The 217,772-nt window shown below is 37.3% G+C and overlaps 7 protein-coding genes across 15 annotated transcripts; 2 read left to right on the forward strand and 5 right to left on the reverse strand.

The window, feature by feature from the left end:
• Positions 1-26,339: 26,339 nt before the first annotated feature.
• Positions 26,340-42,505, reverse strand: LOC306871374 (sodium- and chloride-dependent GABA transporter ine-like). Of its 2 annotated transcripts, XM_079419234.1 has the most exons (14): positions 42,353-42,505; positions 41,904-42,200; positions 40,053-40,187; positions 34,071-34,281; positions 33,579-33,711; positions 33,149-33,283; positions 32,561-32,664; positions 32,227-32,351; positions 30,713-30,825; positions 29,832-29,972; positions 28,674-28,773; positions 28,436-28,536; positions 27,940-28,110; positions 26,340-27,846 (listed from the first exon to the last, which is right to left on the reverse strand). In XM_079419234.1, exons 2-14 carry the CDS (start codon positions 42,145-42,147, stop codon positions 27,754-27,756), a joined length of 1,806 nt encoding a protein of 601 aa, XP_079275360.1. In that variant the 5' UTR covers positions 42,148-42,200; positions 42,353-42,505; the 3' UTR covers positions 26,340-27,753. The 2 variants fall into 2 exon arrangements, with proteins under 2 accessions (XP_079275360.1, XP_079275361.1); XM_079419235.1 differs by lacking the exons at positions 41,904-42,200; positions 42,353-42,505 and adding an exon at positions 40,432-40,536.
• Positions 42,506-57,275: 14,770 nt separating this feature from the next.
• LOC306871507 (LIM domain kinase 2-like) lies at positions 57,276-79,046 on the forward strand. The gene is made up of 16 exons (XM_079419508.1): positions 57,276-57,600; positions 58,682-58,778; positions 65,546-65,681; positions 69,265-69,374; positions 70,295-70,486; positions 70,831-70,936; positions 71,932-72,146; positions 72,314-72,500; positions 72,875-72,961; positions 73,283-73,414; positions 73,961-74,017; positions 74,859-74,924; positions 75,516-75,693; positions 76,351-76,406; positions 76,635-76,792; positions 77,467-79,046. Exons 1-16 carry the CDS (start codon positions 57,585-57,587, stop codon positions 77,627-77,629), a joined length of 1,956 nt encoding a protein of 651 aa, XP_079275634.1. The 5' UTR covers positions 57,276-57,584; the 3' UTR covers positions 77,630-79,046.
• Positions 79,047-80,518: 1,472 nt separating this feature from the next.
• Positions 80,519-87,468, reverse strand: LOC306871214 (phosphoinositide-3-kinase-interacting protein 1-like). The gene is made up of 6 exons (XM_079418993.1): positions 87,221-87,468; positions 86,819-86,917; positions 86,281-86,397; positions 84,422-84,616; positions 84,256-84,334; positions 80,519-81,891 (listed from the first exon to the last, which is right to left on the reverse strand). Exons 1-6 carry the CDS (start codon positions 87,294-87,296, stop codon positions 81,675-81,677), a joined length of 783 nt encoding a protein of 260 aa, XP_079275119.1. The 5' UTR covers positions 87,297-87,468; the 3' UTR covers positions 80,519-81,674.
• A 4,941-nt stretch (positions 87,469-92,409) lies between these two features.
• Positions 92,410-108,415, reverse strand: LOC306871504 (tRNA (32-2'-O)-methyltransferase regulator THADA). Of its 2 annotated transcripts, XM_079419502.1 has the most exons (32): positions 108,220-108,400; positions 107,524-107,704; positions 107,351-107,437; positions 107,186-107,213; positions 106,948-107,096; positions 106,719-106,841; positions 106,505-106,625; positions 106,075-106,111; positions 105,502-105,644; positions 105,331-105,415; positions 105,110-105,237; positions 104,641-104,838; positions 103,553-104,270; positions 102,427-102,579; positions 102,098-102,207; positions 101,441-101,601; positions 100,907-101,040; positions 100,621-100,779; positions 100,386-100,543; positions 100,146-100,280; positions 99,921-100,025; positions 98,874-99,074; positions 98,611-98,761; positions 98,293-98,530; positions 97,141-97,380; positions 96,818-97,019; positions 96,544-96,732; positions 95,325-95,572; positions 94,654-94,824; positions 94,135-94,404; positions 93,267-93,469; positions 92,410-93,069 (listed from the first exon to the last, which is right to left on the reverse strand). In XM_079419502.1, the coding sequence occupies exons 8-32, from the start codon at positions 106,109-106,111 to the stop codon at positions 92,831-92,833; spliced, it is 4,776 nt and encodes a 1,591-aa protein (XP_079275628.1). In that variant the 5' UTR covers positions 106,505-106,625; positions 106,719-106,841; positions 106,948-107,096; positions 107,186-107,213; positions 107,351-107,437; positions 107,524-107,704; positions 108,220-108,400; the 3' UTR covers positions 92,410-92,830. The 2 variants fall into 2 exon arrangements, with proteins under 2 accessions (XP_079275628.1, XP_079275627.1); XM_079419501.1 differs by lacking the exon at positions 106,075-106,111 and having other exon boundaries at positions 108,220-108,415.
• Positions 108,416-108,695: 280 nt separating this feature from the next.
• Positions 108,696-113,021, forward strand: LOC306870610 (retinol dehydrogenase 11-like). Its single transcript, XM_079417987.1, has 4 exons — positions 108,696-109,125; positions 110,055-110,297; positions 111,367-111,669; positions 111,848-113,021. Exons 1-4 carry the CDS (start codon positions 109,083-109,085, stop codon positions 112,105-112,107), a joined length of 849 nt encoding a protein of 282 aa, XP_079274113.1. The 5' UTR covers positions 108,696-109,082; the 3' UTR covers positions 112,108-113,021.
• Positions 113,022-114,122: 1,101 nt separating this feature from the next.
• Positions 114,123-191,500, reverse strand: LOC306870608 (calcium/calmodulin-dependent protein kinase type II subunit gamma-like). Of its 7 annotated transcripts, XM_079417986.1 has the most exons (22): positions 191,213-191,479; positions 188,371-188,465; positions 174,941-175,000; positions 174,688-174,742; positions 173,348-173,413; positions 163,034-163,106; positions 158,734-158,836; positions 158,521-158,604; positions 157,785-157,879; positions 157,139-157,261; positions 156,947-157,030; positions 156,819-156,861; positions 155,035-155,130; positions 149,843-149,880; positions 146,720-146,752; positions 138,957-139,025; positions 135,057-135,125; positions 127,180-127,228; positions 119,103-119,178; positions 118,920-119,014; positions 118,597-118,831; positions 114,123-116,261 (listed from the first exon to the last, which is right to left on the reverse strand). In XM_079417986.1, exons 1-21 carry the CDS (start codon positions 191,272-191,274, stop codon positions 118,599-118,601), a joined length of 1,701 nt encoding a protein of 566 aa, XP_079274112.1. In that variant the 5' UTR covers positions 191,275-191,479; the 3' UTR covers positions 114,123-116,261; positions 118,597-118,598. The 7 variants fall into 7 exon arrangements, 6 of the variants coding, with proteins under 6 accessions (XP_079274112.1, XP_079274107.1, XP_079274109.1 ...); XM_079417981.1 differs by lacking the exons at positions 155,035-155,130; positions 163,034-163,106 and adding an exon at positions 168,450-168,522 and having other exon boundaries at positions 191,213-191,500; XR_013784282.1 differs by lacking the exons at positions 127,180-127,228; positions 155,035-155,130; positions 163,034-163,106 and adding an exon at positions 168,450-168,522 and having other exon boundaries at positions 191,213-191,500.
• Positions 191,501-192,349: 849 nt separating this feature from the next.
• LOC306870942 (protein transport protein Sec24C) lies at positions 192,350-208,691 on the reverse strand. The gene is made up of 22 exons (XM_079418546.1): positions 208,546-208,691; positions 208,422-208,462; positions 207,474-207,729; positions 207,307-207,380; positions 206,447-206,515; positions 206,227-206,338; positions 204,913-205,040; positions 204,252-204,387; positions 204,051-204,154; positions 201,342-201,454; positions 201,057-201,248; positions 200,845-200,935; positions 200,635-200,739; positions 200,378-200,545; positions 198,424-198,520; positions 197,960-198,108; positions 197,660-197,798; positions 196,828-196,949; positions 196,113-196,292; positions 194,974-195,171; positions 193,355-193,444; positions 192,350-193,135 (listed from the first exon to the last, which is right to left on the reverse strand). The coding sequence occupies exons 3-22, from the start codon at positions 207,706-207,708 to the stop codon at positions 192,995-192,997; spliced, it is 2,643 nt and encodes an 880-aa protein (XP_079274672.1). The 5' UTR covers positions 207,709-207,729; positions 208,422-208,462; positions 208,546-208,691; the 3' UTR covers positions 192,350-192,994.
• Between the last annotated feature and the right edge of the window lie 9,081 nt (positions 208,692-217,772).

Here is a 217,772-nt window from a genome sequence, read left to right on the forward strand (position 1 = left end):
TCATTACTGTTAATAGTGTTCACCATCTGTTTGATTACATGTCATTAACTAACTGCATGATTTTTACATGTCTGCCATATGGCCATCAACTTGAGATAGTCACCACTGATAAGCTACTAATAAATATAAATGTAGAAGCTTTCATTTTCTGTAAAGCTGCTTTGCAACAATTTGTACTGTGAAAACAGTAAAACAGTAGCAATACAAATAAACATGAATTGAAACATGACTTTTATCTAGGTGCTATATTGCAAATTTTATAAAGTCATACAATATTCTAGGTCATTAATTTAATTGCACAGTTGCTACTTTGGTGCGTTACAATTGTGCGTATTGTGTATGGTTAATGTAGTCTATACACAGTGTTGGACATAACTGATTACATGCAATATGGATTACATAATCAGATTCCAAAAATTTATCAGAATCAGAATAAGTTTTATTGGCCAAGTATGTTTACACACATGAGGAATTTGTTTTAGTGACAGAAGCTCCACAGTGCAACAGAAAGACAGCAACAGGACAGGACACAGATAATAAAAGAATAATATCCAAATATCCAAATAGGCAATGTACAAAACAGCAAAAACACAATATATAATATAGACAATTATTAGATTAGATTAGATTAGATTAGATTAGATTAGATTAGATTCAACTTTATTGTCATTGCACATGTAAGGTACAAGGCAACGAAATGCAGTTAGCATCTAACCAAAAGTGCAATAAGCAGAGGTACAGGATATACAGTGCCTACAATATGTTACATATGTACAGAAATATACAGATAAGGCAGTACTATGGACATAATTTACACATTTTAAATACTATCAGTATGATATACAGATGGGTGATATGAACATACTATACAGATGGATTATGCAGTAAATGTATGTACACTATGAGCAAAAACTATGAACATAATTACAAATAGATATGAATAAGCTATACATTAAGATATATAAACACTAGTGCAATGAACACTGAAAGTGCATAGAAAATAAAAATTTCCAGTACATAGTACTCAGTGTGTAGATGGATATTTTTTATTTATTTTTTTTACCGATTTAGTGATGAGGAGGGGTGGAGAGTTTGTACTGGTGTGTGTATTATGTGTGTACAGGTCTAATATGTGCAAATTTGAAATTAAAAAAATTAAAAATAAGAAAGTGTGGTGAATGAATAATGTATAATAGAGTTGTGTGTTCCGCGTTTATTGTCAAGTGTTCATGAGATGGATTGCCTGAGGGAAGAAACTGTTCCTGTGTCTGGTCGTTCTGGTGCTCAGAGCTCTGTAGCGTCAACCAGACGGTAACAGTTCAAAGAGGGAGTGTGCTGGATGTGAGGGGTCCAGAGTGATTTTACCAGCCCTTTTGCTCACTCTGGATGAGTACAGTTCTTGGAGAGTGGGGAGGGTTGTACCAATGTTTCGCTCAGCAGTCTGGACTACCCTCCGTAGTCTTCTGGAGGTCAGATTTGGTAGCTGAGCTGAACCAGCCAGTTATTGACGTGCAGAGGATGTATTCAATGATGGCAGAGTAGAATTGTTTCAGCAGCTCCTGTGGCAGATTGAACTTCCTCAGCTGGCGAATAAAGTACAACCTCTGATGGGCCTTTTTGACAATAAAGTCAATGTGAATGTCCCACTTCAGGTCCCGAGAAATTGTAGTACCCAGGAATCTGAATGACTCCACTGCAGTCACAGTGCTGTTTATGATGGTGAGTGGGGGGAGAGCAGGGGGGTTTCTCCTGAAGTCCACGATCATCTCCACAATTTTGAGCGTGTTAAGCTCCAGGTTGTTAAGACTGCACCATACAGCCAGCTCCTTGACCTCCTGTCTGTAAGCAGACTCGTCACCATCCTGAATGAGGCCGATCAGTGTGGTGTCGTCTGCAAACTTCAGGAGCTTGACAGAGGGGTCTTTAGATGTGCAGTCGTTGGTGTAGAGGGAGAAGAGCAGTGGGGAGAGAATGCAGCCCTGAGGAGCTCCAGTGCTGATGGTACGAGTGCTGGATGTGAATTTACCAAGCTTTACTAACTGCTGTCTGTCTGTCAGGAAGCTGTTGATCCACTGTTGTGTTGTGTTAGTTTATTCTGAAGGGTGTCCGTGATGATGGTATTAAAAGCAGAGCTGAAATCCACAAACAGGATCCTCACATAAGTCCCTGGTCTGTCTAGATGCTGCAGGATGAAGTGCAGTCCCATGTTGACTGCATCATCCACAGACCTGTTTGCTCTGTAGGCAAACTGCAGGGGCTCCAGTGAAGGTTCAGTGATGTCCTTCAGATAAGCCAAAACCAGTCTTTCAAATGATTTCATGGCCACAGACGTTAGAGCCACAGGCCTGTAGTCATTAAGTCCAGTAATTTTGGGTTTCTTTGGGACGGGGATGATGGTGAAGCGTTTGAAGCATGAGAGGACTTCACACAGCTCCAGTGATCTGTTGAAGATCTATGTGAAGATGGGGGCCAGCTGGTCAGCACAGATTTTGAGGCAGGCTGGTGACACACTGTCTGGGCCTGGTGCGTTCCTTCTTTTGTTCTTTCTGAAGACCTGGCGCATCTTCTTCGCTGATCTGAATAGTAGGTGTGGGGGAGAGGGGGGTTGCTGGAGGTGTTAATGGTTGTGTGAAGAGGTGTTCAGGGCGGGTGTGGGGTGATTTTTCAAACCGGGAATAAAACTCGTTCAAGTCGTCTGCTAGTTGTTGATTTTCCAAAGTGCTGGGGGATGGTGACTTGTAACTGGTGATATCTTTCATACCTTTCCACACTGAAGCAGAATCACTGGAAGAGAATTTTTTCCTGAGCTTGTCAGAATAATTCTCCTTTTCCAGTGTGTATTTGGCCTGTTTATACAAGACTTTATCCCCCTTTCTGTAAGCATCTTCTTTGGCCTGACGGAGCTGTCTGAGTTTTGCAGTGAACCATGGTTTGTCATTGTTGTAGGTTAAATGTGGCAGCTCGCATCCAGTTCAAGTCACTGATGCTTGCGTACAGATCTACCACAGGCTCTGCACCCTCCTACTTCCACTCACTATTACGAAGTTTGAGATCTGCTAGTGAGCGACGCCTTGTGGTACCATCACAGAGAGGCTCAAAATCACTCTCCAGAACATTCTCGTTCACCATTCCTGGCTGGTGGAATAATCTTCCCACCCCTATCCGGAACGCTGGATCTCTGGCAACCTTCAAGCAACAACTGAAAACTCATCTCTTTCGGCAGTACTTGACTTCATCCTAAACTCAAAAAAAAAAAAAAACTCAAAAAAAAAAAAAAAAAAAAAAAAAAAACTTTCCCTCTATCTTTCTCTCCACCTACTAGCTTGTACTTATTTGAACAATGACTGAGACTTGGTGTTACGAGCACTTCCTCTGTCTGACTGCCTCTTCAAGATGAATCGCTTTTTGTATTCCCCAATTGTAAGTCGCTTTGGATAAAAGCGTCTGCCAAATGACTAAATGTAAATGTAAATGTAAATGAGTCCTGGAAGGAATGCACATATCCTCACAGAAACTGATATATGATGTTACAGTCTCTGTGAGCTCGTCCAGATCGGTGGCAGCAGCTTCAAAAACAGTCCAATCAGTGAGAGAGAAACAGGCTTGTAAATCCCGCTCTGTTTCATTAGTCCATCTTTTAACAGTTCTTAATATAGGTTTTGCAGATTACGTGCTTGTAATTAAGTAATTAAGTATTTGTAATTAGATTAAATTACATTTTAAAATACTTAATCAGACTAGTTACTTTTTTAACTGATTACATGATTACATATTATTAACACAATAGCAATAAAATATTAATAATTTACTGATTCTCCCTGATTCCTCTTTTTGATCTTTTACATTTTCCTTTCTAAAATAGCCTACCATTATACACTCAGAAAGTCTTCCAGTTTTGTGGAGATTCACACAAAGACCAGTCACTAGTCAGGTGGCTACACAGCATTTGTCCACTGAATTTACAAAAATCATATCAGGTTTTTCAACTTTGCATCAACTTCTGATGAGCACATTAATGTTTGTTTGAATTATCACTCAGTTACAATGTTACAAAGTCTTTGGAAGGCTTTTTTCTTTCAAACAAATTAAAATGCACAAATTCACATTATTTCTTATTTACATGTAATGCAGGTATACCTCTAAATTTTTGTCATCTGAACGTCTTTCACCTAATACAGTATATTTACCTGAAGTAGCCTACCCTTGAGATTTTAAAATAAATATTTAATAATTAAGTATCACATTCCCATGTTCACAGTTTTCTGACATTGGTTAATGGCCACATGATATACAGGTAAACAAATAAAATACTTTTTAGGAAGCGTTTTATTTTGATTTAAAATTTAAATGTTAAATTTTTATGATTTCATTAATGATTAACATTTCATTAAACTCACAAACCCCCTGCAGTACCTTTACAAACCCCAGTTTGGGAAACTTTGATGTAATGTAATATTTAATGCACTTTAAGTTGTAGATTACAACGAATGGAATATATTTTCTTAATCTTTGTATATTTATATCAGTGTGGTAGGCCTACAAGATTATCCAATTTAAATCAATGTGATAAACAAATTAGGTCAAAAGTAGCTAATCTAACAATAATAATTAATAAAGTAGTCCAATTATATTACCTGAAATGTGTAGTGTAGTGGATTGTGTTTCTAACTACAATTTTTGTCATGTAATTTGGAATCAGTAACGGATTACAATTTAGGCCTAAGTAATCTACCCAGCTCTGTCTATACATGCAGCACTTGACTTCAGACGTTGTGAATATTGAAAGACATGTATGCCGAGATTTAGTCTAGAACTTGGAAAATACTTTAAAGATGAACTTGCCTTGGCCAAGCACGATTAAAAAAACTGAACGACCTGAGCACCTTTGTCTTTACAGTTGTCGGTAAGTCAAGTTGATCCGCTTTTACATAAAAGTTAAATTCTCACACTAAATCGCATCTCATTTGCATTTGTTCATTTAGAAGATTAATAATCTACTGTGTAATCTATAAAATGAGACAACTCGCGTGATCCAGGTTAACAACTCACCGAATCATCAAATTTATTAGACTCTTGGTCTCATCTTTTAAAATGCTTTTCCCAGCCTTTAATGCAGCCAATTGTAATTGTTGCTTGTTTTGGGGAGTTTCTGCCTTTACTCTACTCTCCTCTCCAGCTGGTGAAATTCATGTTCAATCAGATTTAAATCTGGAGATTGACTTGGGCAATCTAAGACTTTCCATTTCTTTGCCCTTATAAATTCCTTGACTGAACTGGCAGGGTGTTTTGGGTCATTGTCCTGATGCAATATGAAGCACTTCCCAATGAATCTGGTGGCATTGTCTTGAATATTGGTAGGCAAGATGGTTTTGTACCCTTCCAAATTCATTCTGCTACTGTCATCATACATTAAGTCATCAGTAAAGTTGAGAGGACCTGTTCCAGAGACAGCCATGCATGCCCATGCCATGACACCACCTCCACCATGCTTTACAGATGAGGCTGTATGCTTGGGATCATTTGCAGTTCCCTTTTTTCTCCACATTTTTTCTTTCCCATCACTTAGATAAAGGTTCATCTTTGTCTCATCGGTTCATAAACACAGTTCCAAAACTCTTCTGGCTCACCTTTGTGCTTTTTTGCAAACTCTAATCTTGCCTTTCTATTTCTGGTGCTGGTCACATGTCAGAGGTCATCTTGCTGTGCAGCATCTGTAATTCTGTGTCAAAGTCTCCTGAGGACAGTAGATTGTCAGAGCATCACCCCAGCTTTCTGGAAGTTGTTGGTGATTTTACAGACACGTCTTTTAGGGTTCATTTTCACAGATTTTATGATTTGTCTGTCATCAACTACTGTTGTTTTCTCAGCCGATCAGGTCGTTGTTGGTTGCTGGTGGTTTCCAAACTCTTGATTTCTCCATGCCCTTTGTTTTTGCTATAGCTCTAATTGACTTCCTCTTTTCTTTTAGCATCCAAGTCACTTGCTTTTCTCTCAGAGTCGGCTCCCTCATCTTCATCCTGGTTTGTGTGTGTCATCATCGAATGCAAGATTCAGAATACAGAAGTAATGAATATAACTGATACGACACATTCCCTGCTTTTAATATCTGAAGAATTAATGCAACAGGACACAGCTGATCACTTAGAAAGACCTGTGAGGCAACTGTTCCAATACTTATGCTCACATCAGATAGAGGGATGAAACTCTAAAAGTGCTGAACTTCTTAGCTGGTAAAACATCTGTATGTTGAATCACCCAATAATAAAATGTGACATTCTGTAGTTTTGTCTCATATTCATATTTTAATCATATTTGTAAATGTCTTGACTCCACAGCCAACAGAGCAATTTTGTCTTCACTGTTCCAATACTTTTGGAGGGCACTGTATTTATTAGTGTGTGATTATGTGGAATTGTGTAATTATTACTTTTTACGGGTTTGATCCTCCAGAACCAAGAACAATCAATTTCAAAGCATGTTGACTTAATAGCAGAAATGTTATACAAAACACACACACACACACACACACACACATACATTGGTAGTATGTTTATTTGATTCTCATATTCTGTCAAGATGTATATATTAAGGAGTTTAGTTTGGCAAGAAACCAAAAGTTTATTAGATAATAAAAAATGTTTATTTTGTCTGTTCACCCACCATGTACCTTCTGCTTGCTTAATCCATCCATTCAGTCTAATATATATTATTATATTATTATTATTATGTGATTGAAGATGCTTTAGCTCTATGAAAACTGTTCTCCCTGCCAGCTCATTGGAATGAATGAAACTTTATCCCTTCTGATCCGAGGCTGATCTCATCCTTCTGAAGACATTTCTCGCCCACAGACCCCCGACTCAAGAGGGAATACAGAGAGTTCATGCAGCACTTCATCTAAGCTCTATTCATGCCCTGCGCTGAATAAAGCTTCTGTCTGGTTGATCCATTTGCGTGTTGAACTGTATGTCTTGTTCTGTCTACTGAAAACCAGTTCTGACAGTATTGCATTTCATATGACAACAACCACGACTGTCAGTTTTTACTTGAAATTAAATGTAAAACATCTTGAAAAGCAAAGAACTGAACTATAACATTTCTCTTCTGTACCAGTTCTATTTTATAATGTATCACCCAATGACTGCTGAGCAGCTATTTCTTGTTCTAATGTGATGATTCATGCTGATCAGGCATTTTTGCTAAAAGCATCGTACTGCCAGCTGACCCTCTGTACAGCTTCAGGCCAGTAAAGTGCAGTATAGGATACAGGGCTATTGTGGAGCATAAATTATTCCACTGATAAAGCAAAGCACATTCTATGTGACGTCACATTTTGGGTGGGAGGGAGGAAGGGTTAAAGGTTGGTTTCTTGTGGCTGTTGGGCCCCAAGTTACTGTCAAATCTGATCAGTCTCCTCCACTTTAACTGGTTTAAAAAAAAAAAAGTGAACCCAACCTGGAGGCTAGAGATGGGCCTCTCTACTCTTCTTTATTTCAAACATTCATGCTGGACAGACAGAGACATTTCGCTCCCTCAAACCATGCTGAATGCAGTGTTACTCTGGAGTCACTGGCTTGCCGAACAAACGTTCTGAATTACTTGGGAAACAATATGAGTATATGAGTCTTAATACGAGTATATAATTTTAAACAGGCATTTTAGTGAAAGTCATTTGATGAGGATAAATTGTGCACAACAAACTCACAAATATGAAAAATTAAACAGTTTATTTTTTTGCATTGTTTCATTGGATAATTTAAGGTAAATTAAAAATAAAAAAAAAATAAAAAACTCCCCCTTTAGTATTCTAAAAAACATTCATAACCAAAGGTACTGGCTCTAGTTAATTAAAGTATGGAAGTCATGCAGATATCACATGAACAGACAGAATAAAAGCCCTATTATGCTGATTAAAAATTATGATTCAGTATCATAGAGTTTTAGCAGGTCCACAGATACTTATCAAATTAAAGGGAAAACAAAGGAAACATTTTGGACACTATGGTGATAGCAACCAACATTGATTACAGTCAGAAAAGTCTGTTGGGATAAATTATTCATCTTGGCACTCGCAGAAAACGGTGGAAAAAAATAGACAGTGAATTATTGAAGGCACATGCATTAATTAGCAGTCAGATGAATAAATAACGAGATTATTTTAAACTTTCGCCTTTAATCCACAAAGCCCTCGACAGAAACAGAAATATCCAGTAGGTGATTTCTATCAGGCAGGAACACTGAGGAGTTACAGTTCTGGAATCTAGGTCTCATTATTGTTTGGTTCATATATGGGATCAGCTTTTATTAGGCAAATTATTCAGTGATAGCCATGGATTTATTCCATGAAGGATTGAAACCCAGAGTGTCAAGATTCCAGTCAGCACTTTCCTCTTTCCTCTCTTAAGACGTCACTAAACTCCCTTAGGATTAAAGACCTCAGTGAATACAGCAGTGACCTAAATGGTTTACAAAAGTGAGGGTGTTACAATCACACCTTAAATGTGTTCACATGCAAGACAGCATTTGTGACCCTGGACAGCAAAACTTAATTCGCTAGGGTATATTTGTTTTATACATTGTATAGGTCAAAATGATCGATTTTTCTTTTATTCCAAAAATCATTAGCATATTAAGTAAAGATCATGTTCCATGAAGATATTTTGTAAATTTCCTACCGTGAATATATTAAAACTTAATTTCTGATTAGTAATATGCATAGCTAAGAACTTCATCTGGACAACTTTAAAGGCGATTTTCTCAATATTTTGATTTTTGTGCACGCTCAGATTCCAGATTTTCAAATAATTGCATCTCGGCCAAATATTGTCCTATCATAACAAACCATACATCAATGGAAAGCTTATTTATTCAGGACCCTTATGACTGGTTTTGTGGTCCAGGGACACATTTCTATTTCTTCTAGGTTCAGAAACACACTGAGTCTTGTTCACGTACATAAGCAGAATGAGTGTAAATGACATGTAAAACCATTCTAACAATGCGCTACATTCAGTTTAGTGCAACAATTTCCATAATATTTGATTTGCAACAGTCTTGCTCAGAAATGTGTTCTGCATGAATAAGGTTCATTGACAGTCTGCCACACTTTTCTATGCCTCTTTATTTCAGCACATATGAGTGTCTTTACTTGTCATGCTTCAAGTTCAAGCTCCCACTGTGCACATCATTTATAAAAATTGTCTCTGCAATTATTATTGACTGACTACGAGGTATTAGGGATGACTTAATAACTGCAGTAATTTCAGGCCTTGACCCTCAAGGGCACCAGTCATTTAAAATGAGGGCTATTATAGAAGAACAAATGCCATTAGATTGGCTCAAGAACCCAAAGAGGATTATATTAATAAAAGACATCCTACACCACTAAACCGATTTTAGTCCCTTTATTTATGAATTAACAATAGTATTCACAGTGTGTGTGTGTGTGTGTGTGTGTGTGTGTGTGTGAGTGAGTGAGTGTGTGTGTGAAAGAGAGAGATCATATGTGTAAATGTCTTTCTGAAGGATCATGTGACACTGAAGTTTGAAGTAATAATGCTGAGAATTCAGCTTTGCATCACAGGAATAAATTACATTACTAATATATATAATAGAAATTGTATTAATATTTCACAATATTGCAAAATAAAATATAAATTCTCCTTTCATCGCATGATTCAAGATTCAAGATTCAAGAGTTTTATTTCTGTATGTGACAAATAAAACTCTTGAATCTTGAATCATTTTCTTAATGGAAAAAAACAACAACATAAGTTTAAGTACAAGTGAATGTGATTGACGGTGAACTGTTCCTTCTAGATTTTATCTTGTCTAACAATGAGATGTTTCAGGCTCAATTACAGTGAGAGAGCTGAAGAATTTCTGAATTTACTGCAGGGAATCATGGGAATGTGACAGCTCATATATTCACAGCACACACCCTCCATATCACAGCTCATTCTCAGGAATATAAAAACATGATGAATTGACCCAACAGTACAACATCTCACATTTAAATCAAGGCTGACAAATGCTAATCGATGCACTGATTTGTAGACATGCAGTCGTGTGTGAAATGGCTCTGACATTTTCATGTTAGCTCAGCCTTTGACTCATCATCGTCTCATTTATTGTTTAACTCTGTTCTGAGTAAAGCCCTCATGAGCATAGCACTAGAAATTCCTTGTGAAGACTCAAGACTTTCTCTGTCTTTTCAAAACTTCACCTGACCTTCAGCTGATGAGAATACCATGAACCAAATAGCTTAGAATTTGAAACCACAAATTAAAGTCTGCAGCAGTTTCCTATAACAATTTACATGTGATATATAATGTATATAAATAGTTGATCCAAAAGTCTGAGAGCACAATTAGTTTTTTGCATTTAATCCTGGACAGTTTGGTGGGAAGAAATGAAGGTTTTACATACAATTAAATATCTGCATGATTTCTAGGTCAATAATACAATGTAACATTTAACATTTACTTTGTTTAACTTCTTTGTATGAACAGTCAGATGTTCCTGCTTCCATTAAAAAACAAGATCATTATCAAATCATGCTGGAGAATGTGATCATCAGGTTTCACAAACACTTGTGGAGTTCATGTCCTCTTACTTTTAAAATCCTCCACCTCAGAAGACGGTCAAATGCGTGTCTTGTTTAAAGGGGGTGGAAACTTAATACATGTCATTTGAGTGATCGCATTGCCTGCCAGCACATCTTGATATATGGCTTCTTAAATTACATGCATTACAAGTACATCACATTTCACTTGGTCCCTGTGACAGATCAGATAAAGACATTTAATCTCAGGCCAGTTCTGCAGCACTGGAACCAGCACTGGAATTGCCTTGGTGCACAAGGGGTATAAGAGGAACTCCTGGAGCTTTATATTACACATGGGAGTATGAGAGATATCGCACAAATATTTACATTTAGTCATTTAGCAGACGCTTTTATCCAAAACGACTAACAAATGAGGACAATTAAAGCAATCAAAATCAACAAAAGAGCAATGATATGATATGCAAGTGTTATGACAAGTCTCAGTTATCTTACACCTAGTAGACATAGCAAGGTTTTTTTTATAAATTATATAATAAACAAAAAGAAAACATAGAATAGAAAAAGAGTAGAGTAAGCTAGAGGCCTTTTTTTGCTTTTATTAATTGTATAATAAATAAAAAGAAAACAAATAGATAGAATACAAAACAGATTAGAAAAGCTGTGTTGTTTTTTTAATAGAAAACATGCAGTTAGTAAATGAATAGAGTGCAAGTCTAAGAGGGATTTTTTTCTATTTTAAGAATAGAATTAGAATAGAGAGTGCTAGAGTTCAAATAAAGATGGAAGAGATGTGTTTTTAGTCGATTCTTGAAGATGGCTAAGGACTCAGCTGTTCGGATTGAGTCGGGCAGGTTATTCCACCAGGAGGGAACATTTAATGTAAAAGTCTGTGAAAGTGAGTTTGTGCCTCTTCAGGATGGCACAATAAAGCGACATTCACTTGCAGAATGCAAGCTTCTAGAGGGCACATAAGTCTGAAGTAATACATTTAGGTAAAGGGGTGCAGAGCCAGTAGTGGTTTTGTAGGCAAACATTAATGCCTTGAATTTTATGCGAGCAGCTATTGGTAACCAGAGCAAATTGATAAACAGAGGTGTGACGTGCATTCTTTTTGGCTCATTAAAAATGAATCTTGCTGCCACGTTCTGGATTAATTGTGGCTGGAAGACCTGCCAAGAGAGCATAGCAATAGTCCAGCCTGGACAGAACAAGATCTTGAACAAGGAGTTATGAAGCATGTTCTGAAAGAAAGGGCTGGATCTTCCTGATGTTGAATAAAGCAAATCTGCAAGACCGGGCAGTCCTATAGTTGATAAGTTTTACTTGAAAGAGAAAATGAAGTACCATTATCCAACATAATGTAATAGCTTTAAATAGTCCAAATATTAAAGCTGAAAATGGTTACTTCTGCTAAAATTTAAAACATACTCCAGTATAGTGATAGAAATAATTTACTATTGCAGACAGTACAGCAATGTAAAATATAGTTGCATCATGCATGACTAACCAATTTATTCACTTAATGTATTCACTCTCATATTTTAACGGACTAAACTATGTTGACATAAGCCTTTCTAGAGACCTTTTTGGCAGACATCAAGACACATTTGTGTGTGTCTGTGTGTTTTGGAAAAGGTAGAAATGAACCACTCTTTATGACTTACCTATACATTCATTTCTTTACAAGATGCTTCTTTGCAAAGCAGCTTCCAAATCATACATTTAGTATGGTCATGGTTGTGATATACACCTCTGCAATCAACAAGGAACCCAATTTGAAAACCCAGACAAAGAAATGTTTGTTTAAATATATTATTCACAGTTAATTTCGTTAAAAAGCATCATAGCAACCAAATAGTAACTCTAAAATTAATCCGTCCATGCAATCGCCCACCAACAGCCTTGCAAAATGGGTTTCAGAGAGGCAAGTAAACTCACGTTTTCTTTTGAGAAATTCAAATCTACTTTCAAATGTTAAAATTCAAATTGAAGATCTAATTCTGTAATCTTTTGAAATCAAAGTTCATAGGTGCATGTTTATTTAATGCCTCCAAACAGAAAACATAGCTCATACATGAGCCCCTGCCAAACCTTTTCTCACTTTTGAAGATTTAATAATATAAACTTGTGAATTTTAGAGTTTTATTCCATTAGGGTGGGTGACGATTATTTTCGAAATGTGTAGCACTTAGAAGCAGCAGCTCACAGTGCCTATGCTGGGATGTGTGATTGGCTCATGGCTCATAGGGGATGATGAGGTCAGTCCACTATCTGCACTGCAGACAGGAAATAAGGACTTAAATCTCATTCAGCAAGCTATATGGGGTGCCCATAGAGAGAAGCAGCAGCCAAGATGAAAAAGGCCCTCATAAGAAATGAAAATAATCTGTATGGGCTATTGAATACATGCAAAACACCAAGCACTTCCGTAGTTTTTTCTTCCTTCAGCAGGCTCCTGTGTTTTTATTCTAACAAGTCATCTGACATAGATGAGAAAAAGAATTATGTTTACACTAGATGTACATTTTTAGCACATACTTTCAGGATCGCTGCATTGTGCATAAGATAATCAATGAAATGGTAGGCCCTTAAGAACACCAAAAATGTTTGCATCAAAAGCACTAACAGAACGATGTTTTATGATTATATAAAAAGGCAAAATGCACAGGAGACCTCAGAAGTGTCATATCCATTCAAATGAATTGACATAAGAAAAGAGAGCAATGCTTGGAGAGCTTCACAGAGCCACGGTGTTTACAATTATCACTGAAATACAAATAGCTTACTTTCACACAATCTTAACGCTGAAACTTTTAGCTGCAATAGGCTGTGTTAAAACAGACAAATTAACTTTTAAAGATTTTCTACATTGATTTATATTTTGAACAAAGCACTAAATGTGCATTAATGGAATACACATTTCAAATTAATGTAGATTTAGGAATCAGCAAATGGTACAGTATAGTACAGTATCTTTCAAAACAATGGCAACACAAATACCCATAGTAAATGGATTTGATTTATTTTGATTCAAATTTTAATTCAGACAAGTCATACATAATACAATGACAAGTTAACAATTTAGTAACACTAACAGCTTTATCACAATTTTGGAAAACATAATCGTAGCTTCAGGAAGTGATAAAAAGGATGTGGCATTAGTAAAAGCATTAAATAGCCAATATTAAATGTAATTTACAGCAGCCCTAGTTAATGTATAATACTTCATTATGCTGATTTAAATGCAACATTGACTAATTGTCACGGGTCTGCTGTGTCGGAGAGAGGAGAACGAAGATGCAGGAGATTCCACTTCACAATCTTTATTAATCCAAATAGCACGGAACAGAGAGCAGGCAGGAACACACACATAGACCAAAGGATAGATGTATAACACCGGACAAGGGAACAAGGGGCAGACAACACTTCACAAACATGGTTTAACCAGGGGTAATTGGCGAGACACAGGTGAAACATGAACAATCACACATGAGGAAACTGGGTCACGGGGAGAAAAACACACAAAAAAACATCCAGATCCGTGACACTAATAAGTGTGTATGTTTAGATGTTAAAATCAAACATACAGCAAATTTTCTATGCAAACACAGCTCATTGCATAGAACAGAAGTGTAATTTAAAAGAGTATTTTCAACAGTATTATCTCTTCGAAAGCTGATAAGCAAGATGCTAATATTAAAATACAGAATAAATAGAAAGTCCTTTGCTCTACTCTTGCAGACTTAAGGATTCATTGCATTCATTTGCTGATTTCCTTTAACCAGTGTCAGACCTGAGGTCAGCAGGATCTATTGTTGTTGCTTCCTACACAGAGACAAAAAACACACAACTCGCTCTCTCATAAGACTGTGGCAAACAATAAACTCACTAACATTGTTATACAGAGTGGGAGGAAAAACCTATCCAAAAAATTACTCAGATACAATTAGCTGACTATAGAGGCTAAAAATCAAAGATCTGCACTCAGCGAAAATCCCATGAACAGTAGAGTCACACAAATATGCACACTTTAGGCAAGCTCTATTTTAGGAGACCAGAGCCTGGTTTATAGTCTGTACACACACACACACACACAAAACCCAACACAAATGTTCTTAGCAGATTCATCACCACAGTAAGCAGAGACATCACTCTTTCATCAAGGTCACATCTGCGTGCTTACTGCTCACCAACTCACTAACATCTCAACTGCCAACGAATTTAAATCTTTTTCCCCCCAAATGCACTTGTGCACTGGGTTGTGGATTGCAGCAGATGTGGGGGAAAAACAAGGTAACATTAAGCTAAATAAATACACTAAATTCACTTATAGTAGGGAGGAGGTTTCTGAGATCCTATTTAGTCCATCCAGCGATGGTTGTGGTACCAAATTAAGCCTTTGACCTGTAATCCACCTCCAGTCACAAATAGTATCAGGGACTGTTTTTTTTTTTTTATTATTCAAGCGTTTTTATTTTTGATATATAAGGGTCACATTATCTTCTACCATCATTACACAATTATGCATCATTATACCATCATTATATATATATATATATATATATATATATATATATATATATATATATATATATATATATATATATATATATATAAGAATTACATAATTTTTTTAATTTAATATAATTTTTACTAATTCTGCCAATTTTTTATTATTTAAAAATGAATTTTTAATTTTCAGTTTTAGATTTAGTTATCTTAGTACATCAAGTTAAACTAAATGAAATTCAGAAATGTTGATTGTGGGAAAATCATCATCTGTGTAAAAATGACATTAATCATTATTTTTAGTTACCTAAAAATAAAATCATAAAACATGTTTGTTATTTTAAATAATATAACTATAAACTGAAATAATAATAATAATAATAATAATAATATATATATATTATTTCAGTTAACATTTATTTTAAGTAACAAAAATGATTTTTTTGGTTTTAGTTTTAGTATAGTACATATTATATTAACTAAAAAAATAAATAAAATGTTAACTGACTTTTTTTCATCATAAATGTTAACAAAAAAAATTAAGTTTTTAAAAATATTTTATCTGAACTCAATTAACATTTATTTTAAGGAACTTTTTTTATTTTTTTTTATGGAGATAAAATATAAGACGTGTGAAGAAAAAGAGGGTATTTCAACCGTGACCATAACATCAACCTTCTGTCAAATGATACTAATATTATTAAAGTACTGGTTGTGTGTATATAACCGCTATACAATTAGACAAAAAAGTCAACCATTGTACTCCAAAGATGTTAAAATATCATTTTTGCAGCAAAATGACACCAAACACAATTCATACACAATACAGTTTTAGATGTGTTTCAAAAGACACTGCAGTCAATGATGTTGCATTTATATAGATTGTCGCATATTGTTAATAGACACATTAAGGAAGCTTGTTGTGAGACCACTGGCGTCAACAGTCTGTCAGAGAGATTGAAGAAAGAGAAGAAAAGATCTCCTCCAGCGATGGATCTGAGAAGGACACAGACACAGGCACACAAACGCTCTGGCACCAGACGGTAAGATAAGACTAAAGGTGACTGAGCGAGTGTGTATTTTCAGCCATGCTTTATATCTCTGTCTGTGTCCTTTGAGCTGCTCTGATTCGTCCTTCTCATCATTTTCAGACACAGCTTCGCTACACAAACATACAGAACTCCCCCTTCAGCGAACTCTAAGACAGGCACAAACACACAGACTGGCAGACCGCGTACACAGCTGCCCCTTCACTGCCTGATGGGAATACACAGTAGTGAAAGTCTTGTTTGTTTAAACACTCATTCACTCATTCTATCATTTACTTGTAGTTTTATGTAACTGGTCTTAGTTGTTGCTTAGCATCACAGAGGAAGTAGAGGCTTCTGTTTCATTACTCAAGAGGCCTAATGTTTCATTTGAATATCAGCTTTCTCATTTTAAAAAATCCAAAAATTTAAATACACACTAAATGAGAGAATTGCTGAGCTACAGGAAAACCCTGTAAAATGTAGATTAAAACCTGTTAATTGGTTAACTGGAAGTTATTTTACCATGTACGATGAATAATTGTAAGTGGTTGAACATTGTAATACATGTAATATTACTGTAAAATACCTTCAGATTTATGTTTTTTGCAAATAAAACTATAACCATACAATTTACAAGGACCTTCCCAAAAGTTCTTGCATGACACATCACATACTGTTTTCTTTCATGTGTTTTGTTTCTGCTATTTTATGTTATCAATAATGAACAATAGAATGTTTTGTGTTACATTTCATGCTATTTAATTAATGTTCACTGCATTATTTTGGTGTCATCTTGTTTGTTACCTTGATGGTGTTTTGTCTTTGTATGACCTTGTGCACCATCTATTTTGATCAATAGACAGGCCACTCAAAATTAACTTGAAATAAATTCATCATGTGGTTTTCCATTTTACCATCTTTATTATGGTGGTTATCAGCACATTTTAAGGTTTAGGTTTAAAAATGAGATGATACAAGTAGATATCATTGGTATATATCTTATCACTTAATGAAATATTAGTTTATAAGCAGTGGTGGAAAGAGTACTGAAAATATATACTCAAGTACCATTACCTTCCAAAAAATGTAGTTTGAGTAGAGTAAAAGTACTTGTCCAAAAAAACTACTTGAGTAAGTGTAAAAGAGTAGCCTATTTAAAAGTACTCATGAGTATTGAGTAGTGAGTACTGAGCTGTGGATTCTACCCCGTCATAATAAACGCTGTACACTGCAATTTATACATGTGTGACCCTGGAGCACAAAACGTCTCAGGTTACTTATGTAACCGTGGTTCCCTGAGAGGGAACGAGACACTGCGTCCTCTAGAGGTCGCTATGGGGGAACTCCATCTACGTGACCCGTGTCTGAAGCATATATACAAAAACACCAAATATTGGCCGGCAACAGCCTATGACGTCACTCCCGGTGCAACCACAGTATAAAAGGGCGCCGGGAGAAAGCATCATCCACTTCTTCGTCTGAAGCTGCATCCGAAGCATGGCCTAAAGTCTAGAGGACGCAGTGTCTCGTTCCCTCTCAGGGAACCACGGTTACATAAGTAACCTGAGACGTTCCCTATCAAGGGAACTTCGAACTGCGTCCTCTAGAGGTCGCTATGGGGAACGATATACCCATGCCGCCATGCTGAGGGAAGTGCATGCCATTCCAAAGGCGAGCACGAAGCATCAACTCTTATCAACGATAAAGGAGTTGTCCCTGGGATGAATCGACGGCTGTCAGTGACATTATCCCCTTCGGCCAAAGGCCTGAGTTTCATACCCCGGAACTTACCTGATAGAGGCCGGACCTCCTGGACCTAGGGTAAAACTCAAGGCTTGGAATCAGAAAGAAGGATTCCTTTAAGGGGATACGACCAAGCGCTTAGGATAGTAACTAAGCCTGGCCTGTCACCCAGGGGCTACTGCTTGCTCCTACAAGAGCTCGCTGAAGGAACTGTATCAACAGATCCTTAGTAGTAGCCCCCGTACAAATAGTATCACTGGGGATACATAGGTAGAGTGGGGCCCAAGGAGACCGGGGCCTAACCGACTCGAAAAGAATGGGACGAAGCCTCAGCGCGTAACCCATACCATACAGGATTTTTAGAAAGGACCACAAAACACTCGGTGTGCGATCTTACCACAGCGTGGCTTTCAGAAAGTGCACAAAGACTAGCGTGCGCACTTACCATAACATGGATTTATAAACATCGTTCTTTTCATATGCTCTGGAGGGAGCAGCAAGCTCATAGATAACCCTCTATAGCGAGGGGAGCAATGCCAGCTCTACCAAGACAGAGCTCCAGAGAGCGGAGAACTTAACTCTCAGTTCATGAGAGGATACTAGCACATACATGAGTAGAGTGGGGCCCAAGGAGACCGGGGCCTAACCAACTCAAAGAATGGGACGAAGCCTCAGCGTGTAACCCATACCATACAGGATTTTTAGAAAAGACCACAAGACACTCGGTGTGCGATCTTACCACAGCGTGGATTTCAGAAAGTGCACAAAGACTAGCGTGTGCACTTACCATAATCATGGATTTGAAAATTCTATTCTCCAAATGCTCTAGAGGGAGCAGCATGCTCATAAGTGACCCCCAAAATGAGGGGAGCGATGCTAGCTCTACCAAGGCATAGCTCTGAAGAGCGAAGAACTCAACCCTCAACGTAAAAGGGGACTCAGGCGCTCGTAAGGGAGCGGCATGCTCATAAGTGATCCTCTATAGAGAGGAGAGAAATGCCAGCTCGACCCACAAGAGCAGCATGCTCATAGGTGACCCTCTATAATGAGGGGAAGCAATGCTAGTTCAACCAAGGCAGAGCTCTAGATAGCGGAGAACTCAACTCTCAGCACGAGAGGATACTCAGCACATACATAAGTAGAGTGGGGCGTAAGGTAAAAACCGAGGCCTAACCAACTCAAAGAATGGGACGAAGTCTCAGCGCGTAACCCATACCATACAGGATTTTAGAAAAGACCGCAAAACACTTGGTGTGCGATCTTACCACAGCGTGGTTTTTAAGAAAAGTGCACAGAGACTAGCGTGCGCACTTACCAAATATGGATTTTAGAAACCGTATTGTCAGATGACAAGGAGGCCTAAAGAAAGGCCTGACGTGCTGAAATTTCTGAATAACGGAGCTCTGAGAGTGGAGACTCGACTCTCATAAGAGGGGAAACTCAGACGCTCAGCAGGGAGCAGCATGCTCATATGTAACCCTCTATAAAGAGGAGAGCAATGCTAGCTCTACCAAAAACAGAGCTCTAGCGAGCGGAGAACTTAACTCCCAGTTCATGAGAGGATACTAGCACATACGTGAGTAGAGTGGGGCCCAAGGTGAAAACCGGGGCCTAACCGACTCAAAGAATGGGACGAAGCCTCAGCGCGTAACACATACCATACAGGATTTTTAGAAAAAGACCGCAAAACACTCGGTGTGCGATCTTACCACAGCGTGGCTTTCAGAAAGTGCCCAGAGACTAGCGTGCGCACTTACCATAATCATGGATTTGAAATTTCTATTCTCCAAATGGTCTAGCTTTAAATAACGTTACTCTCTATCAGATGCTCTCTGGAGGGAGCAGCATGCTCATAGTCAAAAGTGACCCTCTAAGAGAGGGGAGCAATGCTATCTCGACCAGCAAAGAGAGCTCCTGAGGGAGCAGCATGCTCATAGGCGACCCTCTAAAATGAGGGGAGCAATGCTAGCTCTACCAAGACAGAGAGGATACTCAGCACATATAAGTAGAGTGGGGCCCAAGGAGAAAACGGGCCTAACCAACTCAAAGAATGGGCACGAAGCCGCAGCGCGTAACCCATACCATACAGGATTTTAGAAAAGACCGCAAAACACTTGGTGTGCGATCTTACCACAGCGTGGTTTTTAAGAAAAGTGCACAGAGACTAGCGTGCGCACTTACCAAATATGGATTTTAGAAACCGTATTGTCAGATGCTCTCTGGAGGGAGCAGCATGTTCATAGATGACCCTCTAAATGAGGGGAACAATGCTAACTCTACCAAGAAAGAGCTCTGGAGAGCGGAGAACTCAACTCGCAACATGAGAGGGAACTCAGACACTCAGAAGGGAGCGACACGCTCATAAGTGACCCTCTAAATAAGGGGAGCGATGCCAGCTCACCCAACAAAGAGAGCTCAGAAAGGGAGCAACATGCTCATAAATAACCCTCTAAAGTGAGGAGAGCAATGCTAGCTCGACCAACTATGAGAGCAACCTGACAAGGAGGCCTAGAGAAAGGCCTGACGTGCTGAAGTTTCTGAATAACGGAGCTCTGAGAGCGGAGACTCGACTCTCATATGAGAGGAAACTCGGACGCTCAGCAGGGAGCGGCATGCTCATAGGCAACCCTCTAAGTGAGGGGAGCAGTGCCAGCTCGACCAACAGGGTAGAGCTCGGAGGGGTACAGCAGCAACGAGGATCAGGTTGTTAAGTAACAAAGCTCTGGGAGCGGAAACTCTACTTACAGCAAAAGAGTTTCAGACACTCAGGAGGGAGCGGCATGCTCATAATAACCCTCCACATTCTAGGTGAGGGGAGCAAAGCTAGCTCGACCTACAAACAGAGGGATACCTAACCACCCGAACAAGCTGCTGGAAATAGTATCAGGGTAATAGGTAGCTGAACAGAAGGCAACAAGGGGTCAGGGAAACTGCTACTTAAAACCCTAATAAGGGTGAGCAGTTCTAACCTAAACCTCTATGCACCTATCATGGCCTCGTTTGAAGAACAAAGGGCCAGACTAGAAAATGCTGCTCCTCAGAGTCAAAGCATTGTAATAAAGTTGCTCAGCACTACACCTGATACCAGCCTGCAGTACTGGAAGAAAGGTAGTTCGAATGGTATAAAACACACATACCAGCAAATCTGATAAAATTGGATCATACTCACCCATTCATGGATCCCGCGCAGAAGAACGGTCCAGTGTAGGGGCTGAATAAGAGCGCAGGAGGTGCTCACCTAACCTCGGTCAGGTGGTAGAAAAAACTGAGGTTGCAGGGGAATTAGAGAGGGGAAGATGAGGGCTTTAGATGTACAGGCCCCCTGAGGGAAGGAGAGATGTTCAACTCTACCCTGGGCGAGAGCATCGGAGGGTCCTGAACCGCGTGAAGCAGACGGCTGCCCCTCTTTCCTCGAAAAGAGAGACAGACGAGAGCGGAGCTTTTAGAAAAACGCTCGCAGTACATGCAGCACGCAAACCAAAGACGCAAAGATCATGTGAGTCATCAAGCATCAGATAACGTGGACACGGATGCATACATCTCTCAAACGCCTTGCTAGTGCTCGCCCTTACAAAAGTAAAGCATACTTACCTCGTAAGATGCACGCTTCAAACAAAACAGTCATTGAAGACGAAGAAGAGGATGATGCTTTCTCCCGGCGCCCTTTTATACTGTGGTTGCCGGGAGTGACGTCATAGGCTGTTGCCGGCCAATATTTGGTGTTTTTGTATATATGCTTCAGACACGGGTCACGTAGATGGAGTTCCCCCATAGCGACCTCTAGAGGACGCAGGTCGAAGTTCCCTTGATAGGGAACCAGTCTTAAGTCGCTGAGGTAAATTTTTTGATTCTTCTTTTATGCCAAAAATCATTAGGATAGTAAGTAAAGATCATGTTCCATGAAGATGTGTTGTAAATTTCCTACCGTAAATATATCAAAACTTATTTTTGATTAGTAATATGCATTGCTAAGAACTTCATTTGGACAGCTTTAAAGCAGATTTTCTCCATATTTAGATGTTTTTGCACCCTCAGATTCCAGATTTTCAAATAGTTGTATCTCAGACAAATATTGTCCTATCCTAACAAACCACACATCAATGGAAAGATTATTTACTCAGCTTTGTATACATGATGTATAGATCTCAGTTTTGAAAAATTGACACTTATGGTTTTATGGTCCAGGGTCACCTTTAAAAAACGTTGTACATTCAGTAATTCACATTATCTTGTTTGTCATAAAGAATGAAGAATATCTATAATCCAGCAGTTTTGATTGATTTTGACTGCAAACTCTTTAAAACACATCAAAACAGCACGGAAACAGTATTCAGTTGAAGAAAAGAAAGTTATTCTCAGTACAATTATCCCCATTTAAATCATAAAGTTTGAAAAAATAGATTTAAAATCTTGTGTAAGGCCACTGACAGCATGCTGTTGTTGCACATAAAATATTAATGTTTAGAATAGTGCAAATACAAACACCATTAAAAACTCATAGCTCAGCATCACACACCATGATATGGGTTAAAACGAGAGCCCATTTCTCTCCAAAACGGTGCCAGTTTTAGCGTTTTGCAATAAAGAAACAAGAAAAACTAAACTTGATCATTTATGTTACAATTTTAACAAATGCACATTGTTCTAGAAGGATGGCATCATGTATATTACATGTACATATACATTACTCGAATTGTTATGTCGATAAAACAATTTGTAAGGAAAAATGCATTAAATTAAGTATTTCTGGGGAAACTTTTTCAAAAGAAAAGAAACGCACGTCAGCAGCATCCACAACTGAATGCAACAAAAAGTGTTGAACTTGAAATTTGTTTATGCGCGAGTGCACATGCTAAATGAAGGCGGATTGAATAAAATGGATAAAAAAAAGAGATTAAAAAAAGTTTATTAAATGAGCTGCAGTTTTATTACATCACGCGCTGACACAGATGCAGTATTAACGCCACAGGTCATCAATAAGGTGCAGATTGGTCCTCAATTTGAGTACAATATTGCAAATCGTTTTACAGTGTTTCCAACACACTTTTTCACAGCGCGCATCACACGCTCAAACTCATCAAAAGTCAACAAGTTCAACAAGCAAAAACGTATCCAAGTGACTGCAGCTGAACGCGCGTGAGAGAGACGAAGCAGCGCAAATCGCGCGGCTCTTAAGTGAGTGGGAATTTACTGAACGTGGCACTTGCGGGAGTTAACACTGTACGCAATACCCGCAACCTCACACCAAATTTCAGGTCGTGTAGATAGGCAAGCATATATACAAATCATTTAGTAAGCAGAAATCCAAAATTTACCTTAACATATTAGAGGAAGATGTGACTGCATTGATGCTTGAGGAATGCACTTCCAGCAGCCATGATAGACAGCAGTTGGCGGTTAAAGTTTTCTATGCACAATTTGATTTGACGACAGTCACGAGACACTATCTCCCTATCCAATCATATTAATGGATAAAAATAAATTAAAATAAGCATGTAACGACCACAAACGGAGGAAAATAGCGGAGTAAAAGTACCCATACATCAAAATGTACTCAAGTAAAAGTAAAAGTCCACAATTTTTAAACTACTCAAAAAAGTGCAATTACTGATAAAACCTACTTAATTACTGTAACGTGAGTATTTGTAATTCGTTACTTCACACCACTGTTTATAAGTTGAAATATACTGGCACCAATATGCCATAAGGCCTACATAATACCTTTCTTTCCTTCCTTCCGCACTTTCACACTTTCACACAACCGGTTGATCCAAAGTGCTGTACAATACAGCTAAAATAAGACAAATAAGAGACCATAAAACATAATATAACAATACAATTGACATGGATAGATAAAAGCTATAGACAGAAGATGTTTTTTAAGCCGGCATTTAAATACAGACAAAGAGGGCGCAGCTCTAATAGATGCTGGTAATACCTGATACAAATACATTGTCACTGTATTTTTACTATGGTTTTCTGGCATCCACAACCTGTTATTTATGTACTTTTTTTAATATATCTCTATATCTTGTTACATATAGAAGAGACTTGCATGAATCCTGTAGGTTTTCTTTCTGTTGTTAAAACACCTTCTGAATCTGTGAATTTGTGAAGTTTGTCCAACTAAAAACGTTTTTGTTTACATTATGTATGTGCACTGTGTATATTTATTATGTATATAGAAATACACACACATACAGTATATATTTTGAAAATATTTACGTTTATACATTTATATATTCTTATATTTCATATTATATATAAATATATTTAATATATAAACATAACATTTTTCTTAAATATATACATACATAATAAATATACACAGTATACACATATTATGTATCTACAACACCATTGTTTTTACATGGCAGACAACTGCTGTCTAAATGTGTGTTCACATTTACTGTTGTTCATTGAATTTTTGTGGGCCTCGCGAAACTCAGTCCACCTGATTTGTTGCCGTAAGTGTGGCCGTGGCCATTTCTGTAAATTTAATGTGTCTAGCCCATAGATACAGTATCTATGGTCTAGCAAGCCAGTGTCATCTGCTTCCAGCTATTTTTAGCTGTAACAAAACAGCTTGTTTTGCTGCTTGATATTACAAAATGTTGTGTCTTGCCATATAATTTTAATGTACTGTCTTAATTATGAACACACTGGTTTGTAGTGCAAACAGTTTCACCGTTTACTGCAGTTATTCTTCATGTTATTTGCCTACAGCGGCTAATGAACCGGAAGTCTCGCACATTCACAGACAACAGCTTACTTCGAGTAAAGATGCTGATTTCACACCAGGTTCAGTCGTTGACATGAATTCGTTGCTTTGACCAATTTAAATTCTTCTAACGTGACCGCAAAAGAGAAAAAGTTGAGATATTACAAAAGTCTCATAGAAGATCAGCACTTGAGCTAAAACTGAACAACTGTGAAAGTAGTTACAGTTGCTATTTCACTGGAAGCCAATATTTACAATATTTATATGTGCAAAGTCAATGCAAAGGCTCAAATGCCTGTTTTCCATCTGAACTGCATGTGTGTGTGTGTGTGTGTGTGTGTGTGTGTGTGTGTGTGTGTGTGTGGAGGGAAAAAGAGGGACATGTGTCTTCATTTCCCTTTACGCCCGATTTCCTCTTTGACTGGATGTGAACCCTCCCCAGCAGCGACAGTGAGCGTGATCTAGCGAACCTGCGCTCTCCCACGCCAGGCAAGAAAGAAAGAGAAGGCCGATTTGGCTGGGCTTCATTTGCAAAGGTATCCCACAGGTCAGCTAGGAGTCAGCCAGAGGTGACCGAAAGGTCGGCCAAGCCCTTGGGTATCTCTCCAAAGACCTGCACTTCTCCCACAGCTCCTCTCTCATTGCATTCGGCCCTGTCAGGTCACAAAGATATCAACTCCTAACGCCACACAGATCCAAAGCCCCACATACTCCTTTCCAGTCCCTAAAACACTAACATAGACATCCTCTCTGTTGTAGACTCACTCACACACACACACACACACGTTGGTTTTTGTGGTTTATGGGGACTCTCCATAGGCGTAATGGTTTTTATACTGAACAAACTGTGTGTGCTATTGCCCTACACCAACCCTACACCTAAACTTAGCCCTCACAGGAGACTTTGTGCATTTTTAGATTTTCAAAAAAACACCAGTTAGTATGTTTTTTAAGCTTTTTGAATTACGGGGGACATAGGCGGTGTCCTCATAAACCACCTTCATATTGTAATACCTCTGTCATACCCATGTCTTTATACAAATTTGTGTCCTCATAAACCACATAAACATGCACACACACACACACACCACACCACACACACACACCCCTGTCCTCTGCTTGCACACTGTGCTATTTCAGTGGCGCTAACAGCAGTGTAGCACATCTCTCCCACTGAGGCACTGCTCTGTCACAGGCTGCCATGTATTGATCTGCTGCTGGCTATAAATGAGCCGCTGTGGTGGCATCCAGCCTGCTTTCACACTGAGGGAAGGTATTGATCTGCCATCTAAACTGCAGTCTCAACTGACTTCTATTAGTGCTTCTTCTTTCCAATCAGACAGTGCACAGAGACAGGAAATCCAATTGATCTAGAGGAAGAAATCACTAGAAGTCATGTTTAACTTACACAACCCCTATCAAACTTTGCAATGTGATGATATATCTTTATTTCTAAGGCTGCTGTTGAAAATGGTTCTGATGCATTATAATTTGATGTTTCTATTTTAATTTAATAAGAAAAAATAGAAATTAAAATATTTTACTTTATATTATATATACATTTTTTTTCAATAATGATAATATCTAATTATTTTAAATAACTAATTACAATATTACATAACTAAAATTTATACAAAGTTACTGCATGTTTGTGACAAATGAATGGCTTTGACATCAGTAGTTAATTGTGCTGCTATGACATCTAGTGGTGAAGTAGCAGAACTACACGTCTTAATATGAAATAGCACAATACACAGGAAAAACTAATGTGAAATTGACAAACTCAAAACATTTTATTTTGGTAAGACACTTGCACTTAAAATGGCCAGTCATGACAAAAAAAACGACATGTTAAATATATATAAAAAAGTTTAATCCCCATAGACAGTTTATAATGAAAAACCTTTTGGATGATTATCCTTCTGTAGTATCATTAAGAACAAAATAAATATTTATTCTGAGATAACACACAAAGATGACATACGGTATGACAACGATATGCATATGTTAAAAAATAACAGTAAAAATACAAATATTTATACAATATAATCAGTCCTTCAGTGGATACTACTATTTATGATTTATCTGTTATTTGTCACAATAGTGTGCATAGTAAACTATTTTATTTCTTAATAAATATGCATTTTGATATGAAGGCCAGTTTTTTAAAAACATAAAATCGTTTTTCTTCTTTTTACTCTAAATTGAAAGTAAAATAGTAAATACTAAAAGAATAACATAAAAAGAAAAATAGTAAACATGAATTTTCGTACAATCTCTGTCAATGAATAGACCTTACATGTGACGTCAGAAAGTGCTTACTAATAAGGACACACATTTTTACTTACAACCTTTCCTCATTTCCTCATCCCGTACACACTTTAGTGTTTTAAAATAAGTGCCACAGTTCAAGTTTACAAAGTAGAGGGAATAACATGCACGAGTCATAAGCAGCTGTATCTGTAACCTTGCTCGTCTCTGAACACAAAGGCATATGAAAGCAGCACTTTTTCTATGATCTATAGAATCTGACTGCGCTAAAGCCTGTGAGAGTGAATGTTGTTGTACCCATAGCAAATTGATGCTGACATTTGAAACTTTGTGGGAGAGTTTCATGGAAATGCTGACATGTTGTTCAGGCATTTGTCAGTGCAGCGGCATCAGTTTTTAAATTCTGAAATTATGTTTTGTAAAATCAAGTATGCGGTTTCTAAAATTCGAAACATTTAAATGTTTCATCAGTATTTCAGGTCAGTGTATCAAAAGATATAGTCCATCAAAGTTCAAGCTCATTGCTTAATTCTTTTAAAGTTTAAATAACGGAAAAACTGAAAGTCTTGTCATCTCTCTCTCATTATCATATATCATACATTATCATATATTTTACATTTCTTTCCTTAAAGAAAAATATGAATAAAATCTCTAATTTCTGACATAAAGTTACATTTAAAAAAACTGTCACATAATCAAAAACAATACATGTAAAGTAATTCAATAAGAAAAAAACAAAACAAAACAGATTTTCATCAATATTAATGCCATATTGTAATTCTGGGCCCTTTTTGATGTTTGTACTTTTCGGTATTAATCTCAAATAAAACCATAAAATGCTACTTTTTACAGTTTAAGCAAAGCTATGTATTTCTAATGAGTAAACATACCGAGAACCCTCACGCAGGTGTCTAAGCAGCAGCAAACAGCGCAATGGACTCGCCAGATGGTTTCTGCGAAACAGACTCCAGATTTATAGTTGGGGTTATGGACTTTTTCAACCTCTGCAACAGAGATAAAGAGAGGCACTGGGTTCGTTTTGACAGGGAGAAACAAAACAAATACTGATATAAAGAGTGTTTGTGCACCGTACATACCTGCAGCAGAGAACCTTCTGCGGTCCAAAGCTCATGTAGAGCCCCCAGTGGAATCCAGATGATGGAGACGAGAGAGACGAACCAGCCCACCACCTCGGCCCACAGCGGGTACGTGTAGGACTTACCGTATCGAGCTGGAGTATACTGAACAATACTGGAGATCAGAATACCCTGCAGAGAGACAGGAACCAGGACATTATTCTTCATTCAGAGCAAAGCATTATATCCTTTCAGATCTGCACTTGCACAGATTGAGAAAAAGTGATTTTAAAGAGATAGTTCACCCAAAAATGAAAATTCTGTCATTAAAGGGTTAGTTCACCCCAAAATGAATATTCTGTAAATAATTACTACTTAATTGAAAAAGGGGTAAATGTGTCATGTTGGGAAAAAGTGATTATTTAAGAACATCTGAGCTTTGAAGCTATTCTTTCCAGAACACAGATCTGTCAATGTTATGAGAGGATCCCAAAATATCTGGTTTTCTTTTCCTCACCAGCACAAGCATGGGTGACAGGTACTGCCAGCAGACACGGAAGAAGAGGTTTGGTTTCTTTCCCAGCATATTCTCCACCATTAAACTGAGCCGTCTCACTCCTGCGAGAGAGCAAGATGTGGAAGAGAGCAAGAAAGAGGTGAAATAAAACCTTCATATCTCAATAGGAGCGGTGCTACAATGGCTGCATCTGATTTTCTTTGATCTTGAAGTGCAGACTGAAGGAAGTGAAATTCACCAAATATGAGCGTGATAGCGAGCACCTCGAAGAAGGCCAGGAACATAAGAGATACCACAGCGGTGTAGTGATCCATCAGCTGAAACACATATATCCCACCCTGCACACACACACACACACACACAAAATATTATTTCACTACCATGAAAATAAGGATTAGGTTTTGTGTCATAATCAAAACAATGACAACACAGCAGATAAATATGTAATGTAAAAAATGTAATTTTTAGATCATTTTTTATCTATGAATGAAATGTTTTTAATGGTGTCTAAACTTCAGTAGCAAAAACATCAGTTGGTAAGTTTGATTGATTTCAGTAAATCGGTTTAAACTGTCCATTTCAATGAATCCATTTCATTATATATTATATGCTCATTGAAGGTCATTTTTCACACATTAAACTTAGTTAGATATTTTGCCACAACTGAATCAATTCACTAGTGAAAAATAATATACTAAAATATATTTGAAATACATTTATTTCATGCTAAGTACACTACAAATGCATTTACATATTTGTGTACTTAATTAAAACACCTTGCAAAACTGGTGTACTTAAGGTCTGCTAACACAGGAACAACTAATTTTGTACTAAATGCATTTTAATTGTGTGGAAGTAGAGCTGAAGTTCAACTAAATATATACTGAAGTATATTTGATTCTGCTAAAGTGGAAATATTTCAAGTATACTTCAGGTATACTTTAACTATCTTGCATTTAAAGACTGATATTATTCAAAGATCATACAATCCTCATCAATAGTGACATTAAAACACATTTTAGGTTTAAAATTAAGAAATGTGCATTATGCACAAGTAATACTCCAACTACAGTTTAATTATCATTTTTTATATCAGTAAGTCTCAAGCGATATGTCAGTAAATAATTTAATAGATGTGAATATATAATATGTATTTTAAATATATTACTGTTTTACTAGGGTTTTTACTCATTGAATCAATTTATTTATAAGCTCTAAAATTGTTTAATTTAAAAAATATACTGAATATAGTTTTTTTTTAAACCCTGGGATATAATATCCTTCATTTGTCAAGTGTTAACAGTTCCAGGAACAGTCATATACAATCCAAGTATAACAAAATCTCAACTAGAAGAACACAATACTTGTATATGAAGTGAAACTAGATCATATTTACCCTGGTAATGTGAGGGATCCCCAGCAGAAATCCAACACTGCACACCGCCAGAACAATCAGCTCCTTTCGCTTAAAAACTTGCAGAACTTTCTTGCCAAAACCATCCATGATGAAAGTTACAGCCACTTCCACCATGGCAAACTGCACAGTGCACAAGCAAACATATTAGAGGTCAAACTGCACAATCACATGTTTGTAACTCTGTTGAAAAACCTGGTGAGTTGGGCATTTCCCTTTTTCTGATCAACTTTCCACACACAAGAATGAGACATTTTCACATATTATACTGCTCCATCTAAACACATGTGGCATGGATTTTCCAGCTGCACTCTTATCTCTCATCTCGCTAGCAAGATTGTGAACCGTGACCAGTGAACTTTGAATTATGACTTTAAACAACAAAGAAACATAGAAATAAAAGTTGTTATGCAATCATAAATCAAATCATTTTTTAGCTCAAGAGATTCATTGAATTTCTTGCTAGATTTCCTGAAATTCTGCTTGTCAACAAACCTAGAGAACACACAAGGACACGGGACGACTGGGCCTACAGCTGTAGAAATGAACGATACAGATGAAAGGAAATAAAATGGACAAATCTGTGGCCTATTAAACTTTACCAAGGCGGCATTATGTTTATACTTTGCACAGAAGACAATTACAGAATGCACTGTGACAAAACTGATCCAATAAGGTGGACAGAATGCAAAGAATTGTTGATTATAAAGGTTAAAGACATCAATTTAGCACTTTTTGAGAGAGAAAACAAGAGTGTGTCCTGTGTGAATGGCTTCTTAGATGGTAGCTACCTGGTTTATGTAGGTATTAGACAGAAAGGAAGCTTACTAGGGATTGAAATTGTTTTTTGAAGCCTATTCTACCTGACTGTCCAATCCAAGGCAGAGTAACATGATGAAAAACAAAGGAGCCCAGAGCTGAGAGATTGGCATAGTGGAGAACACTTCAGGATACACCACAAACACCAGACCAGGCCCTGCAAGAAAACACACCCACAACATCACTCTCACTGGCACCAGTAGTTATGCCAACATGAACAACCAATTACTAAGATCTTGGCCAACGAGGAGAACCAGATCTTTCACTGTTTTGGAGAATAGAATTCGTTTTCAGATTCCAGTAAAAGATTAGTACTCTCAGCACCGCTTGACAAATTGTCATGTTTAATTCAATTTAAATTCTGCACTTTTTCCCCAAAACCAGTGCAGAAATGAAAAACAAAAAGAAACCAAAAATAACACAGGAGAAGGAGACTAAAAAGGATGGGAAAAGAAGCTGGAGAAAATCATTTTTAATTTTTAATGGCCTCTCTTAAGGAGAGAGAAAAGAGACAAACGTGACAAAGACATTAAACTATTTGTTATGATGAGAAAAGCCACTGAACAACACAACTGTAAATGTATTTCTCAGACGAAAACATCCGTCTGCTGTTCTGAGAGATGAACGAGGACTGGGTGCAATCTTGCTGATAAGGTGAAAATAGTTGAGGCAGGATAAATAAATAAATCATACAAAATCTGATATTGAACAGTGTGCGAATTCATCATTTTTTTTTTACATTTTCCAACAGCAGTCCAGGTTTCAGAGGGACGGCAGCATCTCGGTGATCTCCTTGAGGACTTAATGGGCTAAACTGGTGGAAACTGATGGACTCAAATGATAGCATGTTTTACTCAACAGTGCTGTAACATAAGCACAAAAAATATTATGATATTGCAAACTGCTGTGAAGTTCTCTTGAGGGCAGCACAACTCAAGGACATGCTGTTATCATTGTTTTTTGTTTTCACATTGTTCTACTCAGCCCACCTTGGTACATTTATTCCATGAATAGTCCCTTTATTCTTTTTCTCTGGCCTAATCCTATCCAACCTTCACCTCCTCTCACACTTATCCTCTCTCTGGCAGTATGGAACAAAAACTTTTCTGAAAAAAGCTGGAATTATCCCACAGCATTCGCTTGCATGGCGTTGACATTGACTTCTTTAGACCTGTTTTGTGCATGAAAGTACTGATTATTCATATCAGTGCCCATATTCATAGGTCACAGCAGTTTTTGCATTACCAGTGTCTTGTTCTGTGTAGATTAAATAGGATTTGGAAGTAAATGTGATTGCCCTACTCGGAGCATTAGATTTCCCACAGCAAAGAGCACATAAAAATGATAACAGAGATTCTTTGCGATCCTCTGGTCCTTAAAACTAAATTGTGATTCTTGGCCGTACAGAGACAGCAATAAAACCAGACAGTAAAAGTGGTTCAACCAGACCAAGCAATTCAGCTGCTTGTGAACAAACCTTGAAATGCACAAGGACCGAGGAGGACTAGATTCACAGCTGCAGAGACCGATATTACAGAGAAAAGGAAAACAAACTTACCATCAGTGGCAATGTCATCTACAGGTAGGTTGTGAATGTGGGCCATGTACCCAATGGCAGAGAAAATAACAAACCCGGCCATGATACTAGTGGCTGAATTAGCCAGAGAGACGATATAGGTGTCCCTGTAAAATAAAAGACGAAGAGCAACGAAGAGAATGAATCATGTTTTCCTGGAAGATAACAGACCCTTTTAGCTCTGATCAGTGTAATAAATTTACAGGCAAATTAAAAAGGAAGGTTACAATTTGAAAGTTACATAAGTATATTTACTTAGATACATCTAATTAAATAAGCTTTTAAAATGTCAAATGTTAACTTTTTATTACTAAACCTGAGGATGTTGTTGTTGAACTTGTTGTAACTGGCCATAGATATCATAGAACCGAAGGAGATGCCGATGGAGTTAAAGATCTGAGCAGCAGCATTGACCCACACCTACAACATAAGTGGTATAACATACAGGGTTTTATTTTGGTCCTTTGTCCATGTATTGTCAACATATATCTAAAATTTGATGTTTTAATAAAACATTAACAGGAATCATATTTCACGTTCGCTTTACTCTATGGAATTACTAGGACTCTCAATTTAATTAAATATTTATTAGCAATTAAATCACAACTTTTGTACAGTTAACCTTTTTATGAAAAGAAAACAAAAGTAACGTGCGATTACTGGGTTTGGCTAACTGTATAAGCATTAATACAAGCCACGCAAATAGAATCAATGCCTCAGGTTTTACATAGACACTGGAAAATTTTTGAGTGCTAATTATGTGTCAAATGGTAAACCACCACAATTCCCACAGCAATGCTGTTGCTTATCAGTGGTACTACAGTAATGATGTGGTAGCATGTAAACAGCTTCTAGTTTGTTTTTAACACTTTGTGACTTGAACGGTTTTCACATGTGATCTCACCTGGACTTCCAAGAGTTTACTCCAGTTTGGCATGAGAAAGAAGAGAATACCATCTTTTGCTCCAGGCAACTGGACATTATTGATCAGCAATGCAAACAGTATGAAATAAGGGAACGTGGCAGTAAAGTACACAACCTATAGACAGAGGGATTTATATTTGTGATAAAAAGGCAAATACATCCACCCACCCACATATGTATATATATAATTATTTTACATGATTATATTATTTTTTTAATAAATTATTTTATTTCCATCATTTTCTTGTATTCACCTAAACAAATATGAGCCTTATTGTATACACACCTACATATTGTTTATATTTTTTTATAAAGACAAAACCTTTAACTATCCATTTGTAGTTTAAACATGCTATTGTATCCCATATTAAAGGCTTAATTTATAAATGATGTGAGTTTTGAACTCGGACCTTTCCGGTGGATTTGACTCCTTTAAAGATACAGAAATAAACAATGGCCCAGGCCAGGACTAGAAGGCCAAAGAGTTCCCAACGAATCCCCCCAGCATGCTCAATCCCAGTAGTAATTTCTAAAACTTTGTGACTGGGGAAAAAAAAAAAAAAAAACATTTACAAAGCACAATCACACAACAGAGCAAATCTATATCAGTCTCAGGAGTCTTGACATTACATTGACTTGATTAAATTAATAAACCTTAAAATATATTGTTAAAGGTTCATTAAAGCTTAATTAATGGCCATAGTTTCATAGGACAATTGTTATTGCTACACAAAATGAGACAGCACTCTTTAACTTTTCCAAATGTTCCATTTACACCGATTACAGGAAATTCAATAATACAGTGATAACTATAATCCATGACAAAAAGTCAAGCATGACATAAACAAGCAAATATGGCATAAAAAAATAAAGACAGTAAACAAATTAAATGTGTTACTCACTCAAAGAACTGTTGACTGGCTGATTTCAGATGTGTGGCATTGCCAGGAAAGCCAGTGGAACAGTTGCCATCTGCATTCCATGTGTTGTTGCAGGACTGCCATGGCAATGAGGGGCTGAATGAGTGAAGCAGGTAGTAGAGAGCCCAGGTCATGAGCACATTGTAGTAGGTGCAGAGCACGTAAGAAATCACCACTGTGGCAAGCCCCACACCTGAAGACAGACAAAGAAAGCGTGAGACACCAGGAGATGCCACCGTTTCCTGCCACCTCGTCCAAGCCTTTCACTGCAGAACAGACTCTCATTGGAACAGCGCCTAGGGCTCTTCAGAGGCTCTGAAATGTTTAGTTTTTGTTTTAGAAGAAAAAGAATAAAACCGCTGACCTCCAGAAGTACATTTTTAGGTTAATATACAAGTTCCAAAAGAACAAAGCAAATCTTCAAGACAGATGTTTTAGGTCAAGTTATATTAAGAGGGCTCTATCTGAAAAAAATTCTAAACATATGCTAAGAAAGAAAAACTTTTCAGATTCTCATGATTCTTGTTATTCTTTTTTATTAAATATTTTTTGGTGGCTGGCCAAAACAACCGAAGCTAATGCAAGATGTTGTAACAGATTTGATTCAGAAAGCCTTTTTTTATTGAGGATTGCATGAATGAATCCTTTAAGGCGGTTCAATGTTATGCTAAACTTTAGATTTCAAATTATATATACACAGTACACACATACATACATACAGTGGTGTTGGCCCCCTTCCTGATTTTTTTTTTCTTTGCATGTTTTTCACACTTTAATGTTTCAGATCATCAAACAAAATTTAAATATTCATCAAAGATAGCAGTAAACACAACATGCAGTTTTTAAATGAAGGTTTTTTTTTATGAAGGGAAAACAAAATCCAAACCCACATGGCCCTGTGTGAAAAACATCTTGATGATCCACAAGACTTTTGGGAAAATACTCTGTGGACTGACGAGACAAAAGTTGAACTTTTTGGAAGGTGTGTGTCCCATTACATGTGGCGTAAAAGTAACACAGCATTTCAGAAAAAGAACATCATACCAACAGTAAAATATGGTGGTGGTAGTGTGACGGTCTGGGGCTGTTTTACTGCTTCAGGACCTGGAAGACTTGCTGTGATAAATGGAACCATGAATTCAGCTGTCTACCAAAAAATCCTGAAGGACAATGTCCGGCCATCTGTTCGTGACCTCAAACTGAAGCGAACATGGGTTCTGCAGCAGGACAATGATCCAAAACACACCAGCAAATCCACCTCTGAATGGCTGAAGAAAAACAAAATGAAGACTTTGGAGTGGCCTAGTCAAAGTCCTGACCTGAATCCTATTGAGATGCTGTGGCATGACCTTAAAAAGGCGGTTCATGCTCGAAACCCCTACAATGTGGCTGAATTACAACAATTCTGCCAAGATGAGTGGATCAAAATTCCTGTAACAGACTCATTGCAAGTTATCACAAACGCTTGATTGCAGTTGTTGCTGCTAAGGGTGGCCCAACCAGTTATTAGGTTTAGGGGGCAAGCACTTTTTCACACAGGGCTATGTGGGTTTGGATTTTGTTTTCCCTTCATAATAAAAAACTTCACTCAAAAACTGCATGTTGTGTTTACTTGTGTTATCTTTGATTAATATTTAAATTTGTTTGATGATCTGAAACATTAAAGTGTGACAAACATGCAAAAAAATAAAAAAATCAAGAAGGGGGCCAACACTTTTTCACACCACTGTATATATGCACTATATGGACAAAAGGATTGGGACACCCTCTTCTAATGAACAGGTTTGCCTAATTTAGTAATTTCCATGAGTACAAATCTTAATGTTTAAGCATATAATGATATTCTACGGAATTTTGTGCTTCTAATTTTATAGCAACAGTTTGGACAGAACACTGCTCTATTCTAAAATGACTATGCCACTTTGTGCAAGGCAAGGTTAAAAAGAAATGATTGATTCAGTCAGTGTGGAAGAACTTGACTGGTCTGCAGAAAGGCAAATCCTAATCAGCTGAACACCTCTTGTATGACTTTAAATGCAGACTTTGAGCCAAAAACTCCACCAAACACCAATGACTAGTACATGCGTGATAATAATTTTTATATACATGAATTATGTTTCCATCTTTGTTGCCACAGTTTTGGAAGTGCTTTTTTCTGTCCTAAAGAAGGGGGTGTCCCAATACTTTTGTCCATGTATGTACAAGTCATTGGTTTTTGGTGATGAGTTTTTGGCTCTACATTAACATTAGGTCAAAGACAAACAACCAAGTCCCTTTCAAGGAAAGTCTGTTCACTCGGCGGCCATATTTGCAACGCCTCCGGGCAGCTCATCCAAGACCATTTTCTATCTAAATGAATGGAGGAATCCTGAAATCTTAAAAATTGTTCACTGAACTTGCAATTAAATTACATATTTTAAATCGGCAACAAAATCTGAAATGAACTGCCCATTGAATGTTGTTTCTTATGCTCAAATAGCATTTAAAAAGCTTATTTTTATGACTGCGCATACGCATTGACTGATCTATCCTCAGGTTTCTATGGGAACCGAAGCTTCCGCTGCAGTGACGCAATAACTTTACCAATCGGCGATTGGCTCTTTCATTTAGAAGGTGGGACTATTCCGCCATATTGCGAGTTGCAGTTTCTCCCATTAATAAGTATAGGAGTGAACCGTCTTTGTATTTCTGTAGTCTTTAGAAACAACCAACAGCGCTGCTGTCTAGCTTTATGGTTTCTACATGTCAAATTAATTAATGGTTTCATTCTGTTGGCAGACAGAATTATTGCACAAATCTGTTGCCAAGTTGTATGAGAGGATGTCACGCAACATGTTGATATCTGTCGTTGGCTAGCTTTCACTAAGTGACTGATACAACAAAATATCACTGAGTTTTTTGGATGCGCTTTAACATCAACAACTAAAGTTGAGAACCACTTGCTTACACAATAGTAATTCTATTTCTCTGTGATTTCAAGTATTAATTACATCCTGAAAAACAGGAACTCTGAAAGAAACAGGACTCTTAGCAACAGAATATGCCTTCTTCACAAAGGGATTCAATGGTCAGGGTTAAAATTAATACATTTCTTCTGTGCTGGCACATCATGACATCCTGATATAATCACAACAGCATTGCTTCCAGTGATTTTGATTCTGCCATATAGTAATCAGGGTTGAAATCTCTCAGAAGCCTGGAGTGAAACAGAATTCAATTTAGAAACTAAATACGAACATCCATTAATGTTTAAAAATGAGCAGTCGCATAGTAAGAAACAAAAAAACAATTCTCAAAGACCTATCCAGTTATCGGGAGAAAGAAAATGCGTTATATTAGCTATTCTTAGCGATTTATTTATGATTTACTTGCCAAATCAAACAGTTCTGAATCCACTATAGATATTCAGGGTGACCAAGTTACCTTGTAACCTAGATCAACATTGTAGGAGGATGACAATGCAAAGATAACTGATTTGATTTTCTTCCATGCTTTGATGCTCGCTTTAAATCCATGGATTATCAGTCATCACTCTCTGTGGATCTTGGCATTATTTTGTATTCCTTTCCCACCGTCTAAATGGAATGTTCACTAGTTGTTTCAGGCCTGAATAGTAGAAAGCTCTAAAAACAGGAATATTGTTGTTGGCACGTTCCGCGCTGCCCTCTAAGGTCACCCAGATTCCCTCAGTGCCTTTTGGTCTCCTGAACTTCAGCCTAAATGAGTCCACTGCTTCAGCAAAACTATAGGCATTATGGGATCATTGGATGCTCTACTGGAAATCCAGAATCAACAGTCAATCTAAACTTTTTTGTTTATGCATGACCATGGTTACCATCCACTGCACGTAACATTATTGTAAACTTTGTGTTGCTCTGAATTTGATTGCATAAACAGATCTGTTAAAGTTACTAAAATGTTTGTATGCATTTCTAATTACGAACAAGTTTGAACCTAAAATTGCATCACATACTCTATCATTAAAAGAGGAAAGAATATTTGGCTTGTAAATATTTATTACATTTCAAAGAGTAAATTAACCCCAAAATCTGTATTATAATTATTTTCTTATGGAGAACAGCTGGGCCCCAAACATTTAACTGGGTTTATAGATGTTGGCTTCATATCAGCCACAGTAATATCAGCCATCAGCAAATGTATGTATGCGTGAACAGATCTGCATTGAGAGATATTTAGTTGCATTAATTAAAAATATATGCAGAAATATAAGAATTTTGTTTCTGTGACAAATCCTATAAAAAGAAAGCCATTTTGGCCAGCTGCCACACAAGTTTATCAGTACAATTAAAAAAAAAATTTTTCAACGAATTAAATATTTTTTTTCAGAATCCATAGAATTCATCTTCTCTAATGTACCACACGTTCCACATTCTGAGAATCACATTAGTGTTGTATGACCAAGCATAAATGCATGCACACTCTCTCTCTTTCCTGTTAAGTGCACAAATAAGTCATTCTAATGTCTTATTCTGTCTTATACTGAGCTGAACGGTGTAATTTCAAACCATGGCACCTTGTTAAGTCACGCAACCCTGTCGTCAACACCTGGTGAAAAACTAACCCATGAGGAAATGATTACCCCAGAGACAGAAAGGTTACTTAGGTGTGAGGTTACTTTACTGAGCATATACCAAGAGAGATAATGCAGAAGCAAAAGGAGGAGCTTTATTACAAAAGAGAGCCACTGAATAGCCCATTACTCACTTTTTTTCGGTGGATTGTCAGAACATCACAAAGAATGTAACATAGGGGTACATTTTAGTCAAAAGAATATACAGAAAGAACTACCTGCTTCAGTCCCTCTGCTAGCAAGGAGCCGTAATCGGCTGAAATGAGGGCTATATCAAAGGACGGACCCAAAAGATTTGACCGGGTAGACTATCTCTGTCTTTGAGGAAAGAAGTCCTTCGTTAGCAGGTGAAAGAATGTCAAATTAAAAATAAGGAAAGAAACCCAAATGACAAACAGTGATGGCTGAAAATCTTAATGTTGACACTCCCTTTGGTCACAAATATGTTGCCCTCAATTTACATAAAATGGCAAATATATCAAAACAATCATTTTTATTTAATTGTTTTTTGTTTTTGCAACATATAATTATGTAGATAATAGTATTTTGTTTTGAAAATTTTATAGAATCACAATCAAACATAACCTGTGAATAAATAAATAAACTAAAATATATTTATTTCCAAATATTCCAAATGAAATTGTCTCTAGGCTCAGGTTTGATAAGTAATAAAGATTTTTCACTTAAACGTGATGAGGATTCCAGAAGAAATATTGCTGTTTGCACATTAACAATGCATGATTTAATAAACATAGGAATTCAAATATGAAGAGGTTGATTTAGATACAGAAAACGGAGTAGAAATAAGGTAAACACAGTAGAGATCAGCCATCACTAGATCATCAGAGATCAAGCGTAATATAATTGCAGGTCCACACATTTTAAAGGGAAAAAGATAAAAGCTTTGCAGTCAGTATCCATGCTTGAACTGCCACGTCAAAGCAAAGAGACGAGATCATTCACTAAACATAGTCCAGCAAAATGATAAGTATGTTACTGTAACACTGTTCACTAACTCTGTATGGCTTCAGGGATATTTGAGCATTCAACTTTGTTGACACAGTAACCAACAGAAAAAAGCAGGACATAAATAATCACTGGGAAACAAAAAACAAGGTGCACCATCCAGAGGTTTTACAAGAATTTATATAAAAATATATCTTTATATTATTTATTCCTTGAACTCATTTGATGTCACTGAACAGATCTGAACAGTGGTAAGAGTTGAGCAGGAGGCTATTCGTGTGACTGAAATACTGGAATGTCCCATACAACATATAAAATAAAAAGACCCGGCCATTTTCTTGGACTATGTTTGGATGGCAGAATTTAACACAGGAGATGTGAGGGATTAGGGCACAAGGACCACTCACCTTTGAAGAGGGGACATATTTTAGCCAGAGAGTGGACCGGCCCCAGGCGGGTGTACTGCCCAACAGTGAACTCCATGAACAGCAGTGGGATACCACAGAGAAACAACATGATCAAGTAGGGAATCAAGAAAGCACCTGGAACATGTGAAAGATTGGAAAATGAACACTAGACAAGATAACAATAATTGATTAAATATTCTTTAAATAAAACTGACTTTGTTTTTAATAAAAATATTGTTTTGCTCTAGCAGTCACAAATGTATTTTTGTATATTTACAGAATATTAACGATAGTTAAAAGTCTTGTAATTCCATTTTCTGAGAGGTCATTTTGTGAGGTTAAAACTATTTTCTTGCAACTCATATTAATGCAAATTTACCATGAAAAGAGGAAGTGTCTTTCAGGAGAGCAAGATGATTTATTCACACGCTCTATATAAGTAAAAAGGTCTTGCCCAAAATCTCTTCCCTCTGACTTCTAAACTTTTTTTTTAAGAATAAAAACAAGAAAAGAATTTTGGGTCATGAATGGTTTTTGCAGAAAGAAAACATTCATCTGGACAATATGTACACTGCCCTCCAAAAGTTTGGAAACACCCCTGGCAGAGTGTGGTTTTGGCTTCACCCTCCAACAAGACAATGACCCCAAGCACACTTCCAAGCTGTGCAAATCCTATTTGGAGAGGAAACAGTCAGCTGGCATCATGTCTGTCATGGAATGCCCTCTCCAATCACCCGACCTCAACCCAATTGAGCTACTATGAGAGGAACTGGACCGTGAGAAGTGTCCAACCAGTGTGAATCATCTTTGGGCAATCCTTCAGGAGGCTTGGAGTAATATATAAAGTCAATGTTTGAATAAATGGACAGCTCGGATGCCCAGATTATGCAGAGCTGTAATAGCTGCTAACGGTGGATATTTTGATGAATCGAAAATTTTAGTTTTTTCTATGTATAAACTGTTTATGTAATAAAATATGTTTTCGTAGTTTGTGTTGTCCCTTATCAGTGCAAATTATTACAAATTAAAAAGGATTCATGCCAATATTGTCCAAAGCCCCACTCTTATAAGGCGTTTCCAAACTTTTGGAGGGCAGTGTATATGCACTGAAAAAACTAAAACTATATGGAGCGATACAAACACGAAGCAATGGGAGGCAGGATTATCTGCTGTGAACTTTGTGACAACTGTCCTATAAACCATGTTTACTCTAAATATCACAGATCACTGCTTACAGTTTTATTTATTATTACTCTCGGAACAGTATATAATCGCATCTTCTCAAACATTTTAAACGATTTAAATCATTTTGGCATAAACTCCTGGAGTTACATAACTGCTGCAATCTTAGCTTCAAATAAATTATATAAATAGATATAAAATAAACAAAAAATAAAGGTAGCTCATGAAAATAACTTATACTTTCTAAAAAGGAGGTAAATAAAAATTATTTAACACAGAATATTCAGAAAAACTTCGCTCGTGCCAAAGAGATTTTTCAGAAAAGGGCCAGTGGTATGTGACATACTTCTTCTCTTTTTTTAAATTAATAACTTTAACAATGAAGTGGCCCTCTCTGATATGGTTTGTATGTCACAGGACAATAAAATGGCTTCCTGCACGTTGATGTTAGTTGGCCACACTGACTTATTTACCAGATAAAATTTTAGTTTAATTTTTTTTATTTTATTTAAATAGATATCCTATAAAAGAAAATGCCATTTATTTTTCTTTTAGATATTTTAATCTCATGCTTAACATGTCACTTTTTTTGTAAGGGCTAGTAATAAGATACATAATAATATGAGCATGGCGGCTGTGCGGTGGAGCAGCAGGAGCCTGGTCACTCACCTCCTCCGCTCCTGTAGCACAGGTACGGGAAGCGCCACACGTTTCCCAAACCCACAGCATAACCCACGGAGGCGAGCACGAACTCCAGACGCCGACCCCACGTGTCTCTGGGCTCCGCCGACAGGAGATCATCCTTTACCAGCCTCATGGCTCCATCGTTGCCGAGTTCTACCTCCTCTTTTTCCTGCAATGTTAACTTCCTAGATGTGCTCTCGGTTTTATTATCAGCTCCGACTCCCATCATTACATACGTTTACAGCTGAATAAAGCGAAGGATGTCTCAACAATAAAAGAGCGCTATAATCGAATAATAAAACACATGCATTAATTGTTTTAAATATTAAAAATGTAAGGGCTTTTAATTTAAACTAATCAGCCCGAGACTGTTGTAATATTGCATTATCAAATGCCACTATAACCTCTGTATTAAAAGGTGCCGGATACATTACCAAACAAAACAACGGAGACACCGCATTGTCTTTAACTCTTCCAGATACATAACAGGCACATGCTGTAGCAGCTTATATAGCGCAGTTACACAATTTTTAAGACCAGCCCCCTAAACTATACTGTAGTTTCCTATGTTACATAGTTGTCACGACACTGGCCCCGCCCTTTTAGTGACGTAAGTCAGCTGTGACGCGCGCATGAAGGCTATGCTATGCAATTATATTTGGAACAACAAAGATATCTTATACAAAAATAAATCTTTATATTTTGATTACTGGTTTGAAAACAATATTATAGTAGTTAGCCAGCTCTTAAACAATGATGGAGTTTTATTAACGTATAAGGAATTTATTAATACATTTAAAATACCAGTTAGACCTAAAGAATTTTCAGTTGTAATGGATGTAATCCCTCAAAAAGTTTTGACCCTTCTCAGAAGTGCATCACAGGAGAAAGATTTGAATTTTGAAGAGATCAAGAGTAAAATATTTATTGGTATAACAAATATTATACAAAACAGACTCTCAAATAACTATATTAGGAATATACTTAATAACACTGTTTATCCTCCAGCTCGCTTTTTCTGGTCTTCTGTATTTGGAGAAGTGAATTGGCGTAAAGCTTGGCGAACAGTAGACAAATTCTATATTAATAATAAAGTAAAGGAGGTTTCTTTTAAAATAATGCATAGAATATATCCAGTTAAACATGTGCTGGAACGTTTTAAATTAGAAATTGATTACTCTTGTGATTTCTGTAAAGGTGAAAAGGAAACTATTTTTCGTTTATTTTTTCACTGTATACATGCAAAAATATTTTGGATTGATGTGGAGTTATTTATTAAGAAAATGTTGGACATTTCTCTGCAACTGAGTGGATTTGATGTAATAATATACTTCGGTGATCATGGATTTGATAAAGATAAAGCATACTTCATACAATTGTTAATTTTAATGGGGAAGTTTCATATTCATAAAATGAAGTGGTCAGGCTCCAGACCAAACTTTTCTCATTTTATAAATTATTTCAAGCTGTATTGTAAAGTCCTGTGTAATTGCACAAATAAAAAGGCTATTAGGAAATTTTTTGTTACTGTCCTCTGGCACTGTTTCATTATATTAATGTTGTTCATCTTTTTCTATGTTTCTTTTACACTTGAATGTTTCTCGTTGTATTGTTCTGATGTAAGGCATAATAAAAAAATAAAAATAAATAAAGAATAAATAAAAAAAGGCTGGAAAACCAAAAAATTAAAAAAAATAAAAAGGCTATGCTATGCTCAAACTGCTCACGAGCGAATTTAAAATCGAGTCAAATAACGTGCGTGGTGCACGCTTCATGCAGAATTAATGTCGCCTGTATTACCGACTTGAACCATTATATACTGATGATGATATTAAACGGGATGTTTGACTACTGGGCTCCCAATTTGAGGATTTTAGATTATATATATATAGTTGACCATATAGTAGACTAGGCTATGTAATTTAATACAAATTCAGAGGTTTAAGTTTACACGTAACATCCTCTTCTTTCATGTATTGTGTAAATGCACTTATAGGATTGTATTGCCGATTCATCGTGACTTTGCAGAAATGAGAGGAAGGCCATTAGGCAAATGATAGGGAGAAAGGCAGGATTTTAAAAAGGTAAACCCACTCACAACTGCATCTGTTCGTTCATTCTTTCTCTAAAGAGGCCCTGCGTTTAACTTAATATAGGTAGCATGGGGGAAAACGCCCCCCTTCTTTTTCTTCTGTGGCAAAATTGCATGTGTCCACTATAGTTATCATAGTGACAGTGACATAAATAATAAACCGAGTATGAAAAATGTCTAGAATTTTCATGTTAGGCTATTGGTTTTTTAACAAAAATTACATTTGTACCAAGGGTGCTTAAAAAAGCTATTTGCTTGATAAAATACAGCAAAATCAGAGTACAAACAGTTTTATCTTCAAATTAAACAGAATATAACGGTAGTAATAATAATAATAATAATAATATATTTATTTTGTATAGCGCCTTTAAAAGTAGCTTTCTCAAAGCGCTTTACAGACAAGCATAACAACAAAGGAATAACACAATGTAAATACAAAAAAAAAAGAATAAACACATGAAATTAAGATCATGTAAAACAAAGCAATCCTAAAATAAAATGTTTTAAGAAGAGATTTAAAAGACACAAATGTATTTGCTTCCCTGATGTCGACCGGGAGAGAATTCCAGAGCTTAGGAGCATAGACAGAAAATGCTCGGTCACCCCACGTATGAAGCCGTGTCTTCGGAACGACCAAAAGACCACTCTGAGAGGAGCGCAGATTACGACGTGGTGTGTAAGGGATTAATAAATCAGTCAAATACTGAGGTGCCAGATTGTGCAGAGATTTATAGGCCAGCATAAGGATTTTAAAATCAATACGGTACCTAACAGGTAGCCAGTGCAGGGACTCCAAGACCGGGGTTATATGGTCCCTGGCCCTGACCCCAGAAAGTAGCTACTCTAGCAGCTGAATTTTGAAGATACTGCATAGTAGGGCGTTTTACCCCAAGGACTCAGTATTTCCTCGTCTTGTCTGTTCAAACACAACCCCAACCCCAAAATATGCCTCTGCTGGCTGTGACAGATACCAGTGCAATTTAGGGAATTAGTAGTACAACGTTACATGGCAGTTTCCACACATTGTTTTTTTGCTTGAAGGGATGCAGACTCAAAACAATGTGACAAAGATATGACCCCTGGTCCCATTTTCGAAATTAGCTATAGAAAAAAGCTTATTGCTCACTTTTTTTAAACCAAACTTTGTTTGTTCACTTAGGCATTGCTGTCTTGATTTTAATGCATTGTTTTTCATTTTCCCTTTGTCTTTTTCTGTTCTGCATCCCAGAACTTCTACCTAGCTATTCATTTTGAATGATTATCGATGTCGATTGTCGAAGGTATACTCACTTTAAAATGAAATATATTTTTTAACTAATTTAAAATGCGAAATAAAAGTTACATAACATGTTTAATTATTTTTAACAAATAAGCTTGATTATTTGCAATGTTTTATTAAAGAACATTTTCACAGAATGATTTAAGCGAAATGGCGGCCCCTGTCCACTGCATACACTGCACCCCCTTAAACATTGTGTCAACCAAAAATGTACACAAATTTTTCTGTGGGTGAACATCAACATGTTTATAATTCTTCATAAATAAGTACTAGTAAATAGAATAAGCTAGTAAAAAGTAGTAGTATATAATCAAGTCGAGGCTTTGAAGCAATCTTAGCACTGCTTCCAAAATAAAGCCTACCTAATGTTTCAGCTGTTAAAATTAATTTTTAATTCTGGTTTTGAATATAGGCCTTCTAATTTCAAAGCAGTGTTTAAGCAAAACAAAAGCATAAATGCAAGCAGGCTCACCATGGGACTGAATTTCTGTTCTTTGACTGAGCTGTAGCTTTTTATACTGCAAGTAATTTAGGCTATTGCTTTGAGTGTTTCCTTTCATAACAGCCATTATAACCATTTTGAGTTGGTTAAGCGTTCAGATCATGCAAAGAATAGGGTCTGTTCTGAAACACTATTGGACCTATGTTTCTGGTGTGCTTCTGCCATGCAGTCCCGCTCTGTCTACGCATGCAGGCATAGAGACTATACAGGCGGCAAAATGAATATAGCTTACACACATGTGAAAACACATGTGTGCATCAGGCATGTACAACAGCATGTCTGAAGGACTTGGGGGTTCTATGTGTATACACGTTTGTCTTGTGACATGAACAATACATTTGTCAGTTCCTTTGTGATGGTCTTAAACAAAAACAATCTGTCCTATCCTGATCCTCTGAGAAAGCATCCTTTGATCTGTTTCCACACTCTTTCATCTATGGACAATGTACATCATCATCATCATCATCATCATAATTTCAGCAATCTCATTCTGACATTCAATTTGTGAGCAAAGGGTGGCAAACCAGGAAAGCCTTTTGTGACCTTTCAGACACATTGTTTTGATTTGCTGTTTTCACATTTAGTCAAATACACTGGGAGGGGTTCGGTGTGCTCCATGAGATGAGTGAAATAAGCTGCACAGATTCTTACTTTAACAATGTAGACAGGTACGTTAGAGGACATTGTCAGGAGTGCGACCCACCCAATGACTTGAGAAAACTGAAATAATTATTCAAAAATAATAATTCAACCACTATCCATTTAGATTTATTCATTTGGCAGACGTTTTTCTCCAAAGCAACTTACAATTGAGGGATACAACAAGAGATATACCATAAGATGGCAAGTGCTTGTTATACAAGGTTTCAAATAGTTAAAGCTACTTTAAGGCAAGGCAAGTTTATTTATATAGCACATGTCATACACAATGGTAATTCAAAGTGCTTTACATGAAAGAAAGTAAAAATAGTCATAAAAAATAATAATAATATTGATCACAGCAATAAAAATAAGGAGTTTAATTTTTTTTTTTAATAATAATAATAAAAACAAGAAACTTCAAAACAAATATTCTCAAGCTTTGTTCAATCTCTTCTGCACTAAGTGAGCGGGGGAAAAACCTTCCAAAACACCTAACTATTTCACTACGTCACACCCTACTTACTTTGATCATCATATCTGACCTATTCACTCAAACTCAGGGCGTGCCCCTGTCTGTAATGGTAGGAATTTAGAGTTGGTAGAGCAATTCACGACTAGAACCTCCCTTCTAGTGTCTCACATTCTCTCTGTATTTATACCTTCAAATGCACTAAGTGCCTCTAGGGCTGTTTAACCCCTATAGTTGTTTGACCCCTAGAGTCAAGGTATGCATTCACCTTGAGAATTTCATCTTTGTTTCCAAATGCAATGACTTCAGTTTTCTCCTTGTTTAACTGAAGAAAGTTTTGGCACATCCAACTGTTAATTTCATCAATGCATTTGCAGAGGGAGTCAATGGGGCTGTAGTCATTTGGAGATAAGGCTAGGTATATCTGGGTATCATCAGCATAGCTGTGATAGGCAACTTGGTTCTTCCTCATTATCTGACTTAGTGGGAGCATATACAAGCTAAACAAGAGTGGTGCAAGAATTGAGCCTTGTGGGACTCTGCATGTCATGGATGTCCACTTAGACTTATGCTCTCCTATACTCACATAATAACCTCTCCCTTCTAAGTATGACCTGAACCATTTGAGTACCATCCCAGAAAGCCCAACCCAGTTTTCCAGTCTCCCTAGAAGTATATTATGATCGACAGTGTCAAATGTAGCACTAAGATCTAGTAGTACCAGCACTGATATTTTGCCAGAATCAGAATGAAGGAGAATATCATTTATTATCTTAATGAGTGCTGTCTCTGTGATATCTATGTCCAGATATCCATTTGAGTTTCAGTAGTTGTTCAGCTGATTAAAAATGACCTTTTCAATAATCTTACTTATGAAAGGAAGATTTGATATTGGTCTATAGTTGCTCAATATGGTGCTATCAAGATTGCGCTTTTTCAGAAGGGGCTTAACAAATGCAGTTTTCATGGAGTTTGGAAAAGTCCCAGAAAGAAGTGAGGCGTTCGCACTTTTAAGAGATCTGCTTCCAAACAGTTAAACACACTTTTGAAAAAAGATGTGGGAAGTGTGTCAAGATAGCAGGTTGACGATTTAAGGTGCTGTACTATTTCTTCCAATATTTTGCTATCAATTGCTTCAAAAACAGACATATTTACTTCTTTTTGAAATTGCGGTCGAATCTGTGTGACCTCTGCATAACTAGAAGATGTGCCAATCACCTTTCTGATATTATTGATCTTCTCAGAAAAGAAGGAAGCAAACTCATTGCATTTGCTGTCAGCAAACATTTCACTGGGAATCTGATTTGGGGGGTTTGTTAATCTCTCAACAGAGTGTGAGTGTTGTTTAAGTTACTGTTTATAAGGTTTGAGAAGAAGGTCTGTCTAGCTGTGGCTAGTTCCGCATTGAAAGCATGAAGGCTATTTTTATAGATGTTATAGTGAATTTCGAGTTTCGTCTTCCGCCACATCCGCTCAGCTTTTCTGCATTGACTTTTCATACTCTGAACTGCTGTTGATTTTCTCCATGTTGATTTTTGTCTGCCATTCTTCTTGTAGATTTTCACGGGGGCAATATCATCAATAACATTCTTAACTTTTGAGTTAAAGGAATCAAGGAGAAGATAAACAGAGTCTGCAGAAATGCTTGGTGTTGAAGATATAGCCTCCATAAATAGCTGACTCAGGTCAAAAGTGTTTAAAGCAGTTATAATTTCTTTAGTAGTTTTGATTTCTGCATTATCTATGTGAATATTGAAATCCCCTGCCATAGCAAAACAGTCAAACTCAGAGGAAATCATTGATAACAGTTCTGTGAAATCATCAACAAAGGCTGGAGAGTATTTTGGAGGCCTGTAAATAATGATAAACAGAATATGCGGAGCAGCTTTCAGCACAATACCTAGATATTCAAAAGACAAGTACTGACCAAATGACACTTGCTTGCATTGATAGACATCTTTAAAATGAGCAGCTACACCTTCACCTCTCCTAACAGTCCTGCAGACACTTATAAAATTAAAGTTAGGAGGGGTTGTTTCATTTAGGACTGTTGCACTGCAGCTGTCTTCTAGCCATGTTTCGGTTAGAAACATAAAATCCAGGTTGTTTGTGGTTATTAAGTCATTGATCAGAAATGATTTATTTTTTAGTGAGCGAATGTTTAAAAATGTTAACTTGATGGCATTATTTTGTGTCTCAGCAATTTTAGTTTGAAGCATTATAGGCCACAGATTAGATGGGTCAGCTGTACAGCTTGAGAAGGCCTTAGACTTTCTATCACGTGGTAAAACAGAGACAGGGAAAGCTACAGGCATACTGGGTTCCCGCTTGTTCTGTAAACAATTGTGAAAGTTGCTGCTATCATAGCGGGGACCCAACACACATCACTGAGAGTAGCTATCATTTGTTTTTGGTTCACCTACAGCAGATGGAGGAGGGTTTGGGCCCTGGTGTTGTGGCAGCAGTCGAAGTGCTCTCACAGGAGGAGAGCTGGGTCCATAGGCTTTGGTGGTTGTGGGGCCCGCCGTTTTTTAGTTGATATCTGGGGGCTTGCAGCGAAAGAGTGGGAGAGTTTGGTCCCAGCATATACCAGTTCCTCCATTTTCTGTGAAAAGCTTAGAAGTGGAGATGCTGGAGAGAGGGAAAGTGTGTCTGGTGAGCGGGCCTCTGGCTCTGGTGTTTCCGGTGGCTGTGATATGTCATCCTGGCTTCCCTGACTGTTTTCCAGAAAGTCGTCCTTGGGTGCTTAGTCTTGAAGCTGTTGTAGTATGTTGCAGTCTGCATGTGATGAGCTCTGTGGGCAGGGCTCAGCCGGGATAGTTTCTACCCAAGCCTAGTTCTACTACCTTTCTGACAAACTTACCTGATAACCCTTTTACCTCTTGTGTGTATGCTCCTAGGATCCCTCGTCTGTCTGCTCCAGGAAAACCCTCCAGTCTGCTCCTCGACAGTGGTGTGTGTCTCCTCCATTCTGTCCTCCAGCCCCGTGTCACCTGCAAGACAAGATCCCAAGTCAATATCCAGCATCTCCACCAAAGATTCCAAGTCCGATACTCACCACTACTTCTTCTCTGCTGGTTCAATAAACTTACCCATTACCATCTGTCTGTCTCCGGGCCTCTTCTGTGACAGAATGCCGGACCAACACTGATGATCAGCAGTACAGAAGACCAGACCCACTCCGTAACATGGACTGCATTTTCCTGCTCCCTGAAGATGAACTCCTCCAGACGTCTCAACATGGCCGCCCCATAGAGGAGTATGTGGAGGATTTCCTCGAGCTCGCCCACTGCGTGCCGTGGACGGATGGGACATTGAAGGTCGCCTTTTGGGGTGGTCTGGATAACCACCTGTTTCTCCGAGCGCTACCTGCCAATACCCCGGGCTCCATGCAACAATACCTGGATTATGTACTACACCTCGCCGGGTCATCTTTTACTGTGGAGAAGGTTCTGCCGCCCGCGACATGCGAAACCGTGCTTCCTGAACCCCGAGAATCCAGTTCGCAAGCCTCGGCCAGGACTGCCAATCCCGATCCCCGAGAATCCAGTTCTCAGACCACGGCCAGGAGGGCCGATCCCGAGAATCCAGTTCTCAGTCCACGACCAGGAGTGCCGATCCCGAATCCAGTCCCCAGACCACGACCAGGAGTGCCGATCCCGAACCCCGAGAATTCAGTTCTCAAGCCACGGCCAGGAGTGCCGGTCCCGAACCCCGAGAATCCAGTTCTCAAGCCATGGCCAGAAGTGCCGATCCCGAATCCCGAGACTCCAGTTCTCAAGCCACGGCCAGGAGTGCCGATCCCGAACCCCGAGAATCCAGTTCTCAAGCCACGGCCAGGAGTGCCGATCCCGAACCCCGAGAATCCAGTTCTCAAGCCACGGCCAGGAGTGCCGATCCCGAATCCCGAGAATCCAGTTCTCAAGCCACGGCCAGGAGTGCCGATCCCGAATCCAGTTCCCAGACCACGGCCAGGAATGCCGGTCCCGAATCCCGAGAATCCAGTTCTCAAGCCACGGCCAGGAGTGCCGGTCCCGAATCCCGAGAATCCAGTTCTCAAGCCACGGCCAGGAGTGCCGGTTCCGAATTCCGAGAATCCAGTTCCCAGACAACGGCCAGGAGTGCCGATCCTGAATTCCGAGAATCCAGCTCTCCAGAGCCCCTGCTGGTCCCGTCCTACTCTTCTGCGTCTCCGCTGGCTCCGCCCAGCTCTCCTTCATCTCCGCTGGTTCAGTCCAGCTCCACGTCTCCCATGCACCCCCTTGAATCCGCGCTGCGAGAGCGCCCCCTTGAATCCGCGCTGCAAGAGCGCCCCCTTGAATCCGCGCTGCAAGAGCGCCCCTTTGAATCAGTGCTGCACGAGCGCCCCCTTGAATCCGCGCTGCACGAGCGCCCCCCTTGAATCCGCACTGCCAGAGCGCCCCCTTGAATCTGCACTGCCAGAGCGCCCCCGAGTGTCTGCACTGCAAGTGCACCCCTTAGAATCCGCGCTGCAAGAGCGCCCCCGAGTGTCCGTGCTGCAAGAGCACCCCCGAGTGTCCACGCTGCAAGAGCACTCCCTTGAACCCGCACTGCAAGAGTGCCCCCGAGCGACCGCGCCGCAGGAGCGCCCTTTTGAATTCGCGCTTCCAGAGCGCCCCCTTGAATCCGCACTGCCAGAGCGCCCCCGAGTGTCTGCACTGCAAGTGCACCCCTTAGAATCCGCGCTGCAAGAGCGCCCCCGAGTGTCCGTGCTGCAAGAGCACCCCCGAGTGTCCACGCTGCAAGAGCACTCCCTTGAACCCGCACTGCAAGAGTGCCCCCGAGCGACCGCGCCGCAGGAGCGCCCTTTTGAATTCGCGCTTCCAGAGCGTCGCCGAGAATCCATGCTGCCAGAGCGCCCCGAGTGTCTGCACTGCATGTGCACCCCTTAGAATCCGCGCTGTAAGAGCGACCCCGAATGTCCACGCTGCAAGAGCATCCCCGAGTGTCCACGCTGCAAGAGCACTCCCTTGAACCCGCACTGCAAGAGTGCCCCCGAGCAACCGCGCCGCAGGAGCGCCCCTTTGAATTTGCGCTTCCAGGGCGCAGCCGAGAATCCGCGCTGCCAGAGCGCCCCCGAGAATCCACGCTGCCTGAGCGCTGCGAAGAATCTGCGCTCCCAGTGCAACCCCGAGAATCCGAGTACCCCCGAGAATCCAAGCTTCCCGAGCCCTCCCGAGAATCCGCGCTGTCAGAGTGCCGCCGAGAATCCGCGCTGTCAGAGTGCCGCCGAGAATCCGCGCTGTCAGAGCGCCGCCGAGAATCCGCGCTGTCCGAGCACCCCCTAGAGTCCGTGCTGTCCGAGCATCCCCAAGAGTCCGCGCTTCAGGAGCGCTCTCCCTTGTCTCCGCTGGTCCCGTCCAGCTTCGCGCCTCCCGAGCGCCCTCTAGTGCCCGCTCCACCAGAGCGCCCCACAGAGCCCACTCTTCCAGAGCACCCCACGGAGCCCGCGCCTCGAGAGCGCCCCACGGAGTCCGCGCCTCGAGAACGCCCCACGAAGCCCACGCCACTAGAGCGTCGTCAAGTCTCTGCGCCACTAGAGCGCTCTCAAGTATCCGTGCCTCGAGTGCGCCCGCTAGAGTTCGCTCCTTTAGGGTGCGCCCTCTAGTATTAGTGCCTCCGGATTGGCCCTAAATGCCCTCACCATCGGAGCACCCCCTAGTCCCCGATCCGCCATGGCCGTTCAAGCTCCCCGATCCGCTAAGTCCGTCCAAGCTCCCCGATCCGCCAAGGCCATCCGAGCTCCCCGAATCGCCATGGCTCCCCGAATCTCCCGATCTGCCTTGGCTCCCTGAGTCTCCTGGTCCACCATGGCCTGTCGAGTCTCCTGTCCCGCCATGGCTCCCGGAGTCTCCTGATCCGCCATGGCCATCTAAGCTCTCTGATCCGCCATGGCCATCCAAGCTCTCTGATCCGCCATGGCCATCCAAGCTTCCTAATCCGTCATGGCCATCCAAGCTCTCTGATCCGCCATGGCTCCCCGAGTCTCCTGTCCCGCCATGGCTCCCCGAGTCCCCGGCGCCCACCCCCCCCTCCCCGATGTAATTATTACGGTGCGGGACGCACCTTCCGGGAGGGGGAGGTAATGTCACGGATCTGCCTGCTTTTCACCAGTCACGTCACTCACACACCTGTTTCTACCTGCCACTGATCACGCTCACCTGCTCCTCATCATGTCCCTCGTTACCTCCTCCTATAAAGACACACACCGCCAAACACTTGATGTCCGGCATCGTTAATCCGAAGAGGACTGCTAGCGCTACCCCAAGCCTAGTTCTACTACCTTTCTGACAAACTTACCTGATAACCCTTTTACCTCTTGTGTGTATGCTCCTAGGATCCCTCGTCTGTTTGCTCCAGGAAAACCCTCCAGTCTGCTCCTCGACAGCAGTGTGTATCTCCTCCATTCTGTCCTCCAGCCCCGTGTCACCTGCAAGACAAGATCCCAAGTCAATATCCAGCATCTCCACCAAAGATTCCAAGTCTGATACTCACCACTACTGCTTCTCTGCTGGTTCAATAAACTTACCCATTACCATCTGTCTGTCTCCGGGCCTCTTCTGTGACAGTGGCCAAGTATGGTGACCCATACTTGGAATTTGTGCTCTGCAATTAACCCATCCAAGTGTACACACAGTAGTGAACACACGCCCGGAGCAGTGGGCAGCCATTGCTGCGGCGCCCGGGGAGCAGCTGGGGGTCCGTTGCCTTGCTCAAGGGTCTCACCTCAGTTGTGGTATTGAGGGTGGAGAGAGTGTTGGTTATTCACTCCCCCCACCTACAATGTTTCAGGTTACAAGTCCAACTTTGTATCCATCAGGCCACGACTGCCCATATTGTACATAACATTAGCAGATCTTACATTGTAATTTTTTAGATGCTGTCACTAAAATGTAAATTACTACAGAGTGACTGAGTAGTTGGAATGCAAGAACTTGTAGTTTCATCAGAAAAGAAATTAAAACATGTTTGAAGATTTTAAGAAATGGATGTTTAAGATGGAAGTAGAGCACAGTCAAAAGGATAAACAAATGTAAATATGAATTTGCATAACTTTGAACATTTATAACCAGTGGTTTGAGAATTTGAATAGTCTACACTTTAACAATGAAAAGATACTCAAGGCATCATTGAACGATTGTCAGAATGCCACCTGACCGAACCCTTATTGAGTACTAAAGGGACCACAGTGTATTTTTAAGTGCCCCAAATCCAACCTCAAAACAAGTTGCCTTTTTGACTGAGAAAAGATACTCCAAAGGTTTCCCTGATTGTTGCAATCTGAGAAATCACAAATAGTGCTATAGGAGTTTTAATACACAATATGGCACACGTATGTTGACACCCCTTTCTAACTAGCAGGTTTGGGTATTACAGTAATTCCTGTGAAAATAAACCTTAATACTACACCATACAATAACATGGAGTGGAAAAAATTGCACAGGGCCTGCACAAGTCCACACGGTAACACTTTACAATAACGTTCAGTTATAAGTCATTTATAAGTGATTAGTTAATGTATTACAAAACATTCATAAGCGATTAATAAGTGCTATACTAATAATTTGTGTATGTTTTGTTAATTCATTTACAAGTCATTTGTAAGTAATTAGTTTATGATGAACTAATCATTTACAAAACATATGCATTCATAGATGATTAATAAGTGGTTTGTTAATATTTGTATCTATGTTTTGTAGATTAAATTATAAATCATTTACAAGTGATTAGATGATGATGAACTAATCATTTACAAAATATGACTATACATTCACAAATGATTAAGTAATATGCTAACGATTTACAAACCTGTCATAAGTTATCTTAAAAAAATAGCATCATGAAATAATCAAACAGATCCTTAATGGTTAATAGTTAATCAGTTATAAATCATTGAAATGTCAAAATCTCAATAAACATTATAAATCATTTCCAAAGCTTTCTGCATCCCCTAATCTAAAGTATAAACTACTCATCAGTTGTAAATGTGTTACAAACCTTCTGGTTACAGGTTGTTTGTATGTGGATATATATATTTACGCACACACAACTGGAAACCATAAATTACCATAAAATAAACCATTCACATAATTTGTGAATGTATAGTCATGTTTTGTAAATGATTAGTTCATCATCATCTAATCACTTGTAAATGATTCTAAGCGCCAAAGTCGCAAAATTGCGACAAGACGTCATACTTCATGAAATGGGCTGTAGTTCCTAATCTGGTGTAATGGCTCATTTGTATTCCCTTCCACTAGATGGCAGACATGTAGTACTTCGATTCTAGACCAAAATTGTTCGAGGAAATAGCAGAGTAAGTGAGCTATCGTGTCATTGATGCGGAAGGAATTCAGTTCATAGCGTCTGAGTAAATTGTGAGATTTGTGAGAGAAAATCGCCAAACGGCTAATAAAAAGTTGTACTGTGAGGATGTGTTGCAAATGTTATTGGCCGATTCTGACTCTGAAGGGGAATATTTGCCTTTTGGAAATGACGATCGGCCGTCTAATGATCGCGCTTCTCCCGGTACACCTTTTCCGCGCAATTGTGCCGCTGCGCAAGGCGCGATCGTTCACAAAGCACAAACAAGTGATCATTTCAACACTTTGCCCAACGGGGATGGGGGTGGCAGGGGTGGACGTGGTCTTAGTGTCCATAGGAGAGCTGTTTCTCTCTGATGATCGGCCAGATTGCGCTGTTTGTTCTGATCGCGCGCGCTCTAAGTGCCGCCGGCAGACAGTACAGGTGCGGTGTGTGGGGTCGGTCTGTGCGCTGTGCCATACAATGAGAGCTACCATACTCTCAAGAACTATAAACTGTCACATAGATACCTGATTGGACAGATAGCTGGTCAACTGATCAAAAAATAGGCACATGCATTTTACTATGGCACAGTAATATAGTAATAATTTACTACTTTCTCCTGTTTTACTGTTGATTTCCTCTTTACCTGATCATTTGGAATGAGGATAAAAAGACAAAAAAACAACAACAACATGCAAATAAGTTCAACCATCCATTCAATATCTATTATTTCCTGAATATTACTGATGAACTTATCAAAAAGTAGGCTACTGTTCACATGCGTTTTACTACTATATAGTATAGTAATATAGTAATAATTTAGTACTTTCTCCTGTTTTATTGTTGGTTTCCTCTTTTCTGATCATTTGGAATGAGGAGAAAAAGGCAAAAAAACAAACAAAAAAATCAAACATCAATTCAATATCTACTATTTCCTAAATATTATGAAATTCAAGAGGGCCGCCCCTGATGACGTCATAATATGCAAATTAGATGAGTATATTTACACCCCACATAAACTTTCGGTCATGCCCAACATTTTTCTAATTTACAGTAGATCTCTATCTTTAAGCCATTTCAAGCCACAAGCTTTTGAAATCTTGATGTCAAAATCCAGCATTTTTTCCAAAAAACCCTGGCGCCTAAAGGGTTAACAAAACATACTCAAATTATTAGTATATCACTTATTAATCGCTTATGAATGTTTTGTAAATGATTAGTTCATCAACTAATGACTTACAACTGAATGTTATTACAAAGTGTTACCGATGAACACATATATCACATAATATATCATTTTTTTAATACTAAAATAATATTTTGAAGAATGTTGACAAGCAAACACTTTTGACCCCTGACTTCCTCTGACCGTCAAATTCCTTTGAATTTTTTGTCCATACAGTGAAAATCAATGGGAACAGAAGTGGTATTGTTACCGACTCAAAACATCTTATCTTGTGTTCCACAGAAAAAAGTCACAGGTTTGTAAAGACACAAGGGTGAGTGAAGGATGACAGAATTTTTATTTTTCAGTGGACTATAGTCCTTTAGGGACTTTCACTTATGCACAGTGACATTTTTAATTGAGTAAACAATTGGGGAGTATATAAAAACTTGTATTTAAAAACAATCATACATCTAATATTTTCAACAGATGTCATAACAGCTTTATTGTTCTGTATCGAAATTAAAGAATAAGGTCATAAAATAGTCAGTGGAAACCAGCCTGACATGCATTAAGCTGTGTAGAAAATGATTTTTCATTATATAATCCATTTCCAATAAACTAGCATCACATAAACAAGACATCAGTTATCAAACAAAAATGTGCACAGTGACAATGGCATGCTGGAATAGAGAAGGACTCCCATGTTGCCACAAAGTTAAAAACTGAAATTTTCTAGAGTGTCATTGTAACATCATAGATATCAGCGGAATAGATAACCCTGTTAATTAATCAGATACATAGACTCTATATTTTAGATCTTTTAAAGAGTGTTTATAGGTTTCGGCATTATACACTGAATAAAGGCTACTAAAAAATCACTGCATATGCTTCGTTTCATCGGCGACAGATGTCGCTGCGGCATCTCTGGACGCGCTCTGGATTTGTCTGCTGCAAACGCTCCTGTTTCAGGTGATGCTGTTTTTTTTATCCCTTCCGGTCTCCGTTAAATTTCTGTGTTGTGACGAGAGGCACTTTGAACTTGCTGTGAAGCTGGATGAAACGGTGTTCTGGATTTACTCGGTGGGTCTTACACATGGATCAGAAAAGGAGCACCGTGAGATCTTCAGACTTCTCTGGACCAGCATGTGAGCTTGAACAAATATAATTCAGTCAGCTCGAGGAGGACATGGACGAACGAGAAGGTGAGGATTGCACTTGAGCTCCTTTAAAACTTACCAGTTCTTTATGTTAAGTCTGTCACAGTTCATAGACACACAAATTAGTTACTCAAATGTAAACAACGATGTTATATATCTGAATATGTTTCGTATATTTCTAATTAATCTAAAGTTAAACGTTTAGATGTTTTGTTAGGGATTTTAATCTCACAACAAGTAAATAAACAGCTATATGAAAAAGTAACAGTAACTGTCATATGAATAAGAAAATATGAGACAAGACACTATATTTTTGGATAAACTATTTTATTCACTACATAATTTCTCTTAAAATACCTTATAGAGTTATGATAATCAAAACAGTCCTGAGCTAGATCAAGCTTTGATCTTTGCAAACCAAACTATCGCTTTAATAAAATCATATTTTCCCACTAATAAAGATATTTTATCATTAGCTAGCTCCACACTGGAGACAGAAAATCAAGTAGTAATTCTTACTGAAAGCGCCATGTTTAATACTGTAAAGCTGCTTGATTTAAAGCTATCTACTGCATAAAGTACTGTATAAATAAACGTGAGGTGACTGGACTTTACTGGAGGACCGAACAAACATCACATCACTGTAATCAGATGCTATCCTAACTGCTGCTTTCTCATCACTGTCAGTTTGTGTTGTGTTTATTTCGTTATTGAGAGGAAAGCATGCAGTGTATATTTACATATTCTTCAGGTTTGGCCATGTTTGCTCTGAAGTGCTGTGTCTTTTTCTTTTGAATTACATCTAGGAGGGCTGAATTACACTGGTCAAACTGCATTATTGCAGGCTCTTACATTGGGTCATATGAGATTCAACGACTACTCTACAACAAAAATATAAAATCCATTGCATTTAGATAAGGTTTTTTTAGGGTTTAAATGCTCAAACTGACAACATAAAATCACAGCAGCGCGAGATTACATAATGTGAAACTTCAGCTCGTGCTCGCAAGTTTAAAAACAAAATATGTCGAATTGAAAGTTAAATATCTGGGGCTTCCCATGTAAACAAACATGACCTGTGTGTGAGTTGCCAGTTTTGAATGTTCCTCTGATTTTTGATTGACAGATGTGACGGAGTGCGCGTGCACGGGCTGTGGAGGGAGGATTCAGGACGCCTTTCATGTGAAGGTTCTTCAAGACGCCTGGCACAACGCTTGCTTTCAGTGGGTCCTACCTTGATTTCTCTTTAAACTGAGCTAGACTGGCCAGGAATGGGTTGAAATAAACAAAAACATGTTTGATTGCTTTTCTTGGATTTGTATGCTTCTTTTTAAACCTTCACCCTGCTGAAAAATGCACCTTAAACCTGTCTAACGTGGTTCGCTGATTGTAATTGGTTCCTTCAGCCTTGTCCGTTGGATGGTTTGAGGGATTTTAAGGATGGATGTCCAGCTGAGCACCAGGCTGTAGACCAGCATGGACCAGCTAAGCTTTAAACTTAAGATTTTTAGCCAGAGAATTGTTTTTATTTACCAAATTCTGTACACAACTAATTACTGAGAAATAAGGGTGGTGAAGTTAACCAGAAACCCAAACAAAGAAGAATGCTTTTTCTTTCCTTTTGAGAGGAAAAATGCATTCAAATGAAAGCATTGTTTTCTCTCACACCTACATGTAGGAACTGCAGGCTGCTTAGTTCATTGTTTGTCAGCGACTAGGAACTTCTAGATCCTTCATCTAGGGGCTTGAGTGTTTTGTTCATGTAAATGCACGAGAGAAATGTTTGTTTGTGTAAGAAAAACATACTGTGAATGATGAAAAATGCTAATGGCCCTTTTTCAGCTACCTTAAGGCTGCTTATCAGTGGTTACACTGCAAAAAATGCTTTTCTTACTTAGATTTTTAGATAAATTTTTACTTGTCTAGAAAATCTTTCTTGATTTTAAATCTAAGTAAGAAAAGCATTTTTTGCAGTGCAACTACGAAAAATGGCATGTGCCAGTGTAAAGGTCCTTTTTAAAGAAAAAACTAATGATTTAAAAACTCTTAGAAGGTCTACGTTGGCAGTTCTTGGCTAGATTCATGCGTCATCTAAATAGTTGCATCCCTAGTTAAAAAACTGCCTGCCAGAGTCATTACTCTCAATATTTCTAAATGCAGCAACAAATTGCTCTTTTTTTTTTTTTTTAAACCGGTGACCATTTTTGAATAAAGGACATCAGTTAGCATAACTGACCCCAGAAAGCCTTTTGTACAAGGACTATTCTTAGCTTTTTAAACATTGTTTCTTATTAAGCGTTTCAGTGAATTGAAGTAGAAGCTTTTGGAGGATTGACTTTACTTTACTCAGTCAGACCTTTGGACTTATAAAAACTGAGTTGCAAGACTGTTTTCAAATGACATTCATGGATGAAAACCCAATTCCAAAAGTCCATAGCCCAAATAGCCTAAGTTTATGGAACAGTTTGGTCATCGTGATCAAATCAGTCATGCTCTGGAAACTTGGGGTTCTCAGATGCTGTGTTCCTTAATGAGAGCAGAAATTACTCCAGAGCCCACAACGTTTTATGCAATCTGGATCATGGGTACAGCTTTTTTTCACCTCTGTTGATTTATATATTTTTTTGGTTGGATATGATCTGTAAGTTTGAGCTTCCCAATTAAATCATATATAAGCTGGCTTTGTCTCTGGCTTGAAACCATCACAAGGTTAATTGCCATAGCCTTGTGCTTGATTACTCATAAGCAATACATTTAATAATTAACATTTTTCTGCTGTTTATTATTAGTTTAATTGATTGACTCTTTGTTTCTCTGTGGAATCCCTCTTTTGTTATGGCAGGCATTCCCTGTTTTCCTGTTAGTGTTTGGTTGCAGTGAAGGTAGGATCTCCTCTCTGGTTAGCCGTCACATTCCCAGACATCGGCTCATAGCTCCTCCAGACAAATACTAAACTATATATGTTATCCCCCTTTCTGTAGAGCTGTTTTTGTCAAATGTCAAACTAATGCCTTTTTTGTGATTGGAAGGACAGACTGAACTCTTATGCTTTAATGACTGTTCTAACTGTAACTATAGAGGTGATGAAATGTCTTCTTAATGCGTCCTGGATCTGAAATTTCATATTAACTTACATTTATTAAAGATTAAAATGCGAAATTTGACATTTTATAGCGTTACATAGCCAAAGTTTAAAATACCATCTTTAGAATACCACTTTTGTTGTTGTTGTTATATGTCAACTTCCTTAATTTAATTGTGTTTATATGAAAATACCTTCAGATAGTTATATTTTTTTAATTATGGTATTGATTGAGCTTGTTAACCTTACGAGTCCAAGCATAGCTGTTTTGACCATATTCACAACGGCCATCTTTAAACACAAGGATTTTTTCTTTATTATTTTATAAGCATGGGGTATTTTTTGTAGGATTTGAGGAAATTAAGTTGATTATTTGGATATGACTTTATATGTCTGCTCGCTTTATTTCTTTTGATCCTTATCCTTTAGTTCTGTGAGTTAACAGACAATGATGGGGCACCTACAGGGTTTAGGAGGTCTCAATACCAGTTGTGAGCACCGGAATGTTTCCTTGTTAATGAGAATGCTAATGGAATGAAGGAAAGGAGTGTTTGTTCTCTATCTGTAATGTTTGTCTTGGAGTGCATGTCAAGGTTTGAATAATTGTTTTATTTCACCTGAAGCCTGCTGTTTTTCCTCTGGGTGTAAGCTGGAACAGGAAAGAGTACAGGTGTTGACTCCTCTGAGCAGAACTGAGAGTTCTTGAGATACCAGGTCATAGGCATTACAGAGGTTCAGTGCGAGAGTTGTTTACAATGGCAGTACTCTAAGTCACTGTGATAATTATTTAAATCTCCCAATACACATCAGTTGTTATCATCTGTCATAAGTCTTTCAGAGGCTTCATTCTCTACAGAAATAATTGAAATGGTGTAGTGGCTGAAAATAAAATATATAATTATATAATTATAATATATAATTTTTTGTTTGTTTGTTTTTAAATTTGTATTTATGTAGGCCTGTTTCTGCCACTGAATCAAAAATAAAAAAAGGTAATTGTGAATTTTTTCTCTCAATTCTGACTTTTCTCACAATTGCGAGTTTACATCTCGCAATTCTGACTTTTTTTCTCAGAATCGCAGAATACAAACTCACAATTCTGACTTTTTTTCTCGCACTTGAGAGATTACATCTCGCAATTCTGACTTTTTTCACAGAATTGCATAATATAAAGTAGCAATTGCCAGTTATAAAGTCCTGTTCTGATGGGGAAAAAAGAATATGTTCTCAGAGTTTATTTCTCACAATTCTGACTTCTGAATTCTCAGAATTGCGATCTTTCTTTCTTTCTCAGAATTGCCAGTTTAAATCTTGCAATTCTGAGTTTTTTTCTCACAGTTGTGAGTTTATATCACACAATACTGAGAAAGATGTAAACTTGCAATTCCAAGAAAAAAAAATTGCAATTACCTTTTTTTTTTTTTTATTCAGTGGCAGAAGCGGGCTTCCATAGGTATCGGTTGTTTAATTAGTATTGTTGAATATATACTTACATTTGAAAGTTTGGGGCCCGGATTCACAGACAGGGCTTAGGTTTAGGCTATGAAGTGAAGTGAAGTGACATACTGCCAAGTATGACCCATACTCGGAATTCGTGCTCTGCATTTAACCCATCCAACGTGCACACACACAGCAGTGAACACACACACACCGTGAACACACACCCGGAGCAGTGGGCAGCCATTTATGCTGCGGCGCCCGGGGAGCAGTTGGGGGCTCGGTGCCTTGCTCAAGGGTCTCACCTCAGTCGTGGTATTGAGGGTGGAGAGAGTGCTGGACATTCACTCCCCACACCTACAATCCCTGCCGGCCCGAGACTCGAACTCACAACCTTTGGATTAGGTTCGACTCTCTAACCATTGGGCCACGACTTCCCCACAAAATATAGTTCAATTAAGGCATGTAAGTAGCTTTTACAAATATGGCTCAAATGAAAACAGGACTGGTGTGCATCTTGAGACAAAACAATGAATCGGACATATTTTAAGATCAGTCAGTGCAAGTTTCTTTCAGTTAAAACAGCCCAGGCATGCATTTTAGTCTGGGACTAGGCTTAAGCCTTGTCTATGAAACCAGGGGTAGAGTTGGTAAAAGGTTTTTGAAGTCTCTTATGCTCACCAAAGCTGCAAAAAACAGCAATATTGTGAAATATTATTACAATTGAAAATAATTTGATTCTATTTTAATATATTTTGAATTGTCACATCATCCATTGGAAAGCATTCAAATATGCTGATATGATGCAATTTTTTTTTAACATCAGATTGTGTTTGCTGTCACCTAGTTTACATATTACAATGTTGCGATCCCTAAATTCCCTTACAGCATTTAGATTACAACATAAAAATGTTTAACTTATCCAAGTGCCATGCATGGGTATTCTCCATTTTAGAACACGTCAGACCTGTTTTGAAATTAGTGACCAAAATGTACCAGTCGCATCTGGTGCACAGGTGAAAGTTTATGTCATGTGCACACCTGCTCAGCCTTTGCAAAGCCCTCACAGATGTTAGCCAGAGAATGATTCATAAACCTTTTCATCTGCTATGATGTCACTGTCGGAACACAGGTTGCCCAACTCGTGAGCAGGTTTTACCCCACAGGCATACAAATGGTGTCCCTAGATTGGATGACGAGGTTCTGCCCACTCTGCGTGGGTGACTGGGTTATTGTGTCTCCTTCTAGAAACAGAGGTTGTCAACATTCCTCCAAACAAAGGCAACAACTGGGCACATGACCAAAATCTAGCCGTTCTGTCTACAGGCTTGAGGGTTTGGTGGCCTTCTCACACTAATGTGATCATTATCAAAACGTCTATGTTCCACATCCTCCCCATGTTCATTCCATTGAGTAGATTTTTTTTTCAGTTTTCCCCATTTCTTTCCCTCTATTTCCCTTTTTCTGGTACATGGTGTGCTAGAGAGCACGGCCTTTAGCAGAACATTGCATGCCAGATGCTTCCCTTTGGCACTTTGTCTTGTTGGGTTTGTCAGTGAGTTGGTTTCAAGTGATGGTTAGCCTTCAGTTTGCAGGCCTTGATTTAGATGCTAAAAACTCTGCACTAAATGTGAACGGCAGAGTTCTAAAGTTGTGGAAATAAAAACTACTACAACTTGATTTTATTTAAGTTCTTAAACCCTTAGAAATTTCCGTTCATACCGCACACTGAGCCATTCATGCTGTCTGCCAAAATCTATTTTAATAGATTATTTAAAAAGATTAATTGTTAATCCCTGCAGCACTGGAGAGTATTCGTGTTTTCCTCATTGTGGAAATAAAGATCATTATATGTCTGGAATATGGCCTGAAGACGATTTCCTGCTTGGATGCTTTGGTTCAGAGTTGGTGGCTGTCTACCTCCTTTCCTGACTAGAGTCTCAAAAAAAAAAAAAAAAAAAAAAAAAAGGGTAACTGTTTTCCAAACAACATGACTGATTTTACCATTGTCTGAGAGTTTAATCGTGCTAGTTTGCCCCAGTAGCAAAAGGCAAAAATGTTTTCCTTTCTTACCTCTAGGTGTTACTCTTTAATTTCTACTTTTGGCGCACTTAGGATCTAAAATTCTGTGCAGAATTGTTGCTTCACTAACAGTGGAAATTTTGATCAGATATTTGGGATCATTAATGCAGTAGCACACATACTGTGGCTATATGAGCATGTCGGATGTATATTTAGAGGAAATATTTTGGGCATTCATCATGGTACTGCCATTTGCCTCTAAGGCTGTACTTTTTCTGCTAAAGTTGTGTACCCATTAGGTGTTTCACATTTGATGTAGGTCCCAGTTGCCCCCCTCTCTACCTCTAACTAGTCTGGCAAAACAAGCTGTGGCATGTAAAGAGGAACTTTTTGCTTTTCATGCATCCTTCCCTGTCTCCCCTGGACAAACGATCCTTTATTGTTTCAAAAAAGCCTCAAGGTGTAAGTGCTTTGCAGTTTGAAATCTTTAATTAAGCTCATTTTTTCCTTATGGGAAATAGATAATAGTTTAAAGTGGCATAGCTTGTATCCCAGCATCAGGTTCCAATTGTAGGTAGGGTGGCTGACTGGAGAGCGTATGTATGAGAAAGTTTCATGACTACTTTTGGCTCGTGTCCCAAATTCCTTAACTATAGTGTTTGTGTGTTGCCCAGTTGGACTTTGTCTCGGTCATGAGTGAATGGATATTTTTGCACGCGCTGTATGTGTCGTCTTTGACAACATTGACCAGTGCTGTATAACATTACCTCAGATTCCAAGAAGATGTGTCTTAAAGTAGGAAGTTCTTTGTGTATTTTGGGTTATTTTCAGATGTATGACTGAAACACTTCAGCCACTGTTTCAAACATTTAATAACTTCTTTTTTTACTTTGTTTTGGTAGACCATCTGTGTTTTGTACCCAAATGTTTTGTTAATGTTAAAGGAAAAGTTCAACTAAAAATTTAAACTAAATGATTTACTCATTCTCATCTCATTCTAAACCTGTATGACATTGTTTTGGCTGTGAAACACAACAGGAGAGATATTGAAGAATGTACAGTCCGTATGATCTCTGCACTATATTCCAAACCTTGAGAAGTCATTTGATAGTTGCCGTTGTTGTGTTGAGGAACAGAATAGTGGCTGTTAAGATATTCTTCAATATTTCATCCTTTTTTGTGTTTCACAGATGACGACGGAGAGTAAATGATTGTTAGGTGAAATATTTCTGTAAAACTTCAAACATGAAAGTCCAGGGATGTGGTGAACATGTCAAATACCTAAAGCAGTCACATGCTTTTGGACTGTTTATGGCCCAACAAAGCCATAATCCTCACTTTGCTAAGCATCTCGGTCATTCAGGTTCCTCCTCTTTCATGGAGAGACGATTTCAGATAAGTTGCTGAACGGAATGTCTACAAACAGAATGTTTCACTTTGTTCTTCCAGGTGTTCTGTGTGCTTTGATCTCCTGACAAACTGGTACTTTGAGAAAGAGGGGAAGCTGTACTGCCACAAACACTACTGCGAGAAGTTTGGGGAGTTGTGCCATGGCTGTTCGCTGCTTATGACTGGACCTGCTATGGTAAGAAAAAAAATCCACTGAGTGACAAAACTGACTTTCAGTAGAAAGGTCTTAAGTAAAGATTTCACAAGACAAATGCTAACGTGCCCAAGAGCTGCTCAGATAACATACCATTGTCTCATTCAGTAAATATTTACAAGGCTAAAACAAGAGGTCTAATGAAGGCAGACAAAAGTCAATAAGTGCAGATGTTTTTCTTGGTACAGAAGAGGTCACTGATAAGGTAAAGGGTGGTTGAAACTTGCTTTTCCACTCCTAATGTGAGCAAATGAATCACATTTGAGTGATGCTTGTGGGAGGAAAGCATATGAAAGACACAAAGCTTAAATTTCTCGTTATGAAGGCCTTACATAAGCATTACGAACTTATGAGTCAAAAATTGCCCTACAGCTGTCTCACAAATGACCAAAGCCCTGTTATATTTGTTCCAACATCACTACCACAGTATAGTATCAAAGGTGCAAGTTATGATTATCCAAACTGTCATCAGATTCAGCTGAGTGTGGTTAATTGTTTTGCAGACTTGATGGGATGATTCACCCCAACATGAAAGTCCTATCAGCATTTACCCACCCTCATGTTGTTTTGCAAAACACGAAAAATGTTTCTGTTGATTTTATCCATATGAAAATAAACTGAACCTAATACAAGTTTCAAAAAGGACGTAAATGTAGTTTAAAAGTCCATACAAACAAATATCCAGACTACAACAAATATAGCAAGAAAAACCTTAAACATCATTGGTTCTCACATGTTAGAGTGTCACCATGTTTGATTTAGTTATTAGTTTGTTGATTAGCGTTTTGATTCGAGAGTGAATAAAGGTTTAAAAGGAACACTCCACTTTTTTGGAAATAGGCTCATTTTACAACTCCCCTAGAGTTAAACAGTTGAGTTTTACAGTTTTTGAATCCATTCAGCTGATCTCCGGGACCATTAGCATCTCGCTCAAAAATGACCAAAGAGTTTTGATAGTTTTCCTATTTAAAGTTTGTCTCTTCTGTAGTTACATTGTGTACTAAGACCGATGGAAAATGAAAAGTTGCGATTTTCTAGGCCGATATGGCTAGGAACTATACTCTCATTCCGGCGTAATAATCAAGGAACTTTGCTGCCGTATCATGGGTGCAGCAGGCACCTGAAAGTAGTCCCCAGCTAGGTAACTAGTTATGATATAGCTGGGGACTACTTTCAGGCGCTGCGTAATATTTTACTTTTCCTTCTAGGATATATAACTCATTAGTTTTCTTATGCCGAGTAAAACTTGATTCATAGCTGTCTTTGAATCATATCTCACTTGAATTCAGACTAGCTGTTACTGCTGACTATTATAAATGATCTCATTCCTGTGACCAGGGTGACTGTGATCTGAAGGCTGGAATGGGCTCAGTGTTATGTGCCGTTTCATCATGCGTCTGGAATGCCTTTGCATGGGCTTCAATGAGAAGCTTTGTAATTATGATGCTAATGGAAGCCGTATCGATTTGTGAGAGAGACTTGCAAATCTATCTCTAATTTAAACACATGACTGCTCAAAAAACAGGTCGTTTTTGAATAGGTTAAGAGAGAAAAGTGGGAGAAAGAAGAGAATTTGCCAGTGAGCAAAACTCATAATGGGCCTTTTCTGTTTGGGCTCGGATTGACGGATGCCAAGTATTTCTGGTCAGGGTGCGTTGCCAGTTGTGGGCTCAGAAGCACAAGCAGCAGGGTGTCAAAACCTCTGAAAGATAGGCAGGGAGAAATCACATCCTCACAGCTGAAAGGCTTGTTTGAATGTGTTTGTGTATTTGTTCGTAGACCATCCATGGTAATAAACTCTTTTCTTTGGCTGGATTAAAGTTACTCACTGTTCACTGCAGTTGAGTTTCTACCCTATTTTCCCCTTTTTTCTTCATCTTGGAGTTACATTTCTCTGTCTAAAGCTGCTGTAATGGTTCTGCTGCCACTTTTTAGTATGTCACATTCTTGGGTGAGAAACGTTCACATAGAGAGTTGTTATTTTTTTAGGTGTTTTTTAGCCGTGATGATATGACTCCTTGAGTCCTAAGGGAGGGGTGGCTCTTTTATAAGTACTGCTGGGCAACAGCCTTGCTCACATACACATTCACACTCTGCTGTAACACACAGACAGTTATGACGTGTATAAGTTGTGTATGCTCAAAAAATATTTGAAACATCATGCTTACTCACAGGTTGAACCAAGTGTCAAGCTGTTCAGCTAACTTCCCTTGAGCAAAGCACTGTAAATGTAGACATTAAATATTACATCATTCCTATACCCTGCCAGCTTTGCTGATTACCAGATGGTCAGTTGCTATTTTACATGCATTTTGGTCACCAAAGAAATACAAATATTTATTATTATACACCTTTTTTTCATTACTTTTGAGTGTTGTGATATTAATTTGCATTATTTAATGCTAGAATGACCAAGACCAAAACCAAGTAGGCATGAAATCCTCTAATTGCCTGTCTACATGTTCTGAACTCTGATTGTTGAACGTTTTAGCCTGCATGAGGAGGTGTGGCTTCCCCAGCTGAGAAATTACCAAAGAATTTGGTTAGTCAAACCCTGGGACTATTGATTCACAGCTCAGTAAACATAACTGCTAATCTGTATTTTGTGGTTCACTTTAAATGAAACCTCAGCGTGACCTCATACTTTCTCCATTCAGCCAGAATGAAAGGAAGAGCCAGAGGGTTTTTGGTTAAATAATTTTCCATTCATATTTAATTGATATGAGTAAGTGAGAGTGGGGAAACTGTGTGTGTAATATATTTCTAAGGAGTGAGGATGAAAGCAAATTGATATTGAGTGAGTGCTCCTATAAAACATCAGGCCTGTAAAGAAAAGGATTTAATTGTTTACCAGTTTAAAAGATGTGTGGGTGTTTGATTTATGAAATTGATTTTCTGTGGAATTGTATTTGCTAATGACTAGTGAATGGATATTTATGGTTTATGTATTTCCATTGTGGTTGCATATTTTGACTGTCCTTCCGGGTTTATCCTTTTTTTTTTTTTTTTTAGGGTGAAACATCAGAAAATAAAAACAAGTAAAAAGGGCCAAACATTAAAATGTTATACCCCAAACTTTTCTTGTAATATTTATGGGAGGGAGCTCCGCTCAAAGCAAGAGCCTGCATTAAATAGAGGTAGGAGGTGTTAAACAGAGATTGACACAAATGATGTGTCATTTAAGGGCATGGGATCATGGCTGTGGGGAAGGGACTGGCAACCTTATGTCACTTCTGATAACAGACAGGCCCAGACACTAGCAGGTGTTAAAGAAAAAGGCCGCGTCACTGTTAAAGAATGCAGACTGAGTGAAGACAGTACACCGACACAAAGCAGATGAAGCACAATGAAGGCATGATCCACCACACCTGGGCTTGGCAGAGAGCAATCTGCATCCACTCAGCACACAGGAGTATCCCAGAAAAAGTGTTTCTGGACCACTGTCAGGGCTGGTGTTGCTGACACTGAGCATTATCTTTTGGGATGTCCATTATGGACATTTGGATTGAAATCTCAAAGCATTATGGCGATGTTCTGATGTGCACTGGGCATTGGTGTGTTTCAGGTGGCAGGAGACTATAAATACCACCCCGAATGCTTTGTGTGTTTAAGCTGCAGGGTGGTGATTGAGGATCAGGATACCTATGCCTTAGTAGAACGAACCAAACTCTACTGGTGAGTAACTTCACACACTTCACCTCCAAACTGTACATGTATTTATTGTAGACTGTACTGGGGCGGAAACTTTACACGCATTAGCTACAAACTGTAGTGACGATTCCTCTGTGTTGACTTTAGATATCTTAGCTAGGGTGACCAGATGTCCCAGTTTTATGAGGTGTGTCCTGACAATTCACTAAAAAATGTAAATATGTTTCAGTTTTAGACTTTTTATTTTAAGTAACCATCTTCAATATCCTTGTAGCTATGATCTCTAGTATCATTTGTGTTGTTCAATAGGATGCCACTGCAGAATTGCAAAGCTGTTTTTGAAAGCTAAACTGAACAAAATCTATTCATTTTTTGTGCAACACATTAAATCGTTTTTTTTATTTTTGTTTTTTTGCAAGGAGGAATTGCAGATTTTATGCACATCTGGCTTTTTTAAATTCACTTAATTCATGCTTTAATAAATGAACTAATTTATTTTAAAGTACCAGTTTACAAAAAACAGTTAGGTACACACATTTGTTCTATTCATGTTTCATGAAGAAGGCCCATTAGTTCCAGATTTTATTGAGGAAACACTTGTATTGCAAACTACCCATGAGTAGCCTTTACATGTTAAGTTCAAACGTTGGGAACTTAAATTTGTATTAGATTGAGTACAGGTAAGCAGCTAAATTTATTGCGATATAACCTTTTTTATTGTTTTTATTCTTTCTCAACTTTCTTTTATATGATTCAATTTGCTATTTTGTCTGTTGTTTATCTTCATTTGTTGTTTTCAGTAAAGCACAGGCAGGTTGACACAGATCCAAGGGTTTTATAACATGTTTAGAGGTGACTTGCTCTTGTCAGGTCTTGTCCTGAAAGTTCAGGTCCTAAAGTGTTCAAACTCAAATGAGCCTCTTCAACTTCTGTCTCTTATGCAGTGGTAAATGCTACAAGCAGGTGGTCCTGACACCGGTGTTGGAGAAGCGCAATTTGGCCGACTCTCCATCGGACCTGCTCCCTCACACAGTGATTCTGGTGTCCATGCCTTCTGCCACCAATGGTAAAAGAGGTTTCTCTGTCAGCGTGACTAGAGACTGCACAAGTGCCACGGCCAGTGTCCAGGTCAAAGAGTAAGTAGAAATGTGGAATTAACATGTAATACATTTGATGCATTCCCCAATTATTTTACTTGAGATCTTAGTTTGAGTCCTGGTTAAGCAAGCAGTCAGAGAAACATTTGGAATAACTGAAACTTGCTTAAGTTATTTATCACCTCGAAGATTCACCACAATGCCACCACACCCAATGCCAGAGACACGTGGAATGTGTTGCATAACTGTGGTGATATGACTGCTTATGTTGGACTGAGGGCACAAACTGCCACTTTATTTTTGTGTTCTTTGAATGAGATTTCTCTTATCATTCTTAACCTGTCTTTTCATGATGGAAATCTCCCAAAATCTTATCGTAACAGGGTCAGAGGGATGCATATTAGTCCAGAGGTTCGGAACGCCATCCATGTTGGGGACCGAATCCTGGAGATCAATGGACTCCCGGTGTCAGCTCTGATGGAGGAGGAGGTACTTTCCATTTTTTAGCACTACCATGCTTCCTATTAGCTTTGAGGTGAGATGAAATAGTGCCAACGTGAACTTGTTGAAGCAATGTGTCAATACAGAGGAACGGCATGGTAAGCATTTGGAACACAAACTCATACTATAGCTTGTCCCAGCACATACAATGACACGCCTTTCATACCATGATAATTACTTTAACCTGGTCATGCATTGAATTTACACTATTTTTTTTATGACACTTGGAGCTTAATTCTAAACTGACATGCATCTGTTTTGTCCAAGCACTGGATATGTTTTTTGATGTTGCAGAAGCAGTATTTAGTTTTCTTAAGAATAAAATGACAGTAGTCATGCATGAGTTTAACTTTGTAATGCATACCTATGTTGGGAGGTCTGTGTATGTAGACTCTTGTACTAAAGTGACTTGTTAACTCCTATGTAAATGCTTTGCATTCTTATCGTGCATTTGTAAATGTGATTTCATTTTCCCACCATTTATCCTTAATGTCTGATTTCCACTGCTTCACTTCTGTTGTCACGGATTTGTGCCCTAATTTAATCACGTACAAGGAGGTTTTTGGACTGACTTTGTTTGGAAGCCATCTGCCCGACGTAATGAGCAGCTCCTTAAAAATTGAAAATTCCTGGAAAAGTCGCGAAATGAACATAATCACAATTACAGAAAGCAGTCTTCATTGCTGCACGTCCAGATTTGTCGAGCTGAAAATATTGAATATTCAACATATTCCACTGTTCCTGTGTATTACATAATCTTAAATTCAGTGTTGATTTTGAGGGCTTATCTTTTGAACCTTTAGAAAGACCTTTTGTGTGGCACCAGCACTGGGAGGAAAATCAATGTTATCTATGTGAACAGCACTAATGCACAATACTGAACTTTTATGACTTAATGCTGTCCTCTAGCTTTTAATTGTTGTTGTGACCCTTATCAAAACAACCAGAGTGTATCTGACCTGAATTTGGATTGGTTATTCCAGGTGGAGGACCTGATCCATCGGACCAGTCAGACACTGCAACTGTTGATGGAATATGATCCAGTCAGACAGCGTCTGGACCGACTCCGCCTGGGCTCTTCCCGCAATCAACTGGGTGTCCCCGTAGCCTCCCGCATGCGTATGTCCTCCTCAGCGGATACTGAGATCGAACGAAGCGACTCGGTGGAAAACGGGACGTTAAAAAGGAGGTCCCTCAGGTAACATATGTCATCTAATTGGAGCACAATTCATTTACATTTTTGATTCCAAGTGGATGTGGACATACAGAGATGGTGCAAAATAAACACATTACACACTTGTTTATCCTTTTCAAATTGCTATTTGGGTTTGTACAGAATTAATACTTTTGTCTTGTGTGTTGTAGACGTAGCAACAGCATTTGCAAGTCTCCAGTTTCTTCATCTCCTAAGGACCCTCCGATTCTAACTCGAGATATCGGGCGCTCTGAATCCCTCCGTTCTCCTTCCAGCTGCTCCCACCGTATTTTCCGCCCCTGTGACCTCATCCATGGAGAAATCCTCGGAAAAGGCTTCTTTGGACAGGCCATAAAGGTGTGCATATGTTTAACAACCTTTCCTCATTTTGTGCATATTGCAGTGTCTAGAAGAGCTGTTTCACTGCACTGAAGCTTAGTTCATAGTTGGAAGACAGGTCTGTATTTCCTTTGGTAATGGAATCATAAGGAATTCTGATTCCACAGTAATGAATTGTGGTTCCTTAATGATTCTATTATCGAGCAACTTGGCTAAAGCATTTTTTTTTTTACTTGGAATAAGTTCAGTAGTGTCCATTCAGTAGTTCCATTCACAGTTGGCAGAACAATGCGGCTGAAGTTTATTAAAACTATTTGGGTTCAATATTTTTGAAGAACTGGAAATAATTTATGTTCCAACCCTAATATTGTCATTTTTTTTTTTTTTGGTAGGTGACACATAAAGCCACAGGTGAGGTGATGGTCATGAAGGAGCTGATCCGCTGTGATGAAGAGACACAGAAAACGTTCCTAAAGGAGGTATGACGATCCCTTTCTTTCCCCACAAGTACCTCTCATTCGTCCATCCGATTACCACAATTTTCTTTTCCTTCGTCTCTCTATATCCACTTTTATTCCTTCCGTCCCTTTGTTGTCTGCTCAGGGTCAGTATCAGGGTTTGATTTAAACCGCAGATAAAACAGATCCATGTGGCGCCGAGACAGTGTTACTATTGCATTTGTGATTTTCTTCAGAGGAAAAGAGTCTGTATTTAGTATGAATCATTTGAAGAATCTTAGCAATTCGTATTTTTCCCCCTCTCTCTCTCTCTCTCTCTCTCTCTCTCTTTCTCTTTTCCAGGTAAAAGTGATGAGAAGTCTTGATCACCCACACGTTTTGAAGTTCATTGGGGTTTTGTACAAGGACAAGCGTCTTAATCTGATAACAGAGTTCATTGAGGGAGGCACTCTAAAGGATTTTATCCGAGACACGGTGCGTCCTGATTTTCAAATCCCTTTTTTCCTTTCCTCTTGCTTCTAGGAAGGGCTGTATATCATCTGTTAGTGTTTTAGTCTTTGTCACTGTCTCCGTTCACCTGAGATGAACTTTGTAAGGAGGAAGGGAGAGGGACAGAGAATAGGGACTGGAAAATATAAACAATCGATGAAACGAGAGGAAGAAAACGCAGTTGTGTGGTTGCAGTGGAAGAGAGATAAAGGAGGTATGAAGTGTTTCCAGGTGAGGGATTCTAGTGAGAATTTTTTCCAGATCACCCACCTGGATTGCTTCAAACCAAACATAAGGATAACAGATGATATACCTCTCTTGTTCAGTCTGTCATTGTGCCTCTCTAATGCACTATAATGTTTTCTATAAAAGTTGTCTGTGTGTGTAATTTGACTAAGCGGCTACCGTTATGTAACGATTTCCTCTCTAATTCACGGACAGCATAGCGTGCTGTCACACTGGGCTGTATTATAGTGTGGTTATAAACTAGGTCAGCAATTCATCTCTCGCTCTCTCTCTCTGTTCCTACAGGACTCATTCCCATGGGAACAGAGAGTTAGCTTTGCAAAAAGCATTGCATCTGGAATGGTGAGTGGGCTTCTGGGTCTGCACACTTACAGCTTTGCAAAACAACATAAGCTATTGTTGTACAACATTTGAGGCACTTGAACATCAGAACTGACAGTTATATATATATATATATATACACATACTTTGAAGGAAATGGTGAGATAAAACAGGATAATTTTTTAGATGTTAAAAACATTTTCCCATTCCAGCTTAATATTTAGAGATTAAAAGTAAGACTTCAGTAGGTTGATTTGCCTGTGAAGTGTAAACATTGGCTTTGGTGCTATTAACATGTTGTTGTTTAAGTGCCCCAACCAGTCTGATGCAGAAACATTGGCTGGCATAAACCACTAGCATAAATTTGGGGTGGGACTATCTCTTTGTCAACCCATAGCAAACAGGGACTATTTAAAAACAGTCATAATTTTGCATTACATCTGGGGTCATTAGAAGACCAAAAATACTAGTATCAACACTTTGTGCCCGAATTCATTAATCCAGTTAAAAGAAGAATCTGTGGTGACTTCATGGAGTAACATTTCAGAAATTGGAAGGAGGTCTTTTGTAAAAAAAAAAAAAAAAGTTGAGCCAACTTAAAATTTTAAGGCAACCAGCTTCAGCAGATTTTTAAGTTTTCTCAACTTGTTGTTTTAAGTTTATACAACAAAAAGTTGAGAATCTCCTACAAAAATAAGTTGAGAGAACTCAAAAATCTGCTGAAGCTGGTAACAAAGCTTCTTTTTGTGGTGGTGATCAAGAGGTTGTAGATTCCTCATGCAGTTCTGTCTTTCTTTATTTTGCTCAGACACAAGCTCTTTTTCCGGCTCATCTGATTGATTTTATTTTCTTATTCTTTCAGGCATATCTCCATTCAATGAGCATCATACATCGAGATCTGAACTCTCACAACTGCCTGGTCAAACTGGTACGGGACGAGTTTCACCCATTCCACATATTAACTCAGATCAAAGTCTACACTTATTTGGCCTTGCTTGGAGAGCCCAGGGCCTAGAAACAGGTTTTCATAATCGAGAATAGCTGACAGACTTGTGTCAGTACAAACAAAACTGCTAAAGTAGACAAGCACCAAAAAACAAGTTATGTAAGAACACTCGAGCAGGAGAGATAAACCTCAGTGAAGGGTGAAGATCTGTTCACACTCGAGGATTGTTTAGTTAATGATTGCTTACTTGTTTAGTTAGTAGAAAGAAGATAAGACAGGAAATGCAGTCTGACCCAGTGTTTCACATATCCTGAGTGAATCACTTATGACAAGTTATTTAAAGAACCGTTTTAGGAGAATACTCGGCATGCCTTTAGGGCTTAGTTAAACATTTAGACAAGCGCAAATAGTTTAAAGCTAGGATTGACTTCTGATGTTAAGATCTTTCTTGAATTTTATACTTTTTATTTTGTGTATCTTTTTTATGTTTAGGGTTCCTTTGTACTAGTATAAACTATGCTAAACATTTCTGCACATCTGTCCTTTTTTGCTCTACTTGTCTGACACCTGCAGGACAACACCGTCGTGGTGGCAGATTTTGGTCTATCTCGTCTAATCATGGAGGATAAGGTCAAGCAGCCACCCCCTGACAAACCAACCAATAAGAAAAGACTGTTTAGACGGATTGACCGCAAGAAACGCTACACGGTGGTGGGGAACCCATACTGGATGGCCCCAGAAATGCTTAATGGTGAGAAGAGAGTGTTACACTGAAGATTTACTAAGACTTAGGTTCAGATTTTGCCACCATGCTCACATAACGAATTGTGTGAATGTTGCCAGTGGTAGTCTGTTAAAGATTATTTAGGTAAAAAAAAAAAGCTTTTCATATTACATTTGAGTCCAACATCTTTTTTTTTTTTTTTTTGTTAAATCCAGATTCCAAGCTCAGGTTTAACCCTAGGTTACACAAATGATAACAATTGGGTTAGTAGTGCCACTTTTAACCCTGAATTGTGGTGCCAAAGATAAAGTAATGAAATGTCATACATCAAGTATGCAAATAACTTAAACAATGCTTGCTTCTTTAAATATTAATGGCAATCTGCTAACCACTGATGCATTCACATGCTGCGTTTGAATGATTTAAAGATGTCTGAACGGTGAAGGCAAATGCCTTGACTAGAGTGGTGTACAGCGGTGTACTTCCTCTCTGTTCATTTGATCTAACAGTTTAATTGCATATAAATAAATCTCCATTACTGCTTTCTGAAAATATTGTGCTCAAGTTGTTTTTTGTGTGTGTATGTTCTTCCAGGTAATTGGCACAGTCTGCTATAAACAGGTGTTTTTCAGTTGTTCTGTAGGCTTGTTTTTCTTGATGGATCTCTTTTATGTGTGTAAACAGGTAAACGCTACGATGAGAAGGTGGATATTTTCTCTTTTGGCATTGTGCTTTGTGAGGTAAGAGTCTTTTGTTGTGGTAAACATCTCTGACTTTATGGCACATCTTTATGAGGACAGCATGTGCTCCTAGAGCTGTCATTTATGTAAGCGCTTGAATACAAATGTTGAGCTTGACTGGTTTGAGTCAAAACTGCTACATTTCATTTTTAGTTATTTAAGAGAACACTTCATGTTTATTTCGCTTTCATTTGTCCTCATTCATTTTGAACTCTTCTTCTGGTTTAGATTATCGGTCAGGTTTATGCAGATCCCGAGTGTCTCCCGAGAATGCTTGATTTTGGGCTCAATGTGAGAAAATTCATCGAGAAGTTTCTTCCTGAACACTGTCCTCCAGCTTTCTTCGCATTGGCTGTGGCTTGTTGTGATCTCACCCCTGACAACCGGTAAGTGGCACTCTTTTGTCATGAATGTCCTTCCTTTTTTCAGCAGTAATATTGAAGATGAGTTTAAACTGGAAACAATAGGTTCTTCCCTAGCAAAACAGATGTGAAATGATCATTTCCTTTGGGCGATGTGGCGTTATGATTAATGACCTGCGCTTGTGAAAGTTTCAGTTTTTCATGAAGAATAATTTTATTCAGCAAGGATGCATTAAATTGATAAAAAGTGACAGATTGTTTTGTTCAAATAAATGCTGTTCTTTTTAACTTTCTATTAAGCAAGGAATCCTGAAAATGAAGCAGCGCATCTATTTTCAACTAATAATAAGAAATGTTTCTTGAGCACCAAATCACCATATTTAAATGATTTCTGAAGGATCGTGTGACACTGAAAACTGCATTAAGGGCTGCTGAATATTCAGCTTTCCCATCACAGGAATAAATAACATTTTAAAATGAACAGTTATTTTGAATTCTAAGGGTATTTCATAATATTAGAGCTTTTCATTTTTGATCCATTAAATGCAGCCTTTGTGAGCATAAAAGACTTATACTGATCCCAAACTTTTGAACAGTAGAGTATCTAGATATTACATGTATAATGGTGATTAACATTACCCTATAATAGACGGAAATGCTTCGTGTTCTTACCTCTTTCCTCTTCCTGTCTTCTTCAGGCCTGCTTTTCAGAAGTTGGAGGACTGTTTTGAGGCATTAGCTCTGAATCAGGAGTTGCATATCCCTCTGCCTGCTGAACTGGACGATCTTCAGCAGAAGTTTTTAAGGACTTATGGACCCAGTGAAATTGCCTCTGAAAACCAGGAAAACAACATAGACTAATCCAACAGCAGTGCAGGCTGAGGAATGGGCTGGAATTTTTTTTTTTTAAATGAGTTTACAGAACTGAATCGGAGCATTTACCTTGGGTTTGCATAACTGGGAACATGCTGATGCTGGTGTTCTTCGGAGAGGTCTGTCATGACGCTCAGAACTTTGAGGGCATTCTAGAACTGCAAAGGGTTCTTGGCAGAGTTCTGTTAAAGGAACAGGTACATTTCAGTCACCTTTCTGACATTTTTTCCCCCTTCCGTCTAATGTGGATGGTTTAGTTATGATTTAACCATGTAGCACAAACCTTTAAAAGAGTGCTTACCACTAGTTGAGTTATAGATCTCTCTAATGAAGTTTCAAATGTCAGATTTTTTTTTTATTGTGTAGCATCCATTAAATTGATCAATTTTCAATCACAACAATTATAAAAGTGTGTTTGTCATTAAACCTTTCAAGAATATGTCTGGGTCATAATTATAATATTGGGAATTGCAAAAACATATAATATAATAATAAAATAATTAATTTAGGAGGAAATGTGCTTTATTGTCCTGGAAATGTAAAAGTGAGGTGTATTTTTAAAAAATGGGGTTTAATGTGACCAGGACATGTTTTCAGGTGATTAACCTCTATATTTCAAATTGTAAAAAGTATTGGAAGGTTCCACTGACTGATGAAATTGAAACGACCTGAAATCAAAGATTGTTGAACCACACTGCCTCCTGCAGTGTGCTTAAGTGCACTCAATCCCTTGACTGTTTCTGTGGCACTAGCACTTGAGTCCTGACCCCTGCAACTCTATCATCTGAAGACGGAGAGAGAGAAAACACTTATGAAAGGAAAATAATACGTTTCTGAGTTCAGATTTGGTTTCCTATGTGTGGTTTCTTGGAAATGCGTCTTACATTGTAGTTCATTCCTGATACATCAGCTATTTGAAAACTGGAGTAGTTTATTCCGCTGTCATGGACTCACCTTGTAAATATACCATGACAGGGCAAGGATCATTTTTCTCTGTATCTAAACAGCTCTGGAGTTGTATTCTCCAAGTGAAATGATGTGAGATCGTAATGCTGGATCTTGACCGGCCGTTTCTAGCTCAGTACTGAAACAGGCTGTAATCAAAATTGACGTTTCATCACAAAAGTGACGTTTTGTGATGAAAATTAATGTCATCCTTACTTTGATCACTAATGTTTAAATTAACTGGATATATTGTTCATGTTTGTATAGATTTGATGTCATATGTTGGGATAATGTGGATTTGTAGTTTTCATGTTTGTAGAATGTGAAACGCTGTAAAAGAGCATTTTTTCCCTAGTCTTAAGGTACTGACATGTACAAAATTATAACCACTACTTGTACGCCACAGGATTTCTTACACTAATGTTTCATGAATAAAGATGAGTACGTATTGGCTATCTTCATTTCCTCTCTTTTTCACTCACAATTTGATCTTTTTTGTAAGTGTTTAATAAACCTCAGGGAGGCGTTGTTGTGTAAAGAATAAGATGCTGACAGTTGTTCTGCTCTGAACAGCATTCAACTGTTGCTATTTCTGCACAATACAGTATACTATTAACAGTATGCTGACTTATAGAAGACCAACAGCTGAAATATTCCAAAACTATATCCCACAATGCAGTGTGCTTGATTTGACCTTTCATTTCCAGTTTTACAATGGCCATTTTTATGTGTGACATTTCACTGAATAAGTTAAATATAACAGAGGCCACTTGTTAAGTCGAAACATACACATAAATTGTAATATTTTCCAAACCTGCTCCTGGAGTAAACCCAGTATACCATTATGCTTAAAAAACCTTATGCAACATTAATAGGAACACTGAGAAGATCATAATTTCAACCATCAACGCATTTCAAAATAATTTTTTTTAAATAAAATATAACATCAAATTTTTATTTTAGTGCTACCAGCATTACAAAGTCAATATTGTAATTTTTTTTTTGTTTAATTGGATTTAATTGCAACATTTTAGTGTAATTTTCACTAAGAACTGCAATTGTATTTATATTGTATACCTAAGTTCACTGTTATCCCACCGGTCACTATTGTGACCATCAACATGTTTACTCATTCTGTGACTACACTCAACAAAACTGAATATTTGTGAATGCATATAATACTAGACACCTTAAAGATAGTGTACCAAAAATCTTTGTCATATCTTTATGTTGACATACTTTACCAGCCTTTTGTTTTGGAGCTTTGATGCAGTTATCATCTTCTCAAGGTACAAACAGGAAATAAACTGCTCTGGTCATGTGACAGTTTGCACTAATCATGTGAAACTGCACATATTTAAGACCCTTTTTTTTTCTTCCATATTTGCATGAAGTGCACTAAAACATCAGTCAGTAAGGTTTTTAGAGCTTTATAAATGAAAACCTTTTGTACCGGTGGGATTAAATGGGTTAAGTACCTTAACCCTTCGAAACGTGACAAAAAGGTTTATAAAGTATCAGATCAGCATATTATAATTATTACTTAAGAATCAAGACTGTAATGGCTGCTGAAGAGTCAGCTTTGTCATACAGGTAAAATAAAATTTGAAAATCTATGCTAAAATAGAAGCAGTTATTTAAAATTGTAATATTTCACAATTTAAATGGTTTTTAACTAATTTGTGACCACTTGGTGAGCATATTTTCTTTCAAAACAAAACCAAAATCATAGTAACAATGTTTTTTGGACGAGTATTATGTACTTATATACTACTAAAAACAAATAGGCAGTGGTCAGCGTTTACTACACTGTATGCAAATCTTCTATCTGAAGTTTTTTGCCCCTTTAATCCCATAATGTTCAGGAAAGTAAACATAGCTACTATGGAGAAAAATACTGCAAGAACATGTCAAAAAAGGACAACGATAAGATTTTCTTCAAACTGATTTTATTTCATAGCAGTAAAAAACTCAAGATCTTCCAGAACCTTAAGCAGTTGTACAATCAACCATAAGAAAACAAATGCATTTATAAAAAAAAAAATCCCATCTCTGTAAAATGAAACCATAGTACATTATTTTAATACGTCATGTTAAAAACTTTTCTCAGTTTCAGGTTCATGCTTCAAACTACACCGTCCTATTTCAGACCATCTGTATGGTCAGGAACAAATGAACACTGATATAGAAAATGTAACCAGAGACCGCTAATCAGACCCACTCTGACTGGTTTGCTGAAGTCATGACAAGCGCTCACTTGCTCTTTTATCAGATTGTGGCCACAGGAGCAACAATACATTCAAATGTAATTTACTAAGGAAAGATCTCTGGAAAGCTTTCCTCTTCATTTAGTCAAAGCCTTCACCTAGCTTAGTTCTAGCATACCAGGTCACATGATCTGCCTAATGAACATGGATTTCTGGGAAAGAGCTATCAAACTCAATTAGCTCTAGTTGCTAACCAAAGCTCCCTACAGAATAAACAGCCCAGCTGTAGAGCAACAGATTCAGATACACATGTACAATTTCAGTCTCAACTCTCCACCACAACTGCATTAGGAACAAAAACAGCAGAAAAGGCAGGAAAGAAAATAAGAACGGATTGTCTTCTCTTTCAAAATCCTAGAACTTCAGATGATCTGATCCATCGACACTTCATAAGAGGGCACGGAGCAGTTAACTGGACTGTCGCCATCTCATTGGAGTTTAACAAGCAGGGAAAGGTCATGCCCTGTAATGATGTTCACAAAATGTACTTGTAATTTTTCTCCACGTGAATCCCTGACATGCATATTTATACAAAACCACCATTTCACCTTTTCCAGTGTATCCCCACATGTCCTACTCTCCCCAACAACTTTGTTGAGGAAATAAGGACACTTTCTGGGACAAAAAAAAAGCTTTCCACCACTCTCTCGAGGCATATGCCCTACCTTTACTGTGAAACTGTGCTGTAAAGGCAAGGTAAAGAGAAAAGAGACGACAGGCAGAGGGAAGGTGGACATGGGGTTTGGTCCTCTGAGATTCTGCAATACTGCATAGACATGTCTTAACAAGACGCCTTTCCAGGTGCTAATCCTGTTCCTCCATCAGGCTCCGGGGGTCCCTGCTGTCCCCATGAGGGGGTCGGTCCCCTCGACGGGCTCTTGAATGGGGGTCTGGTCGTTCGGTTCAGCCGTGATGACGATGGTGTTCTCGTCCACCAGCTCACAGGTGGGGTTGGCAAAGGCTGAGAGAGGAAGAGTGATGCGATGCATCTCGCGCTCGTAAACCCGCTGCTCGTGCTGTTTCTTGAGGTCACGACCCCTACGGGACAAAAAACAAAACCATTTCACTTCAACCATCGCCATAACACCGAGATTTAGTCATGTTTGTGTCACTCATCAACTGAATGGGGTATAAAAGTCAGACGCTGCAAAACATTTTTATTTTGCATTTTTTCAACGTTCTAAATTGTAAATCTTTTTTTTTTTCAAATATATTTTTAAATGTCAAATATTTTTCATTACCAATTCTTCAGCATTACAAATTTGAGTTATGAAAAGTTTCATAAAACGTAGTACTGTTCAAATGTTTCTTCTTAGAGCCATAAGTAAAATTTATCATGTTTGTCTGAATATATGCCTATTTTCTAAATTTATACTGTATCACATGACTTTAACTGTTAATATTTTGAACTGAATGAAGAAAAAAGTGGCTTGGTACTAGACAGTCTTTTGACCATGGAAATAATTAAAATCATATTTAATTAAAACTGTATAGTTCTTAAGTGTATAGTTCTTAAGTGTAAAAGTGTATAGTTCTTAAGTTTGATTTTAATTTTGTGACCTGAAAAACAAAAAGTGAACTGTTACACTGCAATTTTGGAAATGGTGGAGAATGGAAATGATATGTCATTATATGTTATGTAGTCATGATCTTTGATTAAAGATGATAGTACTTTAACCGTTAAGACCCTGTTTGTTAAACTCAACAAATGTCCTAGGTTTCCAATTAACTGTTACAAAGAGAGTTTTCCAAATTCATACTTTCTGTCTCGGAAACACAGACTCGAAGAACTATTCTGAATTACATAATCAAAAAGAATGAGTGTATTCACTTCATTCGCTCTGAATATTCTGAATATTATTTCCATATCTAATATATCCATTCAAGCTAAACTGTAATATTTAACAGTGACGCACTACAGACAGAAGGAGTGATTTGTCTCCAGTATTGCCTATTTTTAGCGTTGAGATATAAATGCTCTGGTGGAGAGGACAAGCTCTATTTCGTCACTCGCTGCCAAGGAAGGAACTGATCTCGATCACTATCCTTTACCGTTTCATGAGAGCTGAATGCTGGAGAAATGTCATATTACTAAACAGACCCCTGTCTTATCCTTCCTTTCACTCCATCTCTAGCCATTCAGACTGTGCATGGCAGACTTGCAGCATGTTATGCAATCCTCCTACACTTACCCAGCACTTTGCTGCCTGTGTGTGTGTCTGCAGTGAGCTCTGCTTTATCACAACTGAACCGAGCACTACCGCGCTCGCAAGGAGTAAAGTATTTGGTTGAAGAGTTTGAGATCCATGTGCTGTTAACATCATAACATGTTTCCTGTGGGTGACATTGTCCTAGCATTATAGGTTAACCCTCCTCTCAGCCCAACATCCTGCCCCTGCTTATTAATACTGAGCCAATTAATCACTAGATAAACGATGACATACACACATTATCAGCTGATGCACGAGTACATGCTGCCCAAGGCTACTGAGTGCCCTGCCAAACTCTTTACAAGGTAGAGATGAGATATTACCCAAAATTCAGATTTTTACTGTCATCTATTATCACATAAAAGATAGTGTCATATCTCACCAGAAATATATATATATATATATATATAAAAAAAAGGAAATTATCAAATTAAACTATATTGTGAAATTTGAATGACAGTTAAACAGTTTTTACTACTTTTCATTGTAGCATTTGTTACAGTGCCTTTAATATTAAAAAAACAACAACGCTGTACTACCGTATTCTGAAAAAGTATTATAGAGAATAATGGAAATTGCAAAAAATAAATATAACATGGATTTTTTTTTCTTCTTTCTTTTGATTTTAGGGTGAAATGTAAGATTGAAACTTTAAACACCAGCATTTGCTGCACATTTAGTTCGGGTTTGGATACACTGTGATTAGAAATGTACAAAACAATTGATATATCTATTGATATCAGCTTTCAGAGTCCTTCTGTTCCTCCCCAAACTCAACACCCACTTTAAATGTCAAAACAACCTCCTAAATATAGACAGTCAAGATGCCTCCAATATATAAACCCACTCACCATCTCTGTGTCTAATGGCATTAAAATGACAGTGTTACATGAACCTGTTGTGTTGCCAGCTAATGCCCGGCCTTGTGATCTATCACACTTTGTTCCATTGAAAGCATGTAGAAAACCCAATGACATCCTTAATCTATGTTCCACAGTCAGCACCTCTGAGCTACTCTTGAGTAGATCAAAACCAGCATCTCACTATGAACTGTACATGAAGCCACACATCTTATTCCAAATTTCCTCATTCTGAAGAACTGAAGTGCCTTTTTTTGCCTGGATTTTGTCTGTCTATTCTCCATACTTAAGTGAAGACTGTAATGGGACATTATGTTGCAGGTTGTACTTACCGTTTGTAGAAGTATCCCATTGTGATGCCACCTCCAAGTAGGATGATAATGGCCATCATAAAGACAGCCAGAACATAACCTGCCAAGGTAGCAAAGACAACCAGTATACCCATGAACTTCTCGGCTCTTGAATGTAGTTTGAGGTTTTAGTCAACTCAACACTTACCGAGAGTCCCAAGGTCTTTCTTCTTCTTGGGTCCACTCCTGACCTGCTGTCGGACTCCCTTCACAGGCTGCACCGCCGCACCCTCCACCTGCGAGGGGAAGGAGTCTGTGTTTTCGAAGGTCTCCACCATTCTTGGGACAAGTTCCTGAGTGGGGACCAACTCTTCTGGAGCCGTGGCTTCTGTGGAGTTTTGGTCTGTGGGGTGACAGGATGAACAGAATATGAGTGTTTTTATGTTTTTTTTCCCTTAATCTGTGCCGCTAATGTAAATCAGCTTTGCACTCCCATCAATTAACAAAACATTTATACTAAGCAGTTTTGCTGTGGTCTGGGAGTGAGTGCTCTCAACGGATAATTGTTTTCTTGCGGTTGTTGATTGGATGGAGGCAGATCAGAATGTGAACTTGCAGTTGATTGTAAGAAAGGGGATGAAATGTAAGTGGATTAAATGAATGGAAAAGTAAGGCTTACATCACCAGAGAGAAGTCTAGAAGTTTGAATTTTGATAAAAAAAAAAAAAGAAACATTTGCATGGATGAATCATTCAAGTAACTAACATTTAGAAAATTGACAGGGTGAATTTTCAACTCATGCTGATTTCAAACAGCTAAAAAAAAGAGAGAGATTTTGGTCCGAAAAACATGCTCCACCCAAGTATGTGAACACAAACAGACATTAAAATTGCTCATTACATTCTGAAATGAGTCAGAACGCAATTTGCACAACCCAGAAATAATAGTGTGCTGTTCTGCTTTTCCAAACAAAGCTTTAGCCTTTATTAGACACACTAGGCGAATACTAGGACACTTATTTTTTTTCTTTTTGAAACATGCATAATGAGATCAAGTTTGGCTATTTTTATTTAAATAGGACATTAGGTGGACCTGATATATTTCAGAGGCCCCATAGGAAGAATTCACAGCTGAGAACATTAACATTTACTTCTCTTGCTGTGGTCCAGCCCTCTAGATTTTTTTCAGTACCCTCTACTCTGAAAAAGCTGTTTTTGAGTTAAAGAACATTAGTTTGCAGCTCAGCGAGCCAATCAGAAGCTGTCTCCGTGGTGTGCATCTTCCTCACAGCCAATCGTAATCCCAAGAGGGCGGGGCCTACACCTTCTCTTGAACAGCTGCAGATCAAGTTTCCTTGTTTGTTCTTTTGTCTGTCCCAAGTGAGGAAATCTCAAGGCTGATGAGTATAGACTTGTGTTGTTGTTCAGCTTTATCTGTCCTTGCAGCATGCTGAACCCAAAAGACAATTATGAGGAAACCACATCAGTGTGGACTAAAACTAACAAACCGGCCTAGTAGTTTTTTTTTTTTTTTTAAAAGAAGGAAACATTTGGCTGTTTTTTTGTTAATAAACCAAATAAAAGACTGCTGGAAAAATGATTAATAGCAAAAGTAAAGTTTGGTTCAGTTCCAGTTTTTAGAGTAAGCTCTGGGGAAAGTGAAATATTTGGTGCCGACCTTGTTCACTCCCTAGAGGATATTTTCTTAAAGCCATTTGCTTTTTCCCACAAAAAGTAAGATTGCACATTTCTGCTTTACGTAAATATTTTTAATTTAGCTTCCTCCAAGTTCTTGGAAGAAACAGTGCGCAGCTAAAAGTATGAGATGGTGGAATCAGAGTAACAGGTTAGTAAGACCCAGTTGTGAAATGCCTGAGTAAGACATGAGTTAAATAAATCACTTTCATAAATCAAAATCTCTTTTCTTCCCGCAAAAGTGCTCTGTGATATTAATTTTATGAAAAAGGTTTAATGTCAAGAATGTTTAGAAAATGAACATTTATATGCATAAGAGCTGCTGTGATTAAAAAAAATAAATAAAAATTGAAGTAAGAGTGAACATAGCTACCTTGGCATGTCCTAATATCACATGCTTCTTTTCTGGTTGCTCCATCGGACCCGGAGACATAGCACCAGGGCTTCTCTGAACCATCTGGGTTGCGGCAGAAATTGTGATCTCCAACATCTGGCAAGAAGAAAACAAAATGATGAACCTATGAAATTTAACTTCATATTTTCAAACTAAACATTTTGTTTGTTTGTTTGTGAGAGCATGTGTTTTTGAGCTGTAGTGAGTGTGTCCCACATGCACATCCCCAGAAATGTCCTGGATTGTGGAAGAGTGATTGCTCAGCTTTTTGAGTTGGGCTCATAATATCATTTTGGCAGCATGCCCATGTCATACATAACCATAATTTACAAAATCTATAATCAGCAACATTGACAGTTTGCAAACTGCACTCTCTACTTAATGGATACAGTCTGTAAATATGCTTGATTGTACGTATCCTAGCTTAATTTCCTCAAATATGATTACATTGTTTTGGGGGTGTTGTTTTTTCAATTTTTAAATAAATATGCACAAAAACATCATGAAAAATAGTTACTTGTCTGTGAGTTTAGACTCTTCCAGTTGAGGCAGATCTTCCCTGTGGATGTGTTCTGTTGAATTCCCCTATAGTCCTCTCCATTAGCTGTCATACACTCTGGGGGAACAAATCAACTCTATGTGATTTGGAAAATTGGTTTCCATTCCATTAATTTAGAATAAGGTGGTTACATTTTCATGACTAAATCACAACATTTACTACACTAAAACAACAGTCAAAACATTTCCAGTAAAAACGTGCTTTGTTGTGAGCAGAAATGAAATTATCATATACAAACACTGATGAAAAATGCAAAACTGTGAGAAAATAATGCATAAACTCAATCACTTGAACTAAACCATACATTTGCATTTTTTTTTTTTTTAGAAAGTTACTGCAACACACAGAAAGGGGTCTTACCTTCAACAACAGACCAACAGTCCACCAGACCAGAGCTCAGCAGAAACACAAAGTACAGCAGTTGAAGCATTTTCATTCGTCAATGTTGACAACAACGAGAAGAATGATTATTTAAGGCGAATCGAAACGAAAACGATCTGTTGAAATGGCAGAGCCTGTGGTAGATAGAGCCACACCGCAGACGTGCTCTTGTTTTGAGCTGTGAGCTGGTAAACATCCCTCTGATCTCAGAAACTCCCTGCAGAGACGCAGAGTCCTCCAGGTCCTAAACACAACACTTTCTCTCCTAATCATGTGTAGAACATAATGGACGAAATGCCCGGAATATTCCAGCAGACGACCGATTGTTTTTATTTGAATAATGCCATTAATATGAATAATAAGGTACTATTATTAATATAAAATATTTTGACACACACACACAAATGTTTTACATTTGACATAAAGGTAATTGGTATTCAGTGTTGGGGAGTAACTAGTTACATGTAACGGAATTACTAAATACATGTAATCTGTTGAGTAAATAAATAATTAAGTTACAGTTACTTATGATACTTTCATGCACACAGATTTGATTGATTTCTTTCCCAAATTACATTGACATTCCTGTCATAGCTATACAAAGATTTAATTTCAAAAACAGTATCATAGCTAAACAATTTATTGTATATGATTTTAAATCTGTATTTACCTCAGAATGATCTCAAAGTAAAAAGAGGTGCTAAAGTCTGACATTATGGTGGCTGTGCTTTAAAATGTAATTATTATAATCTTAATTTCAAGTTAAGAAAGATTTTGAAAGTCTGACAGTAATCAGTATTGAGGCTACTACTTTAATGTTAACCCTGTCTGCTTTAAATGTTTCAAAATGATTAACTGTTGAAAACATTTGTTAGAAATTTAGAAAAGTAATCAAAAAGTAATCAGCTTATTTTTTAAATAGTTACACTACGTATTACATTTTATAGGGTAACTTGTAATCTGTAACCTATTACATTTCCAAAGTAACCTTCCCAACAATTTTAGTACCAAGAATATCATTACAGAGTTTGTCTATCTATCTATCTATCTATCTATCTATCTATCTATCTATCTATCTATCTATCTATCTATCTATCTATCTATCTATCTATCTATCTATCTATTCATTTATTTTTTAAATGCTAGTATAAGTTAATAACAATAAACTGAATGTTATTACATAATTATGTAGGCTATTATATGTTTAAACACTATTGTACATTTTATATACCAGAATTCATACAATAGAATGTATTGAACTATATGATTATTATTATATAATTAGATTATTAGTTATATTATTTCTAATTATATATATTTTCATTATGCCATCTATGAATATTATCGGTTTTAATTTTATTTTCAGATGACACAAACTGGCCTCTTTATGAGACACATTTCCTTGGCTTGGTGAATAAAAATTTAAAGCAAATTCATATTATTAGCATCCTTTCTGATGAAAGCTACAGTCATGGCCAAAAATATCGGCTAACAGCTCTAAATGTTCTCCTGTAATGCCTGATGAGGTTAGAGAACACCTGACAAGAGATCAGAGACCATTCCTTCATCCAGAATCTCTCCAGATCCTTCAGATTCACAGCTCCATGGTGGTGCTTCTTCTCTTCAGTTCACCTCACTCATTTTCTATAGTGTTCAGGTCAAAGGACTGGAATGGCCAGCAGAAGCTTGGTTTTGTGCTCAGTGACCCATTATTGTGTTGTTTTTGAGGTTTGTGTTTGGATTATTGTACGGTTGGAAGATCCAAACATGGCCCATTATAAGATTTCTAACAGAGTCAGTCACTTATTGATTTTTTATCTGTTGGTATTTGATAGAATCAGTGATGCCATGTGTCTGAACAAGGTGTCCAGGACCTCCAGCAGAAATATAGGCCCACAACATCAAAAATACAGCAGTATATTTCATTGTACACATGGGGTACTTTTTATCCCTGTGTTCACCAAACCCATCTTGAGTGTTTGCTGCTAAAAAGCTCATTTTTTAGTTTCATCTGACCATAGAAGCCAGTCCCATTTGAAGTTCCAGTCGTGTCTGATAACTGAATATGCTGGAGTTTGTTTTTGGATGAGCTAGGAGAATTTTTCTTGAAACCCTCCCAAACAACATGTGGTGATGTAGGGGATGTTTGACAATTTATTTTAAGGTTTTCTGACCGCGAGACTCAACTATTTTCTGCAATTCTCAAGCTGTGGTCTTTGGAGAGTCTTTAGCCACTCAAACTCTCCTTCTCACCGTGCATTAGGACGATATAGACACACATCCTCTTCCAGACAGTTTCATAACATTTTATGTTGCTTGGAAATTCTTAATTATTGCCCTGATGGTGGAAATGGGAATTTTCACTGCTCTAGCTCTTTTCTTAAAGCCACTTCACTAATTTGTGAAGCTCAGTTATTTTTTACTGCACATCAGACATCTATCTTTGGTTTTTCTAATCTTGATGGATGATTAAGGGAATTTGGGCTTTGTTTTCCCTCCTATTTATATTTCTGTGCAACAGGAAGCCATGGCTGGTTAATTTCATGTTCATAATCACCCTGGAGTGCTCAAAATTGTGAATATGAATGGGAATATACTTCAGAGATATTTTACTCATAAGAACTTCTAGGGGTGCCAATAACTGTGTCCAACATGTATTTGAGAAAAACATTTCACAATAATATTTCCCCCCATTTTAAATTCTTATTATCCAATGAAAGGTCAGATTTTTACAATTTTTTTAAAATAAAAGATCAAAAGGATTAATGCAGATTAATTTTCACAGCCTTCTCTGATCATATTTACCAAGGGTGCCGATATTTTTGCCCATGACTGTATGTGACTGAATGAGCTTCCATGCAACATGGGTTTGAAAGGAATGAAACAGGCCAAACCCTGCACACAAATTCATCATCACAGCACTATCAATTCACTTCCGTCATCCATTCTTGTTAAGCAAATCTGACAGAGCAGAACTTCATTACAAGACGAAGGAACAATTAGCGCCTCTATTATTTACAAGGAAACAGAGGGTCCCCCGAGGAGACAAAGGAGGAAAACGCAGGGTTGATTAGTGATGTGACACAATTGGTGTAAGCTGTTCAGCTCTGAAACAGCTGTCCTCTCTGGTTTGTTTATAGTCATGCTCTTTTTGTCTGTTTCTCAGTGGTGCATTCTGGACAACTCTGTACTGACATTCCCCTTTGTTTTAAGTGCTTTGCCTTTGTTTAGTACAGTACATAACTTTTGTAACTATTTGTTTTGTACAGCTCAGCACAGGAAGAGCAGCGTCACATTTTCTGCTTTAAAACTTAAAATGACAGTTCACCATTAACCTCTAGGTGCCATCTTTTGATGTATCTGATATGACATTTTGGAAATGATGGTTTTCATGGCATGTTGAAGCATGGAAGCAAGCAATTAGCTTTAATGAGATCAGATTGCCTGCTTCCTTCCCATAATACTCCTGCCAAGTCAACTGACCTACTTTAATTTTCCAAGAAATGACACAAAGTTTCCAACCCGTCGAGTTGGCAGCGTTTTTTGTGAGTTGTGCACCCAGGCAGATGAGTGGGAGAGAGAGCTCAGGCATTCAAAGACCTCACAGCGTTTCTTTGTTTTAAAGTTCGTTGATTATGTCGTTCCTGTTTTGACACCCAGCTATTACTCCTGTTTGTTCCACAAATTCTACCGGTTATGAAATGCTGTTTGACTGGTTTGTTTAAAAAGTGTTATTTGGGGGAAAAAAGTGAACATACTGAAAGCTTTTAGAATACAACACACATGCATAGTCATAAAAAATATAGTGAATACACATGATAAAAACATCCTATTTAATTCAAAACGGAACCAGGGATTAACAGTACTATACCATTAGTCATTAAAATCAAACATAGCTTCCGTGATTATAAATAACCAATCCAGTGGCAGATTAACTTATTTCTTCAGTTAACACTGGTTCTCCATGCGAGGTAAACAGAAAGTGAAATGTGGGTTAGTATGGAGAAGACAAAAGATAATGAGTGGAAAAAGCCAAGCCAAACAGACCACTCTGCTGAGTCCTGTAAAAGGACTTCCATATATTTAATTTGCACAAGCAACATTAATCAACGCTCTTTTAAAATAGTTTGAAACAGAAATAGCCCATTTGGAAGTTATGAGCTCTTGTTTTTTAAAATGGGAAAATCAAGCAAAAAGAAAATGTTTTTCTCATAATAAATACTAAAACATTAATACAAAATGTTATATTTCATGACTCCTGAATGCCATGTTTTATCAAAGTTGCCCCCCCCCCCCACAGATTTGATATATTTTGAAATAACACCCACCCAAGAAATCCATCTAAATGTCCTCTAAAACGCTAAAATAATCAATATGTCATTTATAGCACAATTGCAGCATCCATAGTGGAGTGCAAATCATTTCAGCGTCTGCTGTAAACTCAGACCATCTGCTCCACTGATGGCTACTGGGATACCCAGCTGCGTCCTAACACTGTGTCCTGTGACGCGCTGGAGTGTTGCACAGCAACTGAGTACATATTCCAACCATGAATCATGAACTAGCCCTGTGCTGAGGGCAGAAAATGGACAATTAACCTGGGAGAACAGCCTCTAATGTGGCAAAAAAGCAGACGCTATTCCCCTGTTGTTATCATAGGGCAACTCTACTGTTGCCGCAAAAGCCATTACATCACTGTTTGATGCATTTACCCCTGCAGTGGAAACCTGAGTAGAAGTGGCTTACGCAAAGACACAACGAGGTTGAGAAAGGGGTACAGAGTGAGGAAAAAAAAAACATAAAAAATATAAAAACGGTGGGATAAAATGATAAAGAAAAAATGTACTGCATAATATAAGATATAAGAAAGGATCAAGACAGAATGAATCACAGGAAAAGAGTGAGTTAACTGTGGCTGCTGTGTGTGTATCAGAAGACGCTGTGAGGTTGGTGTGAGGCAGATCAAACCGGTTTGGGCTTTTGTGAAGTGTTTTCGCAGTGAACCATGAGCCACTACTCCACATAAAACCAATGAGCTTCTGAGGTCGCAGAGATTGGCTATCAAAACATCAATCAGCTAAAAAAAAGCAGCACTTCATTTTCTAAAGGGAACAGAATACTGAATTGTTTGTTACTGGTATTACAGATCCGGTTTACCCCAAAAAATTCTACAAATTATTCAATCTTTATTTTCATAAATATATAAAATGCATCAATATACAAGCATGAATCTCATTCGGTTCCAAAGAGAGATTTGTCTAAAAATACATGTACCATCCTCAGATGCTTGCTGAGTCTTTGTGACGCCTCAGTCTGTTTGTCCCCGCCTGCAGTGCGCTCTATTTCAGAAATCGCCACCCATCCAGAAACAATGGCATCTTTCAGCCGTTTCAGATTTAGATGTGCTACATTTACAGAGCTTGAATTGGTGTTTGATTTTGGCTAGTGACGTAGATAAGTTTTCTATTTCTCTCTCTTGTATTGCATAACAAAGGACTGTTGTTCTTCCTTTCTAACAGTTTCCAGTCAATATGGCGATGAAGAGCCTGTAACTGGAATAATGCAGCCCTAATCTGTGACAGCCCTGGATTAATCTGTCCTTAGTGCATCAATGAAGACCTGAGGAAGGAAGAGTCCATTTAGGACAAACTGTCTATGAATGTCCTGAAGGTCTGCAGATAAACTCAAAGGGTCAAGAAGGGGTTGGATGGAATCACACTCCTTGAGCAGCTGGAGAAGTACAATCGCCCTAGTGAACAGGCCTGAAAGAGCGCCATGGAAATGGGGTTCTATTAGCAAACTCAGCCAATCAGGATTCAGGACATCACCTAGACAACAAATGAGAGATATAATGACGTAATTGGCATGTAAACATACAGCAACTACATGCACACTATAAATAAATATTGCAGTTCATATTAATTATAATGATTTTTGATTCAATTATAAAGGAGCATCAGGAAGTTAATTAGTTATAATTGATGCGATAATAAAGAAAAACAGTCATTATGGAGATATTATATACCTAATTGTAGCTGCATACAAATTGTGAGATTCTCTTTGACAATAGCTGCATTGTTTCGGCCCCAGCGCTGCAGGTTCTTGGCGAGAGTGGAGGATTTTGGGTAATGTTTAACCAGATTCAATAGGTGTGGCAACAGGCATTCTGAGATCACAGATGGCTCTGCAAACACATTTGCTTCATCTCGCTCATATAGACTGCGACATCTGACCGACATAAGAAAACAACAACCAAGAATGTAAGAGACAGAAGAAAACAGAATGGTTGCATGTGTTTTTGTTGCGATGGGCAGCTAAAATATAATAAAAGATATAAAGATTAAAGCCTATAAGATTTTTTAAATCTACACTACCATTCAAAAGTTTGGGGTCGGTGAGATTTAAAAAAAAGTTGTTAAAAAAAGTCTCTTATGTTCACCAAGTCTGCATTTATTTGATTATAATACAGTAAAAACAACAATATTGAGAAATATTATTGAAATGCAAAATAACAGCTCTCTATTTTAAAATGTAATTTTTTTCAGTAATGGCAACACTGAATTTTCAGTAGACATTACTCCAGTCTCCAGTGTCACATGAGCTTTAAGAAATCATTCTGATAATACAACACACATGTAAAATAATAATACAATTAAAAAAGAGAAATATTTTAAGGTCGCTTTACTGGCACTTTTGATTGCATTAAATGCATCCTTGCGGAATAAACAGTATAAATTTCTTTCTTTTTATGCCGACCCCAAAGTTTTGAAACTCTACAACTGAATGTTGTTTTAAAACAAAGTAAAACTATGATAATAGTCTTTTTTTAAAACATGAACAGCAAGTAATGATTGGCTTGAATTATTGTCATGTCTGTATGTCGATTGACGTACTCTGTCTCTTTGGCCTCCTTCAGTACAGCATTCAGATCACAGTCAGGTAAGTGGCACACTAAGGCCTCCAAAGCACAACTTGCGTCCCAGAATTCCTCTAAGAGCAGGTCGAGCAGTGAGTGCAAAGCTCGGTTCACCTGCATGTAGAAGCATTTCTGTGGATCTTCCGGCCGTCGGACAGAACAGTAGAGCAGAGAGGCAAAGACAGCCGCCTTCGCTCTCACCTGTGGACTCTCATCCTGAAGCAGGCAGATACCTGTGCAGATCAAGCTTTAAAAAAAAAAAAAAAAAAAAAAAAGCAATGGAAATTTAGTTATACATCAAATACTTCATGCATAATAATAATCAAATAATAAACAGCAATCCAAAGCCTGAACCAGATGAAGAAACAATTAATCTGCAAATCTAACCAGACAGAAATATAAAACATCCTGACAGTGCACTACATATTTTGTTTCTTCCCTGTCTAGCTGACTGCCCAAACTAATTGAGTTATCAAAGCACACCTCTTTATTATACCTGGTACTGAGCTCTTTGAGCGTGAGGCCTCCTGTCAGGCTCCTGGTCACTACGTGGACGCCGCACAGACACAGAGCCTGTGCACAGGCTGCTCTGAGGGCCTCAGGAGCTTCAGGACATCTGTGCTTCTCTAATAACTTACACCAGCGCTGGAGCAAAGACAAGTCCACACTGAGAGAATGACAGCGAGAATAGACAGGCAAAACAGAGTAAAAAGTCTGAGCAATGGTAAATCCATGAGCCATCTCTCAAGACTTTCCGATTTCTCAGAAACATCAGTAAGTTGATATAAAACAGCGCACACAACTCATTTTAGTCTCATAATGTGATGTCTTTCTGAGTGGAACAAAAATATTATACATGAAAAAAAAAAAAATCTAGAATTGATTGGTGACTGTGTGTTAATTCTGGAGGTCTACTCTCTTTCGAAAACACTGCCAGACTCAGCATTTGTTTTTGTTTTTTCTTAAGAAATTAATAGTTTTATTAAACAAGGATGCATTAAATCCTTCTATTCGTAAAAACATATCGGAAAATATAGAAGTACAGTAAAAATACAATCACATTTTTCACAAAAATGTTAAATACAAACAAATATAAAAAACATGAAGAATATCTAATAACATCAAGCTAAACACATTAAGATTTGGCTGCATGAAAGGTGAGTTTACCTGTGACAAAGGAGCTGGCTGACTGCACACTGAGCCGTGGAGATCTGCACAGGTCCTCCTCTATCTGACTCCAGATCAGTTAACAGAACCTCCACACACTCCAGCAGCCATGCCTCCTCAAACCTTAAGGGACAGGGATGGGGCAGAGCAAGACTGTCTTCCTCAGGGGTCATAACCTCAACTAATGCGGTCAAGAATGCTCCTCTGTACTCCACGTTCTGGTCCAACAGCGCCTTCTTCAGGTTGGCCTGCAGGGGGTAGACATTGTTATTCGAATAGACCCTTTCCAGACATTACCAAAAAAAACAAAAAAAAAACACTTTCTCAATTTCTCAAGACATGTAGAGCGGTTTGGTGTTTCACTGGCTGGGCGGAAATCCTGGCTGAGTACAAACCCAGTGTGTTTTTAAAGATTACTGAATACAATGACTAACACACCCCCCTCACACGACAAGACGAAGAGTTTTATACACTTTTATATACACTGCCCTGATTTCAGGATCTTGATTGTTTTAATTTCCTTCAGTTGTATTTGGTTAACATTTGCAAACGGCTCAAATTACCAGCCTATGATATTTGTGAAAAGTGAGGGTTTAGCAGTAGGTCTAGAAACAAACACTTGTAATTTTAATGTTAAATCAAGACTATTAATTGTAAAGAAAAAAAACAACTTTAAAATAAATGCATGTTTTCATGCCTGAGCAGCACAGAATGAGTAAAGTGGCATTAACAGAAGCATTTGTAAACAACCAGATGGAGCACAGATTAACAAAATGTCTTTAGATGCATTTTTTTAAATTTGAAGGTTTTTAATTTGATACATTTTAAACAGCGCACAGCTTATTGGCAGCAAGGCATGATGCATAGGCCAAAGATGTTCATCTACTTCACTTTATGTGCAAATAAGCTAGATGGATGTTTTTGGCCACTGGACTGTCTTGCTGAAACAGAACACAGGAACATGCCCTGAGTGAAAAAGCCCAGAGTCGACCTCACTGGCTCAAACACAAATGGTTTGCTGTTTAAAAAAAACCAGATCTTATAGGCCTCAAACCTTTAAATGGTACAGTGAATGCAACTTATTTAAACATCAAAAGCTGTCTAGTTTATCTCAGTATAATTATTGCATCTTTGCATTAAAGTGTCACAATACAATAACGACAACAAAATCAACCGACCATTTACAGAGGCAAAAGTGAAGTGCTATAGTGATACTCACCTGTAGCGCTCTCTCCATAACCCACTGTAGGACAGTTCCTCTCCAGCCACGCCCCTCTGTTGCAGACTTGACCAATGAGAGACGTACCACTGCGTTGCCATTGGCCAGATGCTGCCATACCTGACACGCCCACTCAGGATCCCCACACAGGAAGTTCACTGCACTTTGGTGGAATGAAGCAGAGCCAACCTAAAGCACACAAAACATTCACAATCAACATTTCTCTTACTGTGTATGTTCATGACAGCACACGCCAAAGGACAGGAATAAGCACCTCTAGTATGTTTGGAGTCCTGTGAATCTCCTGCAGCAGTTGAGAAGAGAGCTGAGCGAGGAAAGCAACAGAGCAATGGCCTCTTATCAGCCTCACTATATCCACATACGCCAGCCGCACCAGCGGGCACCGCTGCCTCACAGATGCCATCCAGAGTCTGGACCCAAACTCACTCACAACCTCACTGAGAGATGACCGACTGCTAAACGAGAAGAGTCAGATTGCAATTTGATCACTGAGTATGACTGGTGCAGCAAAAAACAATGACAAACTAATGACAAAAAGTGTCATTTCCTTCATGAGATACACTGCTCTACTCTTACATGTTAGTTTTCAGTGCCCGGGCCAGTATGGCTCCTATCTGTAGGAGTTGGCCATGCAGTACGTTGTGACAGCACACAACGTCTGGTGATTCCGGCAGCTTTTCCACCAAATGCAGGACAGTTGCCAGATATTCACTTGGTGGTATCATAGCAACTAGGGCTCTTGATGACATCACTCGTATGCCATAGACTGGGCTGGCAGCTAGCAGGAAGAGCGGAGGCAGGAATTCCGACAGAGCCCTGAAGAAAACACAAAGACATCAAACAAATAAGAAACAAGTGACTATTAATCATTACTAAGGGGAAAAGGCATTTGACAGATTTGAATATCCAAAATAATAAAAATCTACTTATATAATATCGAAATCATATAATAAATCGTATTCAAATTTGGCAAAAAATTAAAATTAAATCAAATATAATTAGTGCTGTCAAACAATTAATAGCAATTAATCGCATCCAAAATAAAAGTTTGTTTACATAATATATGTGTGTGTACTGTGTATATTTATTATGTATATATAAATACACACACACACAGTATATATTTCAAAAATATTTACATGTATATATTTATATTCATATAATTTATATCATATATAAATATATTTAAAATATAAACAACTTATGTTTTTTTAAATATACATGCATGTGTGTGTTTTTATATATACATAATAAATATACACAGTACACACACGTATTATATAAACAAAAACTTTTATTTTGGATGCGATTAATCGCGATTAATCGATTGACAGCACTAAATATAATATAATATAATAGCCAGATTTTAATAAATCCACAGTTTTATACATCATATAGCAAGCATACTATTATATGATTTAAAAATAAAAACCTAAATATACATTATATTACATATTATATGGTATTAAAATTCTAATTATATTCAAATTTGGAAAATAATATAATACAACACAATAATATAATACACATTAAGATTTTTAGTTTAAAATTGTATAATTTTATATTATATAAAAATCTAAACACGGAATATAATGTAATAATATAATATAATATTAAACAAAATTGTGGATATTTAAATCAGGCAAATAATATAATAAAATACTATTTAATGTAATATTCAATATATTACATTTATGTTCATGTATTTGGATGTATGCACCGTCATACCGAGTCTGTTCCTCAGCACCAGGCTGTAGTTTGGCGAGCAGGGTGAGGACAGGGTAGAGGGAAGGGTGTAGTAAAAGTGTGGAATCATGAAGGTCTGCAGCTGCACTTTCCAGCGCCCCCTGGAGGAAGGGCTGTAGGGCTGGGTAGAGGTTAAAGAAGGAAGGAGAGGACATGCCGGAATGAGCGGAGCCCTCTTCACCAGTAGGCTGCTGACCCAACATTCTGATACACAGAGAACCTACGAGAAGTGAAAGGTCCACATGTGACTAATTCAAAAGGGTTGAAATTAGAATAATTGTGAGCGTGACCGGTTCGTACTGTAGAGCTGCAGGGCTGCGTTCCTCATAGCCCAGCATGGTGAGCTGAGGAGTGTCAGTGACAGAACGGCCACCACAGGGGTGTACTGTAGAACAGCTACACCCAGACTGGAGCCCTTCACCAGAGCTTGAAGGGTGTGAACGGCACACACCTGTGAAAGATCAGGGGAAAGACATCTTTTATGAACATAGCTACTTTTTTCTTTAACATGTTTGATCCAGCAAAACTGTATATTTATTTAATAGGTAGATCATTGACTCTGCCTGTGGTAAGTCAAGAGTTTGGTCCCAGTCCTGGGGAAGAGGTGCTTTGGCTGTGTTCAGTAGGGTGTTAATGGTTTCTGCCAAAAGGGGGCGAGTCTTGCTAGAGTCCTCAGCAGCTAAGACACCCAAAATCAGCATGGGCAGACCGGCAGCACGCCTCGTCACTGAGGTACTACGGGGCGACTGGAGAACAGAAAGGCCCTAGAGGGAGAGAGAGAGAGCATTATGATTTTTTTATAAAATAAAATAATGAAATAAAATAAAATAAAATGAAAATGATTTAATGGCTAAAGGGATAGTTCATTCGAAAATTAAAATTCTATCATAATTACTCACCCTCATGTTGTTCCAAAACCGGTAGACCTTCGTTCATCTTCGGAACACAATTTAAGATATTTTTGATGAAATCTGAGAGCTTTCTGAACCCACATAGACAGCAATGGAACTACCACGTTCAAGGCTCAGAAACATAGCAAAGACATCGTTAAAATAGTCCATGTGACATCAGTGGTTCAACCGTAATTTTACGAAGCTATGAGAAGAACACAAAAATAGAAAGAATCAAAGAAAAAAAAAAAAAAAAAAAACTCTTCAACAATTTCTTCTCTTCCATGTCAGATTTCAATGCGCGAAATACCACGACGCATGCATGCCATGTGCATTCTTATTCTTGTAAACAAGTTGTTATTTTTGTTTTCTTTGCACACAAAAAGTATACTCGTGGCTTTATAAAATTATGGCTGAATTACTGATGTCACATGGACTATTTTAACAATGTCTTAACTACCTTTCTGGGTCTTGAACGTGTCAAATGCATCGCTGTCTATGCTCGGTCAGAAAGCTCTCGGATTTCATAAAAAATATCCTAATTTGTGTTCCGAAGATGAACAAAGGTCTCACGGGTTTGGAACGACATGACAGAATTTTCATTTTTGTGTGAACTTTTCCTTTAAATAAACACAGGTAATTTAACTTGGAATTGACATTTCTATTTGAATCCCATGAATCTCTAGTTGAGAATGAATGCTTTACTCTATTCTATTCTACCTGTTTTAATATGAGAGGCGGGATCTCTCTGATCTCCGGATCAGAGCTGCTCAGTAGAGCCCTACAGAACTTAGTAAAGCCAATGCAGCAGCCCTCTACTGCCCCCTAATGGAAGATGAGAGAAAAAGAGAGAACAGGACCACAAATATAAGATGTTACTGTGAAAAAAAAAAAGTGTACGGAAAAAGTTTTTGGATCAATGTGAAAAGAGCAAATCTGTCATACCCAGTGTCTACATTTCAGAATGATGTCTTTAAATACTTTGGAAGCCCTCCTGAGTTCTTCCACACTCAAAGTCAGTTCTTTACAGTGCAATGACAGGATTCTCTCCACCAGGGAGCCCAGAAAAATACCAATATCCTACCAGGAAAGCAGATCATCCATATCTTAAATTTACATAATACTTTTTGTAAACCACAGCTTAAAATGTAGGCTGATGTTCTGTCATCCTACTAGCAGCTTTACCTTCAAGGAAACCCAGCAGCAGGTCAGCACTAGACTATGTTCCTCAGAGAGCAGCACATTCTCCTCTCCATCCTCATCAAGCCCCGCCCCCTCAACCCCACCCTGACCAATCAGAGAACTGATTGCATTCCCCATGTCACAGAATGATGGAGGCACATCTGTGACAAAAAGAAAAGTATATTCTTATAAGAGAATCTCTTCAGACATATTTTTTACATCTGGAGTTTCAGTGCACCTTTCTCCTGTGTGTCTTGGTCCCCATACAGCACTCCTAACAGCAGTAGAGTGAGCTTTTCTACTAAAGACACAATGTCTCCTGCAACACTGTGGGTTACTGACTCCACTAGGACCCCTGGCACCTCCAGCAAGCCCCTCTGCAGAGCGCTTACAACACCTGAAGTAATAAAATGCACTACATTTGTGGATTATTTCAGCATATTTTCAAATATATTAACAGTGAAACCTCCGCTTAGTGGTAAACAGCTGTAGCAAGATCTATAAACTTGGCTCAGGTTTTATACCATGAATAGGCGTGGTACGAGCTGCAAGCAGCATGTCATTCCTGGCAGTGAGGTAATGGTGCTCCAGTTTGGTGAGAAGAAACGTCATCAATTTATCTGACTGTTTCTCCCCATGTTCAAATGTCCCATCCACCCTATGACACAGAAATACACACACACACACACACACACACAAAAAATATTCAAAATAAAGAAAATATTGTTCTCGTAAAACCTTTAATACAACAAGGATTAGATTGATCAAATGTGACAGTAAAGACTAAATGCCGTGTTTTTGAACTTTCTATTGATCAAAGAATCCTGGAAAAAAAACAAACAAAAAAAACAAACAAACATGGAAATTCAGCTGTCATCACAGGAATATATTACATTTAAAAAAATATAGCAAAATAGAAAACATTTATTTAAAATTGTAATTATATTTCACAATACTACTGTTTTTACTGTAATGTCAAACATAAAACTTTTGAACAGCAGTGCATGTGTATCGTTTCATACTTCAAGACAAAAAGAGCAAAAGCGATGTTTGCTCACTTGTGCAGTAGAAGTTTGATCATCAGTGCCCCCATCTGGGCCTCCTGGACCCGTGGGCTGTGAAGCAGCCGTTCTGCCCGGCTCAACAGCACAGCTGTGACATCATCCGGGAGAGACGAGGGGAAAAATCTGAGAAGTAGCTCTGCAGACAGTTCACGGATCTACAACACAGGGACAACATATGCCAGGCAAATACATCACATTACAGACAATTGGGGCAAGGGTTTCAACTGTGCATACACTTCATTTCAAAAGTCTGGGGTTGATAATATCTTAATGTTATTTTTTAAGAATTCTCTAATGCTCACCAAGGGTGCATTTATTTGATCAGAAATACAGTATATACAGTAATGTTGTGAAATATCATTACAATTTCCAAGAACTGTTTTCTATTTTTATATATTTTAGAATTTATTCCTGTGATGCAAAGCTGAATCTTCAGCATCATTACTCCAGTCTTCAGTGCCACATGATCCTTCAGAAATCATTCTAATACGCTGTTCTGGTGCTCAAGAAACCGTTCTTGATACAATTATCTTAAAATGTTCTTACTGCCACTTTTTAATGCATTCTTGGTGAACAAAATTATTAGTTTCTTTAAACAAATCTTACTGACCCCATGCTTTTGAACAGTATCGTCTATTCATTTAATTTTACCTCATTGGTCGAATCCTCCAAACAGCCAATCAGGACAAGCATCTTTGACTTTGAGAAGAAATCCCACTTTCCCCTCTCTTTTGCCCAGTTTATAAGAGTAGACATATTGGCTAAAAAAAAAAAAAAAAAAAAAAAAAAAAAAAATCTCTATCAATTTATTATATTCAGCAACGAAGATAAAATAATCAATTTGAAGTTAGAGATCAAAAAGAGTTAAAAGATGAAAAAATAAAAAATATATATATTCCAGGGTACTTCACAGGATACTACCACAGTACAAAAACTTGATATATAACCATGGCATGCTTCTGTAAGTGTTGCTTTATTACCAGGTGGTTGTCCCTTCTTCCTGTCTGGACTCCAGGTGTCTGTACATGTCTCCAGCACTGCAGACAGCAGGAGCAGAACAGTCTTCTTCCTCTGGTAGCTGCTGTCAGGAGTCAAATAGACCAATGACAGCTGGAACAGCCAGTCAACAAACTCTGAGGGAAAATATCATGAAAAACCCACATGATCTTAGCAATAAAGTAATTTTATGATGTTCTATTGATTAAAATGCTTCATATATTAAATGTATTTTTTTTGGATTATTATTAAAGGTGGGGTATGCCAAAACAAACTTGTAGCCAATCAGCAATAAGGGGCGTGTCTACTCATGATGCGGGAGAGAGCGTACTCAGTGCACATGACGAACAGAAAGATAGAGAGGAAAACGTCTGCGGAGCGATAAGGCAAGAAGTAGGACTCGTGTAAATATCGGATCAGCTTTCCAGTGCTGGAGAGAACTCAAGGAGCGGAAGGCCTGCGATCGGACGCCGAGGTTGCTTTATTTCTTCTCGATAGGCGAGTACACTGTATCTACACCAGACACACCACGCCGCAACAGTTAAAGTCTCCCTACACTGGACACGATAAAGTTCCCATTGAAAATCAATTGAAATTGGTGTCAGCACATCATAAATAGAACGCGACAGCATCACTGATTATAATGACTTCTATAGTATTTTGTCGCGCTGCTCGCATTCGGTGTAGACACGGTGTAACATCGGTTTTGCTTTGTTTCACAGAACTAATTGTTGCCTGGGTTGCGTAGGCTACGTATGTGTGAGGCGACGCTATCAAAATAGGGGCGAGACCCTTTTGGGGTAGGGGGCATGTTTGTTTTGGTGATTTCAAATATCAACATTGGCTACCAGAAATCGCTTACCCCACCTTTAATCATGGGTGACAATCACACCTACCTATAAACTTCGACAACGGCAATAAAAACTTGCATCCATGCCAATAGATGACGGTAATCAAAGACTATTATTATATTGGTAATTTAGAAAGACGAGTGAGTGCCAGCAAAACATAATAAAAATCTTATTTGTGCACCTTTAAAATAATGTTGAAATCAAATGTAAAAATGTATAATGTGTATTTTCATAAAATTTTAATTTGAAAACCCCTCACCGACTCCTTGTTTAAGCTCCGCCTCCTCTTCCTCTGTGAGCCCTTTTTTACTATTATGGCCTTTGATGCTTGCCATGCAACTGTCTCTTATTCTCACCAAGAATTTCCTCAGCGCTGCCTGAAGGTGCTGGCGGAACGGTGACGATTCGCTGTTGAGATTGAGCGGGATGAAGTCTCTCAGAGCGGAATACTCCACATGTGATGGGGCTTCTTTGGTCTTTGGACTGCAGCAGAGGACGTTCAGAGCTGCAAGCCGGATGCTGTCATCCAGAGAGGAGAGGGCAAGATGGAGAGTCTTAAGAGCATGGGGGCTGTCTGCACTCCAGAGGGAATGTCCACTTGTAGCCCGCTGGGCGCTCATGACACAGGCCCACGCGTGAAGGTGACCGGGAACCGCAGGGTCCAGAGCTGACAACAGAGTGTCAAAAGCACCTGGAAATATACGTAGTGTTGAGGGCAGAAGATGGCTAGAGGCATTATTTTGAAGAAGAGTTAATTCTGAAGTCAAAGCCTCCAGAACGACTGGTTGCCACCGCCGAGCCCATTGATAGGCTGAGTCTTGTTCAGTGGGCGGGGCTTCTTGGGATGCATTTATAATAAGCTCGCGTTTCTGTTCCTGAAGGAGGGATTTGTAGACTTCTGAGGCACATGGAGAAAGGTGATTGGTGGAGAGGCATTTTAGGATGTGAGAGGGAAGAGCTGGATACAATTCCAAAACCTTTTATGAGGAGAAACGATATTTTATTTTAAATTTATTTAAAATTACTTTTATAATGAACTGATGCTAATAAGCCTCTCAGAAAGCTAAAACAAAGCTTCTTTTCCAAATCATGTAGTATTTACATAAAAATGTATTTCTGATATACTTTATCATTTTAAATTATTGCTTTTATTTTTACATTTATATTAAATTTATATTAGAATAAATGTATACATTCTTAAAATAAATGTATTTATTAGTCATGCATAAAATATTATTTATAATATTCATATTATATTATTGATAACATAGTAGTTATAACTTTTAAAAAAAAAAACGTTAAAAAAAGGAGGTAGAATGAACAAGGGTGTCTGATCACTGCTCTTACCTTGTCTGTTCCTGCATATGGCAGAATTGCAGTAAGTGGTAAATACTTTGCTTTGGATTTCCAAGGCAGTTCTGATATTCTGTTCAGTAACTCCACATAAAGTGTCTTATCTGTATTCTCAAAGTGCAGACAATCCTTCTCATAGATCTCCATAAACAGACAGAAAGCACTACGTGCCACCTCTGCAACTCCATCCAACTACAATAAAAGTAATGAAGAAAATACCAGCTGAGTGCATGTGTTCCTGTGATTAACTTTGGTTAAATGTCTGGTTTTATCATTTAATATGGATTTTTACATTTTCTCAAGAAAGTATGAGTGGTTCTTGCCTATACAAAACCGCTAGGGAGTTCTGAGTGGTTTTAAAACAGCCCAATTAGAAAGAGCCCATCTTACTCCATACTTAGTGTTCAAACCCATATACCTTAAAATAAAGTATATTCGGTTTCATAGTGAGCAAAAGGCTTACCGGGCTCTCTGCATTGCTCCAGATGATTTGTGTAAGGTGCTGCTGGAGGTCTGAATCTAAAGCAACACCAGTGACTTCCCAAACCTCACTGAGGCACTCTTTCAGCCTCTTCAGCCAAATAGTAAACACTACAAAACACATGTGCATACAATATTAGACACTGCAGTCATGCACAGACCCAGCAATCTACAGAGTGACGCATGAGGACAGAGAGCTTGTACCTTGAAAAACATAGTAATGACAGTCAAGCTTTTCTTCACAAAGAGCTGAGATGAAGGGGAACAACCCATTCAGGAGAAGACAAGTCTGATAAAACAAAAGAAAGAGTAAGTAATTATATATTCCGTTTTGGATCGTTCTTAGAAAAAGCAGTCTATGTGCTGCTTGCGTACCCCTTGTTTGCCATGGTGACTGACAAGAATGTCATTTCTGCAGCAAGTTAACAAGCCCCTGCATACAGCCAGTCTGTCCACTCCGTCCTGACGTCTGGGACGACAGTGCACCTGTAGCTCACCTACTGTCAATCTCCACGGTTCTGAGACACACATAATTCACATATTCCAAGACAGGCAACTATCAAAGCAAACTAGTTATTTAATTGTACATTTTAGATAAAGAAAAGACATTTATATTGTTAAAAAAAATTATATTTCAAATAAAAGCTATTTATCAAAAGCAACAAGAATTTAACACTGATAATAATAAATGTTTTTAAGCAACAAATCAGCATTTTAGAGATTAAAATTATAATGTTGCCTTTACAGGAACAAATTGTAAAAACAGGAAACATTTTAAAATACATAAAAAAAAAAGTTTTAAAACAATATTACACTTTTACTGTATTTCTTATCAAATAACATACATTCAAAAACATTTTTAAAAGTCTTACCAATCACAATATTTTAGTTTAAACAGTAGTCATATACCTTTAAAGGGATAGTTCACCCAAAAAGTTAATTACTCACCCTCATGTCGTTTCAAACCCGTAAGACCTTCATTCATCTTCAGAAGACAAATTAAAATATTTTTGATGAACATATCAGTTGCATTGCTGTCTATGCAGGGTCAGAAAGCTCTCGGATTTCAAGGCCCAGAAACGTAGAAAGGACATTGTTGAAATCCATGTGACATGAGTGGTTCAACAGTAATGTTATGAACTGTCGTGGGACTCTAGTGAATGTGCATTGAAGAAATTGTTAAATAAAATCATTATTTTTGTTTTCTTTGTGCACAAAATGTATTCTTGTAGCTTCATAAAATTATGGTTGAACCACTGATGTCACATGGACTATTGTAATGATGTCCTTACTAGATTTCTGTGCCTTGAATGTGTCAGTTGCATATTTATTTTTGGGTGAACTATTCCTTTAAGTGCAAGTAAATACAGTAGCTGACCTGTGTTAGTGATTTGCAGCAGACTCCAGGCAGCTGATCCTGCACACTGACTGTCTGTCGCTGTGGTGAGCAGCATTGCAACCGCAGTGCCAGCCAACAAACGTATATCTCTGCTGGAAACCTGAAAAACACCATTAAATGACACAAAATTAGATTGCTAGATACAACCATTTTAGTTTTTTCCAAAAATATAGTTGGGACCACAAGCACCAACCTCTCCTAAGATAACGCTCATCAGGAACTCCAAAATATCTCTCAAACTCATATTTGCACTTTCCTTACTGTAGACCATCAGGGACACCTGACCTGTCAGCAGCTGAAACACCTGCAAACACACCTGAGAACAACACAACAAGAGCTGTAAGGATGCAGATCCACATCAGCTGTGGTTTAAAGCAGTGAAGCTTCAAAAAAAGTGGGTGGTACAAAAACTAGATTTCCACCTTGACTGTCTGATAGCACAGCGGCCCATTTCTGGTTGCTTCATCTGACGTAACAACAGGAATCATCTCGGCAAGTTTACTAAGCAGAGTGCTGCATTCTGCTTTGAGAACCTCTCGTCCCTTAGTGCTGTCCTCCAAGAACATACAGGCTGCCATGGGGGACACACCACAACTATTACAACACAACAGACATGGCTACAGACGTCTGTAAAGTAGTAGTGAACTGATGCACACTCACCTATCTGAAGATCTTTCAATGAAAACGCCTGCAAAACAACAACAATTTTTTTTTAATTGATCAAAATTAGAGCATGCCCAGAAATGCATTTGTATGCTTTAACATTTGTTATATATAATATAAAAATTTATATAATATTACTACTATTAAAAGTAATTTGTTTACCTGTTTTTGGTGCAAAAGGTTCAGAAGATATTGTTTAACTTCCTCAAAGATTATGGAGTAGTTTATTTCAGCCAAGACCTGCAGCATCTGTAAAACAGAGTTAAGAATGTGTTGTTTTAAGGGAAACCAACAAACAGGAGCAAAAATTATGTTTAAGTAAAGGTGAAAATTACTTGGTCTAATTTGCGGCATGTAGATGAAGAGGTCACTGCCTCTAACTGCAAGGCCAAAACAAGCTGAACAAATTGATGAAGAGCAGCAGGCTGTAAGGAACCAAGTGCTTCTTTTGGGATCTTCTGCAGGATCTGTGAAGCCTCCTCCAGTGAGCGCTCCCTGCTCCGTTTGCCTGCACTCCTGTCAATAAAACACCATCTCTCATTCACAAACAATATAGGGGTGTTTTTTTTACTCCAACTGACTAGAAATAACCTCTTAAAATAGTTTTCACGCTCTTTCTAGGTAACACTTGACATGCATGTCTTTAATTCCCTCTGAAACACCACAAACAATTCCAAATAATGCACTGCGTTTAATGACATTTTAAACATATATGTCTTATAAATAGCATTTCTTGCAATTACAGTACTTGTAGTATATTCACTTTTCAATTTCAAGTACATTAATGATTGTGTTTACATACAAGTAATGACAAGAAAACGAAATATACAATATAACAACTAAAAATACTTACATATTATAATTAATAATACAATAAATATATAGTTCACTAACATCCCAAATTTAGAGCGTGTACAGAGAAATCACTCACCCGATATCAAATTAAAGTGTATTTTAAACAAAATAGCATTCAACAGTACTAGGCAGATATTAAATGTATTATCTCTCTACAGAGCAGCTCCCTAACTTACTTGGTATTTTCTGTCAGCTTCTGCAAGAAAATCCTTAGCGTGTCTTTGACATCAGATGATATTTGATCTTCAGAAGCGACAGATTTCAGAACTGCATCAGCTTGTCCCGAGGAAAATTTTAAAATTGTCATAATTGCGAGTTTTTGTCAGCCCAAACCATGTGTAAACTCAGTCTCATTCTACAGCGAGATACAGTGTCACACACATGATTAGCGCACTCTAGCGCCCCCTACCGGCGCGACTGTACGGTAATCTAACCTATATGTGCGCAGTCTCATTCTACAGCGAGATACAGTGTCACACACATGATTAGCGCACTCTAGCGCCCCCTACCGGCGCGACTGTACGGTAATCTAACCTGTATGTGCGCAGTCTCATTCTACAGCGAGATACAGAGTCACACACATGATTAGCGCACTCCAGCGCCCCCTACCGGCGCGACTGTACGGTAATCTAACCTGTATGTGCGCAGTCTCATTCTACAGCGAGATACAGTGTCACACACATGATTAGCGCACTCCAGCGCCCCGTACCGGCGCGACTGTACGGTAATCTAAGTAACCTGTATGTGCGGCTAATGGCTACAGTAAACACAGTCTCTGATGCTGCAATACGTTTTTAAAATGAACAGTCCTTGAATCCAAATGAACAATTAATTGCCATTTTTCCCCCTCTGAATGGGCTAAAGCTAAAGTGAGCTAAAAAGCGGGAATAGTTTAAATGAGTCTTGAATTAGCATTCAAGAATCAGCTTGTCTGATGCTGGTTTAGCTAACAGAACATGTAACTTACCTGTTATACATTATATTTTTCGCACTTTTGTGCTTTTTGATATTGAAATGGCTGAAACGGAGAAGGTATTGCATGGATGTGAAGAGGTTAGATGGAAAAACGGTTGTTATAACTGGTAAGTGAGTGCTTTTGGCTTAATTTCTCCAAGAGTAGCATCTCTTTAGAGCTACATGATTGACAGCTGCTGATTTGAATGCTACTACAGGTCTTACAAATAATTCAGATTGATTGTATGTGTTTTCATTTGTATTATTACATATTTCCTTGTTTATTAAAAGCCAAACCATCATCTAGTGAAATCCCATTACTTGAATGATGAGAATCATGTCTGTGTTGTTCTGGAGTAACCTTTTATACACTATATTGCCAAAAGTATTGGGTCACCCCCTTCTAATGAACATGTTTGACTACTTTAGTAATTTCTATGAGTACAAAGCTTAATGTTTAAGCATATAATGATATTCTACGGAATTGTGTGCTTCTAATTTTATAGCAACAGTTTGGACAGGACCCTTTTCTATTCTAACATTGACTGGTCTGCAGAAAGCCAAGTCCTGATCCCAGCTGAACACCTCTGGTGTGACTTTATATGCAGACCTTGAGCCAAAAACTCATCACCAAACACCAATGACTTGTACATAAGGGTACTGTCATTTTAGACACATCCAAAAGTGTTTCAACAGAGATGGAAATACAATTTTTAAATACATGAATTGTTTCCATCTTTGCCACAGTTTTGTTAGTGCCTTTTTCTGTTCTAAAGAAGGGGGTGTCCCAACACTTTTGTCCTTATAGTGTCTATACAAGTCATTGGTGTTTGGTGATGAGTTTTTGGCTCAAGGTCTGTAAGATTTGTACTCATAGAAATTACTAAAGTAGTCAAACACGTTCATTAGAAGGGGGTGACCCAATACTTTTGGCAATATAGTGTAGGAAGGTCATTGCTATTGTGAATGAGATGTTTGAGAAGTGTATCTCCTCTGTTTTTAAGACCCTCTTTTATTCTTGTGCATGTCATGTGGCATGGCAACTTGTATGTTTCAGGTGGGAATGCTGGGATTGGGAAGGAGACGGCTGTGTTGCTGGCTTTGCGAGGAGCTCGTGTGATCATCGCCTGCAGGGATGAGGAGAAAGCCAGGAAAGCCGTTCGAGAGATCAAAGCCAGGAGCCACAATATGAATGTGCTGTGTATGGAGGTCGACCTGGCCAACATGAAGTCTATACGAGAGTTCAGCAAAACCTTCTTACAAAAGGAGAAGCGGTTGGATATTCTGATCAATAACGCGGGTGAGGATTGATATCTGGGTGGCAATTGGTGGTCTAAACCAGGGGTTTTCAAACTGGGGTCCAGGGAACCTCAAGGCAGTGTTGGGGTTAAGTTACTCTGGTAACACTTTACTTAAAGCCTTTATAAATAATGCATGATAAAAGTAGTTTTAATGCATGAATTATGATCTGTAACCAGTTATAATACATTATTACACTTTTCTTCACCTTTAGAAAGTATAATGCATTAAAACACATGACAAGCACACTTTCAAATATTATAATGCATTTTAACTTTGGTTATAAATATTTATGAAAAGATATAATGCATTACACATTATGAATACCTTTATAATGCATTATACGTAAAGGCTTTAAGTAAAGTGTTACCGCTACTTTTAAAAGTAATGCATTACAATATTCTCTTACTCCGTAAAAAAGTAACTAATTGCGTTGTTACTTTTTATCTAAAGTAATGCATTATGTTACTTTTGTGTCACTATTTGTTACCTGGGCTGGGATGTCAGTGAATAAATGGGGGGAAAAAGTATTTGAAAAAGTAACTCCGATATTTCATTGTAAATTTAAAGTAATGTTTTACTTAACTAGTTACTTGAAAAAAGTAATCTGATTACGTAAACTTGTTACTTGTAATGCCTTACCCCCAACACTGCCTCTAGAGACTATTAGGGGGTCCTTGAAATTTTAGAGAAAAATTGTGTAAAAAATAAATAAATAAAAATAAGATTGCGTAAAATAAATAAGTGATTAAAATAAATAAATTAAAAATGGGATATAATTAAAATAAATACAACTAACAGTACAACACTAGCAAGTAAAAAAAACCTGATACAGAGTATATTATAAGATACTGCAATATTGTAAATGTCTTTGCTATAATACAAAGTGCCTTGTTGAAATTAATTTTTTTTTTTTCTAAATCTTATCCCAACTTTTTGAATGCTGGTGTCATGATTTCTGCAAAAATGCAAAAGCAATGTTTCTTACATTCACAAACCTCTTAAATTATAATATTTCACAATATTGTTGATTTACTGTATTTATCAAATATGTTTTTTCCCCCCCTCAGGCATGCCCAGCGTCCTCGACTGGACAGATGATGATTTCTCCATGTGCTTTGGCGTCAATCACCTTGGCCACTTCTTACTGACCAACCTTCTTCTCCCGCGGCTGAAAGAGAGTTCACCGAGCAGAGTGATCAATCTCACCTGCTCCAGCTACAAGTACCAGAAGCTGGACTTCCAAGATCTCAACTACAACCTGTTTCCGTTCTTCACCTACTGCCGCAGCAAGCTGGCCAACATTTACTTCACAGAGGAGCTCGCTCGCATGCTGGAGGGGAAAGGAGTGACCGCGTATGCCGTTCACCCTGGTGAGATAAAAAAATATATAGGCTGACTTTCTCATTTTTACAGTGGAAGAGTGGAAATGATTGCTCTGCGGTTGCTTAAGTATGAGCAGTAATAATAGTGATCTCTACCTTAGCAAGAACCTGTAATTGTCTGAACTGATTATTGTGAAGTTCATCTTGTATCTTTTGTCTCATTCAGGTTATGTTCAGAGTAACTGGACCTGTCATTATTCGGTTTTGTTCCGGATCCTGGTGCAGGTGGTGATGTTCATGTTTTTTGTTTCGTGTGAGGCTGGGGCACAGACGGTGGTCTACTGCGCCGTATCAGACGAGGTGCTCGAGCACAACGGAGGATATTTCACTAACTGTCAGCCGGCTCACCTTAGAGCCTTCGCTAGAGATTCTGGAGTTGCAAAAAAACTTTGGGAGGCCAGCGAGAGACTAGTTAAACTGGCCTGATAACAGTATACGGTGCTTTTTGTTTGCATGTTTGATAAGCAGACTTATTCTTATGTTATTTATAGAAAGCCATGTTAGTTTTTGGTTTGTAAGAATGTGATTTTTATGTGCTGTTTTTTAAAGTGTAATTTATTTCATGATGATTGATGTGGTTTTTGACATGCAGTATTTAAATGCCCGTTTTCATTAAAACACTTTAATTAGTGAAGAATGTAAATAGGTCACCACAAATTCCATTTAAGATGGAGAGTGGCTAGTTATAAATGCAAATTAATCAAAGCCTTAAAGTGCACAAATCTAGCAGAATTACAAAGGTTTCATTAATGCATTTGGCATATGCTTTTATTCAAAGCAATTTACATTTACTTTTCTCACTCCATGTCAAAGGTGAAATTTTTCACAAAAATAAAGAGGAAAAACAGTTCATTTTCACTCAAGGTAGAATTTTTCGTTAAAATGCATTTTAAATGCTAATGAAAAATAAAGATATAAAGTGATTAAGAAAGCAATTCCCATTTGCATTACAGTTCACTGTTAGTAGTGTACAAACCTCTCCTCCAAAACCCTCAATGGATAAACTTATACCAACATACTCGGTGACATGTTGACTTTTACTTGAACACAACACAAAAGATCAAATTCTATGATTTGACCTATTTCCATAACTTCTACAGGCCTGCTTTTAAAACTGACAGTTTTGACCCTCCAGTCAGGTTAAGGAAGTAAAAATCCCATTCATTTTCTCTTAAGGGGAATTGATTGTTAATGTTAAAATAGACCTACTGTGAGCTATGAGGTTGTTGACTGATGGTATATAGCCATCAGCCTGCATTATTTGAATACATTTTTAAATCCTTGTAATTCCCAACTCTTTAGCAATAGAAAAATGAACGAGAAAAAAAATCCAAGGCCGCTTAAAAAAAAAAAAAAACACTTTAAAAATATATCGCTTGTCAATTTTGAATGCACATGCACACAATTCTTCAGTATTTAAATCATCTCATTTATTTATATCTTTTAAACACATTTGCTTAAGTCAGGGAATACACAGAGCATGTTTGAGAACAGAGCAATAACAAGAGTAAGAATCATCAGAAATCAAAGAGAATATCATCTTATACAGAAAAACAAAACTAACAGAGGGCTACTGTGAGAAAACTCAACTTCAGAGAAACTATCTGGTACTGTTTCCAATCAGAGAAATGATATGACGAGTGAAACGGAAACAGTCCTGTGCTAAAAGATGGACGGTGCTGTCGGTGCAGGTAGAAATACTCTGGATCTACTGAGCTGTAATTGTTAAGTTAAAAGTTCGATAGAAGTCAGAAACCATCCACGGTTTTATTGGCCATTCAGGTTTGTTGAATATCCGCAAAGCACAAACAGCAGAACTATGTTACTGTTGATACAAATTTAGCTAAAAATGATTTTGAAAAACCCATGCATATTTAGCTAATATTGCAAGTGCTTCTCTGAAGTCAAGCAGTCTCATACTAATGAGTAATCTTATAGTCGTTAATATAAATATCAGTCACCCTGCATTGACAACAATGAGCTTAATACAAAAGCATGCCGTAGAAATATCACCATTTCCATAATCTTAATATCATCGACATTTCGTAGCTATAGTCTGTCATTTACACTGCCATTGTCAGCATCATTTTGGGACAAAAATATTATAATTAATATATATATATATATATATATATATATATATGTGCACTTAACAAAGCTGGTAAAACAGATAAGAGAAAGGTTTAGGTAAACCAGCATTCAATAGAAAATATGAAATCAAAAAGATAAATAACACCAAACCTAGTGTTCAAGTGACTGTCATGCAAAGAAATTCCAGCTGAAATGCAAGTAAACTGCAGTTTCAATACTGTGTGTCCTGTATTAATAGTGATGTGCACTTTCACTCGTTAACATGTTTATTTTCGTTTCTAAACACACAGAGAACAGTACACTTTTTACATGCTGTTTAGTTTTTTGTGATTTTGTCTTTTTTTATTATTAGGGAGCGGACAGGCGTGGAACTCTGATGACTCATATAAACACAGGTGAAGTTTTGAATGAGATAAAGCATCCAAGAATGAGACGCAACTGTAACAGAAGCAGAACACCGGAGAACAAACACACAAACACGTGCCTCACGGGGTCGCTTTGTTTGAGAGAAATACTTTGATTGGATTTTAAAAGATTGACTCTTTTTTTATCTGTATAAGAGGCGCTTCGGACGATTTCTTTCAAATAATAACAAAAGATCAGTAGTCATAATCGATATGACGCAGCTCAAAGCTAGTGTTCAAACATCAAAGTGTGCAACGCACACCAACTTAAGAAGCATGTAATATAATCAAATAAATAAATACAACCTGAGGACACAATTAATATATAAAGTCAATAAAACAAGTCACATGACCGGGTGATGATGTCACACTGACACGTCAGTTCACCACAATTACCAACCCTTCAAAAGCAGACTGAAACCATCATAAAGTTGCACCAGGTGTGACGTATACTTCATAAACTACAGCTCACCATCTTCTGAAATATAAAACTATTGCTGCCGATTTTAAACCTCTTCATTCTTCGAAGGTTTTCACACACCTTGCATTAGTCCCTCTAAAGGGTAAACACACTTTAAAAAGGATCCAGGGTAACACACTTTTCACTCTCCTTAAAAGTCTCACACACAGATGACAAACAAAATATATATATATAATCTCTCAAAAATAGAATGAGTAATAGTGACGAGTCATTACAATATGTTGTGAAAATACAGGAGCAAAAAAAAACGCAAGGAGCAAAATTTTAACCGAAATCTCCATTTTTAAATGAGTTTTCCAAGTTCCTCCAATCAGCTTCTCTTTAGTGGACTCCAATGATTTTAAACCTCCACTATGACTAGCGTAGAGATACAATAGTTGTTTTTTTCGAACTCCTCTAATGTCATTGGATGTCCACATCTTTACATAATCTGAGAAAACTCATGAATGAGGAGGCCATCTGGTACGCCTACTGTATGTTCAGCTGCGGTATGGCTTTTAGTTTGATTCAGTCAGTAGAACTGAATGGGCGCTTTCCTAACACCGCTGGCTCAGCTGAAGTAGTAACGGGGGGGAAAAAAAAAATCCACAAAAGCGCAACACTATTATCTAATATTTGTGACACTAATAGTGCCACAGGTTACATATAAAGCACGATTGTGGCTTTCCAGAACAAGGAGTTGTTCATCCAATGCAAAGTTCGCCAGCTGAATTATTCTAAATCTGCACTAATGATGCGAGAAATAACGATTAAAGCTGGAAGACCCCGAACATCACGTCGGTCTTGATCAGGCTCTGGTAGAATCTGCCCCAAAACAGTCACACATACCAACATATGTCCACTAACGTTTAAACACATGGACAGATGCATCGGTTGGACGTGAATCACATTGAGAAGCCTGTACATAAATGGCAGCCATCATTTCTCCATATCACCCAGGCCACTTTGGATATACAGAAAAATGTCATGCTCTCCAAAAATGTTCGGAAAAGAAAAGGCATAAATTAAAAATCATTGGCATCCAGAACGTGAATTGTGTAAGTGACACGTACAATTGCCTTTGTATTTAATACTAATAACAACAGTAAGAACGATATTAATCATAATAATAATAATAATAATAACAACAACATTGAAAATCTACACACTGTAAGTGAGGACGGCGAATCAGTGTTACATTATTCACACTGGGAAGGTGCGACGGAAAGCATGGCATTTCACAGACAACTCGCTGAGGCCTTATTATCCGTACTAATCAAAGACTGCCCAACCTCACACAGCACATGTGCACAACAAAGGGAGTCTCTGCACGGGTGTAAAGATACAGGGATGGTGTCTGGGAGGGAGGGAGGGAGGAAGGGAGGGGGTAAAGTTGAAGGTAAGACGAAAGACGATGCACAAAAGTGATTGGCAGGTGAGGTGATTGACAGGCGAGGGTGCCGGGCCCAGTGTGGGAGGGTCAGGCACTGTAGACTCAGCCACCCATCACTGGGCTCGCTTTCCATCCTCCCTCTTCTCCAACTTCTCCCCTCCCTCACTCTCTCTCTTACACTCTCCATTTCTGGCTGGGCACTCTTGTTAGATGTGGCTACAATGAGCTCAACCTGAGGAAAGAAAAGATTGTTAGCTGTGTGTCGTCACTTTGTACAACAACAATGTCATTTGTTCAAGAATGTGCAATGAGCAGACCAAGGCTTTTCAATTACAAAGAAATACTGAATTAAATGGAAAATTTTGAAGTAGAAAGCCATACTCTAACAATCTGTTTTATTTAAAACTTCAAAAAGTCTGTTTATAGTGTAATTGTTACAAGGGCTAAAAGACCAATTATATCTGGTGAATTATATCTTCCAAACTAAAAAGCTGATATCATGTTTCAAGACAACTATGTAATGAAGATTACGTTTTTTATTTAAGTCCAAGTTTGAGGCAAGCTGTCACATGTCCTTCAAAATTCTTCACTTTTTGTTTGCAAATTTAACACATTTTTATAACTCATTATAAATTTACTTTTAAAGTAAACATGACTAAATATAAAAAGATATGTGACCCTGGGCCACAAGGGTACATTTTTTTAGATTTATACATAATCTGAAAGCTGAATACACAGGCTTTTTTTTTTTTTTTTTTTTTTTTTAGGATAGGACAATATTTGCCTCAGATACAACTATTTGAAAATCTGCAATCTGAGGGTGCCCAAAAATCTAAATATTGAGAAAATCGCCTTTAAAGTTGTCCAAATGAAGTTCTTAGCAATGCATATTACTAATAAAAAAAATAGGTCTTGATATATTTACGGTAGGAAATTTACAAAATATCTTCATGGAACATGATCTTTACTAAAAATCCTAATGATTTTTGGCATAAAAGAAACATGGATAATTTTGACCCATGCAATGTATTGTTGGCTATTGCTACAAATATACCCCAGCGACTTCAGACTGGTTTTGTGGTCCAGGGTCACATATGATGGATAGCATTTCATATTTAAAAAAAATCAGTGTTAAAAACCAGGGCCTGTATTTATCAAGCCTATAAGAATTACTCTCAAGAACACTGCTAAGAACGGACTTAAGTGGAAAATAAATTCTTGGCTCAAAGCTGCACTTAAAAGTTAGTTATCAATCATCTCAGTCGTAATATAAGCGAAATGTAGGACTAAATCTTAATTGTCAGTCTTAGAGATGATTCACGTCACTTTGCTGTGCCACAAACGGGATTTTGGATGACGACATCCGCATGGACCAATCACTGAATAGATTTCCTTAATTAGGAATACTCAGATAAATTCACATTGAATGCTTAAATTCCTAATAGGAGTTTACATTCAACATGCTGATGTCTTTGACGACAGCGAGACGATTATTATTATTATTATCCGTCAAAAATAGACTAGGTGTCTGATACAGCGAGGAGAGCCGCTCCAGAAACTTGCCACAACGCGACTGATCAGCTCCAGTGGCCGTGGAGCTGTAATGCGCCGCAGACGCGTGCAGTGTAAATAAGGGGTAAGAGATTTATTCATCATATAGTGTAGATCGCATAATACTCGCGCTAGACTGAAGTCAGTTATGATGCTCTTTGGTAATGTACAGTTCTTTGCTCGTTTTGAATAACTGAGGAAATGGAACCGTTTGATTGAGTGCTCGTTGCCAAACATTTCAAGAAGATTCTTCCTCTCCTGAATGATTTGCGCACGTCTCTGTCTCCTCAGCGCCATCACAAGCCCCTACTGGCAACTCCTAACCACTTGAGAGACCTCTCCAGCTGTCTTAAATAACTGGGAGATTAAGAGTGATTCTTAGCTTTAAGAAATTTGATAACTTGCTTTTATACTTAAGTTTGAAAGGAGGAGTAAATGTCATGAATTCTCAGCACTTAAGACTAAAATGGCACTTTGAGAAGCTTGATAAATATGGGCTCAGATCTACAGACACAGAAAATGGCTTCAATAAATGAACCTGCTCTAAAAAGCGAGACAACTAGCCCCAGTCTTTCTATATACACTACTATTCAAAAGCTTGGAACGGCTTGATCAAAACTTGATCAAAAATACAGTAAAAACAGTAATACTGTGAAATAATATTACAATTTTAAATAGCTGTTTTCTATTTTAATTTTTTATGTAGTAACTTATTCTAATGATGGAAAAGCCAAATTACTCCAGTCTTGAGTGTCACATGATCCTTCAGAAATCATTCTAATATGCTAATTTGGTGTTTAAGGAACAATTATTATTAATTACAAAAGAAAAACAAAAACAGCTGCTTAATATTTTTGTGAAAACCGTGGTACACTTTGTTCAGGATTCTTAGATGAATTTCATTAAGTTCAAAAGAACATCTGATCGCAAACTTTGAAAATTTGGTTAAGACACAAGGAGCATTTGCTAAGACTCTAGCATTAAATAACATTATATCCGTCTTTACGATGATGTACCTTCACTGTAGAGGGGCGGCTGGAGCTCCCGAACAGTGGAAATGGACATTCTGCCATTTGGAGTCCCGACGATGCCACACCCTCGTCTCTTCCGATTGGCTGCTGCGCGGCCGGTCCTGCCCATCCACATATTGCGTGAGGCGGATGTAGGCGATGCAGGCTGCCTCCTCTCCAATCAGGTGCACATGAGGGTTGAGGATGGTGGTGTGGATGGGCTTACTGTTCTTAGACAGCACTATGACAGAGGGAGAAATGGCCACACTTTAATAAACAGATGTCATGACCGACAGGATAGATGTGAAGAGTAATCCAACACAATTTACAGTTCTCAAAGTAAAATCTGTGGAAGTCCATCCCCTCCACCAGGTTTCCCAAGGCCTCAGGTTCAAAGCAGGTGAGTCCAGGGTCGCAGATTTTACTGGAAAGAATTAAAGCCATTGTTTCAGTGCCATCTCGTTTAATGTCAACTGTGGGCAAATAAAGTTAAAAATACACAAGTGACTTACGCATAGGCTTCAAAGTCGCCATTGTTGATGGCCTCAATAAGCTGCTCAGTGATTTTGATGATCTCCTGTTTGCGTGCTGTAGAAAGAGGAAGTCAAGTGTTAACAGGAGCCAATTTGTCTTGTACTAGGTATGGGCAGGAGGAGCATTATGGGTAAGCAAAGTCATCTCCTTTAAAACACCGCAAAACATATTCCACAGGTTCACTCTATTTTATTCAGCAGACTCATTTCTAATGTGTTAAACGAGACAGAAAAAAAAGGTTGTCTGAACATCCACCCGAACAGATTTCAGCCACCTACTCTATCACCCATGCTCTCACACACAGCATTTCCGTTCCAACTCTGTTAGTCACAGGACTCAAATACCACAGCTCAAATAACTGAAGGTTAAATGACAACTCGATCTCTACACAGGCAACACAATGCAATAATTCACTGTAAAACCGGGAGGTCCAATCACAAATGGTTTGTTTAGATTATTTAAATATGTAATTATTATGTTGGATTTACATATTTTACATTTTTAAGAAGAAAACCGAATTGGCTGCTGAAAATTCAGCTTTGCCAATGCAGGAAAAATTACTTTTACTATTTTAAAATATATCAAATTAGAATTTTTTTTTTTTTAGATATAATCATTTTTCACAATATTACTGTATTGTATTATTGATCTAATAATTGCAGCTTTGAAAACTAGGGGTGGGCGATATGACCAAAATCACTATACGAGTAATTTTATTTCACGGTAACGATATGTATCACAATATAGTTATTTTTGTTTTAAATAAGGTCTTTATGATTTCAACATTTTTGATACCATAGAAATTTCATAATTCTTGTCATCAGTGTCAATATCACAAAAAACGAATACTAGCCCAAAAATAAATAAGTAATAATAATAATAATAAAAATCAAGCTTACTATAGACAAGTAAACAGTCAGCAATTAAATAAGAATAATTACAAGCAATAGGACAAAAAACAAAACTACAGTAGAATAAATACATAAGAAATGCTACATACATGGTATAAAGTAATCAAATGTATAAAACACTGCATGTTGCTAAATTAAATATATATTTCTTCTTATTAAAGTTACAAAAGTGATTTAGTCAAGAGCAGTGAGAGATTTTCTCTCTTTTGTTGTTTGATTAATATGAATGACAGACAGCAGGAATATTAGACTGCTGTCACTTTAAGAGCAGCCTGGATCCAATACACTGTTGCACAGGTGATTTATTTCAGTTGTGTGCTTTGACTTAAAACTTAAATTACTATGGATGTGGATTAATGAGTCCTCTTTCGCTGCTGATTGCATTTCAATGGCTTAAAATCACTTGTTTTTAACCCGCAATGCTTAAAACGTGTGTTCGTGACCACGTAATTGAGACAATAGTCCGAAATCTCTACCGGTTGACTAAATTCTACCACTTAAAATTCTACCACTTAATCGTGTCTAACGGTATATCACCCATCCCTATTGGAAGCCATTAGAGATGTATACAAATATACATTATTTTCTATTAATGTTATTTTAACAAAGTCCTCAACTCTGGGGATATAATTTTGCGTGTGTGTGTGCTGTAAAAGATTGCAATAACACTTGTGAGACACTCTACCCTTCATAATACTGTACAAAAGTGGTCATAGATGATGCATTTGAGACACAACACATGCTACTCCCAAGTGTACACAGCAATGTGATTAAATCACCCGAGAAATCCACACTGTATGCATGTTAGCCCAATAGCATCACTGCTGCCTTTTTACACTCCCAGGAAATCAAAAACTCATGCTGCTGTGCCAGTAATGCCAGCACAGACACTGACACCACATACTCACAATGTGCTGACGGCTGGGGGCTGAAGGACGGTTGGGCAGGGGAAGGGGAGGGGTGTGATTGGGCAGATACTGGGGCAGTAAGGGGTCTGCTGGCTGCTGATGGCTCACTGTCTGTGTGAGGGGCCGTAGGTCTGCGCACACTGCTCACTAGATCAGTCAAACGTGACACTGGATCCATAATTAACAAAAGGCAGATGACAGATTAAAAAAAAGCCAGATGAACAGCTAGCTGCTAAAAGAAAACATGGTGAATCAAATATACAGTGAGTGACAAGTTTGTAATAAACATAGACTCCGGAATGAGCTCTCTGCATACTGGTCCATCAGGGACTTACTCTGTGTGGGAATGCTGGGGGTCTGGGGAGTGAAGGGGGCAGAAACAACAGCTGGAGTGGTAGTGCCTCCCCCCTCACCATCAGATGTGGGCACCGAGCCCCGACATACCACACCCAATAGATCAGTGAACTTAGTGGCAGCTGTGGGCCCAGACAGGGCAGGACAGAAATAACAGAGTGGAGTTTGAGCTTAGAAAAGGAGCAGAACAGGAATATCAGTGGCATTAAAGGAACAGTTAACTCAAAAATGGGAATTTCATCATTGTATAAAATGTAATGATTTTTGGGTATCTGAGTAGAAGCAAGATTTATTAGTAGGGATGTGACAAGATCTCGTGGCACGAGATCTCGCGAGATCAGATGCGTCTCGCGAGATCCGACTGGTCTCGCAAGAACGTGAAAATATCCTCGCAAAACATTTTGCATTGTTTACATTAGAACTGCACCATTAATCATTAAAAAATTGCGACCTTGCCTCAAACATCCACGCGATCTTATTCCTGAATGACAACGATTCAGCTATGTCTATTACGACTGTTAAACATCACGGGTGTCAGTGGATCGTGTCGCTGCCCATGGTCGGCCATCATCACACTTCCGATGTGAATGCTGTCATATGGGTGGCGACAAAACACGCGCTGCTCACACTAACAACTCCACTAACACCTGCTTCACATCGTAAGCGTCTTAAACACATTCAAATCTGCATTCATGCTGCTGCTGATCCAGAAAGAGCAACACAACCACGCATCATTATTTCTGTGTTACAGACATTTAAATAACAGAAGTAGGCCTACTGGGATAAAAGTTTATAGTTTGGTAAAAACGCTTATTGTCTACAGTAGCGATCAAAACGAAAGCATTTCAAATAGTGAAACGGGTCTTCATGAACTGAGACACTGACTACACCTACATTTTGTTTTTGCATTTAGTTTTTTTCAGTTGAATAAAAGACTATTTTTCCCTATATATATTTCATTATTGAAGATAAAAAAAAAGTAAAAATCTCGTCTCGTTCTCGTGAACCCAGTCTCGTGTCTCGTCTCGTGGGATAAGCGTCACGTCACACCCCTATTTATTAGTAAATAATTTCAGCCTTTTTAAGCAAAGCTATGATATGGCTACCATAAAAACACAGCAAATGATTATATGGACTTGTGTATTGTGTTAAAATATATTGTGTTAAACTTGTATTGTTATAAAATATACACTACTGTTCAAAAGTTAAAAGGTTAGTTAACAATTTAAATTCCGTCATTAATTACTCTCCCTCGTGTCGTTCCAAACCCGTAAAACCTTCTTTCATCTTCGGAACACAAATTACAATATTTTTGAAATCCGAGAGCTTTCTGACCTTGCATAGAAAGCAACGTGATGGTACTCGTGTGAATGCAGCAGAGGAGATTGACAGAAATGGTCGAATAGTCATTATTTTTTATTCTCTTTAGACACAAAAAAGTATCCTTGTACCTTCATAGAATTACGGCTCAACCACTGATGTCACATGGACTATTTTAACGATGTCCTTATGAAACCTTTTTGGGTCTTGAACGTGTCAGTTGCATTGCTGTCTATGCAGGGTCAGAAAGCTCTTGGATTTCATCAAAAATATCCTAATTTGCGTTCTGAAGATGAACAAAGGTCTTGCAGGTTTGGAACGACATGAGGATAATTAATTACGGAATTCACACTTTTGGGTGAACTTTCCCTTTAAAGGTTATTTGGAATAAAGTGTTTTCTATTTTCTATTCATCAAAGAATCCAGAATAAGAAACACCAATTCAGATTATCAGAGTGATCTCTAAAGGATCATGTAACACTAAAGTAATGCTGAAAATACAGTTTTTCCATCACAGGAATAAATTACATTTTGAAATATATTCAAATAGAAGTTATTTTAAATTGTAATGTTATTTCATAATATTACTTAATTTCTGAAATTTTGTATAAATAAAAGTCTCAGTGGGCATGAAATGCTTTAAAAACAATCTTAATGACCTCAAAATATTAAACAATAATGTGCATATACACACTACATATATATTTATAATTAGTGCTGTCAAATGATTAATCGCATCCAAAATAAAAGTTTGTTTACATCATATATGTAGGTGTACTGTGTTTATTTATTATGTATATATATATATATATATATATATATATATATATATATATATATATATATATATATATATATATATATATATATATATATATAAATAAATACACACACATACAGTATATATTTTGAAAATATTTAAATGGATACAATTTATATTTATATTATTACTATATTTTATATTATATATAAATATATTTAATATATAAACATAAAATTTTTCTTAAATATATACATGCATGTGTTTGTATTTATATATACATAAATATACACTGTACACACTCATATATTATGTAAACAAAAACTTTTATTTTGGATGCGATTAATCGCAATTAATCGTTTGACAGCATTATTTATAATACCTACTTTCTTTTACAGGGTATGTTTATACAACAATGATAAGCTAAAAACAGAAAAGCTTTTTGTGTGCGTTTTTTGTGCACGGATGACAACTTTGTCTAAAACAATTCCTGGATCCACGAAAATGACTTACAGTGTTGTATTATGCATGCTAGGCCAGTAGTTGGCAATATCACTTTTTAAAAGAACACTATTTAAACACAATACGCATGCCCATGACATCAAGAAAATTGATAATGACATTCAAGACTATAAGAGTTTCGTTGTCAAAAACTTGCACTTTGAAACTTGTCGTGTAAATGAATGAGCACAAAAAAAGAAAAGTTTTCCATTTTTAAGATGAAAATGGCATTGTGTGTAAATACCCCCCTTAGAGGAAAAGAAACTCATACAAGCTTGGAAGAACATTAAAGTAAGGTGCGTAATTGATGGCAATTTTCATATTTTTTTGTTGAATTATCCATCTAAATAAATCCAGAAAACCCACCGGAAAATGGTTAAGCATTTAGGACACAGAAAACAGCAAGATTAGATTGGATTAAAAAAATTAAGGTATCCATTTACTAATGAGTACACAAATTACGACCACAATCTTCATTAATGCCTCTCGTTTAATGGCACAACTTTACTAATTTAAGTGCTGATCTGCATCGCACACATGCAAAAGGGGATTATGGGAAGGTTTAATGAGGTCACGGGCACTTACTGAAGAGAGCGGGGGAGGGGCCTGGAGGCGTGTGGGCGGAGTCAGGCTGGGTGCTTGGGTTTGACTGAACTGAACTGTTATCTACAAGCTTTCCTGTGACACATTCCCCAACATCGCACAGAGAGAGAGGGGACACAGAAAGCATACTGATGTCAACAGGGTGTTTGCAGCCATTCTCAAGCCTAGAAAAGGCCGGAGGAGCAAGACGCCTTCATGTGAAGTGTGGTGATTCCAGCTAAGTGTTACTGCAGTATACAAGCCCAACAAATTATATGAAATCCAAAAATTATATTTTTAAATGAAAGATCCTTAATGGAATATATCTCCCAAAACTGAAAATTCTATGCCAGTAGAGTAGGTCTGACTTCATGAAGTTTGTTTACAAGACACTTGAGAATCTGAAATTTTCATTTTCGGATGAAGTATTCCTTTAAAACAAGACAATTATATGAGAAGCAAAACTGGACACATTATAAAGACTTGCTTTCAGAGAACCTATCTAGAATTAGTGCTGTCAAACGATTAATCGAATCCAAAATAAATGTTTGTTTACATCATGAGTATGTACTGTGTATATTTATTATGTATATATAAATACAAACACGTGCATGTATATATTTAAGAAAAATATGTTATGTTTATGTATTAAATATATTTATATAAAATATAATATATATATACATTTTCAAAATATATACAGTATGTGTGTGTATTTATATATACATAATAAATATACACTGTACACACTCATATTATGTAAACAAAAACTTTTATTTTGGATGCGATTAATCGTTTGACAGCACTATCTAGAATATAACTATTTTTGTCTTGTTCCACTGGCATCCACTTCATTAGTTTTGAACAAACATCTCTAAATGTTTCAGTTCGTAATTTTCTGCAGCGCATGAAATCTATTACTATCAGCAGGAATGAAGCAAAACAAAGACACAACCAAAACTTAATCAAACAGTACAGTAAATATCATGAAACATAATACAATAAAACACAACAAAATAGAATGTTTTACTAAATCAAATAAATACTGGACTATTCAAACCAAGCAGGACCATAAAAATCATGCTAGCAGGTTGCCGAAATCAACGTGATTGATTCAAAATCACATTCAACGCTTGAAAATACTAATTTACAGTCCTGCCTCTATTCAAGTGCTTTACAGTAAAGTTAACAGATGTTACAAAGCTAACTTCTCACAGCTGTGCCATAATTCATCACTCAACTATTGCAGCAAGATATTTCCCAACACCACCTAGAAGTAACACACACACACCCTTCTCACCGTCTCTTTTGTGTGATCGCGAAAACAAGACATCACGCTCCTGTCATGCATGCTGTCTGCCCAGAAATTTGGCGGCAACTTTTCTGCTCATATGCACACTCGCTCTGAAATAGCCAGGGTCTCTGTTTCCCACTGAGCTTAATTATAGCACAAGGTGCCCTTGCCTTGTTCTGGGACAGAGAGAGCTGACACAGACACAGAAAGTAGGAGTGATACCAGCCCAGAAGTGAGCTCAGAGTAAAACTTTCACTACATTCCTCAGTTTAGTATTAATGGATCATGACGTGAATATAAAATGTTTAGACTTTTGTTTATACTCTGCATTCACTACCATTTAAAAAGTTTGAGGTTGGTATGCTTTAAAAAAAAAAAAAAAAAAAATCTCTAATGCTCTCCAAGGCTGCATTTATTTGATCAAAAATACAGGTAAACCAGTAATATTGTGAAATGTTATTACAAGAACTCTTTTCTATCTGAATACATTTTAAAATTTAATTTATTCTTATAATGGAAAAGCTGAATATTTAGCAGCCATTACGTCAGTCTTCAGTGAAAACAAATGGGCAGCTTAATACTTTTGAGGATACTTTTTCTGTTTGTTTGTTTTTTCCAATTAATATAAAGTTTAAAAGAACAGCATTCATTTGAAATACCTCAAATGTTATTACTGTCACTTTTGATCGATTTAATTCAATCGATGCTGAATAAAAGTTTCTTTCCAAAAAAAAAGAAAAAAAAAAAGGATTCCAAACTTTTAAATGGTAGTGTAAATCTTTAGGACTTTAAGACTGACGGTTTGCTCTGATTCTGATTTTGACAGTGTAGACATCATCTCTCATCTAGTATATATTGCTTGCCATAAAAAAGACTTAAAGTGATAGTACACACAAATATGAAGACTCTTTCATTTGCTCGCCCTTGTGTCTTACCAAACTTGTATTTTACTTCTTCTGTATAACACAAAAGAAGACATCCACAAGAATATTCGGAAGATTTTTTTTGTCAGTCGATGGGGTTCAGTGTTGTTTTGGATCCCACTGACCTTCACTGAATGGGAAACATCCTAAATCTTTTGTGTTTCGGAGAAGAAAGTAAATCATACAGTAACAAAGATGAGTAAATAACTATTCATTTGAATTGTTTAATACAGAATTTCCATTTTTGGGTGAACAATCCCTTTCGAATCAGCCCAATGTGAAAAGATGTCATTGTAGAAAGATGATAGCCTGACTGCACTGAACAAAAATCTGATTTTAATTGGATTTCAAACAACATACGGTATTATATTATCTTTGCTATTAAGATATTATTGAGACAACTATTACATTTTTGCAGCCTGTCTGAACAAAACCTTAGAAATCTTTGCTGAAAAGCTGCGGTGTGTGTTGTTCCATACAAAAGCCGATAGTTGAGTCTTACCTTTCATTTCCTCATCCTCCACTGTGGCATTACTGCTGTCCGACGACTCCTGTGATATTCAGACACAGAGAGCCAATTAGTTAGACAATATATGAACATTTTTCTGAAAGAATTATACCAGCTAGTGCCAAAGTCCTCTCTCTCATTGTCATACACACACACCATAAATGAACATGTAAACTGCAGAACTCTGGGGAATCACACACAATTAACCGTTCAACGATGCATGGCCATGTCAGCACGACTGTTAGAAGAGGCTTGTTATGTTTGTTATAATCCCACTCACTCACATACATAATGATATTAAACACAGGCCACATCTCCACCAGGAATGAATGTTATGAACTCAATACTCTTTCCTAATTTCACAATATCCTGTGCTGAAATCTGAGAGATGAGTACAAGAATACTGCAAACGCTTCCAGGGGCAGCATGGTAGAGTAACTCTTTTATATTACTTTCAGCATGGAGAGTAATATAAAACAACACATTCTTGGCCTGCAGCAGTCTTCTTTGGTGCATATTGGATGCACATTTATTTTGCATCGTGTGAATTCATGTTCAATTTCTTAGATGTGATTTGATGGGTCTTACAAAGCAGCCTCAGAACTTCTGACTGAACAGAAAAACTAAATGTGGATTTGAAAACTGAAGTTTTGTCCAATAGAACTACGGAAGATTTTCTGGCATTATCACTCAAAAAAATAATTCATTGGATGAACTCAATTTAATTGAGGGCAGGATTTCCATCCAATAAATATGTGTAGCCCCAACTCGTAAAAAACTAATTCATGTGATGAAATGTAATTGAGTTGGGCCAACTCAGCTTGATCAAATATAGTTTAAATAAAATTGATACATTGATGAAGTGATTTTTTATGCTTGTTGAACTCAAACTAAAACATTTAACTGGAAAATAAATTATTGGGCAGACATCATTCTACACTCAAAAAACTATATTTTGAATTTATTTAACTTTAGGCATTAGCCAACTTGTTAGGCATAGCATAAGATAGTTTTGATTCATCCATGTCATGCCAAAAGTAGTTGATTTTTTATTATTAAAACAACTTTGATTCATGTTTGCAGATCCTCACCCAAATTGTAACCCCCAAAAACACTAACATACCAGAAAGTCTTTTAAATACAAACAGAGCATTAAACATTAACAAGTCTCACAATGTTATCATCTTAATAAAAATGCCTAAAATAACATTTTATTTCAAGATTTACTCTCCTTATCCAGCCCTGTGCAAAGCATGATGGGAAGGGGAAATCCACTTCCTAGTTACACAAGTAAACTCATTTATGTTCTTTCAAAATGAAAATATTGAGTTGAACCAAAACACAACTGTTTCAAGTCAGTTTAACACAATGCAATTGTTTAAATGGGAAACCTAACATAATGGTGTTAAATGAAATTATTTTTATTTTTTAAATATTCTGAAGTGTTGGAGAATAATCTTTTTGAGTGTAAAAGCCGATCAAATTCTAATCTTAATCTTCAAAAAACTTGGAACAATATATATAAAGAAAAAGTAAAAGTAAAAAGGCTTGCAGTGAGGATAAATCAGTGCTGTTACTCTTAACTAAAACTATTTTTTTGAAACTTAAACTACTATTTTTACTAATTGAATAAATGGCAAATAAAATATAAAACATACAAAAATCAGATATTTAGTCATTGCAGCTAACTTTACTAAACACTAAAATAAAAACAACAAAGCCATTTAAAAATATGTCTATATAGTTTTTTGAAAAATACTTTTTATTTCAGTAATTCCTTTTGTTATTTCAGTAGATCAAGTTATACTAATTGAAGTTTAAGTTTAATTGAAGTTTAATTTTTTTTATGTTTTAGTTTGCTATAATAACCCTTATTTCATAAAAATAAAAAAAAAACTTGCAAAAAATGCAAAAGTTTAAAAAAAATTACTATCTCCACCTTTATGATAAATAATTTTGGTGCTGTGTTGGGTCACCACTTGATGTCTAATTTAAAGAAGAGTCCTGATGCAAAACCATTGCAATAAAATTCTTACTAAAAGTTTTAACAAATATTTTAGATTTTTAAATTAGCCATACCGTATTGAAAAAAAAAAAAAAAAAAAAAAAAAAAGGCAAAGCTGAAGGATTTGCAACAACACCTTGTAGCTGTAAGTACACACTGCAGCACTTCCTCTTGTACCTTATTACTCAATTGAATTCATCAACAGAATGATGTGTCAATAGGAAATGAGGAGGTGGGGGGCATGGTCACCTGAGAAACGGGACCGTGCACCTGTCACAGTGTAACCGTAGCGATCACCAAGGACACCAGCTCCTGCTGTAAATAGGCCATCAGTATGTGGGGCGATATTATTAGGTGCTCCTGAAAAGGCTTTTGTTCTCTCATTCCATCATCTACGCTGCGCTACAGACCTTGTTACACCTGTACAAAGAAAGTGTTAAACGTGGCGAAACGGACAGCTTCCCACGCAAGGGTCTAATAGCTCATTTTCAAGGGGGAGATTAAGCCCAATTCAGAATTCACACAGGACAGCAACCGCTGGCAGAACAACTCGGCCCAGATCTACACTTCACTACTGCCGCCTGGGAGAGTCGACGTGTGATGCGTGACATTGTTTGCTCCTGCATCCACTTTGCCTCTGCAAAATCTTTCTTCAGTAACGGGACAAATTCAATATACAGCAGCAAAACATTTTCTTTGCTTTCGAAATGCATGCACGAAACTTTAACATTTTCATTGTACTGACAGATTCTGTGCCTACAAACTTAATGAAGTCATTGTTACTCTTCTCAGCACAAATGAACCACTTTTCAGTTTTGTTTTATTGGAAATTTGCTTGCATATAAAATTATGTATTGTAATCAGCAGGCACAATCCCTAGTAAATTTACAGACAACTCAGTTTAAAAATATAAATTAATTTAAATAATATAAAAACAACAATGCAACTATAGATATTTGTAAGATTTTAAAATTCTATTTCAAAAATATATCTACATTTAAATGTATTCCATTTAATTTCTATTCTGTGTTTTGTTTTTAAAGACGAATTGTGTAATTCCTCTTCCACTAGAAGTACAAAATGCAATTTTCAAAAATAATGACTTTGTCAGAAATCATTTTTTAATGTGAGGGAGCTTGTTTTCGCAAGTGGCACTTTCAACGACCACCACAAGAGGTCTCTCTGTCACACAGTCAGAAGCAGAGAGACCCGAGACAGCAGGTTTAATATTCTTATCATGACACAGATTTCCAACTGTTGCTCTTCAGCCTCATACTGCAAACATCTGATGCGTCAAGAGTCATTTCCCATCATCATAATCATTCATAAACATCACTATTACAATTTATCTCAAAACAATCAGAAAGGAGCTGCACACAAGTGACTCGATACTTCAACACGACATGCGTTTCATTAGAATACTCGTTTACATGTTATGTTTAGGCACAATTTGTTAATAGTCATGAGTTATTGAACCGGTTTCAAAGAGCACGAGAGCATGTACACAGTAAACGTCAATAGGGACACACGTGCAGCCAACAGGCATGATGTCATAGTCTGTAGTCACATCAGCAGAAATGCATTGTGGGGATGCAGATCAAACAGAGGACGGATGGTGGGAAGGAAAGAAGAAGAGTGGTGGTGCTGGTGGTGGGGTACCTTAATCCCATCCACTGCATTATGGATGACAGTGGTCTGTGCCTCCTACAGAGCGACAGGGGAGGAGGGGGTGGAAAAACATGAGGAGAAAAAAGAACGAGAGAGAGAGAGAGGGTGTGGGTGGATGGGTGTTTGTGATTACCAACCCAGTAAAAATGAACAAACAAAACATGCACAAAAACCACCAGAGGTTCAACAGCGCAGAGCTTCATAAAACAAATGATTGCATGCTAGGTTCAAATATTTCAGAACCACCGACTACGTCCGCACAGCAGCGTATCGCTAAAAATGAAATAGTGTGATTTCGGCGGATGCTATCACAGCTGCTAAACAAACATGTTTATTTTATGCCGTCTCCTTTGCGTAAGTGTCAACCCCGGAAACCTGCTAGACGCACATCTGAGCGCATAAATCTGTAATAAATCCACTTCTCTCTTTCAGGAAGTAACATTCCCTCACTGGCCAATCAGCAGCCTGTGCTCCCCATCATTATGGGGTATTCATCGCCATGACAACCGTTGCCCCGTGCAACAAGCAGCAGTCACATACTAAGGTTACTCAGAGTCTATAACATTCTGTCGTTATTTATTCACCCTCACATTGTTCCAAACCTGTATGAATTTCTTTCTTCTGCTGAACACAAAAGAAGATATTTTGGTTGAACGTTGGTAACTAAACAGTTGGCGATAGCTATTGAGTTCCAAAGTATGGAGAGAAAAAAAAAAAAAAAAAAATCTATGGAAGTCAATGGCTACTGTCAACAGAAAATAACTTCTCTTGCGTTCAACAGAAAAAATATATTCATACAGATTTGGAAAAACTAGGGTAAATAAATAATGAAAGAATTTTCATTTTTGGATAAACTATAGGCCCTACCTTTATAAATTTATTTTTATTGTCATATATATATATACATATATATATTAGGGCCGGGACTTTAACGCGTTAATTTAGATTAATTAATTACACAAAAATAACGCATACAATTTTTTTTACGCATTTTAATCGCACTTATTTTTGCACCGCGGAACGTTTCTCACTGGATGAGTTTCGGTGGACCGATTATACTGGAGCGCCAACTAGCGTTCAGACAAAAACAAACCACAGTGAACATGGACAAAGAAGCTGATGAGACTGCTTTGGTTGGCCCTGTGGATGGGAAATTTTGTTATAAAAAACGAATGGATGGAAGCGTCGATAAGAGCATGGTTGTGTGCAATCTATGCAACAAGGAATTCGCATATCACCGCAGCACATCGAGCCTCAAGTATCACCTCAATGCTAAACATATAGCAAAGTCTGTTATGGCCTCTGAAGCATCAGAGATGTTGTCTACAGTAATAGTCAGGGTTTCCGATGTTCTGAATGTACTTGAAAGTATTGTGGTTTACTTAAAAAAAAAACAGTTTACAGAAGGTATACCTACCTATAGGGTACCTGAATTTCTGAAATGTAGGCTACTATATTTCTAAATATCTTATTGCTACACTTAATGGCAATATTGCACTGGTCTGTTGGACTTGGTTGAACAAAAATAAACAATATTTTGTTGCTTAAGCTTATGTATTCAGTCATTATTCAATGGTATACTAAAAATCCATATGAAAAAACTTACTTCTCACTGTTCTCAGGTCAAATATTTATATGCGGTTAAAATGTGATTAATTTCGATTAATTAATTACAAAGCCTCTAATTAATTCGATTATTTTTTTTAATCGAGTCCCGGCCCTAATTATATATATATATATATATATAATCTTATGACATATTATGCATTACAAAAGATGTTTTAATGCTGTATCAAATAAAAACGTGTTAGCATTGATACAGTTAAAAAACTCAATTCATTTGTCATTTAAATGATAATATTAAAACATTTTACTAAAATATTCAAAATAAAGAAAATGCAAGTGGATAAATATCGCTGTATACTACCATGCATTGTCTATACTTGCACATAAATTAGAAGAGTTTTTTTTTTTTTTAAAGATTTTTATTATTATTAAAGTTAAAATAAGGGTACACAATAAAAATATCACCCAGTCCTACATAACCGTACAGTTAATAGTAAAGCTGGAAGGGAAGCCATGAAACAAAGCACTAAGGCTAGAGTCTTTACTGACCATAAACACCTCCACACTTCACTTCAAGGTTGAGTAACTATATCTGAACCATAAAACGCACCGAGTACACACACACAAACACGAGCAGCATTAAAGGGCAACTATGAGAGATCCTAAAATATTCTGATATATTAGGCCACGTGTTGCAATAGCTGTATGTGTTGAAACGCTTGCCATGTTTCCATTAGGAGCTTCCCTCCTTAATGCTTTGGGTTCACTCTAAAACCTCTTCAGCTTTTACAGACCACAGAAATCTACAAAACTCTCCTCAGAACATAGACTATCCATCTATATCCCTCAAGCATGCCATTAAACATTAAACAATCACATCCCCCATGTACCCACCACCCTGGCATAATGACATTTATTAAATTCCCTGCCAGCTCCAAGCAATAAACAACCGTCATCATCCACCGGATCAAAGCAGACACTGAAAGGCAAACTGGCATTATGCAATCAAATAAACAACCCCATAAATGTGTGACAAGAGTGTATAGTAATATATCAGAATGTCAGAGAGCAACTGAATAAACAGCTTAACTGGGTCCATGGACAGAGACGTAAAGCATAAGACTTAATTCAAAAAACAGTTGTGCCACTTTAAGACTGGGTCATTTACAAAACCTTGTTCGAAACGACCTACTTTGGAATAGCGCTGTGCCTTTAAATTTAAATAATAGAGTTAAATAAACAGTTTTATATAAGAGATGCTTGCAAATAAAATAAACAGTGTATTCATAATGTCTGAAAACAGCAGGCACAATTCCTAGAGAATTCACAGATCTCACAAGAATAAAATAATTAGTACATATTTATACACACACACACACATATTTGACAGTAAGATTATTTTAAATAAATTGATCGCATTAATCAAAATTGACATTTAGAATGTTAACAAAAAGAAGCTATTGTAAATAAATGCTGCTCATCAAACTTTCTGAGATGTGCAGACACACACACACACACATACACGACAGTAAGATTATTTTAAATAAATTGATCGCATTAATCAAAAATGACATTAAAGTCATTTAGAACGTTAACAAAAAAGAATAATGCAAGTAAATGCTGTTCTTCAAACTTTCTGAGATGCGCGCACACACACACACACACACACACACACACACACACGCACTGCTCAGGGCTGTAAACATTCAACTCAATTGACAACTGCAGCATACTAGACCCAGCGGATTTAAGCGAGGAACATGTCATTAAACATGTCATCCTTTTATTAAGGATCTCAGTGAACCAAACAGCCTCTTCTCAGCACTGCAGCCAGGAAACTATAAAAACAGTTTAAGGGCTGATTCTAAGAGCTCCAGGAGGAGTTTCTATCCCCAAACCAATCCAGATATTAATGATGATGCTGCAGATGCCCTGAACACTGCTCACTGAATATACTGTAATATAACGGCTCCAAAAGTATCTGGTCACTTTAGACACAGTTAAAAATGCAAGAATGTCATTGCATTAGGTAACTAATCATCAAACCAAGTGTCCTGTGTTTCAGAAAAGATATCAAAAGCACTTTTTTGTTAGGTTTCAAATTGATACTGTTAAAAATGAATCCATATAGCCACTTTGTGGTTCTCAAACCATAGTGGAACATGTTCATCATTAATATGATGAACTGTACACGTGGTTACTCTTAAGACACCTTTGAGAACTTGAGAAACTTCTTACATACACTAAAATCACCCTGAGACCAGTTGGTTAAAAGTAATATTGAAAATGGCTGCATGAAAGTTAGTTCTTAATATCAAATGCCATTGGTTTGATAACTAACTCATTGAACTTCATACATTTTAGAGCAGCTAAAGTACACAAATATACTTATGGGGCCACTGTACCTATATACAGTTCATCCATTTTATTCTCTGCTCTAAACACCAGATCTTTCCATTTCACGTTTGCATTATAATATACATTGTCTATATTATTTCACAGGGTTTGCATTCATATGCAATAAAAAAGTTGGCAAAACAGCTCAAAAGAAAACAGATTGCAAGTACAGTCACAGACAGAAGGGAAAAAAGGATGGAGTGGAAGAAAAGAAAAGGATTAGAGAGGTAAATACCAGTGCAGGAGAGGGGAGGTTTCCCTTGGGACTGGTGACTATGCTGTTTTTGGTGCTGTTTGTCTGGGGCTGTGCAGGGAAACACAACATACATTCGGTTAAGAAAGGGTCAGGTTAAGAAGAAACGAGGGAGAGATCGGCATGCACATGCACACAATCACATGCAGAAGGGTACAGTCATTATCTGTTTTAAGGTAACTGACTGATGTAGTGTCTATTCACATGAAAACAACATTATTCATTGAGACACAATGTTCTCTAGCAGCGAGAGGAATGGGAGGGTCATTATTAAAGTCCATAAAATGCTTTTTGCCAATTTGGCTTCCTAAACTAATCCATTATACCAATTAGCCACATTACATGCAGAGGCGGATTAGCTATGGGCAGGGCTCCAGACAAAAAAAATAGAGTAAGGAGCCATTGGCTCCTATAAAAGAAAAACTTAGGCGCCAAATTATTTTTTTAGGTGCCACAGAATAAAAGTGGTTTATTTTATTATTATCATTTTATTTTTCCCCCCTATTTTAACATTTCAATCATTTTGTCATGTGTTTATGTCTTATCTTTTCTAGGCTTTATCAGCATTTTAATCCATCTTGTAGATGATCAGGTCGACCAGGGGGCCTAAGGTTCACTTAAAGTGTGAATTAAATGTCTTTTACAACTTGAAATATACAGTCACAAAAAATTGTTCGTTACACAGAATCTGTACCAATATCATGGACCATAAGCATCACTTGGCAACTGAGTGCAGTGCATCCTATAAATGTTGTCACGTCTTTCACACATTCAGTCTGTTTTTCTTCATTAGTAAAATGCAATTTTATAGGAGGAGTTGAATCATGTACAACAGAATAAGTAAAAATATTAATATGCAACAGCGCATGAATATAGCAAAACGCTCCTCTTTATAGTTATTTTTCTAGCTGACTGATGAGTTTATGGACACTGAGTGGTTATTCTGAGGTAAATGTATTACAATGCAATGTTTACAAGCTTTATACATTTCCTCAGTTTGAAACAATGAGCTTTTACATAAAACATTTCAGTAAGTTGTACTATAGGCTTTCTTATTGCCTACCTTTTGATCATGTTCATTTCATACTATAGTAGTAAATCGAAATATATAATGGGTTCACTTGCTGCTTTAACTGAGGTGCTAAAGAGATCGCGCCTGAGCATTAAGTGCCATACTCTCCGCTCGCGCGATCCGGACGCATACACGGACCGTGTGGACGCGGGGTACTGGTGTTTATATTACCCAAAGTGTGCGCTTGTGGTCCGCATTAAAGAGCACCCAAACCGCATCATTTGAATTTCGTAGCATTTTAAAGCTGATACTTTGTTTATTAAAAAGTAAGACAGCACAAAGCTTTTTGCGATTTACTGGATGGCAAGTGCGCTTCAAATAACAGGAAGTCCATGCATTAACAGAACACAGCATATAGACTAAGATCTCGATAAGAAGATCGACCGGACAAGTGTAAATGCATCTGGTTGTTGAAACCACATATGGTAATTTTACTCCTCCCATAATATTAAAATAATAGACGTGTGAGAGCGTTTTATAGCCTATATGGCATGTTATAGTCAGATATGACAGCGCAATGCAACAAGCATCACCGCGGATGAGTAGCGGAGTATTTCTTCAGCAAGCGACGCGCAAACTGAATGAACCTGAAAGTAAGCCGCAGACGCTCAACACACAATCTTCTTCATTAAAAGTAGCGAGACTAGCCTATCTTTCCAGTGCTGATGCCGCGCGCTCTCTTGATATTGAAATTAGCTGATAATTAATAAAACTATTGCTTTCATTGACGTGAACTCCGTTATATTTGCATATGAAGCGGGAATTGAAGAACGGATTTATATCCGTCTTGCGAAGACACATTTATGTGGCCAAGTGTAAATGGGGAAACGTTTTAACAAATCATATAGATATCCGATCAGAGAAAATGCATGAAGTGACCAGGTGTAAACAGGCCCTTTCAGGTCTCTCTCACTGCGTTCAGCAGACTGTGTGCGGCAGAGACGAGGACTGTTTGAAACTATTTTCAGTAAAACTTTGATGCGCATCGTCTTATGTAAGTTTAATACGTGAACATAACAAAAGATGTGAGCGCAAAACAATCGGGAAAAAAGTCCTTTCATGCAAATTATATATAGTCGCCAGTGGCGACCTCAGCAAAAACTTCACTCGCAAATTAATATTTTTGGTCGCAAATGCGACCATTTTAGTCGCAGTTTGGAGCCCTGTATGGGTGTTTATTTGTACTCAGGTTCCCTCAGGCCTCACGTCTATGAGCTTGCGGTGATATCGAGGTAGCTAACGGTCCGCTTCCCCTCGTACGGCTCAGGCACTCGCATGTGTCTATGTGCGGGAGGCATGGTCAAGGAAGATGAATGAACAGCAGATCACTACCACTGGATCCTCACAAACATAAACCCACATACACGAGCACACACACATCATGAAATGACTTTGGCACTATGGGCACACATTCAAATACATATTGTTCCTAACTGGACTACATGATGGCTAGCAGAATAAACAATGTAAACATTAACAATTCCCAAAAACTTATCACAGATGGACATGGATCTCTATGGTAGTCCAACTTTATCCAAGTACACAGGGTGGAACTGGGAAAACACAGGTCTTATTCTGTGTCTTTTCCATTGCTAACCTGAGTATGAGCAGAAAAGACTCTCCTAAACCTGCTTTAGAAAGCTTCTCAAGTGGTCAGTATCAACCAAAATACATCCGATTACCAACATGCAGAATGAGACCCAGGAGGTCTGTGGTGTCAATGAGAGGGGGGAAAGGAAAGGGAAGTGGTGTGTGGCCAAGTATGGTGACACATACTCGGAATTTGTGCTCTGCATTTAACCCATCCAAGTGTACACACAGTAGTGAACATACACCTGGAGCAGTGGGCAGCCATTGCTGTGGCGCCCGGGGAGCAGTTGGAGGTTCGGTGCCTTGCTCAAGGGTCTCACCTCAGTCATGGTATTGAGGGTGGAGAGAGTGTTGGTTATTCACTCCCCCACCTACAATCCCTGCCGGACCTGAGACTCGAACCCACGACCTTCGGGTTACAAGTCCAACTTGTTCAAGTTTGCCCTACCTGGAGCTGGTCAAAATGATTCAAACAAGGTAAAGAAGAGCAAGTAGGAGGAACCCAGTGTTTGTCAGAAAACACTAAAGAAAGCGGGACACATTTACTGGGTCCAAGTGGTCTCACAAAGCCAGATATTTGACTGCGCTCCAAAAAGTCTAGTCCACAGTGTGTTCTGGCCAAGAACTGCCCACTTAGACATTCAGATACCGACTGAAAGCAACCAGTCTGTTCATTTAGTTTTTATGTGCCACTTATGGCGCTTTTCCACTGCGTGGTACGACTCGGCTCGGCAAGGCTCAGTACTGCACGGCACAGCTCTGTTCGGGTCGGTTTGCGTTTCCACTGCAGTTTAGTACCACTTTAGAGTGGGCGGGATTATTCACATGTCGTTATAGTTGCGCTGCCTCTACTGCCGTGACTCCTGAAAGACCTTTTAACTCACTTCGAACCTCGGCGGTACTAAAAAAAGTACCAGGTACCAGGTACTGTACCCAAACCCCCCAAAAGTGAACCATACTGAACTGTACAGTGCCGTACCATGCAGTGGAAAAGGGCCATTAGGGGCAGTTTTATCTGAAATTGTAGACTTAGAATTAAAAACTAGACATGTGCCTTTCAGGCCTGTTCACACCAATAGTGTTAATTATTGGTGTGAACTCATATGCAATAAAAAAGTTGGCAAAACAGCTCAAAAGAAAACAGATTGCAAGTACAGTCACAGACAGAAGGGAAAAAAGGATGGAGTGGAAGAAAAGAAAAGGATTAGAGAGGTAAATACCAGTGCAGGAGAGGGGAGGTTTCCCTTGGGACTGGTGACTATGCTGTTTTTGGTGCTGTTTGTCTGGGGCTGTGCAGGGAAACACAACATACATTCGGTTAAGAAAGGGTCAGGTTAAGAAGAAACGAGGGAGAGATCGGCATGCACATGCACACAATCACATGCAGAAGGGTACAGTCATTATCTGTTTTAAGGTAACTGACTGATGTAGTGTCTATTCACATGAAAACAACATTATTCATTGAGACACAATATTCTCTAGTAGCGAGAGGAATGGGAGGGTCATTATTAAAGTCCATAAAATGCTTTTCGCCAATTTGGCTTCCTAAACTAATCCATTATACCAATTAGCCACATTACATGCAGAGGCGGATTAGCTATGGGTGTTTATTTGTACTCAGGTTCCCTCAGGCCTCACGTCTATGAGCTTGCGGTGATATCGAGGTAGCTAACGGTCCGCTTCCCCTTGTACGGCTCAGGCACTCGCGTGTGCCTATGTGTGGGAGGCATGGTCAAGGAAGATGAATGAACAGCAGATCACGACCACTGGATCCTCACAAACATAAATCCACATACACGAGCACACACACATCATGAAATGAATTTGGCACTATGGGCACACATTCAAATACATATTGTTCCTAACTGGACTACATGATGGCTAGCAGAATTAACAATGTAAACATTAACAATTCCCAAAAACTTATCACAGATGGTCATGGATCTCTATGGTAGTCCAACTTAATCCAAGTACACAGGGTGGAACTGGGAAAACACAGGTCTTATTCTGTGTGTCTTTTCCATTGCTAACCTGAGTATGAGCAGAAAAGACTCTCCTAAACCTGCTTTAGAAAGCTTCTCGAGTGCCGTGACTCCTGAAAGACCTTTTAATTCTGCATCGCTCCATCAAGCTCTTGCTGGACCCGCTCCTCGGCTATCAACGAGAGGATAGCCTGTACTTCCTCAACAGACAACGAAACAGCCATTTTTTGGTTGTTTAAAAAGGTGCGCTCACTCAAAAGTTGCGTTCAATTCTTCGCTTTAAATCCGATTTAAATCTAGCAGGTCTGTTGTGTCTCGTGCCGCAAGTTCAATGACGCAGGCAGTGACAATTCTCTCCGGCCAATCAGTGATCAGCAGAGTTTACACGTCCCGTTTTGGTAACGGTGCGGCTCACTTCGAACCTCGCCGAGGTGGTACTAAAAAAAAGTACCAGGTACTGTACCCAGTGGAAAACCCTCCAAAAGTGAACCATACTGAACCGTACAGTGCCGTACCATGCAGTGGAAAAGGGCCATTAGGGGCGGTTTTATCTGAAATTGTAGACTTAGAATTAAAAACTAGACATGTGCCTTTCAGGCCTGTTCACACCAACAGTGTTAATTTTCTAAGCCATTTTCCAATTTAGTCTTTAGGCCTGTTCACACCTAGCACGATAACTATAAAGATAACAATTAAGATATGGTTCTAAAAATCGTTCTCAATATTAAAGAATAGCAGAGTCTACACCACAGCTATAACGATAAAGGCACAGATAAACGATATCATGGGAATAACTTTCAAAATGATTTTTTCCAGTTGATGAATGATAAAAACATTGACTGTCAGAATCACCTGCTATAACAAGCTTGAGAATTGAAAGCGGCAGATGAACATGGGCTTACAGACGATATCGTTCACTGGTGTGGACGCTAATATCGTTATCTTTAAAGTTATCGTTCTTGGTGTGAACGGGGCTTTAGTCTTTTGAAATAGTCTTAAGGCCTGTTCACACCAAACATGATGTGGATACATATGGTTATCCATAAATATGGGTACTTTTCTTACACAAATGCATCAATTCGCATCAGGAGGTCTTTATTAAGCCCCAGAGCCATGTGGAGCACTTTTTATGATAGATGAATGCAAATCATTGGACTTCTATGGGACTACTGAATCTCAACACCCATTCACTGCCATTATAAAGCCTGGAAGAGCCAGGACATTTTTAAAAATAATTCTTGATTGTATTTGTCTATAAGAAGAAAGTCTTATACACTGAAAGTCACGTGACGTGCTCATGAACCTAGTCGCACTTGAGTAGAGCTCTGTACGTTTGGCCTCTTTTTGCTGATTTTTTTCGTTTTGTTTTAAGTTTTATTCATTGGTGGTACTTTACTTGATGGCATACAGTCGTAAACAGCAGGAGTTGTCTTCGTCGGTTTCTCTGATTAAGAAGAAATCCAAGCCACCGACCGCGAGTGATATGATGGACAAGATGGCGAACACTGTTACACACTTTGAGAACATTCTAAGAACCGAGTTGATGGCGATGCGGAACGAGTTCGCTTCTCACATGTCAGTCGTTCAGTCGCTATGCTCTAAACTGGATCTTCTTACAGGGGAGATGAGAGAACAAAAGAAAGTTGTCGCAGATCACGATAGACGCGTTGCCACACTCGATCAACAGGTTGTGGACTTACAGGATCGCAATAGGCACAGCAATTTGCGTCTGGTTGGATTGCCTGAAGGTTCCAAAAAGGACGATCCTCTGGGCTTTTTGAAAAGATCTCTACCGACGTGGCTCCCGTCTCTGGCGGGCAAAGAGATTGAAGTGGAACAAGCGCATCGCGTGTACACAAGGCTCTCCTCAGATCGTGCTAAACCACGGTTCACCTTTAAACTGCTGCGGTACACGGACAGGGAGCTCATTCTGCGGGCCGCCAGACTTCATGTGAAAACTTCCGACGGAGCAACGCTGTCTTTCTTTCCAGATTTTTCAATGGTCACCGCAAAAAGAAGAAGTGCATTTGCGCCAGTTAGGAAGGAGATAAGAGATGCTGGCATCCAGAATTTTCTTCTTTATCCTGCAACGCTGAAGGTCATTCTCAATCAAGGTGAACCTAAAATGCTACACTCCCCAGAAGAAGCAAGTTTTTCTCAGATCCTTTTCATCAACCAACTCCCAGTGAACTTCAGCTGGACATTTGCTGTCTAATCGGAGAAGAGATGCTCTAAATGGTTAGGTGACTGTCTTTCACTGTTCATTTTAATGTTCACTTCTTAATTCATGGTTCATTGTGCAAACAGTATCGCTTACTGATTATGAAATTTTATTTGTTTTAGTTGTATTCTACGTCTCTCTTTTCTTTATTTCATTGTTTATTTTCTTTCTTTCTTTTTTTTATAGAAATACTACATAGTCAATATGTGACTATGGGGCCAAATGTTGGTGCTTCAGTAATGTGTAGGTTTTTGTTGACGCCACGGTGCTGGCAGATCAAGGTTTGTTCTTGGTTTGATCTGCCATAGTTCATAGGAATGTGTTTATGTTTTTTTGAATGGTAACGGGGAGGGTTGGGGGTGGTTTAATGGTAGACTCAACTGGTTTTATTTTCAAACTTTGTCTTATTATGCAGTAATTTTGTTTGATACCTATGACTGACCTTAATATTCTGAGTTGTAATATTAATGGGCTAAATGGCCCTCACAAATGTACAGGTTTTCTGGATTTTTTGCGAAGAAGAAAGATTGATATAGTGTTAGTTCAAGAATCCTATTTGAAAGAGGAGGATATACACAGGTGTAATAATAAGTTTTATGAAGTTGTATCTCACTCATCTTCGGATAATAAAACCAAGGGTGTCCTAATATTGGTCCGGAGGACTTTAAATATTACTATTTTAGATAAAGGTTGTGATGCAGATGGCAGAATAACACATATAAAAACAATAGTGGAGAATAGGAATATTGTATTTCTCTCAGTTTATGCCCCTTGTATTCCTGACCCTACTTTTTTCTCTGTTTTGTCAACCTATCTCTTGAAGTTTTCAGATTTTGAAATTGTATTGGGTGCAGATATGAATTCTGTAAAGTCGCATATCCTAGATAGATATGGACCAAAGGAATCATACTCTCAAGCTTTGTGTTCTGACAAACTTCTGCAATGTGTAACCTCATACTCGTTGGTGTATAGCTGGCGTTTATTAAACTATTCTGCTAAGTCTTTCACTTTCTTTTCTGCTACTCATAAATCCAATTCACAAATTGACTATTTTCATTTCTACTACTTTATCTTCAGCTGTTCGTGATGCCGATATCTGTTCCTTATCTTTGTCGGATCACGATGGCAGATTATCTTTGATCCCTCTGTCATTTCGTGCCACTAGATGGCAATTTAACCCTAAATTGTTACAGGATGGACATTTTTGCAGTCAATTCAGAAATAAATTTACTGAGTTTATTGAAATTAACCAAGGTTCAGTGGATGATCCTCGAACACTTTGGAATGCAGTTAAAGGATTTATAAGGAATAACGCAATCTCATATGCCTCTTTCCAATCTGACTAGAGATAATCAGCGTTGTTTCTCAGACAATACACTCAGTAAAATCATGGCGGTTAGGTCCGAACTCAATTCATTACTGAGATCCAGGGCAGAATTCCTGATCCAAAGATCCAGGCAGAATTATTATTTTCAAGGGAGTAGACCAAGCCACATTTTAGCCCTAAGATTACGCAACAGTGAAAAGTTTGCTAATATTTCAGCAGTGAAATCACAATCTGGGCTCATGATGACAGACCCAAATGACATTAATATGGTCTTTCACTCTTTTTACTCTAACATCTATACTTCTGCTGATGGTGACCCTGACTCTTTTGCATCGTTTCGGTCCTACCTTGATTTACCTAGGCTGTCAGATTCAGATTTGGAATACCTGGCTGAACCGATCACTCTTCAGGAGCTGGAGTCAGTAATTCGATCTATGAACAAGGGGAAATCCCCAGGCATAGATGGCATTCCAATCGAATAGTATACTACTTTTTGGTCGGATTTAGGCCCCCTCATGTTAGATATGATCAATTTTTCAGTTACTTGAGGCTCATTTCACCCATATATTAATATAGCTGTTATTTCTCTTTTGTTAAAAAAAGATAAAGATCCGACTTCCTGTTCTAGTCACCGGCCAATTTCTTTGCTAGGGACTGATGTTAAATTATATGCTAAAGTACTATCTCGTCGTCTAGAGAAATTTATGAATAAGCTAGTTCATCATGACCAACCAGGATTCATTAAATCTCGCTCAGCTTCGGATAACTTACGCAGGTTATATCATATTATTAATTCAAAGAATAGTTTGTCCTCTCCTTATCTCTAGATGCGATGAAAGCTTTCGACCAGCTAGAATGGAACCATTTATGGGCGGTTCTACAGCATCTGGGTCTGGGATCGAGTTTCATAAATATGATAAAAGTCCTGTACGCCAATCCAGCAGCCACTGTTCTCACAGGTGCTGTTCGCTCTAACCCATTCTTTATACATCGAGGTACTCGTCAGTCTTGCCTGCTTTCTCCTTTGTTATTTGCCCTATCCTTGGAACCCTTAGCTCAAGCAGTCCGACAATCTGAAACCATTTCTCCCATAATTATATGGAATACTCATCATCATCATCATCACCATATTTCTTTGTTTGCTGATGATATATTATTGTTTTTGGCGAAGCCATCACATTCTATTCCTCATGTCTCTCTCTAGGTTTAAAATTAATTGGAGTAAGTCATGTTTACTTCCCCTCAATTCTAAAATGGATTCCATGTCCCTTTCTATATCTATTCCATTGGTTCAAAATTTTAAGTACTGGGGATAGACGTTTTTCCTTCCCTGCAGGAAATCGTCTAAAAAAACTATAATGGTATTCCAGCCAAAGTATCCTCAGATTTGGAAAATTGGTCTCGTCTTCCTACTTCTTTTCAGGAACGTTCTCCCACGTATTAATTTATTTTCTTCCATGATTCCTCTCGCTCCGCCGGTTGGCTACTGGAATAAACTAGATTCTTTCCAGTTTCACGGTATATATGGGATGGGAAACGTCCTCGTATTAAATTGACTAATCTTTTACAACGATGTAGATTACATGGAGGTCTTTCTTTCCCTAATTTTAGACTGTATGCTCAAGCCTTTTCCCTCTGCCCTTTAGCAGTTTGGTTTGATCCTGACGCTTCTGTGTCTTGGAGAGCAATTGAGGAATCTATTGTTTATCCGTATAAATTGAAGCATCTTGTTTTTTCGGGAGTTTTGCTTAGGCAGTGTAAATCTCGGTTTGGTCCCATTGTAACCCATCTCCTCTCCACATGGAGGGATGTTGAAAGACGTTCACAACTAGTTACAAAATGGCATAGGCACTTGCCTATTTTCCACAATAATAACCTTTTGTCAGGCAGTACTCCATTTCATTTTCCGCAATGGACTCATAATAAAGTAAACACTCTGGGAGATATCTATGATGATAGTGCTTTAAAATCCTTCCAGAATCTTAAAACTCAATATAATCTGCCAGGCACCTCCTTTTTTTTATGTATTTGCGAATTAGATTGGCCCTACAGGCATATGGGGTGCCTTGGAACTCTCAACTGTCTGTTCACCCTTTGCGCAAACTAATCCTTCTTTCTGCGGAATCTCCCTCCTCTGCTTCAGTCATCTATCTCTTTATTCTTGAGCATTCATACAAACCTTTATCTATTACAACTGTTTGGGCTAAGGATCTTAATGAGGATGTGCATATTTTATTTTCCGATCAGGTATGGGGGTATGTTTAAATTGTCTTCTAAAATCCCTAATCACCAAATGATTCATTGGAAATTGCTGCATAGGGTTTACCTGACTCCAATGAAACGTTTTTATATGAATCTGTCATCTTCTCCTAAGTGTAATCTCTGTTCCCAAGGAGTTTTAGGCACGTTTTTGCATTTTTTTTGGGAGTGCCCCTCTCTCTCACCTTTTTGGACTCAGCTCTCACAGGACCTATCATATTTGTTGGGTACTGAGATATGTTTGACTCCGTGCCATTTTTTCATGAATGACTTTTGGGACTTCACCATGTCCGTCCAACAAAGATCTTTACTGTTAGCTGCTCTCGCAGCAGCAAAAAAAAAAAAAATGCTAGTCAACCATTGGAATCCTCCTCACACAATGGACAGAAGAACCTGGACTGTGTATTTGTTGGACATTACCTCAATGGAACTCTCTACTTCTCGTATACATGGATCTAACGTGAAAACTGTAAATTCGTGGCATTCAGCTTTTAATGTTGTGTCTTCTTTTCTAAAATCTTTGTAAAAATTATTTTATTGTTATTTGTTTAGCTATTAATATTAATTAATGTGTTTATTATTATTATTTATTTTCTAAGTCTACCAAGGGGTGGGATGGGTTTTAAATTTGTACAGTTGCTTTTTGTTTTGTACTACTGTTCCAAAAAATAAAACTCAAACAGTTGTTAACAAAAAAGAAAGTCATATACACCTAGGATGGCTTGAGGGCGAGTAAGTCATGGGGTATTTTTCATTTTTGGGTGAACTATTCTGTTAACTATATAGTTTTAGTACTTGTTCTAATTCTATGAGCGTTATCTTCCATAAGTGTGGAAACTAAGATAGGTACTGTTATTCTTGATGTGAAAAGGCCTCTACTGTGGAAAAACTAGGCTAAAGTCAGCCAATCAGACAATATAAATCGGGTGCTCAGTGGATAGCGTGTGGGTGGCCTGTGAGGCTGAGACTAAGATCCAAGATTAGTTGACCAGTAAAAACCACACAATTTTATTTATTTAAACAAAACCAGTCTGAGTATGTTTAATAATGGCCATCAATTCATTAGGTCCCACAGAAATGCAGGAAGCACGACTTTAGAGGAAAGTGTCGCACAATAGCTGATACAGTAGGTGGAGGTACAAGAAGAGGAATATGAAAGAAAACAGAAGGGTGTAAATAAAACAAGATTCTCACCATGTACTGAATGGTAGAGCTCGACTTCCGCTTCTACAGAGAGAATGAAAAGGAGACAAGTGAGAAAAATGGAGGAACCTGTGAGACGATATATATAAAAAAAGTAGCTGTTGGTTTTTTTGATAACCATGTTCATTTGGGGCAATGAGAAAAGAGCTGGGAGGAAATCTCAAATGCAGCATAGCTGTGTGTGTATCAGTCAAAGAATAATTTTAGGGTGCACGTGAAGGTTTGGGTTCAGAGCAAGACAACTTGAAAGTTCTTCTGCACAAGAGGAACAAAGAGAAACAAGGGTAGTGGGTCAGGTGAAGGAGCAATACAAGTGGAAAAAGGAAAGAGAAACATGCTACTAGCAGAAGAATAGTTAAAGTGCACCTGAAGAATGATCAGCGTAAGCAAAGTTACCTGATCCAGGGTCAGCTGTTCGTGACACATGACAGTTACCGACAGTTATCTGGCCCTGAACCTGGAGCAGGGAAAACAACGCAGGAGCTACACAAAGTGGGAATGATGTGCAAGGACAGGCAGGGATGCTGAGAGAGGAAGCAAGCACAGTCTGTGCGGTTCAGTGATATTTTTTGTCCTAAAAAAAGGGCAGCCAAGAACAAGTTATATTAAGCACAGAATGTTCTCAGAAGTGCTTTGGTTCAAAAGGCAGCAGCGCAACTTCCAATTGCTGCAACTGCCGTATTAAAAAATAAATAAATAAATACGCCTCCAATTCTAAAGCAGAATTACATAACCAACAGTCGTGCAAAGATTTAAACACAAAGTAAGGAAGTCAGCTTCGGTTAATTTGAGAAATAGTGACAGAGATTAAATAAAGAGCAGCTCAGCTGCAACTTTGAAGACGGAGCATAAAGGTGAAGGAAGGAGAGAGAGAGCAAAGTAATCGTGAAAAGGACAGAAGAAATGTTTTAAAATGGCTGGAGAGGACGTGGGGGAGCCTGTTGCTAGGAGATGAGAGGAGCGCTGTGCTGCTATTTTCGTCTCAGAGTTTCCAGGGTTTCAGACTCACGGCTATTCTTGGAACCAGAGTCACATTCCCAGCTGAACTATTTCTCCGCTCAAACACACTCACACACAAACATACATACACATGAAGAGAGCAGGTGTGAGTCACAGAGGTGGGCTGTGGGGTGACGACAAAGTAGAAACAGGTAGGAATGTGTTTGAGTGCGTTTCTGCGAACAATCCCATAAGCGCTAAGTGCAGTTCATCTCTGAAAATCCCATTTCGTGAATCAAATTACTATGGCTCTTGTGGAAGATTCCATAGATTCCTCAATGGCATCACAGCCGTCGTCGTTATATCATTCTCTTAAACATGCCCACAGGCGCTGATGGAAATAAAACCTTCATTTCGTCTCATCTTTCAGTGCTATCACTGGCTCTGTGACCGGATAGAGCTTGTTACGGTGTTTGGTAACACCTTATATTTCCACGCTCTTATGTCTGCTAGAGAGCCCGGCAAATTCACTGAAATACTCACCACAAGGTTCACTGCGTAATCCACACTCTATTTTTACTTTTTGTGCTAATGTGTGATGGATTTAAACACAGGGAGGTGTGTTAAAGGTTTTATTGGTAGCTAAATAACCATATATTTCCACGCTCTTATGTCTGCTAGAGAGCCCGGGAAATTCACTGAAATGCTCACGCGGGGAATATACTTTTACATTTTCATGCTAATGTGTGGAATTCTTGGGGGATGGATTTAAATATGGTCTTATTGGTAGATTAATAAGGGATTTAGCAGAAGAGGTTCCCATTTTACCTTTAAAAGAAAAAACAGTGATAGTTCACCTATTTTCTCACCATGTCAGTCTAAGTTTTTCTTTTCTTGGAACCACAAAAGGTGATGTCCAAGCTTTTCTTTTGCTTAAAATGAATGTGCATGGTGATCATTAGCGGTCAATGCACAAATTAGCTATATTACAGGTCTTCTGAAGACATACAAACACTGTGTGAAAAAACAGACAGACATTTGATTTTGGAAGAACGGCAATACAGCATACAAGCATATGCTTGACAGTTAATGTTCACCATCTGCTTTCCTTGTATTAAAAAGTGCAGTTTAAACATTTTGTGCTAAGCTCATTTCAGCTCATTTAGTGTTTAATGTAACAATAACATCAGAATCAGAATTACATGTGTATTGAGTAGATGAACTACCCTTTAAAAAAAACAATCATGTCAGTAAGGTGGGGGTGGTGATGGCGCAGTGGATAAGACACATGCCTTTGGTGTGAGAGACCCGGGTTCGAATCCACTGCGAAACACCAATGTGTCCCTGAGCAAGACACTTAACCCCCTAGTTGCTCCAGAGGCGTGCGACCTCTGACATATATAGCAATTGTAAGTCGCTTTGGATAAAAGCGTCAGCTAAATGAATAAAAAGTAAAAGTAAAAAAAGTAAGGTGAAAGCAGTTTTAAGGAGAGTTTGACTCGATTTAAGGTCATTGCACACTGAGTCCGAAATTCTTGTCTGAAATTGTCACATGTTAAAAAATAAATACGACCACACATTGTGACGATCACATTTACAAAACCTTCGTCCGTCATAAAAAATTCGGATCAGGTGCGATTTCCTGTATTTTCGCATCCGTAGCAAGCATTTTGATAGGAAAGGATGATTAAGTCATCAGTGTGCAAGGACCTTAAATTGAAATGATACTGAAATATTGTTTAATGAGGTGATTTTACACTTAATTTCAGGCAATACTGTCGACTTGAACTGATTTTAACTGGAAATTTGAGTGTTTACTATCGGCCTTTGCAATATCGACACTATTTTCCTGTTTAATACTGTAAAACAGCTTTGACGTAATACTGTAAAAAAGCTGACTTGACTTGATTTTAGATGTCAGTGATCACGTTTTTAGACTTTTGTATCCTAAAACATACACACTCATAACCACACATCAAACACTATATGAACTAACTACATTTATGTATAAAAACAACACAATCATGCAATAAAGAACAGACTCTAAACACACACAGCAAGCACTGACAGATTAGCCAGGGCAGAGAAACAGAGTAGTGAAAAGAGAGAAGGTACTAAGAAGCCGTATGGTCATGTTTGGGTCACAGAGGTCAGAAGTTCAACGGATCTTCTTACCTTAACGTCTGCTTTTTTGTTCAACAAGCTCTTGGCTGCTACAATGGGAGGAAATAAGACAGAGACGTTAAATCAGCAACACCGTAATACAAAATGTCAATTAACCCGCCGGACAGGCTATATTTCCTAAAATGAAACATAACACTACAGATATTAATCATACCTATAATCTTGTAAACCATAACTAGGCCCAAACAGGGTTCTGCACTCATTTTGGGGGAGAATTGTATGGAATGGATTTAAATGTAGTAAAATATGTTAAAGATGGTTGAGAGCTCTAGGCTCTTACTGGTAAATAATTTAATTATCAGGTAAGCTCAAAAGAGGCAGGAGATTCAATTCAAATTATGCAATAATATCCAGAAAGTGCTGCAAGGACAGATTCTGTGTTGGCCTACTTATATACATGATACAGCCAGATTACTACCAATGACACTTTATAATAAACTTCATTAATGTGTCATAAACAATTCATTATATAATTCTTATTAGATCAGCAGTCAATGTAGATATGAATATGATTATACACTACTATTCAAAATGTTGGAGTTAGTAAATTGAGTTATTTTGAACTTTCAATTTATTAAATAATCCTGAAAAAAGTCTCACTTGTATGTATAACGTCCACAAATTATTTATTTATTATTAAGTGTCACTCATGGCCTCTAAGATTGAACAGTTCCCCGTTGTCTAATTCAAAAATGAATAAATAAATAAAATAAAATACAATATATTGTTTATGTCTTATAGGAAAAAATGTGGTAGAAAAATCCACGAAGCTATACATATTTATCTGCTTCCTTATCACAGAAACAATGTTGTCACAGATATCTCATTACTCTGCGTACATTTTTTTTTAACTACTTTTTGATTTGTTTTCAGGTTTTCCCAAACAGACAGTGTAGCTGACCGAGGAACTTTTCAATCTAAGAAATATTAGGATTGATAATTACATAATATATAAATAAACAGCATTTGAACAGCATCATGGTGAACAACACTTATCAATCAATATAAATCATCATTCATGAGTAAAAAGAAGCATCTGACACAATCACTATCTGTCACTGCAGGTTCTTGCACCATTTTATATTCAGAATGCATATGCAAACAGCCCCTCTCAAGCACCTTTGAAGCAGTTCATTCAAACACTTATTTTTTTTAGCATTAAATCACAGTAACACCATCACATTCATATCAGACTCATTTAGCAAGTCTGTTTGCTCAAAGACTTTTACAGCCAGAGTTGGTTAGTCTATTAATAAAGCACAGAATAGATTTTCAGGAGATGGCATTTTTATTCATTCTCTACACTTAAGTGTTAATACTGCAAACATGGCACTGTAAGCAATCCCAAAACAAAACAGATTTTTTTTGGGGGGGGGGGGGTCTTCAAATCCAAATCCAAGGGGGGGGGTCTTCAAGTCTTCAAATCCCACTTGTACACCTTGATGGATATCTTGACCTTTCAACTGATCTAGGTACAGTTTGTTTAATGCAAAAACCCTGTCATTTAGAACATTTTGTAAAACGATCCCACAGCTCAGTCACCGTAAGCAGGCATTATGCAATAAAAAAAAACATAGCAAGAGGTTTCACAAGATATTAAGCCTAACGCTGCACTTCTGGTCATAAACTGAAAAACAGGATCACTCAAGGTTGGTATTTGATACAGATCCTCCTAGAACTGTATCTGGGCCACCAATCCATTCATCTGGTGGCCCAAAGATATCAGTGAGAAGAAATGAGCATGCGTCCCTGTAGAAAGACGGGTAGTGAAGTAACATCTAATACTCTAGAGTGAGTGGAGCTCCTTACCTTGCCATTAACACAGAGAGCAAGAGAAAGAGAGCAAGAGAGAATGGAGAGAAAAAGAGAGAGCAATGGAGAAGAGGTCAAAATACCAGAGTGCTGTCTCTACGAACGCTGACGGTAAATGACTATCTATGGAGCTGTATATGGAGGCTCAAGAACAAAAAAAGTATGTCAACTTGTTTTCAGTACAGCCATCATTTTTCTCAGAGTTGATCTACATTGCAGAGAGTCAGCACAAACAAGGTTTAGCAAAAAATAGCAGGCAAATACATTTGTGCCAGGCTGTTTTGTATAAGCAGTTTCACTACTCTAAAACCTAGTCCTCAATTGTTCTTTAATGCTTTAAAAACACATATGGAAACATTATTATTTACATTAAATAAGTTAACTTAATTACAATATATTTACACAAAATAAAAATATTGACATTATCTTGACAATTTTAATGCATCTTGTGCAATGTAGTTGCGCAAGCAAAACGGAGCATTATTGTCTAATGATAATGCAGCTTTTCACGACATGACAAAAAGTATGTGAACTCCTTACCTATTTTTACACCTTTTGAGCATTGATTTCAAAACTATGGGCATAAATAGGGAGTTGAATCCCCTTTTGCTGTTATAACAGCTTCCACTGTAACAGCCAAACTTAGGGGTGTCCACATACTTGTTTACAACCTAAATCATATTTTAGAAATATCTCTCATATGCACTATACAAAAGTCAAACATGAGGATTTGGAATGATCCAGATGTCAGTCCCATATGTAGTGTAACTGCCTATAGTGCAGTAGTCTGGTTGCTCAGGCTGGGGACAGTAGAAGGACAACAGAGAGAGGCAGCACTACATAAATATTTGATTGCAGGCATGTGGAGGGAGCATCAAATATGAAGCACAGCCTTCACATTGAGCCACAGCACTCGCTAAATGTACCAGCTCAACCCTTCTACCATGATGCACTATGTTAAAAACAAAAAAAAAAAAACAAAAGGAAAAGCTGAAAAACATTTAAACCTCAATCAATTTTTGCCCTCTAAAAAAAGGTAACGGCAAAACAATGCCACAAGCTTCTCCTCCAGAGCAGCAGATTAGATAAATCAAGAATTTCCAAATAATCACGATTTACCTTTAAGCTTAAATGTCAGCGACTGATTGGTCAAAATGATGCTTTCACTGACAGAAAAACATCATTCTAAGCCATTTTGGAACAAATAAATAAATATTACGATATTGAATAAAATTAAAAAGCTGAAAAATATCTACAATACGGTCAGTCAATCTACAATTTGGAGCACACATTTCTGAATAAAGGCCTGTTCACACCAAGGATGATAACTATAAAGATTACTATATTAGTGTCCACAACAATGGACAATGATTATTATTAATATTAAACAATTTAAAATCTTTAAAAGTACGAAACAAACTGTATGCATGGGAATAACATAGTGACCAAGAAAATGTTAAACTATCTTGTACTTTGTCTTCTGCTTTTCTTTTCCTATCTGATCAAAATAAAAACAAAATTATTTGAGCAGCTTGCTCTGGCATTGATTTGTTTTGTGACAGATTAGCAACGATTGATTTTCTTTGTATCAGCTCTGGAGGGGATGTCACTGAAGTAAAGGGCAAGAAAAAGATTCAAAATACAATATTCTTGGTCAAACTGAAACTACAATGTTTAATTACAGGCATGTAGGCTCAAGATTAACTTTGATAAATTGCATACTTGGTGAAGTGTAGTGCTCTAGGCTAAACCCTGTAAAATAAAACAAATGAATCTAATATGGAACAAAAAGAGAAACTGTGCATTTCCCCTCATACTGTGGATCCAGTAGCTTTCAATAATGTTAAATTAAATTCTACATAATTCTACATTCTGTCCATGTCCCTTAAATAAGAAAAAAGGAGCACATTAAAATAAAAGTACAGTTGTCAAGAAGCTTTGACCATGCACAAGTGCACCAGATCCGTTCAGCCCATCTCACCCCCAAGTTAGTGAACATGCATTAGTCCAACCTCCCATGCAGCATTCAGCACAACAGCAGGCAGACTGTTCCACCCCCTGAAAGAGGGGTGAACTTCAACTTCAAAGACCATATTAAAGACAGAGTAAAGTAAGGAAGAATATAGAGGATGAAAGTGAAGATGGCTTATGGGTGTCAGATAAAAATGGCAAAGAAAAGTGATGAAGAGGAGGAGGATAAGAATAACCCAGAAAAAAAGGAAGAGGCAGTGATTTATGGCACATACTGTATGAAAGGAAGAAATGATGGAGAGAACAGGACTCAAAAAAAGAGAGTGGGAAGGGACAATACATTCATCATGTAGGGATCTTGGTGTAGATCCTCTGTAAAATAAATAAAAGATGAATGAAATGGTGATGACAGATGACGGCAGACAGCGGAGGCAACCAATAAGTGGATACATAAGATATCAGACATGAACTGCAAGAGAAAGGAGATGAAAAACGACACAAAAGTGTGGAGGACAAGAAAGAAAAGGAAGAAACAGCAGGTAAGACAGGTAGAGGGTGAGTCATCGTGCATGCTTTAGCCCCATGCAGAGACAATCAGGGACTAGTGAGAGACAGAGAGGAAACAAGAGGATGATGGGAGAGGAAACAAAAAGGTTTCTTTCATAGAAGAGATGAAAGAAACTGAAAAAAGGTGAAAAATGACAAAAAATTAGACAAATTAGAGTAGTAAACAGGGAAATGGGAAAGGAATAGGGGTAAGGAAAAGGAAAGGAAAATGGAAAGAAAGCGGAAAAGCAAAGGAAAAGGAAATTGAAAGAAAAAGGAAATTAATAGGGAAGTAAAAGGGAAACTGGAAAGGAAAGGAAAATGGAAAGGAAGAGGAAAAGAAGTGAAAAGGAAATTAACAGGGAAGTAAAAGGGAAACTGGAAAGGAAAGGAAAATGGAAAGGAAGGGGAAAAGAAAGGAAAAGGAAATTAATAGGGAAGTAAAAGGGAAATTGCAAAAGGAAAGGAAAGGAAAGGAAAGGAAAGGAAAAGGGAAAATAAAAATGGAAAGAAATGTAAACAAAACAAAAGGAAAAGGAAAAGGAAAAGGAAAGGGAAGGAAAACTAATTAATTAAATGAAAAAGAAAAGAAAAGAACAAAAAGGAAAGGAAGGATAATAGGGAAATGAAAAGGAAAAGGAAAAGGGCAAAGGAAATAGGAAATGGGAGGAAATTATATGGGAAGTGAAAAGGGAAAAAGAGAGAAAAAGTAAAAGAAATAACTAGAATTTCAAAGGAAAACAAAGTAAAATTAAAACAGAAATGGGAATGAAAGAAGGAATGGGAGGAATACGGAGAGAGGAGTGTACAGACAGAAAGGGTCAGAGGAATTGGGCCCTGTAGGGCGGCGCTACCTTGTTCCACCAGCCCTGCTGTGGTGCCTGCAGCCGCGGCTACTGCAGCCGCAGCCGCAGTGACCGAGGCGGGAGCCGTGGTCTGCCTGCTACCCACTAACACACACACACACACACACAAACAATCACAAACAAAATGAGAGGGAGGAACAACAAGAGAGAGAGGGAAGAGGAAGGGGGCAGAGTGAAAGAGAACCATTTATTAGTCTATGGGAGAAGAAACTGTCAGTTATAAGAACACGTCAAACCAATTTTCTTTTTTATTTCTTTGAGACAGGTGGCTTGTAACAAAACTATCCCCACTCAAACAAGAGTCATATTTTCATTACAACAAAGACAAGACTCTGACCCAGAGGGAATCATCCCTCCTAACATTCAAAACCACACAGTTTTATCAACGTTCTCTGCTGGACCATCATCTAGTGGTTACAAGCAGAGCCCTGACATCACAGATGAGATCAAAAGACAGAAAGTGCTACTATAGACATTTGAATTCCCATTGAGGGTGCAGTTAAATAAAGGAGAATTGACAGAGAGAGTGAAATTCCGTGTGCAGTGAGAAGACTAGAAATGCATGTTATTTTGTATTATGCATGATATCTGTGAGGTCAGAGCATGAAAACTGGGAGATGGAGAGGAATAGGTTGTACATAAGTAGTAGGCTGAGAGTAAAAGTATATAGAGAGTGGTCCAAGAAAGTATGTGGACACTTCAACCACACTTAATGTATGAACATCACATTAGATATTGACACAAGTGCCATTTAGAAGTGGTAATTTGTTAAAAATTATTTAAAGATAACCGTACAAAAGTAAAATGTTATAAATAGTTCACCCAAAAATAACATTTTCATCATAATTTACTATGTTGTTGTATGACTGAGAAACACTCTAAATGTAATTGGTAAAAGTAATGGGGGTCTTGGTTCTGAGAAAACATTCTAGCCAATTCCACAAGGATATCACATTTATTTTCTTTCTTTTTTTGATTTTTGCACTTAAAATGACAGATTTTTTTGGCAGTAATTTACAGAAATCTTGCATTGTTTTTTTTTAAACGATACCACATTTAGCATTTATGCATGACACTACATGTACTATGTAAATGACAGAAAACAATTCTTATCCACTTCTGATACAAAACTTAATTATTTTTATTTATTGTTATTTTATTGTTAATTATTGTTATTTTTAAATAAGAACAAAGAAGCAAACAATAGGACAAAGATACAAATGAGACTACTTAACATTTTTCAAATAGTTTTAGTATTCTGGTAGAAAATACTACAGAAATGGAATAATCAAATGTAGTTTTTTTAAACTTTACTTTTTCATTCATGCATATTTGTTTATCACGCTACTGCATCAATAATGTTACATAATATTGCACTTTTTGTGATTATTTTGCTTTATTTAGCTTATTTTGCTAAAACGCTACATTTTGTTAATTCCGCAATAGTAGAAACGCTAAAAAATTGCATTATTTATTTTTAGGTGCCATTTGGTTTGATATCTAATGCAATAACATTATACAACTTTAAGTACAGCTTAAGTCTCTAAATACTTGTTAGGGCCACAAAGTCTATGTATAATTCTATAAATCCTTTTATTTGAACACACGACAGACAACAAAGCACATTAAGATGGAGTGGAGATCTAAAAGACACACAGACGATTCCCTGGAGAACCATAAGAACATGCACAGAACAGATCAGAAAACACTCATCTGTCAATCAAAACCCTTCAAATGTTCATTTCCATCTGCATCATACCCGAGTAACTTACCAGAGAAGTTCCGTGACACGAGCATGGTGGTGAGGATGGCCCCCTGTGAGGAGAGAGAGGAAATATAACCTCTGCGTGTGTAAAATTAGCATTGAGCGAGCATGTGTGTGTGTGACCATGAAACGCACCTTGAGTTTCCTCCTGGCGTTGAACTTCTTCAAGCATTCCACAGTCTCTTGTCTGTGCATCATGGAAGCCACAGTAGAGCGTTGCTATGGAAACAAATAGGGAAAAGATTTTTACTGTACATCTAGACCCATGTTTTGCTGTTTTTGTTTAAGTGTTTATATGTCTGCATGTGCAGGTCGGTGAATACGTACGCAGACCCATGGGTGTTTGAGAGCTTCCTGTGCAGTGATTCTCTTGGCAGGGTTTATGGTTAGCATTTGATTGATGAGATTTTTGGCTTCAGGAGTAACTGTGTCCCATTCTGGAGATGGAAACTATTAAATAAATAATAAAAAAGACTATTATTCTACAACTACAACTTTACTCTGTTAACATGCATTGCAATCAAAACTTTTGATTCAAACTCATGCATCTCTAAGAAAAACAAATTACCTGTCAAAATTTCTCAATTTCATGAACTGGTAATATGCAGATACACAAGTCTGGCTCAGCCAAAATGGCCCATATCGGGCAACAATGAGTATTAATCGATGTTCCCAAACACATGTTTGGGAACCATGACCATACAGAACCATGTAAAATGATACTGAAATTAGTTCTGACTTACCTGTTCAAATTTGAGCAATCTATTAGACAAACAATGTCTTTAAGTGATAAAAATGCATTGTGCCATCTTGAGTTAAACTAATACAATTCTCAATGTGATATTCCAAAATTGTGATGATAAATGTTTTTATAATGTGAAAACCAACACATTTCATCATAGCAAAGTTTGGTGTTAAAACATTTTTTGAAATACACTATCTTCACAAAAAACTGAAAAGATGTTAAACTCACATCATAAGCTCCCGCTTTGATCTGTTGGTAAAGTTTGTGCTGATCCTCGTCCCAGAAAGGTGGATATCCAACCAGCAGAATGTAAAGAATCACACCTTAATAGAGAGAATTTAAAAAAAAAATATCATTCTGTTGTTATTAACATTTTTGAGGCAGTTGCATACAGTATAGCCACCTATGCCATCATTTATTTACAATATATTTATTTCATACAAAGTATAACTTCAAATCCATTAACATTTTTAATAACATATCACTTCAGACTTACTGATGTAAATGTGTTTTAATATAATTATTAATAAGGGTTATATGATCTCTGTATAATATCAGTCTTTAAATGCAAGATATTTAAAGTGTACCTGAAGTATATTTGTAATAGTTCCACTTTAGCGCAATCAAATATACAGTGTATCTTTATTTGGACTGAAACACTACTTGCGCACAATTAAAGCGCATTAAGTACAAAATTAGTTGCTACAATTTAAGTATACCAGTTTCATATACCAAAAGTACAATTGCATAGTATTTTATTAAGCACATAAATATGTAAAACCATCTTAAACCAGACCAGTTTGACCAAGACAGGAGTCCAGCTTTAGGAGACCAGCTTTGCTTAGCTTTTTTTCAGCACAGTGAAGAAGGCAGCAGGCAGCTTAGTTTTGATGGACAGCACAGAAAAATCTTGCAATTTCTTCAGAATGAGCATGTGCTTGTCACTGTTTTTGAGTTTATTTACCGCAAGCCCAGATGTCCACCGGTTTGCCATATGCTTCCTTCCTCAGCACCTCAGGGGACAGGTAACCTGGTGTCCCTGCAAATCCTGTAAAATGCCCGGTAAAATGTGACAATAAAAGCATCAGCAGTAAGGACAATCAAGTTCTAAAGTGTTTGTGATAAATCATGTGAGCGTCTCTCTATATCAGCCCACAGGTTTGCAATGTTTACATACCAAACCATGCCTGCTGGTCTCCCTGCACCTCAATGGCCAGTCCAAAGTCGGCCAGTTTCACAGCGGCATTCTTGCACTTACTGGCCAAGAGCAGATTCTCTGGCTGAGGGGACAATGAACACAACATTTCTCCTGCCTTAACACACAACTTTACTGCCTCAAACACACACACACACACACACACTTCACAGTAACAAACACACTGTGCATGCTGACACACACTGCACAACAAAAATAGATAATCAGATAGCCATCACATGGTTTTAACATAAAACCAGCTCACATTTAACGCTGTGTATAATCAACCTCCCAAATCTAATTCTGTGATATTAGCTGAAGAATTTCTAACTGCAGACTGCTTCTAAATGAAGAACGCAGGGGAAAAAATTATGTTTGTCTTCACTGGTAATAAGAGTGTGTGCGTGTGAGTGTGTGTTTTCCTCCCAACTGACCCAGATTATCTAGCCTCATTATTCTCTGTCACTGATGGATGCTAATAATGTGATATCCCCTCTAGTGCCTCCCGATGCTTCCGCTAGCACACACGACACGATCTGATAAATCATAGGGCTAGCAACACCGATCTATAAGAGCAGGCTAACAAACCAAATACACACAGTCACACACACCTTAAGCACTGCACCAGATTTCCTGCATTGCAGGGTCTGGTGGATCTAACATTCACTTCCCTCACTTTCTTATTCATGTTGGAGACTGCAGCTAAAATTATTAAAACTGTGACAAAAATATATACACTACCATTTAAGAGTTGGAGTTTTAAAAGTTAAAATTATTATTTTAAAATTATTTAAAAAAATCATCATAATAAAAATACTTTAAAGCTGCTAGGATGGATTAAATTGATCAAAAGTGGCAGTAGAGATCTTATTTATTGTTATACATTATAATTTGATCAAATATTTCTATTTCAAATAAACACTTTTGTTCAAGCTTTCTATCTTTAAGAAAAAAAAAAAAAAAAAAATGTACCCTGGTTTCCACAAAAATATTAACCATAAATGTTTTCAACTATAATAATAGTAAGAAGGGTTTATATTAGAGCTGCACGATTCTGGATAAATTGAGAATCACGATTTTTTAAAAAAATAGAGGTCACGATTCTGAACTAAGCAAAATAAAATGTAATTTTCTGCAACAGTGTTAAATTACCTCATTCTATAAAAAATGATTAATTAATTTGAATGAATCATTTCAATGAATAGTTCAATGACTCACATAAATAGGCTACTTTACTTGTTTCATTACGGAATGAATCAGCAGTTGTGAACAAATCTCTTGAAAGAATGATTCAGTGACTAATGCATTTTTTAACAGTCACTAGTCGCCACTTAGTGGTGAAAATGTAATGCAATCAAGGTTTAATAGAGAAATCGTTGTCATTTAGAAATAAGATTGCATGGGTGTTTGAATCGATATTGCAATCTTTTAAATGATTAATAGTGCAGCTCTAGTTTATATGTATATTCGTTCACATTCATTCATATAAATAGTTCATTGCTTTCATTAGAAACTAAGAGCAATTTGACAGTAGGGTTCTCTGATGATCAATAACATTTAAAAGACCATCAACCAATATTTTTTTTTGCATAAAATTATCGAACATTTATAATTATAACCCAAGTCCTATGAAAATCATAGAGATATTAATACATGCGAGTAACTTTGGTTGCAGATGCAGATTCTACTCTCAAGTGCTCGCAGACCAGCTTTGACCGTTCCAATTTGGTGGACGTCTTGCATACAGCGGCCTATCGAAACAGTCGCTAATGAGGCATTTACATATACATCTAAGGAGCAAATTTGGCTCCCAAACGTTTCATTTTGAGCTAGGGGGTATTTACTACTTTTCTACATTGTTATCTCTGTTCCATAATGCTCATTATCACCTCACCACCATCCCTTCATTAAAATTTGCTAGATTTGGTCTCCATTCTCAGCAGCACTCATATAGCATAGCTAATGCAGAGTGCTTCCAAAAAAAAAAAAAAGAAAAAAAAAAAGGGGGTTAAACATGCGCTCTGCTGAGGGCTGGAACACCAGCAGTTAATCCCAGCCTTAAAGCTCAGTAGTGGGAGGAATTTTAATGAACAGCACCCTCTGAGAACAAATCTAGTAAAGAAGACCTGCCAAAATCTCTCTCCAATGCTCTTTCACGAGCGTATAACCTCTGCAGCGAAATCTATGACTTGACTTCCTAGCAAAAATCTCATCGGCATGGGCACAGCTATGAATCAAAGTACATATATATATGCATACACTGACAAACACAGCTGGATGCACTGCTTAAATTGGCTTGAGTTGGTTTAGTTTACTTGCTTAGCTCAGTAAAATCCAAAAAAGCATGGGTGTTGATAGATGTGTCATGTGCTATTGTGTCTGTGTGTGTATGTGCAAGATCGCTGCTCTTTTCTGCAGTGGCATTCCTGTCATGCCCACTCAGATTCCTGCTGTTGAAGAGCGCGTGCCCCAGGCTTCCATTCAAAAGGGCACTCCAGTGTGGGCAGACACTGATAGTGTGAAACCAAAGTGCTGGTACTGTCAGAGTAGAGTACGGAGCTGACCGCAGCAATGCTGTTTTTAGCATTTACCTGGTTTCTTTTTCTGGACACTGCTAAATGGATTAAATCTAGCGATGCACCAAAATTTCAACCAACTGTAAATATTTGAAAAATCTAAAAAATAATGTATTTGCAGTTTTAAATGAAAATGTTTTGGATGCAAAAATCATTGATTCAAGAGTAACAATTGTAAAGAGTGATACATATTATATTTTATCCACAAAACCAGCGGCTTGTTGCTGAAGAACTTAGAACTGGTTTCATTTATCACCCGAGAACTTGGCACTCGATTTTTGGTTTTGGTTTTCTAACATTAATTATAACCTAAATTCTTTGAAAAACATCTGCTGAAGTCTATCGCAGATCTAGACATTACTACATGTAAATAACTAGTTGCAGTTGCACTAGGGAGGTATGTCAAGCGTTCATGGTCCAATATTCGGCTATAACTAAAAAAAAAAAAATTTTTGCTTTCAGACAAAATAATTTGGAAATACTGAGAGGTGACTTGTACCAAAGAACTACTTTTATCATCTGAGCTTGAACAGCATACAGAGTTCAATTATCCAATCACACAAATGTAATCATTACGAATACCTTTCTGTTTTCAGCTAAATGACAGCAACTTAAATTTTGGTTTCATATTCCTATGCTAATTAAGTCGGTTTAAAGCACCTGATTTATTGATATACATCTGGATGTAATTTCGCATGTGCTCTTTGACTCGTGACTCGACATGTCAATAAAAGCACACAATAGAAAATGCACAGTTTTCAAAAAGATCTGTGCATTTTGAAGAAAACCTGCAGACAAATGTGTATTTATAAAATGACATTACAGATATACAAGTCACAATCAAACCACTTATACATGCATACGAGACATACAAACAAGACAAATGAGCAAACCACATTAAGAACAATTTACAAGATTGCTATCAACAGATAAACATGCAGCATGCATTGCGAAACGGCTTCTCTTCGCCGGCAAGCCGCAAAGCGTTCACTATGTGTTCATACAGAAGGCATGGGACATTTTTGGCAGTTATGATAAGCAACCTAGGCTAATTTCTGGCCGGTTCGCACTGTAATCTGACTGCAAAGCATGCCAGGTACTGTAGCGTGACAGACTGACAGTAGTTGAATTACGTCTAGGAACAACATTTCCCAGAAGCACACGGTGTTTTAGAGAAGGTCAAAGGTCAGAAGGGAGCAGTCAAATGCCATTGCAGTGCACTCAAACCTGGACATGATGACTGCAACTGGGACCCTGATATCTACACTGACTCTCTGGTCAATAAAAGCAATCTAGATTAGAGTTATATTGTCATAGTTAATTAAATTTGGTCTATTTTTATTTATATTACTACAGATATTTTAGTGGGAGCACTAAAAGAGACATTTATCTTGATTGATAAACTAAAATCAATGTCAGTCCAATTAGCGCAGTCTTACCTGAACATTCATGAAAGTGAATTTATCACAGCAACACACTTGCACGTAAGCCATGCACTATCACTGTGTTATATCAGACTGACCTCCCATGCATTTCTCAACCTTATTTTCCCCCATTTTCGTAGGGAGACCAAAAGTGCCTATCAGCAATTGCGTCAGTCAAATCGACACAGCGGTAGGCACGGATTTCTACATACCACCTTTTATGAGCACATACACAAGTTCACACACTGGAAGGACAGCGATGACATCACAACAGTCACTTACCTTCAGGTCTCGGTGCACCACGCCCATTTGATGGCAGTGAAGCACCGCCTCCAGGATCTGCTGGATGCAGTGACTGCATGCAAACAGCAGGGGGCGCATGTTAGTCTGAGCAGCGCTACAGTCCCGTGCACAGGCCAGGGGTGAGGGGTGTTTGGGGCATGTAAAAATGTAAAAAGGAAGGGGCAGGGTGTCTCCCTCTAGACTCAAGCCTTGCCTCTACGTAGCTAAATATTAGCATACAATAATAACCGAAATAAAAACACAAACAAAACCGCAGGTGGATTTCAGCATCAACAGAAAGCAAAACATTAATAAGCAAACTTGTTTAATATGATTTCATTCAATTGCGATATATCTAAAATTGGGTATATTATTAACATTATAATACGGAGGCAATGCATTGTGTCTTTTGAGAGTTTTGTTTTATCTTCTAACGTCAACATATGTAGGACCGGTCCCGTTAATTACGGCAAAGTATAATGGTTCACAAAAGATTGGGTTGTTATAATTCAGTGTAAAAGTGGTAAACAGATCATAGATTCAAATATTTAAAAATCAAGTGTCAGTTCCCTATTGCTTTTCCACTGGCCTATTATTATGCACAGCTTTAGATTTTAGTTTAAAATAAATATAATACTACTACTACTACTACTACTAATAATAATAATCATCATAAGACTCATATTTTTTCATCTCCTCATGAACTGCTCACCTAATGGATCGGAGATCAACTCAAGCCAAATATGCAACAAAACTGCATTCACATACACCATAATTCAAAAGTTTAAAGTCAGTAAGAACATTTAAAATTGTTCTGAAAGAAATTAATACTTTTATTTGACAAGGACATATTACAAGTGACAGTGAAGACTTGTACATTGCTACAAAAGCCTTTTTTAACTTTCTATTCGTCAAAGAATCCAGAAAAAAATGTATCTCAGTTGTCAACACCCATAAGAAATGTTTCTTGAGCAGCAAGATTTTTGAAGGATCATATGACACTGAAGACTGGAGTAACAGCTGCTAAAAATTCAGCTTTACATTAATGTAAAGTTACTTAATTAAAGTTACTTAAATTGTCACATTATTTGACAATATTGCTGATTTTACTGTAGTTTTTACTGTATTTTTTTTTTTAATCTTACTGACCCCAAACATTTGAACAGTAGTGTAAGTATTTCACTTTCTTTTCCTAAATTTAAGCAAGCGTGCACAACATGCACACTTCTGAAATAAGCATCTGAAATAAACTGCAAACTAGCTCAAAACCTGTGGGCCATTCATGATGTTGATTTGCACCATTATTTACATGACCTATACATAGGTAAATAAGCATAATCAGTGCATTATCATACATTTAAAGCTGTTTAATACAGCACTGCAACACTGTAATATTTCAATTACAAAGACATGACACTAAGTCCATTTCATCTACAACATTACGGCAGCTTCCTATACCCTCTGGATTCTGCTAATTGCTGCTTGCAGCTCTACTCCTCTCCTCCTCCCTAGGGCAGTAACAGAGGGTTTTGGAAATTAAACCTTAAAGTACTTCATACAGAGTAACACAGCTGTATATCTATGCAGTCTATCATAAATATAGTGTCATGAGAGTGTAATGCAGTTTGAGTGCATGTTGAGGAGCGTAGGATAGCAGCAACACGTGCACATGCATGTGAGCTGGTTGCCAAGAGACCCCTGGATTTTGCTACGCACGGGTACAGCCTACACCAGGGCGAAAGATGCTTTCTGTATTTAACAGCCCAAACCCAGATCCAACACCCAAGTGATAATACGCTGAGGGAGACTGAGGTCGGCGATGGAGGAAAAGGCGACATCAATTGGGTAAATCAATTAATGCTGTAAATGGCTCTCTAGGTCAAAGCTATTCCAATATACAGCATATCCCATGAGTCAAATCATTCAGTGCTGGAAGAAAAAGATGAGGGCTGCTATAGCTGTTCAACAATCACACAGCACATGGAGGGTGAAGAAAAGTGAGAGAGCAGTGTGTGTGTGATATGGTGTAACTGTGAATGACATTAACTGTATTGAAATCTTTAAAGCTACAATCCGACTTGCAAAAGGTCAGTGAGATTATCTTTTAGAAAGAAGTTAATACTTTGATTCAGCAAGGACACAAAACGTATCAAAAGTGACCGTAATGACATTGATAATGTTACAAAATAGTTCTATTTCAAATGCTGCCCTTTTGAACTTTCTATTATCAATGAATCCTGAAAAAAGGTATTGGGGTTTCGAAACAAGTGTTTTCATTTTTTCTTAAGCAGCAAATGAGCATATAAGAATGATTTCTGAAGGATTGTGTGACACTGATGACTATAAATAGCTGCTGAATATACAGCTTTGCATCACACAAATAAATTACATTTTAAATTGTAATATATTTCACAATATTAGTGTTTACTTTAGTGTTCTACAGTAAAAGAGACCTCGTTCAAAAACAATTAAACCCACATTTTTTAACTGTAGTGTATTACCAAGCATCAATACATAAAAAGGCAATAATTTCATTAGAATTAATAATTAAGTTTATTCTGAACAGATCAAATGCTTTAACTAAACAATATTAACATTCTTGTGAGAAGCAAATTTAGATAATGTAAATTCTTATTATTTAGGAATAACTGCTATATTAGGATTTTGCAGATTGAAAGACATACAAGTAGGGATCGATGTTTAGATATTTTCTTGGATTTAAGCTTTGATTCTGACACTGCCAACCTTGAAGTCAATGTAGTAATTCCAATTAGGATTAATTTATCCAAAACGAATTGCACATTACCATCAAATTGAAAAATACTGCATTTAATTTAAATCCATTTTAATCTGAAAGAAAAAACCTTCTTTCACACATACTGGAGGATGATGTCATTCTCTCCCTACAAAGTCAAAACGGTATAAATTATTAGATTTACATAAAACTAGAAGCTATTTAAAGCAATCTAGCCTTAATGACTGTATTTAAGTTTTAATGCAGCACTTTGAGCATGAACATTACTGATAGGGACAGTGCTGCATAAATAAAGTTATAGCTGTGATTATTATTATCCATGTGCAGAGTGCACCGCATGAGTTTACAGGCACGTGTGTAAAGTTCTGGCATGGCAGTAAAGTTCAGGGCTGTAAATTAAAGTGCTGCATGACATACGGTCACGTCAAATGCAAGACAGACCGTCTCCGAATAAACCCATTTCTCAGAGTGAATCTGTCTGTTTACTCTGCCTTTAAATGTATGAATGCATAGAGGGATATTTAGATATTAAAAGCATGTAAGGTTTTGTGCATTCAACATAGCGTGTGCGTGTGTTTCTCCACACCTCCCCCAGTGTCAGCTGCTGATCATGGCTGGACTGCAAGAGAAGATGTGTGTATGACTGTGTGATTTTGTGTGTATGTGTAGGGGTGAGACAGGAAGTGTCACTGTGTTTCAGCACAAAATCTCCATTTGAAAGAACTGTGTACATTAAAATGTCTAAAAACGTACCGAAACTCAGTGCTGCCTTCTCTAATATTAGCTTTATTCCCTGTACTAACGTCTAGAGTCTCTTCTCCAACCCTTCATGAGATAGAGAGCAATTTAAGCACTAACTTTTGCAAGAATCTTCAATGAGAAGTAAAACTGCAGTTACACTTTGCAGTTCAAGTGTTCTTGTTACAGTGTAATTATAAATTTATGTGCTGAATAATATTAATTAACTACGAGTACTTACTATATGGTTAGGTGTTAGGCTTGCATGTAATTATGCATAATTTATTGTTATTGCAATAGTAAATACATGTAACGTGTAAGAAGCACAGCTTAAAATAAAGAGTTACCAAAATTACAAATCTACAAATATCGTATATTGGTGGAGAGAACACAGTAAAACCTACTATTGTTTAAAGTAAGAGAATGACTGGTGGTTTATAATACTGTTGATACTATTCAATCAAATACCGAAAAAAACTGAAACGATTTTTTTGCAATAAAATCTCCTTTGCCAAGGCATGCTGAGTACCTTAGGGATATCCATGATGCCGGAATCACCAAATCCAGTCTTAAAAATGGAATGTACAGTAAAATGCAGACTTTGGCAATATTTGAATGAATAAATCAAAAGTAGAGTTGTACACAATGTAGACTAGTGTCTGTGAATATTAAACTGCAATAGACTGCTATTGAAATATGAAATCTGCATGTGCGTCTCTGTGCGAATGAACGATAGAGTTGTGTCTAATACACATACTCAAGCGCACTTGCATTTCCAGCATCTGCCGTCTCACTATATGAGGACGGTCCACATGAACTTCATGATATAAAATATTGCTAGATACACACAGGAAGTCAGAGTACTACAACCCGCCAAAATAAAAGCTTGGCTTGACTTTTAAAAATTGTGACTATTATTATTATTGTACAGTAGAATGTACTTCTTAAAGTAAAAAAAAAAAAAAACAGTTTGTTGAAACATTATTTTTAAGAAATTGTGCAATATCACAATTTATCACCCATGTTTTAACTTAAACAGTAAACCATTGTTGTGCAGCATTTTGTTTGCCAAAAAAAGAGAGGAATTGTTCAAATGTCATTACATTTTAAAAGATTAATTAAATTGATAAAGTTTCATGCATTCGTTTGATTACCACCTTTTTCATAAGAAATTTGTGTTAAATTATAAAACACAGAATCGAGAAAAATTAAAACAGACAACACAATTTCTGGAAATAATTAAAATATTTCATAGCGCCCTATTATTGTTAAAAACAAATGTTGTTAAGGTTGTATGAATTCAATTTACTTTTTGATTAGAATTGACCTCAAACTGTTTGCCCAGCATTTCTGACACAGAAAACATTGTACGTAATGAACACTCTAACAAAGTAATTTAAGAATGTTTATACAAAAACCACTATAATCTAGCCATAAATATTAATTTAATTATGATTTAAGGGATAGTTTTTATTATTTAATCACCCTCATGTCATTCCAAACCTGTTTGCTTTACTTTCTTCAGTGGACATGCAAGAACATACAAACAGATTTGTAACAACGTGAGGATGAGTAAACGATGACAGAATTTTTGGGTGAACTGTCCCTTTAAACATAATAGTAATAGAAAGTAAGAACGAGTAACTAAAAACCACACAAGCAAAAATACCCATGACACCTTGAGAGTTCTGATCATCTGCACAACAGCGTCAAGCTAAAGATCAAGCACAGAAAGTAAAGATTCAGGAATTTTGGGACGGCAGTCAATGGATTAGGGGAAGCCCATGATGCCATACACAGACGGACGGACGGACGGACAGACAGACAGACAGACAGACAGGCTACAGCTACAGACACACAGACAGGAGCAAGCAGGGCAAACAGACAGGCCACAGGCAGGCAGTGTGTGAGCTACATACTGACCTTCAGGTCCCTGTGCACTATGTCATGTTGGTGAATATGATGGACACTGTCTAGAATCTGATGGATACAGTGACTGTGAAGACAAAACGGTAGAAAAGAAAAAGACGGGGAGGGAGAGAGGGAGAAAGGGAGCGAGAGGTGAAGGGGGAGATGTGAGGATGATGGAAACAGTGAAATCAAACGATTGATGGAGTGATGGCAGTGCATTGAACGAAAGGAGCGGAGATGATAGAGAAAACAAAGTGATGGGTTGAATTGATGCACGAGAGATGGGAGGAGTGACGTAGACAGTGAGATGGAGGGAGGAATTAAAAGGAGAGAGGGAAGTGAATGGTGGAAGTGAAGAGACAGAACCATTTTGACATAAAACACACCACTGTCAACAACAAGAACGACATCAGAGAGAGAGAAAGAAAGAAAGAAAGAGAGTAGGTGAGGAGAAACAGGTGTAGTGAGTGTAGTGTGTGTGTGTTAAATCTGAGGATGTGAAAATAAAAGCTGGTGTGGTGTGGGGAGATTTACTATATACATATAATGTGTCTTTGAAGGGGCAATCTGTCTCACACACATAATATTTATAACAACATTTTGTTTTTTATTATACATATACATATAATATACACAGTGCCCTCCATAAGTATTGGAACAGTAAAGACAAAATTGCTCTGTTGGCTGCGGAGTCAAAACATATGCAAATATGATTAAAAGATGAATATGAGACAAAACTACAGAATGTTACATTTTATTATTGGGTGATTCAACACATAGATGTTTTACCAAATAAAAAGAACAGCACTTTTAGAGTTCATCCCACTCATTGATGTGAGCATAGATAGAGGGATGAACTCTAAAAGTGCTGAACTTCTTAGTTGGTAAAACATCTATGTGTTGAATCACCCAATAATAAAATGTAACATTCTGTAGTTTTGTCTCATATTCATCTTTTAATCATATTTGTAAATGTCTTGACTCCACAGCCAACAGAGCAATTTTGTCTTTACTGTTCCAATACTTTTGGAGGGCACTGTATGCATGTATGTATGTGCGTGTGTGTGTGTATATATATATATATATATATATATATATATATATATATATATATATATATATATATATATATATATATATATATATAGGTACTATGGTTCAAAAGTTGCTCACCAAGGCTACATTTAAAAATACAATAAAAATAGTAACTTTGTGAAATATTATTAGAATTTAAAATAACTATTTTCTGTTTTTTAATATACTTCAAAATGTAATTTATTCTTGAGATGGCAAAGCTGAATTTTCAGCATCATTACTCAAGTCTCCAGTGTAACATTAACATGATCCATGAAACATTTTTATCACTGAAAACTGTTAATATTTTTTGGAAACCTTGATACATTTTTTTCAGGATTCTTTGATGAATAAAAAGATCAAAAGAACGGCATTTATTTGAAATAGAAATCGTTTGTAACCTTTACGTTTAACATTTCAATCTACTCTAGTAGATTTTGACATTTTGAGGCAAAACTTATCCAAAACTATGTCCTAACCTGGCACAATATGCCAAGTTTTCAGTGATACTGTTTTTGTCCACACTGAATACCAAACTGCTACATGATATGATATTAATGTATGGTTATGACAGAATTTTAGACCAGTGAGATTTCACAGCGGGCAGGGCTAACCAGCATAAAGCTACAGAAATAGAAATTAATCAACAGAATGACCTTCCACACGTCACCTCTAAACCAGTTCACAGCTAGTTTAGAGTTTATTAGGCCTACTTATTTCTTTAACACGTCACGTTATCACAGTTTATTTACGATATCAAATATTTTTCTAAACCTCAAAGCCATACACCTGTATGTGGTAGAATTATTTAAACAAAAAAAAAGCAAGATTGACAAACACCAAATGATAGATCATTAGTAAAGTGCTTTTCACTGATTTAAAGCACTAAACCTTGAGCCCGTTTCCATTCACAGTAGTGGCATACCCTGCTTCTGTCACACGTCCAACAACCAGAGCCACAACACAGCGGAGTAGGTGTCAGCGACACTATCACACACAGAATGAGAGAGCTAAAATATCTGAATAAAAGCGAGAAGGCAGACAGAACGAGAGAAAGACAGGTGGAGAATGGGAGGAGGGGAGAAAGATGAAGCCCTAATTACGTGTGTTAATTGGAGCCCTAGTTTCTCCCTCTCTCTGAGGAGGCAGGGGGCAGCGCACGGCTGCAGGGCTTCACAAGAAGAGGGACATTTAGAGTGAAAGACAGAACAGCAGAGATGGAGAGCACAAGGGAAGAAGCGGAGATGTTTCCTTGCATCTATTCCTACAAAAGAAACAGGCATACATTTGATCTAGAAAGCAGTACTTCTAACTAATATTTCTAATATTCACTTCTAATTGATCATTTTTGTAAAAATACATTTATTTTCCTGTAACAAATTACACTTAAGAAAAAATAAGACAAATAATACATTTGTCATTTTTTTTTTTTTTTTATAATTTTAGGATTGCCATTACTATTTATTTTATAAAATATAACTAGAGTATATTACTAATGGTAAAATATGATGAAATATATTATTATTATTGTTATTATTTATCTATAATTATTGTTGTGTCTGAAACTCTAGTAGTATAAAAGAACTTTCGGTAACACTTAAAGCCTTTATGTATGATGCATTATAAAGGGTTATTAAAGGGTATAATGCATTGTAATTATTCATAATGTGTTGTAATACATTATATCTTGTAAATAATTGTAACCGAATTTATGACGCATAGTGCATATAGCATGGTGTAACAATGAACTGATGTGTTATTATGTGTATTAAGTGTGGATTCAATTATGATATTGTACAATGCATTATTAGGTGCATTACAAGGCATAATTAATGCATTATAACTACTTTTATAATGCCTTATACATAAAGGCTTCAAGTAAAGTGAAATTTCACACAAATTGTGCTGTGATAACCTCTACTTTATTTTACAAGGATATCTAGGGAACGGATGCTAGCACGTTTCATAGGTTTTCGGCCTATAATTTCATCTCAAGAGGCCAAAGACTACTTTATATATATCTATTATAAGAGCCCCTGTGCAATATACTACATGTAATTGCAGTAATTAGAGTGTAAAAGCATCGAGCAAGAGCGCAACAAGAGCGTAGAGTGCCCTCAGCTAAAGTGTAACGTCGTAACTAACAGCTGGGTCATGAGAACAAGAGCACATTGCTCAACTTTAATAGTGGTGTGGCTCAGTATCTGTGGTTTATACACTTGAGTTTGTACCTGCAAACTTGATAACAATCAAGATCATAATCCAATCTAATCAGACACTAGTATTCACCTAGTCAAGTACCTGTTTGCACCAAATAGTTGACCAAATCTAGTTATTAAATTACAAAAAGATTTCTTCTCACTTTTACTTAAACTGTCCTTTACTGTATGTAGTAATGCTATACATTGTTTTTTTTATTTATAATATATATTCATAAAGTACAAAACCTCAATAAATAAACAGCAACTTAAAATTAATTGTGTTTTTTTATGATATTTACACTACTGTTCAAAATTTTGGGTACAGTTAATTTAAGAAATTAATACTTTTATATGCATTAAATTGATAAAAAAATGACAAACATTTCACACAAAATTGCTTTAAATTTCAATATGTTTTCAAAGAATCCTGTAAAAAAATGTATTGGCTTCCACAAAAATACTAAGCAGCAAAATCTTATAAGATATAAGATTATCTATAATATATAAGTAATGTTTCTTGAGCAACAAATCAGCATATTAGAATGATTTCTGAAGGATCACGTGATACTGAAGACTGGAGTAATGATGCTGAAAATGTAACTTTGGCATCATAAAAATAAATTACACTTTTAAAAACAATTAAAAATAAAACAGTCATTTTAAATGTTTAAAATATTTCAAAGTATTTCCATTTTTACTGTATTTTGACATCAAATAAATGCAACCTTGGAGAGACACACACAATTTAATTTTATTAATTATTATTTACTATTCATAGATATACAGAGTATATCACCTATACTGAGATATAATATATACTGCTTATTAATTTAGTCAAATGACACACATACACTTACCTAAAAGAAAAAATTAGGTTAAATGTGTGGGGCAAAATCGTGACAGTTTGTGGATCGTCTCATCTCTAACTTTCCGTTAGCAGACCAGACCTTTAACTAAACCACACCTCCCCAGACGAGCAACAGCACGGAACAAGCACTGGGTCAAAAAACCCACAAGAGAGACGGTCAAAGCAAACGTGGTTCACACACCCACAGGAAGTCTGCACGAGTCATTATGTGGAACTGCATATATGGCCTGGACCGCAGAGGTGATAATGCTCAGGACTAACACCTTCGACTGCATACTGTAAACCCTGGTAACAAGCACACAATCACACAATGTGGAAAGGCATCTGTACAGGACGGTCAAAGATTTGCCTACAAGAAGGCTGCCTGTGTCTGTGTGTGTATGAGAGGAAAAGAGACATAATGCATGATGAAAGGACAGAGATAGATCAGTGGAGAAGACATATACATAGACAGAGAGACTAAAGACACAACAGCAACACTCTAGAATTGTATATTGTTGCACAAAGCACACAACAGCATACAGTTCATTTCCCCAAACAATCTTAGTGTCCTTTTTAGACCACTTTTCACCCTAGTGTGTGTGATGGGCGAAGAGAGAGATTTGTGTGTTGCACTGTGGGAGATGATATTTCAAATAGCATTTCCAAATGCAAAACAAACTCACAGTGAATGTGTATGTGGTGGTAACGGGTGCAACAAGCTAGGGCCAATGAGAGAGGAGAAGAAAGGGCAGAGAATAGTTAAACATTAGGAAAAGCATTCTTACCTGGCATCTGCTTCGCTGTAGTACTCTCTGGCTACAATGTCCTCAAACAGTTCACCTCCAGTCACCCTAAAACACAGGAAGTTCAGCCTGGCTGTTTGCTAATTGAAACAATTCCTGTTCTAGAGCACGTCCTTTCAGAGAGCTCAGTTTCCATGGAGACGAGAATCCGATATAAAAAATTCTCTGGAAAGCTAGAACTGTGAAAATCGAGGGGAAGGTTTTAAAGATGGCATGCTTTTGGGGAGGCATTGAATGTTTTTGGTTATTGCCCATCTGATAGCAATGTGTTTATACTATTACATCAACATGTTTTAGTTCAGTTTTTACAAATTCTAACTCATGAAGCCCATGTATTCTTAAAGGGATGGTTTGGGAAAATTATTAAAATATCTTACATGGCTTTTGAAGGCTTTGAACACAGCACAGCAGTGTTGTTATTCTTGGCTAAAAATAAAACTATTAAAAAATGACAGCAATTTAAAATGTATAAAACTGAAATAAAAATAAGAAAAAATTAATACTAAAACTAAAATTGAATTGAAAACTGAAAATATAAAAATTAAACCTAATTTAAAATATTAGTAAATATTATAATAGCATATAATATTCACTTTCATCAGAAAACAGCAGCTTGTACGAATGCTAGATGTTTTAAAGTCATCTTGGTCAGTTCCTACTTACAGTATAAGTTTGAAAAATCATAATTATGATGTTCAAGTAAATTTGGTAGGAATCAAGTGTTGGTCAATTTTATTATTTACACTGCTTTCTGTCAAAGATATGAGCTTTATTATCTCTAGCACAGCAAAATTAAAGAACAAAGGACATGGAGCTTTAGGTGTGGAATTGACACTTTATCAGTGTATTTTATCACGCTTGGGCTGCCAAATTTTTGCTATGCAAGCCTGTCACCGCATACACCAGCAAATGAGCAGTATTTTCTGGCAAATTTGATCACTGGTCTTCATCACCAGTACACAAATCTATATTATAAAATTAAACTCAGCAATTACAGTACAACATACTATGATCATTGACAATTTCTGCACGTGTGCTCATCTCATAAATGCAATCATTCAAACATGACTTGAAGGCAGCAATACTCCTTTTGTATTCATACAGTGTTGTGAGAGTGAGCAGATGATGACAGCATTTTTTATTTTTGCGTGAACTATCCGTTTAACTGTGCAGAAAAACAGAGTGCTGATAAAAGGCTTCAGAGGCACATATTGTAGCACATGAAGGATGAATCATTTTAGGCTACGCTGTTCCTCACGTCAAAGCTAATTTGATGACAGGAAACGGAGGAACATTCTGACAGGAAGTACACTGACACTTACAAATCAAAGAGTAGGTAGTGGAAGCCCTCCTCTGATATACTGTCATGCAGACGAACTAAAACAAAAACAGAGAATTGAGATTAGATTTTATTGTGGCTGTAGGGACAAAAACCACAACATTCACCTGAGCTGAAAGTATAAGAATAATCGACTGTCAATGATCCATTCAGAGTTGAAATGCTTAAAATACACTTTAATAATATATACAGTATTATTTCTGATTCTAATAATCAGAAATAAATAAATAGCTTACCAATATTGTGGTGTTTCAGCAGACGACAGATTCGAGCTTCTCGTTCCAGCTTCTGATGGTCTGAGGGTCAAACACAGAAACACACACAAAGTGTTAAGAGTACAAATTATAAAACACTGAATGGTGTGATATAAGCAAGAAATTAAAAAATTAAAAAATAACAGCCCAACAGTAAGGATGGACTAATATTAAAATGCTGGCCAATATTGCTAAGCCTTCTTTTATACTCGGTAACACATACCAACATAGTAAACCTGATATTACCATTTAATTTAAAAGCTGATATTGTTTTATTTTATGCATGTTTATTTTTGCTTATTTTTATATTTAGATCAGATTTAGCAGATCTCAAAATGGTTATCTGTGTTTCATAATTGAATTTGTAAATTTGTGATTCCTAAAAAAATAATTATAATTTAAATACTAATTTTATTTTCAAGTTCAAGTGGTGAAAAAAGTAAAAAAGTAGTCAAAAGTAAACGTTTGGGTAGACTATGAATAAACCACGTTCAAAATAAACATCACATCACATTAGCCATCACACTGGTCATAGCTCCAGACAGTGTAGAGTTACAGGCCTTATTTCCATTGGCAATGACATCACAAACCTGTATGCCGTCATGCCTTTTAATTACACTATCATTATTTCCTTTGTCAAGTGTTGAGCATTCGGCAGAGAAACATGGGAGGAGGCAGCAATCACAAACCATATGCTTGTCACAGTTGCGCTAAATCAACGTCCTTCAGTCTTGATAAAAGGGTCAGTGCGGCCCAGAATTGAGGGTGGCACTGGCTAGATAGCGACTCAACACAATGTTTAGATGCATAACTTCAATTTTACTCCAGATTACATTTAAGGTTCAGATGGTGAAAACCATACTAATATCTAATCTTAATTTCTTCTGAACAGTCATCTCAGCCTGATCTCAGCCCTCTATGTGTCTATATCTACATCTAATATATCTATATCTATACCAACAAACCTCTTAATATAGGACATGGTTATAAAAGAGCACCCGACTGTCCCATCTGGACAGAGAACACACTGCCTGTTAATTACAATTATAATGATGATGATCCTAATGATGAGTGGAATAAATGCTCCCTTCTTGAAAATCAACAGAGACAGCACTAAAACCCCATCAAGCCCAAGATGGATTAGGGCGATACGAAACGTGTGTCTTAAGCTTATGATTCACACTCTAGAAGGGCATCTAATGTTTCAAACTGATAGCAACACAAATAACGCCTCAGGACGTATCAGAAAAATTCAATCCAGCAGCAACACACACAATTAAAAATCAGCTTTCATTAATGGCAGACACAGCTGAAGGCGACATCAATCATTTAAGAAGAGAGCACAAAATTATCAACACAACTAGAAGTTCAGCTGATGTGAGTAATTTCACTACAATCACCCAATGTAGATGCAAAAATACAGGGCTCACAAAATCACTAGCCTGACGTCCTGGGGCTATTGTGTTTTCCAGTCGGTCTAACAAAATGTATCACTGCTGGGCCCCATGGGCTATCTTGTAAATATGTTAAATGGTATAAGAAAAGTCTTAATTATAATTTCAAGAGGTCTTACAGTTGGGGACGGAAAGACATGAATCATGATAGGGCTGGATTAAGCTTCAAAAGGCAATGATGTCATTGAATAAATATGAGTTTCAAAGTCAAAACGCAGTACAGATGTTTTTATGTAAATGTGTCTCTGAAGGGAACCTACTGTCCTCAGAAATGTGTCGTTGGCATTTTGATTTCATCTTGCCTATAAAATGCCTGATGAAACAGCGTTTATGAGTGCGGTGCTACTTTGTGTTTCTAAGTTTTAAATTGATGTTTAACTTACCCCTTTTAATAAAATGGTTTAAAGGCTGAAATGACATTTTATAAGATTTTTGTATTTGCGAAAACCTATATCTGAACTGCAAATCATGTCATTTTATGGCGTAATATTAGGGCTGCACGATATATCACATATATATATGGATTGTCACGCGCATCTCGTCAGTAAAGCCGGTTCTATGATTAGTAATAAATCTCCATCACCTATATAATACACAGAGCCGTAGTTCACTGACAAGCTACGCAATATCACGTTCAATATCACAGGCGATTCATCTGCGATTCCGAGCGTGAATTGCGTAGCTTGTCAGTGAACTACGGCTCTGTGTATTAAATGCCGTTCCATTTGAAAACAGGTGATGGAGATTTATTACTAATCACAGAACCGGCTTTACTGACGCGATGCGCGTGCCAATCGCATGCGATATATCATGCAACCCTACTTACTATGATACCATAGACATTGTCCAACCTCACTCATAAGGTGTTGATTTTACTTGTGCACCTCTTAAAAAGGGTCATGAAATAAAATTCCATCCTTGATATGTGTATTGAAAAGTTTTTGATTGACATTTAGACACCTATCTGATTTTCAAATTTTTATTTTTTATTTTTTTTTAAATGTTCTTTTTTTATTTAGGCTAGTTAAATACATTTCCGGGCTACCAAAATCTGAAGAGTATCTGCCCGAAGGACTACCAGGGATTTTGAAATGTTGCGAGTCCTGAAATAATAACCACCACTGGAAAACTGCAATGCTGAACAATTAGGTTTGCAAAATTTCACCACTGTTTTGTAAGTGAAAAGTACAAGTAAGTGAAAGTTTGAATTCACAAGAATTCACAACACAATCCAACCAGTAAGCATACAGTCGTGAAAACTTGTTCCACTATTCAACCATTCAAATGCTATAATAAATATTCATATTTAATGTGCTCATTTTAATATCACTATACATACATATATATGTATACACAGGGATGCTTTTGAAAACGATTATGAAATGTTTTTAATACGATAAAAACTGTATTTAACGTGATCGCAGTTTAATAAAAACACTGTAGGCATAGGTTAGGCCTATTAATTATAATGATTTCATTTCCACAGTTATTCAAACAACGAATAAATTATATAGAGAAAGCGAGCAAAGAACACAACGGAGCTTTTTGAAACTCCGAATCAGTTAAACCATTGCGTCGCAAAATCATTCACTGATTCGAAGCGTTCCAATCAGATCGCGTATCGCGAATCATTTCATTCAGATCTGGACTTCAGAGTGTGTATCGCGAATCATTTGATATAGATCAGTACGTCAGAGCGGCTTCGAGGGATGTTTTTATCCCCACCGGGGATAAAAGGAATTCAGCAGAGGCAGGAATTCACAAACCAGAGGGGGGGAAATCCCCCCTACAAATCGCACCCCGTGTATACACATACATACATATATGACATTTACAGGAAAACCTAAGTTGGATATACGGTGGCCCAAAAAACACTGGACACTCACGTGTATGAATGTCACTGCATTAGATATAAAACTTCAAACCAAGTAGAAAACAAATGATGACTGAAATGATTAAATAAAATAAGATCAAATAGAAGACAAATGATGACTTTTCTAATAATTAATTTCACTTAACTAAATAATTTTTCTGATGATGTTTCCACTGTTTGACAACCACAAATATACAGTAGCTATTGTTTTATCTATACAAACTGTTAACTGTTTCGCTTGGAAAGTGTGCCTGTGCTGTCTTTAAGATCAAACCACACTTAGTTTGATCTCTTGTTATGTAATGCAAAGACATTACACAAATACAGTAAAGAATAAGTGCACCTTAAATGTCCAAATAATTTTTTGGGGAGTCACAGTATAATGCGTAACCTCCACTGCATCAGTAGTTAAACACAACACTGTATGAAAAGCAAACCCAAACATAAATCACCATCTGACCTTTGTAAAACAATTATTTCATCTGACACTCAAGGTCACACAGTGGAGTTCCATGTGAAGAGCCAATTAGCCTTATTCAAAAGTTGTTGTTTTTTCCATTTGATCATGTCCCACCTTTACCTATTGTTCAATAATTTATTGTCCCTATTTTAAGCCTTGCCATATTTTAAGATTTAATGGCTTAGCGCTGCCTCGTCTTACTCCTACTAACTCTAACACAGAGACGGGCTTCTTGATTGGCTGTTGGCCGGGTCTGGAATCCCACCCCTTTGTCTGTCGCTGACGCTGATGTGCGTTGACCTTAAGCTCAGCTGCTGGGCATTCTTTGAGTTATACACATGCTCCTGAAGCTGTCGCAACACTAGAGCGCCAACGCTGTCAACCCAGCTATGAAGTTCTGCTCTAGCTAATAAGTTCCCTGCAGAAGCTGTCGTCCTATACCACATTTAAATAATACCCTTAAACCACCACACACTTCATTTCCAAGACAAGATATCGATTTCAAGTTGAAAACCATGCATTGCTAGTTAAAGGTTGTTTAGTGGTTTATGGTTGTGCAAAACTACATATTTTCAAAATGAACAAAAATGAATTGTCCATGAAATGGAAATTTTCTAACTGCATGTTATTGATCGTCCTTTGAATGATTTGGCCAATCACTGAGTCTGCTTAAACTCCACCCGTTTTTACAATCCAGCCATTCTGCCTCCATTCAGTCAAGAACTGATGGACTGAACCAATTCATTGTCTCATTTTTTTTCTTTTCCATAATCAGTTTCAGTTTTGTACATCACAATTTTGAAACAAAATATCTGTCATCATTACTTGTGTTACGTCGCAACTTTAAAGACACATTGGACACGTCTGTAAGACACTCATGTTAAAAAAAAAATTTGGACAGAGCACAGCGGATGTACTTTTAAATAACAGCATTTTTGTAATGCAATGCTAGTGGCAATATCCTAAAGAAAAACAAAAAAAACAGTGCGATCACAACATCATCTGAATTCGTAATTAGAGATCGACCGATATATCGATTTACCAATATTTTTCCCGATATTTAAGCATTTTCCATAATCGAATATCGGTTTTGTAATATCGGATTCCCCGATAAACACCGCCATCTTGTGGACGTTTTCAGAATTGCGCGCAGGATCGCAATTGCAGCGCATCTGAGGGGAGACAAGACAGCAACGGCGTGCAGGTACTTGATTTGCTGTCGTTAGTAAACTATTTAATATTACAGGCATTAATGCACAAATTAGATGTATTACATAAATGCCTGATATATAGTTTAAATGCAACTTGGCTCTAAGAAATATGATAAATAAGATACTCTGTCAAGCCCTGTCCCTATAAAGATAGGCTATAACTTTGCCTGAAATAACACAGCCATGAATTAGCACATGGTGGAAATAAAAGCACTGAATTTAATTCTCTCTGTGGTCTATTAGTCTCGTGAAGTCGGAGTCACATAGATAATCCGTCAAGTCCTCTCCCAATAAAGACGTAACTTTGCATGAATGAAATAATACAGCCATGAATGATTGCATGTTGGAAAGAAAAGCATTGAATGTAATTCTCTCTCTGTTGTCTATGTGCTCATCATTAGTCTCGTGAAGCCGCTTTCATATTGCAGTTCACTCAGCAGGTTGATGCTCAAGAAATGCTCAGCACGGCCACCGCGTGTAACTTTTAACAAGATTCACTTTTTTGAAGCACCCTAAATTGTATTAACACTTACTATATAACCATTATTTAGTTTATAAACATCTAAATTAATACAACTCTATGGAAATTAATTATCTCCGCGATCGATCGCAGTTTGAGTAGCCTATAGTTCTGTGTAAAGGCATAGATAAACCGCTCTGTCAGCAGCATAATTTAGAGCATGCCAGTTGAGAAATGCAATAAAATACAATGCTTGTTATATTCCAATATTCCAGAGAATATTATTCCGTGAACTAACATGATCCAGTGAATTATTCTTCACTCTTTATCCTATTAAACAGCTTATAAACCTACTAAAACTGTAGTTAAAAATGAAGTTGATATGACTCCTTTCCTTTATTTTCTCCATTTGAAAACATTAGACTTTCTATGGTCATTTTGCTTACTGCTAATATTAGTGTTGCTGCTAAAGCTTTTTATAAATAAAATGTTTTTTATTGTTGTAATGTGAAGATTAAATTGAACATGACAGGGCTCTAGACTGCGACCAAAATGGTAATTGTTTGCGAGTTAAAATTTGACGTGGTCGCATTTGTACGAGTGCCAGGTCTGCGCTACTCCAAAGCGTCTGCTTCATACAGCGCACGCTGCCAGCCGCAGCACATTATAGCAGGAGTCAGATTTCACTGATCACGTGAAGAGAGGTGCTTTCAGCACGAGCGCTTAGTGGGTAGAGCCTGGTTTATACTCGCCGCATCAGCACGAGCGTGAAGGTGCGCGTCGCGGATGGAGCGCAACGGATGGATTTGTTTTCAAACTAAAGTAAAAGACCGCTTCTTAAACCAGAGAAGGTGAACGTGGTGGTATTCTTGTAGAAAAAACATGCAAGTCCTGTCAGCTACAGCCAGTTTAGTTTTACTTTTCTTTTTGTTTTCGTTTTGAGAAGCTTGTTATCTTTGCTGTTTACCTCAGGTTATGCTATGGAGGCTTTCCTTAATAAAAAAAATATATATATTAATATTTATTTGCTTCCTCAGAGTTTGCTAAACATTCTGTAATATACTAGGTATATAGTACAGCATGTGGTGTGTCCTATGCCATGCCTCGTCTTATTCGTTTTTGTTGATAAATGTTATGTAAGAGTTTGTCATTGTCAACTTACTGTTTTATTGTTGTTGCGCTTTTTAATTAAGAATAACAATGAATCCATCTTTTGTTTTAGTCTTAAAAAGTTAAAGGTGTATAGATATAAGCAACACAGACAACGATCTTTTCTTGTAAAATGTAGGGATGGGTACCGAAACTCGGTATTAAATCGGTCTCGGGGCTAAATTATGAAAGACCGGAGTATCGATAAGCTCTGACGTTATCGGTACTTCTGTCGGTATTGGAGAAATTAAGAAAACACGCATACATTTATTGTTGCTCTCTCTCTCTCTCTCTCTCTCTCTTTATATATATATATATATATATATATATATATATATATATATATATATATATATATATATATATAAAATGTCGCTAGATGTTTTTATGTGCAATAATATTCAAACATTTGTCTATGATGCATTTTTGTTATGCGCAATTCAGAAGCCAGATCGCGCTCACGCGGAGGAGCTTCAGAACACGCAACATGAAAGTCCTGTTTAATTATGATAGAGGAGAGAACCAACTATTCAAACATCTGCTCACACTTTAGGCCTGTGGCTGTTATATTAAGCTAAGTATTTTTTTATTTTTTTCGATTTTGGCTTCCAAGGATTATAGCCGCATTTCTTCTAGCACAACTCCCTTCCCTTCATAGCGGCGCGGATTCGTTCCTCCGAACCAAAACTTAACATCTGAATCAGCTCAATCAGTGATTGTTATAAAATGCCGTCTTTACTGTTGCTACATTGCAGGACATATTTGATAGTAAAACGTTGAAAGTACAATCTGCTCTTCCCCAGGCTGAAATGTGTGTGCGCGCGTGCGCCTGCGCGGCGGCGTGCTCCAAAACGGACAAGCAAAGTACACTTTGAGCTTCGGGCGCGTCGAAATAACACAAAAATATGCCAAAAAATACACACACAATGTGTCAAAATGGCCGGTTATGAGACTCTTCACTTTTATGTTTTAAGTGGACGAGAACAGTTGGGAGAAAATCCGATGCGCGTCAGTATATTGTCTTAAAGTGTCAGACTGGAGCTTGAGCCATCAATGTTAATCAAAGAACAAAATGCAAAGAGAAAATCACCCACAGCTCTTAATCTGAACAACGTTATAGCTTTAATAAACATAAATCTATCAGTACATACAGTTAAAACTATGCAGTGCTCATTTACATTTGATTACTTTTGTAACTATTACTTACCTGAACATTAATATTAGTAGACCTTCATGGAAAAATGAAAGCACTGTTTATTTCATTTCGTTTGTGTGTTTGTTTTATTGTATTTGTCAGTTTGTTTTACTTTGTTTCTTTGTTCATGTTGTTACTGTATCTTATCTTATGTATATAAAACACTAAAAATACCTGCACACTGGTGCATTTACAAATTGATGAAGTGCAGGCATTTTTAGTGTTTTATATACATAAGATAAGATACTGTAAGAATATGAACAAAGAAACAAAGTAAAACAAAAAGTACCGATAAGAATACCGTTAAAGTACCGGATCGATAAGCAGTATCGATAAGAGTAGTAATACCGTTAAAACCTTAACGATACCCATCCCTAGTAAAATGTGACACCAAGATCGCAAATTTGAAAGTAAAAAGCGCACGAAAAAAGGAATTCCTGTTCACAAAATTTAAATCACAAATAATACAGATGAAAAAGAACGAGTTGAATGTTGAAAACTTTCGTTACCATATAACTATAAACTATGATAAAAGTTCATCAGCATGCATTGATTAATCAAATGTTGTAGCAAAAACAAAAAACAAATTGCAACCAAATTATGTGCTCGTGCGCAAAAGTGAGATCAGTGGGAAGAATGAGTCTAGAGCCCTGCATGAAAGACTGCTAATTCTCAAAACATTTTTTGTTAAGATGACTGAAAGGAGGAAAAACCAAAGTGAAGTATGGACTTACTTCACGCAGTCATTTATTTACTTTATAACAGTAAATAAATATCGGTTCTGCATATCGGTTATCGGGCACATAGAAATGCAAATAATTGGTATCGGTAATAAAAAAAAAATCAATATCGGTCGATCACTATTCGTAATTATAGGATACAGTGATGATGTTTCAACGGGAAAGATTGTAAAGACCCAACTATTTCCAAGATGATTGCACAACTAAACCTTAGCGTGCTAAAAACATAATAGCGGAAAATTATTAGTGCAAAAACTAGATAAGCTAGACTAATCAAAAGGTTGGATGACTAGACTTGGGCCCTATGATTTCAGGGATACAGAAAATATGGAGGAATCGTGGAATCCAGTCTTAAATAGGGAATCTACTGAATAACACAGAATGTCACGAAATTTGTCAAAGTTTGGAAAAACTAATGAAAAGTAGGTCATTACACTTAAATCAAATTGTGATGTGGACTACTGTCTGTAAATATGAAGCCTCAAAAAGACTAAAAGTAACAACATTTATTCAACAATTCGTCTACTCTCTGTCTCTCTGTGTCAGCGTAGCACCATTTTGGAGAGCATCTGATGGACGCAAAGTGCGTACGCTATTCTCTGTCATCAGTAACGCATGGATACGCTGTTTCTGTTCGAATCAGCATAAATAAACGTACAATACGTATCCATGCGTTATTGATGACAGAGAATAGCGTACGCACTTTGCGTCCATTGGATGCTTTCCAAAATGGCGTTATTTTTATTTTCTTTGCTTACAAGAAGTATTCTCGTCGATTCATAAAATTCAGATTGAACCACGGATGGCAGATGGACTATTTTGACAATGTTTTTAATACTTTTATGGGCCTTGACAGTGTCTATGCAGTCAATAGGACAGTCACAAGACTCCCGGTTTTCATCCAAAATATCTTAAATTGTGTTCTGAGGACGAACAAAGCTTTTACGGGTTTGGAACAACATGGGGGGGTAAGTGATTAATGTCAAAATTTTCATTTTGGGGTGGAGTATCCCTTTAAATATGAATCCTGCATGTTCTGCATGTCTGTCTGATGAATGGTGCAGACGCGTTGTTTCGTTCACTACACATAATGAAGCGCGTGACGCTCACAATGATTTCAGCATCTGCCGTCTCTCTAAATGAGGACATAAATAAATAAAATACATGAACAACATCTCCAAAACTGTTCTGAGAGTCACTTCCTGAGCATTTTACCGTGTCATTTCAGTAAAACTAGTGTCATATATGCACAGAAATTTAAAACTATTCAAGGCAACCCGTCAAAATAAAAGTTCAGTTTGATGTTAAGACATTGTTCAAGAAATATATTACTGTATTATACAGCATTCAAATAATTGCGAACACAAAACACATGCTAAAACGAGGTGAGAAAAATAAAACATTTCACAGGACGCTAAGCATTAGGGGTGTAACATTACAAACCGAACGATTCATTGGACTAATTCTATTACAGCATATTATCCTATAAAGGTTAGATTAGTGTCTGTGCACGCATAGAGACTTTCACTGCATGATTCAATCTATTAAAATGCATTTAGAATAATCACAAAATTCAAGATATGGGGCAGAAAATTTATACATTTACATAGTTTCATATAGTTAAGCAATATCACCGAAGAGTGCCGGTTTTTTCTCTCCAAAAATCAGCATGATTACAAATGATTTTTACAACAGTTCAATAAGCAAGAAGTTCATTAATAGACTTACGTTTTAGACAGCAGTTTTTGCTCAATTTTGACAACAAAAATAAATCCAAACACAGCCACAGCACTGTTTTGCGTCTCTGATTAACATGACGGTGTTTCGTTCCTGAATGAATCACCCGTTAAATGATTCGGTTCAATCGCAATGACTCACTTATTAACAGTGACTTGCTGCCACCTGCTGAATTTCACATTTAAAGTATCTTTTTTTTTATTATTAATTTCAAACATCAGTTGCCCATGTTTTATGTTTAAAATATCAAAACATTATTTATGCATTTGTAACTGCAGTTTAAAGCATTACATGTCTCTGTGAGCTGCATTAAACCGTGTGTAAAAGCATCTAAATGCCATTCAGATGCAACTACTATGTTTCCTCTGCATTGCAAAGATGAATTTTGTCAATACTGACTTCATTTTGCTTGGTAACAGCCCTTATTGACTGATTAAATGTAAAGTTGATTGAAAATGTGATGCACACTTTTAGAAAAAAAAAGGCTTTATAAAAGGTAAAAAATGCCCATAAAAGGTAAAAATCAATTTAAACTTATTGGAAAAGATTAATCTGCTACATGACGATATACTTGATACTTAATACTTCAACCCAAGGCTGTTTTTTTGTTTTTTTATGTGCTGCTGCTAAGAAGACACCCCAGAAGTTGGGTCAAGTGTATAGCGCCATCATTGTTCAAAGTAAAAAATTAGTTTTAATAAATAAAAAAAAATTGTAAAAATCAAGGAAATTTCTCTGGCATTTCTTTCTTTTTGCTGTATCGAAAACGTACCGAATCGTGACACCACTGTATCGTATCGAACCGAACCATGAATTTTGTGAACCGTTACACCCCTACTAAGCATGTAAATTTTTTGTTCAACTTTTAATAAATATTCAAATTTGTGTTAAATTGTATAGGTTCATGATTTAAATTAATTCCACATGCTTTTTGATTTATAAATTTAACCATTAAAAAAAGAGTCCAGAAAAAAAAAAAAATAATAATACAGATTTCATAGGGCCCTACTAGACCAACATTGTGACGCATCGCTAATGGGTTACTACAAATCACGTCTCATGAACTTATTTGTGTGTTTTGCCAGGGTCATGTGGGTCAGATGAGAGTCCCGTGCTCCAGGCATGTAATTATGCTTGTTCTCTGCCTCTCTTTCACATGCGCGCACACACACACACAAACAAACACACACACACACACACACACACACACACACACACACACAGCTGCCAAGTGCCAAAGGTGCCTTCACTCTCAGACTTCTCTTTGTGTCTTTCTCTCAAACAGTCATTCATGATGATTCCTTCTCTCTCTCCCACTCGTTCCCTTTCTGTATATCTAGGTCGCATTCCCTCTCTTATGCCCAACCTCCTTCTAACCCCTTGACAGATCATATTGTTTCTCTCTCCTCATAGTAACTCTCAGCCTAAAGACAGTCACTCATAATCTACACGACCCACCGCAACGCTAGATTGTCAAATAAATGTCAATTTGAACACTGTAAACATTTATCATCATATACTTGCTTTTCGTGACAAAATGGTACACTAACACAAAGCTACAATAAAAGAAAAAGGCTAGGGTGAAGCTCATGAAACCTGTAAAGAATGTGTCAACATTGAAAATATATATATATATATATATATATATATATATATATATATATATATATATATATTTTTTTTTTTTTTTTTTTTTTTTTTTTTAACACCAAATCAGCATATTAGAATGATTTCTGAAGGATCATGTGACACTGAAGACTGGAGTAATGGCTGCTGAAAATTCATCTTTGCATCACAGGAATTATTTGTATTTTATATGTGCCATTTCAAATTTGTAACATTACTGTTTTTACTGTATTTTTGATCAATTAACAGCAGCCTTCAAAAGCATTAAAAATAATCATATTGACCCTTTCGGATGTTAGTGTATATGAATTCATGTCAAAGTGTAAAAAAAAAAAATAATCATAATCTTGACAGGTTTTATAACGGCCAGTCTTGTCTGCATCAAGAAGGTTAACAACTAAAAGACCAATCTTACTACTCTACACTCTCAACCTTAATTTGATTTCCTCTGACCACGCAATCAGAAAGCAACGCGTCTCTCCTCGCAAGCTGTATTTAGAGGGCTGTTGGGCCTGTTTTAAAATGGTTTTCAGTGCCTGTGGAATCAAATACATGTCAAGTGCTTGTTCTCCACATTAAACATTCTCACCACAATGACCACACAGCCGAGGGGACATGATGAGCATGACACTTTGGCAAAGCAACTGCTGGCTTCAAGTTTCAAGAGGGAGGACAGAAGGGCATAAAAAGATTTACACTCTTCAACAGCGGGATGCCGTAAAAACTGAAAATCTCTTTCTGCCATTTCATTGGTGTCTTATTGCCATGGTGTTTGAATCTGCCATTGGCGACAGTAACCATGGAAGCAGATATAGTTATGAGCACGTTGTGGAACTTTGAGTGTTCTGTTATTGAATTTCTAAGCATTTACAAAGGAACCCTAACATGGTTTTTTGGAAGTGGTATCATGGTATCCTTTGACTTGAATACTATTTTATACATTTTTCAGTACCATACTACACATAAAAGTACCATGTAGTGTTCATTTTGTCAGCCATTTTTATTACATAGTTATTACCATGTTTAGTCAACTTTGTCCTGTTTTTGTTGAGTCAAGTTTTAGTTGACAATGTCTGAGCATTTGAGTCTAGTTTTAGTCAATAAAATCTTAGTCACATTTTCATCATGCTGTATCATGGTTAAACTGTAGAAATTGAAGCAAGGCGGGGCATAGAGGACTTACAATAATGTACAGTATTTGAAAAATAATGTGTTTTTTGAACAATAAAACATATCAACATATTCTGTTAAACCAAATACACAAAATAATGATCTTTAAAAAAGCATCATATGACCCCTTTAACAGAGAAGCTCTGATTTGAGGATTTGAACTCTTGATATCTGGCAACCGCACACATGAATGCTCATGTAGTAGAGATGTGTACAGCAGTCCTAGAATTAAAACTAAACAATGAAAATTATTCCTAGAATTAAAACTCTTCCGTTATACTGTTGCGGAAAAAAACCAACTTTGAATGTTTTAGAACATCTTCAGGAATTGACTAACCTCTCGCGGAGAGTTTTTTGGTGTTGATGATTTTGGCGGCATATTCTTGGCCCGTGCTCAACTTCACACATCGTCGGACCACTGAAAACGCTCCCCTGGGAAAAAACACAAATTAATTGAGACTTTAAGTATAAAGTCCTGACAGCATAATAGCAGCATAGCCGTAACAGTACTTCATGTTGACAGTGAAGTTTCTGTTTTAAAATTCAAATTCAAATTCAAAACATCAGACAGACTGCCTCAAACCCTGGCAGCGTGTTTAGTGATTGTTTTTAACATTTCAAGAGGAAATCAACAGAAGCAAAGCGAGTAAGATAATGGCCCCCCGTGATAAACACAGCAGATTATTTATTCATCGCAAACGTCCCTACATCACACTGTCGGGACTCTTTTGCAGTAGTGGCTGTGAAGACTGATGCCACTAAAACAAGAGCTAATTCTGGAGGCCTGTATTAATAAATTATACTCAACTGGGTTTGTGTTATATGAATAAAACGGTAGAGCAGGTTTGTCATGTTTAATAGGTTTTCACAACTTATGCAGAGTCAGAAAACCATATGGCAAGAAAGACGCCCGGGCCGAAAACAACATCTTTGCAAAATCTACATTTACGCAATAATGCAAACACGGTGATGTAGAGGAGGTTTGCCTGTTTTTACACTCATCTTATGCTTATCATACAGGAGTTGTAATAAAATTCAAATAGGCAGTATTGCACAAATAAGCTGACACTCTTCTAAGTAGGTAGGGCTGAAGGATTTGTAAGGAATAAATCTAATTTAAAAAAAATTCTGATAATAACTGTGATTGCAATTTCCATATCAATAAAAAAAAATTGTCTACAATAATAATATTATAATTTTTTTAATTAAAAAATGTTTCTTATTATTTTAAGTTAGTAAAAAAATAGTAGAAGTAGTAAATAAAATAATAATTAAAAAAAGAAATATTACTATTATATTCAAAAGTGTAGTTAAAATCTAGTATTTGAGAATAATACATTTATTAACAGTACTAATATTTAATGTTTATTTTCAAATGTGAAAACATTAAGTTTTGATCTTTGGCAGAAAACTCCAGGGAGCCATTAAAGCTTCTCTTTTGTTGACAACAGCCATTATAAGTGCGTCTCATTACAACATTTTTTAGAGCAGCTGCAGAGATGGAGCAGAGTCTGTTGGGAACCAAGCCGCTCGGAGACACTGAAAACACTGGATCATGCGCTGTTAGCGAGTAAATGAACACCGTGCTGCCACAGTGCTTGACTTTCTTAAAACATCCCTGTTCTTAGTGTGGACAATTCATTAGTGGCATCAAAAAATACCTAAGTCAACAAAGCCACTGCCAATCATGTCAGGGGTCGTCTCTAGGCAGAATTTAACAAAAGTCACCCGTAAGTGCTCTTCAATAGGGCCTGTTTTTGTCAGGCCAGTTAAAGCCCTTAGTGTCTATTAAGGTGATTTATAAGAACTGCGTGTGTGTGTGTGTGTGTGTGTGAGAGAGAGACAAAGACTCCAGCTGCTCCTCTACAACCACCTCTCCCTGCATTTCTGGAATGACTGGAGCTACTGGGTAAAAGAGACACAAACACACAGGTCACATGCAATTCTGGACTACAGTGTGCAATGTGTCTGAGGTCACATGCAATAATATCTGCATATTTCTGCTGGTTTGATTCAATGATTCCATTAGGCCATGACAGCGTGAAATATTAGGAGCTCAAAAACATTTAAATAGTCATATCTCACCACTTCCTAAAATCAAAGTGTTTCAGCTCTTACAAGGTACTTGCAGCCTAAATATTATTTGCATTTGCAATCCTAAAATTCTAATTCATAATTCATTTACACCTCTTGGCTGAAAACATTTATACACATATGAATCAAATGCAATTTTTGAACCTGTGACAAACCTGGCATACAGTCAAGCTGCAAGCATATTTCCAGTACGTCTTATTACGTTAATAATCCTGCTACTGAAATAAAGTTCTCCACAAATTGCAAATATTCTGTCGGTTCATCCCAAATGCATACATCCGATTTGAGCCTCTCGCACCGATTCAGCACCGTAGCAATAGCCAAAAATAAATTGTATGGGTCAAAATTATCGATTTTTCTTTTATGCCAAAAAATCATTAGGATATTAAGTAAACCTCATGTTCCATGAAGAAATTTAGTAAATTTCCTACCGTAACTAGATCAAAACTTATTTCTTGATTTGTAATATTGCTAAGAACTTCTTTTGGACAACTTTAAAGCCGATTTTCTCAATATTTTATTTTTTGCACCCTCAGATTCCATATTCACATTACTGTATCTCAACCAAATATTGTCCTATCCTAACAAACCATACATCAATGGAAAACTTATTTATTCAGCTTTCATATGATGCATAAATCCCAATTTCCAAAAATTGACACTTATGACTGGTTTTGTGGTCCAGGGTCATGCAGTATAAGTAACTTAGTGCAGATGAAGCACCGTGTCGTTGATTATGTGGAAATGCCAAATGCACACTGAATTTTGCACTTGCATGTTTACTTTTACATCCGAGCATGGAATAGCAGTTTAAGGGGCGATACACTAATCAATATTTGTTGCATTTGCGGTAAGAGGGTTGTTTTGAAATCATATTAGCGGGTCTGAGAGCTGGTCAACGGATCTTGGCAGGACTTGAGCGCGTCTATCTCCTCCCTCAGTGACAGCACGCTTATCGGGGCTCCACCACACCTCGCGTCGCTGTCAGTTCGCTTCCCCTGCCTAAAAATCATCATGCACTCATCATGCAATCTCCATGCAGGACAGTTCCACACATGCACAACCCATAACCTCGTGATACTCACTTGCCCAGCTCCTCGTACAGCTGATATTCGTCCGTGAAGCGCGTACATGTAGTCGTGGCCATGTCTTCCCGTCTCGGACTCGCTTCTTTAAGAATTAAAAATCGTCCTAAACTCGGCGAGCAAGAGCGTCCTGGATATTCACCTCGATTTTGCGCTAAAAAAAAGCCTGATATGTCTTGAAATGACAGGCTAATGGTTGAGTAGGGCAGCGTGTATGCTGACGGCGGGCGTCCTCACCCCCGCGCTGTGCTCCAATCGCCTGCCTTCAAAATAGACTGCGAGAGCGCCACCTATCGGCGGCAGGCGGAACTAGCGTGCGTGGGTTACTGTTATTGTAACTCCAAATAGGGACAAACCACGAGGGGGGCTATTTGTATTTCGATGAGCTCTTACGTAATCGTGATAGCGTCGTGTAAACCAAAATAAATATAAAGCATCGATGGTAGACGGAAATAAAATATTATTTAATGCATGCATAACAAACATCGTGAGTTTAGCATTTCGAAAACTATACAATATACACTTTTTAAGTTTTATCTGTATGAATTCTATTGCATTTTATGTGCGTATTTCTGTTACTCCCTTATATACTTTGTGTTGCATTATATGCAAGGCTCCAAACAAATAAAGTGTGTTGTTGTTCGTTTTATATGCATGACAGGATCATAATGTTGTCTTTTGCATTCACAAGGATAAATGGTAATAGGTTTTTTTTTTTTTTTCCATGCAAGGGACTGATGACTGACATGGTTTTTGTTGGCTTCCACTGACCTGTTATCTTGTGAAATAAAATATGGGAAAACTGTTTTTTATTTTTATTTTTACACTGAAATGGTCAGATGCATTAAAAATGATTTTTTTAGGTAATAGTTCCATCATGTTGACATTGCTCATTTAGTTCTCTCTGTGTGTGTGTGTTTTTAAGCATTAGATAACGAACATGGACGCCCACTCAGATATTTCATATTCAGCTCAATGTCAACATCATTAACCCCACTAATTAGACTTGACTCATTAGAAGTGTTTCTCGCTGCCTTTTGGTTATCTGTCGAGGAGGGGCAGAAATTCACAAGAACATACATTGGAAAGAAGATCAATGCTAAAGAGATTCAGCCAAGAATGATTCAGAGCCAGTCACACGTTTACAGTTATTTATTCATTTTTGGAGAGAAAAGTATCTTCTTCGTACAAAATAAATGTTACGTAAATGATTAAAACTGTAAAGTGTTAGGCCCACATGCTGATGGCCCTTTGAAAAACATCAGGGGTTTTATCAAGACATTAAATATTGAGGTGTAATGAGACCAAAAATTCAATGAATATATTATTGCTTGAAAAATATTAACATGCACTCTAACTCACCACTGCCAGTTGGGTAAATTCATGAATTCAATTCAGAGTGCAATATTCATGACACAAGAGCAAATGTTAAATCAAGCCCGTGTCTAGAACCAAACACACACACACTTCAAATAGAGAATCATTAAATCACTGAGTCTTTGATGGGAGTTCAAACAGTATTCAGTCATTCTGAGCCCTTGAAAATTAAAGGACTATTCTCCTAAAACAAGCTGGTCACATCGAATTTGCATTTACTAAAGTTGTAAAATGTAAATATTTCAGAGGTAAATGTATGGCAAATCCAGACAGAATTCTTTTTCCTTATAGATTTAAGAACAGCAGCAATGGCTATTGAGGAAACAAAAGGTAAACCACATTGGGACTGAACTATCACAAAGGACTTTACAAATATTCCACAGCCTTGTCTATGAGAAGAGACTGTCACACGATAAGACGCAATGCATTGACATGAAGGTGAAAAAGGAAGTCAGCGTATGAAGCTCCTCCGTTAGGACTCTTGTCCTCCACCAAGAGGCGCTGCAGAGACTCCTCACAGCTGTCACCCTCCCGCACCAGTTTTAGCTAAATAAAAAGACAAAAACACACATTAAAATGACTTTTTTTAACTATTAAACATGTTTTACTACCACAACTGATTCTGAAAGGAAAACTGTCAAATCCAAAACTGTGTTTTTAGCCGTGCTGATATTTTGTCAGCAAAAAAAAAAAGTTAATTCTGTGTCCACATCCTGTCAGTTCCTGAATAAAACATTGTGCAAATGAAGGGTGTGAGTCATTCACCTGGAGAGTAACAGCTGCTGAGGACTGCAGAGAGCATATGAGGGCTCTGGTGCTGATGGAGAGGGAGTTCTCAAGCATTGGAAGTTTGATCTACAAAACATAAAACACATGTTATGTATGAGGCTAAAGTGAAGTCAAAGCACTAAAATACAATGAGTGCAATACGCAATATGAAGAAAACGTGCTTGAATGGGTACTTAAAGCAATCACCAGTGTTTCCTGCAGCGTGACACGTTTATTCCATCTAAAATAATTGTTGGTGGTGGTTGAAGAGAGATCCCCATATGACTATAAAGCGCTTTGGGTGTACAGCAATACACAATAAAAGTGCTATATAAATGCCTCATTCATTCATTCATTCAATTTTTGTATGTATATGTACATTTACATTAATATTACAAAAAAAATGCCTCTTTCAAAGAAATGCTGTTTGTTTGAACTTTTTATTCATCAAGAATCCTATAAAAATGTATCAAAGTTTCCACAAAAATATTAAGCAGCACAACTGCTTTCAACATTGATTGTAAAAAGTAACGTTTAAGAACTAAATAATCATATCCGAATGATTTCTGAATCGCATGGGATCACATGGCACTAGCGGAGTAATGGCTGCTGGATTTGCCATTATAGAAATAAATTACACGTTAAAATGCATCAAAATCGAAAAGTTATTTTAAATTGTAATAATATTTCACAATATTGCTGTTTTTGATCAACTAAATGCAGCCTGAGCATAAAAGACTTGTTAAAAAGTGTCGATCAGTCGGCGCCGATAGCCTAGAGGCTAGTGTGCTGACATATAGCACAACTGTGCTCACGGCGACCCGAGTTCATTTCCTGTCTCTAGGTCCTTTGCCAAGCCGGCCCCTCTCTCCACCCAATACTTTCCTGTCTGCACTCCACTGTCATATCTAATAATAAAAGGCATAAATCCTCAAAAAAGTATATAAAAAAAAAAAGCGTCAATCCCAAATTATATTTAGTGGAAGTGAAGAAGGTGAAGTGACATGTGGCCAAGTATGGTGACCCATACTCAGAATTTGTGCTCTGTATTTAACCCATCCAAGTGCACACACACAGCAGTGAACACACATCCGGAGCAGTAGGCAGCCATACTGCTGTGGCACCTGGGGAGCAGTTGGGGATTGGGTGCCTTGCTCAAGGGTATGACCTCAGTCGTGGTATTAAAGGTGTATATTCACTCCCCCCACCTACAATCCCTGCCAGACCTGAGACTCGAATCCGCAATCTTCAGGTTACTGCCCCAATATTCCACGGCTGCCCTAATAGTGCTTTGAAAATTTAGTTGAATAATTGAATAACCTATAACAGACAAATTGGAATCTGAGTAAAAGAGATTCATCTAAAAGGTAAATTTATTCTATGACTATCTATGACATTCTATATATAGTTCATGGTCAATTACCCATTACCCAGTAGTCTATTATGGTAGAAAACAGCAGATTAGATTTCGAAAATTTTCATTTAAAATATGTATCCAACCCTTAGATTCTTTCTTAGATGAACTGCGTCTATGAATTGTTCTCATTCGTCAGTCACTTCGGATAAAGTCTGCAAAATGCTAATATAAACGCCAACTCAGTGTGTCCCTGTCTCACCTCTCCAGATGTGAGGTAGGAGAAGGAGTTGGTGTTGAAAAGCTGTAGAAGAGTGTGAGGAGGCACACAGCTGCCCACCCAAAGGAGCAGTGCCAGTGGGCAGTAGATCAGATACAGACCCCCTGGATCCAGACTAGAGACAGTACAGCGCACGGCTTCCCCTAATGATGGCATGTTGGCATTATCAGCAGAGACAGACTGCAGGGGTGAGAAGGGTAAACACAGAGACAGTGGCGTCATCATCCAGTCAGGAGAGAAAGCATCAATATTTTAGGATGTTTGTGTTGGACTTAAATGTGACGGATTTTTCTTGCTCTATTTAAGTTTGGTGTACTAAGCAGAAAAACTTTCATAACTTTAAGCTCCCATTCCAGTCCAAAAAGACACAAAAAAGGTACTTTTAAAAGTACTGCAGTGCAGCCCGTTTTTATTGGTTTCGACACTATTGGTTTCAAATTTTGTCTGTTTAAGACATTTTTTTGGATTTCATTTTTTTTTTTTTTATAATTGTAATTTTTTATATATATATATATATATATATATATATATATATATATATATATAATTACCAGCCAATAAGCTGGTGGTTATTTTCTTGCTATGACAGTAACCAAGAAATGGCAGATGATATATAATATTTATAGTGTTCATACAATTTCCAATATCTAAATAAATTAGGAATACAACTTTAAAACTAAAATGAACCATTTTAAATGCAGTTAATTTAAATGAAAGTTCAGGTAAGCATTATGACAAAAAAGGGAATAGAAAATGTAAAAATGAAAGAAAAAAAAAGTAAAAAATAGACAATATTCAATATTTTCTGATATATCCAATATTGATCATATATTGATAAATTAAAAAAAGACATTTCTAATATCAGCCAACATTCAATGTGATACTAATATACTGTGCATTCGTAATTATGACTGTCTTTGGTGCCAGAAATCTTGACATAATAAAATGCTATAAATAGAGAGTGAAAGTACAGTAGATGCTAGAGTAGTGAAGAATGCGGCATCTCTAAATTCTGCCATTTGCATAACAAACCAACTGAGAATTATGAATTCTTACAGACAAGGAAACTGTCTCATTTCAGTGACTAATTTGGATGAACAGAATAGACGTCTGTCTCTCACCAGAGGCAGAATAAGTGGGTAGAACAGAGAAGCAGTGCTCAGCGTGTCCATGGAGACAATGAGGCTACGCAGTTGTAGACGCTGATGTACAGAGCTCCGCAGCCCAGGCAGAAGCACCTCGCTCTTGCGTAGACTGTTAATGTAGACAGGTACGGCTTTCAGAAACTGAGGCAGCACCAGCTGACAGAAAGAAAGACACACACAGAGAAAGAGACAAAGATGAGAATGACACTCAAGACTCTATTATCCGAATGAAATAGGAATCACTTAGAATGGCTTCTTAGTATTATTATCTGTGCCTGCATCATTAATAGGCTAACGAATCGTAAAATTAATTCAGATTGGAGTAACAGTGTCTGTCATCTCCTAAAAATACTTTTTTCAAGACTTCACGCGTCTAAAATATCTGATTAAGCTCTAATTACACAACTGGATAATAACTGTCTAGGGCTTTTTGCACAAAAAAGGCAATGTGACAAAAAGGTGACTATTTATTTAAGCAATTAAAAATTAATTGGACTGAAAAATGGGACCTTATTTTTTTAATTGGTTTCACCAAATCATGGTATAATATTTGTCTAAATGACTGCTTCATCTGAAACTGTATGATAAATCTCTAGAGTATCTGAATATTCAAAAGCGTGTGCTGGTCCAGTACCCTATGAAACTTATGAGAGATCCTCATTAAAGAGAGAGAACTATATGAAGAACGCACCTGTCCTGGGGACACAGAGGTAGTGCAGCTGTGTTTCCTGAAGCAAGCCAACATCTCAGTAACCTCTGTCTGTAACTCCTCACGCAGCGATTGCAGCGGACTCTCCAGTGCTAATGAATACACTGACTCACACACACACGGACAAAATAAAGTTGGAAATATTATAAAGTTAAAATAGCCAAATTGATGTAAAACAAGGAAGACTGGGTGCAATAGCGCAACAAAACAACTGATTATGCACTGCTAGTAAATATTACTGTATATATATTATACATTCAAAAGTTTGGGGTTGGAAATATTTTTGAAAGTGGGCTCTTTTTGCTCACCAAGGCTATATCCATTTGATCAAAAATTCAATAAAAACTATAATATAACCACGATTTTCAAAAATGTTTTGCATATTTTAAAATGCAATTTATTCCTATGGTGGCAAACCTGAATTTTCAGCATCATTACTCAGTGTCACATGGTTTTTCAGAAATGATTCTGACATGCTGATTTGGTGCTCAACATTTTTATTTATCACTATCAGTGTAGAATATAGTTGTGCTGCATAATATTTGTATAGAAACGGTGAGTTTTTTTTTTTGATGAATAGAAAGTAACAGCATTTATTCGAATAGAAGTTATTTAAAACATTATAAATTTCTTTACTGTCACTTTTAAACAATTCAGTGCATCCTTACTGAATAAAAGTAATATTTCTCTAAAAAAAAACGACCCAGAACTTTTAAACAGTAGTGAATATATTATATATTTTATTAAAAAAGTAAATGAGGCCTAATTTGATTTCATATTGATATATTTGATTCATATTCAGATTTTTTAATACTTTTCTTGCAGTAGAATGTGAGGAGCGTCTCGGCCTGGCTGCTTCTAAAGGTGTCTAGCGGTTGACGGGAAGCGGACAGAGTAACGGTGTGTATCCGTGTCCTGTTCTCTCCGGAGGAGCTACTGTATGACAGCACAAACTACACAAGCACAATCAAACCAATAGATTAAATGAACAACACATCAAATTATTTATCATATCCATTACTCTCAGATAAGTGTCATTTTATCAAAATTTGAGACTGACTAATATGATAATTTATGATTTTATATCAATCCAATGACATCACATCAATACTACCTGTATGGCTACACCCCTCGTTTCATCCAAAGACTTGTTGTGAGTGAACTCAAATGCCAGAGCTGTGCGCCAATCAAGCGCTGCCATGGCAACACAGCAGGAGTCAGGACCGGCGATGAAGGAGCCATAGCAACCAGATATGCGCATCTCTGCAGAAACACAGCGTTTGAGCTGTTAATATACCCACCAGCTATTTACAAATAACATCTGACACTCATGCATCGAATTCAAGGTACAAACAAGTGACTATCCATTCAAGTACTCAAATGATTTCATACTTGGCAGATTGATTTATTTAGACTATGGCCTAATATATGTATGCTCTGTGTCTAATTTGATAACATTTCAAAAAATGAAATCAAAGCTAAACTACAGTCTTAACGTTTAGTTGGTAATAACTTTCTTAGTTCCTCTATGTCTTAGAATCTGCGTTTCTAGATTCTTATAGACGCCCTTTTGATTACCTTTACTGACAAAAACTCTGAGCTTAACTTTGAAGGCCATCTGCATATTCACACATCTGCTCAGATCAGCTCGGAAGCGTTCCTGTTCCATCTCTGACTGCAAAGAAAAGTACACGGAAAGATTTAGTATGAAGTGACACAGTTTGTTCACACTACATTAAATATGGTTGTCACTCTTCTTCTGAGTGCTTTATCCCGGTTGTCTTCACACAGCAGGAAGAGGACGGAATAACGTGTGTATCTGTGTCCTAGTTTAGTTAGTTATAGAAGAGATAACCATATTCTGAAAAAGTCACTCCTGAAAAATTCACTCTGATTACAATAAATCCACATAGTGTACAGAACCAAACTAAATGACTAGTTGCTAATACAGTAACGTCGCTTTCTTTAAGACATTGACAGTTTGTTACTAGAAAGTCAATGAAAAACCTAAAAATTATGACTTGTTTTGCTTATGAGGAAAAAGAAAAACATAAAAGACAGAAATAAGAGAATATGTGACAATTACATTATAAAAAACAAGACATCTGACAGTAGTCAAACAGGAGCTGTAATGAACATGAGAGTATAATACTTTGGGCCCTATGAAATTCATTAATTTTTTTTCCAAATTCAAAAGTTAAATATGAAAGTGTAATTATGAAAGTATAAATCAAAAAGCATGTGTAATTAAGTGAAATCACGAAACACATAATTTAACAGTAATTTATTAAATGTTTAATGTATGAAATACTTTTTTTTGTTTCAAATTCAGTTTTATTTTGACCAAATTCTGTTTTCCATAAAGGTTCTGGATTCCATTTCCATTCAATTTTAATAATCCTAAGTATCTCTAATTAATGAATTGTATTTAAAAAATATTATTTTATTTATTTATTTTCCAGAAATACTGTGTTGTGCATTTAAATTCTGGTAAATTTTCCTGGTAAATATTCCTTAAAAAATAATGTTTTAATAATAATTTTATTAGTAGTAGTAGCACTATCATTACATTAAGTAATATATTTCTGTTACAGTTTCTTCAAGTTAAACTGAACTTTTATTTTGATGGGTTGCTGTGAAGACCTTTAGTTTCTGTTAGTATAAGACGACAATAGCCTTTTCTCAAAAACAATTAAAATAATAAAAGATAAAATGCTCATCAAGTGACTCTCAGAGCAGTTCTAGAAATTATGTTTGTGTGTTCACGTACTCATTTCGAGGCGGCAGAGGAAAAACATACTTCGCAGAGGGTCGCAGAGCAAGCAGGATTCATATTTAAATAGCCTTTTGCGGCTTTATATTCACAGACCTTAGTCTATATTGCGTTTTGATTGAAGTGTACTGACTTATTTTTAATTTTTTCATCCAAAATTTGGCAAATTCTGTGACATTCCGTGTTACACAGTAAATTCCATTTTTATGACTGGATTCTGCAATTCCATCTGCATTTAGGGCCCTAAATATACAACACACTATATGCAGTACATTATAAAAAATACAATAAAAGAATGCCACCATGCTATTTGTAGCAAAGAGCTTGATTCTACTCATTTCCAGTAAATCTGAATCTTTGTTATCTGGTTACCATTCATATAGTTTATCACGGTCATGTTATCATTTAACAGACATTTATCATTCATTATTACAGTGCTCTAATTGCAGGGACGGTCCTCTTGGAGCAGGTAAGTGGCTTGCTCAGGGGGACTATGACGATAGAGCGGGAAGGCAAACTTTGTTAAACTTGCAGTTAATAGGATGTCTACAAAAGCCTTGTATTAGCAGCAGAGATTTTTAACAAGTACCACGCATTATGATATTCCAGGCTAAATCTCAAGGCAGCCATAGGGCTGTTTTGAATTTTCAAATTTGTACAGCAGTTTTAAAGTAATTGGGCTCTAAGGTTTTCTTCATCTGACATAATAGGACATGAGGGTATAACTGATGTCGACTGAGTGCAGATGGCATTTATTACCTGTAGACTGTTATAGCAGATGACCCCACCCCCTGTGAGAAAGGGGATGTGCCCTGGCCAAGACCCGCCTACTTCTTGATGGGAGAACACAAAAATGTGCACGCTGCAACCTTGACTGACACATTCTTTAGCCAATGAGATCGAAGAATCTGGTCCTTGGAAGATGGACTAATATGAAATCAAGAGGAAGCAGATAACTAAAACACTTTTTGGTTTATGGACAATATTGTGGAAAAATTGCATGTTCTTTAATTCACCTTCACTTTGCTAGACCTGAAGAAACCAGAGGAGCTTTGCTGATTTGAGCCTTCAGAAACAGGTGAGGAATGAAAGATCAATAATTTGCCTGGAGACGCTGCATCCTTTTGAAATGAGACGCAAGAGACTTATAAATCAACATTTGCAGCACGAACACTGAATTTTTTAGCAAGGGCATGTGCATGTTTAAGACTCATTAAGGCTCTTGCCTGAAGAATCTTCAGCCCTGCAGAAACAGAAAGCTCTTGTGAGCCGGATCTATCCGACTCAGGGTTGAAAAGTGAAATTTCCTGTAGAACTCTGCCCAAGAAGAAAGGAATAGTTAACTATATTGTTAACATTACTGTTAACTATATTATTGACTATTTTGCCTCTTGTTTTAATGATAATTATATTAGTAGAACAAATGCAATTTCAAAACCTCTCAAGAATGTGTCTGCAGTCTTTCAGTGGCACCAGAAGGCCCTCCACCACAGGAAGTTCCAGCTCCTCACAGTCAGTGATGACCATCATGTGAGGACGGGACAGAGCTGGACTCAGGTTATAAAGATGAATCCGGCTGTCATAGGTCATCAAACCCACTCGAAGATCTGATCGGTCAGTTTCTTCAGTCCTAAAACAAAGAAACAACATTCACAAACCATCTGATTCCAGAATTGATTTCAGACATTAGGAATGGAAATGATTGTGAGATAACATCCCTTACCCACTTGAAGCTTGCAATTGAGAACAAATCTGCCTACAAATGTGGTCAAGCTGCCCCGTTCCCATCGCACTGGCAGATACATCTATCGCCAGCAGCAACACAGCAGCTTTACCCTGTTAAGTAGAGCATAGCGGAAGTCAGGACTATTCAAGTATTTAAATAAAACTGGCATCAATATAAAAGCTGACTACTGTATGTACATTACTATTCAAAAGTTTGGAGTCGGCAAGATATTTTAATAATATTGCTGTCAAGCGATTAATCATGATTAAATCGCAACCAAAAAAAAAAATGTTGTTTACATAATATATGCATGTGTACTGTGTATATTTGTTATACAGTCAGGTCCATAAATATTGGGACATCGACACAATTCTAACATTTTTGGCTCTATACACCACCACAATGGATTTCAAATGAAACAAACTTTAAGAAATAAAGCAGTTAAAGCACAAGATGTGCTTTAACTGCAGACTGTCAGCTTTAATTTGAGGGTATTTACATCCAAATCAGGTGAACGGTGTAGGAATTACAACAGTTTGCATATGTGCCTCCCACTTGTTAAGGGACCAAAAGTAATGGGACAATTGGCTTCTCAGCTGTTCCATGGCCAGGTGTGTGTTATTCCCTCATTATCCCAATTACAATGAGCAGATAAAAGGTCCAGAGTTCATTTCAAGTGTGCTATTTGCATTTGGAATCTGTTGCTGTCAACTGTCAAGATGAGATCCAAAGAGCTGTCACTATCAGTGAAGCAAGCCATCATTAGGCTGAAAAAACAAAACAAACCCATCAGAGAGATAGCAAAAACATTAGGCGCAGCCAAAACAACTGTTTGGAACATTCTTAAAAAGAAGGAATGCACCGGTGAGCTCAGCAGCACCAAAAGACCCGGAAGACCACGGAAAACAACTGTGGTGGATGACCGAAGAATTCTTTCCCTGGTGAAGAAAACACCCTTCACAACAGTTGGCCAGATCAAGAACACTCTCCAGGAGGTAGGTGTATGTGTGTCAAAGTCAACAATCAAGAGAAGACTTCACCAGAGTGAATACAGAGGGTTCACCACAAGATGTAAACCACTGGTGAGCCTCAAAAACAGGAAGGCCAGATTAGAGTTTGCCAAACGACATCTAAAAAAGCCTTCACAGTTCTGGAACAACATCCTATGGACAGATGAGACCAAGATCAACTTGTACCAGAGTGATGGGAAGAGAAGAGTATGGAGAAGGAAAGGAATTGCTCATGATCCTAAGCATACCACCTCATCAGTGAAGCATGGTGGTGGTAGTGTCATGGCGTGGGCATGTATGGCTGCCAGTGGAACTGGTTCTCTTGTATTTATTGATGATGTGACTGCTGACAAAAGCAGCAGGATGAATTCTGAAGTGTTTCGGGCAATATTATCTGCTCATATTCAGCCAAATGCTTCAGAACTCACTGGTTCTGAAGCATTCACAGTGCAGATGGACAATGATCCAAAGCATACTGCAAAAGCAACCAAAGAGTTTTTGAAGGGAAAGAAGTGGACTGTTATGCAATGGCCAAGTCAATCACCTGACCTGAATCCGATTGAGCATGCATTTCACTTGCTGAAGACAAAACTGAAGGGAAAATGCCCCAAGAACAAGCAGGAACTGAAGACGGTTGCAATAGAGGCCTGGCAGAGCTTCACCAGGGATGAAACCCAGCGTCTGGTGATGTCTATGCGTTCCAGACTTCAGGCTGTAATTTACTGCAAAGGATTTGCAACCAACTATTAAAAAGTGAAAGTTTGATTTATGATTATTATTCTGTCCCATTACTTTTGGTCCCTTAACAAGTGGGAGGCACATATGAAAACTGTTGTAATTCCTACACCGTTCACCTGATTTGGATGTAAATACCCTCAAATTAAAGCTGACAGTCTGCAGTTAAAGCACATCTTGTTCGTTTCATTTGAAATCCATTGTGGTGGTGTATAGAGCCAAAAATGTTAGAATTGTGTCGATGTCCCAATATTTATGGACCTGACTGTATACACATACATATATTATGTAAACAAAAATGTTTATTTTGGATGCGATTAATCACGATTAATTGTTTGACAGCACTATTTAAAAAATATTTTTAAATGTCTCCTATGCTCACACAGCCTGCACTTATTTCATTAAGAATTACAGTAAAACAGTAATATTGAAAGACATTATTACAGTTTAAAATAACTGCTTTCTCTTTTAATAGATGTTAAAATGAAATTATTCCTGTGATGCAAAGCTGAATTTTCAGCATCATTACTCCAGTTGTCAGTGTCACATGATCCTTTAGAAATCATTCTTCAAGAAACAATTATTATTATTATCAGTGTTGAAAATGGTTGTGCTACTTAATATTTTTGTGGAAACCTTCATACTTTCTTTTCTGGATTAATGAATACAAAGTTCAAAACAACAGTATTTATGTGAAATATAAATATTTTGTAATATTATTCTAAACGTTTTACTATCACTTTTCAATTGAATGTGTGTTTGCCAAATAAATAAGTCAATAAATAAATAAAACCTTGCTGATCTCAAACTTTTAAACGGAAGGGTATATTTAAAAAAAAATGCTTTGAACCCTAAATTAGATTTTAATTCAATACTAATGTGTAATGCAATATAATAGAGTTACTTATAGTATAAAACAAGAAAAAAATTAAGTTCAAAACAAATCCATGCCATTCCTGACCGTCTGTTTTTCCAGGATCTCATATGAGCCAAGACTGAGCTCAGGTTTTTTTTCGCAGTCGACACGGCGACCTTGATTAGTGGGCTGATAGGACTGCCATGGCACTATGAGAAAAAGATGTGCTTGAGCAAAGACGGAAGGACATATGTGCACAGCTTTAACCAAAAATTGAGAATAGGCTGTAGGCTAAGCAAGACTTACCTTCATTGAGTTTGTCACAGAAAGGGCAGTAGAATTTTTGCCCGCAGTCCTGCCAGCTCATAGCAGGGCTCATGAAGGCCCCGCAGTGTGCACAGCCCTTAACACAATCTCCCGCCTCACAAACTGGCACATCACGCTTTGGAAAACATTCACATAGCATGTTTATAAGAGCAGGCCACAGTAAAACACTGAGAAGTATGTGAAGTGACATATATATACTGCCAAGTATGGTGACCCATACTCGGAATTCCGCATTTGCATTTAACCCAGAGTGCAAATACACACCGTGAACACACACCCGGAGCAGTGGGCAGCCATTTATGCTGCGGCGCCCGGGGAGCAGTTGGGGGTTCGGTGCCTTGCTCAAGGGTACCTCAGTCGTGGTATTGAGGGTGGAGAGAGCGCTGGACATTCACTCCCCCCCACATACAATCCCTGCCGGCCCGAGACTCGAACCCGCAACCTTTGGATTACGAGTCCGAATCTCTAACCATTTGGCCACGACTTCCCCGTGTTGGTGAAGGTGACTGAGATTTCTCAAGATGACAACATGACTCACACAAACCCCACTCAAATAAGACAAATAAAAGTGACATCTTATTCATTATGAACTCCCCCAAATACATTTTGTCTGTTTTTGTTTTTTTTTACCCATACATACTTCTCCTTTTTCTGGCCTGGTCAGCGGACACACGATTGCACCCAGCGGGAGATGACTCTTCTGAGCTGACTGAGCCTCCACAGGGAAGCTGTAGGACGTGCAGCGGATAAAACGAGGTGTGGCATTACCTGTGAAGCACAGCGAAAAACAAAAAAGTGATTATACATTGTGTCGCACAATATTATAATCTTGTTTTCACTTATAACATCTGAAGGTTTTGCTAGATTCTGCAACTAGATTCTCTCTTTAATCTGCACAACAATTTAATGTACGGAATACATATACAATTTTTATTTTTATTTCTATCTTTTTGCACAATTTCATGTACAGTATATACGTAAAGTTCTTGTACAGTCTCAGTTTGTGTATGTCTAGGCAACTAGGTATAGTAGTTATAGTATTTATAGTATATGTATAGTCAGATGCTCTGTTTTTTTTGTTTTTTCCTCTTATACTTGCATTGTTGTATGTTTATTTTATGTTTAACTAGTATGTAGCACCGTGGTCCTGCGAGACACGACATTTCGTTCCACTATATGTCCACACATGCAGCAGAATGACAATAAAGCTCAACTTGAACTTGAACTTGAACTAACTACAACATCTCGGACCAGAAAGCAACCCTCTCTATAGACTTGTGATTAAAAAGTAACTTTTTTCTTTTTTGAGAAAAAAAGAAAGTAGAATTAGAAAAAAGGGCTAAACTGCACTAAATGTTTTAAATTTTAAGATGTAATTCACTGCTGACAAGATTGGCTTTTAATAAAACGTGGCTGCAGAAAGCATACAGTAGAAAGACTAATTTCTTGTATAAATTGCTATGTGACAAGGGAAAATGAAAAAAAAAAAATGCTTTATTTCTAAAAGGTATAGGGAAACCTCAACACCCATAATGCACTGGGTTCGATCTGACTATTTATGGGATACAAAAATGCAGAAGATCTGTTGTTTTACATTTTACATCATCCAGCAGATGATAAACAAGCATATTTCACAGCATACTGTGTGTTTGTCCTAGTGTCAGCAGGATTCCACCGTTAATGTCCTGCTGTATTTATGAGACTGAAAAACAGCAGCTGTGTTTGAGATTATCATGATGTCTCATTATAAGAACAACACCTGTCAATATTTCATTACCTTTGTGTATCTGGCTCCATCATTGTCTGAAAGTCAGTTAAAGTCCAAATAATTTCAACAAAAGCACAACAAAAGCTGTTGTGATAAGAAAAACAGATGCATCACATTTATTTTTCATGTGAATTTGGGAACAAAGTCAAAAGATAATATGGCTAAACTGGTCAACAGTGATGGTACCTCTGTCCTCCAGGGTGCATTGTGTTGAAGAGAGAGGGGGAACTGAAGATTTGTGTTCTGAAACAAACACTTTCCCCTCCCACTGGATCCTGTCCTCTTTAATCACCTGGACCTAAGCATTTAAGAGACATTTAGACATTGAGACAAAACAGCACAGCCATACACAACAGTGCAATCAAACCTGAGCTGCATTACAGAATAAGAGGGCCAGTTCATTTACCACACTGGGTAGAAGCTGAGGATCCAGGCCGTACCGAGACTCTATCTTAGAATTTGACACTGGACTCGTCTGACAACAGAGAGGAAAAGAAAGTGATCCTTCAGTAAATTCAATGCAGATCATATGGGTCATATGCTTGTATAATACACAAGACTGAGACAATTAAAACAGACTGCAAATTTAACGCTAAATTTCTATCACATCCAAGTCATACTGATGACACTTAATGAGCACTTACTCATTAGCGTTCACTCTGTCTGGGAAAAAGAAGTGTGATTGTTACAACTTTTTAATTGAGATATTTTTGAATTTGCTGAGCTTTTCTTATGATGTGATGTCTTTAATTGTTTTGTTTAATGACTATTTTTTATTTATTTAATCACTAAATTAGTGATAAAAGTTAACCAGAATGACAGATGCTTACACTGTCACTGGTAGAATCAATACAATATTTTATTTTATATTTTTCACTTGTATTTTAAAATATATTTTATTGTATTTTACTTAAACAAAATGTAATCGTTTTTATTTTGTTTTTAAATTACAATGCAGAGTTACAGTGAGGATTTTGGTTTCAATGCATATTAATCTGGGACAGCTAAATGATTTAATACCAGATAAAGGTGAAAAACATGCAAGAATAATATAATATACTGTATATAAAACATAATATATATATATATATATATATATATATATATATATATATATATATATATATATACATAAAATTGTATAAGATAAAGTATAATGACTATCAGATTTGAATTAAAAAAAGAAAATGTACCCTGAAACTATAAAAAAAAAAAAAAAAAATGGTACAATATCCCCCGATCTCCCCTACATTGTCATGCCCTCACTGGTAATGAGTAGCTTCTCTGTGGCAATCCTTGATTCGTCATATTTGTGATCTCAGGAACAGGCTTTAACACACCTGTGACAAGACAGGATCAAAAATGTTAGCATTTTCTTCCATCAGACAGCGAAACTCCCCATAGATTGTGATGTTCTTGATGATGATGCTTACCCTGGTAGCTTTGCTGTGAAGGGTCCCAGTACAGTGACTGAGGCCGATGACCTGCTGCGGTTCCTGTCGTGTGGGTCATAGGGCTCACACTCTGCTGATCTGGGTTCAGGTTTGGATAGTGATATGAAGGAGGTGGACAGCTGGGTGGAGGCATGCTTGGGGTCCTAGGACTCTGTCCAGCCCATGGCTGCGGTGGTGGATGTGTATAGCTGTGGTTTACTGCAGGAAGCTCCATTCTGTGACCAATTCAATCTACCTTTATAATCAAAGACAACATTACAGAGCAAAGTCATTCCTTTTCATTTGTGACCCTGGACCACAAAACCAGTCATAGGTATCACAGGTATATTTGTAGCAATAGCCAACAATAATTTGTATGGGTAAAAATGATTGATATTTTATGCCAAAAATCATTAGGATATTAAGTAAAGATCATGTTCCATGAGGATATTTTGTAGTTTTCCTACTGTAAATATATCAAAACGTAATTTTTGATTTGTAATATGCAATGCTAAGAATTTAATTTTCTCAATATTTTGATTTTTTTTCACCCTCAGATTCCAGATTTTCAAATAGTTGTATCTCGGCCAAATATTGTCCTATCATAACAAACCATATATCAATGGAAAGCTTATTTATTCAACTTTCATGTGATGTATAAATCTCAATATCACATTATAGAATAGGTTGTGGTCCAGGGTCACATTTCATTAAACGGAATGATAATCCCAGATTAAGCTCAAAACACCAGTATGTAAACTGTAACCTTTCTGGAATGACGCAATTAAAATTTGTGTGAAAAAAAGCTTATATACATAAAAACTCGGTCTATTTATATGTCAGTCATACTGTCAAACAGTGATCAGCTGATCACCTCACACCGGTATAAATGCGCTCATCCGTCTGAATGTATCTGATTACACGGTACTGAGAAAATGAATTTTTTACCATGCGATGCTTCATGTTAGGAGATTTCAGCACGAGTCGCCCTGAAATAGAGAGAAATAGCTAGTATTAGTACGGAAACACGGGTATCGATGCAGAAGCGGTCGCCTGGTTAGCGTCAGCTCACATTTAATTAATGTGTCAGTCTTCAGCTCCGTCACTGCTCAAAACATCATAAACACGGCATTTCAATATATTCAAAGGCCCTCTGTCTTCCGTGCTAAAAGCACACCGTCTTCTGAGTCTGTACTGTGCGCACAGTGAATACGTCTCACCCAAATTGTAGCTGCAATATCATTATTAGGACCTCAAGGTGGCAGAACTGCGTCACCAAACACTTCCGCTCTACACGATACTAATGTTACAGATTATTTGCTCAAATTAATATGACCAACATCAATACAATTTACCACTGAATCTACAATGTAAAATGTTATACAAGAGTTAAAGTGTTGTTTATTTATTTAGACACTTCCAGTGCTCAGTTCAGTTACAAACATAGGCCTACTAACTTTTCTTTAAAATAAAAAATAAAAAATACATTGGTAATTACTTCCAGATTAATTTAAATAATCTAAATCCTACACTACACAATCACTGTGCATAGATGATACCTTATTTGGATAAATACAGTTCTTAATACAGCATATTTTATGCACAAATACTGCATTAACCCTTTAGTGAATCTAATTCCAATTTTTTTAATCAAATTCTTTTTGGCCCCACAACTTTTTTGGGATGAACTGTCAAAGAAGACATTCTGAAAATGTTATAAATAACATTGATCATGTTCTAATCTGCTATTTCTTAAATACATGTTGTCAGTGTGCAAGTAAACCAATGACTGGTGCAAAATAAGTGAACAATGTGTAATTTCTTATGTACAGCATTCTTCTATGTAGCCACCTTATTTTTTGTGCAAGAATGGAAGCAGCCATTTGTAAATTGAATGTGTCTGGCTTCCGGTGTCACTTCCAGTTATTTTTAGCTGTACAAAACAGTTAGACTGCTTGAAACTACGAACTGTTTTTTTTTCTTTATTATTTTAATGTATTGTCTTAATCATAAACACATTGGTTTGTAGCTCAATCAGTTTTACTGTTTACTGCAATTTGATATTCTTCTCATTATTTTCCCATAGCAGCTAATGAATCGGAAGTCTTGCACATTTATAGAAAACAGCTTGCTTCCGTGCTGAAAAATAAGTTGGATAGCTCAGTACGCCTATGTGTTGTTGTGTTTTAAAATATAAGTGAAGTACAGAAGTAATGAATCCTGTTCTATAATTGCATGCAATATCTATGTGCTACGTGACAAATAAAATACCAAAATATATTAAATATTATTATTTTATTAACTTTTCAAAGGTTGACATTATGGGCAATTTGTAAATCCAAGGCATGTATGAATAATTTGCTAAACATGCATGGGTTAATGTGCAAAGGCCAGCCATTTACGCAGTGGTTCATTATAGAACAAACACTTGCAAGAATGGAGGTGGAGGTGGTACAGTAGTAAATATTTCATCTACTCTTCTGCAGTCCACTGATGTACTATTCATGAGGTCAAGAGGGCTGACGACTACACTCTGGAATTCACCTGCTTAGCACATTCACATATCCACACACACACAGACATATGCAATCACACCATTAAGTATAAATATACACTTTTTACAGGGGGTGGCTTATACTTTAAACATTTGGCTAATAAGAGTCTGTGTAATTACACGCCCAATGGCAAATCCTGAAGAAGAGTGACCGCCATGGTCCTTGTAGTTTTATTACAGCACTTAACCTCCCACCTGCTGTTAGAGGACCCATGTCTCAGAGTGAAGCTACTGACTCCGTGCTGTCCTCTTCACACACACACTCTTCAGAGAGAAGAGGAGGGCTCAGGCATAAATGCCACATGATTTACTGCCATTATAAAAATAAATGATGTACAGTAATACCTTGGCCATTACTCCTGAAACTTTCAACAACGGTAAATCTTTTTAGTATACTAGGCCATTTCCTTAAAAGGGATAAGAGCAATTGACTCGCATACCCGTAACTCTCTTCCTCTCTTCATCATCTTGCTATTTCAATAATGCCACTAAAATAATTTTCAGCGTTGCAACAAAAAATAATAGCAGAGGTGACACGGTCAGTCTTATGTTCACCTCTACAAAATCCAGAGACTTTAACTCTCTTTAGGTTTCGATACTTTGTTTATACTGCCTTCATAGGCAGTTATCTAAGTTAGCATTCTCATCATGCAAGGATTTCATTAGTTACTAAAATAAAACAAAATATTAGATGAAAAAAAAATGTAACCTAAAAAAAATTAAATAAAGTGAAAAATGTTGCGTGAAATTTAATCTAAGTGCCAACATTATTAAAACTAAAATTGAAATAAAAATAAATTTCAGCTAAATAGCAAATGACAAAAACATGCAACATAATTACTACCCCAAAAAATAAAAAATAAAAAACACTAAAATTTAAATGGCTACTGAGAACCTAAAAGTATGTGTAGTCTGAAAACATAAAACACTACTCATTTAGACCGACGCAACTTTGACTGAAACAATGTATCTTTATAGGCAGCATTATTACAGTATATATAAATCTCCTTTGCTTATGGTAAATCATACCGCAAATATGCAAAGCGATTCATACGATTCCTAGTATTCTTACAAAATAAAGAGGGAAAAAATTTATGGAGAACAATGAAAAGCCACTTCACATCAAACCATTATGGTAAATATCTCAAATGTAACTGAATAATTCATTAGTGTGAGTTTAGGTACAAAGGGAGCTCTAAACAAAGGCCACCACAGATTTCCTGCAGTAACACCATCAGGCGATAATGCTGCTTCTGGGATGCCAGTGTTCTCACAGCACTTTTGCAGCATTAACTGTCAATTGAAGTGATTAGGCTTTTATAAAATGATTAAAGTGCTTCAAGTACACACTATGTGACTAAGAACCCACTTCACAATTAGTGTCAAGGGTGTCTTCTTTTTTTAAAAGCTGGAGGGGACAGTTCTGAGGGAGGTGCATGTGCAGCTAGTCATCAAATGTTAAACTTCTAGCGTTCAAACATTTGTGGTCAATAACTTTTTAATGTATGCATTAATTAATTTATTTATTTAAAACCTCTTATTCTCATCAAGACTCAATTTGATCAAAAGTAAAGCAGTATTGTGAAATACAATTTTAAATAACTGTTTTCTATTTAAATATATTTCAATTAATTCCTGTGATGGCAAATCTGAATTTCCAGCAGCCATTATCTCAGTCATCAATGTCACCTGTTCCTTCAGAAATCATTCTAATATGCTGATATAATGCTCCAGAAACATTTCTTACTATTATCAATGTTGAAAACAGTTGTGCTGCTTAATATATTCCATGATACATTTTTCAGGATTCTTTGATGAACAGAAAACTCAATAGAACAGCACTTATTTGAAATAGAAATCTTTTGTAATATTTTCTCTCCACTCTCGCTTTTAAGCAATTTTATGCATCATTGCTAAATAGACGTATTAATAAAAAATGAAACCATGCTTTTGAATTGATATTGATATTTATATTATATGTTGTGAAGATAAATGATGTTTACAAGTCAAAACTGAAATGTAAACAATAATATAACTTATATTACATGATACAATATTATAATATAACTAATACCGTTTCAAAAGCACAGTGAATTGCCATTTTTATAGTGATACTTCTGTTTCATTTACAGTAGTCCTGGTGTGACAGAAAAATGTAAAAAAACATTGAATATAAACCTCTCTCATGCTATTTGTAACTCTAAGAATGAAGATACATTTTTCTCATGTTACATGTATGTTACATGTATTTTTTTTCCTACATTTTTGCTATGTCACACCATAGGACACAGTCAAATTTTTATTTGTCAACTACGCATGTATATCCTTGCAGCACGTGATTTCAGAAGTGGTGGAACAAAATCAGCCATGTCAGAGAGTGAGGACCGCATGACGTTATGACGTCAGATGAAATAAAGGTCTTTAACCGTATAGAGGATAGAGTTTGTCACTCTGAAGCTGCACTGTTTGTTTGAAGCTGAGGGGAAGGTAACAGAGAGCTATCGTGTTGTGAGAGTTGTCTGGAGAGACATACAGCATGACAGATGCACCAAGCAAACAACAGCTTTTACCACGAGGGACCAGGCCACCATCCAGGACCTGACAATTAGATGAACCGGAAAACAGACACAAACACACACTTAAAGCACGACGACACACACAGTGACATGCACTTTCAATTACATCACATATAAATGCACAGAAAATACAAACAGAATACGCAAATGGAAATGGAAAACACACAGATGTGCACACAAGCATAATTAAACACAAACATGCAAACACATTGTCAAAAGGCTCATGCTCCACGTATGAACATGTGATGACAGAGACAGACTCCCTGCTGACTGGGGTGCCTGACAACGGCTCCGAACTCGATCCCAGAAGACTTTAGACGGCATGTAACCTACTGCTCTCTGAACTCTTTACTCTAACAGACCAGGGGAACCCACCGGTCTAATAATTCAGCTGAGAGCCTCTACCCTAAATAAGCCCTAAAAAGTGCTATAAGAGAGTAACCTGCCCTGTATGCTGGTTCCTATTAGCCAGCAAACATGTCAAATGAGCAATATTATCAGTATTTTAGTATTGTGCTTGCTCACTAGCTATATACAATGGCAGATACCAAATCATAGTGAAGTTATTGATTGTAATTAATTTAATTAGTGAATTTTCAACAAAATAGATGACATATATTGTCAGTTCCTTTCAGGAGCCCCATAAACAATGATTCACTGTAGAATAATGGTATAGGGGTGAGTGAGGTAAACCCCTTTCATGACTGAATATTAAAGGACACATATTATGACTCTTTTTACAAAATATAATATAAACGTCTCAGGTGTCCCCAGAATGTGTCTGTGAAATTTCAACACAAAATACCCCATGGATCATTAATAATATCATTTTGAAAATGCCTATTTTGAGTGGAAGCAGAAAAACGCTGTTTTTGTGCATGTCTCTTTAAATGCAAATGAGCTGCTGTTGCCCACCCCCTTTTTAAGAATAGAGGTGTCTCTTTACAGCTGGTACCTCAGATACTCTGCCCGAAACATCTGTTTGGTTTTGATTATCATGTCTATCGCACTGAAATCATGTGTTTTAAACCATATTAGTTTAAACTTCTGATATACGGCTTTCTGAGAGCACATATTCGAAGCACGTACACAGAAAGCAGCTGTCACACGGCATGAGAGTAGACTACTAAACAAAGTTGTCTTTCATGTCTTATTGCGCTTAAACTGTCAAATACACAAGTTTATGTTAAAAACACACAAGCTATTGTCAGTTATGTCTGTGAAGGTAAAAAGCTGGGAAAGAAATCGCATGTTTACTGTATATTAGATCTCTGTAGCATATACAGAAATATACAGTAAAGAAATCAATAAATCCACTGCTCTCTTGTTTCCTGGCTAAATAGTGTTCTGTGCAGCCGAAGACAGAGCAGTTAGCATGCATTGCATGAACTTTCACCATGGCGTTAGAACTGGTACACCGTTGTCCCTTGCAAAAACACAGTGGCAGCGCCATTGTAATGTACTTGCGCGAGGCAGTAATTTTATTATAAAATCCCCTTTCTGCGTCACGGGGGGAGCGAAATCTGAGTGGCTCGTTTTTTTCACATGATTGCAGAGAACAGTTTACAAAAAAAATACTGGGTTGTTCTTTTTCAAGTTTTCTGGGTTGGTAGATGCACCAGGGACCCGATTATACCATTTTCAAGATATATTTTCATATGTTTTCAAGATATGTCACCTTTAAAGGAACACTCCACTTTTTTTGAAAATAGGCTCATTTTACAACTCCCCTAGAGTTAAACGGTTAAGTTTTACCATTTTTGAATCCATTCAGTCGATCTCCGGGTCTGGCGGTAGCACTTTTAGCTTAGCTTAGCATAGATCATTGAATCGGATTAGACCATTAGCATCTCGCTCAAAAATGACCAAAGTGTTTCGATAATTTACCTATTTAAAGCTTGACTCTTCTGTAGTTACATCGTGTACTAAGACTGACGGAAAATAAAAAGTTGCGATTTTCTAGACCGATATGGCTAGGAACTATACTCTTGTTCCGGAGTAATAATCAAGGAACTTTGCTGCCGTACCATGGGTGCAGCAGGCGCAATGATATTACGCAGCGCCTGAAAGTAGTCCCCAGCAAGGTAACTAGTTATGATATATTTTATATATATATATATATATATATATATATAGTTTTATATGATATAGTATAGTTCCTAGCCATATCGGTCTAGAAGATCGCAACTTTTCATTTTCTTAGAACACGATGTAACTACAGAAGAGTCAAGCTTTAAATAGGTAAATTATCAAAACTCTTTGGTCATTTTTGAGTGAGATGTTAATGGTCTAATCCGATTCAATGATCGGATTAAGATCGGATAAGATAAGATAAAAGTGTTACCGCCAGACCCGGAGATCAGCTGAATGGATTCGAAAACTGTAAAATTCAACTGTTTAACTCTAGGGGAGTTGTAAAATGAGCCTATTTTCAAAAAAAGTGGAGTGTTCTTTTCAGAAAATGCCTATCCTATACCACTGCCTGTGACTGAGAGATGCACATGAGAAAAGTGATTTTATGCTAAAAACTTTTATGACAAGTAAAAATTACAAGTCTAAAAATATATTTAATACATGCTTGATTTCCAAATGACTTGCTAAAAAATTTCTAAAATTGATTTGTTAAATGAAGAATTTTATTAAAATGCTTATAAATGATTAAAGAAAAAGGCTTAAAATTGATTCATTCATTTGAATACATTCTAAATATAAAAATCCTTTACTGGCTGATTCATGAAAATCCAAATAATGTACTGTAAATAAACACTTTGGAATGAGATGGAAAAATATTCTGGATGCCATTAGGTAAAAATCTAATTAACTGGTCCTGTTACTGTATTTAAGTAAAACATATAATTTATTGAATTACATTAGGGTACAACAAAGTCATTTATGAGAGTCAGTTCACAGCACTTTCACAGTGTTGAAACCCAGCACAAAGACTAGATGTTGCAGTCATTTAACTATCAACAGGTGAAAATGTAAAGCAAAATATGGCAGAGTTAGGAAGTACCGCTGTCCAAAATAAAAGAGTCTATTACCAATTGGTAAAGTCATTGTGCCAGTGCAGCTGCCGGTTCCCACAGAAACAGCATTGTGAGATGCGTGCTTGGGACTGGACATGCACATTGGCTGGTCCGGCCTGAAATATACGTTTTTTTGATGCTATTTGAGCAAAGAAAAAGCATTTACAGGACAGATCATGTCAAATTTTGTTGCTGATTTGAAATGTGTTGCTTAAATGTGAGTTTTGGCAAAGCAGTTTTTGACATTTTGGTATGTCCTCATTCAAGTAGTAACTAGGCATTGCTGCTTGGAGGTGTTGAAAATATGGCCGCCAAGTGAACTGACTTTCCTTGAAAGGGGCAAATAAACACTTTGACTGCCCTAAATCACTAGACTGTGACATGTGAGAGTATTACATTAAATGGATGTATGGTTTCACCTGTGGGGAGATTTGAGTAATGGCACATCTGGGCCAAGGACAAATCTATTGTTCTAGAAGTGAGCACTTCAACAGTACATTTGTTCTCTCTCTTTTTCTCCTCCAGAGAACATAGGCACCTGTATACTGGTCTACACAATGCAATTCTTAGTTAGTTCATGCAAGAGTCCCTGAACCACTCAAGGTGAAGATCTGCAGTTTTCAAGCAACATTTAGACTTGAACTCAATCCTAGAGTGTTTGCCAGAAAACTGATTTATGGTTGCTAACATTCTGAGAGATTGTAAGCACATAGCTATGCATTCGTTAGCATTTTCTAGATGGTTGCTACTGTAGGTGACTGTGTACCAGAGCAAACCCCAAAGTCTCTATATTCTGGCAAAGGCACTAGTGCTATTTTACTATTATTCACCCTAATTTCTAAGGAACTGTGGATGCCATTATGCTGCTTGATATTGCAAACTGGTATTTTTAATAATATTTTTTATATAATATATTATATAATAATTTATTATCGCAGTTATAAATAAACTGGTTTGTAGTGCAAATTTTACCATTTACTGTACTTTGTCAATCTTTGATTTATTTACCTAGAGCAGCTGATGAATCAAAAGTCTTGCGCTTTCACAGGAAATAGTTTACTTCCGCATTGCAAAATGAAATGAATCATTTTGAATTAGCATTTATTTTTATGTTTTCAACTTACACTTTAAGTTTGAGTTATATACATTTTTGTTATTTTGTAAATACGTCTATTTAGATTTATTTTTTATTTCAGTTCAGTTAGCAATTTTATTGTATCATCATTTTTTTTATTCAAGTACATTTTTCATCTACTTTTTTCATACATTATTGTATTTATATAACTCTAGTAGTTTCAGTTTTAGTTAAGGCTAAGAGTTTTTTTATTTGCCCATTTTTTGTTGAAAAAAGTTCTAATGCTTAGAAAAGCCAGTGATAGTTAGTTATAGTGAAGCTTAGAATGCTTATAATGCATCTCTCCTCAAGCCGTACAGTTTGAGCTAATATTCATCTCCACAGCACAAGCAATGCAACAGAAGTTATGTGCCAAAGTTTAGTACCTCTGGTTAGCTTGCATTAGCTAGCATCGCTAAAATGCTGATGTCTGGTTTAGATCCCATCTACCCTCAAAACACAAAAAGCCTTTTGGGACGTTTCAAGCTACAGCGCATCATTAAGAATGTACTGTTAAGTGTCATTAATGAAGGGATTCTTAGGTCAGTTGTAGCGTCTGTCTCATTATGAATCTGGGTCTCTCTCTCTCTTTCTATTCCTGTAAAGTCTCATGTTGAAAAAATTATTGCATGGCTTACACCCCCCCACCCACCCACCCCTCCCCGAGCTAATCTTCAAGTGAAGGGTGGTGACACACGCTTATGTTCCCTTATCGAAAGCAGACTCTCTCTCTCTCTCTCTCTCTCTCTCTCTCTCTCTCTCTTTCGTCTGTCTGTCTGTCTGTCTTCATTATACACATGCGTAACCACACACATCCACACAAGCTGTGGGTTGTTTATGTGGTTGTCAGGGATTTCAGAAAACCTTTGATGGTTGGGAGAGAGAATTTATGATTCGGTGACTTGGGGACTGCATTAGCATTTTTTGCTACAACAACAGTTGTTTTGAGCAGTTGTGTAGCTTCTTCTCAGAAAAAAGATCCAATACTACATGGAAAATGGACATTTAGTGAGCTATTTTGAAACGTCT

Source organism: Barbus barbus (genome assembly GCF_936440315.1).
Source record: "Barbus barbus genome assembly, chromosome: 6".
NCBI lineage: Eukaryota > Metazoa > Chordata > Actinopteri > Cypriniformes > Cyprinidae > Barbus > Barbus barbus.

Bases quoted from the DNA above. Each gene is read 5' to 3' on its own strand.
- LOC306871374 (XM_079419234.1), bottom strand. From the start codon at position 42,147: ATGATGGGAGTCGGAGCTGATAATAAAACCGAGAGCACATCTAGGAAG. The intron at 32,665-33,148 runs GTGAGATCACAT...CTTATGTTGTAG, and splicing joins GTAAACTCTTGGAAGTCCAG to GTGTGGGTCAATGCTGCTGC. The intron at 27,847-27,939 runs GTATGTACGGTG...TCTCTGTTGCAG, and splicing joins CAGAAGGTTCTCTGCTGCAG to AGGTTGAAAAAGTCCATAAC.
- LOC306871507 (XM_079419508.1), top strand. The intron at 72,501-72,874 runs GTGTGCATATGT...TTTTTTTGGTAG, and splicing joins TCTTTGGACAGGCCATAAAG to GTGACACATAAAGCCACAGG. The intron at 74,018-74,858 runs GTGAGTGGGCTT...TTATTCTTTCAG, and splicing joins AAAGCATTGCATCTGGAATG to GCATATCTCCATTCAATGAG.
- LOC306871214 (XM_079418993.1), bottom strand. From the start codon at position 87,296: ATGAAAATGCTTCAACTGCTGTACTTTGTGTTTCTGCTGAGCTCTGGT. The intron at 84,617-86,280 runs GTAGCTATGTTC...GTCACCCCACAG, and splicing joins TGATATTAGGACATGCCAAG to ACCAAAACTCCACAGAAGCC. The intron at 84,335-84,421 runs GTAAGTGTTGAG...CTACCTTGGCAG, and splicing joins GAAAGACCTTGGGACTCTCG to GTTATGTTCTGGCTGTCTTT.
- LOC306871504 (XM_079419501.1), bottom strand. From the start codon at position 108,350: ATGACAATTTTAAAATTTTCCTCGGGACAAGCTGATGCAGTTCTGAAA. The intron at 104,839-105,109 runs GTAAGCCTTTTG...CTTTTATTGTAG, and splicing joins GGAGCAATGCAGAGAGCCCG to TTGGATGGAGTTGCAGAGGT. The intron at 95,573-96,543 runs GTGAGTATCACT...TACCCCCTGCAG, and splicing joins TTATGGAGAGAGCGCTACAG to GCCAACCTGAAGAAGGCGCT.
- LOC306870610 (XM_079417987.1), top strand. From the start codon at position 109,083: ATGGATGTGAAGAGGTTAGATGGAAAAACGGTTGTTATAACTG. The intron at 109,126-110,054 runs GTAAGTGAGTGC...TGTATGTTTCAG, and splicing joins AAAAACGGTTGTTATAACTG to GTGGGAATGCTGGGATTGGG. The intron at 110,298-111,366 runs GTGAGGATTGAT...TCCCCCCCTCAG, and splicing joins TATTCTGATCAATAACGCGG to GCATGCCCAGCGTCCTCGAC.
- LOC306870608 (XM_079417986.1), bottom strand. From the start codon at position 191,274: ATGGCCACGACTACATGTACGCGCTTCACGGACGAATATCAGCTGTAC. The intron at 163,107-173,347 runs GTAAGAATGCTT...GTTTGCATGCAG, and splicing joins TACAGCGAAGCAGATGCCAG to TCACTGCATCCAGCAGATCC. The intron at 158,605-158,733 runs GTATGTAAACAT...GGCATTTTACAG, and splicing joins AGACCAGCAGGCATGGTTTG to GATTTGCAGGGACACCAGGT.
- LOC306870942 (XM_079418546.1), bottom strand. From the start codon at position 207,708: ATGGAGCTTCCTGCAGTAAACCACAGCTATACACATCCACCACCGCAG. The intron at 206,339-206,446 runs GTAAATGAACTG...TTAAATGCTTAG, and splicing joins CTCAGCTTCTACCCAGTGTG to GTCCAGGTGATTAAAGAGGA. The intron at 195,172-196,112 runs GTGAGAGACAGA...TCACCCCTGCAG, and splicing joins ACCCACTTATTCTGCCTCTG to TCTGTCTCTGCTGATAATGC.